This window comes from Bos mutus, chromosome 3 (assembly GCF_027580195.1).
Source record: "Bos mutus isolate GX-2022 chromosome 3, NWIPB_WYAK_1.1, whole genome shotgun sequence".
Classification (NCBI taxonomy): Eukaryota; Metazoa; Chordata; class Mammalia; order Artiodactyla; family Bovidae; genus Bos; species Bos mutus.
The window spans coordinates 50,015,912-50,304,269 of NC_091619.1; the positions used below are offsets into that span (position 1 = coordinate 50,015,912).

The 288,358-nt window shown below is 41.6% G+C and overlaps 1 protein-coding gene and 1 long non-coding RNA gene across 4 annotated transcripts; both read left to right on the plus strand.

Annotated features, from left to right (window-relative positions):
- The first annotated feature begins 5,086 nt into the window (after nucleotides 1-5,086).
- Nucleotides 5,087-214,327, plus strand: TGFBR3 (transforming growth factor beta receptor 3). 3 transcript variants are annotated; one of them, XM_070367696.1, is made up of 18 exons: nucleotides 5,087-5,366; nucleotides 34,000-34,132; nucleotides 36,856-37,035; nucleotides 90,255-90,439; nucleotides 136,356-136,493; nucleotides 159,747-159,930; nucleotides 164,712-164,880; nucleotides 168,053-168,200; nucleotides 174,085-174,274; nucleotides 175,921-176,252; nucleotides 176,665-176,817; nucleotides 179,693-179,833; nucleotides 180,001-180,159; nucleotides 186,286-186,585; nucleotides 189,463-189,583; nucleotides 198,413-198,454; nucleotides 200,755-200,862; nucleotides 210,890-214,327. In XM_070367696.1, exons 3-18 carry the CDS (start codon nucleotides 36,948-36,950, stop codon nucleotides 211,006-211,008), a joined length of 2,577 nt encoding a protein of 858 aa, XP_070223797.1. In that variant the 5' UTR covers nucleotides 5,087-5,366; nucleotides 34,000-34,132; nucleotides 36,856-36,947; the 3' UTR covers nucleotides 211,009-214,327. The 3 variants fall into 3 exon arrangements, with proteins under 3 accessions (XP_070223797.1, XP_070223796.1, XP_070223798.1); XM_070367695.1 differs by lacking the exon at nucleotides 34,000-34,132; XM_070367697.1 differs by lacking the exon at nucleotides 34,000-34,132 and having other exon boundaries at nucleotides 198,419-198,454.
- Nucleotides 214,328-237,401: 23,074 nt separating this feature from the next.
- LOC138985954 (uncharacterized) lies at nucleotides 237,402-242,276 on the plus strand. The gene is made up of 3 exons (XR_011462881.1): nucleotides 237,402-238,861; nucleotides 239,016-239,109; nucleotides 240,864-242,276. It is a non-coding gene; the product is annotated as an uncharacterized lncRNA (long non-coding RNA).
- The last annotated feature ends 46,082 nt before the right edge of the window (nucleotides 242,277-288,358 follow it).

Here is a 288,358-nt window from a genome sequence, read left to right on the forward strand (position 1 = left end):
ATTTTTCAAATGTTAAGAAGTTAAGGACCCTTAAAAAAATTCTTTGGCATCTCTGGAAAAGAATTTCCCACTTCAAAAGAGAAAAAACATTGACCTGGGAAACAAGAATCTTTTATTATGGGAAAGTCTATTGTTTTTTAATTATCCCTGTCCCCCTTCCCCCCAAAAAGGATAAACACAGCTTTTTAAGATTATCATTAAAACAAAAATGCAAAATGAAAGCAAATTTCTTATTCAACTTATTACTAAATTCTAAAGACTATGTCTACAGGACCCAGTTGAGAAACTCTCCTCCTTAGATTACATGGAAAAAAAAAAAACATTGTGAGAGTAACATAAAGAAATGTTACAAAAGGTAATTTTAACAAATACATGGAGTTATTCATTTTCAAAATATGTTAGGAAATAAATTTAATAAGGCTAAACTTGTAACAAGGGCTTACACAGAGTGAGTGCTCAGTAAAGGGTAATAATAACAATGATAACAGAGGATCAATAGCAATGGCAACATTAAATTTTGGTATTTTTACAAGTGGTGTTTCAGCATTTCTCATATTCATTAAATGAAAGTAATAAGACTCGTAATGTTCACAGATATTAATATATGTGCAGGGGGCTCTTGGTCTTTTTTGGTCCCCCTGTCACAAAATAAGATGTTTGTGATTTTTTCTCTTCTCTAGGCCAAAACAAAAGTTCTCTGCAGGGCACCTGTGGAGGTGGGGGCCAGGGAGAAGCCTTCCCTCTGGAGTCCCTGCACCTGAGGCAGGGAGAGCAGAGGCTCGGCCCCATCCCCTAGGGAGCTAAGACCACAGGGATCTCAGTGGGGTTTGCTATTCCTTTGAAATGGTGCGAGGTTTCCTGCTTTTTCAGAAGACCCGCTGAGGGGGAAATTGAAGGTGCATTGTGGAAACTGCCATTGGAGGCTCCGCTCAGGCACAGGAAATGACAAGTTTGCAGGAACTCGGGCTTACTGGAAGGGAATTTGCTTTGGATTTTTATTTCCAAATTCTCTGAGGAATCCGCCAGGCCTGAATCAGGTGTCTGTTTTGGGCTCTGCTCTGCAAACAGGCTCATCTGAGAGTACTTTTTTCCTCATTAATTTGAAATTTGCCAGCTGCAAATTTTATCAGTGAAAATCATATTCTAATCTTGGATATAGATATAGACAATGTGGCTTTAGATTATGGCTTTTAGGTTATGGTGATATATAAAACACCTACAGGCATGAATTGGAATCTTTATGGGCAAATTTTAGAAATAAGGTAGTAAATCTTGCTGTAATAATAGGTCAGCTGAGCAGAAAATAGGAGCACAGACTGTAGTTTGTAGACCAGTCTCCTGTCACAACAATTTTGGAACAGTTGGTTCATGTTCTGTCACACATTCTTAAGAGGAGTTATGCAATTACTTCTAAGATCTTGGCTGTTTCAGACAAACTTTAAAGTTAGTGTTTCTTCTCCTTTCTTTCCTGGGTGAAAGGAATCAATTTTTATGTGGTGGTGGAGGGTAATACTTCTCAAAAAACTTTGTCTTTTGAAACTTTTAAAGAATTGAGCTTTAAGAATATGACTCTGCTTTGAGTGGAGGGGGCTCTATTTTCACCTGCAGCAGCATAAAGTGGAGGTTCAGAGCACACTCTAGGTCAACCAGCCAAGTTATACTTGCTGGTTGTGTGACTTTGTATACGTTTCCTCACTCTCTGCATCATTTTCTAATCTGTAATGAGGATGACACAGTGTCATAAGGATTGAATGAGCTACGATTTGTAAAGTGCAAAGCATATGCTAAGTACTAAAGGAGGACTTAGAAAAGAAAAACAACCAAATGATTTTCTAATGATACAGTCTTTTAGCATTTTGAGGTGTTGACTTCTGTAAGGACCACAAGCAGGTTATTTTGAATTTGTTCAGTTCTACTAATCAACAGAATCTAAGGACATGCCACTGTTGTAAAGAAGTGGGTCCACACCTATAGGAAGGGTGGTTCCTTGCAAGAAACACAGTCTCCATAAATTTCGACGCTCTGCTGTCAAACCATTTTTTTTTGCAAGTAATAGAGTGCGCCTTTTTATCTCACCCCTCTGCTTGCAATTCTTTTTGAAAAAATTTGAAACAAATGACTAAGACACCACTTTGAAACAAAGGAAGTTTGTATCTTATGGGAATAAAACCTGTAACTTGAACAAAGTCCTAATTTGTAAGAGACCAATCAAAGGAGAGGAGGAACTCCTTTTCTGGAGAACCCTTTTGCTGGGGAACCAGAATTTTGTTTAAAACCTTTGCTCTATGCTTCAGGTGTCTGTATTTCTGCAAATAATATCACATTATTAGCATAAAGATTGAGAGAAAAACACCTATGTAGACATTGTTAGTTTTGCAAATACTGATATAATTTCTTGGATTTTTCCATATCATCTAGAGAAACTAATTAAATAGCCCTACATTTTAAAGATGTTTTGAGAAAAAAAAATCCCAACGGACTAAACTCCTCAAACCTTTCATTTTGCCAATAATGTAAAGCTTTTGATGACAGGTAGTACATACAATGGCACCCCACTCCAGTACTCTTGCCTGGAAAATCCCATGGATGGAGGAGCCTGGTAGGCTGCAGTCCATGGGGTCGCTAGGAGTCGGACACGACTGAGTGACTTCATTTTCACTCTTCACTTTCATGCATTGGAGAAGGAAATGGCAACCCACTCCAGTGTTCTTGCCTGGAGAATCCCAGGGACGGGGGAGCCTGGTGGGCTGCCATCTATGGGATCGCACAGAGTCGGACACGACTGAAGCAACACAGCAGCAGCAGCAGCAGTAGCAGTACATCCAAGGAGATCAAACCAGTCAATCCTGAAGGAAATCAACCCTGAATATTCATTGGAAGGACTAATGCTGAAGTTGCAACACTTTGGTCACTTGATCTTTTCATTGGGAAAGATCCTGAGGCCGGGAAAGATTGAAGGCAAAAGGAGAAGAGGGGACAGAGGGTGAGATCTTTAGGTAGCATCACCAACCCACTGGACATGAATCTGAGCAAACTCCAAGAGATAGTGAAGGACAGGTAAGCCTGGCGTACCTCGGTCTACAGGGTCACAAATAGTTGGACACGACTTAGTGATTGAATAGCAACAACAACAACAATGTCCTGGTGGTTGAGGACTTGGGCTCTGAGCTAGATGGATGTGGATTTGAATTCTGACTCTCTCACTTATTATATGTACTATCTTAGAAATTCTAAGGCTTTAAGGTAGGTTTGCACATAGGCCTCAGTTTGTATACAGCTTTACAGGGCTTGAGAAGTAAATGTGTTTATGTATATAGAATGTTTAGAACTCTGCCTGGCACAGAATAATTGTCCAGTTTTGAGTTATACATAATTGGTTACACTATTGAGAATCTGATTATTGTGAACAGTTACTTCATTACTCTCTAAAGACAAGACTGTTATCTAGGACTTGGTTTTTCTCTGTCTCTACTTCTACGTCATTTTATTTAGAAATTAAAAAGCTTTAATTAACATGATTGATATGTTTAAATGTAGGATTAAACATTCAAACCCAGTTTAAGTGTTCATGTCTGCTCTTGAAACTAAAACTTGACAGTTTGAGTCATGAATACTTTGTAATTTGAGTCTATGAGAAGTGTAAGTCCTTGAACCTATAACTCTACCTAGACTGTTGGCTCCTACAGGGCATTAGCCCTATATATTTCTCCAAGGCCTCACTGAAGCCTCTCACACAATAGGTGTTCAATAAATATTGGTAAGGAATGAATTGTTCATTTTAGAGATTTTTGCAGTAATCCAGGTGATTCAATAATGATTTGGCTTTTGTGGAAATATCTCCAATTGAGTGAGTTCTCTATGTATAGGCACAAGAGAAAAAAGAGGAGAAACACTTTCTCTTCTCCCAAAGTAGGAAAACCCAATAACTTTCCAAATAATAATATTGCAGAAGTAATAATATAAGAAACTTTCCCATTCTACTCTCTAGCGATTAAAAGCCTAGGACCATAACTTTTTAGAATTTGAAGAGGTCTCCTAGGCCAAGCTCTTCATTTAACAGAGGAGAAAACAGACTTGGAGAGTTTAAGCCCATAGTCCAAAGTTCCACATCTAGTCAAAGCGCAGAGTCAAGACAGGACGTCTGGTCTCTGAAACCTGTCTGCCTAGAGTCATTTCACCAGCCTCTTGGTAAAACAGTGTCCTTTGGTTTAAGAATATCTTTCAACAGAAAAACCAGGTGTAAAGAAGGAGTATCAAAGTGGTATTCTGATGACAGCGTTCATCAACTCTTGTAGCAGTCAGTTCAATCGGACTTGCACGCAGGAAGTTGCACGGCGTCAACACCTTCACTTACATCGTGTCAATCTAGGGATAATGCCAGTAATGCTGACCAAGCTCCTTTGTATTAATTTATCTAGTGAGCAGGGGGTATTGGCTGCGTTATGCACTTTCAGCTGTTAGGAGGAGGCAAGACCCACCATTAGAAAGCATCTTGATATATAGCAAGCAGGACTGCAGGTGGGAAAAACAAGCAAGGACAGAATGTGCGCCTGGGGGCCTTTGCTAGGGTGTAGGCAAGAGGTTTACCGGAGGTTTTAGAATTTTTATATCAAGACGGAGGGAACCAAATAACCCAACTCTTCCAGAGAGCTCTGAAAAGTTAGAAACACCTAGTTGGAGCATGGGAATCCCTGCAGCTCCCGTCCACGTTCCACCCCTGCTCCCTGCTCCCTGCCTCAATGTGGCTCTTCTCTGAGGACTGGGACCCCCTCCCTCACGGCCGATCGCCCCAACCTGGGCGCGCAGCACCCCAGCCGTTCCCGGTACTCCTTTCCTCTCCCTCCCTCCTCGGTCCGAAGGGAAACTCAGGCTCCGGCCGCGCTCGGGGTTCATCCATCAGCACGAGAGGAAAAGGGGGAGGAGAGAGGGGAGGCGGGCGGCGGGAGGAGGAGTTTCTCGGCGGCCCGGAGCTCCGGTGGGGACCGCGGAGGAGGAGCGCCCTTCCCCCCGCGCGCTGATTGCTGTGGCGTCCTGCCCATCCCCGCCCGCGTGTGTGAGGGGGAGCGAGTGCGCTGGGTCGGCCCGATGGGGGTAATCGAGGGTTTCGGGGACGCCGAGTGGCGCTTTCCTCTTCCTAGTGAGTGAGGGAGGGAAGTCGGCGGCTCTCGTGCCCGGCCACTTTCCCTGCGCTATTCCCTGAGCTCCCTGCAGGAGGAGAAAGTCCCCGGCGGGTCGGGATGGCGTAGTTGCGCCGCGGCGCAGCAGCTGCCGGAGCTCGCGGCCGCCGGGCGCTGGGCGGGGAAACTTTGCTCTGCTTTCCTGCAACTTGTGGCGGGTGGATCTCCGTTTGACACACTGCCTCCGAGGTACGTGCGGGCTCAGCCTAGCGGCGCTGCAGCCCGCGCCGGGACGCCCTTGGCCGCCAGGCTAGCCCAGCACCCGTGCCGGCCGAGGGCTCTCCAGGCTGCGCGGGGGCTGTTGGCGTTGCGCTAGGTTCCGCGCCTGTTTCCCGGCCGGGATCGCTCCGGCCGCCCGGACCCCTGGGCTTCTTGGGGGCGGCGTTGGTCGGTTGGTGTTTACGCTGTGAGGTGCACAGGGGAGCGACCGTCCCGGGTGGGCAGCGCTCCGGGCGATGCGGTGTGCTGGGGAGGACATCTGCTCCGCGCCTGCCCTCACTCTTCCTTTCCGCGGTTTCTTCTGACCTCCGCGGGGCGCGCTGGCCACTTCCCACCAGGCGCGTGACACCGTCGGTGGGAAAGATTTGTTGTGGGTTTATACTCAATTGCCATTGCAGAGGCTGCGGCCCCGGCACTGGCGCACCAACAGGAGCTTCACTCCCCGCGGGCCGCGCCCTCAGGGTGCACTGCGGGCGGCGCCGAGCGCTGCAGCCCAGAGTCCCGCAGAGAATCCTCCCTCCCGCTTTAACTTGCTAGCCACCTTTCCCGGTTTATTTTGAAGGCTTCCCTTAGCATGTTCATTTGGTTAGAATAATCTGGAAACTCTTGGACTGTTGCTAGGAGAATCTTCTTGCAGTCTTGTTCTTATTAGGGCATTTGCTTCACTTTCCAGAATCATTTAGTGTAGGGAACCAGCTTGTCAAACTTGAATTACCTTGACAGTGTGTGTGTGTTAGTTGCTCATTCATGACCGACTCTGCGACCCCATGGACTGTAATGGACTGTGGCTAGCTCTCCAGGCTCTTCTGTCCATGGGATTCTCCAGGCAAGAATACTGGAGTGGGTTGCCATTCCCTTCTCCAGGGGATCTTCCCGACCTGGATTTCCTGCTTGGCAGGCAGTTTCTTTACCATCTGAGCCACCAATACTGGCTCCCACCTTGACCGAATAGAACTTAATGGATTTAGTGTCTACCAAAAAGAGCTGAGAGAAGAAAATCACTCCATTTCCTTAGCTGTGAAATGGGAATAATAATAGTATTGGCCTCAATGTTACTGTGAGGATTGAATGATTTCAAATATGTAAAGTACTAGAACAGTGCCTGTGCACCGCTATTAGCTGTGCTTGTCCTGAGCCCAGTGGAGACTGGACCGGAGCGTGGAGGGTAAGGGATGGTAGGAATGACAGACTAAGATGGGGAACCAGACTTTTTCTGAACTCTGCATCCCTTCCAAGAGAAATAAGCAATTGGTTTGGGAGGAGATAAGTCTCCCACAAGTAGCAAAGCACATGTCAAGACCTTTTAATTTTCCTGGAATAGTACTTTAGGTTGCAAACAGGTACTCCAGTGTGAAATTAGCTACTTTCTTTCCGGAAATAATAAAAGCTAACGTTTATTGGGCCCAAACTCTGTGCCAGACACTCTCCTAAATGCCTTATGGACACTTAATCGTTACACCAACTCTCTGGAAAAAACACTATTAATAGCTCTAATTTGCAGATAAGACACTAGAAGTTAGTTACTTGCCCAGGCTATTACACAACTGTTAGTTCTGTCTGATTCCAGAGCAAGCTTAGCCACTCAGCAGAGAGCAGCAAGTGCAGTCAGATTTGTGTGCGGTGAGTCTGGGCAGCTTTTCCCATCCTTCAACTTCCCACTGAGTTGAACACACATCTCTTGAAACACAAATCAGGTATCCGTGATTAATTTAGGTGATCTACCCATGGGGGTGCCAAATTTCAGCTTCTCTGAAACTGGCTCCAAGTAATTATAAATAGAACTCTGATTTATATTAATTAATTTAGATCTTTAAACTTCATTTCTCATATTAATTCTCTAGACATTGTTGGTCAGGGTTACTTGGCTTCCTTAGGAAACAGCTTGGGGTTGGCACAGGAGGCAGGGAAATAATTCTTACCCCCTTAAGGGCTATTAAAATGAAATTGATTTCATGCCATTGTGTCAGTTAAAGGATGTTGCTCTGTTTCTTGATGTTCTCTGCTTTTGGCTTCAATTCTGCATTGTTTAGTGTTTCAAGGCTTCAGCATGTTTTCAGCCCTTCAGTTTCTCTTTGTCATTTGTCAACTTTAATTTTTCCTGTTTTGATGGAATCTGACCATTACATGGCACCTTTGCTTAACAACTGTTGACCCAGCTCATGTTTTTAAACATAAAAATCACCAACTTACTTTTGAACCCCAGCACTTCAAAGGCAACCCCTGGGGAATTCATTGTTATTTTGAGTATTAGCCAATAGGGGGAGCATAGCACACTATGTATTGATGTCTGTTAGGCACCTAAACCAGTTTTTTTTAGAGTATTCAGCATACATTTCAGGAATGGAAAATGTTGTGGCTTTATCTAGCAAAATAACCAACTTGCTTTCTGACTTGACTTTGGAGAACTGGGTTTAATTTCAACTGATGAGTGTAAGAATAACTTTGAGGACAGGGCCTATGTATTGGATATATGTCTAGAACTCTGTGGTGTATGGACAGATATTAAATACACACACAGTTTATTTCCATTTGTTTTCATTAAGAGGCATATGTAAAATAATTTTGTGTACTTTGAATAATATTTTAAACTATCTAGGGGAACTGGGAGTCCAGAGAGATACATTGTGAGTTCTTTTGTAATGAAGCTCATTTGTCTTTTGTAGAAGAGTGGATATAGTGAATTTGTTCTCAGGAAGGCTGGTGTTCTCACAATCCTGTCATTATCATTTTTCATTAACATCTGAGTGCAAGACAATAAGGAATTGTTAAATTGAGTTTCTATTCCAGAACATTCTTCAGAGGCTTATATTTTAGTATGATAATAGTTCAGAAATAACATGTTTGTTTAGTATAGATGCAGTGTGTCTACAGATAAATATATAAGCAATATTTAGGAATTAACATGCTTGGAAAAGCAGTTACACTAACTTTTTAAAAAAGTTTTTCATCTCTGCAATTTTGTAGGTCAGTTTCCTTTCTTGCTTCTTGAGTATCAGGTACTTTATTTCATTTACCAAGTTAGGGTCAAGTGGATTTTATTTTAAAGTAACTTTCAAACTTAGTCCTTTCTTTCTAAATCTCAGTACTGCAGTTACACTTCAGAGTAGCATTTTATTTAGTCTAGTTTTCCATGGTCTTTTAGTTTACTTATTCAGCAAACTTGTAGCAACTCCCAAGTCCCTAATAGGCTTAAGGTTACTGGTGTTGGAGTTAGCCAGTCCTCTGATAGCAGGATGCCTTAATGCTTCCTAGGGTTTAGGAAAGCCTGTTTGTTTGTTTTTTTAACCACCATTATTGACAAAATTGGTTTGCTTAAAGAGAAGTATTGTCCCATTCTTTTGAAGATTCAAAGGAATTAATCTTTCTTTTTGCATGCAAACTTGATTATATCTTGTAAAAGTCAAGTGATTCTTGCTTTTCTGAGGGCCTGCTCTGGGCCTAAGCACACAGAGAACTCAAATGTCCTTTGAGTACTAAGAAGGTGATCTCTGCAGACTCTTTAATACCTAACTGTTGACCAACTTCCCAGGATCATAAATTTGTGGAAATTTCTGACTTTACATTTTAAGCATAACAGGTAGAACCATTAACATTTAGAGGATCACTGGTAAGTATCAACATTGCTGTAATATTTTTCCTGGATGAATTTGATCCGTGGTCATTTTAAATTACCCCTGTTCTTGATAATCCATTTTGAAACTGTATTTTTTTCTTCCCTCATTGCTGTTGGACAAAAACTAATTATAATTGTCAGGTTCATTAGTTAATGAGGACACTCTGGCTTTTCTCCTTTTTTTTTCTTTTAATTCAACAGTTATTTTATAAATGATTTTATCTCTGTTTCAGTCTCTCCACTGGAGCGTTTTGCTTATATTTTTAAACTTCTTTTGAAATTTTGAAACTTAAAATGTTAACTACATTTTGAACTTTGCATGATTCAAGTTAGATAGTGATTTGGGGGTCTTTAACTTAAGAGCAATCTTGTATTGCCTTTAGGAACATGGATAGTTTGGAATATAAAAGAGTGAATCTAGGGCATTTGAGGCTTCCACATCTTCAGAGTAACACTTGGAATGACAGCGTTGTCTTTTTGTAGCGTTTCATAAAGCACAAGCTATTGCTGATTTGTTCGGTTTTTAGTCAAGCTGAAATAAATCACAGCTTCGAAGTGCCTTACAAAAAAGGATTTAGGTCCATTTCCTGGGCTCTGTCCATTTCTAGATTTCTTGTTTTATTTCTTTTGAAATAGCACATTTGTTTGTTAACTGACATTGAGATTTATTTTCTCTGTTTGCAAAGTTTTAAGATTTAGCACAGATTTCCGAGCCTCTTGCTTTCTTTTAGGAGGACATTGTTTTTATTTCTCCACCAAGACGTGCAGTATTTAATGTTTGAAGCACCATTCTTAAATTTTCTGCATGGGGCCCCTCTCATTTGGACCTTCTTCTGCATGTTTTATTCTTCAGTTTTCTAGGTCAAACAACAAGACTTAGTAGGCTGACAACTAAAGGTATAAGGGATGGAGACCATATTTAAAATTGAGATTATCCCCCAAGGTCTGAAACATGGTCTCCAGAAGCACATCCTTAGGCTATCTTGTTAGTTCCTGCTTAAGATAATTAATTATAGAAAAAAAAAGGTTAAGTCTGTTGCTAGTGCTGGTGATTCCTTTAGCCTGACAAAGTTCATTTTTAAGATTTAATTTTAAATTGTTGCCACAGTAATAATTTAGAATCTAGTCTGAAGTGTCAGCTCTGTCTTCACTTTAAGAAAAAGGATGGTGATCCAGAGGCATATACTTTCCCTTAATTCTTGGACTCTGGGAGAAAGGGGACTTCAGGGTTGGGTACTTTTTGCAGAAGAAGGAAGAAGCACCTGCTTGTTTGTGCTTCCAAGCTCATAATTCATTTCCCTGGTACAGGCTGAAGGTCAGCTTTTTGTTTGAATTTGCCGATGGGCCATTTGTAAAAACACATTTAAGTTGATTAGTCCCTGAAAAAAAATGATCTTTAGAAAACAATCTTTACAGATACTAGTCCTTGAGCTCTCCTGTGATCAGATTGCCCTGGGAAAAGGTCTGGAGTTTACAGATGTGATGGCTAAGCACCAGTGATGGGTAAGAACACCAAGTGGACCAGGTGGACGGCCTAGCAGAACTTAGGGTTTCTGTTTTTTAATTCTGATTATACTATTTTATTAATGGAAACTTGATGAATACTTAATTCCATTTGGTGTGTGAAAAGATTCCCTTTTGGGAGTATAATTCCGTTAGCATTTTTAGTGATTTATGTGTTTTGACATATGAAATTGTTCATTGGATGCAAAAATACACTGGTGGCTATTTGCAAATTTCATTTTATAATTAACTGCATGAGGATTGCTGGAATAGAATGTTGCTTTTTTTTTTTTTTAATATTTGGAAGGTTATTTGAGGTGAAATATTTAGATTCCAATCTCAAGACCTTGTGTTCATGTGGTACCCTAAATACTTTTGTGTGATACTCCCCTGTGTTGTTTTGAGTTATCTCTTTTCTGGTATTTTTCTTTAAAACAAAATGTACTCAAACACAAAACTCTCCTTCTGAGTGTCCATAAAGAATAAATATCTCATTTTACTATATTACATTTTGTGCAATTGACTGGCAAATGAAATTCAACTTTGAGGGAAAGCACCATTGACTCATTACATACATTTTGCATCACTGCATGTAAGGTCTTCCCTATATGTGTGGGAGAAGTTTCTGATCTTCCAAATGGGTATGTTTACTATTGTTGGTCTCTATTTGTCAAATCCTTTCTGAGCAGACAGTCCTCTTAGTTTCTTATTTTTGTGTCTTTATAGAGATAGTTAGGGCTTCCTGGGTGGCTCAGTGGTAAAGAGCCAGTGCAGGAGATGCACAGAGATCTCTCCCTGGGTCGGAGAGATCCCCTGGAAAAGGAAATGGCAACCCATTCCAGTAGTCTTGCCTAGTGAATCCCACAGACAGAGGAGCCTGCAAGCTATAGTCCATGGCGTCACAAAGAGTCAGAAAAGACTTAATGACTAAACAACAACAACACAGCTACTTGCTGTATGTTTATAATGTGCCCTCTGAATCATGAAAAAATCCATAGCAGCTGCTTTGTTTTGAATCCATCATAATCATCCAGTACAAAGCTGTGCAGCCATTGGATGCATCATGTTTTTGACACAGGAGCCAGGAGAATGATGACCTACTTGATACATTTCATATTTTGGGGGTACATATGCTTTTTTCAGTTTGTGGCCTCTTTATTTCATTTCTAGAATGGCTGCTGTCTAAGATATTGAAGGTTTTAATTTTATTCAGTGTGTGGGCAAACAGGGAGATTTCCCGTAGAAGCAGTTCTACCAAATTTAAAAAAAAAAACACTTCCAGAAAGTATCCTATATAGATACCTTGTTAGATAAGGCTTTGATGATGTTCAGATGGGAAATAACTGAACACAAAGCAGGCTTCCACTTAGCTTCATTGAATAGGGGGGCTAGGAGAGAGGGGGGAGTGTCTAATTTGTCAGGGGAAAATTCACTTTTGCATAATATAAGGCATTTAAATTTAAATTTTTTGGGGGGGATTAATATATATTTCTAGTAGTTACATAGGTAAGAGGTTTGCAAAAGAAATTTTGCTAAGGTTGAGATTCTGTAGTTGGCAACTCTTATGACCCTGAAGATCCTGTTCCCTGAAGCCAGGAAAAAGCAGTCTGTTTCCAATTATAAATCACAAAAATAGGGAAATTAGGCCAAGAAAAATGATCATTTTGGGGGTTGGGTTGATTTTTTTCAGAGGGTAAAGGAGAAAGGACCATAGGCGCACAGTAAAAAAAAAAATCTGCTATTCTGTTGGCTTTCAATTTTTTTTTTTTTTCAAGCAGTCTGTATTGGAAATTAAGAATAATTTTAGGTTTAAAGACATTTCCTCCTTCAGCTCCTTTTTGTTTCTCAGAGTGCAAATAGAGGAGCAGTTAGGCAGCTTCTGCTGACACTGAGGGGCTTGGTCCCCGTGTTTTGGGACCCAGCTCGTATTACTGGTAAAGCCTTTTCCTGTCTGAATGGTGCCAGATTATGGCTTTCCAGCATCATCCCAGCTGGTTGGGGCTATGGTTTATTTATTACACTTTATACTATGCTTTGTGGGCTTCTCTCCTGTCTCAAACCGTAAAGAATCTGCCTGCAATGGAGGAGATCCAAGTTCGACCCCTGGATGGGGAAGATCCCCTGGAGTGGGGAGTGGCAACCCACTCCAGTATTCCAGTATTCTTGCCTGGAGTATTCCCTGGACAGAGAAGCCTGGCCGGGCTACAGTGCAAGAGGTCGCAAAGAGTTTAACAGGACTGAGCCACTAACACTTTCACTTCTTTCTTTTCCCCATACTATGCTTTGAATGAAGATGTAGTCCCTACGGATTAGTATAAAGCTGCTCTGGGAGAAAGACTAGGTTTGCTAGTGTGAGAACAGTCGGAGGTGAGAAGCCTAACTGGGAGTTGGGTGACGTGTGAGTGAATCTATTGTCCTCAGCACTTGTCGGAAGCAACTAGCCTTTCTTAAATACAGCCTGCTGCTAGTTTCAGGATTAGTGGTCCCATGAGACCCAGGTGTTAACTAAGAAATCTCCTTTCTACTGCCAGAAGATCACCAACAGATCTTGGTTCCTGTTTCTCACACCTTAAGCCTCCAGAGTGTTGAATAAAACTTTCCCGATGGTACAGAATCTTTCATAACAACGTCGTCCTTCGGGGCTAGTGGTGTTCAGCGATTGGCTCTTTTCTTCTCACCTCTGGCAAACTCCTCGGCCTGCAGCGGGCGGGCTCCCACGCCCACTGCACCGTCACCCCAGATGGGCGGGTGCCAGAGAAGGTGCGAAGTGCAAAATTCCGAGCTTGTTTTCAGTCAGCATCTTAAGTGTCCTCTCTCTGGTGCCTTACTCTCTCCCACGTTTTATTACCTTGGTTTCCTGGAACTACTTTGTCCTGGTTTCCCCCACTTCCTGCCCGATCTCTTCAGGTTTCCTTCTCAGTGCTTTTCTGTGTAGGTCGTTGTTTTCCAGCTTCCATGTTTCCCTCCACTCCTCCATCATTCAATGGCTCATATTTTTCGGTCACAGTGGTCACCTAACTCCCAGTTTCATGCGTCTGTCTCCTTATTTCCAGCAACTACCTGGCTATTCTGTCAGTTTTTCTGTTAAAGCTAAGCCCCATGGCGGTCCAGTGGTTGAGACTTCCTGCTTCCATTGCAAAGGGTGTGGGCTCCATCCCTGTTTGGAGAACTAAGATACCAGATGCCCCTGGTATGCGTGCAGTCGCTCAGTCGTGTCAGACCCTTTGCAGTTTCATGGACTGTAGCCCGCCAGGCTCCTCTGTCCATGGAATTTTCCAGGCAAGAATACTGGAGTGGGTTGCCATTTCCTACTCCAGGGCATCTTCCCAACCCAGGGATTGAGCCTGTGTCTCTTTGCATTTCCTGTTTTGGCAGGCAGATTATTTACCACTGTGCCATCTGGGAAGACGTGACATGCCCCTGGAGAGGGCTGAAAAACAGAAGAAAACAACAACAATAAAACCAAAAAACTAAGTCCCAATCCCAGCATACGATTTCTCTGTGGTCCCCAGCCCCTAACTCCTGTATTTCACATGTCAGTAAGTGGCACCAGTTTCCAAGTTAGGATCCTCAGGCATACTCAACTTCCTTTTGCTTACCTCCTCCAGCCGACTCACACCAATCTCATGGTGTCTTACTTTTAGCAGATCTCAATTGGTATTTCGGAGAAGGCAATGGCACCCCACTCCAGTACTCTTGCCTGGAAAATGCCACGGATGGAGGAGCCTGGTAGGCTGCAGTCCATGGGGTCGTTAAGAGTCGGACCCGACTGAGCGACTTCCCTTTCACTTTTCACTTTCATGCATTGGAGAAGGAAATGGCAACCCACTCCAGTGTTCTTGCCTGAAGAATCCCAGGGATGGGGGAGCCTGGTGGGCTTCCATCTATGGGGTCGCACAGAGTCGGACACGACTAAAACGACTTAGCAGGAGCAGCAGCAATTGGTATTTTCTTTATTTTCCCTGAGTTGCAGGAAACTTTATTTATGGACACAGAAATTGGAATTTCATATAATTTCCAATGTATCATGATGTTTTATCATTCCTTTGACTTTTCTCCATCATTTTAACATGTAAACACCAATCTTAGCTCTACAATAGAGATTGGCTAACTAGGTCTATAGGTCAAGCCCTGCAATTGGCATGTTCTTCTCTATTTCCAAATCATCATCTCACCTGGATTATTACAGATGTATTCCAGTTGGTTTTCCTGGTTTCAGTATCTTTCTCTCAAATGTTTGTCCATTATGATTGGTACCTTCTAAAATACAGATCTGTGTTTTCCTTTCTTTTATTTAAAATATCTGCTGTTCCATTATCCTTGGCATGGGATGTCTGGTTACTCACAACGTAGCCCAGCCTACTTTTTAGTTATTTTCCTTCACTTCTCCCATGAACCTCACTGTGCTCCTACAAGACTCCTTATGTTTTCCAGAGCACACCCTGTGCTCTCATGCCCTGTTCCTTTAGTACTGGTCTTTTCTCTAGCATCCCCTCCTTTTCCTTCTTTCCAGTGGCCCCCTGTTTAACTCCATCATCACCTTCTCTGCTGAAGTTTCACGTGGCTCTTCCTGGCAGGTGGTTGATTGCTTCCTCCCTTTATTTCTCTTAGAGTCTTTCTCCTGCTGCCTCCTGAGAATTTACTTTCTTCCTCTCCAGACTTCCCTAGAGCAGGATTGAGTCTTCCCATCTTTGTAACCTGGGTGTGTGGCATGGGCATGGCCATATATGTTGTCAAATGGAATTCTTCAACTTGGTTCCACTTCTGTTAAAGCTTGAGGGAAAGATCAAGTTTGCAGTTGATATGAATTGTAACTGTAGAAAAGACAAAGGAAATCAACTCAGAATCATGTAGTTTAGGATTAGATTGGGGCTTAGAAATAATCCTTTCCAAGCCCCTCTAAAGATGAGGACAGCCAGGTACAGAGAGCTTGGGTGGTCTGCCCAAGATTGCAGGGCGGGGAGCAGTGCTTCCCTCTGCCCCTCTCCAGGAGTCTCCACCCAGTAGCCAGAATGGCCCTGATAAAACCTAAGTCAGATGCTGTCATTTCTCTAATTAAAACACTCTTGTTCCTGTCTTTCTCAGCGTAAAACCCCCAATCCTTATAATGATCCATAAAGCCTTAACCAGCCCATGACTCCCTTGCCTGTTACCTCTTTGACTTCACCCTCTATTTTCTGGCCTGCTTACTCTACTCTAGCTACTTGACCTGCCTTCCCTTTCCCATACCAGACACACTCTGTCTCAGGGCCTTTGCATGTGCTGTTTTCGTTGCTTGTAATGTTTTTCTCCCAGATATCTACACTGTTCACTTCTTAGGGTTAGGGTTAGGTCCTTACTTGAAACAAACATGCACACAAACAAACCTTCCTGTCTTGCTTCTCTGTTTTATTAATTTTCTCAGCATTTATCTCTGCCTCATGTGTAATTATATATCTTGTTTATAGTTTTGGTCTCCCCTGACTAGAATGTAAGCTCCACAATGTCAGGGATTTTTGTATATTTTATTCCCCTTTGAATCCCCACACAGACCTGGCACTGACTGAGCAGGCAAATAGATAAATATTTGTTGGATGAATATGTAAATGAGAGGAAGCAAGATTTGTGGTTTCTTGTAGATCCAGTTAAATGTACACTTACAGCATTGAAAAGGGAACACTATCAGGTATGTCTGGAGGGAGAATCTGATTTTTCAAAAATCCACATTCAAGACCTGTCAGACTAGAACACTGACCTCTTTAATTGTCTGACTTGAAGCAGTGACAGTGGGCTCTGCTCAGCCTTAAAGTGGTTTGGGAAGACTCCCATTTTACCTCTAACAGGCTAGGGCTTGCTGTGGTTTCTCTCTGCCTGTGGCTTGCCCTTTAACCCATGGGACTACGAAGATGAAAAGTAAACACGGCATTAAACAGAAGAGCTGGGGGAGAGGGTATGGGGGCAGAGGAGCCGAATTTCCTTGTGGCCCTGACATCCTCCTTGGCTCTGGGCCCATGCACAGGGCCTCTCACTGAACCTTCTAGAGTTGCTTCGGGTCTATGCCCTAAGGAATGGTCTTGAGACTGCCAGGCCAAACTCCTGAGTTTTGCTTTGATGTTCTAATTTCTTTGAAAAGAATTGTTTAGTTTAGACAAAAAAGACATTGGAGTATCAGATCAGATCAGTCGCTCAGTCGTGTCCAACTCTCTGCGACCCCATGAATCGCAGCACGCCAGGCCTCCCTGTCCATCACCAACTCCCGGAGTTCACTGAGACTCACGTCCATCGAGTCAGTGATGCCATCTAGCCATCTCATCCTCTGTTGTCCCCTTCCCCTCTTGCACCCAATCCCTCCCAGCGTCAGAGTCTTTTCCAATGAGTCAACTCTTCGCATGAGGTGGCCAAAGTCCTGGAGTTTCAGCTTTAGCATCATTCCTTCCAAAGAAATCCCAGGGCTGATCTCCTTCAGAATGGACTGGTTGGATCTCCTTGAAAAAATTAAATTACTGTCTTAATTTTGAAGAAAGGTTTTAACCCTTTTCAGGACAGCAGTTGAAATTACCATTTGCACGCTTCCCTAGTGGTCCAGTGGTTAAGACTGCGCTTCTACTGCAGAAGGCACCAGTTCTATCCCTCATTAGGGACATTCTGCATGCTGTGCAGTGTGGCCAAAAAGAAAAAAAACAAAAACGAAATTACTACTTGCTTTTGTCAGTAGTGCTGGTTGCGGGTATGGTCCTTTGAAACCGATGACTTAAACCCAAGGGGTAGTAAATTCTGTTTCTGAAGAAGCATCCAATTCTTGGGGTAGGGGGTTGGGTTGAGTATAGAGCTAATTTATATTAATGTAACAGTCATTTTAGAGTTACTTACCTCTCTCTCTTTTTGTGATAACATCAGTATGGTTTCTACAGAGCCCGCCTCATCAGGACAGGAAGCTCAGCCAAGGAAGTCAAAGGCTTAGAAGGGTGTTATTGGCCCTATACAAAGCTGTAGCATAATTTAACCCTGGGATTCAAAACCATCAAAATTGAAAGTAAATTGTCTTGAATGGAGCTGTTGTCAGTGACCTAGTTAAAAATCGAAGCTACCGTTTCCTGAACACTAAGAGCATATGAGCTCTCTGAATAGTGCCTAGTACATGGTTGTTGTTTACTTGCTAAGGCACATTCAACTTTTTGTGACCCATGGACTGTAGTCCACCAGGCTTGTCTGTCCATGGCATTTCCCAGGCAAAAATACTGGAGTGGGTTGCCATTTCTTTCTCCAGGGGATCTTTCTGACCCAGGGATTGAACTTGTGTCTCCTGTGTCTCCTGCATTGGCAGGTGAATTCTTTACCGCTAAGCCACCAGGGAAACTCTGGTACGTGGTGCTGGTGCTGCTAAGTTGCTTCAGTCGTGTCCACCTCTGTGCGACCTCATGGACTGTAGCCCACCACATTTCTCTGTCCATGGGATTCTCCTGGCAAGAATACTGGAATAGGTTGCCATGCCCTCTTCCAGTGGATCTTCCCAATCCAAGGATTGAACCTGCATTTCTTAGGTCTCTTGCATTGGTAGACGGGTTCTTTACCATTAGTGCCATCTGGTAATTGGTTCAGTTCAGTTCAGTTCAGTCGCTCAGTTGTGTCCGACTCTTTGTGACCCCGTGAATTGCAGCATGCCAGGCCTCCCTGTCCATCACCAACTCCTGGAGTTCACTGAGACTCACGTCCATCGAGTCGGTGATGCCATCCAGCCATCTCATCCTCTGTCATCCCCTTCTCCTCTTGCCCTCAATCCCTCTCAGCATCAGAGTCTTTTCCAATGAGTCAACTCTTCGCATGAGGTGGCCAAAGTACTGGAGTTTCAGCTTCAGCATCCATCCTTCCAAAGAAATCCCAGGGCTGATCTCCTTCAGAATGGACTGGTTGGATCTCCTTGCAGTCCAAGGGACTCTCAAGAGTCTTCTCCAACACCATAGTTCAAAAGCATCAATTCTTCAGCACTCAGCCTTCTTCACAGTCCAACTCTCACATCCATACATGACCACAGGAAAAACCATGGCCTTGACTAGACGGACCTTTGTTGGCAAAGTAATGTCTCTGCTTTTGAATATGCTATCTCGGTTGGTCATAACTTTCCTTCCAAGGAGTAAGTGTCTTTTAATTTCATGGCTGCAGTCACCATCTGCAGTGATTTTGGAGCCCAGAAAAATACAGTCTGACACTGTTTCCACTGTTTCCCCTTCTATTTCCCATGAAGTGATGGGACCAGATGCCATGATCTTCGTTTTCTGAATTTTGAGTTTTAAGCCAACTTTTTCACTCTCCTCTTTCACCTTCATCAAGAGGCTTTTTAGTTCCTCTTCACTTTCTGCCATAAGGGTGGTGTCATCTGCTTATCTGAGGTTATTGATATTTCTCCCGGCAATCTTGATTCCAGCTTGTGCTTCTTCCAGCCCAGCGTTTCTCATGATGTACTCTGCATAGAAGTTAAATAAGCAGGGTGACAATATACAGCCTTGACGTACTCCTTTTCCTATTTGGAACCAGTCTGTTGTTCCATGTCTAGTTCTAACTGTTGGAGGTCAGATGCTCTGGTATTCCCATCTCTTTCAGAATTTCCACAGTTTATTGTGATCCACACAGTCAAAGGCTTTGACATAGTCAATAAAACAGAAATAGATGTTTTTCTGGAACTCTCTTGCTTTTTTGATGATCCAGCGAATGTTGGCAATTCTTGTACTTGGTAGGTGGTAATAAATAATGAATGAATGAAATAAACTGCTGATTGAGCCTCACCTCCATGGTTACAAAACAAAATAACTTCTCCCTTATGTCAGATCTAACCAGCTGCCACTATCAGAAAGTGATTGTGTGGGACTTGGTTGGTGTCCACAATAGACAAGCTCCTGTTTGGTGGTGAAGATCATAGGCTGTGGAATCAGACAGACCTGGGCTCAAATCCTGGTGTCAGGATTTACTAGCTTGGGGGTAGTTTAGCATCTTAAGCCTCACTTGTATCGCTATAAAATGAAGTTAAAGAAATCTGTCTCCTTGGGTTTTTGAGAGGTTGAAATGAGAAATTATGAAAAACAGAGTAGGTGCCCCATAGATGGTAACTGAGACATTTTGCAGGGTCCAAAGAAGGGGGCAGGGTGTTAGCCTCTAATAGGAAGGCGAATGTTGTAGAATCACACGAATGACCACAGAATAATTACAAAGCAGCCTGTGGACAAGTCTTGGCTGTGCTACTAACTAGCTGTGTATCAGTGGACCAGTCATTGAGCCTTTTTAATTCTTGGTTTGCTAATCTGCAAAATTAAAGGGTTGGAGTAAATGTTATCTATTTCTAACATTCTGAGTTGGCTCTAAGTAGAGGATAACATGGAACAAATTATACACAAAATGTTAAGGAAACAGTGTTTACAGAGGGATGGGAGTAATCAGAAGTGACTTTTGAAATGAGGTGAGGAGAACAAGTAGAATTCATGGAGTTTGAGGAGTAGAATAAAAATGGCAATTTTGATGAAATAGGCAGATCTGACAAAATTCAGGTTTTGTGATTTCTTGCCTTGCTTAGAAGATAATTTAAATATTTTTTGTTTATATAAGTTGTGTGTTAAAAAATGTAGTATCAATACTTTATTTACACTTACATTGTCAAGTTGAATGTTTTTCTAGGATAATACTTCGCAGTTTTGTTGTCATTCCTGCTAGCTACTCCATGATCGTGTGTTTCACATTTGCACAAGTGTATTTGAAGTCTCATTTTATAGGAGAGATTCAGGATTAGTTTTTAGCTCTTATAATGACAATTATAAGTAAGGTAGAGAATAAAATATTTTCTTGTTTAATCTCTTCATATTAAAGATGAAAAGTTAAAGCCCAGAATGAAGTGACTTGTCTGAGCTTGTAAAATGTGTAGATATCCAAATTCTTGCCTCTGCTGTTCCTTTGAGGCTGCCTGAGGTATAGGGTCTTTCTTAAAATACAATTCTTAATAGTTAGAAAGTGAAAGAAAGTGTGAAAGTGTTAGTTGCTCACTCATGTCCGACTCTTTACGACCCCCTGGACTGTAGCCCGCTAGACTCCTCTGTCCATGTAATACTCCAGGCAAGAATACTGGATGCGTAGCCATTCCCTTCTCCAGGGGATCTTCCCAACCCAGGGATCCAACTCAAGGCTCCTCCACTGCAGACAGGTTCTTTATTGTCTGAGCCACCAGGGAAACCATTCATTTATTATTGAGAGATGTTCTGATAACTCACCTTCTTTTAATACTACTTTTAATTGTAATGTACAAGATAGTATTTTATACTTGAGATCCATATGGTACCTTCACTGCTTGCCTTCTATATGCTAAGTGAGCCAGGGCAACTGTCATCCCTCTTTCTGAAATGAACAGATGAGTAGGAAAGCCACACCTGGAAGGAAGTAATTACATGGAGATTTACTTTGGGGGTGGACTGCACTATATTCTAGGTGTCCAAGTTTAATTTCAAGAGAATCAGAGGAGGCTTCCTTAAAGAAGTAATGCTTATACAGAGACCTGAAGCCTTGAAGATGTTAGAAATTGGCCATGTTAGATGTTAGAAATTTGGAGAAGGCAATGGCAACCCACTCCAGTATGCTTGCCTGGAAAATCCCATGGATGGAGGAGCCTGGTGGGCTGCAGTCCATGGGGTCACTAGGAGTCGGACACGACTGACCGACTTCACTTTCACTTTCATGCATTGGAGAAGGAAATGGCAACCCACTCCAATATTCTTGCCTGGAGGATCCCAGGGATGGGGGAGTCTGATGGGCTGCCATCTATGGGGTCGCACAGAGTCGGACACGACTGAAGCAACTTAGCAGCAGATGTTAGAAATTAGGGGAACCATGGCGGGTCATTGAATTCCAATACAGTGAAGGTCACTTCTGGAAGCAAGGACTTGACCCTTTTGTAGAACTAAATTAAGGCGAGTGTGGATGGAGCATGCAGAGGATGAGGTGGGACTAAGTTGGCAACATCCAGCAACCACGCAAAGTGTTTTGGTCTTTATCCTGACAGCAGTGGGCAACCATCAAAGGGTTTTAATTCTTAATGTTTCACAAGCCTGGGTTGCTGAACCCTTTTACCAAATAATATCAGTTAAGTAATAGAAATGTATCTGTTGAGGGATTATCCCCACCCAAGAGAAAGAATTTTATCTTGGAAGCCAGTGAGAGAAATAAAAAAATGTGCTTAATTGTGATTAGCAAAATAGCCTTATTGCTGGAGTGTTTATCCTGAATTCATATATTTGCAGAATCCCTGCATATAAAGATGTGAATCAAATGTTTTGGTAAATTAATATATGTTGTACAAAATAGTCTGTTGGAGGTCTAGGAGATGTAGCGCTTTTTATTTATTTTTCGGCCATGCCACACAGCATGTGAAATGTTAGTTCCCTGACTAGGGATCAAACCCACGCCGCCTGCAGTGGAAGTGTGGGGTCTTGGCCCTTCAACTGCCAGAGAAGTCCCATCCCAAAGCTTTTTTAAATGATTTGGTGCAAGCTAGGACCTGAGAATATTCAGCTGTGGTGCTTTGACTGGAATGATTGCCACTTTGTGATTTAATAAAGCCTTTTGGTGAACTGTGGTGTTGGGGAAGACTCTTGAGAGTCCCTTGGACTGCAAGGAGATCCAACCAGTCCATCCTGAAGGAGATCAGCCCTGGGATTTCTTTGGAAGGAATGATGCTAAAGCTGAAACTCCAGTACTTTGGCCACCTCATGCGAAGAGTTGACTCATTGGAAAAGACTCTAATGCTGGGAGGGATTGGGGGCAGGAGGAGAAGGGGATGACAGAGAATGAGATGGCTGGATGGCATCACTGATTCGATGGACACGAGTCTCAGTGAACTCTGGGAGTTTGTGATGGACAGGGAGGCCTGGTGTGCTGTGATTCATGGGGTCGCAAAGAGTCGGACACGACTGAGCGACTGATCTGATCTGATCTTTGGTGATAGCTGTTTCTTCCCTCTAGGCATCTGGGTTAGTTTGGTGGCAGTGCCAGGCTGAGCTCCAAAGCCCCCTGGCTAAACCCCTGAAGCTAATTTGGGAATCCTGTGGTAGAACTGAGGAGGGCCATGCAGCCAGATCTTTGTAACTCATACAAGAGCTGTTGAGGCAGTAGCTTTACTGCCTTTTTGGAACAGCAGTGCAATATGATAACTGTCTTTAGGACATTTGTATTAGGTTTAGAATCATTACTTTTTGGTGATGGAGGGAATTTCTGAAATTCTAGGTGACAAAGTCTAATCCCAAAATTAATATAAACTTTGATGTAAACTGCTGTTTATATTATACTGTGACTGGTAGTTTGCCTTTTTTTAAAAGACGATGTATTTTAACTATAAAAACTTCAATGACTATTACTTTTTTTAAAAAGTACTGGATGGAAAAAAAATGTATTATGTGGGCCAGATATTGTTTTAGGTACCATGCCCATATTCTGTCTCATATGTTACAATCAAAATATCATTCCTATTTTGCAGATGAGGGGGTGATGGAGGCTAAATGACTGGTCCAACGTAATACATCTGGGTAAGCCAGATTTGGAACCCCCAAGAATAGTTCTCTGTGAATTCTAGCTTAAAATTATAAGCAACTGAAATCTTTAGATGCAGAAATATTAAATGTGAAAGGTAGTTCTTGGAATACTGCAAGGGTGAGTTAAAAATATCAGTCCTAGTTTATTTGAACTTGAACAAAACCTGGTCTTTTACAACCTCGTGAGATGTATCCAGGCCCACCCTCCTCTTTATGCTGTATTTTGCTTGGGCAGTGAGATCTCTTGTGCTTGGGATAGACAGAGGGCTCTTAAGGACTGACTGAAGGTCAGTCCCTAGGAAATTAAGGTTGCTGGGGCCAGAGATGTGTTGGTTACACTCTTAGCCAGGAGTGAGGGTAGACCAGGCCCTGGAGGGGTAGAGGAGAACAGAGCCCAGCTTCTCTGTACTTCTTGTGCCCTCTGTGCAGCCTGCCTTCTTTTAATGGGTCTGGCTGCACGGGTGCAGGAGGGCCTAGAGGAGCTATCCCACGTTGAAGGTCAGGAAGGGTGGCGGTGACGAGATACCCCTCGTCCAAGGTAAGGAGCAATGGCTGCGCTTTGCTGGAGCAGCCCTGAAGAGATACCCCACGCCCAAGAGAAACCCAAGTAAGACGGTAGGTGTTGCAAGAGGGCATCAGAGGGCAGACACACTGAAACCATACTCACAGAAAACTAGTCAATCTAATCACACTAGGACCACAGCCCTGTCTAACTCAATGAAACTAAGCCATGCCCGTGGGGCAACCCAATATGGGCGGATCATGGTGGAGAGATCTGACAGAATGTGGTCCACTGGAGAAGGGAATGGCAAACCACTTCAGTGTTCTTGCCTTGAGAACCCCATGAACAGTATGAAAAGGCAAAATGATAGGATACTGAAAGAGGAACTCCCCAGGTCAGTAGGTGCCCAATATGCTACTGGAGATCAGTGGAGAAATAACTCCAGAAAGAATGAAGGGATGGAGCCAAAGCAAAAAGAATACCCAGCTGTGGATGTGACTGGTGATAGAAGCAAGGTCCGATGCTGTAAAGAGCAATATTGCATAGGAACCTGGAATGTCAGGTCCATGAATCAAGGCAAATTGCAAGTGGTCAAACAAGAGATGGCAAGAGTGAATGTAGACATTCTAGGAATCAGCGAACTGAAATGGACTGGAATGGGTGAATTTAACTCAGATGACCATTATATCTACTACTGCAGGCAGGAATCCCTCAGAAGAAATGGAGTGGCCATCATGGTCAACAAAAGAGTCCGAATGCAGTACTTGGATGCAATCTCAAAAACGACAGAATGATCTCTGTTCGTTTCCAAGGCAAACCATTCAATATCACAGTAATCCAAGTCTATGCCCCAACCAGTAACGCTGAAGAAGCTGAAGTTGAACGGTTCTATGAAGACCTATAAGACCTTTTAGAACTAACACCCAAAAAGATGTCCTTTTCACTATAGGGGACTGGAATGCAAAAGTAGGAAGTCAAGAAACACCTGGAGTAACAGGCAAATTTGGCCTTGGAATATGGAATGAAGCAGGGTAAAGATTAATAGAGTTTTGCCAAGAAAATGCACTGGTCATAATAAACACCCTCTTCCAACATCACAAGAGAAGACTCTATTCATGGACATTACCAGATGGTCAACACCGAAATCAAATTGATTATATTCTTTGCAGCCAAAGATGGAGAAGCTCTATACAGTCAGCAGAAAAAAGACCAGGAGCTGACTGTGGCTCAGAGCATGAACTCCTTATTGCCAAATTCAGACTTAAATTGAAGAAAGTAGGGAAAACCACTAGACCATTCAGGTATGACCTAAATCAAATCCCTTATGATTATACAGTGGAAGTGAGAAATAGATTTAAGGGCCTAGATCTGATAAATAGAGTGCCTGATGAACTATGGAACGAGGTTCGTAACATTGTACAGGAGACAGGGATCAAGACCATCCCCATGGAAAAGAAATGCAAAAAAGCAAAATGGCTGTCTGGGGAGGCCTTACAAATAGCTGTGAAAAGAAGAGAAGCGAAAACCAAAGGAGGCAAGGAAAGATATAAACATCTGAATGCAGAGTTCCAAAGAATAGCAAGAAGAGATAAGAAAGTCTTCCTCAGCGATCAATGCAAAGAAATAGAGGAAAACAACAAAATGGGAAAGACTAGAGATCTCTTCAAGAAAATTAGAGATACCAAGGGAACATTTCATGCAAAGATGGGCTCGATAAAGGACAGAAATGGTATGGACCTAACAGAAGCAGAAGATATTAAGAAGAGATGGCAAGAATACACAGAAGAACTGTACAAAAAAGATCTTCACGTCCCAGATAATCATGATGGTGTGATCACTGACCTAGAGCCAGACATCCTGGAATGTGAAGTCAAGTGGGCCTTGGAAAGCATCACTACAAACAAAGCTAGTGGAGGTGATGGAATTCCAGTTGAGCTATTCCAAATCCTGAGAGATGATGCTATGGAAGTGTTGCATTCAATATGCCAGCAAATGTGGAAAACTCAGCAGTGGCCACAGGACTGGAAAAGGTCAGTTTTCATTCCAATCCCAAAGAAAGGCAATGCCAAAGAATGCTCAAACTACCGCACAGTGCACTCATCTCACACGCTAGTAAAGTAATGCTCAAAATTCTCCAAGCCAGGCTTCAGCAATATGTGAGCCATGAACTTCCTGATGTTCAAGCTGGTTTTAGAAAAAGCAGAGGAACCAGAGATCAAATTGCAAACATCCGCTGGATCATGGAAAAACCAAGAGAGTTCCAGAAAAGTATCTATTTCTGCTTTATAGACTATGCCAAAGCCTTTGACTGTGTGGATCACAATAAACTGTGGAAAATTCTGAAAGAGATGGGAATACCAGACCACCTGACCTGCCTCTTGAGAAATCTGTATGCAGGTCAGGAAGCAACAGTTAGAACTAGACATGGAACAACAGACTGGTTCCAAATAGGAAAATGAGTACGTCAAGGCTGTATATTGTCACCCTACTTATTTAACTTCTATGCAGAGTACATCATGAGAAACGCTGGACTGGAAGAAACACAAGCTGGAATCAAGATTGCTGGGAGAAATATCCATAACCTCAGATATGCAGATGACACCACCCTTATGGCAGAAAGTGAAGAGGAACTCAAAAGCCTCTTGATGAAAGTGAAAGTGGAGAGTGAAAAAGTTGGCTTAAAGCTCAACATTCAGAAAACGAAGATCATAGCATCCGGTCCCATCACTTCATGGGAAATAGATGGGGAAACAGTGGAAACAGTGTCAGACTGTATTTTTCTGGGCTCCAAAATCACTGCAGATAGTGACTTCAGCCATGAAATTAAAGGACGATTACTCCTTGGAAGAAAAGTTATGACCAACCTAGATAGCATATTCAAAAGCAGAGACATTACTTTGCCAACAAAGGTCCGTCTAGTCAAGGCCATGGTTTTTCCTGTGGTCATGTATGGATGTGAGAGTTGGACTGTGAAGAAGGCTGAGTGCCAAACAATTGATGCTTTTGAACTGTGGTGTTGGAGAAGACTCTTGAGAGTCCCTTGGACTGCAAGGAGATCCAACCAGTCCATTCTGAAGGAGATCAGCCCTGGGATTTCTTTGGAAGGAATGATGCTAAAGCTGAAACTCCAGTACTTTGGCCACCTCATGCGAAGAGTTGACTCACTGGAAAAGACTCTGATGCTGGGAGGGATTGGGGGCAGGAGGAGAAGGGGACGACAGAGGATGAGATGGCTGGATGGCATCACTGACTCGATGGACGTGAGTCTCAGTGAACTCCAGGAGTTGGTGATGGACAGGGAGGCCTAGCGTGCTGTGATTCATGGGGTCCCAAAGAGTCGGACATGATGAGTGACTGATCTGATCTGATCTGATCTGATGTAGAATTCCTACCTACAAGTATAGGTAGCTCAAGAGTGAAGTGAAAAGTAAAAGTGCTAGTTGGTCAGTTGGGTCCAACTCTTTAGGACCCTACGGACTGTAGCCTACCAGGCTCCTCTGTCCATGGAATTCTCCAGGCAAGAATACTGGGTTGGATAGCCATTCCTTCTCCAGGAGATCTTCCTGACCCAGGGGTCGAACCTACATCTCCTGCATTAGCAGGCAGGTTCTGTACTGTCTGAACCACCAGGGAAGCCCAGGTAACTCAAGAGTGATCCTTCTTTTTTCCTTTCCACTGGCAGGCACAGAATATTGAGACTTTACTTAATCTTAGGCTCCAGGATAATAATTCCCTTTGGTAGAAACAAGCTGCTAATGATAAGTAATACAGCTTTTGTGCTGTTGCATGTACAATTTCATTTGATTCCTTGTTACCACACTTTGATGTAGGTAAGGTTAGTTTCAGTTCGGTTCAGTCGCTCAGTCATGTCCGACTCTTTGTGACCCCATGGACTGTAGCATGCCAGACTTCCCTGTCCATCACCAACTCCTGGAACTTGCTCAAACTCATATCCATTGAGTCAGTGATGCCATCCAACCATCTCATCCTCTGTCATCCTCTTCTCTTCCTGCCTTCAATCTATCCCAGCATCAGGGTCTTTTCCAATACGTCAGTTCTTCACATCAGGTGGCCAAAGTATTGCAGTTTCAGCTTCAGCATCAGTCCTTCCAATGAATATTCAGGACTGATTTCCTTTAGGATTGATTGGTTTGATCTCCTTGCAGTCCAAGGGACTCTTAAGAGTCTTCTCCAATGCCACAGTTCAAAAGCATCATTTCTTCAGTGCTCAGCTTTCTTTAGTTTATTTTCTTACAAATGAAGAAACTGAGGTTCCATTCTAATCTAAACCACCTTTCTTGTCTGACTGTTATCAGAGTTTTAACTGATCATCTTAGCACTCTGGGCTCCCTTGGTGTGTTCCCCACATGGTACCCAGAAAAGTCTTTATTTATTTTTAATTAATTTTTTTCCATTTTATTGAGATATAATTCACACATAACATTGCATAAAATACAACATAATGATTTGTATATTGCACAATGATTACCATAGTAAGTTTAGTTAACATCCATTACCTCACATAGTTAACAGCTTTTTTATAACTTGTGTTAACTTTTAAGATTGATTCTTACTGACTTTCAAATGTACAATATTGTTAACTACAGTCGTCATGTTGTACATGCTATCCCCAGGACTTATTTAGATAACTGGAAGTTTGTACCTTTTGTCTACATTCACCCATTTCCTCTACCGTTCACTCCCGCTTTTGGCAATACCAATCTGGTCTCTGTTCCCAAGAGTTCAGTTTTTTAGATTTCACAGATAAGTGAGCTCATATAGTATTTGTCTTTCTCTGACTTACTTCACTTAGCATCTTGACTACGAGATCTATCAGTTTTATTGCAAATGGCAGGATTTCCTTCTTTTGTGGCTGAGTAATATTCCATTACAGACACACCACATTTTCTTTATCCAGTCATCCATCTGTGGACATGTAGTTTGTTTCCATGTCTTGGCTACTGTAAATAATGCTGCAGTGAACGTGGGGTTGCAAATATCTCTTTTGCAGTGATTTAACTTCCTTTAGATATATACCCCGGAGAAGGCAATGGCACCCCACTCCAGTCCTCTTGCCTGGAGAATCCCATGGATGGAGGAGTCTGGTAGGCTGTAGTCCATGGGGTCACTAAGAGTTGGACACGACTGAGCGACTTCACTTTCACTATTCACTTTCATGCATTGGAGAAGGAAATGGCAACCCACTCCAGTGTTCTTGCCTGGAGAATCCCAGGGACGGGGGAGCCTGGTGGGCTGCCGTCTATGGGGTCGCACAGAGTCGGATATGACTGAAGCGACTTGGCAGCAGCAGCAGCAGATATATACCCAGAAGTGGAATTGCTGGATCATATGGTAGTTCTATTTTTAGTTTTTTGAGAAGCCTCCAGCTGTTTTCCACATGGGCTTCCCTGGTGGCTCAGTGGTAAAGAATCTACTAGCAATGCAGGAGATGGAGGAGACCACCTGCAATGCAGGAGATGCAGGTTGAATCCCTGGGTCAGGAAGATCCCCTGGAGAGGAAATGGCAGCCCACTCCAGTATTCTTGCCTGGAAAATTCCATGGCCAGAGGAGCCTGGCAGGCTATAGTTCATGGGCTTGCAAAGAGTTGGACACAACTGAGCAACTAAACAACCCCCATAGTGTTTTCCACATTGCCCGTACCATGGAAACTTTAAAAACCTACTGGGATCATGGCACTTTCCTGCTTAAACTCTTTCTTGAACCTGTTCCTTTTCCTTCCTGTTGACTCTGCAGCCATGCTCCCTTCAGCATCAGTGACTTGTAATGGTTCCTTTATCTGTAATGTTATCCTTCACCAGAGCTTTTAAATCTTTACTTATCCTTCAAGTGGTGATACTTTTTTAAAGAGCTCTTATCATAGCCTATAGTTACATTTTTTGGTGATTATTTGCTGGTTATCCCACCACACTTTAAACCTACGAGGGCAAAAAATATGTCTCTTTTTGTGGCCATTATATTCCCATTGCCTGGCATACAATAAGCAATAAAGATTTATTGAAGGGAGAAATGAGGCTCAGGAAATTGAATTCTTGCCTAATGTAGTAGATGGTGTTACTTTTACTAGAATATAAGCACCATGAAGGCAGGATTTTTGGCTCCTTTATTCCCTGCAATATCTTTGATATCTTTAACAGTGCCCAGCTCCTCATAGTAAATATTTATTGAATATTGATTATACTTTGATGCAATTCCAAAGATTTCTTATCCACATCCAGGACTTTTGCCCTCTTTGTACCAAGTCTGTCTAAAAATGGGGATTTGGGATTAGCCAGTTTCTCTGTGTTATAGAGATATGGGAGAGTTGCTGCTGTGACTCAGTAAGGTGGTTTTGCTGTCTCTGTGTAAAGGTCTTAGTTCAGTTCAGTCGATCAGTCGTGTCCAACTCTTTTGCGACCCCATGAATCACAGCACGCCAGGCCTCCCTGTCCCTCACCAACTCCCGGAGTTCACTGAGACTCACGTCCATCGAGTCAGTGATGCCATTCAGCCATCTCATCCTCTGTCATCCCCTTCTCCTCCTGCCCCCAATCCCTCCCAGCATCAGAGTCTTTTCCAGTGAGTCAGCTCTTCGCATGAGGTGGCCAAAGTACTGGAGTTTCAGCTTCAGCATCATTCCCTCCAAAGAAATCCCAGGGCTGATCTCCTTCAGAATGGACTGGTTGGATCTCCTTGCAGTCCAAGGGACTCTCAAGAGTCTTCTCCAACACCATAGTTCAAAAGCATCAATTCTTCGGCACTCAGCCTTCTTCACAGTCCAACTCTCACATCCATACATGACCACAGGAAAAACCATAGCCTTGACTAGACGAACCTTTGTTGGCAAAGTAATGTCTCTGCTTTTGAATATGCTATCTCGGTTGGTCATAACTTTCCTTCCAAGGAGTAAGTGTCTTTTAATTTCATGGCTGCAGTCACCATCTGCAGTGATTTTGGAGCCCAGAAAAATAAAGTCTGCCACTGTTTCCACTGTTTCCCCATCTATTTGCCATGAAGTGATGGGACCAGATGCCATGATCTTCGTTTTCTGAATGTTGAGCTTTAAGCCAACTTTTTCACTCCCCACTTTCACTTTCATCAAGAGGCTTTTGAGTTCCTCTTCACTTTCTGCCATAAGGGTGGTGTCATCTGCATATCTGAGGTTATTGTTATTTCTCCCAGCAATCTTGATTCCAGCTTGTGTTTCTTCCAGTCCAGCATTTCTCATAATGTACTCTGCATAGAAGTTAAATAAGCACGGTGACAATATACAGCCTTGACGTACTCATTTTCCTATTTGGAACCAGTCTGTTGTTCCATGTCCAGTTCTAACTGTTGCTTCCTGACCTGCATACAGATTTCTCAAGAGGCAGGTCAGGTGGTCTGGTATGTCCATCTCTTTCAGAATTTTCCACAGTTTATTGTGATCCACACAGTCAAAGGCTTTGGCATAGTCTATAAAGCAGAAATAGATGTTTTTCTGGAACTCTCTTGCTTTTTCCATGATCCAGCGGATGTTTGCAATTTGATCTCTGGTTCCTCTGCTTTTTCTAAAACCAGCTTGAACATCAGGAAGTTCACAGTTCACGTATTGCTGAAGCCTGGCTTGGAGAATTTTGAGCATTACTTTACTAGCATGTGAGATGAGTGCAATAGTGCGGTAGTTTGAGCATTCTTTGGCATTGCCTTTCTTTGGGATTGGAATGAAAGCTGACTTTTTCCAGTCCTGTGGCCACTGCTGAGTCTTCCACATTTGCTGGCATATTGAGTGCGGCACTTTCACAGCATCATCTTTCAGGATATGAAAGAGCTCAACTGGAACTCTGTCACCTCCACTAGCTTTGTTCATAGTGATGCTTTCTAAGGCCCACTTGACTTCACATTCCAGGATATCTGGCTCTAGGTGAGTGATCACACCATCATCTGGGTTGTTAAGATCTTTTTTGTACAGTTCTTCTGTGTATTCTTGCCACCTCTTCTTAATATCTTCTGCTTCTGTTAGGTCCATACCATTTTGGTCCTTTATTGAGCCCATCTTTGCATGAAGTGTTCCCTTGGTATCTCTAATTTTCTTGAAGAGATCTCTAGTCTTTCCCATTCTGTTGTTTTCCTCTATTTCTTTTCATTGATTGCTGAGGAAGGCTTTCTCATCTTCTTTTTGCTATTCTTTGAAACTCTGCATTCAGATGCTTCTATCTTTCCTTTTCTCCTTTGGTTTTCGTTTCTCTTCTTTTCACAACTATTAGTAAGGCCTCCCCAGAGGGCAGACACACTGAAACTATACTCACAGAAAACTAGTCAATCTAATCACACTAGGACCACAGCCTTGTCTAACTCAATGAAACTAAGCCATGCCTGTGGGGCAACCCAAGATGGGCGGGTCATGGTGGAGAGATCTGACAGAATGTGGTCCACTGGAGAAGGGAATGGCAAACCACTTCATTATTCTTGCCATGAGAACCCCATGAACAGTATGAAAAGGCAAAATGATAGGATTCTGAAAGAGGAACTCCCCATGTCAGTAGGTGCCCAATATGCTACTGGAGATCAGTGGAGAAATAACTCCAGAAAGAATGAAGGGATGGAGCCAAAGCAAAAAGAATACCCAGCTGTGGATGTGACTGGTGATAGAAGCAAGGTCCGATGCTGTACAGGTCTTAAAGGGCATCCAAATATCATCAAACAGTAGTATCTGTTCTGTATCCTGTACACCCCTTTTTTCAGGCTGCCAAGCTATATATTGATGTCATCCATCCTGCCTTTTTTCTAAATCCCCTGAATAACATGTTGAATATCCATCAGAGCAGTTCTTCTACCAGCTTTTATTTAACCATTTGCAGACTTAACAGTATACCTTTCTCCAAAAAATTCACTTAAATGGCAAACTAGAAACATTTTAATGATCTGCTAGAAAACGTTTTCATGCTGAAGGACCAGAAAATCAGGTGTTATTTTCTATTTGGGTTTAGGGAGTGGGTCATTTTTTATTCCAGTCAATATACACATCTTTAAGATCTTCACATTTGTTGAATATTTTCCATATTGGGGGCTGAACAGTCACAGTGTTAAGATATGACAATGCAAAGATTTGTGCTTTATCTTCAAAGAACTTGAGTCATACAGCATCACCAAGGACTGTTTATTTATTATGACCACCACCCATAGTCCTGAAGTCAAGTCTTAGTTTGTGATCAGTAATGATTTGTGCAAGGTGCACATGTCAACATGGAAGTACTGATGTCTGATGGCAGCTATGGCAAGCTTCTCTCTCTTGGAGAAAACATTCTGTTTCCAGAGATTGAGCACTGAGGGAGAGAAAACGCTTCCTAGTTTGTGGCAACTGACCTGGAACTTCAGGTCAGTTAGAGTGCTGTCATGGGAAGACCCTGTTTCTAGTCTTGACTCTGCCTTATTGTTAATATTTTGGTCAAGTGCTGGTCTTGGAGATTGGGCTTCTCTTCATCCATGAATTCTGTTGAGCTCATCTAAGTTTAAAAGCTGTTCATGTTATCTTTAGCAGGCTAATTCTTTTAATTGAGAAACTGATTGGGTGGAAGCTAATTGTAGGTTCCAATTTTGAATAATCTCATGTTCTTAGCCACTCTGTTAGCTATCTAAGGGGAAGTTAGTAATCTTTTTTGCTGGCTGTTAGCTTATTGCCAGGCATTGTTTCACCACGTTTTCCCTCTAAGATAGAGCAAGGTTTGCACTTAAAAAAATTCCTTATCAACCCAGGGAATACTAATCGTTCCCAACCAATTCCTTTTGAATATTGGTTCAAAAAACCATGATGTATTTCAGGACTCATTTGGGTAGGGGTTTTCAGCTTATCCTGGTCTTTCCCTGTGAACTCCTTGTATCACTAGAGAATGTGGGGCAATGCAATAAGTTTAATGACCTTAGAAATAGACTCAGGGGAAATTAGAAGAATTAGTATCACATTCATTTAAAAAAAACTCCATTAAGGTCTCACTCAGAATTATTTTTTGTTCATTTGTGGATACTATAAGTTTTGGTACCCTTTGAATGGAATACATTACTTTGAAATGTGGGCAAAATGACTGTTTCACAGTATCTTTCAAATTGTTCTTTTAAGATTTTGAGCACCCTATTTATATTTCTAAAGAAAGCTATTTGTTCTTAAAGTCCAAAGAGATACAGAGAGGTCAGAAAACCAGGGTGGTTGAGTATCTGATCTGTGCAGACTGAGTGTGAGACCTCAGATTGAGTGTGAGTATATAACCTCAGAAAAGGAAAAGAATCGGTAATTCCCTAGTTTTGTTTCAGATCTGTGACTTTTTCGAAGCTTTTGATCATCCTGTGTTCTTCTGTTAGGAAACTGATCCCCAGGTTGTGTGTTCAGCCACTGATATGTGCAAGTCTTGGCCAAAACTGGAGTTATAATGAATGGAATGACACACTTCCCTTTTTATTCTCCTTTGCCTTAGGATCCTGTCACCACATTGGGGAGATTAGACAAAAACTCTCTGCAGTTTATTTTCTCTTTTGAACAAGTTACATTGTGGAGGTACTTTTAAGCTAAAAGAAGAAAAGCTCCTTCTTTGTTCGAAGCAGCAGTGTGTAAGTTTCAACTTGTCTTGGACTTCCTCGGAGATGTTTTAAGATCCGGTGTAAACTTGCTGTGGTTTGCCTTTGGGCATCAAACTGTTTAGCTTGGCTCTATTATATCTGTAATTGCTGCATTTTAATAATTACCCAATATTCTTGTCAGCAATTTGCAGTCTATATTTTTAATAGAACTGTTTGCCTTTCTTTCCCAGGTTCATTCAGACTTGGTTTAAGCCCTGGATTAATGTGCACAGCCCCACAGACCCTCTGCAGCTGAAGGCAGGGGGTGACACAAGTTTATTAAATATTCCTACAAGCCTCGTGCTGGTTATGTAGTTTGTGTGCACCATAAAAATCCTCTGGGAAGTCATCTTCTGAGATCTCCTTATAGGGTTTTGCTTTATAAAAGTTGCCCTTTTAGTATTTGTTGAAATAACATGTTCTTCTAGAGTTTTCCTTATCCATCCATTCAGGAAATCTAATATTTTGAAGGGCAAAAAATAGGGACAAATTCTCTTTGCTGTCATTGATTTTTTTTTTTTTTTTGTCATTGATTTTTAAGGTAACCGAGGAGACTTCCATTACACCTGAGGTGATGTGGAGTTATGGTAGCAATCACTTTAAGCAATGATTGGAAACAATTTTATGGTGTCCAGAGTTATGTCTATAATTTAGTCAGTTTTTGAAATAAGACCATTGTGCCACCAATGAACTGTGCCTCATTTTGCTTGATAACTTTGTTTTCTTAGTGATCTGCTCTTTAGCTTATTCCTTTTGGTGTCCATTGTAATGTTTATTTTGCAGTAAACAAAAAGTTAAACTGATTTTTCAGTAGCTAAAAATTATGCAAATAGCTATACCCTAATTTTTCTGCTTTTTTGGTTCAAATATACCTCAAAGGGAATGGACCAGTAATGATAATAATAGCTAACATTTATTCATTGCTTATTATGAGCTAGGCACTGTTCTAAACAATGTATCTATGTTAACTCATTTAATCCTCACAATAGTTTGTAGGAATTTTCATCCATGCAGAGTGTCCAGGTTGACATCACTCATTTGGGAGGTGGCAGAGTGGATTCACACCTGTGCAGACCTTTTACTGCTACTCTAATCTGTATTTTACTCATACTAGGTTTTTAAAACCATTTTCCTACGAAGACTGGACCACAGTGCCTCCTGCATATGTAATAGTTCAGTTTTAAAGCATATATAAAAATTATCTTTGAAATTCGAACATTATTGTTATTGCTGGGTAGGTAATACTTGTAAAACCCAAAAGGGAGTTCACTGAAAAGGTTTCCGCCCTCTCCTACCACTGTACCCCAATCACCCTATTTTTTTCCTTCTCCAAGGCTAAGATGCATTTAAAATATCTTTCTCTTCACACTTGATGCAGTGAATTAAAAACATTTAATTCAAACTTGTTTTGCCATTTTTTTAATATATTTGTACTGTGTCTGCAAGTGCCCAAACTAGCTTTGTGTCTGAAGGTAGCATGCTGTTTCTGGGGATGCATTTTTCTGGCTCTGGGTAACAGGGCTGCAGTCTCTAGCTGTTTGAGGTGGATCCTAGAAACTTGGGATACTGCCGTGTCCAAAGCTTAGATCAGGCAGGGTCTTTCATAGTTTTATCCAGTTGTCAGATAGTTTTTATTCCTGACACCAGGAATCATGTCCTTACGCAACACCTGGAACATAGTAGGTGCTCAATAAATGTTTGTTGAATTGCAGCTTCTATGGGTTGTTCCAGACTCAGGGAGATAAGGTTGGAAAATTTATCAGTATGTTGCAGTATCTAAATGAGGTAATTTTTAGGGTCATCAGAGGATATTCCAGTTAATCCCACCTTCATAAAACTTGTCATTTCAAGGCTCTAGATAGGAAAAGTTTTAAAAAAGCCTCTTGGATCCTCTAGTCAAGTAACCAGATAGTCTCAGATGGAGTTGAGAGACAAGTTTTCACATGCTAAAATGTTGGCGAACAGTTGAAATAAGAATTTTGCTTTTTAATGGTTCCTTATGTTTTCAGGTTGATTCTAAATTAATGTTTTAATTTGATCCTTATGATAGGTCTGTCACTATAACATTACATTGAGTTCTTTTTAAAAATTTTATTGAAATATAATTGATTTACAATTTTTTGTTAAATTCTGCTATATAGCAAAGTGATTTGGTTATACACATATATATTCTTTTTCACATTCTTTTCCAGTATGCTTTATCATAGGATGTTGATAAAAAATATTAAAAAAATTTATAAAATAAAAATTAAAAAATATAAATTATATATTTTTATATATGCTTTATGTAGGATGTTGTTGTTTATCTATGCTATATATAATGGTTTGCATCTTAGATTGAGTTCTAACCAGAGTTGGTCTTTTTTTTTTTTGCTGAAGTTCACTTATTAAGTGTCATTGATTAGTGTTCCAACATAACTGATGATGTTATGTTTAGGTGTACCTTGATTTTATTCTATACTCTTGAAACTTTACTATAAAACCAAAGATTTAAAACATCAAAGCAAACATGTATTTGCAAAAGTATTTGCTGTAAAAATCTTTATTTGGTAATTACTGCTCCCCCCTCCCCACCAGTTTGCTTGAGGGCTGTCTAGTCATCTTTTAAGGTAAATTTCTTATACTTTTTAGGAATTCTTCATTTTACTTCAATATGTACTCATGAACAGAAATTCCTGCATTAAGTTTTCTTCTTCAAATTTGTATTTTTACAGGCAATTTGAAAATTGGAAAGAAGGATTTTAAAGCCACTTTTGATTTGCAAAGATTGTCTATAATCTGAAGAACTACAGGCTGAGGTGACTGAATGGGACACACTTTTGGAGAAATAAAAATGACTTCTCATTGTGTGATTGTCATGTTTGCCTTAATGAGTTCCTGCTTAGCAGCCGCAGGTAAGTTGCATAATACAAATTGCATGTTCATTATGTTCTTTTGGGTATATTTTTCCTCAGTCTAGAAAAATTTAGAATATGTGATATTTATGCAGAGCTTGAGCATTTACATTCTTCAAGGAATAAAATACTTGACTCCTGTACAGATACATCATGTGTTTGTCTGTATTATGTCTTACTACACTGGTGCTAGATATTCGAACGTTGGTGACGCAGATACCTAACTAACCTTCAGTGTGGAGGTGGCTAGAGAAGACATATGTTGTTTAAACCCACTTAAGTTTGTTACATGCAGAGATTACATTTACTTTCTTGTCCTAAGTAAGAATTTCAAGAAAACCCTTTGGTTCTTTATTGTAAAGTAAATAGATCTTTTATATAGAGGTGACACTGCTAGCACAGACTACTTAGGAAATGTTTAATTTTGCCTATTTCAGGTATCTTTAGGATGTAACTTTTTAAAAACTACCGAGGGGATTCCCTAGCAGTCCAGTGATTGCTGAGGGCCTGGATTGGAGACCTGGGATCCCATAAGTTATGTGGTGTGGTCAGAAACAAAACAAAATATAAAAATTAAAAAGTACAGAAATATACTGTGCTTTCTAGAAGCCATCAGAATGTGAGATTGTAGATGAGAAGAAGCAAATGGTTTGGTTGGAACACTGTTCCTTAAATAAGAGTATCAGATCCCTCACATCAACATCTTAGTGTAGGCAGTCAGGGTTACTTAACAAATTTAGAAACTTAATTTGCTCTATTTTGTTATAATTTGCTTTGAGTCTCCTTTGTAATGAGCTATATTAGAGCTAATTTGTTGGGCCAGTTCTGAAAACTGGCTGGCCTTGAGAAGACACACATTGACTTAAAAAATGATTAGCTTCTTGGTTTTGACTGTTGAATTGCACGTACAGATGACATGCTGCTGCTGCTAAGTCACTTCAGTCGTGTCCGACTCTGTGTGACCCCGGAGACGGCATGAGAGTGATAATAATAAGCATGCATTGAGTGTGCTACAATTGTAGATTAACAATGAATAAGGATATTCTTAGTTTATGAGCTCACTTAGTAACAACTCTGGTATTCACCTCTGTGGTATACTGAAGAAGCTGGACCACCATTAAGGCTTCAATTGACTCAGACCAGGAGTCACATGTAGGCAGACTGAGTGGAAGTCACTTTGTAAAACTTGGTTTATCAGATTGGAAAGCAGAAAGAATGACCCCCTTGTTGCAAATATCTCGAGGGAAAGCTTTTTTGAATGCTGGTGTGTGAATTTGAACTGCCCATTCTCTCTACCAGCAGTTTCACTTTGTCTCATGATTGAAAAATTATTTGCCTTTTAGCTGGTACATTAAAAGTGATCTTAATTAAAATCTCATTAAAAAGTAGTAGAAAAAAAAAAGAGAAATATCTTCTGCTTCTGTTAGGCGCATACCATTTCTGTTCTTTATTGTGCCCATCTTTGCATGAAATATTCCCTTGGTATCTCTCATTTTCTTGAAGAGATCTCTAGTCTTTCCCATTCTATTGTTTTCCTCTATTTCTTTGCACTGATCACTGAGGAAGGCTTTCTTATCTCTCCTTGCTATTCCTTGGAACTCTGCATTCAGATGGGTATATCTTTCCTTTTCTCCTTTGCCTTTGGCTTCTCTTCTCTTCACAGCTATTTGTAAGGCCTCCTTAGACAACCATTTTGCCTTTTTGCATTTCTTTTTCTTGGGGATGGTCTTGATCACTTCCTCCCGTACAGTGTCACGAACCTCCGTCCATAGCTCTTCAGGCACTCTATCAGATCTAATTCTCTGAATCTATTTGTCACTTCCACTGTATAATCATAAGGGATTTGGTTTAGGTCATAGCTGAATGGTCTAGTGGTTTTCCCTACTTTCTTCAGTTTAAACCTAAATTTGGCAATAAGGTGTTCATGATCTGAGTCACAGTCAGCTCCCAGTCTTGTTTTTGCTGACTGTATAGAGCTTCTCCATCTGTGGCTGCAAAGAATATAATCACTCTGATTTCGGTGTTGACCATCTGGTGATGTCCTTCTGTAGCATCTTCTCTTGTGTTGTTGGAAGAGGGTGTTAGCTATGACCAGTGTGTTCTCTTGGCAAAACTCTTATTAGCCTTTGCCCTGCTTCATTCTGTACTCCAAGGCCGAATTTGCCTGTTACTCCAGATATTTCTTGACTTTCTACTTTTGCATTCCAGTCCCCTATAATGAAAAGGATATCTTTTTTGGGTGTTAGTTTTAGACGGTCTTGTAGGTCTTCATAGAACCGTTCAGCTTCTTCAGCATTACTAGTCATGGCATAGACTTGGGTTACTGTGATATTGAAAGGTTTGCAGAGACAGAGCACTTAGGGATATACACAGAGATGTAAGATTCATCCTTCGAGTTGCTTGAACTTTAGTTACGCATATAGAATATAACCATGTAACAAAATAATCAGTGCATGGTGAGTAAAAGCTAGATGACCTCAGAGAGGTCAGAAGGGTGGGTTAGAGGAGCTGGGGAAGGCTCTGTAGAAGTCTATGTCTTAAGCTATGTTTTGAAGACCAGGATGACTTAAGCAAGAGGAAGGCATTGAGGGTGAGCAGAGGGGGAGAACAGTGGCACTTAGGTGTCTGATATTGTTTTTTTCTGTTTGTCTGTTTTTGCCTTTTTTGACTGTTCTATGCAGCATATGGGATCTTAGTTCTCTGATCAGGGATCAAACCTGCTCCCTTTGCAATAAACGTGTGGAGTCTTAACCATTAGACTGTCAGGAAGGCTCTTGATGTTGTTTTAAGGAACAGATGACCCAGACAGCTGCTTGGGTATGTAGAGGATATCTGTTTAGAAGGAAGGATGGGGGTGGATTATAGAGGACCTTAAATGTCAGAACAAAGCTGTGGATTTCATTCTGAGGTTTGGATTCTCTCTTCTTCCATCCCCCTGTAGTCAAAAGCATGCATTGTTAAATCTTAGAATTCAAACTGCAGCCTCAGAAAGTAAGGCTAAGAATGTGGCCTCCTTGGCCACAAAGGCCACGGTGCCTGGCACGTAGGCTGACATTTAGCTCAGGCTTGCTCTCTGCCAGCTAATTTTGTCTTTATGAAAGAACACTGTGAGGTGGTATTAATATTATTATCGTCATCTGCATTTTTCCTCACAAGAAAACTGAGACTCAGTAACTAGTAAGTGGCAGAGTGAGGCGGTTTGGCTGTAAAATCCAGCCCATCCACCAGTCCACTAGAACTCTATGTAGGAGACCCTCAGTGTGGAATGAATGAACCTCTTCACTTGATTGATTCAACACCAGATGAGTAGCCACCAATGAGGCATCCTGGAACCAGGTTAAACCCCTTTGTTCTTAGGGGAGACGTATGTAATTCATCAGAGTGAAAGGACCCTCAAGTAACGAGCCTTCTTTGTTTGTATTCTTATTCCGCGGACACGGCTGTGAAGCTCTATTATAGAGTTCTTGCCAGCAGAAGTGGTGAAGGCTTCCTTTAGATATGTAGCCAGGGAGGAGACAAGCACAGCACAGCACATAAAATGAGCCTGAGTTGGAATAGTAGATGCCTGCGTGTGGGCCTTCATTGAAAGCCTTCCTTCTCTGCTTGTGGCTGAGGGTGAAGGAAGCAAGCCACATCCCTGTGTTAGCGGTTGCTTTGACAAAACTCGCACTTTTCCTTCCCTCCCGTGTTCCTTCGTTCTTGTACAGCACTGTGCGGAGGGAGGCCCATGGTCCTGAACAAGAGCTGTGTAGGGACCCTAATGCCACCTGATTAGAAATTACCTTAGGCTTTTATCATCAATTTTATCTTATCTTCAATCCTAGAATGTATCTGAAGAAAATGGAAAGTTAAAAAATGTAAATACTTGCTCCTGTGGGCTTAAGCTTCACTAAGTTTTCACTTTAAAAACTGTTCCACTACACATCTTTAAAAAATATTAACTGCTGCCTCCGTGGCTGGCCAGCGTTAGGTAGGGCTGTGTTCCCAGGAGCCTCGGTAACGAGAAAAAGTGCGCACGCAGGGAGAACTCAGGGAAATCAGTTTGGGAGGAAGAGATGGACTTGTCTGTGTGTTACTGGTCCCTTGTGTCAGGACAGAGGGGTGCTGTTGATGGGAGCTCTGCAGAGACGCTGCTGGCCTCTGTGCCAGCAGAGTGTGGAGGGGTTGGCTATGTTCCTCATTCCGCAGTTGCCATTTGGTGCCTAGATGTATCCTTTTGGAGGCTTGCCCGTGACCCAAACACATATTTCTATTGAGCAAACACATTTCTTTTCATCTTTATTGGATGTACCTGGAATTCCAGGTATAGTCCACAGGAGAATAGAGATGTTTTTAGTTGGAGCTATTTTCCTGCTAAGAAAGCTTTGAATTTTTGGGGTTCCTAGGACAGCAAGCAGAGGTTTTAATACTAGCTGGTTAATACTTGGTTTGGAATGGACAAGCAGACAGCCTTGGGTGGAGGCTAAACATAATAATACCACTTTATTTTTATTGTTTTCAAATGCTTTCCTGCCTGGTGTTTCATTTGATTCTCATAGCAGTCCCTGGGTGGGCAGGGTTGTTTTTTTCATTTATGGAATGAGAATAAGGGGCTTGAGAGCAAGTAATTAGTTTAGAAAGCTGGTCTGCCTCTTGATTGAACCTGAACCCAGCACACTTCTGCAGACAGACTGCACCGATGAGTCAGGGTGATTTTCCTGCAGCACGCCCCTCAACAGCTCTTGAAACCATGCTGCCAGGCATTCTGCTGGGTACTCTACACCAGTAAGTTCATTTAATCTTTACAGAAACCCAGTGAAGTAGGTGTTCGTCATTATCACTGTTTTTATAATTACTACTACTGCCACCACTCCTACCACTATTATTATGATACTAATTTTACAAATGATGAAACTGAGGTTTAAGGAAGAAAAATGTCATGTATAATGAGAGTTAATTTTTAAAAAGTTGAAATGGTCCTTTGTGTAATAATAGTCATATGACAATTTAGTGTGGCAGCATGGCAGCAGACCCAGAGTTCATGTTCTTTCCATTGTGCTGCCCAAAGGGAACTGGCACTCTTTCTCTTGGGCTTGAGATCAATGGCCTGAGGACCGCAGAGGTGGTTCTGCCACAGTTTTCCCTTCTCTGCCAAATGAGGGCTCAGCAGCTGTAACTCATAATGGCAGGAGGGTAGGGAGGGTGCCAATGGGGGCTGCCACCAGGGAAAGTAAACGTAGGAGGAATAGACTTGAAGGTTCAAAACAAATGCAAAAAGATCTCTTGCTAACCCCCAAGTCTTTGGACACAGCTAGTTGATTTGGTCAGTGATTTTATAGTTTTCAGGTGGTTGTTATAACCACTTTTGTGTTTAATTCTACTTGTGGACACATAGGGAAAAGATACTGTCAGTTGTGATGCCAACTATCACCAGGGTGCCAGTTTTCTATTTATTTTAAGAAGCAAAGAACTATTGTTAAAAGACACAGAGTGAATAGAATGGCCTGCATTTTAGGTAGTGATCCCTCTGGAGAGATCACGCACACCCCAGTGTAATGAGGTCCCTGTTTCCCTTTCTTTAGGTTTTTGCACAGAAACAACACACACACACACACACACACACACACACACACACACACACACACAGAGTTGGGGCAGTTAGCTAGGCAAGAAAGATGAGTTTATTTCTCAAAGATTACCTTGCCTTGCATAATCTACCAATAGGGGTGGGATATGATATGATAGCAAATAAAAAGCCTTTTTCTTTTTTATGTGCAAGGAGAATAGATAGTTGGGTAACCAGATGTACATATAGATTAAGAAAGATACTTACCAAGAGGGTGCGAATCTACCTGCAGTGTAAGAGACCTGGATTTGATTCTTGGTTCAGGAAGATCCCCTGGAGAAGGTCATGGCTACCCACTCCAGTATTCTTGCTGGAAGAATCCCATGGACAGAGGAGCCTGGTGGGCTATAGTCCATGGGGTTGCAAAGAGTTGGACATGACTGAGCAACTAACATTTTCACTTTGATGTCACAAGTTCACAGAACCCAGATTTCTCTCCTTTGCCTCCTTATCTTAGACTGTATAATTGCCACCCAGTTTTCTGGATTCTTGATCTGGGTTATTTTAGGATACCAGTCATGGTGCATTTCTGTAAATGCTGATCCACTTTCCCATCAGGACAGAGCTATCTATGTGTGACCACATAGCTGTTTAATTGCACAAGGCTTATGTTTTCACACATTGTGGATATGGGAAATTAGGCATTCTCAGCTTGTTTGCTTTGATAACTAAATCCTCCTATTCTGGGGCCACCCTGAATCATTGCTAGAGCTCCAAGTGCTGGTTTTGGAAGTGTTTTAGAACACGGAGTATTCTGAGCAGTGTCACTGTGAAGCCTTTCCCCAGGACCGGCTCTGCATGTGTGGGCATCAGGGCATGGAGGTGCTTGCCTGTCTCAGGAGATTGGCCCACCTTGTACTGCATCCATGTGAACTGCTGACTTTCATTTTCTTTGAAACGTTCTCTGCCAGAGTGGCCTAAAAAAAGATTTACCCTGAAGTCTAATGTGGTCTTATTTTTGTTTTCTGAGAGGACACTGTAAATCAGGTGGCATTCTAGAGGGCTTACCAATGTGCTTGCTCTCAGAACATTCCTTCCAAAGACCAGGCAGTAGGTGCTCTGGGGACGGAGGCCTAGCTCTTCTCCAGCCCTGTCCTGCCAACTCTTAGAAATCTTAAGGAAAAAAAAGAAACCAAACTAGTTTAGACTAGAGTAGAATGTGGAAAAGCTTACTGCCTTTAAAGGAAAATGTTGATTAAAAAAAAAAAAGATATTCTCTGTTGGCAGTGAAAGGAATCATATAGTTATAAGTGGTATAGTTATGGCAGAAGGAAAAGTTTCCAGTAAGACTGCCCTGAGTTCTTTGTGTTGCTTCTTCCCTTTGTCCTCGCATGCCTGAATAACTTCTTTCTGGCTTAGATGATAGACTAGCCACCAGGAGTAACACCTCCTGTCCTCCTGCCCTCTGGCCCCATCCGCAAGGATGCTCAGGTAGCAAAGGCCTCAGGAGAGAGCAGAGCACCTGCTTCTGGAGTCAGTTCCTTCTCTGTTGCTTTCATCAGGGGTGCTGCTGAGCTGCTGGGCACTTCGTTGCAACGAGCGTTTCCAGCGGGACACATCTGTGCGGCCCACTTTGGCATTGTGTTGTTGCATGGTGAAGCAAAATGCCACAGTGCTCCCACTTGCCCCTTCATCCCATTTATCATTTCACCTTTTCTTTCAGTGTTTAAATCCTGCTGTGCTTAGATGGGTTCTTGTAGTCTGGTGAATTAGTTTTGAGTGTATACTAGGGCGCAGGTACTTTGCTAGCTTCTGTGGCACAGAAAGGGGAGACTTTGTAGTGTGAACAGTGAGTTTTTACCACCTTCTTACATGGTTAAATTTCCTAAAATGTTGATTGATTTATTCAGCAAGCATCTCCTGAGCATTCTAGATACCATTCTAGCTGTTAGACATATAGCAGTGAGTAAAACAGTCAAAAATCCTTGTGCACCTGAAGTTTACATTTTAATGAAGAGAGACAGAGACCAGAAACAAACAAAAACTATGCACATTTTAGCAGGGTTAGTGGAGAAAAGGCAACAGGGCTAGGGATTATTAGTGGGGAAGTACAGTTTAAAATAAGGTGATCCAGGGAGGGCCTCACTGGGAAGATGACATTTGAGCAGAGATTGGAAGGAGGTGAGCTAAGTGGATATCTGGGGAAATGAGCATTCTAGGCAGGAGGAAGAGCATGTGCAAAGGTCCTGAGGTGGGAGCTTGTCTGAAGTGCTTGAGCCTTAGTAAACAGGCCAGATGGCTGCTGGAGTGGAAAGTCAGAGACTTCTTGGGGACAGGTGTAGGGTTGCATATAGCCTTGTCAACCATTGCAGAGTTTTTACTCTAGTGAGAAAGAGCCATTAAGCAGCAGAATGATGTGATCTGAAGGATATTTTAGCAAGATCACTCTGGCTGCAGTGTTGAGAATAGACTGTTGGGCAAGGGTGAATTTGGGGATACTGGTCGGTGGCCATAGTAATAATTGAGGCAAGAGATGATGGTAGTCAGGATCAGATTGTAGAAGGAAAGATCCTTGGAAGTGAAATGCTTGTGAAATTAAGAATGACTTTGTGGTTTTCTTTCAATTTGTTCCCATTGAGGGGGAAAAAGGATAAAGACTGATATCTCATTATCAGTGGAATACTAAGCCATAACCTAATAGTAAAGATAGTTACTTTTATGTAACAGTGAAAACTGAATATGAAAAAACAGAACAACCTTCCAAACTGTCTAAAGAAAATTTCTTTGCACTGTGAATGACTTTCCTTGAAAAATCAATGTCTGAAAAGCCTCAACCCTCCCTTCCCAACTTACTTCTAAACCTCATCCTTTTCATTCCCTATGTGGTCTGTTTTTCAGAAATATGAATTTTTGAGGGTCTTATCACCTTTTGCAAACTTGCCTCTCATAGCAAAACTAGTGTTTCAGAGAAATAGAATAGTAAATAAGTGCATAAATTCATTTTAATACATTTTATAAATTTAAGTTGCATTCTAGATGTCAGCAAGGAGCTGGATAATTATAGCATACTTTCTTCTGTTCTAGTTTTTAGCTCTGGCTTCCTCACTGATTCCTATTTTATTCCTGTAATCAGATTCCAGGCTAGAACTTTTAAAAAATTAACATTTTTTAGAAGGGGAAAAGAAATTCCCCAAAGTTGTTGTTGATATTTATTAAGTACCCAACATCATATTTATTAAAAATTGAGATAAGACACTGAGAAGGTTTAACCTCTGTGCTTGAAAAGTTGTCTTTTAGAATAATTTCTATTTATTTATTATACCACTTTTATAAAGTTTTCTGATTTGCTTTCTCAGATCTCATCACTGTCACTGGGGGGTGGGGGAGGGCCGTTGGGCAGCTTGAATCCGGCCCTGTGCTCACCAAGCCCCAGGTGGTGGTCTTTCTGTTTTTGAAACTGGAACAGGAAAGTCTAGAGGAATGCAACTACAGTTTTACTTCTTGCCCCCTGCAGGGTTTTTTCTAGGCCTCCCCAAAGTGTGTTTATCTTGCTGGCCATGCATGTAGAGCAGCCTGGAATTCTGTGGGGCATTAGAGAAAAAAACAGAAAGATTTCCCACATGACTAAGGTTATGGGAGTGGGAAATCTTGAATTATGCAGAACTCTTTGATTGAAAGAAAATAATTTGGGGATGAAATTTATTTTAATATATACTTTTAAAAACTATTATTCATCCCTCTCTTTTAAAAAATTAAAACCCATATTTTTGGGGGTAGAGGTATGGTCTTCCCTGGTGGCTCAGTCAGTGAAGGATCTGCCCAAGATGTGGGAGACCCAGGTTCGATCCCTGGGTTGGAAAGATCCCCTGGAGAAGAAAACAGCAACCCACTCCAGTATTCTTGCCTGGAAAATTCCATGGACAGAGGAACCTGGAGGGCTACAGTCCATAGGGTCACAAAGAGTCAGACACAACTGAGCAACTAACAGAAGTGTGGAGGTATAGACTAGAAGCAATAAAAACCTTCTAAGTATCAAATTAAGAATTTCCAGTCATTACAAGGAAAAAATATCTTTAGGGTGGAAAAATAATTTGAACTTTAAGAACCTGCTAATGATATAATTTGAGGACAGGGTCTGACATATTGTGAGGACCTTAAGGGCCTGACTCCAGCAGCCCCCCACTTTGTCACCCCAGGATCGTTTGCATGGGTGGCTTCACTGCCACCAGCCAGGTCTCTGCCTGGCCCTCTCGAGTGTTTGGGGAGTCTGTGTCCTCTGGTTTGTCACATTTAATTAGCTCTGGAAATATGTTATCAAAGGCTGTCTGGCAGTGTTTCATTAATGGTACAGGGTGAATTCAAAAGCATAATTAATTGTTTTAGATTATTTGCAAAGCCCGTGCTGAAAAACCTAATGACTGTAGGAGAAAGTTGGCAGAGAGGCTGTTTAGAGATTAGCCTGGACCTTACCCGGCTCAATTGCCTTTTGGAGTTGGGCCAAGAGAGGAGTTGTTTTTCTTTTTGGAGAAGTGTTTGTGGCCACATTGTTCCCTAAATTCCTAGTTTACTGCTCCAGGCTCGTGGCTGATGGAGATCATATGGACCTTACAGAGCTAGGGAGCTCAAAGAGCATCTTCTAGAAGTTTTTGTTTGTTTTTTGTCTTGTGAGAAAAACACAATTACTTAACTCTCATTAACTAAATAAATACTTCCCAAGGGCCTCTTCTTGGAGGGAGGAAAGGGAGCTCTAGTTTGTTATGAAACAATTCAGGTTCTGAGTGTTAAATGTTCAAAGGCACCAGGATCAGGCCTTAAGTAGTTTTTTTCTTTCTTTTAAAATAAAACAAATCAGATTCCTCATTTCCTCTGTTGGGCTGGCTCAGAGTAGCAAATAGCCACTGCGTTTGGAAAATAGTGTTCAGAAATCTCAATTTGAAATCAAGTGCACACAGTATAAGTTCAGAGTATACTGTATGTATGAAGGGGGAGATAGACTTCCAGTATTTAGTTAATTTGACATATGTTATAGAATAAGAATATCTAGAATTAGCCCAGCCTGAAGAATTATAGAAAAATAATGGAAGTCCCTGCCCCTTAAAGATGAGAGAGATTTGAGGCTTACTGCATCAAGTGCTAGTTCTGACTCTGAGAACAGTGTAGGCAGTTGAAGATGAAAGCAGAGAAGAGTGTTTCGGACTTATCTCAGAGCCAGTCAAGTGTAAAGGAGCACTTTTCTAAGCAATATATAGCTTCATTGGAAAACATCTATCTAGAAACCTTGCAATTCCTGGGCCTGGGGCTGGCCCTGCCTCTTACTCATAGGCTTTAGCATCTTTTCCCCGTCCTTCTGGGCTCGAGCTGCTTGTGAGTAAGTAGTTACGCATGAATCTGAGGCCAAATTGTACTTTATTAATATGATTCAGGAGAAAAGAATTCTAATGAAAAATTTCAGAGAACTGTGCTGAGCTATTTCATGATATTGTCAGATCTTCCTGAATTCAAGGAGGGCCCAAGAAAATCTATTATGCTTGTTTATTACTCGACTTGGAATCTATTGGAAAAAAACTTACATGAAAACCTCAGGAGAGTATGTGCTGGTTGAGGAATTTATTACTGAGTGCACAGCGGCCTGTGTTTACTCTGTGTGAGGCTGGCTGTCCTGAGGTTCTGGGCAACCTGCCTCCTCCACAGCCAGCAAGCTTGAAGTAGCTACTTTGACTCTTAACACTTTCTATAGATGGTCCTCAGGCAATTTGATGGAGTTGATAAGAATTCTGGTCTCAGAGCTGTGAGGAATCATGAAAGATATTTTAAAAAGTTGAGAATAAAGCCTTTGAACCAATAAATGACTGATTTTTCTTTGCTGCTCTATTTTTCTCAATCTCACTACATTTTTATTTTAGAAAGTAATGTCATGCTACAGTGTCAAGACTTACTGTATATCCCAGTTAAGTTGTAAAAGATCATGAATAATGTTACAACTAAGAGTTAAATTGATGACTTTAAAGGGTGATTTTACTTTACAAAGACAGAATTCATGTTTACCCTAACCATGGTTATTTGCATTTAAATATATTTGAGTGTGTGAGAGAGGGGTTAGGATTGCCATTGATAGAATGAAAAGAACACAGAATCTGTAGCATGACATATCTGTTTTGCCATCCATGAACATGGTATGCCCCTCAATTTGTTTAATTTCTTTCAGTACTCCTTTCAGTACAGAGTTTTCAGGAGTTTATTTTGAAGACTGTGTAGTATATTCAAATGTGAACAGTATTTATTAAGCATGTCTGTCTCATTAGGATTAAGTTTGAGAACCTCTGTTTTAGAGATATAATTCTGTCTTCTTTAAGCTACTCTTGATTAACAGTGATAAGAACTAATACTCCTGGCCATCTGGAGAGTGAACTCAGTCACAAATAACTAAGGCCATCTGATAAAGAATTATTGGCTTGCTAGCTTTGCTCTTTGTTGTAGGAATTCAGAGCTCAGTGCATACTATAAGAAATACGTTCTTTAGCTGACTCAAACTGGTGTTGCTGAGCAGAGGAAAAGCCACTGCATCTCTTCACTATGGTAAAGTGAGCATACTTGTTCCTTTAGACAGTCTCAGAACCCAAAGATTGAAAGTTGTGCCCTATTTCCAAGCCTTTGGGTTTTCCAGCAGATTTTTGCTGAAGCATAATCATCAATGAAGGCTTCTCTGGGGGCTCAGATGGTAAAGAATCCAACTACAATGGAGGAGACCCAGGTTCAGTCCCTGGGTTGGGAAGATCCTCTGGAGAAGGAAATGCTACTCACTCCAGTATTCTAGCCATGGAAAATCCCATGGACAGAGGAGCCTGGCACTAAGTCCATGGGGTTGCAAAGAGTCAGACACAATTGAGGGACTAAGCACAGTTACCAATGAAGCTTTGCTTGTAAGTAGGATTTTGCAGAAGTGAAAGTGAAAGTCACTCAGTCATGTCTGACTCTTTGTGACCCCATAGATTATACAGTCCATGGAATTCTCTAGGCCAGAATACTGGAGTGGGTAGCCTTTCCCTTCTCCTGGGGATCTTCCCAACCCAGGGATCGAACCCAAGTCTCCTGCATTGCAGGCAGATTCTTTACTAGCTGAGCCACTAGGGACACCCAGGAATACTAGAGTGGGTAGCCTATCCCTTCTCCAGTAGATCTTTCCGACCCAGGAATTGAACCAAGGTTTCCTGCATTGCAGGCGGATTGTTTACCAGCTGAACTACCAGGAATACTTGAGCAATGCCTGAGGATTCCTGTTATACTTTTATGTAGGAAAAGTAATTTTCTACCACAATGTCTAATCTTGACAGAGATGTATTAAAGTCAGAGTCAGAATCTTAGTTGTGACATTGGACTTTGGATTCAGACACAGATTCAGGCCCAGGCTTTTCTATTTGTAGGCTGTATGACGATATACTCGGTGTCCCTGTATACAAAATAGATATTGATTATACTCATTGTACTGTGTCCTCATTATAGATGATATAATTCATGCAAATCAGAGGGTCATGTTTATTTAAATGAAACTATTGAAAATGATGTTCTACCTATCAGTAATTTTCTCCATCCATGTAGGGTGGGCTCAGTCCCACCCTAAGCACCTTATTTAAAATTATAATCCCAGTTCCTGGTATTCCCATTCTTCTAACCTTGCTTCACTTTTTCCCTCATAGCAAGTATCATCTTAAAACATGTTTATGATTTATTTTTGTTTATTACTTATCTTCCTCCATGGAAGTGTAAGCTCCATGAAAGTACTCAGGTTAGTTTGCCTTTGCTCCGGTACAACTTCTCCATCTATATGAAAATTCTCAAGTGGAGGAATTTCTATGTCTTTGTCTGACTGCTTGAATGTGATCATTGAGTAAGAAGATGAGGACAGTTCAGTGATAAACCCTTGGTTCCTAGCACCTGGTGGGTGCTTAATGTTTATTGAATAAATTAATACTTAGAACTCATGTTCATAAAGTACAATAAAGAGAAACAAGTTTGCTAAAATAATAAATTGGAATCTTAATGTACATATTCTGCTTTTGGGGAAAGAGGCAGTGGTGGAATGAAGGCTACTCCATGAAGACTGGGCAAGGGTCACTGTCTTTTCAGATTAAACAGTGTCTGAGTGATGTGTGGACACTGATTTAAAAACAGATGCTGGATCTGTCACTAGATTGTTATGAGTCTTTGACATCAAGAAGCTATTGTTTCCTGGTAAAACTTCTGTAAATCTTAGCATATAATTCTTTTTAGCACGTTGCTGCTGCTGCTAAGCCGCTTCAGTCGTGTCCGACTCTGTGCGACCCCACAGACGGCAGCCCACCAGGATCCCCCGTGTTGGCTAAAGTAGTAGTGGTATATTTCATTCAGGAGCTGAAAGTTAACTCTTGAAATCAGTGGTACTCAACGTGTGAACTATGGATCTGGGATCTTTTCAGGATGTCTGTGAAGTCAGGACTGTTTTTATAATGATTCTAAGATGTCTTTTTCCCTGGGTTAATGTTGTAGAAAAGAAAAAGAAAGATAGTGCTAAGTTGTGTCTGACTCTTAGGATCTTACAAACTGTAGCCCGCCAGGCTCCTCTGTCCATGGGATTCTCCAGGCAAGAATACTGGAGTGGGTTGCCATTTCCTTCTCCAGGGGATCTTCCCAACCCAGGACTTGAACCCAGGCCTCCCACATTGCAGGCAGATGCTTTTACCGACTGAGCGGTATAAAAGCGATATTGGATAAAACTGTTGGCGCCTTATCAGGAATTGAGGCAGTGCTTCACTACCACACACCTGCTTTGTTTAAGAATATTCTTGATGAAGCATTAAAACCCTTCAAATACCTTTTTCATATTCTGTATGATGAAAGGGGAAGTAAGTAAGTAGCACTTCAACACCCCAAACTATAGTGGTTGTCTTGAGGAAAAGCAGTTGTGCAGTTGCTTCAACTGTGAGCTGAACTAGTCTGTTTTTCATCGAATACCATTTTGCTTGAAAGAATGAGTGACAGACAAATAATGGTTATCTAACCTTAGGTATTTGGCAGACATTATTCAAAAATAAACAGAGGGAGCATATTGTTTCAAGGAGAACAACTGACAGTATTTGTTACCAATGATACAATTTTATTTTTCAAGCAAAAACTAAAGTTTTGGTAATTTGGATCTATCACTGTGACCATGGCAGTTTCTTAATAATTAAATGCTTTTCTTATGAGGTCAATGGAGAAATTAACAAATGTGATATTTTGATATCATATAAGACATACCTCAACATTTGGCATTTTTGCATAACTCAGTGAACCATTATTTTCCAAATGACAAATACAAGATGTTATAAAATCATGTGTGAGTAAAAGATCCCACATTTTGATAGTATAAGATAGAGTGATTGATTTTTTAAAAAAACTTTATATCTTGAGGTAATTTTAAACTTACAGAAAAGTTGTGTATATACTACTGAGAGTTCCCATAAGCCCTTCACCCACCTTCATCTTATAACATCTTCTATACCCATGGAGCAATTACCAAAACGAAGAAGTTAACCTTGATATCATATTGTTAACTGAAGTATAGAATTTATTTGAATTTCACCAGTTTTCCCACTAATGTACTTTTTATGTTTCAGGACCCAAGTCAAAAACTCACATTTCATTTAATCGTCGTGTCTCCTTAGTCTCCTCCAGTCTATTATGGTTCTCTGTCTTTCAAGTGACCTTGACAGTTTTGCAAAAGTACTGGTCAGTTTTGGAAAATGTCCCCTGATTTGAGTTAATATGATTATGATTGCATTGAGGTTGTGTGCTCTTGGGAAGTTTGCAACAGAGGTAAAGTCCCCTCTCAAGGCCTCAAGTCAGTGTTACATTATATTGGTGTGTCTTATTACTGGTGATGTTAGTCTTGATCACTTGACTAAAGTGGTGTCTACTAGAATTCTCTACTGTAAAGTTACTATTTTTCCCTTTATAATTACTCAGTATTTTGGGGAAAAACATGGACTTTATTGTAACAAGATATGAAAAGTTCATTATATGATTCAGATTACACTCTGAAATTAATCTCTAAGAAATAACTGTTTATGTGTTACTATGTACTTTATGTACTTTAGGTATAAAGTACAAGAAGAGGTAGCCACAAGTATGTGAAGAGACTAATAAGATTTGTTTCTCCTTTCCAACTACATATCAGTGTGAGGCCAGATTTCTTCATCTCCTTCAACCAGAGCAATGTATCACAATAAATTGAATGCAAAAGTAGATCTGAAAACCCAGCTGTCTTCTGTTAAGCCAGACATTAAAGAGATTTGCAAAAATGTAAAACAATGCCACTATTCTCACTAAATTATGTTTTATTTTGGAAAATAGTTATTTTTCATAAATGATACCACTTATGTTCACATGCAGTGGGTTTATTGGTTTTAAATGAATTAATAGATATTTAAATTTTTTTATTTTTTAAAAATTTATTTATTTTAATTGGAGGCTAATTACTTTACAATATTGTAGTGGTTTTTGCCATACATTGACATGAATCAGCCATGGGTGTACATGTGTTCCTCATCCTAAACGCCCCTCCCACCTCCCTCCCCACTTCTGCTGTGGTCACTGTTGATAGGTAGAGTTCATATCAGCAAAATCTCTTTGGAGCCCTCAGTAATTGTAAAGCATAAATGAATCCTATGACCAAAAAAATTCAGAATTGCTGTTGACTGAATACTAAAGAGGTGCTGTCTTGGGGTGAAGGTGAGTAGTGCCTGGCAGATCATATCTTCTGGCCCAAATGAAGATTCAAAGGAGACCTGAGGGAAGTCACTTATGTAGTGTCTGTATAACCAGTTTCCTCACTTGTCAGATGAGGAAGATTGACCTGAGGATCTCCAGGTTTCTTTCAGTTCCCAAACTATGATTCTAAATCACTGTTGCTGTTAAAGAAGCCATGCTGACAGCGTGAGCATTATGGAACAACACAGGTAATTTTTAAATATTCACAAAGCTAAAGATAAAGATCTCATTTGCAGGATGTGATCTATAAATATTTGTGAGGACCTTGTTCTGACTTTTTTGGCCCATAAAATTCTTTCATCGTCCCCTGCAAAAAGTTTTAGTTGTAGTTATTAGTGAATTTTCCTAGAATGAATAAAGGAGAGATTTAAGTTATTGCTGAATATTTTTGTTGGTTTATGTATCTCACCAATTAAGAAGTGCATGATTTTCTAGAATTTTTCTGCTATAATGTTCTTTCTCTCTCTGTATATGTGTAAACTTATTTTGTGTAAATATTTATAAGTATGCATAAATCATTTTTAATTGTTTTGGGTTCTTGATGTACCACTGGTATCTATGTAGAAGCAGGCTCAAGTTGTATATCCATGATATACTTACTGATAGTCTTCATGAAGTTGGTTACTTTAATACTTTGGTTTTAAAAACTATAATTATTCAGACTCTTCAGACATCATGATATTTATAAATACAGACTTAGAAAAATGCCAAGTGGAATATACTAAGAATCCTAAACTTTGGAACTAACACTTTCCTTTTTTAGTTTAAATGGAAGGCGACTTGATGGCTTCGTTTTTCAAGATGAGGAAACAAAAGGGAAGGAGAAACCAATAGTAAATTGTCATATTAACAATCAGTGTAAGTCAGTTTTTAAACAGGATCCTGCATTCCTGTGAAGTGGATTTTGTAATGGAAACTGCCACATTTGAGGGCCAGCTCTGTCATAATCACCAATTTGGGCATCTCTGATGTTTAGCAGAAATATAAATATCCAATTCAATGTGTGTTTGTTACACAGTCATAGGAAAACTTTGTGACTGATTTTGAGCCAGAATCTTCTAGTGTTTAAGCTACTACTTGGAAATAAGATTTGGAAGCTGAGCTAACTTTCTGAGCACTTTTACAATTTAGTAAATCATAGTAAGGTGAATTTCGTATGTATTATATCAGGAACATAAATTTATAATTATCTTATATCAGAAAAGTTTCATTCATCAATTTTCAAAGATTCCTTTAAGTAATTAACTATTTTAGAATATTCATGTCTCTCTAAGAGGAAAACACTCCCCAGCTCCCAATAAGACAGTGAAGGAGAGCACAGTCCTTCACATCACAGACCTGAGAGCCAGCTGCCTGGGTACAAATCTCAGGTCTGCCATTAAGTAGCTGTGTAGGCTTGTTTGCTTCAATGTTCACGTGTCAAATGGAGCTAATAATAGTATCCATCTCAATGGATTGTTTTGAATATTTAATGAGATAATATGCTTCAAGTGCTCAAAACACTGCCTCGCATTTACTAAGTGCCAATAAGAAGGCTGTAGCTATTAGTGTTTGTCTGCTTTTAAAATTATTGCTTAGTTAATACATGGTATATTTTTGGTCACTTATTTCTTCATGACGTCTGAATTTTTATTTCATTAGTGACATTATCCTCAAGAAATGTTTTAGGATAAGTTACACCTGGAAAAGTTTTACATTTATAGGGCACACCAGAGTTCTAGATTTGTGGTACGTTGCTGGTATTTTAAGGATCCTTAGGGAATACCTGGTCTAATTCAGCTTGATGTATAAATCACCTTTCTAATATCCTGTTGACTGAGCCCCCAGCCTTTGCTTGAGTTTAAAATATCTCTGACTCTTGGGAAGTTCTTCCTTGTGTTATGCAGTCCACCTGGCTATAACCTCCACTTTCAGCCCAAGTTCTGCACAGTAGAGCTGCATAGAATTTGGCTAACAAATAACCCACCCAAATAGTGACTATGAAACAAATGGGTCTGGATGATTTAGGATTTGAGAAGTGACCAGATAGAGGTCCATCTAGTCAAGGCTATGGTTTTTCCTGTGGTCATGTATGGATGTGAGAGTTGAACTGTGAAGAAGGCTGAGTGCTGAAGAATTGATGCTTTTGAACTGTGGTGTTGGAGAAGACTCTTGCGAGTTCCTTGGACTGCAAGGAGATCCAACCAGTCCATTCTGAAGGAGATCAGCCCTGGGATTTCTTTGGAGGGAATGATGCTGAAGCTGAAACTCCAGTACTTAGGCCACCTCATGTGAAAAGCTGACTCATTGGAAAAGACTCTGATGCTGGGAGGGATTGAGGGCAGGAGGAGAAGGGGATGACAGAGGATGAGATGGCTGGATGGCATCACTGACTCGATGGACTTGAGTCTGGGTGAACTCCGGGAGTTTGTGATGGACAGGGAGGCCTGGCGTGCTGCGATTCATGGGGTCGCAAAGAGTCGGACATGACTGAGCGACTGAACTGAACTGACCAGATAGTGTAGTTCAAAGTTGAGGGGGCTCAATGGATTTATTTGTAGGTGGAGTTGCCCTGAGCTAGTTGGGAACATATTTGGCATAGAAGTTTGTTCCATTGATCCTGTGGTGGGGCTCTGAACCAGAGAGGGGGAAAGCAGTGCCAGGTTCTCTGGCCACCCCGGTACAAAATACCCCCATGAATTGTTGTACATGACCTTTCCTGGAGGTGGAACTTCTTTGTGTTTTAAAAACCTGATCTTCCATATTTAAAAATTTTTGTCTGTTCCTCCTCTAATGTAGAATGGAAGCTCCATGAAAGCAGAAGAGAAACTGCTTACTTTGTTCACTGCTCTATCTCTAGCAGTTCCAAGAACTGGGAATATAGTGGGTGCTCAGTATTCAAATGATGGAAGCAAAGATTGAACACACAAATGTGAATTTATTTTCAACTTAGCACAGTAAACTAAATGTCATATTCTCTTTACTGTCATGGGCCATTCTTTGGGCCTGAGCTGAAGGAGAAACTGACAGAGGATAGTATTGAGATCTCATGAGGGGAAGATATCTGTTATTATTATTTGCAACTTTTAAATATTTTCAGAAAAAAAATATCTTTTCTGTTTTGATATGTGAGGATTTTCTAGAAACAAAATAGAGGTTTATAATGTTATCAAAGCCAGAGGTATACCGCGCTATGAGAATTGGGTTTTTAAATCAGCCCAGCTGGATAGCAACTTCATAGTGTAGCCTGGGCAATGTTATATGAACTTAGCTCTACTCTGAGTGCTAATGAAACAAGTTTGCCAGACACATGAATTGTAAAAAGCCATCAAAACATTACAATGTAGAAGAAAAATGTAGTGAAAATTCCAACATATAATGTCTAAGTAGTTCCTTTTTCTGAAGGCTTTTAAGTTTTTTCTTAGGTAATTTGCAAAGCCTATCTGAAGTTGTAGAAAATATATGTAAAATTAAAATAATATTAGTTGAAAACTTTGTACAGATAATTTAAGGAAATCTGAGTGCCCTCCTTGGATTTTGGGTGTAATGGTGGCTCAGAGGGTAAAGCATCTGCCTACAATGCAGGAGACCTGGGTTTGATCCTTGAGTCGGGAAGATACCCCTGGAGAAGGAAATGGCAACTCACTCCAGTACTCTTGCCTGGAAAATCCCATGGATGGAGAAGCCTGGTAGGGTACAGTCCATGCAGTTGTGAAAAGTTGAACACGACTGAGTGACTTTCACTTCACTTCAGCACATTAAAGAGAAGTGAAAGTGAAGTCGCTCAATTGTGTCCAACTCTTTGTGACCCCATGGACTACACAGTCCATGGAATTCTCCAGGCCAGAATACTGGAGTGGGTAGCCTTTCCCTTTTCCAGGGGATTTTCCCAACCTAGGGATCAAACCCAGGTCTCCTTCATTGCAGGCAGATTCTTTACCAGCTGAGCCAGTAGGGAAGCCCAAGTATACTAGAGTGCGAAGCCTGTCCCTTCTCCAGGGGATCTTCCAGACCCAGGAATCAAACCGGGGTCTCCTGCATTGCAGGTGCATTCTTTACCAGTTGAACCACCAGGGAGCAGCTGGATTTTCTGTAGCTTGAGGATGCATATTTAAGTCAAAACTCATTGCCATGTTCCTTGGTATATCTTGATTCTGCATCCTCTCTGGGAAGAAACACTCTTTGATTTTGGAACCAGAAGGCTACTTCCTGCATTCTAATCCAGGTTCCCTACCCTCATGCTGGTCTTGGTTTACTCATTTGACTAAATCTGTAATTTATGAAGTCAATAACTTTGTGACATTGAGTGAGTTACTTGACATGATTCTACCTCAAATTTTTCATCTGTAAAATGGAGGTAATACTACTATATCTCAAGGTTGTTATAAGGAATAAATACATAAACACATGTAAAGTCTTTAGAAGAGAATGTGGGATATTGTAATGTAATATCATTGTTGTCAAGTGTGGATATTTTGAAGGTGAAAGTGAAAATGAAGTCACTTAGTCCTGTCCGACTCTTTGCAACCCCATGGACTGTAGCCTATCAGGCTCCTCAGTTCATGGAGTTTTCCAGGCAAGAGTACTGGAGTGGGTTGCCATTTCCTTCTCCATGGGATCTTCCTGACCCAGGGATTGAACCCAGGTCTCCCGCATTGTGGGCAGACACTTTACCGTCTGAGCCACAGTGGAAAGTAGATAAAAGAGCTTTGGAAATTTGAAATATCTATACAAATACAAAGGAATATTGATTAGTCTTCACAAAGTTATTTTGCACTTAGGGCCACTCATTGTGGTTCCATTCACACGTCTCTTTTCAGGGTGTGGAATTAATTCCTAGGGTGCTTCCTTAGTAGCCAGGAGTGCTCTGAGGAAAAGAAGTTTAAGTATTGACTAGTTAGAAAATGAAGGGACTGAATTTTCTAAGCTATATCTTTACTTGGAATTTGAACTTTGTAGAATTTCTAAGTAAGGGGATAAAAAAGACTATTGGAATCACAGTGTTGATAGCCAAAATGGAAAAAAAAAAGACAACTCAAGGAGAAATTTTTTTTTGGCCATGCCACATGGCTTCTAGGATCTTAGTTCAGTGACCAGGGCTTGAACCCACACTCTCAGCAATGAAAGCGTGGAGTTCCTAAAAACTGGACCACCAGGGAAGTCCCAAAGGACAAAAATTATTAAGGCAAAATTTTAAAAAATAACTGTCTACATTAATCAAATTCCATGCATTTTGAATCTTAATTATCACTTTGTGCAGAGAATGGAGCAAATTTTGAACATGCCTTTTTTTTTCCCCTTAAAATATATCAGCATTATATTTAACAGGATTTATATATTTTTTAAAATAGAGGTAATTAATTGTTGAAGTATTTTGATGTTCAGCAGGCAAAGGAAACACATTACTTTGTGTAAACAGAGGTTAATATGGAGTCTTTGAAGTCTAAATTATTGAACTATTTGCCTAAGGACAAGCTTCTTAACTGTTTAGGTTTCCTCTGGCCTGTAATAAACTCTAGGGGTGAGAATACACAAAAACATTCTATGTGTAAAACATTTGGGTTCTGTTTGCAAAGCACGTTTGATCCAAATTTTCAGGTTTCTCTTTGCGTTATGCTGATGAATTAGGGGACTTTCATCCCATTTCCCTCTCCTTGTAGCAGTCTAATTGGCTCCTGGTTGATAAAGACAGAAGCATGTGTTTCTGGGAAAGGTAAGCCGTCATTTGTTTAAGTTTTAAATGATCACTTGCCTCTGGAACTGGCACGGGGACCAAAGAATGTTTATTACTTCCATGTTGTTAACATGGGAGTGGATCTGAAAGACGTTAAGTGAGGTTTATGTCCAATTCTGTTCTATAGCTTCCTTGGGCCCTGGCCAAGGTGACTTGTGTTTGTATGGGCCAAGGAGGCCCTGTTTAAAGAGTAGACTCTTTTTCTATAGCTGTTTTCAATCTGAAAATATCTACCTTGAAGACAGAGCTCTACTTTGGAGAGTAAAAAATAGCTGTTACTGATCTTAGCCAATGGACAGCCACCAGGGAGGTGGGCAGGGCACACGTGTTTCTGGACACAGGTGGTGCCTCATTCTTGCTCTACTTGTGTTACTGGCCAAGCAGATCTTGTGGCCTTTGGACAGGGTTGCCTTGGGAAGGTGGAAACACAACAGTATTGGTTTCTAACTTAGACCTCTGGGACTCCAGTCTAGAAGTTCTTTGATCTGTGTGTGTCAGGTGGGAAGTAGGATGTGTGTCCTGCTGTAGGGGTGGGGAGAACGGTGTCCCACCCTCATCGGGAAGGGCCAAAGCTCTGATTGGCACATGTGATTCAGAAGCCTCACTTCTGAAGTCCGCGTGTACTTTTCCAAGATCCTTCCCTTTACCCTGATTTCTGGCCCTGCCTCCTTTCTTGGCTCAGGGGACTGTGGGAGCTGCCGGGAGGAAGTTGCCATTCTTGATTTTCTTTATTCTTTTTGTGCCCCCCTCAAGGCTGACAAATGTTAGGACCCCACCCCAAATCATATTTGTATTTTGCAGCCTGTTTGGCAGTTCGCTCCCAGGACCTGGACTCCTGTCTGAAATACTGGCTGGCGTGACTGCAGCTCCTGTTGACCCTCTGTTCACAGAGGCCTAGGAACAGATAGCCCCAGACTGGAGAACCCAAAGAAAGCTCTGGGTGACCTCTGCTATTTAGCAGCTGCTCCTAGCACCAGTCACTGTGGCAACTGGGCTCTGTTTATGAAAATGAATGAAGGCCTCAAGCCTGGGGCATCCACACCATGGACAGAGCTCCCCCTGGAAATACATTGCCTGCCAGATTGCCAGGGCTAAACCAAAACAAAGATGAACCAAACAAAAGTAGCCAGGGAAGTGTTCAGCCCTCAGGGGACATGCTCCATGGCTTAATTGCCTAATTATCCTCCCTTACCAAGCAGAACCATGCCAGAGTGAGCTTATCTTGGTTATGCTAGAGGAAGACTAAGGTTAAGACCCTGGAACTGGTCTGGGCAGTTTTCTGAGCTTATCCTTGCATTGCACTGGCCTGGCCTCTAGCTGTGGATTTAGAAGGAATCAGTGTTTAGAACCAAGGATCTGACTTTTTGAAAAACTTATTTTAGGTCCTGCCTTTATGTAAGCTGTAAAGCTATTTTTGGGGTCTGCACCTTTGGAATGGACCCTTATCTGGAACAACTGAGGTTGGAGTCTGTCCTCTTTGAGTCCTTGCTTTTACAGAGTCCAAAGCACCCTTTGTGGTTATAACTCTCCATGGGAAATGGAGAGTTCACTGTGGACGTCTTTGAGAACACTTTGAAATCGGAGCTTCCTTTGAGGGGACTGTTATGTTCTGGGTGCTGCTAGCATTCTTAGATTTTATGATTCCATGGCTGGACCTGTCCAGCATATGTGTCCTTTGGCCTCACTTAGATGCTCACTGGGTTACTTCGCTGAAGGGTAGATAGATATGGAGCTGGGAGGAGCTGTAGAAATCGTCAAACCACACTCCCTTATTTTAAAGGTATTAAACCAAGGATATAGTTCACGTGGTTAGTTAGGCAGAGCCAGAGCCAGTGCGTGGGTCTTCTGATGCTGTTCCAGAGCCCCCTTCCCTACTCTGTGCTTTGTCATGGTGAGGGTGTGCGTGACAATAGCTGAGGTGTCCTGGTGGAGGAAAAAGAGTGGGGAAGTTTGAGAGGGCTGGCATTGATTGTTTTCCAACAGAGCAGAGATGCTTAGAAACATGGTCAGAGAAACAGGGACTCCTCCACATCCATGTAAGGCAGCTTTAGCTCTAAACTTTGAAATACCCATTTGCTGCATCGAGGAGGCCTTGAGATCCTCACCTGCTCTTCTTGATGACAAGGAGTTGGGGATAAAGAGGAAGAGGGACCCGGGAGGGGGTACTACAGATTTCGATGGCAGTGAGAAGAACGTGGACATAAACCAGAGCTCTGTCCTAGAATTCAGGTCTGCCTCTGCCCCAGCAGCCCTTTACCCCTAACTTTGGCTGCATGTCTTGGGGTTTGAACCGTTCTGTCCCTGGTGAAGGTGACCCATCCAAAGAGACCCTTGCCACCTTGAGTTCTCAGGCCTGTGCAGTTACTGGGTGGCTGCTGCTGTTTGCCAATGATAATCCCTCATGAACTCTGCTGTTGATAAACCAAACCAAATCAGTGGTCGTTTTCCTTTAACTGAGGATTTAAGTTAACGTATAACTACAAGTATCCTGTTGGTTTTCATTCATGTCAGCACTGAACATTTGTACACAGAGCTGTGGATTTGATGTTTCTGAGCTGTCTTGGCTGAGATACATATGTGAATTGTGAGTTTGCAGTTGGCAAACTCTTTTCTCCTCTGGCTGGTCAATGAAGCTAAAATAGGTTGATTGGTTATGTTTGAGAGATCATCATGGGCATGAAGACTGGTACAGGTGAATCCTGTGTTTCACTCTAAGTAATTGTAATCAGGGGAAGAAGGAAACTTTTCTATGTTTGTTCTGTAATTATCACGACATTCAGGTTCCTTGAGGAAAGGATAACGAAGGGGATTGTTAGAGGCTGTCCTGCACTCGTGCTGTCAGCACCAGCAGACCTCAGGCTGAGCTGAAAAGCCAGCACCCTGGACCAGACAAAGTCTTCATTAACCAAAATGATGTTCTGGACAGTCTGAAGTTGAACAGGTTTCTCTAGTGTCTATTCACAGTTAGCCAGAGAGGTTAATAGCAAGTTAGTTGGAAGTCAGTGCCTGCACTGGTCATAACCCACTTGTATTCTGGATGGGGGTCAGAGAAACTGAATAGATTTATTCATTCAGCAAGCAGTGAGTAACAGCAGCCTTAGCTACAGAACCAGCTCTTTTCAGCTTCTTGATGACACGTACCATTATTGTTGTTAACAGGTTGGCTAAAAAAGTGAACCTGTAAGAGTCAAGGCTTTGTTTCTTCCTGTCCCACACTCAGATGTTTTCTCCTTGTTTCCTGTAGTTATTCAGTAAACATTTACCAAGTACCTACTGTGTGCCAGGGGCTGTGTTATCACAACCAGTAACTTATTCTTAGTTAATGAATGACCTCATGCAGCAAGCAAACAAAGAAGCCTTAAGAAGAGGAGGATAATTGGGATCTTGTGTGTCTCTTCCTGCTGTCCTTTGGTGCCTTCACACCAGGGAAAGGAAGCGGAAGTCAACTTAAATTAGTTTACTTTGGTAATGACAGTTTTAGAAGAGTTTGGAGAAGGAGATTGAAACTATTGAGACATAGGAGGTTTGGGGATTACTGCTGGAGTTTTCTTTCTTATTCCTTCTAGCCCAGGAACTCTGTCCCAGTTACCACTGATAATGGGCCTTTTTTATGTTTAACCATCTTGTCAGTAAGTCAGTAACACGTGCTGAGAATAGAAACTAGTGCCATTCCATGCTGTAATCGCCAGTCCATACATGCCCCACGGGTTCTGTTGTTGTGATTGTTGCTATGATGCCTCACACCAAATGCCAGCCATTAGTCCGCCACTTTATAACACATCTACAGGGTCCCTATTCCAAGCAGCTTACCTTCCCCAGAAGCCCAGGACTTTCCCACATTGGCACACAGGAGGTGGTCGAGGGGACGGGACAGGAACCTTCCCTTTGTGAAATGTGGTCCTTGCTTGAATCAATAAAGGGAATTGTGTTCATCTATTTTAATAGGGAAGGCTTTTATTTAGGTAAAATATTTTTCTATTAAATTCTGCCTTTAAAATGTCTAGGCTTGAGTGTAACAAGAACAGAATTACAATTCTGTTCATTGTTTCTGTTCTTTCAGAAGATGTGACTTGCAGTGCTTGACCACGTGCTAGATTCTGAGGGAGGAAATGAAACAAGAGATGTCGCTTCTAGTCTCTGCTCTGTAGGTGCTTCCTGACCAGCAAGGGAAGAAAAAACATCAGGTGGTGTTTTCAGGAGCATCTTAAAGTGGACAGGAGAAAATGGAAACCTGACTAATTTCATTGTTTTATCTCCATTATCCTGGCCAAAGGGTTATTGTAACTCAAGATGGATCTGCTGGTGATTGTAGGGATCGCTGACAGTAGGTATTTAGGGTTGTGGGCTGTTTATAGTTCAAGGAAGAGTGATGCTGCCTTCAGCTTTCTTAATAATGTGAAAGCCTTTTCCCCTAAACTCCCAGCATGCCTCTTTTTGCATTCTGTGGCTGAATTGACTTAGCCCCACCCATCTGTGAACCAGTCACTGGCAAAGAGTAATGGAGTTGCTGTGATTGACTTAGATCGGTAAATTGAAGAGTCAATCACACTGCTGGCCACAGTGGCCTACCAAAATAAATATGGTGGTATCTTGCAATAGAGGAAATGTGAATTCAGTGGGACTCTGACAGAGAAATAAGAGGTCAAGGACAAAGTAATGGAGAGAAGGTCCTGGCCCTAATCTGTGCTCCCTCAGTTCCCTAGACATGCTTCTGTGGGGCCCTCTAATGTGGTGCTACAATGTGGACCTGCCTATCTTCCCTCTCTTAGAGTACAGCTTCTTAAGACTAAGTCTGTCTTGATAATTGTGGTCACCATACCTGGCACATCGTAGGGACTTAGTATGGGGTTTGAACACATTGAATGAAAAGGCATGCGTCAAATTCCTTTGTGTTTATTGTTGTCATTCAGTTGCTAAGTCTCTTGGCGACCCCATGGACTCCATCACGCCAGGCTCCTCTGTCCTTCGCTATCTCCCAGAATTTGCTCAAGTTCATGTCCATTGAGTGGGTGATACTAACGAACCATCTCATCCTCTGCTGCTCGCTTCTTGTTTTGCTCAATCTTTCCCAGCATCAGGGGCTTTTCCAATGAGTTGTCTCTTTACATCAGATGGCCAAAGTATTGAAGCTTCAGCATCAGTCCGTCCAGTGAATATTGTATTTAACTTTTATTAAACATTCCTTGAAATAAGTGGACCACTGATATCTTACTGTTCTTTATTTTATAACAGCTTTATTAAGATGTAATTCACATACCATACGATTCACTTGTTTAAAGTGTATAATTCAATGGTTTTTAGTATATTCACAGAGTTGTCAAACCACCAACACAATCAATTTTAGAACATTTTCATTACCCCCAGAAGTAACTCCATACTCATTAACTATCACTCCCTACTCTCACCTTCCCCCAGACCTGGCAACCACTAATCTGCTTTCTGTTTCTATTTTGGACGTCCCACATAAGTGGAACCATACAGTATGTGACTTTTTGTGTTTGGCTTCTTTTACTTAGCATGTTTTCAAGATTTATCATGTATCAGTATTTTATCCCTTTTTTATGGCCAAATCATATTCTGTTGTATGTATATACAACATTTCATTAATCTATCATCAGATAATGAACATTTGTGTTGTTTCTAGTTTCTGGCTATTATGAATAATGCTGCTGTGCACCTTTGTGTACAAGTTTTTGTGTGAACATGTGTTTTTATTTCCCTTTGGTATGTATATACTTAGGAATAGCTGGATCATATGGTAACTCTATGTTGAACCTTTTGAGGAACTGTCAAACTGTTTTCCAAAATGTGCTATTTTTCATTCCTCACAGCAATATTTGAGGGTTCCAGTTTCTCCACATCCTGGCCAACCCTTGTTATTATTTGGTTTTTCATTATAACCATCCAAGTGGATGTCAGGTGGTATCTCAGTATTTGTTCATCAATTGAAAAAAAAAAAATTGCATTTTCAGAAACTCTCTATTAGGTAAGAAGACTGAGTAACCTTTGACCCTTTCCACCTTTCTGGCCTCATCTCTTTCATGTATTTTCCTCTTAATTCATATTCCAAAGACACTAAATTGTTTTATAGTGTCCACACTACCGCATTGTTTCTTACCTGTAGGTATTTGCTGGTGCTCTTCCTTGTGGCTGGAATGTGGATACTAATGCTAATGCTAATAGGGCCTCCCTGGTGGCTCAGATGGTAAAGAATCTGCCTGCAGTGCAGGAGACCCAGGTTCAATCCCTGGGTTGGGAAGATCCCCTGGCGAAGGGAATGACTCCCCACTCAAGTATTCTTGCCTGGAGAATCCCATGGACAGAGGAGCCTGGAGGGCTACAGTCCATGGAGTTGCAAAGAGACACAACTGAGCGACTAACACTTGCAAACAATGCTAGTACTAATAATGATACTGCATGGTTCTTACACAGCCAGTAAGTCATAGAGCTAGCAGTCTGGCCCCAAATCTGTGTTCTTTTTAATTAAATTAATTAATTAAAAATATTATGTATTTATTTATTTGGCTATGCCAGGTCTTAGTTGAGGTGGGCAGGATGTTCGATCTTCATTGTGGCGTGCAGGATCTTTAGTTGTGCATGTGGGATTTCGTTCCCTGACTGGGAATGGAACCCGGGCTTCACAGAGTATTAGCTGCTGGACCTCCAGGGAAATCTCTAGGGAGTTAATAAATTCTCTCATTCTTTACATATTTTTTTCCAGTTTTTATAGAAATTTAACAATATGACATTAAGATATTTTATCAGTACTAATAGACTATTTTAACTGCAGCATATGTATCTCATGGTACAGATGTACCCTCATGAATGTTTACATTATTTCTAGTATGTCTCTGGTGTATTTACAATTATACCAATTGTTATTGGTGTGATCTCATTACAGTTATGGTATAATGCCTTTACAGGGGTGTTGGGTACTTCAGTTGTTCCCCAACCCTATCTGAGAAGGTTGTAACAGGTTCAAAATGTTCCTATTGGCCTTTTTTAAATTGAATGATCAACTCTTTGAAAGTATTAATTGAGCATTATCATCATTTTATAGGCAAAATTTAGTAAACTTTTAACAAGTGCTTGCTGCTGCTGCTGCTGCTGCTAAGTCGCTTCAGTCGTGTCCGACTCTGTGTGACCCCATAGATGGCAGCCCTGCAGGCTCCTCCGTCCCTGGGATTCTCCAGGCAAGAATACTGGAGTGGGTTGCCATTTCCTTCTCCAATGCATGCATGCATGCTAAGTCGCTTCAATCGTGTCCGACTCTATGTGACCCTATGGACAGCAGCCCACCAGGCTCCTCTGTCCACAGGATTCTCCAGGCAAGAATACTGGATTGGGTTGCCATTTCCTTTTCCACAAGTGCTTGGTACGTTCTTATGTGTTATCTCACTAAAATCTTTTATTAACCCCATGAAAAATGTGCTACTATTTACTATTTTCTGAAACTAAAACTTAGAAAGATTGTGACTTGCAAAAAAGTGACATGGCTTTAAAAGAAACCAGTTCAAATTTGCACCCTCATCTTCTGATTACCAATTCCATGTCTGTTTCCCCATTGTTCTGAAGCTAGTCCATTCCCTCCTAAGAGACTTAAAAGGAGAAAGATTATAGAAGGTAAAATGTCTCTGAAATAATGTAGTTATAGCATGAAGAGAACAAGGAAGAACAAGCATCTCTAGATTAGGGGTTGGAGTTGGTGGGGAAACCTCTGGCCCTGTCATCAGGCTTGGAGGTGATATTCATGACTTCAGGGGGGTACTGCTAAGAGGCCTTGGTGCTCTGACAGCAATGTCCTGCTATTGTGAGCTGTGGATTTACTATCATGCTGAGAAAAATAAATCACCACCAGGAAAAGCTGTGTGCTTAAATGCAGCCGACTCCTGGAGGCCCTCTCCCAACTGGAGACCGGCCTTCAGTGGATGAATTGTCTCAACTTCCTTTGAGTTTTAATTTCTATATAGATCAAAGGGTTATTTTCAGCCTGTGGGATGGCTTGGCTCCTTGAGAAGTGGCCCCTTTTATAGGGACTAGAGTGAGGTGATGGTCAGGGTTGAAGGGTTGTTTCAAGCTCTTCCTAGACCCTGAAGTACAGAGGTAGAATTTGAGCAGTTTGGGTTAGGGGAATCAGTTCTGTTCTCTGGCAAAGTGACTTGTGTCCATCAAGCCTGTTGGCAATGAAAAAAAATCAAAAATATGTCATCAGAGTTATTTGAGGAAGAAAACTCAGAAGTCTGAAAATGAAGCACAATTTAACAGAACACAAACCCATAAGAGTAAATGACATTCTTAGAATGAATGTGTCAGCATTTTTAACAGACACATAGTCAAGTAGGTGGTGATGCAGTATGTGTATAAAAGTCAAAAGCCCAAATATAGTCAGTGTTTACATTCAGCCTCCCACCTCCAAAACACAGCCACGAAAGGTCCCACTTGTGGATGTGGAATTACGTCTCTGAACAATCCCTTGGTCCACTTTTTCCCCTCCTTTCCTCAAACACATATTTTGGTTTACTTCCCTAAAGATACATGTTATATACGAAGAAACATAGTCTCACACCTCTCTGCATAGTGTGAAAATATAATGGTTTGAAATACCAGGGACTCGGGTCCACCAGGAATCTGAAACACTGGTTTCCAGCCACAACTGTGCTGGAATGAAAATAGAAAACAATGAGGCATGTGCAGAGTCAGCTTTACTTTGTGTCTCAGCTCAGCAGTTTTCCCGCTGTCCTAAACTTTCCTTTAAAAAAAAAGGGAAAAAAGAGGAAATGATCTGGTTTAAAAATAATCTTAATAGTGAAAAGTGGAAATATCAGATAGCAGCTCAGACTGTGGGGACATTTATTTAAAAAAAAATCAAAACTGAATCAATGGTGAAAAATCTCACTGTTCTTTGCTGGGTTGTGAAGACTTGCATGTGTGTGCGCGACATGGTACACACCTCACCACGCATGTAAATACAAACGCAGTCATGGGTTTTCACGGCGGGGTGGTACAAGCTGTATTTGGTCATCATGAAGCACTAGTTTTATTTTTGCTTCTGCTGCCCACTTGCTGTGGAATCTTGGAAATGTCACTTTTATTCATTAATCAAGTAGTTCCACTTAACAAGTATTTATTGTATGCTTTTTATGTTTGAGGCCATGTCTGTGTGCTGTGGAGGATTAGATAAGTTAGATCAATTTTCTGACTTTAATATAGTTAGATACTGGGGCAATCACAAAGAAATGCTCAGTGTTGCAGCTTTCTTCGATGATGTGTGCCCATCTGGGAAGAAGCAGCTTGCTGTCGGAGAAGGCAATGGCACCCTACTCCGGTACTCTTGCCTGGAAAATCCCATGGACGGAGGAGCTGCAGTCCATGGGGTCGCTGAGGGTTGGACATGACTGAGTGGCTTCACTTTCACTTTTCACTTTCATGCATTGGAGAAGGAAATGGCAACCCACTCCAGTGTTCTTGCCTGGAGAATCCCAGGGACGGGGGAGCCTGGTGGGCTGCCGTCCAGAGTTGGACATGACTGAAGTGACTTAGCAGCAGCAGCAGCACCAGCAGCAGCTTGCTGTAGGAATCCAGAGGAAATGTCTAGTGAAAGAGGCTTCTTAGAGGCCGTGAAGACCACTGAAGTGGTCGCGAAAGGCCAGATGGCTTTTAAACGGTGGTGAGTAAAAATTAGGTCCCAGAGCTGGGGAAACATGTAGCCTTTTGGATGATCAGACTCTAGGAGAAAGTGGGGCTTTGTTTTGATAGAAGATGACTGCCAAGTGAAACTGTCTTTTAATTTCTCTGGGTCTCAGTTTCCTCCTCTGAAAAAAAAGACAATTGAAATTCCTTTTTTTTTTTTAAAGAAGGATTTATTTATTTATTTTCTGGCTGTGGTGGATCTTTGTTGTTGCACGCAGGCTTTCTCTCAGTTGCAGCAAAAGGTGGCTACTCTTTGTTGCAATACACAGGCTTCTCATTGTGGTGGCTTCTCTTGTTGCAGAGCATGGGCTCTAGGCACACGGGCTTCAGTAGCTGTAGCTCATGGGCTCAGTAGTTGCAGCTCTTGGACTCTAGAGCACTGGCTCAATGGTTGTGGCTCACGGGCTTAGTTACTACGAGGCATGTGGGATCTTCCCAGACCAGGAATTGATCCAGTGTCCCCTGCACTGCAAGACGAAGTCTTAGCCACTGAACCACCAGGGAAGCCCCTGAAATTTCTTTCTGTTTCAGTGTGCCAAAGAAAGATAGGATTATGTTTGTGGCCAGGTATGCCAGTTGCCACTGCTCTTAGGTGTTAGTGCTTGAAAACAAATAGGATTTGTCCTTTATAAACGGAGAAGGCAATGGCACCCCACTCCAGTACTCTTGCCTGGAAAATCCCATGGATGGAGGAGCCTGGTAGGCGGCAGTCCATGGGGTCGCAGAGTCGGACACGACTGAGCGACTTCACTTTCACTTTTCACTTTCGTGCATTGGAGAAGGAAATGGCAACCCACTCCAGTGTTCTTGCCTGGAGAATCCTAGGGACGGGGAAGCCTGGTGGGCTGCTGTCTATGGGGTCGCACAGAGTCAGACATGACTGAAGTGACTTAGCAGCAGTCCTTTATAAAAAGTAGACAGCAAAAGGCTTTCTCCTCCCCATCCCCTTTCTTATTTTCTCATTTTAGCATCTTTATCACTCTTTACTGTAGGATGGACTTGTAGAAACTTAGTACTTGGTAAATAGGGGGAAAAAGCCTAAGTGATGTTTCAAGTCTTTTTCATGAATGGTGCAGATATCCAAATTTATTAATAGTTTAATAATAGTTTAAGTTGAAAGACTTATTAGTAAAGTATTATTTTGAACATTCATATATACATCTGTAAAAGGAGAGAAGCCAAGGTAGAGGAAGATGTAAACATCAAGTACATTCAGATTTTTTTCCCCTGTTATCAGTAGCATCCTTCAGAAAATACTGATTAAAACTGAAGGCTGTTTCCAGCTCTTGGTTTACTTGCCTCATAGCACACCAAGTCAAGGCTAAACTGGTGCTTCCAGAAAGCACAGACTTCCTTTCTGGTTGGACATAATCCCATATTTTGTTTGACCTTCAGAATACTCATAGCTTGCTGCAATATATGGGCCAGCATTTGTCCTGGCAAGGCCAGGGCAGCGTAAGTTTGGTGTCCTCAGGGACTGCTGTATAGGTTGTTAAAAGCAGTGGGAGGAAGGTGACTATAGTAACTCAGACATTTGCGTCCTTTCCGGCTTAAAAATCAAGGCGGTGATTTAAAACAGGTGGTATTTGAAAACAAACAAACAAAAAACTTCTTGCAGTTCCTATTTGTCTAAACCTCTGAGAACTCTGCCAAGGTCAGACTGTTCTTTTGCAAATGACCTTGTCATGAAAAGGGGATTGCATCTCATTTATTACACTGTGTTAAAATCTGCAATCCTCTTCTGACTGTCAAATACAGACCTTGGAAAGAGCACAAGTTCCATGCTTTTTGGACAGTATGTTCTTTATGATGCTTTGTGTGTAAAAATATTGTCAGATGGTTAGGACTTGTGTTAGCATTACTAATATTAGCTGGAGTTAGGCCTCATGGTACCTTTTTTTGATTAGGCCAGAGTCCAAAACCTAAGACAGAGTTAAAAGTTATTGTTCTTTTTATTTTTTCACTTTAATAGATGGCACTTTTTTTTCCTCTTCCAATTTTATTGAGATATAAGCTGACATACAGTGCTGTGTAAGTTTAAGGTATATGGCATAATGATTTGACTTAAATATATCAGGAAGCGATTACCACAATGTTTAGTGAACATCCATCATTTTATAAAGATATAAAATAAAAGAAAAAGAAAAAAAAATTTTTTCTTGTGATGAATTTACTCTCAACCTTCACATATACAACAGTGTAAACTGTATTAATGATATAGATAACATCATAGTTCTTATGTATCTTGTAACTAGAAGTTTGTACCTTTTGTCTTCATCCAATTTCCTCTCCTACCACCCCTCTTATTATTCTCACAGAAAGTACATAACTAGAGTTATTTCATATACTGGGTTTTTGAGTACTTAGTGAGGTCAGTGATTCTCATTATTTAGGGCCAGTTTGATTTTGTCAGATGTGTAGTTGCAAAGATATAAATGATAAGGTAATCAGGGATTAGATGGCTTCATATGTGGGAACATGAAGATGTTTTCTTTAATAGGGATATACATTATATGAGTGTAATTACTGGTGCTTGGTGGTAGAGAAGCCGCCTGCAATGCAGGAGACCTGGGTTTGATCCCTGGGTCGGGAAGATCCTCCAGAGGAGAAAATGACAGCCCACTCCAGTATTCTTGCCTGGGAAATCCCATGGACAAAGGAGCCTGGTGGGTTATAGTCCATGGGGTCGTAGAAGAATTGGAAGTGACTTAGCGACTAAACAATGATTGAAAATAATCATATCCTAATCTAGTTGAAATCCTGTATTAATTTGGGGGGAAAAAGTAAAATAAGTCTTTTTATTCTGCTTATATAAAGAGATAGGAAAGAATGTATGTAACTAAATTTCTTAATGCTTCATTTTGCTTGTGATGTGCACATACTAAGTAGAGTTATACTTGAATGTTAACACTTATAGCTTGAGTCTAAAGTTTCAATTGTGGCCCATAGATGGGAACCATGATCTCTAGTGGTTTCCAAAATACAATCCCATAAAGATGAAGAGACCCCACAACTGAAATAGGTGGTGTGTTCAATTTAAGTGAACATTTGGGAGTTCAGACAGTATCCAGCATTATCTCATCACTGTCAGAAGTAATTGCAACATCACTGCTGTGCACCAGCCCATGTTGTTGACTGTATGGATGTTTGCTGTTCACTCAATGACATAAGCAAAATATTTTTTAAAAAGATATAAAAGAATATGTTAGACACTGTCTGTAAGTCCAAACTGATACCTATTTGCTTTTGGCAGTTGAGAAAGCAGGAGTGATAAGTGAAGCTCAAAGGGTTAAGTATGAAAAATAATTGAGAAAAATGAGTAGAGAAGAAAAATTGATCTTTTGATAATCTTTGTCAAATGTGTTCTCGAAGACCAGCCTCAAATTTAAATTATATGCATGGAGGCTTTAGCTTCCAGTAGTTCTTCAATAGGAATTCAGCTTTGAGTTGAACTTAGAGATAGGTTCTTTTTTTTTTTAATTACTAAGAGACCAATCTGTTGTAGTTTGTTGATCTATTTTCTCCTCTTACTCTCTTTCTGTTGCTTTCTGCATGAGCTGCTGTTTATTCTGAAACACTCGGCGTCCACATGTAGAATTAAGGTTTGCCTGCCTCTGTCTTAACTAAGAATGGAGACATTCTGACCTGATATCTCAGTTCGCAAGTTTAAGTGGACTCAGGGGGGTTCAAATCCAGTTCTTTGCTCTAAGTTCCAATTTCTAAAGCCCTCATTTCTTTCTTTCTTTCTTTTTTAATATTTATTTATTTGGCTGTGTCAGGTCTTAGTTACGGCATGTAGGATCTTTTAGTTGTGGCAAATGAACTCTTAGTTGCAGCATGTGGGATCTAGTTTCCCTGACCAGGGATCGAACCTTGGTACCCTGCATTGGGAGGACAGTCTTAGCCACTGGACCACCAGGAAAGGTGGTCCAGCCACCACCACCATTTCTTGATGTAATAAATACATGAGTTTCCACTGTGAAGGCTTCTACACTCTTCTGTCTTTGCTTAGCCTTCCGGTGCCAGGTGTTTAAGAGAAGTCTGATCACCGTCAGCTTCTTTGCTTGTCAGTTGACTTTATAACAGAGCTATTAAAGTCCAAACTCTTTGATAGGCAAATCTAAGTCATTATTTATGATATAGATATCTCACTTTATAGAATTCTTACAGAATTATAAGCTTATGGAATTCTGTGCTACCCGTTATGTTCATTCATTTTGGCAAGATAGGCAGTATTAGCCGCAGTTTACAGGGAAGGAAACTAAGTAAGATGGCCCAGGTCAAGCAGCCTGTTAGTCACAGAGCTTAGAGTAGAACCCAAGTCCTCTAAATCCAAGTCCAACCTTCTGTTTTCTATGTTTCTACATCCATATTGTATGTTGTGAGCTTCTTTTTTGAAAGGAAAAGATAAGATGGTAAGGAGAAAGGAGATTCAATTCCATTGATTTTTCTTACCTTTGTTAGTCATCTCTTTGTTTTTGTATAGAGCTTCCTGATTTAATTAGGAAAAAAAAAAACAAAAACCCTTTCATTTATTTTGCTAACAGTTCTGGAGATTAGCTAGGACAAGTATTATCCTTACTTTAAAGGTGAGAACACCTGAAGCTCAACGAAGTGATAGTTATTAGTTGAATTAAAGCCATAGACCAGACAGGGTTGGACTAAGACTAAAGTGAAGGAGAATTAAATGTGAGCCTTTTCTTTCTGTAACATACATGGAGCCTCTATCATGTGTCAGTTGCCATGTTAGATGTCATGGATTCAAAAATACCTGTTTTTAGGAGTTTGAGAGTAACAATGTACACACTACTGTATATTAAATAGATAAACAGCAAGGGCCTATTGTATAGCACAGGGAACTCAACTCAGTATTTTGTAATAACCTATATAGGAAAAGAATATGAAAGAGAATGAATATTTATCTAACTGAATCAGTTTGCGGTACACCTAAAACTAACACAACACTGTAAACCAGCTATACTTCAATTTTAAAAAGATTGAAAAAAAAGAAAAAATACCTGTTTCAAAAATTGTCTTAGTATGTCAGAGATTCTTAGAGTTTGTGGGGTGGTGCTGGGAGTTAATTTTGTTTAAGCAAATCATTTCTCTAGTATGGAGGAGGGTGTAAATTTGGAAGATATTATGTTATAGAACTGCAGCCAGATATAGACTTACTTTTGTGAATTTCTGTTTTATTTGCTGGTTTATTCATTCCTATGCATTAGGACAGAAAAATAAATATAGTTCTGTTTTGGCTCCCTGAAATAGTTTTTATATTTTCTGGAATTTCCTCACTTATTGTCTTTAATATTCCAAAGTTTTATTATGACTCATTTTGGCCACCCAATAATAGAAGAAGTTGGTGTCGGCCTGTTTGAAGAGGCTCATTAAGTAATTTGGGGGAAATATGTTTTTGAAGTCTATAAATACTAATTTTGGTGTTGAGATTGGTGTCATGGGTGTCAGTTTTGTATGTTTGTGTATGTTTTGGATGGGAGAAGATAAAAAGTTATGCTAAAAGAGCTTAGTTTAATTTTTCACTTTGGCTCAAATATGTGGTTTTACCATAAACTACTGAAAGTTTCCTGTTCTTATTTGATGAAAAGGTCACTTCCATTCATTGTTTCCACGGAACTTCCTATATTTTTTACAGTAAAAAAGGTTGAAATTGAGGATAAATTATGAGTTATCTCTAGGAGCAAAGAAACTATTTCATTTCAGAAAAAGCTTTAAAAAGTGAGCCTCTCTGAGTCTGAAACTTCAGTAGTCCTCAGTATATGCCTTTGCTTATGTAAGCATGTCTTGAAAGGAATTCAGTCTGACCTGTAATCCAACTAACATGGGAAGGTAGGGAAGAGTCATGCCATGACTTGATTTTAGAAAGCTGCAGGATGATACCATGTACTGTAGAGAGGCTATTTGAGGGGCTTTGTTGTGCGTTTTCTTTGCGAAATGGCACTGTCCAGCACATAGCCTGCCCTGCACTGTATTTATACCATGGATCGTTTGTACTGACTGGTAATAGGGACCACTGGTAGCAGTGTCTGATCTCCCTAATGGTGCCTGAAGGAATGGTGATGACATGTTCCATTGAGGAATGTCAGTGACGTATGTGCAAATGATGCTAAAATTGTGATTAATTGGGGACGTGTGGTTTTATATCAATGGAGAAGGAAATGGCAACCCACTCCAGTATTCTTGCTTGGAGAATCCCAGGGACGGTGGAGCCTGGTGGGATGCTGTCTATGGCGTTGCACAGAGTCGGACATGACTAAAGCGACTTAGCAGCAGCAGCAGCAGCTTTTATATCTCTTCATCATGAAAACTGAACAGAAGAGGAGCTATCATGAGATGTTTATGTAATACACATGAGACCCAACCATATATTTGCTTTCTCTTCTTCTTGAAAAGATAAAATTTGAAGCCCTAGAGCAATGGGAGAGTAGGGCTTTTAGCACGGTTTTTGTGAGAGCTAAATTCCCAATGGTTCACTCTTAGTGCGTAAGCTTTGCTTTTTATGATGCTTGCCATTCAAATTAGATCCGTGTGATCACTGTCTATAATATTGTTAATATTGTCATTCATATTATTATACAATGTTAGTTTTACAGCAGGCTTGTGTATCTGGAGCACATGAAGAAAGCCAATATGTTTCATGAGTTATCAGGAAAATAGCTGTCAAAAGCCATGGAAATTACTCTGAAGTGGGATGGCCTTCATCCAGAGCTTGCTGATTTAGAATCGAGTGTAAAAGATGGTAGTCATGGGCTTGAGGCAGAGACACAGGCTTTCAGCTAGAGCTGAGAGAAACAGAAGTGTGAAAAGTATAAGCAGAATTATAAAACAGAGAAATATGGGACCATTTGGTGTAGAGGTAAAACTAAAACACCATACCAAGTTTAATAAATTGTCATTAGTATTTATACTGATGACCCTATGTCCTCAAGAAATAAAAAAAGAATTAGTGATATTTAGGAAGTATAAAGGAGAATGCAATGGCAACCCACTCCAGTACTCTTGCCTGGAAAATCCCATGGACAGAGGAGCCTGGTAGGCTGCAGTCCATGGGGTCGCACAGAGTCAGATATGACTGAGAGACTTCACTTTTACTTTCATACATTGAGAAGGAAATGGCAACCCACTCCAGTGTTCTTGCCTGGAGAATCCCAGGGACAGGGGAGCCTGGTGGGCTGCCGTCTATGGGATCGCACAGAGTCGGACACGACTGAAGCAACTCAGCAGCAGCAGGATGTATAAGATGGCCAAGAAGTAATTATGTATGCAGTATGTTTTAGGTAGATTTATCTTAGAAATGAGTAAAGTTACTTTCTTTCTTGAAAGAAGTAAAGCCTAGTTATTTGGAAGATTTGCTTATGTGGGCTATCTCATTACTAGTCAGTGCTGAATAAATGAGGCATTGATGATGTGGTGGTGCGGTTGTTCTTTGGGCCAGATGCAATAGGTGGGAAGAAGGGAGGGGGAATGATATAAAATACTGAGAGAAGGAATTAATTACTACTGTAAATAATGGATTAGTGTAGTTTTGGTACACTTTTCTGTGCAGATTTTGAAACAAAGCTGTTTTTGTCTTAGGAATTGGCATGCAAAGGATTTTATTTTCAGATTGACCATTTGAAAGTATTAGAATTTGTCTCCACGTGAGAAAAGGTGAATTCCTTCTGGTAGAGTAGTTTCCCTTAGGTTCACTTGAGAGAAAGAGGGGAGCAAGTTGATCCAGAGTGGAAAAACACCGAAGAAAAGTTTTCCCCGAAATAACACACAGATTTCAGGAAAACAAAAATTGCTTTGATTGAATGTGACAAACTAAAAAAAAAAAAAGCTGAACTTTGAAACATCATATGACACATCTGTTTTGAAAGGTTGCTTTGTCAGATACAGCTGTGTGTTTTACAGTACTTTACTGTGTGTGAAGTTTTGTCATGAGCATGCTCAGTAGCTGTTTTTCTGAACAGGTATCTCATTTATCCTAGTTTTAAAATTGGGGGAGGGTATGGAGAGTTTATTAAGCAACAGAACATTATTTTATATTTATCTTTAGGTTAAATGCACTATGGTTGAATCAAATCCCTCTCTTTTGGTCTTTTATTAAATTGATAATTCTGTTTAGATTTTATCTTTTCAGAAGTTGCTTATCACAGGAAAACCCAAAACTTCTGATTTATTGCATGGCATGGTTGGGGCTTCCCTGGTGGCTCAGATGGTGAAGAATCTGCCCTCCAATGTGGGAGATCTGGGTTCGATCCCTGGATCAGGAAGATCCCCTGGAGAAGGAAATGGAAACCCACTCCAGTATTCTTGCCTGGAATATCCCATAGAGAGAGGAAGGCTACAGTCCATGGGGTTGCAAAGAGTCGAACATGACTCAGCAACTAACGCATAAAGACATGGTCTTAAAAACTGAGATTACAAAATTCCCTAAATACCTTTAGCAAACCAATGCCACTTGTTTTTTGCCTTCATACCTACATTAATATGAATTATTGATTTAAAAGTAAAAGAACCAAGCAAATTTCCAATTCCAGAAAAGGAGTTTTTGTGTGCATTAAGAATTCCTGGATCCCTGAATGAAATTCACTATAGAGTGTATTTCCTCTATTTGTAATGAAGCTATATAAGAAAGGGTTTCCTTTGTGGCTCAGCTGGTAAAGAATCCACCTGCTATGCGGGAGACCTGGGTTCGACCCCTGGGTTGGGAAGATCCCCTGTGGAGAAGGGAAAAGCTATCCACTCCAGTATTCTGGCCTGGGGAATTCAATGGACTGTATAGCGCATGGAGTTGCAGAGTCGGACATGACTGAGCGACTTTCACTAGTTTCTATATAAGAAAAATTATGTGCCTATGCTGTTTGTAAAGTAACTCTTGCAATCACTGATCTTTGCTTTATAAGCCTCTTAAATTCAGACTTAGGAAGAATATTTTCTTATCCAAAGAACTGATTTGTTTCCTCTTTTGAGATCTTGTAAACGTCACATTTTCTTTTTTTTTAACCTTGACTGGTGAGAAGCTCAGAATTAGGTTTGGTGTGCAAATAAAGTTGTTTCTGAAGTTCTTCAATAAGGTTTTGTTTTTTTTTTTAAATAGCCACTTTTAATTGATTGGCAGTTTAAGTTTTCTGGGCCCGTTTTTTTTTTGTTGTTGTTGTTGTTATATTTCCTTTTTTTTTTTTTTATTACAAGCCCCTCAGTTTCCTTTCTAGAAGTGGATGAGTATATGAATAATAAAGGAATATTTTGCATGGCATTTTGGTTGGATCAGGAATTTTCTAGGAATAGAACTTATTAAAACTGGGGGATTCTGGATCAGACCTATCTTGGTACCTTAATTTTGCATATTTAAGACCAGAAGCATGGAAAAACTTGTCTGAAATTCAGAAAGAACTGGAGGCGAAGGTCTTTTTACCAACCACTGTGGGTGACAGTGAGGTGATTGAACTACACAGCCCACAGTTCCTATATTTCTGATTCCTAATGCAAAAGGAGGTTGAGACAGGTTAAAAAGTACCTTTTTAGGACATATACTATAGTTGGAGAGTTGGTAATAATAATTATAGTTAAATGATAATAAAAGTGAGTTAATCCTAAGAACTGGTTGTTTGACTGAAGAGTTCATTAGCCAAAAAGTGCTTGTGAACACTTGCCTCATGCTAAGCACTGTGCCAAGCACTTGGGTAGATATAAGGTAAGCAGAAGAAACATGGTCCCTGCCTTCATAGTGTTTCCAACTAAGTAGAAGACACCCAGACACAAGCTAGGATAAATGAAACAATAGGTTTATAACTAAAAGCTATTACTAGCCATAAGGGAAAGAAATGTAATAAGAGGCTTATGGAGTCTCTGAATTTAGTAAGGTGTGAAAATGTGGTTCCAGTCCAGGGCTGCTTAGCACAAATATCCATCTGTCTTTCGAAGGTCTGTTGTCCCTCCATCTACACTGAGAAGTCCTGTCAATGGCTTTGTTTGACTGAACCCTGGAAATTCCAGCTCCATCTCTACTCCTGAGCCTTTTAGCTTCACTGTGGAAGGAGCAAGAGCACATTAGTTTTTATAGATTTCTTTGCAAACTATCAGCTGTTTCTTAACAGAAGCACCTGAGCAGCGACCTACCTTGTTTGAAGAGGAAGGACTATGATTTAGTATTGTAATTGGATTTGATGTATCATTGATGCTTGGTAATTTTGGCATTCCTGTTAAGCATTTCCTGCATTCCTTTAACTACCAATTGTTGAGTGCCCCATCTATATATAAAATCCTTAAAGTCAACGTATTTTAGTTCATGGCCCAGTTTGTACATGTGGCTGTAATTAGTAATATTTTTCATGGCCAAACCAATAGTTGGTAGATTTTCCTTTTTTAATCTCTTACCTCCTATTTATAATCAGGACCGGTGGTTACAGCCTGTGATTCACCTCCCCAGCAGTTGTGGTTTCCGCCTTCCATCCTTTCTGACCATCCCCCCACTTACAGCTTCTTGTCTTGCCACCAACCCAGACCCTGCACCCCAGCCCTAACAGAGGGCTTAGCCGTCCCTGAGAAGCATGTTATAATTCTGTTGCAGCAGGTTATAATTCTGTGTTTGTATGCACGTCTTTACCTCTATTTCTCCCATTTTTCCTTTCTCATCAGACACCAATTTGCTAGAGATGAAAAAAAAATTAGTTTAGCAATTATCTTAAGTGGAAGTCGAAATCTGAGAGACAAATTTGGTGATGTTATCCCTCAGGGTTAGTGAGGAGTGGCTTTCCGGCCCTGCAAATTTCACTTTACTGTAAAATATTGCATTAGTAGGAATTAAATTATAATTTTTATTGGTTGCATGCCTAAATTGAATTTAATATCTTGATTCCAGATCAATTATTTTCCTTTAAATAAAGAAGTATACTTAAATTATTTTGTGTATCTCAGAAACACAGTAGGAGGAAACAGATTCCGTTTTCTTCCATCTTCCAAATCTTCAATTTGTCTTGGTCCCTGTGCTGAACCATTTAGGCAATAACATTCCATAAATTCTAATCTCCTCATAAATGAATTCTGTAGCCAATGTTCCCTTCATTCCCAGGTTCCTTTAGATCTTGTCAGAAAAACAGGAACAAGTGTACCATCTTATCGATGAAAAGTAAACAGTAAGAAAGTTGGCCAAGATGGTGCCTGATTATTCTCATTCTGGACTGTGGGAATTCCTGGAGGCAGAAACTTGACCTGTTCTCACCTTTGGGAGTTGTACTTCCAGACTGTGCTCAGAGAACTGGAATTTTTACTCTAATACTGAATATAGTTTTATTTTAAATCTTCTTAGTGCAGTTCTTATAAATAATTTTGGGGGAGTAATGGCTAGGGAGTAGTATAAGAACATCTTATCTTGGATATTTTATTAATATCATTCTAAAAGTTCATAAAGAAAACTTTTTTTTTTCAGTTGAAGAAAATGTTTGCATTCATATTATTTCTCCTCTCCCTAGAGGACTTTATGTTTCTAACAGTAATTGAAATCTGTAAAGTGTCTGCATGTATAGGGTCTCATTTGATCTATGAATTGAGCCTGTCATAATGTAAAAGAAAGGGAGATTATGGGAAACTTAAAGACAAGATCAAACAACTATAAGTGGCAGACCTGGATTTAGAATGCAGCTCTCAGATCTCCTGGTCTCTAATGCAAGGACTCTTTGCAGTGCTCAGTGGTGACTTCTGGGACATGCTTCTTCTGCTACCTTTTCTCTTCAGGTTTAACACACACACACACACACACACAATGAAACAACCCCCCAGAGCTGGGTAAATCCCCTGATACTTCTAGGTTGTATAGTGGTGTTTTGCTTAGATGGATGGCTTGGCACTTGGCAACACTTTGAGAATTTAGATTCTTAAAGAAGCTCTGCCCATAGTTTCCTTTTGAATATTTAAAAACACAACTTGAACACAGGAAGTTCTTCAACACAGATGCACCATGATTTCAACACAACAATGTGCGAATAACTATGCACTGGCTTTTGGCCCAAGAAGTTGGCGGGTTGACTTCTTGGAAGAGTGCTGGTTTGTCAAGAGAAAGGTTTGGGTTTAGATATTCACTTGGAGAATGAATGAAACTATGATAAGATATGCCTGAGGAGTTGTTCTCTTAAAAAAAAAAAAAAAAAAAACTGGCTGTTTTTTCCTGAGAAATCCATAGTACAGGATTTAGAAAATTATATGCTCTTCTGCCTATCTTTTTCCTATCAAGGGTAAGCTTTAGTTGTAAGCCAAGTTTTGCTGTTGAAAAAACCCAGGTGGGTCCTGTGGTAGAAAGGTCCCTCTTTGAATTTTATTGGTGGTGCATTCCACAGCTCCATCCCCAAGGGGCTGTAGCTCCAATGAGTTGTAATTTGAGAAGGTATAAACATGAACATATGTTGTGTACACTGCATGAGCTTGGAGCCTTCCAGGTGTTTTTTCTTGGAGCTTTGTTTTTGCATCATATCCTGATGCTTGTCACGTACCCTCTCATAAAGTTCCATTCGAGCCAGACTGTGCCTTTGACCAAAATCACCTTGCGTGCCCTTTCTTACAGAGTCTTGCATCCTGTGGGGGTAGAAGGGATTTTTAACTCAGGGACAGAATAGATCCTGCAGTGCCCAGTCCCACAATCTGTGGGAGTTTGTCCCTCTTCGCAGCTGACAGCATTGTGGAATTCCCTGTGGGACCATAACAGAAACCCTTATTAGCCAATGGTGTTGTTGGAATAAAATCTCCCCACTGCAGTGTCTTGGTCCCAGGCTATAATGTTACCCGCTGATTCCCTCTGCATCTTTACCACTTTTATTACAGCTGAACACACGCTCCTCATTAGTACTCTGGGTGATATGGGGAATCAGTGTGTTGGAAATTATGTGGAATAGGTACCAGATGTTTGTGTCAACTTGGTATGTATTGGTATTTAGAATGCTTAAGGATCACATTTATTAAATGTGAAAATTACTTACTGTCCCTTCCCCCAAATAATCACTCTCCCCCTCCCCAACCCCCAATATTTTACTCTGTGTTGCATGAGGTGTGATATTAATTTCTTTGGGGACAGATTAAATTTAAAGTGTGTGCAGCAAATGGGTCTGTTCCCAAATGCTTTGTCTGCGTTTTGTCAAATCTGAGGGCTGGCTTGCAGCCAGTGGGGATGTGGGGGTTCTGTAACTGAGATTGGAATGCTGTGTTGTAGCTAAGGATATAATGAAAGGGTGAGTCCGTTTGCATTTTTTTCTTTAAGTGGAACTGGGAATTTAGATATTCATGTTATAGCCAGACCTAGGAACATTTCCCATGTGTGCAGATAAGCAGGCATTAGTGAGAAAGAGGAAGACATTTGGTAAAATGAGAAATGAACTTGTGCTTTCTCATTAAATATATGGCCTTTTAAGTCAACCGAAAGGTTGCAAGTGTGATCCAAGCAATTCTTTTATTGCATTTTATTTTATCAGACATGAATTATGTTTCTGTTTGGCCATGGCATTGTCCTGTTCATCACGTCCAGAGGTGCAGGACTGGAGGATGCAGGCAGTGGCTTGTCATGGGAAGAACTTGGATCTGGAGTCTGAGAGTACTGGGTTTGAATCCTACCCTGCTGCTTACTGGTGGTGTGTGACCTTTGGCAAGTCGCTTAACCTTTCTGAGTCCCAGTTTCTACTGGGGGTTTTAAGTGGGGGTTTTAGCAGAATCTTTGCAGTTGTGCTATGAGGATTAGAAACTATATGTATACAGCATGCAGCTCAGAGAAGGTGCATAATAACTCTACACATGAAGAATTAAACCCTGGCTTATCGCAGGAGCTGGAGGCTGAGGGGTCTCACCATATGCTTCACAGCACTGCTCCAGGTGGCCCAGCTGCTGCACAGAGGGCCCTGCCTGCTGAAGGAGGCCGCTTGGTCTGGGCCACCTGGGGAGTTTCTTACCACAGGGTTTACTTGAATCTGTGTTGCCTTCAGGTCCGTAAATGTTTTTACTCAGTTCAAGTAGCATTTTGTGGGTGAATAGGGGCTGTGTGTCTGTCCTGGTTGCCCAGGAGGGTACTGAGCAGGAAAAACAGAGTCTGGCTTAATTAGATTCTTTTGGAAATTATCCCCAAAGACTTGTGGACGGGTCATGTACTAGATGTCTGGAAGAAACAAATACCCAGATTGGGAGGCAACAGGCAGAAGCATCTCTGGGGGTGTGTGACTCTCGGGAAGCAATTCGCTGAAATCGCACCCAGCTCTGTGGCTTACAGCAATATACTGACAGTGGCAATGATATCTGTTCTACCCACTTTATAGAATTTCCATAAAATGTCTTTTAACTATAAAGTACAGTGCAAGCTTAACAGGATTGTTGTTTGTGAAAAGCACTTCTTTCTGCTGTGATCTGTGCCCTGTTGGTTCTCACTGCAGTAAGGTAGCTTTCGGTGAGCCGCTCAGCAGCACCACTAGGGCATGTGCTCACTTGCTCACTTGGGCTTTGGGGAAGAGATGGCTCAGGGAGGGAAGGGCTGTGGGTTTCCAGCAGTGGCCGCAAGAGAAACTGCCAGCTCTCTGAGGCAGTCACTGAGAGCCAACAGTAGCAGAGCTCACGGGTCACCACAAAAGTGAGCATGTGAGTCAGACAGGGTTTTGGAGCATGTTTTCCTGGTTTCTGAGCCTTTGTGACTGTGAGGTGCTGTGCTTGGGCCCCGTGGTGGTCATGTGAGAATCATGGCCACCTTCCTACTCCAGGCTCGAGTGGTAGAGTCTGGGGAGGGGATTAGCACTTCCCAGGTGGAAACTCTTCTAACTGGAGATGAGTCTGCCATCATGTGGGCAGCCTGATGGGGAAGGATGGAAAACCAGTTGCTGGAGGCAGGCTGTGGCTGCAGGAGAGGGGCAGGAAGGCCTGGAGGCTGACGCAGGAGGTGGCAGGATGAGGCTGGGGGTGTGCCTTGCTGATGGGAGGCGGGGATTGTTATGCCTCCTTGGAGAGAAGTGTCTTACCAGAGCGTGTTGGGGAAGAGAGGACAAAAACAGGTTTGGGTTTCCTGCCTTCTGTGACATTTGAGGGTGGGGAAGCCCTGATGGGGACTTGATTCTTAGCAACCAAAAGTGTCCTGCTTGATTTTTTTCCCCCTTTAGCATAAGATTGAAGCTTTGCGGGGGAAGGGATGATTAGGGGGTTTGGGATGGACATGTCCATCCGCACTGCTGTATTTAAAATGGATAACCAACAAGGACCTCCTGGGCAGCACGTGGAACTCTGCTCAATGTTATGTGGCAGCCTGGATGGGAGGGGAGTTGGGGGAGAATGGATACATGTATATGTGTGACTGAGTCCCTTCACTGTTTACCTGAAACTATCACAACATTGTTAATCAGCTATACCCCAATGCAAAACAAACAAAAAAGACTGGAGCTGTGGCTACTAGGTAAAGAGTCAAAGAAAGACTCTAAGATTGAGTCTCCTATTTGATATGATCCTTTGTGCGTGGATCACCTCATTGTCCTTTCCCTTTTCCTCTCCTGCCCCCTTCCTCATTAATATTTGAATGCATACTATGTGATGGACATTATGGTGGTATAAGGGATACAGCAGAAACAGAATGATTGTATTCCACATTTTAGTGGTATTTGTAGTCCTAGAATGTATGCAGATGTTGAACAGATAATTGCACAAAAAAACGTTGCATGCTTCTTGGAAGAAACGCTATGACTAACCTAGACAGCATATTAAAAAGCAGAGACATTACTTTGCTGATGAAGGTCCATCTAGTCAAAACTTTGGTTTTTCCAGTAGTCATGTATGGATGTGAGAGTTGGACTATAAAGAAAGCTGAGTGCCAAAGAATTGATGCTTTTGAACTGTGGTGTTGGAAGAAGACTCTTGAGAGTCCCTTGGACAGCAAGGATATCCAACCAGTCCATCCTAAAGGAAATCAGTCCTGAATATTCATTGGAAAGACTGATGCTGAAGCTGAAACTCCAATATTTTGGCCACCTGATGCGAAGAACTGTCTCATTGGAGAAGACCCTGATGCTGGGAAAGATTGAGGACAGGAGGAGAAGGTGACGACAGAGGACAGGATGGTCGGATGGCATCACTGACTTGATGGACGTGAATTTGAGCAAGCTCTAGGATTTGGTGATGAACAGGGAAGCCTGGTGTGCTGCAGGTCGCAAAGACTTGGACATGACTGAACAACTGAACTGAACTGAACCACATGCAATGCAGTGAAGAGAAATAGTACCATGAGAGTACCAAAAAATGTATATCTAATGTAAAAGAGCTAAGAGAAGCTTCCTTGAGAGATCTGAAGAATGAATAGGGGTTCATCACACCAGGGCAGGGGTAAGTGATAGGAATGGTGAGGAAAGTGTTGCTGAAAGAAACTTTGTACATGCGGGCTCTGGTGGGAAGAAGGTTGGTATTTTTGATGAAGTAAAATAAAGCCAGTATATTAATTAAGGTAGATCGAGGTATAAATGGCAGAAAACTCAAAATAATGTTGGTTTGAATAAGAGAAAAGCTACATGTATTTAAAAAAAAAAAAAAAAAAGCAGTCCAGAGCTGAAGCAACAGCGCCACGTTCATCAGTGACCCAGGCAGCATCTGTCTTAATTCTTTGTTAGACTCACCACGTTGCTACCATCTTATGGCCCAAGATGACTGTTTTAGCTCTGTCCATCACAGTCTGTATTCCGGCTAGCAGGAAGGAGGAGAGGTCAGAAGAACACAACTCCTTCCTTTCTTAAGAAACTTCTGAGAAATTGTATATATCACCTCAGGCTATATCTAGCCAGAATTTCATCACATGGCCATACATTAGCATTAGCTAGCACTTCCAGTATAATGTTGAAAATGAGTGATGAGGGGATATTCTTGTTGATCTTAGTGAGAAAGTGGTACAAGAAAGTACAGTGATAACTGTGAGATCTTTTGGTACAGGTTTTTTATCCAGTTAAGGAAGTTCCCATCTATTCCTACTTTGCTGAGAGTCCTTATCATGTGTGATTGTTAGATTTTGTAAAATGCTTTTTCTGCTTTTATTGATACGATCATGTGATTTTTCTCCTCATTTTTCTTTTTTAGCTAGTTGGTGAGATGGATATATTAATTGATTTTCAAATGTTGTGTACCTGGGATAAATCCCACTTGATTGTGGTGTATAATCCCTTGTATCCATTGCTGGATTTGATTTGCTAGTATTTTGTTGAGAATTTTTGTACCTGTGTTCACGAGAGATACAGGTCTGTAGTTTTCTTTTCTTGCAAGGTCTTTGTCTGGCTTTGGTATTAAGGTAATGAGTTAGAAAGTATTCCCTCTGCTGCTGTCTTCTGAAAGAGATTATAGAGAATTGGTGTAATTTCTTAAATGTTTGGTAGAATTCACCAATGAGCCCATGTGGGCCCAATGTGTTTTAATGAAAACTTTCACTTTACAGAGATACTAACTTGGGAGGCAGGTGTGAATTTGAGGCCTTGAGTGACTGGGGCAGGCTTAGAAGAGTTACTTAAGTTCATTGAACTTACATTCCTGTTCTTTAAAATGGTGATAATACCACTTGCTTAGGGTGGTATTGGAATGATATACAGCACCTAGCACTGTCCAGCCTATAGTGAGCAATTACTGGGAGCTACTTATTTATTTACTTATTACTTACTTACTAATTAGACCAGACTGACATTGTGTGTTGAACTGCTGAAGACACCATTTCTTACATACCCTTGGAGGATGGGATAGATAGTTTCTGATTTTTCTTTTCTTTTATCTCTCTTTTTCACAATCTCTGTCTCCCTCCATCCCTCTTCCTTAAGGAAGGATTAATATATCCATATTTTGGATTAATATATCCATATATATGGATTAATATATCCATATTAATTGTTGTTGTTCAGTTGCTAAGTCATGCCAACTCTTTGCAATCCCATGGACTGCAGCGCGCCAGGCTTCCCTGTCCTTCAGTCTCCTGGAGTTTGCTCAAACTCATGTCCGTTGAGTTGGTGATACCATCCAACTATCTCATCCTCTGTCATCCCTTTCTCTTGCACTCAATCTTTCCCAGCATTAGAGTCTTTTCCAATGAAAAATATATTAATCATATGTTGTAGCTATTTTTCCTTTTTAAACTTGGAGGAAAAAAATTCATTAAAGCATGTCAGTAACCAACACAACTTTAGTATGTCTGATGGTCAGGGATACTGTATACTGAGTGTATTTAAATGTTGACCCCAGTGGGTCTCTGTAAAGTGCAGCTATCCTGTCAGTTGATCAGAGTGTGCCCTGTGCATTGCTTTCTCTCTGCTTTGACCTTGGACTGACTTGGATAACTCATGACTGGAGCTGCAGCCTATATAGTGGGGGTGTGCCTTGTTTTGGACTCTGTTAGGACAGGGAACAGACACTGTTAAGGTGAGGCATCGTCTTCAGTGCAGAAAGTTAGTTGTTCAGTCGTGTCTGACTCTTTGCTGACCCCATGAACTGTAGCCTGCTAGGCTCCTCTGTCTATGGGATTCTCCAGGCAAGAATACTGGAGTGAGTAACTATTCCCTTCTCCAGGGGATCTTCGCAACACAGGGTTCAAACCTGGGTCTCCCCCATTTCAGGCAGATTCTTTACCATTTGAGCCACCGGGGAAGCCTGGTGCGGGGGGCATTCCTCTTCTGATTCCCTTCCTCTCTGGGCGAGACCTTATTCTTTCTTTTGTTGCCAGTGAGTTTTTTTTGTGGAGATGAGCAGTGTGGTGACTGAAGGAAGATCTTAATGGTGGTGTGTAAGGAGGAGGGTGGTAAGGAGAAGGGCGAATCAAGCAGACTGCAAGCCTTTGGCCGATGTGTTCTGGGTGGAATTGCAGCTCAGTCAGAGCTTTGCACATACATACAAAAATGGAACCGAGAAGTATTTTCATTTGTACTTCATTTGTGATAATGGCACATTCATGGCAGGATGCCGTGAAATCAGTTCGGAAGGGTAGCAAGTATGGGTAGCAATAGCTGCTGCAAGTCCCCAGGGTTCAGTAGGAGTAGGAGACTTTCTGGAGCTCTGGGGTGTGAAAGGCACCTGACATCTCACTGTGGCTGGTAAGGGCTGGAGGAGGGGTGGGGGCACCCGCTCATACCCTTTGCCTTGCTCAGGGACTTCAGGGAGTTGCACATCCAATACCTCCTGACTGTGCTGCATTGACGTCTTCCTTCACCACCTCTCTTTCTCAGAAAACGACTGGGCTCAGGAGAGCAATACAGAGGGTGGCAGTGATTATTTGAGAAGGTACATACTTCACTTCAGACCAGATAACTGTTATCAGCCTAGATAATTTCTGTGAGTTCTGAAATAGACTTGGCACACCAGGCAGGGTGTCTGCTTATAGTATAGCAGGAGGGATGAAGGATTGCCTGGTTTTGCATTTTAGACTGGGGCTGTAATCCTGGAGAGTATTTTTACTGTATGGAAGTCAGGAAGAACTCATGAAGTGCATGCAGGTCTTTTATCTGGTTCCATTTGGAAGGTGGTGATTTAGAATGCTGTATGTTCAAGTCCCAGGCTCCTCAGCTCATTGAGGACAGCGCCAATCTTACGGAGGTATGTGAGGTTTAAGTGTCACTGACTCCTCCTTATTTCTGGATGTCCCTCCCTAGCAATTCAGTTAATGCATGTCCCATCAGTGTAGCAGTCTCTTTCCCATGTTAGCTCCATAAAGTCCCCTAATCACTGATCAGGGAGCGGACAGCTTTTTTTCTTTAAGCTTAATGATTCATCTAAGAAATATTTTTTGTATCTTACACATGTGAGGCACTGTGATGGGTGCTGAGGATACAAGGATGATAATCCACAGCTGTCAGGGAGGTCCCACTGGACTGGCAAAGACAGACTTATACACTGGTGGTTACAGCATAGAAAAGAAACAGCAGAAGAAAGGCAGAAAAATTATGGGAGCACAGAGGAAGTGACTGAGAATCTTCCTCAGTTTGGGATGTTTCTTATAGGGGTGGAGATAGCATGGAAGACGAGTTTGGGAAAAGGAAACAAGCTTGAATGAAGACTTGAGAAACATCATGTTTGGAGACCTTTAAGCCATTTGGGGTTCTTGGATGGGGGAGGGGTAAGGCTGGAGAAATAGGAAGGGGCTAGATCCAGAAAGGCCTTGCATGCCAGTTTAAAGAGCACAGGCTTTATTCATAGGCCAGCAGTTCTCTAAGGGATGGGACATGCCTACAGGGATGAGAGAGGCAGGTCTTTGCATTTGGAATGACCATTTGGTTGAGGACTGCCTGCCAATGCAGGAGACATAAGAGAGGCAAGTTCAGTCACTGGGTCAGGAAGATCTCCTGGAGAAGGAAATGGCAACCCATTCCAGTATTCTTGCCTGGAAAATTCCATGGACAGAGGAGTCTGGTGGGCTACAGTCCATGCGGTCGCAGAGAATCGAACACAATTGATTGCACACACAGTGCAATGCAATAAGGACCACGCTGGGTTAGGTGAACCATGCTTGTGTGGAAGGTAGGTTGGAGAGCTTGAGACCAGAGGCTCCTTCTAGGAATATCCATTGTCTAGGGACAGAGACAGTGACGGCTACAGGAAGTAGAGGTAGGAAGGAATAGATGGATTTCGGATTTAAGTTCTGATTGATTAGAGGAAGGGAGAATGAGGAAGCAGGAGTCACGGATGATCAGACCTTTACTTTTTCTTTCAGAGGCTCTGCTTGTATCCCGCTTCTCTTGGGAGAGTCTTTCTGGCCTCTCCCAAACTTTGCTGTGTAACTCTGGCTTCAACTGCCTCTGCTCATTCCTTCTTGGTTTTGTATGTTCTTAAGTTTGTTTCGCTTTCTCTAAGAAGAGGAAGCACTTAAAAGGTAGAATCTGCCTCTTATACTTTTTTGGGTGCAATTTTAGGTGTTTAATACCTATTAAACACCTATTAAATATTGGACTTTACACAATTCATTTATCTCTGGTTTTCTTCTAAGAGGGGAAGGAAGAATTGAACACAGATGTCAGATGGGAGGTTTCCTCCATCCAGAATAAAACATTTGTGACTTGTGTGTCTAAAAGGGAATTTAATCAAATACACGTCAAAATCATCCAAAAGGAGTTTAAGGTTGGGGTTTTAGAAGAGTAGACTAGCTTTTTTAGCCGTTTAGTTCTAGAAACAACTTGGGCTTCCCAGGTGACTCAGATGGTAAAGAATCTGCCTACAATGCAGGAGACCCAGGTTCTATCCCTGGGTCAGGAAGATCCCGTGGAGAAGGAAATGGCAACCCACTCCAGTATTCTTGTCTGGAGATCCCATGGACAGAGGAGCCTGGAGGGCTACAGTTCATGGTGTTGCAAAAGAGTTGGACATGACTAGCGACTAACAGTTTCACTTTTCACTTCTAGAAACAACTTACCTGGAAAGGCACCCCTGGTGGGTTGGCCGTGGCTTGTACATCCAGAACAGTTAATTTAATCGTACCACAGTTAACTGCTGTCTCTGAAGGGTTCGTGTTTGTGATTCCCTCTGCAGGTCCAGAGCCCCGTGCCCAGTGTGAACTGTCGCCTGTCAACGCCTCCCATCCGGTCCAGGCCTTGATGGAGAGCTTTACCGCCTTGTCGGGATGTGCCAGTAGGGGCACGGTGGGGCTGCCCCAGGAGGTGCATGTCCTGAACCTCCGTGCCGCCGACCAGGGACCCGGCCAGCCGCAGAGAGAGGTAGGTGCTGTGCCAGCTTTCTACCCACTGCCCCTTGGAATTTGTAAAGACACTTCTCTGGATGTGGAGTCCTCTTCTTCCATTCTGGGTTTAATGAGGATGCTCATGTATTCATGTATGAACATAAGTGGGGAGGAGGGCACAAAGTACAGGAGAGAGAGAGAAAGATTTCAATTAATCCAGAAGGATTGCTCTCTGCACTGGGCAACTTCTTCTCTCTAGAGAGCTTTGTCCGCTTTTCATCTTTCCTGCCCAACTCCTGCCCCCATATTGGAAAGAATGTTTTGAGAATTTTACTTTTAAAACATGGTTGTGAAAAAACAGTGTTGCCACTTTTCTGTTGTTGTAGAATGTCTCTCATCTCCTTCTGTGTTGTCTGTCTTCTTTCTTTTTGTCTTGTGAGCCTACTGCTCCTGCAGGATGTGTCAGGGGAAATGGAATTATATTAATTCCATTGTATTAATATTCACATGAAAGCCCTGGGGTGGGTAGCTCCTTATGTTAGCCAAGCACCTTCTCGAAGATGAAGATGGTCTTGGTGGTGGTGATGATGACCCAAGCTCGTAGTGACTCAGTATTTCCTCTGTCCTCAGCACTGTTTGAACCACTCAAACACTTATTCCAAGAAGTCCTATAACTGCCCTCAATTTATAGGTTATAGACAGGTGCAGTGATAACTCACTTGCCCAAGGTCATTATCGTACGAGCGAAATAGCCTCCTCTGTCTTGTGGCTCCGAAATGACCCACATTGTGGAAAATGGTCATGCTAGTTCTTTGAAGATAACACACAGTTGTCATTCTTTCTGTTTTTAAGCTTCTGTGTCAGAAATGTTATCATTAGGGTATTATTTCTCTGGGAAGAGAGAAACCACAATAAACCCCGATCCCAGTGAAGTGTAGAAAAACTCATGCAGAGCAGAATTTATCTTTGAGCTTGTTTCTGATCAAGAAAGTTAATTTCTAGAACCATTTGTTTATGTGCCTCAGCCACTCTTCATTCCAGGGGGGCGGGGGGAGTAGGACTAGGGGAGGCGAGGTGTCAGAAGGGAAAGCAAACTGATTTTAATCATGTGAAAGTGTGTGGAGTTGGCTCATTTCAAAGACAAATCATCTAACCTTCCCAGCTACATTGGAAATTATTGTTAATACTCTTGGTTGCTTGCCATTGTTGCTGCGGCACATATTTCAGGTCAGATTTCTTTATCCCAGTAATGCGTCTTTAATTTTTAACTTATGGGGGAGAATTTGTGGTGGGAGGGGAAGAAGGGGAGGAGGAAGTGCAGCTCATATGAGGTACTGCTGACTCCAGCAGTTCTTTAGCAGCAATAATTACTCATGTTATATATGCTGTCTCAGAAGAACCAAGACAGAAAAAACAAGTCCGAGCTATTACAAGAGCAGCAACAGCAGAAATTCTGCATGTTAAATTGTGCGGTATTGTTGTTGATTCTGAAAATAGATTCACGTAAGACTATTGAAGCAAAAGAAAAATACCTCAAGGAATGACAGCAGAGCTCTCCCACACTTGTATTTACTGTGTTAGGTAAAAATCGACATGGTTGTCCTGAAGATACGTAAAATGAGCTGGCATCAAGGGACATCATATGCTCAGTGAGGAAGGAAAGAAAGAGGGCCTGTGGGGATAGTCTCTAAAACTTGGTTAAAAAATGTTAACTGTATGTATGATTTGGGATTAGTGATTTGAAGGTATTACTGAGAGTAGGCAGCTGAGGGAAATTGCATTCTTCCCGTCTTTGGGGGACTTTAAGGAATAGATGGTTGTATTCTATTTTGTTAGAAGACAAAATGTTGGGATATGTGATCTTTGGAAATTCTCTCTGGCTCTGAACTGCTCTCATAGGGTAGACCTGGAGTATTTTATGTCTACAGAGTGAGTGTCGAGGATGATCCAGAGCAGTAAGGCCCTGACAAAGAGACAACGAAGGGGAGTTTGTTTATGGACGATAAGATGGAGGAGGAAAAATAAGTCTCTCTTACCTTCTTCATGTGTGACACTGGAAATTCATTACTGCAGCCATGCCAATAGCTTTTAAAAATCATTTAGACTATGTGACCCAGCAATTCCATTCCTAAGAGTATATACTAGAGAAAAGAAAACATACGTTCACATGAAAACTTGTCCATGAATGTCATAGCAACATTATTCATAATAGCCAAAAAATGGGAACAACCTGCATGCCTGAATGCCTGTCAAAAGTGTTAACAACCTGAATGCCTGTCAATGGATAAATGGATAAATGAAATGTGATATATATATCCATATGATGGAAAGTTATTTAGCAATAAAAATGAATGAAATACTGATACATGCCAAAATGTGGATGAACCTTAAAAACATTATGCTAAGTGAAAGACACAAAAAACATATACTGTCTGATTCCATACATGTGAAATGTCCATGGCAGACAAATTTACAGAGATAGAAAGTAAATCGGTGGTGGTTTAGGGCTGAAGGGCAAAAGAGAGAACTCGGGTACTGACTGAGTATGAGTACAGAGTTTCTTTGAGGGGGACAAAATGTTCCAAAATTGAATTGTAGTTTTATGCATTGGAGAAGGAAATGGCAACCCAATCCAGTGTTCTTGCCTGGAGAATCCCAGGGATGAGGGAGCCTGGTGGGCTGCCATCTGTGGGGTCGCACAGAGTCGGACATGACTGAAGCAACTTAGCAGCAGCAGCAGCAGCAGATGGTTCCACCGTTGTATATGAATATTACTAAATACCATTGATAAATGTCAATAAATTGTGAGCATACTAAAAGCCATGGAGTTGTACTTTAAATGGGTTAATTTTATGGCATGTGGATTTTATTTCAGTAAAGCTGTTAATCAGCCCTAAACAACCACCAACTTACTTTCTATGTCTGTAAACTTAAATAAAAGTTACCTTAACTGTATCTATTTTTTTAACACCAAGATTGCTTCCTCCTCCAACCTAAGCCCTTCCAACTCTTTCTGATGTTTTTAAAGATAACTTGATTTTTATACATATGCTATTTTATATGGTCTGTGCTAAAAATAACAGCCAGTTGATTCTGGTGGTAATAATGGGAGGGAGGATCAGAGACAGCCTTTGTGCATGTTTCTACCAAATATTAAGGGCAAATATTTTTCAAGATGAAATGATAAATGTTGTTGCTTGTAAATTAGAAAAGAATGCCCTACTGGCTCCAAGCCATCATTACTTTGACTCCTATGACCGAGGTAGTTGTTTTTCATGCTGTCCTCCTTAAATGCAAGGGAATTACTAAATCAACCCCATCCCCACCCCCTCCTCCTGGCTTGTTATTGGTGGAAGATAAGCATTAAGATCTATTATAAATCATCCCTTCTCTAACATTTTTCTAAATTCCTATCTCCCAGGCACCTTAAGTTTCCTCAACTGAGGAGCTGCTGCTGCTGCTGCTGCTAAGTCGCTTCAGTCGTGTCTGACTCTGTGCGACCCCATAGACAGCAGCCCACCAGGCTCCCCCGGCCCCGGGATTCTCCATGCAAGAACACTGGAGTGGGTTGCCATTTCCTTCTCCAGTGCATGAAAATGAAAAGTGAAAGGGAAGTCGCTCAGTCGTGTCCAAATCTGTGCGACCCCATGGACTGCAGCCTTCCAGGCTCCTCCATCCATGGGATTTTCCAGGCAAGAGTACTGGAGTCGGTTGCCATCGCCTTCTCCGCAACTGAGGAGAGGCTTCTGCTTTTCCTCTGTGGAGGATATAACAGCCTACACCTGAAAATAATAACCGCAGCAGGTTGACAAGATTTGGGGAAACAGTTATACTTAAGTTAGATAAACAATTTTATAGGCCAGCAGAGAATTTGTATCAGAAGCATGCTTGCTACAATGATTAATACAAAGCTGTCTGTGGTGAAGCATGGTTTTGCTATTGACTTCCCTGCTGGATTCTCATCAGGACAACACAGACCTGTAGTTGTATTTTCCATCTGAGACCACACCTCTCATTTGTAATCATCGACTTTGGAAATAGCAGTCCTGGAAGTGAACAGTAAATTGGAAAAAGACTCTTTGGCGACAGAAGCGGACAGAAGAAGGTAAACAGGCCTGAGAGATCAGTTTTGTCTTTTAGAAAAAGTGGGATGTATCATAGGTTTTGGCCTTCCTTGGTGACTCAGTGGTGAAGAATCCGCCTGCCAGTGCAGGAGACATGGGTTGGATCCCTGGGTCAGGAAGATTTGCTGGAGGAGGAGACGGCACCCTCCTCCAGTATTCTTGCTTGGGAAATCCCATGGACAGAAGAGCGTGGTAGGCTGCTGTCCACGGGGTTGCAAAAGAGTTGGACGTGACTTAGCAACTAAACAACAACAAATCATAGGTTTCATCCTCCCTGTGCCCTTTAACTTCAAAGTAAAATCTGCCCCGGGCATGCCCACTGCCCCTCTCCCCCAACTCTTTCCTAATGACCCCATGCGCCTGCCCCTGAGTTTGGTCCCTCTGGGTGTTTCCTGATTCCCAAGAAGGGTTGTGGCACTACTAAGAGGCTGCTTGTTGACAGTGATATACTTTCATTAGTTGCTGGAATGGCAACAGTTTTGCTCCCTATCATCTAATTTTTATTGTGACCTGTTTTTTTGTGTGGCAGTGCCTCTTTTCTATTTCCCATTTGTCTAACTGCTTGCTTATTATGAAAAGCCCTTAGTTAGCAATATGTATGTGTATAACAGATTCTGGGAGTAATTATGGGTGTTTAAATTTATGTATGTGTTTTGACATCAAAGAAGCAACTGTTAATGGGCGTGCCATGCCAGTGAGATGGCTGTAGGGTGGAGTGAGGATCTGGGAGGATCCATTGTCATGGGAAACGGGCCAAGTTTAATAAATTTATCCTCACCCGTTAGAGGGCTTCCCTGATGGTTCAGACAGTAAAGAATCCACCTGCAATGCAGTAGACTGGGTTTGATTCTTGGGTTGGGAAGTTTCCCTGGATGAAGGCATGGCAACCCACTCCACTATTCTTGCCTGGAGAATCCCATAGACAGAGGAGCCTGGTGGGCTACAGTGCATGGGGTTGCAAAGAGTCAGACACTGAGTCAGACTGAGCGACTAAGCACACACACACCTGTCAGAAAGCTCAGAACCCTCCATTCTTTTATGTATTATTCTGTTTCATTCCAAAAGGGATTTGAGATGGGCTTACAACAACAGACATACCAACAGTGTAAGAAGAAATGCAAAATGAGGACAAAGAAGTGTAGTTTGTTAGAAAGATATAGTTTGATAGCCATGAGGGTTAATGTGATTGGCATGATTGAGTTTGAAATTTGGCTCCAGGCTTCTAGGCAGGCAGTGCCAAATGGGATGTGTAGTTAATCACACATGTGGCTCCAGGTCACTTTTATTTTGGAACTTCTCTAAGGACTGTGGCATATAGTTGTTCCTTTCCTGTTGTTTTTTTTTTGTTGTTGTTGTTGTTTGTTTGTTTTTTTTGAGGGCAGGAAAAGACCACAGTTGGGAGAAAGAGAAGGAAGTGAACCTGTCTAAAATGCGGACTGTTCTGCTTGCCTCTTAACAGCTCCCTTGTGTGTGTCTATGCTTAGTTGCGTTCGATTCTTTGTGACCCTGTGGACTGTAGCCCGCCAGGCTCCTCTGTCCGTGGCATTTTCCAGGCAAGAATACTGGAGTGGGTTGCCATTTCTTTCTCTGGGGGATTCTTCCCGACCCAGGGATTGAACTTGAGTCTCTTGCATCTCCTGCATTGGCAGGTGATTTCTTTACCACTGTGTCACCTGGGAAGCCCTTCTAATTCATTACCCTTAGCTTCCTGAGGCCCCAGATAACAGTAACTGCGGTGATCGTGGTGATGGTGAAGTGCCTGCTGTGGGCCAGCCACCTGCCCGGCACCTGTGTTGTCTCTGCCCGTTCTCACTGTCGACCGGAAGGGAGGTTACACAGCAGACCCTGGATATGCAGCCCCACTCTGTTGGATTCTACAGTCCAGGCTTTCCCTGCAGTCCACTTCCCTTTCATCTTTAGCTCTGACCTGGCTCTGGCTATGAAACCGGCCATCGTGTCACACTTAAACCTGCTCCATGAGCCAGCAGATCTCCCACTGAAAGTTTGCGTTTCCTGCATAGGCTTCTGAAAGCTCTTTCCAATATTCAGAGCTCCTTTTCTTCCCCTTCCTTGTGTCTTTGGGGCAGTTTGGAGGGTGGTTTTGTGTGTAGCATTGTCTCCCTTTTCCTTTCTGGCTTAAAAGATTATCATGTCAAGTGTCAGTAATTAGAAAATGCAGGACTGAATGTAGGAGCCCTTGCTCTCTATGTGGCTGTTAATCCTGCACTAAATGCCAACCTCCCATCTGTTTTTCACAGTTGATCATTTTCCTCCCCCCAAACAAAGCTTTTAACTGCCTCCACACAGTAACTCACCTGTCTTCTGCTAGTAGTCCATGACTTGTAACCAAACTTGCTGGAATTCTGTGGAGAGAAAACAAAACATTCAGGCACTCTTTCTGCTCTGAGTGAAGTACAGTAGCTTCAGTATGTGGACTTTGCCATCTGATTTGACATCTTTTTTGCTTCCTTTGAGGAATCTGGCAGTTTAGGAATTAAATTGGAGATCCCTGCAGCAACCTACTTACTGATCTATCTGTCTGTCATCTTTCCCCTGTTTCTGCAATATTAGGTGGACAACTTCTTTCTTTTTGGCCCCCACCTCCAGTTATTAAAATATGGACAGAACAGCGCAGGGGTTGGGGGAGTGTGTGGGTTTCTTACCTTTACATATCACCACTGAAAGAACTGATAGAAAATTTCAGGACTGTTTTTTGGAGAGTACACATGTGGGAGCAGAAATAGCAAATGAACACTAGCACACTAGGTACATTCCTACTCTCATGCAGGGCATTTTCCCCTCTGCTGTTATTTGTGAATGACTTCCCAATGCTACTCCTGTGTATATGCTGGGGAAAAAACCTCAAACGAACTCAAGGCTATTTATGTTTCAGAGATCTTATATGTAGCATGTGCTAAAATAAGCAGGCATCAAAGTAAACCCTCACACACAGACACTGTATATTGGTGAAATTCAGTTACTAAACAAACACTTTCCATGTGTAAACACTGCCGGGTGTTTGTTTAAATGGAAGTTGTTTTGGAAGTCACCCCAGCCTGACAGGTAAAGTCATCTCTGAACTGGCCATTTCGTCACAGACCGACAGCAGATTTATCAGAAAGTTACCCTGACCACAATGGTCTCATTTCTCAAAAGACATTCCTTTTCCTCTTTCTTTTTTTTTTCAATCTCTTTCCTTCTCCCTTTCTTCTCTCCTCTGTCCCTTCTTCTTTCCCTCTTTTCCCTCCTCCTTTCTTCCCCATTCATTTGAGCCTTGCTGTGAAAATGATTTCATTAACTTGAAAGACAACCGAACCTGGCTTTCACGTAAAATTGGAGGCCCTAAATAAATAGGACAGCCATATTATTTAAAATGAGTTGCCCTTCGCTTGAAGATACCCATTGCAGGTTACATGATGACACCCTGCTGGGCAGTAAGAAGGTGCCAGGCCAGGACTGGACAGAGGAACAGGGGTGGGGCCAGCCAGGCAGCCAGACGCCCGGCTGCTATTTCAACAGAAGACAATGCAGGCCAGGTAGGACTGGCCTCGCTAGTCAACGATGGTTTCTAACACACTGGGGCAAGATGTTCAATCTCAAGCTACAGCTAACTCTCAAATGAGAACTCTCCAGAAACCCAATCTTGGAATTTTAGAAAAAGGGAAAGCAGATTCAGAGCGATAATGGTGTTAATAAATATCAGGATTTGGCAAACCAATTAGGACACAAAAATGAAGAAGTTATAAGACACACTGGCTAGCTACATGGCTTAAACCCTGCCGTTAACCGCCGTTAACGTAGCCCTCAGAAAGCACACTCCCTGCCCCACAGAGGGACCAAGCCTGGTTGGACTCTGCCATTTTAGCATGAGGTAATGCTGGTTATGTTTTTTGCTGGCTGGGAGCTGACAGATTGAAAAATCCTCTCTTGTTATTGCCTCTTCCCTAGTCTGGAGGGGAGGCTGCCTTGACTCCTTCTGAAATTTGTCCAGCAGCAGCATTTTCCAACCGGTGCAGTCTTGGTCTTTATGGAGGTTAGGGTTACGACCTCAACCCATACCCTTGTGGCCATGGTAACTGCTCTTGACTTTTAAAAAATTGTGTAATTTCCCCAAAATATTGTTAGGAAATATTTCTAACGTTTTCTGGGAGTACCCTCCACATTTGAAAATGTGACTTTTTGCTTTTAGAACTCTTTGGGGAGTATTTTAAAAAAGCAATAGACCAAAGTAAAGAGCAGGTTTGCAAATCTGAGACCCAGATGTGCCGGTTGGGCAAATGCCCAGTTTGTGTGTGTTGCCGAGTGTCCAGATATCCAACTTGTATTTTTTTTCTTTCCATTTCTGATTTGCTCTTTTGACATTTTGTTTGAAAATGTCAATTTACTGGCTAATACCTCTGACTTAAATACCCAAATTCTGCAGAAGTATTCATTACTTTCAAGAGTTCCACTCTCCACTGTGTTTTTTTTTTAATCTCTGTGAAAATGAGACACGTGTTTAGTTACTCTCCGTTCCTTTCTCTCTCAGTGAAGAGGCTGTGCATGAACCTGGCTCTGCTGATAGCTTCTCTGCACCATCTTATTTCTTCTCCTTGTATACCCCACACCTTGAATGAGTGAGTCTGTGTTTCCTGCCTTCCCCTTCTTTCCTCTCTGTAGCCTGACTTCTGCTCTTCTGAATTTGTCTCTGGTGATTCCCTTTTGACCAACTCATGGGACGGTGGGACTGGAGAGATGCCCTCAAGACAACCCAGTTTTAACCACCTTCCAGGGCCAGGGAGTGAAGCCATTGCTTATTCACTGTCAAACAAGAATTTGGTGTCAGGGCTGGACTGGACCCCAGGGACCCCAGATCCTGTTGCAGAGTTCTTTCTACCACCACCCCTTTCCCCACTCTTCACCCCACGTCAGCTCCTTTTTCTGTGCCCCCTCTTCTAGCATCTCTCTCTCAGTTTCAGGATATTGCCTTAGCTTGGTTCTCCTTCTACCTTTCCATCTGTTTTTCTGTTTCGTTCCCAGCTTCTCTTCCTTTCCTCTCAGTGGTTTTGACTGAACTGTAGTCCTTGGCCCTGGTTTTCCCCTGTCTACTCTCCCTGTTGTGGCTTGTCTGTTCTCAGGATTTGGATTGTCACCTCCACGCCAACGACTCCCCAGACTCTCTCAGGGCTTCTTAAGTGGAGCTCCAGTCTCCTCTCCAAAGCGCTGTGCCTCTCACGTCTTACCTCAGACTCTCAGGCGCCTGAGGTGTGCTGTGGAGCAGTGGCTATCACTGTGGTGCTACCTGGTGTCAGATAGAGGGCTGACCTCAGCTCTGTCTCTTCCCAAGCATGTGACTCTGGGTGAGTTACTTAATTCTCTGAGCCCCAGTTTCCTCTTTGGTAAAATAGAGATGATAGTGGCAATTCTTTAGAAGATTCACTGAGGATGGACAGACATCTCTATGGCCCCCTTAGGACTGGCACGAATACTTAGCACACAAGAAATAATCAAATGCTAGCTATTTATCTTTAAAATGGACTGCAAGTACCTTCCGAAGCTGGTCTTCTCCTTACCCCCATGCTGGTTTATCAGTCTAACTTCTTTGTCCCATCAACGGTACCACTACCATCTGTCTTGGGACAGTTTTTTCCACCTTTTTTTTTTTTTTTCCTTCAAATCATCTGTGTGTGTTTTCAGTGTATTTTTGTTTCATTTTGTTGTTTTTTTTTTTTCTCCCCTTGGCCACTCTGCACAGCATGTGGGATCTTAGTTCCCCAAACAGGGATTGAACCCAGGACCCCTGCAATGGAAACATGGAGTCTTAATCACTGGACCGCCAGGGAAGTCCTCTGTCTTGGGACTTTTGAACCATCTTGGGCTTACCTATTCACTGAAACCCTATATTTGTTCAGTCACCAAGTTTTATTGACCTTCCACTGAAATTTCCTGAGTTTCTATGCTCTTCTCCACTGCCTTGCAGCTCCTTAACCAGTCTGTTGGGACTGGCCTAATCAGCATTAGGCCCTGATTATTTCAGTCCAGCTTGTGGGCCTCTTCATTAAAATGATTTTTCTCTAAAGAATGTTCTTATAACTGATTCATTTGTTCATTAATTTATAGACTTATTCAATGAGTTATTCATTGAGAACCTACTGTGTACTAGATAGACTGTCTGCTGAATTCCTCCTCATCATTGTGTCTTGAGCATTGCTGCAGGTTGAGGGAAAATCAGTTTAATACAGTGTGACAAATAATATGACCATTATTTGTCCCTAGCAGCGGGAGTGGTAATTCTATATGCAGGAGAGGGAGCGATTCTCAGAAGAGAGCATTTGATGAAAGACTTCAAAGTCAAGTAGAAGTTACTGGGCTGAGGGGAAGGAAGGCTTCAACATGTGCCGAGGGAAGAGCGAAACCACGTGTGGAGGAAAGTTCTTCCGTGTGCATGGTGTGGCTGATGTACATACAGATCAGGCAGTGGCAAACTATGGGCTTTGGGCCCAATCCTTACCCTTGCCTATTTTTGTATGTATGTAATTTACACACTGTAAAATTCACCTGTTTAAAGCATGCAAGTCAATGACTTTCAGTATATTTATATATTTATAGTGTAACTATCGTGACAGCTGAAGTTTAGAACATTTTTAGTATCCCCGAAAGAAAACTTGGTGCCCATTAGCAATCATTCCTCATTCCCCATGCTCCCACCCACTAATCTACTTTATAGATTTGAAATTCTGGGCATTTTTCAAATAAATCGAATCACATAATATGGGTGACATTTATGACTAGCTTTCTCACTTAATGTAATGCATTTGAGGTTCATCCATGCTGTGCATGTATTGGTTATTTCATTCCTTTTTATTTCTGAACAGCATTCTGTTACATGGCTATACCACACCTTATCCATTCATCAATTGGATGCCTATTTTTGTAAATAAAGTTTTTTTTGGGGGGGGGATAAATAAAGTTTTATTGGCACGTAGCCATGCCCATTTGTTTACTTGTTGTCTGTGGCCTCTTCCTTGCCACAGTGGAAGACTTGAGTTAGGGTAACAAGAATAACAAAGCCCCAAATGTCTACAGTCTGGTCATTTTCAGATAAAGCTTGCCAACCCCTGGAATAGAGGATGCGGTAATGATGGGAGCAGCGGTGGGGGTGGGCTGGGTCCTGGAAGTGGAAGATGAAACTGGAAAAGCCACACAAGTAAGGATTTGGACTTAATCCTATGGATCAGTGTACATGGTATGCGGAGCCCCTGTATCTGAATCCCTTGGAAATATTTAAGTGCATGTTCCTGAGCCTCACCCCTGACCTTTCTGCTGAATCCATTGCCTTATAGCTTTTTCTTAATTCCACCTGAACTGCTTTCTTAACCCTTCAAACATAACATGGGTCATGTTTGAAGACCATGTGCTGAGTCTTAACTCATCAGCAAGTCTTTTCCTGGTTCCTTTATCCTCCTCCAACTCCCTCTTTTCTAAAGTAGCTCTGACTCCCTCACCCCCCACAATCTGCACCTCCCCAGAGTATGGAATTATATGTTTTCTTGTATTATTTGCTGCTGAATCATGTGTGTTAATCTTGTGTAGTCTGGGGAGTGGACTTCTTAAGGGCAGGAACCAAACTGGACTCTTTTGCATGGATTGTTTTTTTTAAACTTTTTATTTTGTATTGGGGTATAGCTGATTAACAATGTTGTGATAGTTTCAGGTGGACAACAAAGGGACTCAGCCATGCATATATATGTATCCATTCTCCCCCAAACTCCCCTCCCATCCACGCCTTGCAGGGACTCTGGGTTTTTGCATGGTGCTGAGGATATTATTTAAAATATCATCATAAGTCTGCTTAAATTCTTCCCTTTTCCCACTGTGTACTTTGATTTGATTTCATTATATCAGTGGACTTGGTGTTTTGTTCCCAGTCCTTAACTGCTACAGCAGAGCAGGTATCCTCTGCTTTGTATTACTGCATTGATTTATTTTTCCTAATTAAATCTTGTGCATACATGCTGGATGCTCAGTTGTGTCTGATTCTTTGCAATCTCATGGACTGTAGCCTGCCAGGCCTGTCTGTCCATGGGATTTTCCAGGCAAGAATACCGGAGCGGATTGCCATTTCCTTCTCCATGGGATCTTGTCGACCCAGGGATCGAACACACATCTCTTGTGATTCCTGCATTGGCAGGCAGATTCTTTACCACTGCGCCACCTGGACTACTGCAATTTACTATATATTCTCCAGGTCTCTGTTTTAGACTTTTCCAGCTGGTTTCTGAGGTTTTTTTTTTTTTTTCTTTAGTCTTATAGATTTTAGTCCTCTATTAGTACACCAGCTAGTCTTTTCCCTCAGCTGGGTAAAAGCTATAAATGGTTTTCAACTCCATGCTGCTCCCTTGGGTAGTTTATTTGATCTGAGTCGGGTTTGAAGTTGGGCCATTGAGAACGATCTGTCCTGATGCAGGGGGATGATTCCCAGCCAATTCTTCATGTTGCTGGAATTAATTAACCTTGATTCCTCCAATCAAAAGAAGGCATTTTTACTTTACCCTATATCATTAAATACTTAGTAACTTGATTTTTTTTATTTTGTTTTTTTTTTTTGCTCAGTGAGCACTTAAAATATCCCTGCCTGTATAGTAATTTGTTCCCTGTTTAATGTGGCTTTTTCCTTTGTTTACTCTGGACTCAAGTCTTTGTAGCTTGTTTTCTAAGTCAGCTCAAAAGTTGCTGGTCATTGGATTTGGCAGCCTTTTCCAGCTTTACCCACCAGAGCCCTACAGGAAGTTGTGTGTCGGCCAGAAGAGTCTGTTTATTTAGAGCATGGTGTCCAGCAGAAGCAATCCATTTATGAGGGTCTGGTCTTAAAGACACAGGAATCTGAATCTGTTTGAAAAACCTGCTGCTTTGGCTTCCACTGCACTTCTGTGCTCTGTGCTTTCCTTTCCAGGCTGCTTGGATACCTCGGCTAGACGGGTGGTTAATTGAAATAGTTCTTTGCCTGAAACTCCTTGGCCTTGTCTGACATGCTAAAACATCAATGTCCAGATACTTGATAGCCTTTTAAACTCACAGGGAAAAGATTAATTTTAAAAATTGTCTTTTATGAGTTTAGCATTATTTTCTAGTATCCTGATGGCATTTTGCTCCGAATGCACTCCTGATTTAGGATGCTGAAACTAAGGTAAAATGGCTGTACTTTTTAACTCTTTGGTATGGTTCTTTGCCTGCAATCATCTGGCATTATCTGGGTTCTAGTCCAAGACACCCTACAATAAGTGCTTGGTATTTATGGCATTTTCTACCTGAACTACAGAGTCCTTTGACTGCATCTAGAATTTTTACATCCTTTGGTAAAAGAGAGGTAAATTTTAGCTAAGATTTGGCTTCTTTTGAAGATATGAAGACTAAATTAGATGTCACTGGGTTTAATATAAGCCAAGGAGAGCCAGCTGTAGGATCCAGGATGGGTTTAGGCAGGCGGACGGGTTTACTTGCTCTGCAGTGTGTGGGATCTTAGTTCCCTGACTAGGGTTTGAATCCACACTCCCTCCATTGCAAGGAGGATTCTTTAAGCTCTGGATCTCCAGGAAAGTCCCTCATCTGATTCTTTTTGGTTTGCTATAGCAGGTTGGTGATTTGGCTGTAGGTTTCATGTGCCTAGCACCCATGCACTGATTTAAAGGGAAGCTGCCTTCATATTTTAAGAGGTGAGCCCCCCACAAGGCCTCACTCCTAGGGACATGGGTGCATATGCAGGTGCCTTGGGAGAGAGGACTAAAGAGATGTGGCAGGTGCTGAGAGGGCTGAGAATAGAGAGGCAGAGGAAAGTGAGGCACTACATTTTCCACCTCTAGTCATGCTCCCGTTGCCTTTTCTGGTCGTCTGCAGCTGGATTTTTTTGTGAGGTGGGAATTATATGAGATTCCTACCTCAGGATAGCTCCTAAAGAATACTGACTTTTCTTAGTTTTCAGTAAATTTAAAACTTAATGAAGTTAAAAAAAAATACACATTTCTTGCCTATTCCTCTCCACCTCAAGGGGATAGATATGAAGGCAAGGCTTTCCTTGGGAGAGAGTAGTTTCTGAAGATAAAGGAGAAGGCTGAAGTCCAGTGAAGCCCAAGGTCCACGTGGACATGGACATGTGTGCTTTGCTGTGAGACATATGTCTCCTTTGCTTGCCATGCTGAGTCTCAAATTTGGGGGTCTTCCAAAATCCAAGGCGACTGAAGAACTTAATTTCCAGTGGAGTCATGTGTGGGCATTTTGCCGCCACCATCTGTCCCAGAGGAATTTTGGGGGCCAATTACCCTGCCTTGATCTCTGAACACCCCCCAGACTGTCATCTGGTGCAGCTGGCCAGAGGGTTCTGCCTGTTCCCTAGTGTGAGCTCTCTCTGCCAAGCTGAGAGGCCGTTAGAGGGTTTTCTGCTAGCCTTTTGTTGCTTTTGCTGTGTTCTTAATGCGTGTATTTCCTGCTTTCATAGGGAATGAAGATTACACTCTTTTCCCCCTTATCATCACTGGTTGTTAAGATAGTAAGAATCTAAATGAAATGGTAATATCACCATTGAAAATAAGTATTCCTCTGAAAAGATTTCTTTTTGTTCAGTTTTAATGCTGTTAATATCTAATTCCCAGTGTTTTCGTTGGAAGCTGTTCAAATTTCCCAAATCATAAAATCTTTCAAAGCCTACTCCAAGTTACTTTTTCTTGATTCAGTTCTCCTCTTTTTTCATTGAAAAAAAAAAAAAAAAGCTTAGTTCCAAGGAGGGAAATGACCTGTGTTTATTAGAGACCAGAGTGATATGGACCCCTGATTTGCTGTGAGGTTTTTTTTTAACATTTTTGGAGTAGTGTACAGAGGTAATTTTTAGTTCTCTTTTTGCCATGTGTTCTTACACACATTTCCTAAACACTTTCCCTGGCTTGGTACTATTACTGTGTATATGTCCTACATGTGTTTCCTATTTTTTATGACTCATACTTACGGTACTCATAAAGATTTATCCTTTATCTTGGCTCTGAGTAATGAGCCCACTTGCACATTTCCAGCAGAGATGTGGGTTGGGACTTCTGTGTCTAATCCTGGAGGACAGGCCTCTTGAAGGCATAGTGCAGGAAGCATGACATACTCATCTAAGGTTCTACTTACTTCTCCTCCCTGAGGAAGCAGTCAAGTTAGTTTCTGTGCATTTATTAATTTGTGTTTTCCAGGTTTTGCTTTTCCTTGCCCCTTTTAGTCATTTTACAGCTTATGAGTGAGACCACCAGAGGGTGACTGGATGGAACAAATGTGCAGCTCCTTTTCCCTGCTGGCAACTATGTTAAAGAATCTGGTGGAGGAAGGAATGGAAATAATTAAACTGAAATGATATCTGTATTACATGTGGCAGCAAACATCCAGGGGGTCTTCTTGGGTTCAAACAAACATTCAGACCCAAGAAATTATCACAGGCCACAGGTGGCTTCAATCTGCTAAAGGATACAGGGAAGAGGCTGCAGCATAGAGCAGGGCAGCATGGCCTTCCTCTTCATTTGGATGCCTGGGGCTTTGGATGCATGAGTTCATACAGCCATCTGGAGCTCTCCAGTTGCTGGCTCCAATGCTAGATCTACATGGGTGTGTGTGTGTGTGTGTGTGTGTGTGTGTGTGTTGCTCTGGTTTGGAAGCCTCATACCTCCCAGGAACTAATAGGCAACTATGCTCTATAGGAATAGTTTCCATGATGCCCATGAAAAACATACCTGGTTTGCTAGGGTCTCTGTTCTCAGGGAAGAAGCCTCCAAATATCTCTTCTCATCAGAGATTTAAAATTTTTCCAATCTCCATACAATTTATCAATCCCAGGGATAATTTTTATTATAAGCAAGTTACCTTTTATTATAGTTGACATACTGTTTTAGAGTACCAGGATTATAGAGATAAGAGAATTAGCAGAAGATCCAATTCTCATGTGAAAAAGGAATAAACTTTGCCAACTCTTTGTCCACACCTGTTGATTTTTATTATTTTTCTTATACATATTCCTGATTATTGTAGGTTAAATAATGGCTCCCATAGATATGCCCATATCCTAATCCCCCAAACCTGTGAATGTTACTATATTAATATTGTATGGAAAAAGTCTTTACAAATATGATTAACTGAAGAATTTTAAGGTGAGAACATTCTCCTGAATCATCTGGGTGGCCTCTGAATGCAATCACATGTGTCCTTATAAGACAGAGATATGATGTAGACAGAGGAGGAGAAGGTGATGTATTCATGGAGGCAGAGGTTGGAGTGATGGGACCACAAGCCAAGGAATATCAACAGCTGTGAGAAGCTAGAAGAGGCAAGCAATGGTTTCTCCCCTAGAGCTTCGGGAGACTCTGGTGTATCTGCTGACACTTTGAGAATGATAAGAGAATACATTTTTTGTTGTTTTAAGCCATCAAGTTTTTAGTTACAGCAGCCACAGGAAGCTAATACACTCCCTGCTGCTGCTGCTGCTAAGTCATTTCAGTTGTGTCCGACTCTGTGTCACCCCATAGATGGCAGCCCACCAGGCTCCTGCGTCCATGGGATTCTCCAGGCAAGAGTACTGGAGTGGGTTGCCATTGCCTTTTCCAATGCATGAAAGTGAAAAGTCAAAGCGAAGTCGCTCAGTCGTGTCCGACTCTTAGCGACCCCATGGACTGCAGCCTACCAGGCTCCTCCATCCCGTGGGATTCTCCAGGCAATACACTCCCTGCTGCTGCTGCTGCTGCTGCTAAGTCGCTTCAGTCGTGTCCGACTCTGTGCGACCCCATAGACAGCAGCCCACAAGGCTCCCCCGTCCCTGGGATTCTCCAGGCAAGAACACTGGAGTGGGTTGCCATTTCCTTTTCCAATGCATGAAAGTGAAAAGTGAAAGTGAAGTCGCTCAGTTGTGTCTGACTCCTAATGACCCCATGGACTGCAGCCCACCAGGTTCCTCTGTCCATGGGATTTTCCAGGAAAGACTACTGGAGTGGGGTGCCATTGCCTTCTCCAATACACTCCCTATCTCACCTTAATTTGGGAGGTTATCTTCAGTTCTATGCAACCCTCCTATCCCCATTTTGTTCACTGCTTGTGTTCTCCATCTCCATAAGGGGCACTACTACCTAGTTACCAAGGCCAAAATCCTTTTTATTATCCACTGACTTTCTATGTTTATCAGATGTCACATGCAATCCTATTCATTCTACCATAAAAATATACTTTGAGTCTGCACACCTTTGACCCCCCCCAACTTCTCTCACCCCTCTGCGCCCACCACCACATTTGGTTCGAACCCCCTGAGGCTCAGTGGACCCCTAACCCAAGTCCCAAGTGCCTGTGTTAGAATCCTGATTCCATTGTTTATGAACTGACTTTGGGCAAGTTATCTAACTTCTCCATGCCTCATTTTCTTCTTATGGGGATAATAATAGTATCTACTTTATAAGTTGGCCTTCCCAGATGGCCCTAGTGGTAAAGTACTGCTTACCAATGCAAGAGATTTAAGAGATATGGGTCCAGTCCCTGGGTTGGGAAGATCCCCTGGAGAAGGGAATGGCAACCCACTCCAGTATTCTTGTCTGGAGAATCCCATGGACAGAGGAGCTTGGTGGGTTGTAGTCCATAGGGTCACACAGAATGGGACAGGACTGAAGTGACTTAGCATGCACATACTTTATAAGTTGCTCTGACAGTTAGTTAAAATGTGACAAGTGCTTAGAATATTACTTGGAATATAATAAGCACTTAGAAAATGTTAGCTACTGTCATTATTAGCTAATACATAGCAGCTTGAATGATCTTTTAAAAACTTAAGTCCAGTCACAAAATTCACCAGCTCAGCTTGCCACAGTGGCTTCCCATTATATTTAGAGTAAAATCCCCAATCCCCAGCATAACTCTCATGCTCTCCCCTCTGCTCTCACCATTTTCACAATACTGTAGTTGTTGATCCAGATGTCTTTCAAAAGTGCAGAGCATGTTCCTTCCTCTTATCCTTTGCTTGGAGCACTTCTTCTGTTTACTCACTGGACTTGTTCCTTTCTTTCCTCCAGTCTCTGCCCAGCCATGACCTCTACAGAGAGATCTTCATCAGTTCAGTTCACTTCAGTCGCTCAGTCATGTCTAGCTCTGCAACCCCATGGACTGCAGCATGCCAGGCTTCCCTGTCCATCACCAACTCCCGGAGCTTACTCAAACTCATGTCCATTAAGTCGGTGATGCCATCCAACCATCTCATCCTCTGTCATCCCCTTCTCCTCCTGCGTTCAGTCACTCCCAGCATCAGGGTCTTTTCCAATGAATCAGCTCTTTCATCTGGTGGCCAAAGTATTAGAGTTTCAGCTTTAGCATCAGTCCTTCCAATGAATATTCAGGACTGATTTCCTTTAGGATGGACTGGTTGGATCTCCTTGCAGTCCAAGGGACTCTCAAGAGTCTTCTTCCAACACCACAGTTCAAAAGCATCAATACTTGTGCACTCACCTTTCTTTATAGTCCAACTCTCACATCCATACATGACTGTTGGAAAAACCAAAGCTTTGACTAGACAGACCTTTGTTGGCAAAGTAATATCTCTGCTTTTTAATATGCTATCTAGGTTGGTCATAACTTTTTTTCCAAGGAGCAAGCATCTTTTAATGTCATGGCTGCAATCACCATCTGCAGTGATTTTGGAGCCCCCCAAAATAAAGTCTGTCACTGTTTCCATTGTTTCCCCATCTATTTGCCATGAAGTGATGGGACCAGATGCCATGATCTTAGTTTTCTGAATGTTGAGTTTTAAGCCAACTTTTTCACTCAGCTCTTTCACTTTCGTTAAGAGGCGCTTTAGTTCTTCTTCACTTTCTCCCATAAGGGTGGTGTCTTGCATATCTGAGGTTATTGATATTTCTCCCAGCAGTCTTGATTCCAGCTTGTGCTTCATCCAGTCCAGCATTTCACATGATGTACTCAGCATATGAGTTAAATAAACAGGGTGACAATATATAGCCTTGATGTATTCTTTTCCTGATTTGGAACCAGTCTGTTGTTCCATGTCCAGTTCTAATTGTTACTTCTTGACCTACATACAGATTTCTCAGGAGGCAACTCAGGTGATCTGGTATGCCCGTATCTTGAAGAATTTTCCACAAGTTTTTGTGATCTAACAGTCAAAAGCTTTGGCATAATCAATAAAGCAGAAATAGATGTTTTTCTGGAACTCTCTTGCTTTTTGATGATCCAGTGGATGTTGGCAATTTGATCTCTGGTTCCTTTGCCTTTTCTAAATCCAGCTTGAACATCTGGAAGTTCTTGGTTCAGGTACTTTTGAAGCCTGGCTTGGAGAATTTTGAGCATTACTTTGCTAGCGTGTGAGATGAGTGCAATTGTGTGGTAGTCTGAGCATTCTTTGGTGTTGCCTTTCTTTGGGATTGGAATGAAAACTGACCTTTTCCAGTCCTGTGGCCACTGCTGAGTTTTCCAAATTTGCTGGCATATTGAGTGCAGCACTTTCACAGCATCATCTTTCAGGATTTGAAATAGCTCAACTGGAATTCCATCACCTCCACTAGCTTTGTTCATAGTGATACTTCCTAATAGGACCCACTTGACTTTGAATTCCAGGGTGTCTGGTTCTAGGTGAATGATCACACCATCATGATTATCTGGGTCATGAAGATCTTTTTTGTATAGTTCTGTGTATTCTTGCCATCCCATCTTCTGCTTCTGTTAGGCCCATACCATTTCTGTGCTTTATTGTGCCCATCTTTGCATGAAATGTTCCGTTGGTATCTCTAATTTTCTTGAAGATATCTCTAGTCTTTCCCATTCTATGTTTTCCTCTATTTCTTTGCACTGATCACTGAGGAGGGCTTTCTTATCACTCCTTGCTAGTCTTTGGAACTCTACATTCAGATGGGTATATCTTTCCTTTTCTCCTTTGCCTTTCACTTCTGTTTGTTTTACAGCTATTTTGTAAGGCCTCCTCAGACAACCATTTTGCCTTTTTGCACTTCTTTTTCTTAGGGATGGTCTTGATCCCTGTCTCCTGTACAATGTCACAAACCTCCATCCATAGTTCATCAGGCACTCTGTCTATCAGATCTAGTCCCTTAAATCTATTTCTCACTTCCACTGTATAATCATTAGGGATTTGGTTTAGGTCATAGCTGAATGGTCTAGTGGTTTTCCTTACTTTCTTCAATTTAAGTCTGAATTTGGGAATAAGGAGTCCATGATCTGAGTCACAGTCAGCTCCTGGTCTTGTTTTTGCTGACTGTATAGAGCTTCTTCATCTTTGGCTGCAAAGAACATAATCAGTCTGATTTTGGTATTGATCATCTGGTGATGTCCATGTGTAGAGTCTTCTCTTATGTTGTTGGAAGAAGGTGTTTGCTATGACCAGTGCGTTCTCTTGGCAAAACTCTACTAGCCTTTGCCCTGCTTCATTTTGTACTCCAAGGCCAAATTTGCTTGTTACTCCAGGTATTTCTTAACTTCCTACTTTTGCATTCCAGTCCCCTGTAATGAAAAGGACATCTTTTTTGGGTGTTAGTTCTAGATGGTCTTGTAGGTATTCTTAGAACCGTTCAACTTCAATTTCTTTAGCATTACTGGTTGGGGCATAGACTTGGATTACCGTTATATTGAATGATTTGCCTTGGAAATGAACAGAGATCATTCTGTTGTTTCTGAGATTGCATCCAAGTACTGCATTTCAGACTCTTGTTGCGTATGATGTCTACTCCATTTCTTCTAGGGGATTCTTGCCCACAGTAGTAGGTATAATGGTCATCTGAGTTAAATTCACCCATTCCAGTACATTTTAGCTCGATTTCTATAATGTCGATGTTTACTCTTGCCATTTCCTGTTTGACCACTTCCAATTTGCCTTGATTCATGGACATAACATTCCAGGTTCCTATGCAGTATTGCTCTTTACAGCATCGGACTTTACTTGCATCACCAGTCACATCCACTGGATCTTCATAGACCACCCCATTTAAAATATCCATACCCCTTACCCCTACTATCTCCAAACCCGTTTTTACTTTTTAAAAATAACTCATATCACCACCTATTTATATTTAAACATGTTTATTGTCTGTCACCACCCTTATGGCAGAAAGTGAAGAAGAATTAAAGAGCCTCTTGATGAAAGTGAAAGAGGAGAGTCAAAAAGTTGGCTTAAAGCTCAATATTCAGAAAACTAAGATCATGGCATCCAGTCCCATCACTTCATGGCAAATAGATGGGGAAACAGTGGAAACAGTGGCTGACTTTATTTTTTTGGGCTCCAAAATCACTGCAGATGGTGATTGCAGCCATGAAATTAAAAGACACTTACTCCTTGGAAGGCAAGTTATGACCAACCTAGACAGCATATTAAAAAGCAGAGACATTTGTCAACAAAGGTCTGTCTAGTCAAGGCTATGGTTTTTCCAGTAGTCATTTATAGATGTGAGAGTAGGACTATAAAGAAAGCTGAGTGCTGAAGAATTGATGCTTTTGAATAGTGCTGTTGGAGAAGATTCTTCAGAGTCCCTTGGACTACAAGGAGATCCAACCAGTCCATCCTAAAGGAGATTGGTCCTGGGTGTTCATTGAAAGGACTGATGTTGAAGCTGAAACTCCAATACTTTGGCCACCTGATGCGAAGAGCTGTCTCATTTGAAAAGACCCTGATGCTGGGAAAGATTGAGGGCAGGAGGAGAAGGGGATGACAGAGGATGAGATGGTTGCATGGCATCACCGACTCAATGTATATGGGTTTGGGTGAACTCTGGGAGTTGGTAAGGGACAGGGAGTTCTAGCGTGCTGTGGTTCACGGGGTTGCAAAGAGTTGCACACGACTGAGCGACTGAACTTACTAACTTCCATTAGAATATCCATGAGGTGTTTTACTTTTTGCACTATCTTCAGTAATTAGAATATATCTAGCACATAGTAAGCATTCAATAAATATACGTGAGATAAATGCTTGAATGAACAAGTGCATATGATGATTGTAACCGCTTAGCTTTATTAAATGGACTGAGTTAGAAATTTTTTATGTTTTCTCTAAAGTCTGGTTATTGGTATATATGGTTCAATCATAAAGTAATTTGTGTGTGTGTGTGTGTGTGTGTGTGTGTTTGGGGGGCTGCACCACAGCTTGTGGAATCTTAGTTCCCAGACTAGGGATTGAACTCAGGCCACCACAGTGAAAGCACCAAGTCATAACCACTGGACTGTCAGGAAACTCCTTCAAGTGATGTTTCTTAATCCAGGTTTCAAGGTGTAAAAAATAGATCACTGGATTGTGCATCTTAATGATCATTTCTTCATTTATCAAGCTTTTATTTAAACTTGAGCAAATCTGTAAGCCCATGGGAATCAGTTTCTTCATTTGTCGGTATGAAGAGGTTGGGAAGATTGAGATATAATATTTTCTTCCAGTGTTTTTTTTTGAGTGTACATTGAGAGTTAAGTGCTTTTTTTTGTTTTGTTTTTTAAAATACCTTAGTCCAGGCCTCCAAATTAAAAGAAAAAAAGCTTAATTTGCATTTAGTGAAAAATACCAATTGAAAAGTAAAACAGAAAGTGGGTTTCTGGAATTGTTAAAACTAGAAAATATCCTTAAAGAAACCCTCAGTGTGCAGTGGGTTAGGAACCAACTAATAACTGAAATGTAAACGAATAATATTTGATGTCTTCTTATGTGTGTGTGTTTTAAACCTGGATTAAGAAGGATTTCCAGATCCGGGAGGCAAATCTGGCCTCCAAATGCTTGGGATAATGCTTTTCAGTTTCACTGCTTAGGTCTTACTGCCTCGCACTGTAGAAATTTCTTGGTTTTCCTAACAGTTCACTGTTTCATCAGGACAGAGTACACACAAAGCATCTTTCTGCCTCCCTCTTTATTTATTGAAAAACAGAAGATTAGAGGAACTAATCATTTCAGTTTACTCAAGCGAAGGCCCCTCCCTCCCCACGTAATTAGAACCAGCAACCGGACAGCCTCGGCTGCAAGTCTTCTGGACTGTGCCCCCAGCGCAGAGCATTGTGGGAGTGACGAAGGCAGCAGTCCGCGCACCGCTGCGCAGACCCTGTGAAAGAACAACACCTGTGAACTGAAGGGACAGAGACGTCGAAACTATTGCCCCAAACACCCATGATCGAAACATAACCAGATAGATTTAATCAACTGCAGCTGGGCCGAGGTAAACACAGAAGTGCTAAGGAATCAGGCGTGTTGGAAGGGACTGGGCCGGGGGAGGCGCCTTGCCGAAGTAATTGGAGCCAGGTGTGCTAGCCTGGCAATGCTACTTGGAGGTGAGAATTTGGAGAGGTCTGAAATAGGGATGTGGTTTGGCTGAGGGCTGGAGGCAAAATTTTCCAAGACTGGGGGCGGAGGCTGGTAAATAAAACACAGCCGAATTGAGGAGTATGAAATACGTTAGGACAGCAAGTACCCTGGCAACTGTGAGAGCTTGCGTCTGATGGCGCTGCCTGTTGGTGTTTACCATGGGAGAATGAGTGCTCATCTATCTGTCTTGATGCAGGTCTTCAGAGCCAGATGGATTGAGGCTATCTTAAACGCAGGAAGGGGCAATTTAGGTAGACCTCTAAAGATAAATGTTTGTCCCCAAACTTCGCAGCCACAGATTGGGAGAAACCGTGGCTTTACTTCATCCAGTGACTTCAGCTGCCTTGGAAGAAGTTCATGGCTTTAGCACTTCCTGTATTCCTGTTTCTCTGGAAAGCATACTCCAGGATGGAAAGGCAGGTGATGGAGTTTCAGAAATTTCCCATGGTTCAGAAATTTGGGGTCTCCTTAGAGCAGATGTGGTGTTGGGGTCAGGCATGGAATGAATATGGCATTCTCAGGACTGTTTTTTGTTGGATTCTGAGCAAAATTCCCCCAAATTGCAATGAAGTTTGGAGAGCAAGACTTGAGCCTACCCCTCGACCCTTTTCTGAACAGGAGTAACTGGTGAAGATGACCAATCACATGTGCTGCTTGTGCTGTATCTTTCCCACCTGGTTTCTGATGAGACCGGAGTCCCAGAAGTTGAGGGGAAAGCTGGAAAATAGTAGAAAAGCCACTAATTATTTATTGGAAAGCCTGGAAAATTCCATGGACAGAGGAGCCTGGCAGGCTACAGTCCATGAGGTTGCAAAGAGTCAGACACGACTGAGTGACTTTCACATCATCAAGGATTGTGTTTGCAGCTGTAATCAGTTTGTCATCCTGCTTCAAAATCCAGGGACCTATTGGCAGGAGGTAATGGTACCACATTGATTGGAGCCACAGTTAAACAAGCAGGTAAACTGCTTTCTCGGAGGATGAAGAAAGGCAGCATTCTGGTCAGCCTCATCAATGCCCCTGCAAGGGGCATAAACACTAGTTTACAGACATCGAAACTGAGGCTGAGAGAGGTTAAATATTCTCCCCCAAATCATGGACTAGGAAGTGATTGGTAGAGCCCAAGCTTGAATCTGCAGCATACATCTCCTGTAGATGGGGTTGATGTACAGTTGAGTGGGTGTGGGCAAGGTGGACTTTCCCAAGGTTTTGACACTTGTTTGATCATTACATCACTATTTATATGCACCTGTTACTAGGCAGTCTTTGACACCGCTTGAAACTACCAAAGGTAGCAAAGATAGCTGCTGCGTCGCTTCAGTCGTGTCCAACTCTGTGCGACCCCATAGAGGGCAGCCAACCAGGCTTCCCGTCCCTGGGATTCTCCAGGCAAGAACAGTGGAGTGGGTTGCCATTTCCTTCTCCAATGCATGAAAGTGAAAAGTGAAAGTGAAGTCACTCAGTTGTGTCCGACTCTTAGCGACCCCATGGACTGCAGCCTACCAGGCTCCTCCGTCCATGGAATTTTCTAGGCAAAAGTACTGGAGTGGGGTGCCATTGCCATCTCCGAGCAAAGATAGAGTGGATGGCAAATTCTCCCTCTCTTCCTGCTCCCATTTAGATGATCTCACCTCCTTGCTCTGCTTAACTGTGGGCTTAAGTATGGCTCCCGATATTGTTTGTTAACTTTAATCATATTGGAGATAAGTCTTTGAGCTTCAATAAAATAGCCACCTGGTAAGAATTACATGTGACTAGGTGGAGTGTCATATATAGGTTAAGCACTTAGAAAGAGGGGCAGGTTGGGGCATCCTATTACTCCCAATAGCTCTGTTCTATACAAACAACTTTCTTTGCTGGATAATCTGTGCCAAAATATTACCAAATAGCTTGGAAACAGGTTAGAATTTTGCCCTTTAGGGGAGAAAAAAGACCATGGAGTTGAATTTGGAAGGGAATCTTGGAAAATATTTCAGTAAAACAATGTATCATTCACATGCTCAAAAATTTAGTACTGCAGGGCTCCTGCTGGCAGAATCAGGTGAACTTTGAGATATATTATGACTTGATCTTGAATTCTTGCTTATCTGAAGTAGGCTGAAAGTTGGTTATTTTTGTTTTCTTGGCCATGGCCTTTTATCAGAAATGCCTATCAGATATGGTTTAGATAGATGCCAAAAGGCTTTCTGGTAACTTTTCTATATCCACAGCTACCTTTTTTCCCTTCAATTTTACAAAAACATAAATGCAAAGATTTCCCAGCACCATGTTGTGAAGTCACCCCATATGTTGGTTCATCTTTCCTTTGTCTTTCATACATTCATTCATTTATTCGTTCTAAAAATATGTGAGTGTTCACCATGTACGGGCATTTCCCTCGGATTGGGGATATAGTGGTGAAGAAGGCAGAGTTTCAGCCTTTGTAATGCTTGTGTTGTTTTGAACATGAGGTATTCAAGTACTTGAAGGAGTGGTCATTAGGGTGGATAGGAAAAGCTTCCTTGAGGAGGTACACTTCAACAGACATACTAATGATGAAAAGGAGTGAACCATGCATGGATCCGTGGGAAGAATATGCCAGATACAAGATCTGCTTATGTCAAGGCCCAGAGCTTGGAAGTGACTTGTGGAGGTGGATGAGAAGGCCAGCATGGCTGGAATCTAGTGAGCAAGGAGGAAAGCATAAGAGATGGGATTAGCTAGTCAAGGGTCAGATCATATGATGCTTTGCAGGGAGAGACGTTGCTTCTTGGCATTCTTTATATTTCTGTGTTCTTATCCAGTGGTTAAAGAGGTTGACCCTGAACTCTAAAGATTCAGGGAGATCTTTTTCAGTATCAGAGAATTGGTTCTGTAAGGAGAGGCATGGAAAGTTCCACTAGCAGGATAAGTAAAAGCTGGATCACTGGTATGGATATTTGGGTTCTAGCCCCAATGATGCCATAACCAGCTGTGGAATTGGGGCATGCCATCACCTCTTTGGGCTTCAGTTTCCTCTGCTATAAATATTTCCTCTACAAAAAATAGACTGTGTCTAAAATCTCCTGTATCACTAAAGGTCAGCAATTTTATTATGCACAAATTTCATTTTGTGTTTTATCCTCTTCTTTCAGGTTTTTATCACTGCTTACAGTAACCAAGCCCACTGGTTCTAATTTTACCCTTTTCCCTTTTCTTTTGCTTCTTGAACAGCCAGTGAAGTACTAGGGGAACAAAAAGGTGGCAGTAAAAAGGAAGAGTTGGGGGGAATGAGAGAACTTCATAACTTCACACCTTGGATCTGGAGCTGGTCATAGACACTGAATGAGTCAATTGTAGTGACTAAGACTTGTTCTCAGCCTATTGATTTATGGTTTAACCAAGAGCAACCATTGTCTTTATTAAGGGATATTATCCCATCAAAATAGTGGTTTTAGAACCTGGCAGCATAATAAAGTTATTGTTGACTCTTGTTTTTAAATCGTATTTTGATTTACTAGAAAGATAGACAATAGAAAAATCTTCCAGTCTTCCTGAAATTCAGTATAAACCACGCAACTCTCTTATTCAAAAGTATATCTAAAAGAAATTAGCAAAACCAAATAAATTAACTTGTCCTAGAACTATTATCTTGTCAACACTCTGTATTTTAAAAGACACTGTAAATCTTGATTTACCTTTAGGATTAGCCTTGAGTATTTTATGATTTATTTTGTTTCTGTCAAGCATAAAAGACTATAAGGCACACACTGACCTAGAGTTAAAAAGAAAAGAATAAGATTCTCTAAAATGCTCTCATTGGTCTGAAAAGTCCAATAAATTCATTTTGGAATATTTTCAGTTCTTAAATAAAAATCTTCTGTTTTACTCTCTGTATTCACTTTGGCAAGTTTAAACTTTTGTCACTCTTTCCTTTTAATTGAGTGCACAAATCGCTTAGCGTGACCTGGAATTTGTGAGTTGATGACTCAGTCACATCAGCCCATTCTTTTTCATTAGCCACGTCTATTCCTAGGGCTCTGTCTTGAAGACTTACTGATTCTACTGGTTGCTCAAAGAACTGTAGGCTTTGGCTTAGTCCCTTCACTTATGGGGAAATTGAATCCCAGAGAAAGATAACTAAAGCAGAACTTTTTTTCTTTAAATGAGTGATATGTCCAGAATCTTATCCCAGGAAGAAGACAAGTTTGAGAAGCAACTGTGTTTGTGGTTTATAGTGAAAATACCTTTTCCCTGTTTCTCAGGCAAGGATAATTAACTTCTCCACAAGGGCAGGCAATAAGTCATTTTCTGTAAATCAGACAATCTTATCTTCATTCCAAAATTGCTGACCAACTGTTTACTTGCTTTCTCTTTTGAAAAGAATACGATATGAGAAATTATGACCCAAATTTGTTTCAGGTGTTTACTGGAAACTTATTGTTAGGTCTTGCAAAGATTTAGTTCATCTCAGGAAGACAATGGATAGAGAATGAAGACTTGTTTTCACTTTAGGAGTAAATGGTCTGGTTCATTTCTTACAGAGTAGAGAACTAGGGGTGGGATTTAAAGATTCTTGCATAGAATATTATAAATAGGACTGCATTATCAGGCTCATGACTTATTCCTTGTAAAAATGCTTGAGGCTTGTAACTCATAGTAGTTGCCTAGTTTCTTCATTGTTTATGGTTAAAATATATCCCAAACTCCACAAGTGTTTATTGAGGGCCTATAAGCTGGGGATAAAGCAAGGGAACAAACCCCTCAGGTCTAGGATACTTGGGGTTGAGGATTAAGATTTATTTTTCTCCCATTGCAAGATACTCCTTGATAATTCCTTAATAATGATACTGGATAAGATTTGGAATGGGATCCTGTACAAAGTGGGTTTTAAAAACATTTCTATTACTGATACATATTCTGTTGGGCAAATAACTGAGGTGATTGAAGGGAGTTTAGTAAATTAATGTATTAATGTGATTAACTAAGTCACACTTGATACGCCAGAAGTTGACGTACCCACTATTTGTCAAGAGGCAAGCCATGGTCACATCTCAGTGAATTACATTACACGCTCTTCTTTCAATTGCCTTCACCGATTAGTTAAGCTTGGCTTTCACGGCTCATTGAGATCTGGCCCCAGTCTACCTTTCCAACTTTATTTTTCTATGTTCTTTTATATATTTCCTCAGCTCTATCTGAATTAAATGCCCTCCAAGCCTACCCACACTACCTTCTCTGTCTTGACATTTCTCTCAAGGTTCTCCCTGCCCTCCTGCCCTGTCCCCTTAGTTCCCTGTTCTGCTCTGTTCACTCTCAGGGCCTTCCACCAGAGCTCCGTTTCTGTTCCCCACAGACCCATTTACATCTGAGCATCTTGCTCAAACCCCAGAACTTGTGCAAGTGGACTCGTTCTTCACAATAGATCCAGGGAGCTGCACTATGCTTGGGATGCACCTGGAGAAGAGGAATGTAATGTGTGTGTACACATTCCCATTGTTCTAATCAAATTTCTAAACGTTCTGTTCAGGGTAATTTGAATTAAGATTTCTCTCTACTAATAAGTATTTTGTTTCATTAATTCATTATGTACCACCAATGTAATTGAGATTCTGATAATTTCTTCCATAAATTATTGCTCGTGGGAATTGTATATTTTTCTTACCTAACTTTTGAGGATGCTGTAGGGCTACTCAGGTACATCACTTTGAGTTCCTTAAAATAAAAATGTTCTGTGTATTAAAGCTGTAGTAAACATAGTTAATAATTAACTTTGATCATGTTAATAAAAATCAAAGACTCTTATAAGTTTATGAAGAAATTTGTCCCTAAGTTCCTATACTTTATAGTTTCTGCTTCTATGTAGTATAGATATAATATATACTATATTTTTATTCTTATATAGTTTCTTATTTGCTGTTTAAAGTATAGCATAAATTGAGGTAGTGGATCAGAGACCCTGGAACAGGTCATTGTCTTCATTAGTGTTAAATGAAGTTTAGAAAAATTTCCCTTAAATTTATCAGAATTAGTCCAGGAAAGGTCAGTATGAAATAAAGTCTATTTAAAATTTTATCAGAAAATCACCTTCTGGGACTTCCCTCATGGTCTAGTGGTTAAAATTCTGTGCTTCCAATGCATGGGGCAAGGGTTCAATCCCTGGTGAGGGAATTAAGATCCCATATGCAGTGCAGTGTGGCCAAAATAAGAAAAATCACCTTCTCTCTTTTTTTAAATCCAGGGTTGGGATCAACAACTGTTCTAGCTTGGGCAGGGTAACTTGATATAATGGTGTACATTTTTACCCTGGTCTGCTCTTAGAGCAAATTTGAAATGGTTGTTTTGGAAAATGTGCTACGAACTTATCTCTAGACCTTCGCACCAGAGCAGTTAGTTCAGCCGAGCAAATCCTTGGCACTTGACGTGCATCTTTCATAACAGAACTTTGATGCTGTGACTTGATGCCTTGAAATCAGCACAACAGAATGGTGCTTGAAGAGCAGTGTTTACTTTGATCATTTTTCAACTTCTGTGCCCTAGCCTTTTCACGGAGTACAAATTGCTTTACCAGAGTTATGGGGCTGCAGCCCACGGACTGTTTTTGTAGTCTGGTTGCTGTGGTGATTCTTAGCCTTCCATGAAACTCCTTCTCCAGGGAAACAGAAACCTTTGCAGCTGTCTCAACCTTTTTGGTGGTATATCTGGTGGAGGTCTTCATCAAGCTTGTAGCAAGCCTGAGTGGTTGATTTGTGTCAGGGTAAACAAATACATGGAAAAAAGGCATCTCATTCTGGACAAAGCAAACAGCTTCCCTATCCTTCTCCCAAATCATATGGGGACTTTGAAGTATCTCCAAGTCCGGCTGAAGCCCAGAGTTTAGTGAGCCATGGAGATGCTGTTGGTCATGATTATGACATGAGCAAGAGCTTTGGGAAAATGACTGATAAAGTCTATAGAGTTGCCAGATGAAGAGAAGGTGGTGGCAGTGGAGAAGCTTAATGGGGCTTATGTGTGCCCAGACAGAAGCTGGTTTAGGAAGAGAAGCGGGCTGAGTCTAGGGAGGCCAGCAGTTTGATGTTTAGGGAACTGTAAGAAAAACTGTTTTGACTTTAAACTTCAATGGAGGACAATAAAGACAAAACCTTCCTTCCATAGGAACCAAAGGAATGGAGAAAAATTTTTAATAAACTATGGCTTTAGAGGGTGGAAGTAATGATAGTGAGTACTCAAGCAGCACTTACTATGTGCCAGTGCCAGTCACTGTTCTAAGTGTTTTATACACAAGACATGTTTAATCCTTTGCCATCTGATGGAATAAGCACACGTATTATCCCCATGTTATATAGTTGGTGAAACTGATGCCCATAGAGTCTTAACAGGCTCAAGGCCCTAAGGCTGGTAAGTGGAAAGCTCAGAGTCCAGCTGGCTCTGAGTCACTGCTCTTAACCACTGGGTCAAACTGCCTGTAATTTAGGAAGGAAGGCAGAATGACCTGAAGGATTGGATTACAGGAGACACTGGCCAACTTGCTTGGAAGAAAATGTAGATCTTGGAAGAAATTAAATTATGTTCTAGAATATGTTTATTGATTCATTCGCTTGTCCATTCATTCATTGTTAAGTATTATGTAGTGCTTTCCAAGTGCAGGGTACTTGACTAGACTCCAGGGTGATAAGAAAAAAGTCCCATTCCCTCTTCTCAGATAATTTGTATATTAACTTAATACAAGGCAGCAGGTGCTAGATACTGTAAGAAGGGTTAACTGGACAGAGGTCAGGAGCACCCACAGGGAAGAGCTGCCTTCTTCCTTCTTGGGGCACCGATGACATGAAGCCTTCTTCAAGAGTGTGGTATTTTTTCTGTGAGGCGAACAAAATTGATCCCAGTTGAAAATACGAAGCTGTAGTTAAATTCAGTGTGTTAATACATACCTCTGCCTCTTTCTAAGGGCTTCCATGGTGGCTGAGTGGTAAAGAATCCTTCTGCCCATGCAGGAGACACAGGTTTGATTCCTGGGTTGGGAAGATGCCCTAGAGAAGGAAATGGCAACCCACTGTGGTATTCTTTGCCTGGGAAATCCCATGTACAGAGGAGCCTGATGGTCTACAGTCCATACGGGTCTCAAAAGAGTCGGACATGACTTAGTGACTAAACAACAACCTCTTTCTGAACAGAATTGACAGATCTAATCTGGTGAGATTGTATATGGTTTGTCCTTGAGAATTTCCAAACCATAGTATATCAGGATGTCTCATTTGTGAACAGTGCTGGTAGGCATGAGTTGTAGGGTAATGATGGAGAGCACTTTATAAGAAGGAAAAGGTTGAGAAGGCCTGGGAGATCCATCTTTGTATGGAATAAGTTCCTATGATGCCTCAGGTAATGACTGTGCAAAGTTCCCGAGATATATTGAGGGCCTGTCTATAACTAATATGTAATTTTAAACTATGTGACAAGTGTGTTTCTAGTGCTTACAAGTATTTATTTATTCCTCATAAAAAGTAGTCACTATTCTGTTTTTTAGATGAAGAAATAGCAGCACAGAGAGGTGAAGCAGTTTGCCTGGTCACACAGCTAAGGATAGTGGAGCTGGAATTGAACACAAGAAGTAGGCTGCAAGTGTCCATGCTCTCAATCATTATGTGATTCTGATTAGTCATATTTCACTTAATGGGTTTCATTTTAAGTCATAAAGTATTCATCAAAACAGTCTGTTAGATGCTAAGGCATTCCTAAGTTTAGCTTGAGGCTGATGTCAGACCCCCTCCTTCCCATGAAACGTCTGGTCATTCACTGTTCTAAAAGGGACTATATTCACATTGTACATCATGCTTTATGTCTCAGTGCTGACCGGGAACCTTTCATGGTAAGTGGATAATTAATAGAAAAAAGAAACAAAAATCATAGAGTTTAGCTACTTGTTAAACTCTGGTTTGAAAAGTTTGTTTGCTTAAGGATGTGGAATCTGATGGTGACTTTGATTTCAGTAGGTTTCCTTGTTTTAAAAACAAAGTTATTTTAAAATTTTATCCCCCGAAAATAGGTCTGAAAATTTTAACTTTTCATCATCTTTCTTCCAGAGAATAATAACATTTCCCTCACATGTTGGAGTTTACAAAGAATTATGTTTGTCATAATATAAATTATTTAACCTTCTCAACTCTCCTATGTGACTACTCTGATTTCTTTTGAGGTAAAAGGAGATTTAATTTAATATATCTTAGGAAGAATAATGGCTTGTTCAAAGCTAGTTCTAATTTTAGAATCTGGGCTTATAAGCAAGAGACAACAAGCTCCCACAGACTCAAATATACTAAGACATAGACAGATGGGACCTGAACCTACCAGGATAGTATTCTGAGCTCTTTATGAGATACTAATGAACTGTCATCACTTCCCTATTAGATTTGCTTTATCCTAGTATCATTTTCTTTAGAAATAATTACTGTTGAGAAGGATTCTCAAGTATTTTACTGTATTGCTTGCTAAATATATAGACTTTAAAAAAATATCTAGCAGACTTCTTTAGAGAGTAAATGAAATCAGTGAGTGAAGTGATTCTGAAAGTCTTAAGAAAAGTATTCAGTAATGAAGTTATGGAAGCCCTAGCTTCTAGGATCAGAAGGGGGTCTTAATGGTCATTCAATCCAGTTTATCCTTGTGTGTGTCTTTTGTTTCTAAAATGTCTCTGACAGACACTCACCCAGCCAATACAAGTTGTTCAGAAAATTGGGAAGGAGTAGAAGAAACAAGAAAATGTATCACATTGACAGATTCTGCCTGTTTCTTTCAGACACCTTTAGGTCTAATCTGTCCTGCTTGGGAACCCTGCTCAGCCAAGCTGGTGTTGCTTCCCCCAACACTTGACATCTTCTCTCCCCACACACCCTGGACATATTGCAGTTCTTGGTTGGTTTTATATTGAATATTATCATCACTTCCAGAAGTTGGTGATGGATAGGGAAGCCTGGCATGCTGCAGGCCATGGGGTCGCAAAGAGTCAGTCAGACACGACTAAGCAACTGAACTGGACTTACTGATCATCACCTCTTCATGTAGCTGACTTTCTCTGGATTGTGGTGACCACCTTGGGGAAAGATAGGCTGCATCTTATTCCATTTTTGTGCTCAGGAATGGGTATGGTGCCTGGCACATCATAGGTACTTAATTAATGCTGTTTGAATAAATGAAAAACGTGCACAGGAAACACAGGTACCATCTGAAGCCAGCTTTGTGTGTTCCTGAGCTTTGACTGCCTTAGATCTGGAGTCATGAGGGCTGGTGCAAGCACCCAGCCTACGAGGATACACTGAGTTCCTTGTACTGTCATGTAAAGCTTTTTCTAGAAGAGACTTGAAACTCAAGAATTGGTCAGGTTTATCCTGCATGAAAGCTTAAATCACATTTTTTTTAAATTGTGTGGTAAAAAAGAGCCACATAATATAATATGTACCATTTTAACCATTTTAAAGTAGGCAGTTGAGTGAAATTTGTACATTCATGATGTAGTGCAAATATCGCCACTATTTTGTTCCAGAACATTTTTGTCACTTCAAAAAGAAGCTCTGTGCCAGCTAGCAGTCAGTCCCAGCCCTGGCAATGACTTCCTATCTCTATGGATTCACCTGCTCTGAACATTTCAAATAAATGGAATCATACAACATATGGCCTTTTGTGCTGACTTTTTTCACTTTGCATGTTTTCAAGGTTCATCTGTGTTGTAGTGTATGTCAGAACTTTATTCTTTTTATTGCTGAATAAGATTCCATTGTATGGATATACCAAATTTTGTTTATTTCATTTCATGTTTTTATGGAGAGATTTGTCACTGAGTCAGATTTCTTATTTCTGGCCAAATATCATGAATGGTAGAGAATCTTAATTATTTCTTCAAGATCCTGGTTATTTTGGAATATTTAAATTTATAATCTAAGCCTGAATATTTTGTAATGCAAGCACCCCATCCTTTTCCCATTTTGGCTCTATTTACTGCTTAGTGCTGGTATTTTCAAAGGATGAGTCAAAGACAGAATGGTAGGTTTTGCTGAAAATGAGAAGTGGAAGACTAGTGGCTGTTGACTTAATAGGTGCATTTGGATCTTCACTGAATTATGAACCAGAGCTTAAGCTGTCTGATTCTGATATTTTTTTTAGAACCTTCCAGACTTTGTTCAGGATTTGAAATTTTCTTCATAGATGTATTATGGAAGAGTTGCTTTTATCTGCTTTATTTGCATGGGAAACTAAGTGTAATACTGCTGTGCCTTCTGTGTTTCTAAAGTACTCAGTAAAATTCAGAGATTATAAGCTTTTTAAGAAGTCATTTTATGTATAAAAATGAGACTATGCATAAATAGTTAAGATAATTAATATTTCCAGATATTAAGGTAAAACCTCATATTTCCTAATGTCAAATATGGGAGACAGTTTTAATTATTCACTTGGAAAAGAATGTCCTTTTCTCTGTTGCTCTGTAACTCACTGATTCCCAGTGAGTGACTTGACTTATCAGGGTTTCAATTGGTTGACTATATGTATGATATTGACAGAATTATTGAATCTTCATTATTGGGAAATGAATGACTGTGTGTAAGTTATGATTTGAAAGTCAAATGGTTTGTGTTAGAATTTGCCCTCGTTTCATTTTGAGATAAAATCCCTGCCGTGACACTCAATTCTGATTTACCTGTAAATAAATGTCAAGAGGATCATTCTTGATCTAAATAAGGAATGTTGTTCAGGTTTCTTACAACTTAGTCTTCTGCTTCTTTATTTTACTTTTTATTTTCCTTTTTCCTTCAGGTTATTAATATGTGCTGAAATTATTTCTAAGAGTATAACATAACTATAATAAATTTGTTACCAGGTCCAGCTTGTTACTGTAGCTTGTCCCTTTCCAGTTAGAGCAAATGTAATAAACTACTTTTAATGGTGCTTGAAGAAAATAGGAAATTCAACCCCTTTAATATTGGCTTTAGGAAGATGTGATCCCATCTTAGACACTTATCAACTACAGCATGCCAAATTCTGTATGCATATTTTGGCAACCTTCCCTCTGCTTTCTGTGATCATAGATCTTACCCTGAAAACTCATTGCAAGGCTTAGGGAAAACTTAACTCTGAGAAGGAAAACAGTACTGAACTCTAGTGTAAACACTTTAAACCACATTTACTCTATTGTGCATTAGCCTGTTGTGACATAGTTCATTGCCTGAATTAAAAGCATTTAAAATTCTGTGCCTCTAAGAGACAGTAGAACATATGGTCAAAAAATAATGCTTTTTCAGGAAAAATACTCCCAAGGCAGAGATAACATGTTTTCTCACCTTTGACGTCTGAGTTATTTGTTCTCCCTTTCTCAAGGATGGATCATGTAATGTTGAAGCTAAAATTCCTCTAAAACATTTCCATTTAAAATTATGACCTGGCTGGATGAAACCAGAATAACCTTAGGGGGCAGGTACTGTGACTTTCAGGAGTTGTTTGCTAGGGCTTTCAAAGGAAACCGGACTTTACAAAATTCCCAAGATTTTCCTACAGTGACCAGAATTTAGTTTCCGTAGAGAATGCTTTGGTCTAATCCATATATCAACTGGGAGGCCCTGGAGCTCAAGGAATGATTGGCTCACACCTCTGTCTGCTAATTCTGATTGTAGAAACCCAGAGGAGGGTATATTTCTGCAGATGTCCAGAGCCTTAGCATTCTCGTGGCCCTCTCCACTTTCTGGGTATATAACTTTACATGTGGCATGTCTGAGATACACTTGATTCACTTGGATTTGAAAGGCAACCAACACCATCTTGACTGCCATAATGCATTCGTTCATGAGAATGGTGAGCATTATTAAAGCTTTTGTAGAGGAGATAGAAGGAGATAGTATTCATAAAAATACTTGTTGACCCATCCCTGTGGATTTCACTGACCTCTCAGCTTGTACTGGCCTTCTGTTGTCTTGCTCACAACTTAATCCTCTTCCTTTCTTCTCTATCTTTCTCTCTTTTACAGAAGCAAAATAATTCCTGCCTCTTACTCCTTTAGAGCAATTCCCCATCACCCCCTCTGCGCTATGGCCAAACCCAAGATTAAGAATGAGGTGGGAATCAAGACATAGATTGGCTGGGTGGATGAGAAACATGTTCATGTATGCAGTTCCACTTACAACATTACTTAACCCTCCAAATTGTATATAATTATTTTATATTCTTAGGTTAATCATGCTTCCATTGTGGCTTGAAACTATAATTACCTTCTATTTTTGTTTGGCAATTGATTATGAAGACTGATAAACACCTTTTACTATTGTGAAAAAAAAGAATGAGATGGGAAGGTAGGGAGAAGGAAAGAGACAAACATTCCATTCTGTTCTTATGAATAGACTATGAATATTTTTAAGAATAAAACAAGTTCATTCTTTTCTTAGCACTGCCACTTTCTAGCCATATGTCTTTGGCTAGAAATTATCTAGCCAAAATTATCTCTAAGCACAAGTTTCTTCATCTTTAAAATGGGGATAACTCTATAATTATGCAAAGTAACTCTTGATAAGAATAGCAAATCTTAACCCAGTAGATAAACCGATGAATCTGCTTACTGTCTCTGATAGATGATACTAATGCCTCTCACTACTGTTCCTATTAACACGGCAACCGAGTATAGTGATTTTGAACATCTGTATCTTAGTAATTACTCCTCTCTAGATTTCTCTTTTGTGTTAGAAAGGAAACACTGTATGCCCATTCAGAATTGCTTACCAGCTTCAGGTTAATGTACTAGTCCAGGGAAATCCAAATCCCATTCTTTAACATTTAGAGCATCAAATTAAATTTAATCACTCCCTGCACACTGAGTGGTACATGTGCTAACTTGAAGAGGGTGTGTAAGCAGCAATTTTTATTGAGATTCATAACTGCAGGTTGAAGATGGAAATGATTGATCCAGTACTCACATCACGTCGACACTGGGTTCTTGCTATGCCTACCTTTTAAGTTGGCTTCTACTGGTCACTCCATGATTCTCTTTATTGTACAAGTCTATTTATCATAGTAATGACAAACAAGCTATCCTGACATCCTGTAATTATAGACATATACATGTCAAAGGAGTGGCTTACTAAACAGGTAGCAGAAACAATTTTGAGCCCATTGTAAAAAGCAGACATTGAGAGGAAACAAATGAACATAGTACATATTACAGAAAGCTTTGGTTGTATATTAGTGTTCAGTTCACTTCAGTTCAGTCACTCAGTCGTGTCCGACTCTTTGCAACCCCGTGAATCACAGCACGCCAGGCCTCCCTGTCCACCACCAACTCCCGGAGTTCACTCAAACTCATGTCCTTCAAGTCAGTGATGCCATCCAGCCATCTCATCCTCTGTCATCCCCTTCTCCTCCTGCCCCCAATCCCTCCCAGCATCAGGGTCTTTTCCAATGAGTCAGCTCTTCACATGAGGTGGCCAAGGTACTGGAGTTTCAGCTTTAGCATCATTCTTTCCAAAGAAATCCCAGGGCTGATCTCCTTCAGAATGGACTGGTTGGATCTGCTTGCAGTCCAAGGGACTCTCAAGAGTCTTCTCCAACACCACAGTTCAAAAGCATCAATTCTTCAGCGCTCAGCTTTCTTCACAGTCCAACTCTCACATCCATACATGACCACTGGAAAAACCATAGCCTTGACTAGATGGACCTTTGTTGGCAAAGTAATGTCTCTGCTTTTGAATATGCTATCTAGATTGGTCATAACTTTCCTTCTAAGGAGTAAGCGTCTTTTAATTTCATGGCTGCAGTCACCACCTGCAGTGATTTTGGAGCCCCCCAAAATAAAGTCTGACAGTTTCCCCATCAATTTCCCATGAAGTGATGGGACCAGATGCCATGATCTTTGTTTTCTGAATGTTGCGCTTTAAGCCAACTTTTTCACTCTCCACTTTCACTTTCATCAAGAGGCTTTTGAGTTCCTCTTCACTTTCTGCCGTAAGGGTGGTGTCATCTGCATATCTGAGGTTATGGATATTTCTCCCAGCAATCTTGATTCCAGCTTGTGTTTCTTCCAGTCCAGCGTTTCTCATGATGTACTCTGCATATAAGTTAAATAAACAGGGTGACAATATGCAGCTTTGAGTGTTTGGAATCGATCTATCAATCTAAGCAAACATTTTTTCATGTTAATCACTTTGCCAGTATTAAGTTCCTTCAGTTTTTCTAGAAGTTTAATTCCTAACTGTTCTAATACACTTGACTTGCCTGAATGAAAATCACTTAAAATTCTATGCCTGTAAAAGATAGTAGAACTTTTGGTCAAATTTTTGTCTTTGTTATCTATCCCTGAGAAGAGAACATGCTCCAGGGTTTTCTTCATGTTTCATGTATTTGTATTCACATAACTATAAAAAATAATAAGTAAAATCATTCTGTTTTCTTGGCATACACTCACTGTTTGCCTAGTGTGATTCCCCTCTATGGCATAGGTGGTGCTCTGCCCTGTCCTGTACACACAACAGAGGAGGATAATCAGGGTGTTTATTCTCACAAAGCCTAGGCATGGCCTCGAAATTCTGTCCAGCACATGTTCCAGGCAGCCCCCACCATTTGTTTTGGGAGCATGAGTTGGTGTCTGTTTGCTTTTCTTGACTGTGTTTTAAAGTTCAAATAGAACTTGATAGTGAAATTAATGTCCTCCTTATCGATGCATCGCCCCTCCATCACTTTCTGGCCAGGAAAATGCAACCATTTGACTCTGTAACCATTACTTGAGTCACATTTCATGAATAGCTATCATTGGTGCTTCCTTTTACTCATCTTTCAGAAACCGTGTTGCCTGCTCACTAGATATCTAGCCCTGTGCTAGCCCCAGTGATGCAGAAATGAGTGTGACTTAGTTTCTGCCCTTGAAGAGTGCCCCGAGGGTTTCACAGTGTAAGGCGGGGAGTCAGTGTCTTGCAGAGTAGAAACTGGAGCGTGGTCTGTGGGCATGGCCCTGGACCCGGCTCTGTCTGTGGGGCAGGGAGGATTTCACTGCAGGCTGCATTTTGAGCTGGGTGCACTTGTTGGTCCAGGGGCTGGCTGGAGGGTGCTGCAGGCGAGAATCTGAAAGACTGTGGTGTGTTAGTAACAGAGACAGTTCCATTTTCATATGGCAGATGCTTAGTGCTCAAGGACAATGGGAAAGTGACTCTCCGTGTTCCCAGCCTTGCTGTCAGCCCCATCCATACCTCGGGACACCTGGAGTCTCCCCTTTCTCAGCCTCTTTTTCCTATAGTGACTAAGCAGTGGGCCGCTCTGGGAGGCAGGGCCAGGGTCCCTAGAATCCCCTTGCAACTCTCCCAGCCAAGACTCCTTTAGAGGGTCATGACCTGTAGCTTTAGAAATATTCCTCTGTTTATACGAGCTCTTGTCTCTCAACCCCCAATGCAAATTTAGTTCCGAATGTTTTTCCAGGGCATTCAAAATATAGACAGGCAGACTTACTTCTGCATTATATTTCAGACTTTCATTTGAGGGCCTTTCTTCCCTATTTTGTGGTTTTATTAGATTATTTTCACAGTCTCCTGGGGAATCCTGAATCCTGTCCTTGCTGAGGGGAGGAAGACTTAGTTTTGGAATTGACTGGCTGTGTCCCTCTCATCATGTTAAATGTCTCAAGACAAAACCATTGGGAAGGAGCATGATGTCATTTGTCATAGAGGTGAAGTCAAAAGAACTCAAAACCTTAATGCCAATGAGGCTAAGGTGAATGGTCAATTGACTTCTTAGGGTAGGGTGGAGACACTAGGGGTCAGAATTCCTTGAATTTAACATTTAACTGATTGATGTTCTAGAAATTCAGAGAAATGTAAAAATAAAATCATAAGGAAATTTTTTAAAGTTCCAGATCCAATCCTTCAAGAATATTTTAAGGGAATCTTTTTATACCAATTCCCAGATGGCAAAAGACAAGCAATGGTAAATAAAATGGCAGCTGTAGGGGTTCCTCAGATTGGAATACCCTTTAAAACACAGCAGAGCAACTAACTACCGTTCCCCACTCCCGGCAACTGGTTGCATATTTCAAGTGCATCTGAGTCAGATTTGAGTTCCTGAAAGTCCCATTGCCCAAATGTAAGGGAAATTCGAGTTCAGCTGTAGTTACCCTGGTGTCCTGAAGTAGGTTGAGTCCAGCTGTGTAAATGATGATGGGAATCAGATGTAGGATGTTTTCAGTTACTGCCAACGCCGTTGCTAAGTGGTTGTCTGCTTACTTCTAAAGAGGGCATAGATATGGCTATACACACACTAGGGTGGGAGTTTATGGGTCTTGTTTATAGACACAGTGCTGGAGTGCTTCTCTTATCTGTCTTCGTGTAAACTGATTGTTGGATCATCCATTTCAGACCAGTATTTGGTCTGATTTTAGAGAACAGAAGTCCCTCTGGTTGTGTTTTGGATGACTTCACTGTTTCATGGGTCCATAGGGGCTCTTACAAGAATCAGAAATGTTGAAATGGAACTTCACTGACACGTTAGCAAAATTAGACAACTGTTAGACTTTTGTATCAGTTTCTTCGCTTGCTTTGCTTTTGTTTGTTTTAACAAACCCCAAGAGGAGGGGATATAACTAATAAGAAATTTTTGAAATCACTGTGGTAGAAATAATCTTGCATCTCTGCCATGAATCCTGGAAAATTCAAAACAAGTTTTCATATGGCATCTTTCCATCAAGAGAGTGGTGTTCTTTTCTGTAAGAAAGTACATAATTCATTTAGATAAAGTGATTTACAGGGTTTGCTGCAATGTATGGTTTTTGCTTATCACAGATAATCTGTGGAGAACTGAGTCTTCACCCAAACAAGGTCCAAAGAAAGCCCTTCCTGTTGTTTTCTGGTGATAACGTGGCAAGGACACACTTCCTAAATGGGAAACAGGAAGTTTGTCTTCCCACTCGGAGGCTTTATGCTCCTGAGCGTTGGCCTTGACTTTGGTCAAAACTGTGTTCAGATTCCCCAGAAGAGTATTCAAAAAAGATTTACTTTGAATTTCTTTGTAAAATAGAACTACATTACTTACATCTAATAGTTTGTTGAAGTGCACAGATAGCCTCATAAGACCTAATATCAACAGATGTCATGGAGCAGATTAGACTAAATGGTTTTCCTGTAGTTTCAGTAGTGTATGAGAAACAATGTCTACATCAGAGATGTGACAGATCAGATTTACTGGTATTTTCTCATGACATTCAGAAGACTGAATATTCAGCACTGTTTGAGACAAACCTGATTAGCACTGAAACTCTTGGACAGGGCTTTTTGGACTGCTGTGTGATCAAGTATGGTTTCAAGAAGTCACTGAAATTACAGAAGCTACATGTGAAAATTTTTTAGTTCTGCATGTGTACTAAGTCGTTTCAGTCATGTCTGACTCTGTGTGACCCTATGGACTATAGCCCTCCAGGTTCCTTTGTCCGTGGGATTCTCCAGGCAAGAATACTGGAGTGGGTTGCCATGACCTTCTCCAGGGGATCTTCCTGACCCAGGATTGAACCCCTGTCTCTTATGTCTCCTGCATTGGCAGGCGAGTTCTTTACTGCTAGCACCACCTGGGAAGCCTCTTTTAGTTCTGAGTTGTAAACTATTATGTTCTTTCCCTGAGGGGATAATGTTTTAAAAATAGAGGTGTAATTTCTAGTTTGATTAGAGAGACTAATTTTGTTTCTGTTTCTGTGATTAGAATTTTCCTGCTCTTCTATAGTATATTCTTTAACATGGGTTGCTGCTGCTAAGTCACTTCAGTCGTGTCTGACTCTGTCCGACCCCATAGACGGCAGCCCACCAGGCTCCCCCATCCCTGGGATTCTCCAGGCAAGAACACTGGAGTGGGTTGCCATTTCCTTGGTTAATGGTTACTTAACCTGGAGTTCATGGGTCCTGCATGGATGTATTTCCCTTACACGGTCAGAAAGTTTTATGTGTCTGTGGGGTATTTTGGTGTGTGTATGTATGGAGGGTGTATGTGGGGGGGGTTCATAACTTACATTAAGCTCTCAAGAGGTTAAGAAAGAAGCCACTAATACAGAGATTTGTCACTGTTCCCTTATTTGAGATGCAGCCCCTTTAAGTTTACCTCCATTTGCCTTCACCACCACATGGCCTCTGGGTTCAGTTTGTTATTCCTTACACACACACACACACACACACACACATGTGAAACCTGTGGACTAAGAGATGACCCTTATTTTTATGTGTAAATTTGATATAGGCTTGAGAGTCAACTCTCTAAACTTTTGTTTGGACGTCCAAGTTGGAAATTATTGGATATACTGCTGTTTCTTTGCTGAAGCCTGTCTCACCTCTGATCTTCCGACTGTAATCCCTGGACAGTTTACACAGGGGGCAAAAAGCTTTAGCACAACGCTCTTATCTTTGTAACTATAGTCTGTCCTGATCTATAGTTGATTCTAAAGGGATTTTCTTTTTCTCGTTCTTTTTCTTCTCCTTTTTTCCCCTTCTTTTTTTTCAGCCTGAGAGAAATTAGGCACCTTAGCCAGGAATTCTTTAAGAGCTATTCTCGGTATGTTCTCCCCACATTTCTGGGAGCTTTTTTACCTTCATTCTTTGTTGGTTGTTTTTGGTTGTCCTCTATCTTCCCTTCAGCATGATTTATTCAAGTGGAGGAAGGTTGCTGCAGGGTTAGGTGAGCAGGTGCTTGGGGGGGGACTCTCTGTTGCTGCCAACTGATCTTTTTAAAAAGTATTGAGTATTTTTCTTTTAATTTCCCAATTGTAGTGTCAATTCTTCTTTGCCAAATGGTTTTTGGGGCTTTGCCTGGGCCCCATGTGCCAGAGTCGGGGATTCATCTTGGCCAGACACTGCCACATATTGAAGAGGGAACCGATTCCAGGAAAGCTCAGAGGGCCATGGCTCCTAGAAATCTCTCCTTGATGGTGTGAGCCAGGCCTTGACACTTTGGACCATCTGGAAAATTTTGGACTTGAGCACCAGTATCTGTCTCATACATATTTTTCTTTTCATTTCCTAAGGTTTTTTTTTTTTCCCCTAAATTCTTGTTCATTGGAGATATATATTTATTACTGTTTTATCTGTGAACTCCAAGAAGAATCGTCTGCCTGAGGACTGCAACTATTCTTTGTGCTCAATAAACAGCTTTGTAATGAATAAATCTGGAAACTTGTACACATTAGTAGTGACAGAGTGTTTCTTTGCCGTTGTCAGGTACTCTTAGACAAGGAATGATTTCACCTCTCCTTTCCCCACTCTCTATAGTGTGTGCTTTCTGTAGTGGGTATCTCTCTCTCTAGTTAGTGTAGCAATATGAATCTCTGCCCCTGCTCTGTCTCTGCCGCCTCTCCTGTTTATAGGGGTGATCAATCTGACTGTTTCTAGACGTGGACACATCTCCAAAATTCTGTGAAGTTGATTCTGTAGAATCAGAAAACATGTTATTTTGCTGTAGCTGTACCCAACATCGCTGTTCATTAGTACTCTGCTTTTAATACTATGCTTATGCCGATACTAAACTGACCGTAGCAGTGTTGCTGCAATAGCTCATGATGGAGTCTTGCTTCTGTGTTTTTTCACTTTTCTGTAAGTTAGTTAGCTAAATACCTTTGAGTCTATTCAGATTAAAAAAAACTTTTTAGGTAACATAAATTGATGAATTTGTTGTGATAAATCAGTCATTAAAAATTATCTACTCTATATTAAGCACAGTATTAAATGTAAGACATATCTTTGCCTACTGGGTATTTATAGTCTTTTTGAAAATCAAGACACATATTCTCAGTAGTAAATGAACCAAATGGTATTATATACCACAATGCAAATTATTCATAGAATAAGATACTTTTGTGGCCTTGAAAAGCAGAGAATTAAACATCCAATTGGCATTTACCAAGTGCCTACCCTGTGCTAAGGCATGGAGATTGATAGTTCAGTGTCTTATTATCAGTGACCTGAGGATACACTATAATAAGTGACACTGGTGTCCTAGGCAGTTCTGCAATGAAAGGCAGAGATACCCTGAAATAGAGTGGTCCAGCAGCCATTGGGAAGACATCGAGTAAAGTAATCCAGCTTTGAGAGCTCTATGCCTAATGACGGTATAGATTCAGATCATAGATCTAGCCCATTTAATCCTCATAAGGATTATGGCTGAGATGTAAAATTATTTCCAGTGTATCTCTCAGTCTGTGTCTTTCAAGTTACAGTTCATTTTTGTTTTTTTGCCTAATCACTTTAGGGTGCTTTTTGGTGAGTTCAACTTGTTTGCGTGTGTGTGTACTCACTCCAGTATTCTTGCCTGGAGAATTTCACAGGCAGAGGAGCCTGGTGGGCTACAGTCCACGGGGTTACAAAGAGACACAACTAAAGTGACTTAACACGCATGCACGCACCCATGCTAAGTCGTTTTAGCCGCGTGTGACTCTTTGAGATCCTATGGACTATAGCCCACCAGGCTTCTCTGTCCATGGGATTCTCCAGGCAAGAATACTGTAGTCAGTTGCCTTGCCCTCCTCTAGGGGATCTCCCTGACCCAGGGCTTGAACCTGCATCTCTTACGTCTCCTGCATTGGCAGGCGGGTTCTTTACCACTAGCACCACCTCAATTTATTTAAATACAAGTAATTCTTGGGTCTTGCCTCGCCCCTCTGGACAGAAAGCCAGTGGAGACATACTTATATGAAAGTGTCTGTTCAGTATTTATCCATCCTTTTCTTTTCCATGTTCGTGTTGACTGACCTTGACTGATGTGCTCTGGGAGGGTGTTGTTGAACCCTCTGTGTCCAGATCTCCTCACAGGTGCTTTTGGGTGATGCTAATGATGACAGTGTAACCCTACAGTAGTCCTTGATCTGCTATCAAAACTGGCCACAGTTTTCCTATCCAAACTTGTGGTTTTCTTCTCTGTTTTTTCTTTTTTGGGATTGGAACTGTATACAGTCAATTTTTATTCTGTGTGTTCTCTATGCCTCATTTCTTTGGAAAACCCCTTCGAGCTAATAGCTGGGATGATGAAAGCATTGGCAGCTCCCTTTGGCAGCCCCTCTCCCTTAGCTTTCGGCGCTTTTCTTTGGCAGAACTCACTTGACTTTATAGAGAGAGATTGGAACTTACCTGGAAGAGAACAAAGTCATTTCTTTGACGATTCAGAGGAATAACCTGCCCCCAGGTGATTCTATTCTCCACTTTTAAATTTAGTCATTTGATATGAAGGATAAGGCAGCCCTGAGGGAAGGTAACTTTTATTTTGCCTTTGCCAACTCTGGAAAAATAAAAAAAAGTGTTTTGTTTACTTGTATTCTGCTTTTACTGGGAGCTGGTTCATGTTTTGTTGAGATTAGTATGGATTGAACCACATGATACAGCTGTTTTTTGTAGTTAAAAAAGGTCAAATATTGGCAGAATCATCTAGTTCAACCTAATATATCTTATCTATAGCATCTGAACTAGCTCTTAGCTTGTTTCTGTTAGTGGTGAGCTGTGAAACAGTATGCCATGTGCTGTGCTGAGTGGTTTTAATGGAAAGCTAGTGCTAAGACTTCTCTTTCTGTTTCTTCCTAGGTCACTCTGCACCTGAATCCCATCTCCTCAGTCCACATTCACCACAAGCCTGTCGTGTTCCTGCTCAATTCCCCACAGCCCCTGGTTTGGCATCTGAAGACAGAGAGACTGGCAGCTGGGGTCTCCAGACTTTTCTTGGTAAGTGCTTAAAACCCTCCCAACGTGATCCTTGAGCATAAGGGTATAATGACCCTAAATTTTTCAAGGCTTTTAAAAAGGCTTATTTCATTGAAATGTTAATAATAGCAGAGTCCACAGTGTATTAAAGTTGGATTTTGCTCTTAGTGATATTTGGGTGGCATTGATAAGCATTCACAGAAAACACTCACATGTCCTCTTCTATGCATGAAGAGTCTGGTCATGCTTGCATGTTTGAGCAGGATCTGTAGTCATACTCTGTGTGGCCTGAGCTTTGGTCTCAGTCTTCCCCTCCTTCCTCCCCATAGTACCAGGAGATTGTAAATATTGTAAGTAGCCATTAGATGTGTGGTCTCTGACCACAAAATAAATATGTACAGACCCATTTTATTCATATATAACACGGGCCTAACTATAGGAGGCTGATAGTGCTTTTGAGTATGAAGGGAGCCAGTTTAGCGTAAGTGCTTGTAGGATCTGTTTGTTGAGAAAGTGACACAGTGAGCTCCAAAATGAAAACATTTGTATTTTATAAAAAAGCTGGAACCCAGCTCTTGTGGAAGGATCCAAATATTACCTACTATTTGTAAATCATGTCCTTTTGAGTTTGCCAGAAACATCCAAGCTCGCTAGTTGTGGAGAAATTGACGGGTTGTTTGGATAGAATTTTTGGGGTATGATATCATGTCTGATGATGAGCAACACTGCACAGTGATAACTCACATTGTCTATTGCTGGGGATACATGCTAATGTCCTCAACTGCAGAGCCTCAGACTCCCAAACCTCTCTTGCCTACAAGCAATCAAAACGAGAAGAGTCCACAGTTAATGGTGTTCATCTTGCACAATGAATACATTTTGCCTAATTAATGATTCTTAATTCAGATCTGTAGTTTCTTATCACTTGTATAGGAAGTGTACTTTTAAAAACTCAGAGGTACCCACTGAATACAATAAGACTCCATAGACAATACAATTATATAGTAGATAATTAAATGAGTTAAAAAGGAGGAAGGGAAAGCTTTTTATAGAAGAATACCAATGAATAGCTATAGAAGAAATGATGGAATTAGAAAATCATCAATTTGTGACTGTCATAGTAAAAGCTGATTAGGCAGGAGTCATCAATAGATGCTGAATCTAGCGGTGGTGGAGGGTATTTGAGGAACAGTATATTTACATAGTCTTAAATTAGTTATTATTCTAGCCCCAAATCCATATAACCTGAGTCTAATCATGAGCAAATGCTGAAGACAACTAAATTGGGTCACGTTCTGTAGAGTAACCGGCCTGTACTCTGCAAAAATGTTGGTCATCGAAGAAAGGTTGAAGAGCCATTCCAGATTGAAGGAGGCTAAAAAGACATCTGTGATCCCTGTGTAACGAGTGGCACCGTCACTATGAGGAAGATTATGATGACAACGGGAGGAATGGAAATTGAGCCTATAGATTAAAGTATCAGTGTTACATTTCATGAATTTAATAATAGTACTTATTCAAGAGAATATCCTTCTTAGTAAACATAATACACTTAAGCATTAAGGGTTAAAGGGGCAAATAGTTCAGAGAAAAATTCATATATAGGTAGAATATAAAGCAAATATGGCAAGATATTGAAAACTGGCAAATCTAGTTAAAGATATACATGAGTTCTTTGTACTGTATTTGCAACTTTGTAAATGTGAACATTTTAAACCCCAAAGTACATTTACAAGATAGGAGTTACTAGTAAGTTAAATTATAGCCTTTTCTGAGAATTTAAACTCTCATTACTTCTAAATTTAAAAGGCCAAAAGTCAAAATTAGTCATTACTGGGCTTCCCGGGTGGCTCAGCGGTAAAACGTCCACCTGCTAGTGCAAGAGACACAAGAGACGCAGGTTCAGGCCCTGGGTTGGAAAGATCCCCTGGAGCAGGAAATGGCAACCCATGCCAGTATTCTTGCCTGGAGAATTCCTTGGACAGAGAAGTCCATGGTGTCGCAAAGAATCAGACACAAATGAGCACACACACATGCATACACACCTTGTTATCAGCATATTTATTTAGCACTTAGTATGTTCCAGATATTGCATAAGTGCTCTAATGTTTTCTCTTATTTAATTCTCACAATAACCCCATGATGATGGGGATATTTACAGATGCATTTCCAGATGAGGAATCAGATAAGATTTAGAGAGGTTAAGTAGTGACCCAAATCACTTGGCTAGTTACTAGCAGAGTTGAGATTCAAATCCAGAAAGGACTTAACTCTACAAGCACTTGTACTAAATTGGCTCCCTTCATACTCAAAAGCACTGTCAGTCTCCTATAGTTAAAGGCATTTGTGATAGTAAGATTAATAGTCATTATTATAAAATCTATACGCATTTTGCCCTTATTGTGCAGAGTTGCGCTGTCCAATTCTGTAGGTACTAGCTGTGTATGTCTATTTAAATGAAGTAAAGTCAGAAATACAATTCCTTAAGCACCCTAACCATTTCAGGAGCTCAATTTCAGGAGCTACTACATTGGGCAGGTTATGAGCAAGGACTTCTGCCTACACTGGTTTGAATCTAAGCAGTAACAAGGGAAAAGTATTTAATTTCTCTAAGCTTGACTTTCCTCAGTTGTAATATGGGAGTGATAATAGTCACTACATCATGAGGTTGTTCTCTTGATTAAATGCGACTACATGTAAAATGTTTAGTGTGGGACCTGGCATGGATAATTTCATAAACATTACTACCATTTTTGTTGCTATTTATTATTAGTCATTAGTAAAGACCACTTGGGAAGGATGTTGAATTTACATTTCTAATTATGAAATGTCTAGCTTGGCCAGGGATACCTGGCGTGCTGCAGTCCTTGGGGTCGCAAAGAGGCGAAACAACTCAGCGGCTGAACAGCAACAACAACTAGCTTGGCCGGCCCCAGACTGAAAGGAGTTCCCATTTCTTTGGGCTGTAGGGCCAGATGAAAAGTGGGGGTCACATATATTGTAGTTGCACCCATCGCTTTCTGGATTCTTTCTTCAAACTGCCTCTCTGTGACTTTTAAGGGAAAGTATCTTACTCCTAGTTATTATTTATTTGCTTTAATTCTGTTTAACATCAGTAAGAACTGCTTTTTGGCCATCAGCTTATGACACGCTAACAATAAACCGCAGGAGATGGTTTTAGTAAACAATTGAACATCAGCCCTATCTGGAGTTTATCCCATGTAAGGAGATTGTAGAAAAGTGATGAAACTCAAATTACCAACACATGGGAGGCAGCATTGGGAGAAGTCAAGGATTCAAATTCTGGGGCACTTTAACTGTGCCTTGCTATCCAACAGGCTTTCTTTAGGGAAAATGGTTTTCTCTATCTGTGCATTTCCTCGTGACCTGGAAGAGATGGTGGAGCATCTGTTGTTCATTCCTGTTCTTAGATCATTAGACAACGAAAGGGTACAAGTTCTCTCACAAGCTGGGCAACTCTCCCTAACAGAGATGGTGCTGAAGGGAAGGAGGCAAGGCGAGCTCTTCTCTTGTTCTCTGTAACTTGAAATGAATGACTTGACAGCTACTGGGGCAGAGGGATCTGGATAGATAATTGCAGGTGTGTTTCCTTTATTCATTCATTGTAGTTAGAAGTAAGGGATAAGATAACTAAATTATTTTAAATAAAGTGTTTCATCCAAACACTTCAGAAGGTCCCTGGAATCTTTGGAAACTGAGGCTTAGCCATCTCCTTCAGTCTCTTTTCCCAGGTTACCTGGAGAGCTCAAGGGAGCTGAGGAGAGAGGGTAGGTCCCATGATTCTCAGTCTAAGATGTGCATGTCCTTTGCTGATGGATTTGTATTACTGTCCTAAAGCTGTCTTTACTTTAGAGTTATAATACTTTAAAAGTTTTGTGTGTGTGTGTTTTGTCTGCATTGTGTGACTTGCAAGATCTTAGTTCCCTGATCAGGGATTGGGGCACCCTCAGCAGTGAAAGCACGGAGTCCTAACCACTGGACTGCTAGAGAATTCCCAACAGTTATTATTTTTAAGTAGGATTGTGCTGTGCTTAGCTGCTTAGTCGTGTCCGACTCTCTGTGACCCCATGGACTATAGCCCGCCAGGTAAGATTCTCCAAGCAAGAATACTGTAGTGGGTTGCCATGCCGTCCTCCAGGGGATCTTCCAACCCAGGGATCAAACCCCAGTCTCCCACATTGCAGGCAGTTTCTTTACCATCTGAGCCACCAGGGAAGCCCAAGAATACTGGAGTGGGTAGCTTATCCCTTCTCCAAGGGATCTTCCTGACCCAGAAATTGAACTGGGGTTTCCTGCATTGCAGGCAGATTCTTTTCCAGTTGAGCTTCAGGGGAAGCCCAGGATTGTGAGATAAGTTCAAGTAATGATATTTACTCATCTACAACCATGGTGACCTTTTAAGTTGTCAAGTCTGCATTATTATAACTGCCCAATTTACAAAAGGAAACCTTTCATAATTAGTTAGCAGGATCTTGTGTTACACAGACTGTCTCAGACACCTACGAGGGTGACTGAAAACATTATATTTTAATGCCATCTTAAGAAGGTATCTGTTTATCTGTTTTCTACTGTCAAATCTTTTCAGTCCTCCTCTTGATTCCACTGTGCAGGCAAGAGGGAGTGTGTCAGGTAGGGAGAAAGTGGGATTGAGTTTCCTCTGCAACTGCAGTTCTTTTATCTGGTTGTTCTGGTTACCTCGGAAATGGGAGTGGATGAGAGTGATTATTTCAGGCTGAGTGTCAAGTAGTAGATCTTTGAGTATGTCACTCTCTCTCTCTCTCTCACACACACACACACACACACACACACACACACACACACGATCGAGTTGTCACAGCCTTATAGGTTTTCTTTTGCAAGGTGTAGGGATATCCCAGAGAAGATTGGGTCGGTTAGAGTTATCCTTAAGTGCAACCTGAAATAAAAATAATCCTACTTTCTCAACCTGTCACGTTGAAACTACAAGTACAAACTCTCTTAGAAGGATCATCTAAACATTTTTATTTATGCAATTATTTCTGCATCAAAGACAAAATAGTGCAATAAATGTCTGAACTTTTAATCTAAGTTTGCTAAAAATGATTGAGCAGAGCCACAATACTGGATTATCTTTAAAAACATGCTATAATTTGAATAGGCATTTCTCCAAAGAAAAAAACACAAATGGCCAATGAACGTGTGAAAAGATGCTCAATATCATTAGTCATTAGGAAAATGCAAAGATGCATGATACAGGGTGCTCGGGGCTGGTGTGCTGGGGTGACCCAGAGGGATGGGATGGGGAGGGAGGTGGGAGGGGAGTTCAGGATGGGGAGCACATGTACACCCACGGCGGATTCAAGTCAATGTATGGCAAAACCAATACAATATTGTAAAGTAAAATAAATAAACAGAAAAAAAAGAAAACCAAGAAAAACAAAACCAAATAAATAAATAAAACCACAATAAGAATCTACCTCACATTCACTAGAATGGCTTTAATAAAAATGGCAGATAATAACAAGTGGTGCTGAAGATTTAGGGGAATTGGAATTCCCATACATTGTTGGTAGGAAGGTAAAATAGTGCTTTGGAAGACAATTGGGCAAAATATATGTGCATGGAAAAACTTGTCCACAATTGTTCATAACAGCATAATTCGTAGTAATAAAAAAGTGAAAACAACCCAAATGCTCATCAGCTGGTGAGGGGTTAAAAAGTGGTATATCTATACCCTGAGATATTATTTGACCAAAGTAATGAAGTACTGATACATACAACAATATGGATGAACCTTGAAAACATAAATAAAAGAAGAGAAAGTGAAGTCGTTTAGTTGTGTCTGACTCTGCGACCCCATGGACTGTAGCCTACCAGGCCTCTCTGTTCATGGGATTTTCCAGGCAAGAGTACTGGAGTGGGGTGCCATTTACTTCTCCATAAAAGAAGTCAGACACAAAAATCTACAGTGCATGATTCCATTTATATGAAATGTCCAAAATGGGCAAATCCATAGAGATGGAAAGACAATCAGTAGTTGCCAGAGGCTAGTGGGAGAGGAGGACAGGAAATGGCTACTAACGGTATGAAGTTTCTTTGGGGTGAAAAATGTTCTGAAATTAGATAATGGTGATTATTACCACAGTTGTGAATATACTTAAAACACTGACTTATACAGTTTAAAAGGAGGAATATTATGATATCTCAATAAAATGAATTATAAGGGTAAATTGTATAATTTTGTTTATGTAATTTACAGAATAGAATTACAATAAGGTTGAATTGCATCTTAATAAAGCTGTTAGAAAAAAAAATTGCTACAGAATTCTTTTCAAAATGATGCTGTAAAATCAGTGAACCCAACTTTGAAATCATTTTACTTTATTCTGTGAGTTTTATTTAAAAAGAAAAATAAAAAACCTTGCTTTATTTGTATTACAAACCTGAGCATTCTCTCCTGCAAGGTCTGTAGACTTAGAACTCTAGAACAAGCAGACGTTCTCAAATGCCTGGTTTCTAGTAACATGAAATGTCTAATCCAGGGGTCTTTGCAGCCTTTGTTTTGTTTTGTTTTTTATTTATTTATTTTTGGCTGCACTGGGTCTTCATTGCTGCACAGGCTTTCTCTAGTTGTGGCGAGTGGGGGCTCCTCTTTGTTGGGGTACTTGAGAGAGATAAGCAGCAACTTCTTCCAACCTCATTCACTCTTGGGATAACAGTGCTGTGATTTGTTTTTTCCAGCCATTTATCAGTAAAATCAGGAAAGAAATGCCTGTAAATATGTGTGTTTGAACGAAGGTGGTGAGTCAAAGGGGCCCCCTTAAAGGTAGAGTTTCCAGTACTTGGGGCATACTTAACACCAAAATATTATTCATTGTTTGTCTGAAATTCAGATTTAACTAAGTGTCCTGATTTTATCTGTCAGTTCTATCCAGAAGTAACTCAGATTTTTGTTTCTAGTTCACTCTCTGGCCTGGATGTCAGGAGGCCCAAGTACTAATCTTTTCTTCCATCACTAATTAATTATACATCAAGCACTACACAAAATCACTTCACTACCCAGGTCTCAGTTTCCTCACCTCTAAAGTTAGGAGGTGGTACTAGTCAATCTCTGAAGTTCCTCCCAGTTTTCACTCTCCAAGAATGATAGTACAACTGCTACATACTAATATTACATCCCAGTTTAACTGGAAACAGAAAATGGTAATCTGAACATTGCCCCTTCAGCAAATCCAAGTAAATATCAGGGCAGGGCAATTGAAATAAATGAGAGAAACCAAATTCTATGCTCTTTGGATTAAAAACAAATAAAAATTTAACCCTAATGAAAAATGTAAATTAATACCAGGACCATGCTTAATATTTAAAACCTAGTTTTGTGTTTCTGACAGGGTCGGGGGTTGGGTAAAGAGGCTAAGGTTGCCAAAATTGGTTTATCCCTGTCACTTAAACTTGGTGGGGGGGGGGGTTGGGGAAGAGGTCCAAATATGTTGGGGCTCTGCCACCAAACCACAGGCAGTTCTCTGGTCTGCGCGGCAGTTTGGATGACTGACAAGGCTCAGTGAAAAACAAGTGCTATTTGTTTTCCTGTGCCCAGTATTTAACTGGAAATCAGAAGGCGAAATTTCCAATCGGTTGTTAAATAGCCCCAGATGTGTGCTTAGCGTTGCTCTAGGAAGGGACACGCACAGCCTGTAGCACAGCGCATGTCCAGAAATTCCTCTTCTGAATCCAAGTGATGTGTAACTGAGTCCTGAGCATCCAAAAATACCCTCTGAGTAGCTCAGACATTCAAGTTTGCTTGTGGAGGAGGGAACTTTTAAAAAATTTCTATATTCTCTACTGTGTTGCAGTTAAAAAACCTGGACATGATTTCTTTTTTTCTTTTTGAATTTCCTCCTTTCTCTTGTTTGGCAGTTCTCCCCACCTTTAGAAAAACATGGTGTTAGCATACTTGGTGTGACGGTTTCTGTAGCTACTTGTTCATTCATCCAACACCCAGTTTTCAGTGCCTGCAGGACACTGGGAACTGTGCTAAGTGTGGAGGCTCCAGAGAGAAATGGGGTGGATTGCCTGCCCTCAAGTAAGATGGGAAAGATGGTTATGAGACTGGGAAGTACCACTGTCGGATCCTGAAAACTGGAGAATGTGCGAATCCTCTTGTTTCAAGTGCAATTAAGGCAGCCCCCTCTGTGAGGCTGACCCCGGAGTAGCGTGTGGTTGAGGGCTTAGGGGTGCCTACCTAAGCACCAGAAGTGCTTAAGCCAGAAGTGTCACCCCTATATACTAGGGGTCCAGATATGCCATTTTGGATTTTCCAGTGAGGTCTTTCCCCAAATAAATTCTCTCTTAAAGGCAGATTAAATAGCTAAATGTTTCAAGATTGGTTCTTCCTTTTTCTTTTTTAAAAATATCTCTTGTGGAATGACTCACTGTGTCCTGTGGGATATTCCAAGTGGTTGTGTACCAGGCACTTTTGTTCCAGAGGCTGCTTATCTCCTGGTTTTGTGGCTTGTCCATAAGAGCCTTAATTATAAGGGGCTTGGTCCTTTCATGCACTGGAGTCGGTCAACTACCATATTTCCTAGGAGTGAGTTTCTTGCCCTTTTGCGGCGAGAGAGCTCTTCCTAAATGTCACGGAGGTAATTAAGAGCATTGGAAGGAGTCCAGTTTCAGCTAGTAATCTTGGTCCAGAAAGAGTTCTTGAAAGACTTCCTAGAATTTACCCTAACTCGTTGTATGAAAGCTGGTGAATGCTGCCAGTGAGTGGCCCCTTGGCCTTCTGAGGTTTGCCTGGGTGTACTCTTCCTGATCAAGACATCCTGTCCTGAAGCCTTCACGCAAACATAGACTTTTCCTGCCTCTGCTGGACTTGCTGTGCCATGTCTGCGTGGGAGAGGGCTGGTGTTTCTTTGTGTAAAATCCCATGGTGTCCTTTAAGGCTTTACTGTTTCAGGCTGATCTGGTAATGTGAGGAATCTGCCCTTCCCAAGCATTGGGCAATTGTATCAAATGTTACATCTCCAGTGCCCTTGGTGAATGCGGTAGGCAGCCTCCAGAGAGCTGTTTGGTAGAAAAAGCAAATATTTTGTTAAGGGAGATTGAAGAATATTTTTTCCATGTCATGAGTTGGGGGAACTCTGTCTCCTGGGAAGTACTCGTGAGGCTGACTTGAAAGCTCATTGGCGTGCATTGGTCCTCTCATGAACTGCAGACATTGAGGTCCTTGGTAAGCGTTCCCCACAGGGAGCTGATATTCACTGTTTCTCAAAAGGACCACAGGACACTCTGACTCCTTCTTAGGCAGAGTCGTTGGAGTTATTTGAGGCAGCCAAACGTAGGATAAATAGTTTTCCCCAAGACGTAGTTGCAAGAGGTTGTCCTGACTGTGTCTGACTGTACATAACAACAGTATTCTCAGATGCTGTGTGAAGCTTCTGAAATAGTGTTACCGGTGCTCTACCCATGGCTGGAAGGGAGCTATAGTGGCTGATACCTTAAAAGTAGCAAAGCCTTCTAAAAGGGATTGAAACACCCCCATTTTTTTTTAAGTCTTTATTGAATTTGTTACAATATTGTTTGGTGTTTTGGCCCAGAAGCATGTGGGATCTTAGCTCCTCAACCAGGGACAGAACCCACACAACCTACATTGGAAGGGGAAGTCTTAACTGCTAGACCACCAGGGAAGCCCCCGCTACTGGTGTTTTGAGCCCTTCTTTCTGTGATATTTTCCCCTTTAGTTTGGCACCTTTGCCATTGTCCCTCAGTCATAGACAGTACAAGGAAGGTGACTCTCCTAAGGGGCATCATTCAGGTAATGACTTAAAAACTGCTTCTTGACTGCTTTTCCAGCAACATTAAGTCCATGGGTTCCTACGCTTGTTCTCTCTCGATCAACCCCACCAGGATGCCCGGCTCTAATATCTGTATCTGTCCTTAGCCCTCTGGGGATCATTTCTTCACTGATGTTAAATGTGTTCAGTTCCGCCTTCCCAGCTTTGGCATAGGAGATCACCTTAGTCTTCTCCAGAGACTGTGAACTGTACACTGGAAAACTATGAAGTCTGCCTTTGGTTAGAAGCTAAGCTGAAGGAAGTTCAAGAGGGCTCCAGCCAGTGGTTTGGATTGAAGGCCCCACTCCATCCTGGCACCCAAGGACATGTCCCTTTAGAACCCCTTTCCCCAAAGTGTTCTGAGGTCTGTGGTTTCTGGGTCAGAATATGCAGCTCCATTCTCTTGGAGCTTGCATCAGCCCTTAACAGAAGCTGTATCAGTCAGGGGTTATCCAGAAAGGAAACCAGTAGGAGGTATATACGGGGAGAGATTTATTGTAAGAAACTGGCTTGCACCACTGTGGGCACAGGCAAAGCAAGGCAGACATCCACAGGGCCGGCAGTCAGGTAGGGTGGCTGGAACTCTCCAGCAGGAGTGGAGCTGCTGTCCACAGATGGAATTCCTTCTTCCTTAGGGAAGCCTCAGCTCTGCTGTTAAGGCCTTTCAACTGATTGAATCAGACCCACACAGATTAGCTAAAATAGTCCCTTACTTAGAGTCACCTGGTTATGGACTTTAATTACATCTACAGAATACCTTCACAGCACATCTAGATTATTGTTTGATTGAATAATTGGAGACTATAGCCAAGCCAAACTGACATATAAAAGTGAATGTCACAGAGGCTTTTGTATTTAACATTTTTACAGCCTGATGTTCTTGTCATCCTAGATCCACTAGAGTCTCTATTCAGTCATTTTCAGATCCTGTGGCACTTTTTATCACTGTCTTTTACCATAACAGATCTCTCTTCTTTCAGCCAAGCTGTTTTTTGCTTCCATATCAGTCATTATTATTTTCTATCTGCCCCTTCCATTCTGTTTCTCCTCCACTGCTGCCAGTACGACTCCTCCAGCTTCTGGGAAATGGGAGAGAGAGACAGAGAGATGGACAGAGAGAGAAGGAAATAACCAGACAGGGAGACTGTAGAAGAGGCAGAGAAGGCGTGATCCCCAGCTCTGCCCCACTGCTTTCCTTTGTCACTCTTGTACAAACCTGGGTTTGTGTTGAGTAGCTTTTGGAGTTCTGCAGGTGCAGTTTGAGCATGCACTTGTCCCTTGCTAAATTTCTGTAAGCTGGGGCTTTACCTAACCTCTCAGTAGGAACTCTGACAACAGAGTTGTCAGATGTGAGGATTCAGAATCTATGAAATGTGCACTGAGTGACCTGTAATTGCTTTTATGATTTTCTCTCCCAGGGGGCTCCTATCTACCTTACTTTACTGATTTCTTGAGCTTAGTAGCTACTACTCCAGGGAGGTGGAGTAGAAAGAGCTCTAGAGTGAGAAGAGAGGTGTTTGATTTTTTGTCAACCCTGCTTTCTACCAACTTTGTGCCCCAGGCGTACTCTTTAACTTCTTTGAACCCTAGTTTCCTTGTTTCGAACTTAGATTGTCCAGTCTTGATAAAGAAAAACTCTGTAGAGGGAATTACAGGTGCCTGTTTGGAGTCAAGTGTTTGAAAAGTTCAGTTTGTTCCCTTGAACCTGCATTGGCAGATTGGATATACCTTAAAAGAAAAATAGAAGAAAGAATCCTTCTTAGTGAGGAATTTCCCAGAAGCACGTTTGGTGGGCCACAGAATATTATGGATCACGGCAAGGACTGGTAATGATGCCAGCATTTTGTTTACTTCCTGGAAAACACTCTAGATGATAAATACACTTTAAATTTTGGGTCACATTCCTTCTAACATCATGCTATATTGGAAGATGGGAAAGGGTAAATATAAGAGTCTTGAGAGATGATTTCATAAGGTCATCGAGGATCCCTGTGTGGCCTGGGGCTTTACTTTGGAAAACTCTATATTATAAACCAGCTTGCACTTCATTAATTTGGTAACCTGTGGGGACTGAGTTCGTCTTTCAGAATCAGTGAGTTATTTTGCTTGTCTTTGTATATGTGCGTGTTCATATATACTCTCATTTTTGTAACATTTCCATGGGAGATTAGAGTATTGCTTTTGTACTGGCTCATGTTCAAGTTTGTGCATGTTTCTATTCTGTGGGTAGCATCTCAGAGCTTTCCTCTTGGACATGTGTAAATATGTAGGGCATTAAGAACAGAGGGTACTTTCAATCCTTTAGTTCTTTATATTTCAACAGAAATAAAAATTAAAAGCAGAGGATGATCACCATGAATGTTTTGAGAAAAATTGTTGAATATGTTTTAAGTCATTTTGTTGGACAGAGTAATCTGGTTGTGGATACAAAATTAAAGCATCCAAAAATTTTTAAGTGGTCACATGGATTCATGTTTCTTGAGTGCACTGTTGGCAGAGATCACAATCACATGGCTCATGAATATTTAGCTTTGTAAATTATGCCTGTAGGTTCAGTGGACATGGAAGTTATTATTTCTTTTAAAAAAACTTTGAAAAAAACACAAAGTTATGATATATGGTTAATAGAAAACAGGTTTCAAATCACATGACAGGAGGAAATAGGCAAACACAGTCCTACCAGGAATTGGAGTAGGGAGAATGTGTGATTTTCCTCTTTCAGAATGTAGGGTTCTGTCCTCATTTGGGAGGTAAATGTTTCAATACTGTTCCAGCACTTTATGTAAGTTTGTTTTTGCTGGACTCGGTGCATGAAATACATCAAAGCATCATCTCCTCAGTGCCTTTCTGTGTGGGCACTCTTATGAGTTCTAGGGCAGATCAGATCTGCATAGATCTTATGCAAAAACCTAAATTCTAGAGAAATGCCTCTCCTACTTTATCATAAGTCTTTTTCTCCCCCCTAGAATTGAACTAACAAATTCTTGGCATGGTAGGTGTTTCTGAAATGACCGTGTATTTTTCTTTGCTTTATTTATTTTCCTTATTTTACTTCTTCTGTTCTCTTAAGCAGGCATCTCCAGAAAGAGATGTGCTGGTGCAAGTGTCTGGCAAAAGGAATAGGAGTAGTAAAGGTTGCGTGTAAGGCAGGTCAGAAGAGGGAGAGGAGCTGACCCTGATTGTGCAAGTGCTGAACTTTCAGCAATGCCAAAGTCATGTAAATGTATGAAGTTGGGTATGTGCGTTAGAGCAGCCTCATGGAGCTGTAACCTGAATAGCATAGCAGGCACTCACCCAAGTGATAACTCAAGCTCCAAATGGACCACAGCCCAGCTATTGGGGGTGTGTGTGTGTGTGTGTGTGTGTGTGTGTGTGTGTGTGACACACAGAGAAAGATTGATTGATTGATTCTTGAAACAGATTTTCCTCTGACATTTCAGCAGGCATTTCTTTATCATTGGGGAGCTATGGTTCCTCATTTCACAGGGCACATTTCTATCTTTTTTGACATATAAGAAGATGGCTCCCAAAACGACTTGCTTTACTGTATCTCTCTTGGCTTTTTTAAAACTAGTGTGCAGGAGAAAATTCTTGCTTGTTCTCCAAGCAATCCTATTCATGTTTTACAAAGATTACATAATGTTTTTGTCTATGGCCCAAAGCAGTGATCCTCAAGTATGCCTGGCCACCATGGGGTGGCAGGCAGATGATTATAAAGCAGTCTCCTGGACCCTACATTCCCACCCCACCCCAGAATCTGCATGTTAACATACTTCTGTGGTGATACGTTGGTTTGAGGATCACACTTCTGAAAGAGGTGGATGTCTTCCTTTTTTAAAAAATTAATTAATTAGGCTGTGTTGCATTGGGTCTTCATTGCTGCAGTTTTCTCTAGTTGTGGCGAGCCAGGGCACCTCTTCATTATGGTGCATGGGCTTCTCACTGTGGTGACCTCTCTAGTTGCAGAACAGAGGCTCTAGGGCACGCAGGCTTCAGTAGTTGGTGACAGTCGGGGTCAGTAGTAGTGGCTTACAGGCTTAGCTGCTCCTCGGCATGTGTAATCTTCCCTGACCAGGAAAGGAACCTGTGGCAGGCAGATTCTTATCCACTGTACCACCAGGGAATTCTGAGACATCTTCTTATCACTGGTTTTACTATATCTTCAAAATCTGGTGTGTATTTTACATTTACGACAGTGATCAATTAATTACGTACATTTCAGGCTCTCAATGGCTAGTGGCTACTGTACTGAACAGCCGTAGAGCAAGGAGGGCTTGACCCTCTGGCAGACACAAAATTGACCATGGCACTCTTTCCCCTCTCTCCCTTGCTCCTAAATATGACCTCAGAATACTTACCAGCACAGAGCTTTAGGCAGCCGCTGCCAGTTAATGGGACCTCAGGATTCATGCATTCATCAAATAGTTATTGAGTGTCTTTTTTATATCCAACACTGTGCTTTTGATATTCCTATAAGCAAAGCAGTCTAAAATCTCAGCCTCTGAAGGAGCTTACATACTAATGGGAGGAGATGGGCTATAGGCATAATATATAAGTAATTTACATGGTAGTTTAGAAGCTTACTGTATTATACTCTAGAAATAAGAATATGTAACTCAGGTTTGGGTGCTAGAGTTGGGGTTGCGGGGTGGTTGGATTGTAATTTTATATAAGCCGCATTGAGATGGTAACGTGAGTAGACATGAAGGTGGAAACTTCAGAGAAAACTTAACTGCCACCCAGGCAGTTAAGCGCAGCCTGCGTTTTCATCTGGGAGCATGGATGAGGTGGGAGAAGGCAGGTAGGACTGAGTGGGGACTTAAAATATGGCGTTATCTTCAGCAACGATTCTGTCTCCCTCCACACTGAAGAGATCACACCAGCTTGGGGGAGGCCAGAGAGAGACTGTGAGGCAACCGCCAGGCCTCTGAGTCAGCTGATGTGCTGAGATAAGTGCTAAGATGAGGAGCCCCAGTTCCAGGAAAATAACGTCTACACACCCATTAACCAGCATTGCTTCCCTTCACTGGGCCTGGAGAGATCCATCTTGAGGCTTCAGTGGGTCTGCTTAGGACTTTAAGAGTTAAAGCTTAAACACAGGTGTGGAAACAAAAGGGCTGGTTGCCTCTTTTGCTTTTTTTCTTGCTCTTTGGACAAGGTTGTTGAATCTGATCCAGAAAAAATAACAAACTTGGCTCTTGTTGCCTAGCCGTAAGTTCTTGTAATAAAACTCCCAGCACTGGCAGAGAGAGTAATGTTCTTTACAAAAAAAAGTCTGGTAGCATAATCAGAATTTAAGATACAAATGGTGCGCATGGTTTCAGTAGGGAAGAGCAGTCAGGAGAGGGGGTGGTTCAGTGCATTTCAAAGCCTGGGGCCTGCTGGACAGTCCGGTGCTTCATGTTTGTCCCTTCAGTGGACACTTGCTAAGGTTCAGGATTCTCAGAGCTTGGGGCTCTGTTCGTTCCCACAGGAAAACGTTTGTCATGTTGGAATGTCAGAGGACTGGGTTTTAATTAGTAAGCAGGAGAAAAGTTCAGTGGTTTCTGCAGGAAGGCACGGAACTACTAAATGATTTAATAATTGGTTTTTAGGGGAGTTAGTAGGTGAAAAATCAAATACTAGTTTTAAAGCCTGGCAAAAGATCATTTCCTGGGCAGTGAGGGAAGCAAGGTTTATAAGAATAAAGATATTATGGCTTAGCCTTTCCTGTAAGTAACACCATTGAGCTTTCATTCAGCAAGTGGTTACTGAGTCTCTACTTTGTGCCAAGCACCTTGCCAGGCCCAGGAGATGATTCAGAACGAGCTAGGTGCTTTCTTGGCCCTTGTGGTGCTTGTCAGGTAGGATGGCAGCAGGTTTGCTGGTCAGTGGTAGCAGTTCATGTGAGAGAGGGACTGGGCTCGTGGTGTGCCAACGGCAGCTCCATCTGCCGTGGGCAGCTCCATCTCCAGGAGAGAAAGGGAGTCTGAGAGGTTTTACAGAGAAGGTGATACCTGTGGAGGACAAGGAGCAGTTACAAGGTGAGCACAGGGTAGGGGATGAGCAAGCCAGGTAGGGAGCAGAATGTAAAAAGACCCAGGAGATCTTAAGCAGCATGATGTGTTGTGCCACTGTGAGTGATTTCACAGGGCAGGTGCTTGGGGGAGTTCCGGGAAGTGGGGCGAGCAGAAGCCCTCTCTGATCGTGTGCCAGTTAAGATGCTTAGGTGCTATCCTCCATCATCATGTGTTTTACTTTTTAGAAAGATCTCCTTGGTGATGGTGTGGATGAGGAGTGGAGCGAGATAGGATTGGCAGCTTACACAGCAGGAGGTTACTGTAATGGTTGAGATGTGAGGTTGGTTGAGATGTAAGAGCCAGCAGTGGGGTGGGTAGCAGGGCAAGGACCCGCAAATAAGGTGGAGGATGGAATGAATTGCCTTGAAAAGTTTCTGCCATTTTATCCAAATGTAAAACGCTTGCTCTTAACATTTTTAAAAACAATTCCATATTCAGTCATGTAATAATTATCCTTGTAATAGTGATTGTAACCCCTCGTCATGGTAGAAACATACTATTTTCCCCTCTATCTTTTTTTTTTTTTTTTTTGCTATTCTCTGTACATCTCTTTTATTCCACAAACTTTAGTCCAAACCAGACTCTAGCAAGGACTGCACTCTAGGGAGATCAGGCAGGGACTGGAGTGCTGACTGGCAGAGGAGTGGCACTGGCCGGTCATGTCTTTATTTCAGGAGAGCTGTTAAGGGGTCCTAGGATGACGCCCTTGCAAACGAGATGTGGACTATTCCATGAGATCACTTTGTAGTTGGTGAACAGCCTGCAGGCACGCTATGTCACTTCAGTGGTGTCTTGACTCTTTGCGACCCTATGGACTGTAGCCTACCAGGCTCCTCTGTCCATGGGATTCTCCAGGCAAGAACACTGGAGTGGGTTACCATGCCATCCTCCAGGGGATGTTCCCAACGCAGGGATCAAACCCACATCTCCTTCAGCTTCTGCATTGCAGGTGGATTCTTTACCACTGCACCACTGGGGAAGCCCTGGAAAATAGCGTGGGCTCCTGCAAGTTCTGTTCCATGTGCTCAGGTCAGTGTGGGAATGTGCCTGCAAGTCAACAGACCTCAGCCTTGTCTGGGTCAGCATCTCAGGGATTTAGACGAGTGTGGAGATGGCACACACATGAAGTTTAGAGATTTTTGACAATCAACAGAATAGATTTTTATATGGTCTCTACAGAATTGAAATGAGTCTAAAGACCTTGATTTATATTAAAGATACACCAGTGTAGGGGAAGGAGGAGAAGAGCCTTGAGCTGATAAAATCAAGACCTGAGACTTGAGGTACTATTATCCCTATCTCCACCTCCCTGGTGTGAACTGCAGTACTTTCTCCCCTGGGTTATTCCAGAAGTCTACTACTAGTCTCCTGCTCCTTGTCTGTCTTTAGTCTAGACTGGCCACAGCAGCCAGAGTGATTTGTTAGATGTTTTCATGAATCCTCAGTGGCGGCCCATCTCACCCAGACTAAACACCACAGTCCTTTGCAATGGTCTGTAAGGTCCTGTTGGACCTACTGGTCTCCTCTGTGGCCTCTCTGACTTTACTCCTGCTCATCTCCATCTCAGCCCTGTGCTCCAGCCACGCCAGCCTCCTTGCTGTCTCTTTTCTATGCCAGACGTACGCACTTGCTGCTGTCTCCTCCCCAGCACCCTTCCCCTGATGTCCATGGCTGCCTGTCATCTCCTTCAGTTCTTGACCTGCCCAGTGACTTTCTCAGTCAGATTTTACACTTAAAAGTAGAGTGCCCCTCTTCTCTTCTCTTAATTTATATCATTCCTTCACACTTGTTAACATGTATTTTAATTGTTTATTTTGTTCCTCTGACTTCCTTGCTAGACTGTAAGCTTCACAAAGCAGGGAATTTTGTCTGTTGCCTTCTCCACTATATTCCCAGCTCTTCGAACAATGCTTGGCTTTCAATAAATATTTGTTGGATGTTTGTTTAAAGCATAAATGAATGGATATGAGATTATAGTAGGGTTCAGCTGATATAAAAGCTGATGTGATCTTGGGCCTCATGCAGTGTCCATAGAAAGATATTTCGTAAAGAATTGGCTCACGTGATTATGGAGGCTACAAATTCTGCAGACTCAGCATCTCAGTTTGATACTGAAGGACAGCAGACTGCTGTAGGCCCAGGAAGAGCTGATGTCCCAATTCCAAGGCTGTCAGCTGGAGAATTCTCTGTTACTCAGGGGAAGGGTCAGCCTTTTGCTCCATTTAGGCCTTCAACTGATTGGGTGAGGTCCACACCCATTGGGAAGGGCAATTTGTTTTAGTTGGTCTACTGATCTAAGTGTTAATTCTGGACTGCCCTGGTAGTCAGGTGGTTGGGAATTCTCCTACCAGTGCAGGGAACATGGATTCGATTCCCTGGTTTGGGAAGATTCCATATGCCCTGGGGCAACTAAGCCCATGTGCCACGAATACTGAGCCTGCCCTGTGAGCTGCAGTTGCTGAGCCTGAGAACCACAGCTACGAGAGCCTGTGCTCTGCAACAGGAGAAGCCACCGTAACAAGAGGCCTGTGCACCGCAACAAATAACAGCCCCTGATTGCTGCAGCTGAAGTCCACGTGCAGCAACGAAGACCCAGCACAGCCAAAAATAAATTAATTAAAAAGAAATGTTAATCTCATCCAAAAACACCCTCACAGAAATGCCCATAATAATGTTTGACCAAATAACTGGTACCCTGTACCCCAATCACACTGACACCTGAAGCTAACCTTCACAGTACTCTCATCAGACCACACCCCAAACCCCGGGTCTCGTCCCAGGCACCACATTCCAGAGACTATGCTGATGAAGATATGACAACCGTGGTGTCTGGGGAGGAGTCCAGGGAGTTGGACTGTTGCCCTCAAGAAGTGAAGTGGTAGTCAGGGTTGAGTGACATCTACAAACATTTGAAGGTTTGTCTCATGGAAGAAAGAGGAAGGGATTCTTTGGTTTGGAAAGCCCAGCTCAGACAAGTGGGCGGAAGGCAAATTTTACAGGCAACTAAAGTAAGAAGGGACATCTCCTGCTCTGAGAGCCAGTGAAGTCTCCTTTCTGGAAGGGTGCAGGCAGGGCCAGCTGTGACCAGGAGTCAGAAGTCGCCTGTTCTGATCCGGCCTGGGTGCTGATTCTCTGACCTTGGGTAGGCCTTTAGCTTCTCTGAGTTTCTCTCTGTGGAAATCAGAGTAGCCTGCATCAGAGGTCATCCTGAAGATCAGGTGGAAATAACCATACCTTGTAAAACTCGGTGGGGCTCAGGGGAGGCCTTTGTGTGTGAGCTGCTGTGTCAAGTCAGAGAATGGGTGGTCAGGAGGAGCGCTGACTAACCCCTTGCTGCGGCAGAAAATTTCCACTGACCTGCAGTCAGGGACGCTTCACTGCCCCTGGCAGCTTTGCTTTCTTCTCGTTGGAATTCGCCTGAGGAGTGGCAGTTGACTCCTTTTCCAAATTCCTCAGCCCTGAGTGTGTGATCTGTGCTGCTGCTGGCCCTGGAGAAGCCAGACGAGTGGGGCAGATGGTGAGTGAAGGGCGCTCCCCCTTCTCGAGGAGTCAGCTCCACGATGGCATTGCTTTTAATGACTTCAGGATACATTCCCAGGTTGCTCCCCATTTCTTCTCTTATTTACACTGCTCACATTCTTGCCTCTGGAATGCACCAGGGTGATCTATCCCACCTTCCACTCTGGAGAAATGTATTCTCTGCATAACATATTTAAAGCCCTAGTGTTTTATTTTACGGTTGTAACATGAATGAGAAAAAAGGAAAGAACGGAACATCCAGGGAGGCTTGCCTAAACATTCAGAACTGTGCTGGCAGTGGGACAAAGGCCTCTGCGCTGCTGTGGGTTTTTGCGGTGACAGGCTTGAGAAAAGCGACTTTTTAGTGCAAGTGCTTTTCAGTGAAAAGGTGATTTTACTACAGTGCTTAAGTCAGAAAATCAGATAAGCATTGTCTGAAGTTCAGTGTTGATGAGTAGCTAAGCTTCAGAGGATTTATGAATACGTTGGCATGGTTATTGTTGGCAGGTAGATGGCTCAGGAGCTTTTCCTTATGCAGGCGATGTCAAAACAAGGTCAGAGCTAAATGCTCCCCCACTGGTTTTGTTTATAACTGGCATTGGGACGTGTAGCAAGTGTCATTGCCACATTTGGTAGCGCTCTATAGTGCCTGATACATAGTAGGTGTAATGAGTGGTCACTGTTATAGGTGGTCATAGTTTACACCCAGCTTCTTAGTGATTAGTTCTGGGTTTCCTGAGCCAATACAAACCAGAAAGTTTTTATTATTCTTTGTAAAGTACATAGTGGCCCAGTTTTTAGGATAGAAAGAGCTGTCAATTTGGAGATCCGATTTGAGAATCCAGTAGCTCTTCGAGTAGCAGTAACATTCAGTCAGTCCAAAGCATAGGCCAGGATTTCTCAGTTGTGGTGCTGTTGACGATTAGGATAATTCTTTGTCATGGGGGCCATCCTGTGCATTTTAGGATGTTTAGCAGCGTCCCTGGCCTCTATTCACTAGATTCCAGTAGCTCTTCCCTCCTGTTTGTGACAATCAAAACTGTTTTCAGATGTTGCCGCATGTTCCCTGGTGGGCAGAATGACCCCTGGTAAGAACCACTGGTGTAGAGGAAGCTGTGAGGTGCCCATGATGGGCTTTTCAAACTGTGGATCACTCAGTACCCATTAAGGCCAGGCTTCTCAACTGTGGTTGAACATTGAAATTGTCGAGGAAGCTTTAAAAAATGCTGATGCCTGGCTCGCACTCCCAAATTCTAGTTGATTGGGGGGTGGTGGCCTGGGTCTCAGGATATTTAGAAACTCCTCAGATGCTTCTGGTTTTCAGCCAAGAGGGAGACCACAGCATGAGTCGGTGATGGAGTCAATGGGGTGAAGTACTGCTTTGCTAGCATTTAAAAAGTATATATGCTGCTGCTAAGTCACTTCAGTCATGTCGGACTCTGTGCGACCCCATAGACAGCAGCCCACCAGGCTCCCCCGTCCCTAGGATTCTCCAGGCAAGAACACTGGAGTGAGTTGCCATTTCCTTCTCCAATAAGTATATATAGTTGAAGAGAAAATATTAATGCCTAGCACAGTATTTAAGGGTAAGAAGTATTTTATATGGGGCTTCCCAGGTGGCTCAGTGGTAAAGAATCTGCCTGCCAAGCAGGAGACAAGGGTTCTATCCCTGGGTCAGGAAGATCCCCTGGAGGAAGACATGGCAACCCACTCCAGTATTCTTGCCTGGGAAATCCCATGGACAGAGGAGCCTGGAAGGCTATATAGTCCATGGGGTGGCAAAGTCATGTTCAGCCAGACACGACTGAATGACTAAACACAACAATAACAACAACTATTTTGTATGCGTGTTGAGGTTGAAAACACTGCTGGAAAGGGTAGAGCCATAAGCATAATCCCTGCCCTCAACTTGCTTTTAGTCTGGCTGTAACCACTTCAGAAACTGCTTGCTTCTTGTTGTTAATGATAGTTAACATGAAAACATTTTTTATTGAAGTATAATTGACATATAACATTATACTAGTTTTAGGTATTCAACATAATCTTCAATATTTGTATATATTGTAAAATGATCATCACAATAAGTCTAGTTAACATCTGTCACCATATGTAGAGAAGTTTTTATCTTATAGTGAGAACTTTTAATATCTATGGTCTTTAGCTACTTTCATATATGCAATAAATATTACTAACCATAGTCACTATGCTATACATTAAATCCCCATAACATATTTTTTAATAACATGAAGTTTGTGCCTTTTATATATATATGTATTTTTTAATTATTTTATTTATTTGGCTGCATTGGGTCTTAGTTGTGGGAACTGGAATCTTTTGTTGCAGTGCATGGGCTCTCTAGTTGTGGCACTCGGGCTTAGTTGTTCCACTGCCTGTAGGATCTTAGTTCCCCAGTCAGGGATGGAATCCGTGTTCCCTGCACTACAAGGCAGACTCTTAACCACTGAACCACCAGGGAAATCCCAAAGTGTGTACCTTTCGACCCCTTTCACCCATCTCACTCATTCCCTATCTCCCAGCTCTGGCAACCACCAGTCTGTTCTTAGTATCTGTGAATCTGGATTTTTGTTTTGTTTTTAGATTCCACATATAAGTGAGATCATTTGGCATTTGTCTTTCTCCATCTGACTTATTTCACTTAGCATAATGTCCTTGAGGTCCATTCATGTTGTTGCAAATGGCAAGATTTTATTCTTTTTCATGGCTGAAAATATTCCATCGTGTATCTATACCACATCTTTATTTATTCATCGGTGAACATTTAGGCCGTTTCCATATCTTGGCTATTGTAAATAATGCTGCAGGGTTCATATATCTTTTCAAGTTAGTGTTTTCATTGTCTTCGGATAAATACCCAGAAGTGGAATTGCTGGATCACATGGTAGTTCTGTTGTTAATGTGAAATTCAGTACAAAACGTTTATAGTCCTGTGGCTTGGGAGGTTTTGAGCCTTTCTGCTCACATTTTGAGGTTCCACCCTGACACTGATAAAACCAGTTGCTGGACAATAAAGATGACATGCGTACTTTCACCAGCAAATGAATTTAATTATAGTGTAGCAGCTAGATGATAATTTCCCCCCTTTGTCTGTGTTAATTATATATACCGTGGTATGCTAGGTCAGCAGTGGTCTAAATACATCCAAGCAAATATTGGGTCTTGCATAAATCATCCCGGACATTTTATGAGGATCAGTCTAACGGCCTCTTGACTTCATTATCTATGGGAATTTGGGGGTCTTACAAAATAAACTGTAATACACATTCATCTCACTGCGAGGAAAGCAGTGTAAAGTGGTAGAAGACTAGCCAGCTCTGGTCGTATTTTATCTCAGTGCTCAAAAGCCAGTAAACCGAAGGGACTCTTGCTGTGTTCCCGTGGTGGTGACTGTTGGCAGAGGCTGCAGCTGTGGAAGACGTGGACATCGAGGTCAAGCCTTTGGGATCACTTTTACTGATCCATTACAAGTCCATGAAAACACTCACCAAGGCTTCCTATTTGACTTGAAACACATTATTTGAAAGGGTGGGCTTCAATTTAGATACCTGGAAAATAGGCTGAGAAGTCTTATGATTCCTCACAAAGCACTCTGTGGTCTCGTCACAAAGTTCTTTAACAATTCAAAGGGCCGTCCTGCGTTGTTTGCAGTTATGTCTTACCTGGAAGAAGGTAGGCTTGGGATTATTTCTTGAATGAGCTGCTGAAGAAAGCTGTTGCCATTGTGTAAGAAAAGGAAGGGGTTAGATTGACAGATATTTATTAATTGTCTGACAAGAGCATTTTCTGATAATGATTTAGCTCCAGGGGACTGCACCACATTAAATATGCAACTCTGTTTCTTCTAGGTGTCTGAAGGTTCTCTGGTCCATTTTTCATCAAGAAACTTCTCCTTGTCAGCAGAAACAGAAGAAAGGAGCTTCCCCCATGGAAACGAACATCTGTTAAATTGGGCCCGAAAGGAATATGGAGCGGTCACTTCATTCACTGAACTCAAGATAGCAAGAAACATTTATATTAAAGTGGGGGAAGGTAAATTCTATGTGGTCTCAATTAATGACTGATTTATGACAGTCAGTTGTTTTCTTTTCGGAGACCAGGTGGCTAGGGCAAGGAATCAGAGAATTACAGATTGCTGGAGCTGGCAGGACCTGAGAGATCGCTGGGGCCCGCTCCCCACCACATCCTCTCCTTCCCTTTTTCCTTCTGAGGAGATAGGCCTGGTAATGGGGGAGAAGTGGGGAGTAGCCTGGTTGAGAGAGGAGGAAGTTGTTGTGTAGAATTTAGAAGACACCCAGGCACAGAAGTCAGAGGTGAGTGGAAGCTGACAAGCTGAGGTGTGGGAAAGGAAGGGCTAACTGATGGAGTGCAAGGAGAGTTAGCGTGGTGAGTCAGCAGTTAGAGCTTCCTCCCACCTGTTATTCTGCAAACATTTAAAGCCAGTGTCAGTGTTATGGCCTCGAGACATCAGTTTACTTTTGAACAATAGCAGAGCAAGTGTTTGAATGTATTTTTAATACGAATGCTTGTTACAAGGACAAATTATTGGAGAAAGGAGCTATTTAGCCTTGATAAGAAATGGCCTATTTTAATTTCCTTGCCTTGCAGAGGGATATAAATATCTGGTGATTCAATTTTGAAAGTATATTATTTCTCAAATAACTTCTTTATCATTATTTTTAGTTGAGTATATTTGGAACTCCCAAATAAGTTACTAGAAATAACAACTCTTGTGAACGGGCCCTTGTTACAGTCAGGTGATTGTGTGAAAATGGCGTTTCAGGTCCTCTGGGTCCATCTGCTTTCTTCTGAATTCTATAGCAGTTGTCTCCTCTATCATAGACTCTGTGGAAGCATGAGTGAGTTATTGAATGCTCGTTCCCAGCCCTTTTCCGGATCTGGGATGTTTGACAGACTCAGGACACTGATGTTAAGTGTGTGCTGTGTGCAGAGGCCGTATCAGGGGATTTCTACATGCACCCTCATTTAACCCTGCCAGTAATCCTAGGAGGAAACCATTATTTTGACCATTTTGCAGAGGGGTCAATGGAGGGTTAAGCTAACTTGCTCAAATCCACATTATTATTAGCAAGTGACAAAACTAGAACTCACACTCAGGTTTTCTGACCTTTGAGTCTAATGCTTATTGCCTGATGTTGCATTTTAAGTCTTAGCCCAGTGAGATTGAAGATTGAAGGCAAAAAGAGAATACAGAAGCAGAGGATACAATGGTTAGATAGTATCACTGACTCAGTAGACATGAATCTGAGCAAACTCTAGGAGATAGGAGGAGCCTGGCATGCTGCAGTCCATGAAGTCACAAGGAGTCAGACATGGCTTAGCAACTGAACAACAACAAACATAAAAGTAGGTTACCTAGATGAAAAGGCTTGTTTAGTTGAATAGAGGGAGGAGGAGTTTAAAGGAGAGCAAGTTTCAAAAACTTGAAGTTTGTTATTAAACTCTCATGGTATTCAGGTCGCTAATCATAGAGGTCAAGCCCCATTGGGACAAAACAAACAAAAAATCTCTTTTAATAAAGGTTCTAGGCCCTGACCATGGTCTCTTTTTGAAGCAGAATTTTAGTGCATATTGACTGGATATTGATTACCTCCCTGGAATTTGTTAGAATAAGAACATGTGTTATGGTAACATGTAGAAGGTTGGGCTCTATTCTATTCTCTTAAGAGGGCATGAGCTTCAGTGCACAAGAGTGAAGGGTCCCATGATTTCCCCAAGGCTGCACACTGGATCAGGGAAGAACTTTAAGGACCTTGTGTCCTGCCCAATAAAAACTTTAATTTCTTGTAAACACCTTTAGAGATCCTAAAACTTGACTCCAGATACCAGTCAGGTGTAAATCACTGGCCCACACCATGGAGAGGAGCAGCTGGGGAAGTGAGGGTCCTTGGCTAGGTTGGTGGACCACGAGGCGCTGTTGTCTGTCACCATGGATTAGACTCTGCTGAGCAGACCTCATCCACTGGTTTCCCAAAACCTGACCTGTCTCTACCCAGCTGAGTTAGGGATCCTAGGTCTTGGGCCTCTTCTTATTCTATACAAAGTGTGGTCCCCACCCCAGCAGCATCCTCATCACCTGGGAACTTTTAGAAATGCTGGTTCTCGGGCCCATCCCAGACCAACTGACTTAAAAACTCTGATGGTAGGGTCCAGCCATCTGTGTTTTAGCAGGCACTCTAGAGTGATTCTGCGTGCTCAGTCACTCAGTTGTGTCTGACTCTTTACGACCCTATGGATTGAAGCCTGCCAGGCTCCTCTGTCCATGGGATTTTCCCAGGAGAAACACTGGAGTGTTGCCATTTCCTCCTCCAAGGGATCTTCCTGACCCAGGGATCGAACCTCCGTCTCCTGTGTCTCCAGCACTGCAGGTAGATTCTTTACCACTGTACTACTTGGGAAGCCCTTGGTGCTTCTATTACTTGGTAAAGTTTGAGAACTACTGCTCTGACCTATATGCTTAGAGTGGAAGAACTGAGGGCTTTCAGTTCTTATCCCAGCTGGGCTTATTATCTGCAAGGCTTCAAGCAACATTCTGATTTACCTACCACCAGAGCCTCAGTTTCCATAGTAGGAAAATGAGGTCTTTACGTTACCCCTCAGGTTCTTCGAGTATGTTATTCTAGCTCTCACAGTGGTTTGTCAATCCTTTCCTAAAATACAAATAAGCATGTGACTTCCCCCCTCCCCCACACTTGCCAGGTTTCTACCCGGGGATTCCCCTTTGTGGTTTCCTCTCTGCTTGGCAGTTGGTATAAGTTTTGATGCCAGGCATGCGGAAGGTCATTTGGGGCAAAAAAAAAAAAAAAAAAACCCACATACATGCATGCACACACAACAAAAAGTGATCAGCTTACTCAACTTAGTGACAATGGCATCTGGGACTTAAGCCCTTAATAGCAGCAACTTTTAAACAATTAAACCTTTCCTGGTGGCTTTGGAGGGTCACAGTGTGGGTGAGCTTTTTGTTGCTTGTCTCAAATCTCACACCAGTATTTGTTAATTCCGAAAACCTATGCCACGTGCCTACTGTGTATGTGCCAGATGCACCCCAGGCTCATCTGTGAACTAGGAATACAGGCCAGAGTCCCAGGAGGGGGTCCTTGTCTCCTGAGTCCCTGGCCCATGTCTCCATCCTCTGACGCTTGATGGAGTTTCAGCCTTGCCACCCCGACATCACTTTCTGTCCTGTGATCTGGGGGAGGCGCTCACAGGGCTACAGCTGCAGGGTGTGCATTCCTCATCTGCTCATCTGGCAAAACCCTTAGCAGATGTGGAGGGGGTGCTGCTCCAGCAGCCAGAGTCAGCAGAGCCTGGGCCTCTTTAAGGGGGTCTTTAGGGAAGAAGACAGAATGCACAGCCAACACTTTCTTGAAGTGAACCTTTAAGCAGGGGCCCCGTGAACTCCCTGGGTCCCCCCTGTTCTAGGGGTGACACTGGGGGATGCCCTGGTGCCTGGAGCCAGAAAGCTACAGTGTGTGTTGTAGACTTCAGCACAGGGGCGTTGCGCAGTTGGGTGGGCAGTATCAACCCAATCTGGGGAACTCCTGGGCTGAGGCCTCACTCCTAAGTGAGACTTGCATATGAATTTGAACCCTGGCATCCTGTCCATTAAATGAAAAAGGCAGAAGTCTGTTTCATTAAAGTGCCAGGTCTCTGATTAATTACCCCTTCTGAAAAAAGCTTGCTGCACCTAGAACTTCCTTGACACCGGTCCCAGCTGTCACACTGCCAGCAGTTTCAAGTTCTGTTTAAACATTTAAACCACTCGATGGAAATCCCATCAGCCATGGTGCTGTGTAAGCAGCATGTGCTCTTGGGGGAGTATCTTAGAACTCTTCATAAGTGCATCACTTTCCCTGGTAGAGGTGATGAACAGCCCTCAGCACAATGAGATAATGTTTGTGAAAGCACCTTGCAAACTGTTAAGTGCCATATAAACGTTCGCTGTCTGTGTCAAGATTATAAGAAAGAGTGGAAGTCTGCCCTCACTCTAACAGTCTTTAGAGTATAAATGACTCTGAGGAAGAAATATGAAGGAATGATTAATTCTACAGCATGGGCCAGAGAATTAATTAGGTTTCTGGTTCTTCTATTCATTGAAATAGCAAATATCCAAAGAGGAGCATCCTTGGGGCTAGGATGGATAGGTCATTGGATTCAGTGTTGAGTATGCTGAGTGACATAGCTGTTGGGTTTTTAGGTGGGGGGTGCTTGGTAGGCAGATGGCTGTGCAGGTGTGCAGCTCAGGAGCCATGGTCTAGGTACAAGTTGAAGCTGTGGGAGTGATTGAGATCATCTAGGAAGAAGACGAAATAAAAAGAGTTGAGGAAGCAACTGATATTCTTAGCCTTGGTTTATATCAGGGTTAACTGTGGAGCTTTTCAAAACGAAAGCCTTCTAGGTCCCACCTAGATCTTCTGAGTCAGACTCTCCGGGGTGGAGTCCAAATAGGTGGCTTCTGATGTGCACTGAAGATTGAGGACCACAGATGTTTAAAGGATGAGCAGAGGAAGAGCCCGTGAAAGACTGAAAGACAGATCAGAGGAAATGGGTGAGGACAAAGCAGAATCAAAGAAAACAGGAAGGGAGAGGATTTAGACTAGAAGAGGCCACTGGAGTTGGTCAGAAGGAGCCCACTGATGACCACAGAGGAAGCACTTGAGGGCAGAAGCTTGAGGTTCCCTGTGTCCTGCACTTGCCCAGGGTCCCTCTTACCTTCTCTCCTTTGAGTCTGGTTACCACATAGCTCATTGTGTGTGTTTCTTTTTCTTTCTTTCTTTTTTTACTTTCAGATCAAGTGTTCCCTCCCACGTGCAACATAGGGAAGAATTTTCTCTCCCTCAATTATCTTGCTGAGTACCTTCAGCCCAAAGCTGCAGAAGGGTGTGTGATGTCCAGCCAGCCCCAGGATAAGGAAGTACATATCATTGAGTTGATCACCCCCAACTCTAACCCCTACAGGTGAGTGAGTGTGAGTGTGTGTGTGTTTTCTGAACCAAGAGATGAAAACAAAGACATGATGTGACTTGACAAAATTCTGACTTGAGGCAGGGAGAGGCTCACCCCTCCCTCGTGTGAGAGGGAGGGAGCAGCTTCTATTCACAGAATCTTTGAAGAAAACAGTAAAGATACCAGTGTCGTATTTTATTTTCTGATCTCTCTCTAGATTTCATATATCCCAGATGAGTTCTGAAGCATAATCTGAACTTCTTGGTACAGTCATTCATTGTTATCTGCAGGAGACTGTTTTCAGATACCCCTCGGATACCAAAATCCATAGATGCTCAAGTCTTTTATAAAAATGGCATAGTATTTGCATATAAACTACACGAATTCTCCTGTATACTTGAAATTGCCTCTAGATTACTTATCATACCTACTACTACTACTAAGTCGCTTCAGTCGTGTCCGACTCTGTGTGACCCCATAGACGGCAGCCCACCAGGCTCCGCCATCCCTGGGATTCTCCAGGCAAGAACATTGGAGTGGGTTGCCATTTCCTTCTCCAGTGCATGAAAGTGGAAAGTGAAAGTGAAGTCACTCAGTCGTGTCCGACTCCTAGCGACCCCATGGACTGCAGCCTACCAGGCTCCTCTGTCCATGGGATTTTCCAGGCAAGGGTACTGGAGTGGCGTGCCATTGCCTTCTCCAACTTATCATACCTATTATAATGTAAATGCTATCTAATTAGTTGAAAATACAATATTTGTTGTTGTGCAGTCACTCAGTCGTCACCGACTCTTTATGATCATGGATTGAAGCAAACCAGGCTTCCCTGTCCTTCACCATTTCCCAGAGCTTGCTCAAACTCATATTCTCATGTCCATTGAGTCAGTGATGCCATCTGACCATCTCATCCTCTGTCATCCCCTTCTCCTCCTGCCTTCAATCTTTCCCAATATCAGGTCTTTTCTAGTGTGTCGACTCTTCACATCAGGTGGCCAAAGTATTGGAGTTTCAACTTCAGCATCAGTCCTTCTAATGAATATTCAGTACTGCTTACCTTTAGGATTGACTGGTTTGATCTCCTTGGCGTCTAAGGGACTCTCGAAAGTCTTCTCCAACACCACAGTTCAAAAGCATCAATTCTTCGGCACTCAGCCTTCTTTATGGTACAACTCTCACATCCATACAAGACTCCTGGAAAGATCACCACTTGCACTATACCAATCTTTGTTGGCAAAGCAATGTCTCTGTTTTTTAATATGCTATCTAGGTTGGTCATAGCTATTCTTCCAAGGAGCAAAGGTCTTTTAATTTCATGGCTGCAGTCACCATCTACAGTGATTTTGGAACCCAAGAAAATAAAGTCTGTTACTGTTTCCCTTGTTTTCCCATCGATTTGCCATGGAGTGATGGGACCATATATGCCATGATCTTAGTTTTTTGAATGTTGAGTTTTAAGCCAGGTTTTTCACTCTCCTCTTTCACCTTCATCAAGAGGCTGTTTAGTTCCTCTTCACTTTCTGCCATAAGTGTGGCGTCATCTGCATATCTGAGGTTATTGGTATTTCTCCCAGCAATCTTGATTCCAGCTTGTGCTTTATCCAGCTTGTGCTTATATTAAATACAATATAAATGCTATGTAAATAGTTGCCTGCAAGGAGCAAATTCAAACTTTACTTTTTGAAATTTCCTGGAATTTTTTCCCCCAATGTTTTCCATCTGTGGTTGGTTAAATCTGCAAATGTGGAACCTGGAGACACAGAAGATGGACAGTACTAGTTATAGAACAGACAGTCTTACTCCATTATTATCACCTATGACTGAGGTTATCCCTGATAAGAAAATTACAAAGTGTGCCTTATTAGCATAGTTATCATTTTAACAAATTTTTTTTAAACAAATCTCTGTTTATAGTGTCCTCAGAGCACTTTAGGCGCTCATAACTGTTTGAAGCTGTGTGACTGTGTATGTGTGAGTGAGTGTGTGTATGTGTGTCAGAGGAATGGCCCTTCATGGTGACACATCAGAGAACTATTAGATACTTGCCTTTCTCTCCAACCCTCAGCATCCTGTCCAGGACTGAAAATTTAACTCTCTTTATCAAGAATGATTAGGGAATTTACTTAAGAAAGAAAAGGGAGAAAGTAGGCCTTTCTCCCACTTCCACTTGCATTTCATAGGGACTAGTGAGTAAAACTGTTAATTTATATTATAGAAGGATTTTACAGTTAAAATTCTAATCAAACTTTGATTTCAAAAGTGAATAAACTACAGATTGGTTTTTGAAAATGGAAATTTTGTCCCATGTGAAGAATTGTGGAAAATTGAAAGGGAATGGGGATAGAAGTAATGGAAGCATGTATACTTCGGTATTAGCCCTAGGGCTTCATTTGAGTACTATATACCACTCATTTTATGCTTTCCAAGTGTGTAAAACCAGGATGGAAATAAAGACTTTCCTCTAAATCCAGAATGCCAGAGATGTTATTATTTGGTAAGAATTCTCTTTCGTACTGGATTCTTAGAAGTTTGGATTGTGTTCATGAATTTTCCAATAATCACTTGGTTGACCATCTGTTTTTTTTATTTTAATAGCTATCTCCAGAAGTTTGGGGAAGTTTATGCAGATATGATTTTGTAACAAATGTTGATGGCTTAAGCAAACCTTATATAAGTCAAGAAATGCTCTAGCCTTTTGCTTCTTATTTTATTCTGAAGTTTTCTAACTTTTTTACTGCCTCCCTCTTGCGTCCACCCTGCCACCCTCCACTCACCAAACTGCCACCCACTCCTGGTTTGAAGGATTTTGAGCGTATAACAAATTAGAATGTTACATATCGAAGGTGTTGAGCCTGAAGAAGCAACAATTCTGCTTCAAAAGTAAACTCTTGTGGTTTGTTCAAGTCCATTTCAAACAGTGGCCACATGAAATAACCACCTTTTTTTTTTCCCAATGAAGAGAAAAAGTTTAGTGGCTAATTAACCACAGGCGTATTTTTCTATTGTTATGTAAAATCATTTTGTTATGTGTGCACTAAACAATCTGTTTTGCACATGTCATTTGCCTGGGATCCACTCCAGCTTTTTAATCAACTGGCCAGACACTGGAAACATGAAGACTTGGAAGAGGGGAGTTGCAACTTTCTGGCATTTGGGTCCTAACTCTGCCTTTGTTTTCCACTCACAGTGCTTTCCAGGTGGATATCATAATTGACATAAGACCTTCTCGGAAGGATCCTGAGGTTGTCAAAAATCTGATCCTGATCTTGAAATGCAAAAAGTCTGTCAACTGGGTGATCAAATCTTTCGATATTAAGGGAAACCTGAAAGCTATTGTAAGTTGGTTAAGCATTTCTTTGTTTTGATGAATGGCAGTAATTTAAGCTGTGTTTGTATGTGTTATTTTTGTGAAGTTTTTCTCCATTATTTTTCACTTTATAAAACAGGCTGTTCCTTGGCTTCTCCTGTCAAGGACAGGCAGTGTGGTAGTTAAAAAAGGTCTTTGTGGTCAATACAGACCTGGGTTCAAGTTCAGACTCTGCCACTTATGAACTGTGACCTTGGGCAAGTCCCTTCACCTCTCTGGATCCCACGAGCTTCATTTGTGAAATTCCTGAAATCTATTAGTGTGCTTTCCAGTCTTGTTGTTGTTGTTGTTGTTTTTCAGTTAATGTCTATTTGTGTTTTTTTTTTTTTTGTATCAGTTTATTTATTTTTTACTTTACAATATTGTATTGGTTTTGCCATACATCAACATGAATCCGCCACGGGTGTTCACGTGCTCCCCATCCTGACCCCCCTCTCACCTCCCTCCCTGTACCATCCCTCTGGGTCATCCCAGTGTTGTTGTTTAGTTGCTAAGTCGTATCCTACTCTGCGACCCCTTGGACTGTAGCCTGCCAGGTTCCTCTGTCCCTGGGATTTCCAGTCTTAGTAAATATAAAACAATGAACACAAGCATTTCATGGCTGAGAATCCTGTGGGGGCCTCAGTGTCATGGCTGTGAATATCAGCTCTTACTCTAGGGTTGGGTCTTTACGAAAGATGTGGGAAATGAGCTAATTCCAGCTGATTTTTCTTTTCGAGACAAATACTTGGTATTGGCATGTGTTTTTGCTTGCTCCTAAGGATAAAACCCTGATAAAAGAATTACAGCTGTGCACAGGTTAGTGAGATGATGCTGGAAAAGTATCCCCAGCCTGTTTCCTAAGCCTTCTGTTTCATGAAGGAAATATATGTAAGACGTTTAACTGGGTGGCATGATGGGCAGACAATAGCTCATTTCACGAAAAGTTAAATGTTGAAATTTGGTGGAATCCATTTTTTCCAAGTATGTTTAGGGAGATAGCTATTTGACAGAATATTGCAGCAAATTATATTGAAAGTTAAAGAATTCCCTTTCCTCATTTTTAAAAAGATAATTATCTCTTTGGATGCATGCGTGCGTGCTAAGTTGCTTCAGCTGTGTCCAACTCTTTGTGACCCTATGGACTGTAGACCACCAGGCCCCTCTGCCCATGGTATTCTCCAGGCAAGAATACTGGATTGGGTTACCATGCCCTCCTCCAGGGGATCTTCCTGACCCAGGGATCAAACCCTTGTGTCTTACGTCTCCTGCATTGGCAGGCGGGTTCTTTACCACTAACGCCACCTGGGAAGCCAATTACATCTTCAGCATCTCTTTTTGCGGGCTTAAATGTTAGTGCGTTGTCTTTTAAAAAAATTTTTTTTAATAAATTTAAATTAAAAATTTTAAACTGGAAGATAATTGCTTTACCATGTTGTATTGGTTTCTGCCATACAACAGTGTGAATCAGCCATCAGTATACCTATATCCCCTCCCCCTTGAGCCTCCTTCCACTCCACTATCCAACCCCTCTAGGTCATCACAGACCACCAGGCTGAGCTCCCTGTGTTATACAGAAACTCCCACTAGCTGTCTGTCTTACACGTTGGTAGTGTATATGTGTCAGTGCTACTTTCTCAGTTCACCCCACCTCCTCCTTCCCCTGCTGTACCCACAAGTCTCTTCTGTACATCTGCATCTCCATCCTGTGCATCTGCATCTGTCCTGTGTGTTGTCTTTTTTAAAAACTGTGGCCAGTTCCTCTTTCAGTGCCTGCACTGAATCAGTTGGAGTGGGATTTATGTTTTCAGTGGGTTCATGTTTTGGGAGAGGGATGCCTTTGGCATTAGTATTATTCATTCATGGCACCTTCTGTGTGACAACACAGTGAACAGAGCCAATAGTCCCCTAGGCAACATCCTGTATGAGCATTTGCCAGAGGCAGTGGGTACAGCCATGAGCACACACATCTTAATTTTAAAGTAATCATCTCTGGTTCCTGTGGGTTTTTTTTTTGTTTTTTTTTAACTTTTAGGGGATCCCAATAAACCATCATGTGTAGTGGTGATACATCAATTTGGTATTGAGCACAAAGCCCAGCAGTGATTTTCTGAAGTCAGAGCTGTTGTGAATGCTTTCCCTGGCATGGCATGAGCAGTGTTGGTGACCTGGGCTGTTTGCAGCCTTTGCTGCCTGGCACACCAGCCAAATGTTTTTAATTTCAGAATAACAAAAACAGGAAAGGGAATCATGCTTTGAAAGGCAGAAACATACGGTACATTTTAATTCCCTGCTGGAGTTCTTGTGTAAATGTTCTCTTGGCCCTGACCCTTCGATGGCTCTTTCTCTCCCTGAGCATGTGTGCCTGGTCCAGGGCAGTCCTGGAGTTCACTCTGAAGGTCCCCACTTCTCCTATGAATCAGAGAGGCTAGAAAAAGAGATTGTTCATCTCAGTGCAAGATCTGTTTATATTGCTCTCCTTGGCTGTACTCCTGTTCCAGGCCAATTTTGGACAATGCATGACAACATTACTAAACAATTAGGTAATGTTTCATGATGTTCCTTTCTATTCTCCCAATCAGTTTCATGCTTTGTGATTTCTTAACTCCTGTCTCAGATGTGAGTTCTGACTGTGCTGGGAGGGAAAGTTACCTGCTAATAAAAAGGTGGAGTGGAGAGAATGCTGGCTTTGAGGCCAGCCAGGTCTGGATTCAAATCCTATTTCCAATTGCTATTATCCCAGTTGATCCTGGGCAATTTCATTGAACTTTGAGTCTGTTTCCTTACCTGTGAAATGGATACAATGATAATACTCACCTTGAGAGTTCTTATGAGGTTTAGCAGGGTCCATTCATTCATTCAACAAATATTTGTTAAGTGTGCCCTGGGTATTTCATCTAAAGCAGTCAGCATACGCCTGCACATGATGAGTTCTCAGCTACATGTACTAGTAAACTTCTGTGAGCCTCGGGTTCCTCTTCTCTAGAAAAGAATAGTAATGCCTACTCCTTATATTTTGGAGAAGAATTAAATAAGAAAACATATATTAAGCACTTAGCACAGTGCCTGCCATAAAGGATGGTGGTAGGGAGTAGGTTTCTATCTTCCTTCTATTAGCAATTCTTTAAGAGTTTGTAGGGACAATTAACAAAGTGAAGATAATGACAAATGTTTACTAAAGGAATTGTGTGGAACTTGATGGGGAAATTTAAAGAAAAGCACCATTAAACATAGGTCGGGTATGTATGTGTGTGTGTGATACGACGTGGGCAGAATGAACCCTCTAAAAGACAGGATGGTCCAAAGAGGCACAGAGGGTTGTGCTGGGCCAGATGGGATTACTACAAGTGTCCACATTACATCATCATGCCCAGCTCTGGCTTTTAATTCGGGGCCCTTATGGACCATGCATAATCACATTTTGGAAAAGACTCCAAAACATAAAATAGATGGAGATAACTTGTTAGAAATTTTCTGTTGTATGATTTCATAGGGCCTCAGGGCTTCAAGTTTGCAAATAGTGAGTTTATTCTTAGAAGAGATATTTTTTAATCCCATTGGGAGTATGGACTGCACCCTCTGCCTGACTTTTCCTCCAGCCTCTGCCCTCCCAGATACCAGCAGTTTTGATGCAGGTGTGTGGATGGTGGGGAGAGGGAAAGGTACTCAGACTCTACTTAACTCATTGTCCTTCGTGAAGATATGGCTAGGAAAGATGGCGGTGGTATTTGAGACCTCCTTGAATACTCCCTAATGGAGTAGCTATACCGAGGCCTTGGGAGCCTGGGAACTCCCAGAAATACAGGATAAGAAACCCATTCATTGCTGGGAACCAACTTGCCTGCCATTGTCCCAAACCTTGCTGCTTTACAAATGCATAGATAGATTTCTAGCCTTGTAAATCCTGAGGTGTAATCAATATGAGTTGTGCTGACAGCTCCTAGTGTTCATGTGGAAAGGTGTAAACAACTCATTCCATATTGCTACAAAAAGAACAGGTGGCAGTTACGATGACAGTATTCTGGAAATACAGTATTTTCTCAGCTGTCCAACAACATGAAAGACTAGGGCAGATGAGGCCAAACAGTATTGTTTAGGCCAGTGTTGCAACTCCAGCCAATCAAAACGACAGGCTGCCTTGAAAGCCCGGAAGGAGCTGTGCTGAAAAAACTGCTGTTGACTCAATGAGTAAAAAGGTCTAAGAACTAATTGGATCCTTCTTTACTTCATTTTAGTTTCCTTCCGTCCTCCTCCTCTCCCTCTCCTCTTTCTTCTTTCCCTTTCCTTAAGGAATGTTTTCTGAATCCCAGTAAGAGCAGAATAATCCAAATCTGTGGAACTGAGGTGTTTTTTTTTTTTTTTTTTTGCTAATGGCTACAGAACTTGGTTACAGCTCTTTCTGGTCCCTTCGCGTGCATTATTGTGACTTGCTACTCTGATGAGCACTTCGGGTAGTAGGAAAATATACTGGGTGAGGTTCTTTCAGCTTTGAATTGAAAATGCGTGTCCTCAGCCAGTATCCCACAACCAGAGAGGCCAAGAGAACGCAGAGACTGTGAATCTTCTATGGTTTTATAATGGGAAAGGATTAATATTTAGTCATGTTAAGGGCAAAGAGAATGGGAAACAAATGGGGAATTTAGGAAAAATGCTGCATCTATGCAGAAGAAAATAATTGGGCATGGAAATTAAAGTGATTTTTATACGACATGAAATGGCATAATCCACTTGCTAGAAGGGCCTTCCAGCCCTGTAGGAACAGATGTTGAAAATGTGGTGACTTCCCTTTGGGTGCTCCCTGCAGCATTCAGCTTCCCTCCCCATCTGAGGAGAGCACTGCAGTAGGATCAAAGTGTAATGTGAAATTTACCTTCCATGTTCTTAGTACTCAGAGTCCTTCAATATTCTTTCCTGGAAAGATTCTTATCACTCAGTTTTAATTTTTAACTGACTACCAAATGAAAGTTAATTTTAAGAGTTATTTGTATTGTGGGATAAAAGTATTGGTACTTAGAGGCATGGTGGCTTAATTTAATATTTTAGACCATAAAATCTAACCATATTCCATTAATAGAACTGGCAAGTGTCTATAGTTACAGGATTGCTAAATTGATCATAAGTTATAAGTGAAATATCGACTTTGGTTGTTTCACCTTGTGTCATTCATAGTTTGCAAAGAGGATAGTCTCCACAGTGAAGTAACTAGGCTGTGCCTTCTTTCATTTAAATCTAGGATATAGGAATTAGGGGGTTCGTTGGTGGCTCAGCAGTAAAGAACCTACCTGCCAATGCAGGAGATGCAGGTTCGATCCCTGGGTGGGGGAGATCCCCTGGAGAAGGAAATAGCAACCCACTTCAGTATTCTTGCTAGGAAAATCCCCTGGACAGAGGAGCCTGGCGGGTATTGCAAAAGGGTTGGATGCGACATAGCATCAACATAGAAATAACAACAACATAGAAAGCAGAACACAGGCATGTTCGGATAATATAGAATACACATTTCTGAATACTGTATATATAATTTTAAATAAAAATAATAAAAGTTTTGTATCATATTTGATGTGTGTTAATTTAAACATTAACTCTAGTGACGTGCTAATCATGCTTATGATAATTAGATTATCCACTAATGACAAAAATGATTGTTATTTGTATCAACATAAGCAACCCAAATGATGTGACCAGTCAGCATGAATAGATATTTCTTTAATCTTCTGTTACAAGTTTTCACATCAGCATTCTCAGCCCAAGGAAAGTAGGGATCAAAAGAATAAATAGTTTGCTCATACACAATAGAGAATCTATTTGTTTCAGGTATTAAGGTACTGTTTAATTTTATAGACTCATGAGTGAAATTTTATTATTATCTTCAGGCTCCTAATAGTATTGGCTTTGGGAAAGAAAGTGAAAGATCTATGATAATGACCAAATCAAAAAGAGATGACATTCCTTCAACCCAGGAGAGTCTGGTCAAGTGGGCTTTGGACAATGGCTATAGTCCAGTAACATCATACACAGTGGCTCCTATGGCTAATAGATTCCATCTTCGGCTTGAAAGCAATGGTAAGTATGATTTTTTTGTTATTGTTTGTATAAAAAATACCCCCCCCCATGTGCTTTCCAATGAAGAACTTTCATTTCAACTCATATGGTGCTGTTTTTCTGTTGCAAATTTTAACAATTCATTTGACTACTTTTTACTGTAAAGCTTAAAGTTACGTAGAATTGTGCTAGATTATTTTGGTGAAACTATCTTGAATACAGACTTTTTACTAACATAGAGTCAATTGCATATCAGAAAACTTTGTTATAGATCACTTTCTCTCTGCATATATTAAGGATAAATTAGTCTGGGTTCTTTTCTCAGAGGAGCTTAGTGATCACTTTGGGCTGAGATACAGAGGGGTTGGGACAGCAGGAGAGAAGTCTTAGGTCAGGCCAGATCTCATAGGAAGTCACGAGGACTCATACTTGTGCTTTCTCATCCTCACCCAGAGGGAATATAGGCGTTATTACCCCACTTAGATGGAGGAGAAAGCAGAGGCTTAATAAGTTCTTTGAGGTTCTCCAGAGTCTTATAGCTACTAAGACTCGAACCCCAGGTTTTCTGATCCCTAGATCTCTTGCTCATTGCATGGTACTACAACTGAGTGCAGGGTTGGTAGAATGAAGGTTGGGAGTCCAGGTTCAAGTCCCAGCCCTGATATTTGATCACTGTTTTTGGAAGTTGCTTAACTTCTGAGCCTCTGATTCCTCCTCAGCCATATGAGGGAAACAGTAGGACCCATCTCACAGGGTGGTTGTGAAGGTTTTTTGTTAACAAATTAAAAACCTCCAAACCTCTTACTTCTTTTGGACCCATACAACTAACTGTGCCATCCTTTAAAAAAAAATGGTATTGAAGGAGAGCTAAGGTCTACTGTCATCATCTTTTCCAACTCCCATTGCAGGATAGATTAACCTCAAGTATATATCAGTTGACTTTGAAGGGATAATTGAAGCTAAGCAGCTTTTTCTTTTTGTTGGGGGACTAGGTTCTAAAAGGTACCTAGATATCTGTTAGAATTTAGCAGTGAAATAGGAGGTAGCAAAATAATTTCAAAATAGCAGTATTGTTTCAAGAAATCTTTAGATACTGTCCTAAAGAATCTCTAGATTCAAGGAAAGTGTTTCATTGGCATTTGAATGGAATAATATCATCCCACATAACTTATTCAAAGAGTAGATTTTTTTATAGCTTGAAGGGCCTTAGAAATCATCTAATCCAGCAGTTTTTAATCTTGGCTGCACATTGGAGTCACATGGGGAGCTTTAAAACATAATGATTTAAAGAGAGTTCAGTTCTTAATTGGGCTGGGGTACAGCCTGAGCATAGGGATGCTTTTTTTTAAGCTCCCAGAGTGATTTCAGTGTGTAGCCAAAGTTGAGAACCACTGATCTAGTTCAACCTCTTATTTAAAAAAAATTGGGAAACCAAAGCACAGAGAAGTAAGCTACTTACCCAAAGCTGCCAGACCAGTTAGAAAGAACATCAGGACTAGAATTCGGGCTTCGAGACAGACTTCACATCTCCTTTATACATTGCTCATTAGGGATAATTTTACATATGCCCATTCTGTGCTCATTCCTCCTATTCTCACCTTTCATGATAATGATTGTGACCTGGCATCAAACACTGATGATGTTCTGCCTTCTTCTCTTACCATCAGAGGAGATGAGAGATGAGGAGGTCCATACCGTCCCTCCTGAGCTACGGATCCTGCTGGGCCCTGGTACTCTGCCTGCCCTGGACAACCCACCCATTCGGGGAGGGGGAAGCCGAAATGGAGGTTTCCCTTTTCCCTTCCCCGACATCTCCAGGAGAGGCCGGAAGGAAGGGGGAGAAGATGGGATCCCTCGGCCAAAGGACCCTGTCATCCCTGGCATCCTGTTCCCTGATCCCAGAGAGCCAGAGGAGGTGCAGGGCAGCACAGATGTTGCCCTATCCGTCAAGTGTGACAATGAGAAGATGACTGTGGCTGTAGACAAAGATTCTTTTCAGGTTGGTGCAGTTTCTTAAAGGAGAGAATGGGAGGTTACCTCGCTGTCCATCTCACCTCAGTCTGTGTGAGTTATTTCCAGCTCTTTCACTTTTGAACTCTGGAGATTTGATACTGTTTTCTCAGTTGGATGGGCTCACTTCCCCTTGGCTGTGAGTCTCACCCGGTTCCTGTTGTTCTCAGTGAGGGGGGGTTCCAGATCCTTGTGTGTCAATATTTTGCTATTGAATTTCCAAGGCCAACAAACACAAATCTGGGGCTGTTGAGAGATGGTAGGCTGAAAGGAGGTAAGGGGGGAGAGGGAGTGCAGGCTTCCAGTGACCTTTATTTGGAAGACCAGGCAAAATGTGTGAACTGCGTGCTGTAGAATGGTCTGTGGACCCCTCTTTATGTCTTTGGTGGTGGTTGTTTCAGGCCAGCGACTACTCTGGGATGGAGCTCACCTTGTTGGATCCCACCTGCAAGGCCAAGACAAATGACACCCACTTCATTTTGGAGTCTCCCCTGAATGGCTGTGGGACTCGGCTCCGGCGAGCAGCCCCTGATGGTGTGGTTTACTACAACTCCGTGAGTGTTCTCCAGGACAAAGCTTTCCCTTTGCCTGAGCCTTGCTGGGTGTTACCTTAAAATTAGTCTTAAGATTTCTATGAAAGTGAGGAGGGCCATGTACCCCAGACTTGAATGAAGCCCAGTGTTGGTTCTCAACAAAATGGGATGTACTCTGACCCTGAACACTTTTGTTTTGTTGGTGAGTGTGTGGGAGTTGGGAGGCCCTGTTTTCTCGGCTGGAACATTTGTGATGATCTTTCCCACCCTTCCTTCCATCTCCTGGTGGCAAAGCGTTCACTGGCAAGGTGCTTATGGCTTTTTCTGGCTAAGCTGCAGGCTCAGATGGCCTGGTTCACATGAGGACAAACTCCAAGGCTATGAATGAGCACCTCTGTACAACTGAGCTAACCAGATCCATGGTTCATCTGAGATCCATGGCCTCATCTGAGGCATGTCTAGAAGTAGGAGAACTTTTCCTTCCCTCATGAACAAAAGAACCAAAAGAGAGAAGTCTGAAAAGGTCCTTTGAGAAATTATTAAATCTCTCTCCATCCTTAGGAAAGACCCTAAATTGAAGAACATCTCCTACTTTCGAAGTTACCCAGATTCCCCAATGATAGTCATTGCAGTAGCTACCCTTCACTTTCCAGACATCATTCTTGGAAGTTCACCTTAATCTTTTCAGATTAAATCTGTTTGTGTAGAGGCGGATACTACACAGTGAACGTTAAAAGAATTTGAACATGAAATTTCAAAAGGATTTTAAAGTGATAATTTTGCAATTTGAGTTGTACTTTTGATGATAGAAACAGGGCTCCAAGATCCCCGCGTCCAGCTTTGACGCGTGTGTGTGTGTCTGTGCTCAGGGCCTACCCAGCTTCGGCATGGGCTGGGGAGGCCCCGACTACTCTGTTTATTCCACTCCTGGTCCACAGATAGGACCCAGCCAGGGAGGAGACTGGCTTTCTGGTCAGCATGGCTCATGTAGGGACTGACTCTCCTGTGAGCCAAGTTTATTGTTCCTCAGACAATTTTAGAATGTTTGAGCTGGAAAGAACCCTAAGATGATCTCATTCAGCGTCCTCATTTCACAGGTGAGGAAATTGAACTCCAGGGAGTTACGAGACTTGTTTGGATTTGAGAGACGAGTTAGTGGGAGAGCCAGGACTGAATCCAGCTTCCCGACCTCTCATCCACTGATCTTCCCCCAGCCCTAGGCTGGAGCAGCTACTCCGCTTTGTTACTGAAATTATTTATTAACCTTTGACTTCTGTGATGAACACTCTTCTGCCAATTCCAACACTCATTTTCTTGCAATTATCCAGTTTTTCCAGATGTAATGAGTGTCATATATTACTGGTATACGTGATTTTGGAATTTTAAACTCTTTTAAAAATATTTCTATATATTTTTGGCTGTGCTGGGTCTATGTTGCGGTGCGGGCTTTCTCTAGCTGCAGTGCACAGGCTTCTCATTGCAGGGCGTCTCTTGCTGTGAAACTCGGGCTCTAGGGCACATGGGCTTCAGCAGTTGCAGCATGTGGGCTCGGTAGTTGCAGCTCCCAGCTCTAGAGCACAGGCTCAGTAGTTATGGCTCATGGGCTTGGTTGCTCTGAGGCAAGCAGGATCTTCCCAGATCAGGGATCAAACCTATGTCTCCTACATTGGCAGGTGGATTCTTTACCACTGAGACACCAGGGAAGCCCTGGAATTTTAAACTTTGATTTGAATTAATGCCAATAAGAGGCCATGATAACTGGTTAAGTTAAAAAAAAAAAAAAGTGCCATCTACCTCAGGAGAGAAAAGTATATTGCTTCTTCTTCTTTTTAAAAAAAATTATTATAGGGTAAGTAATAACCTAACTTGCTTCAGTTGCATCACTAATTTCTTTGAGGACCTGGAAAAGAATAGAGAGGCAATTTTCCTTCATTTCTTTCCCGTTCTGCTCTCCTCTCAGTGGCTATTTTAACCATTTCTTCTAGTTATAATTGTTTGTAGTAGTTTTCAGACTTAATATCTATTTTCATTTTACAACATATTCAAAATCTAAGGAGGTGGAGCATAAAATCAAACAAAAATTGTAACTATCCCATGTATGCAAATAAATTAGGAGTTAAGGAGTCCTAATTCCTGGGTGAATTTTTTCATCTTACATAGAACTAACCTTCTACCAGTGTTAAGATAGGTTTTCATGGCATAGAACTTGTTGTTCTTTCCTGCATCTATACCTCATACAGGAGATAGTGGGGGAGATGGACACATATAGGAGAAGGGTAAGGAAAGAATGGTTCAATAGTGAACATCAGGTTCTTTGCTTCTGACTCAAACCAAACTTTACCAAATCTTTTTTTTTTTTTTTTTGGCTGTGTGGGACCTTGGCATGCAAATTCTTAGTGGCAGCATGTGGAATATGGTTCCCTGACCAGGGATGAAACACAGGCCCCTTGCACTGGGAGCTCAGTCTTAAGCCGCTGGACCACCAGGGAAGTCCCTATCAAATCTCGACAGACACAGCTTACAAGAACTCCTTGGATTAGCCAAATCAGTGTTTCTTAGAGTTTTCAGTATAAAGGCCCCTAAGGAGAAACTCCCCCACCCACTACAGTACAGGTGGGCCTGTTGAAAACCCCACCCAACCCCATTTCAGTGTCTGGTGTTTTCACACTATTTGAAATACATATTTTATTTTAAATCTTAATTTATTATGCATTGGGCTTCTTCTTTTTCATTTCTTTGAGGATAAAATCCTAAAAAAAAACTTGGAGTTTTTTTTTTTTTAATTAAGTCAGATTTTCAGTTCACCTCAGAATTTATTACATGGGTGTTTATGTGAGGTGGAACCAAAGTATGTGATTGGGTGTTTTCATAACACTGTGCTTTCCTTGCCTTTTAGATTGTGATTCAGATTCCACCCTCTGGGGATAGTAGTGGTTGGCCAGATGGTTATGAAGATTTAGAGTCTGGTGATAATGGATTTCCAGGAGACATGGATGAAGGGGACACTTCCTTCTTCAGCCGACTTGAAATTGTGGTGGTATGTATTTGTTTGTAGGAGGTAGTTTGTAGAGATTGTTGTCTTTTTGGTTGGCTTTAGTCGGGGACCATTGGAAAATAAAATCAGATGTTAAAGGCTAAAGCTTCTAAAGCTACATGCTTCATTTGACTGTGATTTGTTTCCATCTGTTTTCTTCTTTTCTCCAGTTTAATTGTAGCCTGCGACAGGTAGGGAATCCCCGTACCTTCCAGGACGAACCCAACAGGAACGTCACCTTCAACATGGAGCTGTACAACACTGACCTCTTTCTCGTGCCCTCCCAGGGGGTCTTCTCTGTGGCAGAGAATGGACACGTTTATGTTGAGGTGAGACCCGTATGTTAGCCTTGGGCTGTTAGGTTAGCGGAGATTCTTAGTGGCTCCTGAACATGAGTGAAAGCCCCTGGGGGCAGATGTTTTCCTGCCTTCCTCAGCCTTGACCAGCTCTGGATGAAGGCTTCACTCAAAAGACGCTTCCACATTGGTTTCTGACCAAAGCAGGAAATTTCAGGATTCATTGCATTATGCTAAATGGAGAGAGCATTTTATAGATGAATGGATGAAATGTTTTGTTTTTTTTTAATCAGGGGCATAAATTCTTATAAAGCCTTGTCCTTACTTTGTCCTTTGTATTTTTGCCAAGGGCATTCGTTCAGTAGTTGCAGTATCAGAGTTAACAAGGGAATATTTCAAACCCCTTAGAGACTATCTTTTAAACTGTGCATACTTTTGAGTGAAATACTGTATGTTACCATAGCTCATGAAAATTGGTTTTTTTCCTAGATCATTATCTAAATGTATCTATGGCGGTGGTTTGGTGGTTTCGTTGCCAAGTCCAGTCTGACTCTTGCGACCCCGTGGACTGTAGCCTGCTAGGCTCCTCTGTCCATGGGATTCTCCAGGCAAGAATACTGGAATGGATTGCCATTTCCTTCTCCAGGGGATCTTCCCGACCAAGGGATCGAACCCAGATCTCTTTCATTGCAGGCAGATTCTTTACCAACTGAGCTATGAGGGAAGCCCCAATGTATCTATAAATTTATTAAAATTATTTCCTGTGTATAACAGTAATAACCAGACATAATGTAAATCTGTGGAGTGACTACAGAACTCTTAGGTAGTGGTGGTAATAATGAAATAACAACAGCTAAAGTTTATTGTAGATTTATTTTGTGCCAAGCTCAGTTATAAGTTCTCAGTTATAAGGACTCGTATTCTTCTGAGCAGTTCTATTACACAGGACTGTTAATATCCCTGCCGGGGACCAGCCCCGGCTGATCCAGGGTATTCGAAGGAGAGACGGCGTAGGCGAGGATCAGGATACGATAGCTTAATTAAACGTTAATTAAGGATATAAAGAGTAATAGAATGAGGATAGCTCAGTAGGAAAATTCAGTGGAGAAAAGAGGCTGAGTAGCTTGGTTTACGCGGGAGACCAATAAAACTTCAAGACAAGAAGTTTGCACCACTTACGTAGGCCGCAGGCATCCTTCCGTTCTCCCGAAGGAGAGGAGACACTGAGGCCTCCCCGGTCGGATCTTAGAAGCCCAGGCATAATTAGTAAGCATGGTGGGTTCCGCGCTCCAGATGGAGACTCAACCAGAGTGAGAGAGAGAGCGACATGGGGAGACCAGTATTTCGAGAAACTGATCCCAATTCTTTATTTTCCAGAGTCTGTTTTTATACACTGAGATGTTATACAAAAGTCACGTGGGGACAGCAGTCCTGACTTTTATTAAAGTCAGGTGCTTCACACAAATGTATGCAGAGGTCTTAGGGGTGTTACATCATCTTCTGGCCAGGGGGGCCTGCTGACAATTTACGACCCTCTCCTTGTGACAGCGGTCAATCAGGACACTTATGTTTCCAGGGCTGATTATTCTCAAAACAGACGCCACCCAAATAAAGTTACATTCCTACAGGGTGAGGGTGTAGTGGGTTTTAGTTAAGGAAAGAATTTACTTAGCCTAAGGTCTAACGTGATTAATATCAAAGGTTAATACTTATTCCTTCTATATATTCATTAATGGGTGTAAGGGCAGGGGATATGGAGACTTAGCAACAAACATTGGCTCAACAAATGAAAAACCCTTCACCAACACAATTTCTAATAAGCCCACTATACTTATAGTTTTCTAACTTCTCTAAAGAACCTGTTTTTAGAGGGTTTAAAGCATCTCGTGCCTCTCACGGTTGGGAGGCTGTGAGCAATCACATGTGGCCGGACGAGCCTGTCAGGCAGGCTAGAGAACCTTCAGAGGAGTTTGTAGGTTAAAACACTCTTGTCACACCCAAGAGTTTTTATTGACTGGAGCTCTAGGTTAACTCCTTCTCCGAAAGAGGTGGTGGGGGACAGCCCCCCATAAAGTCAGAGGTGTAGGTAAGAGCACAAAGTAGTAAAGTAGGCAGGCTCTGGTTATGGGGGTAGATGCTTGAGGATTTCCAGGGGGACTCCTGAGGCTCGATCCCGCCTTTGCGTATGTCGAGCCTCCTTCCTCATGACCTTTGCCATGGGCGGAGTACCTCACTCTGGGCCCCAACATATCCCCATTTTGTGGATGAGGAAATTGAGGCCCAAATTTGTCTAAGGTCGCACAATTAGTACCTAGTTGAGTTCAGAGTCAGGGTTCATACTCAGTCCATCTGGCTCCAGAGACCACACTGTTGTCCACAGGATGCCATCATTTATCCTCAAAGTGCCATTTTCAAGAGGGAGAAAATGTAACCTCTTTGCAGTGCCAATACCCAAGTTCACAGAGTGGATTCTAGAGAAGATAATTATGCTCATGACCCCAGAATGTCTGCTGGTCTTACAGGAAAGTCGTCCTCTATCGAGCTGGTTTTGGTGCTAAGATGCAGGCTGGTGTTCTCTACTATGGGAGGAGGGAGAAGCTTAAGGGGCCAAAATGGGATACTTCCATATATTAAAAATGACTTCAGTACACATATTTCTATTTAAGAAAGACAAATAACTCACATTTATACTGATTCTGGGACGGAGCCCACAGGCTCTAGACATTTTCTTGGATCATCTCCTGCTTTCTGATTTCCCTCTTCTGAGAGATCTTCTCTTTCATTGGGTACTCCTTTCTCTGTTAGGGAAGATATACTGCTTTCTATGTGCTGTCCCTGATCAGAGCTCTCTCCTAATCCAACACTGGTGTTTTCTTCTTGCTATTCCGGCTGCTCCATCCACATGTGTGGTTGGTCAGTGATGCACTATTGTACTATAGGTTTTAGGGGCGCTGCTTAACTGCAGTTTGTTCTTTTCCAGATGTGTGCCTGGCTTTGCCAATTTGTGGCTTTGCTGCCTTAAATCTTCCTCATACATCCAACTCTGAATGTTTTGGGTTTTCTCCCTCCTCCCCAACTGCCTCCCCCAACCCCCAGTGCTGGCTTATTTGAAATATATTTTCTTTTTCATTCTTATTCTCCCATTTGTAGATTATATTGTTCATAATTGAATTGAATCAAAGACATTGTGAAAGTGATGGAAAAAAACAAACCAAGTCTTTTTGCTATGCCATTTTAAACATCATTAAAATGATATGTAAAAGTCGCTCAGTTGTGTCCAACTCTTTGCGACCCCATGGACTATACAGTCCATGGAATTCTCCAGGCCAGAATACTGGAGTGGGTAGCTGTTTCCTTCCCCAGGAGATCTTCCCAGGTCTCCCACATTGCAGGCAGATTCTTCACCAGCTGAGCCACCAGGGCAAATACATAATAATACACTGAAGAGAATTTGGGGAAGGGGGAACTGTTATAAACTACTTTATTTTAAAATTGTTTTAAACCACCTAAAATATGAGAGAGAATTGGTATATATTTTGCTAAATAGGATAGTAGCCATGCCTAGTCTTTTTTGTCTCATTTTGGACTCCACCGCTGATAAGAAAATGTTTTATTTGGGGAAAGTAAGTAAAACTTAATCATTGACTTGGTCTAAAGAGCTATTTCCATGTTTCCTCTTGTGGCCATTCTTATCACATCGCCTCCCAGAATCTCCTATTTCCTCTAGATCATGATCTCTTCCTTTAATCCAAGACGTTACCAGTTTTGCCACTTGGTCTTTGGTCATCTTTGGGTGATAGTTGGTCACACAGTTGGCACATTTTCTTTTAGTTCATTTGTCTTGGGAAGTTAAAAATATAAGTCTATATGTTGTTTTTGTTGTTCAGTCAATAAGTCATGTCCCACTCTTTGCAACCTCATGAACTGCAGCACGCCAGGCTTCTCTGTCCATCACTATCTCCCTGAGTTTCCTCAAACTTACGTTCATTGAGTCAGTGATGCCAGCCAACCATCTCATCCTCTGTTGCCCCCTTCTCCTCTTACCCTCAATCCTTCTCAGCATCAGGGGCTTTTCCACTGAGTCAGCTCTTCTCATCAGGTGGCCAAAGTATTGGAGCTTCAGCTTCAGCATCAGTCCTGCCAATGAATATTCAGGGTTGATGTCTAATATAACCCCCCAAATGTAAATGTAGATTAGTACTGCTAGTATTAGCTGGCATTTCCTAACTATCAGAGAGCTGTGTGGTATGCATATAATTTTGACTTTACAGATTGTCACAGTTGCTGTATCTAGTCAGTGCCCTCATTCTGTGGGGGCAGAAACCAAGGGTCAGTGCTCATGGCGAGTGAGCAGCAGAGTCCTGCCACTGTTCATTTCCAGTCCATTTCAGAGTAAAAGACTTATTGACAATAGTCTTTTTTTCCTCTCAAACAATTTTTTGGAGTACCTTAGCTATTCTGCCATTGCAGATCATTGATCATTGAGATTAGAGAAAAGGTTTGCATTTCTTCTATCACACGTTTTTGCATTGTGGGTTCTGAGTTCATATTAAAGGGCACTTATGAGTAAATAGAGTATATGTAGTTTGCCATTTTTCCAAGATTAAATATCTCATTTTTCAGAAATACTGTAAAAGTAATGAATTGTGAATATTTTCAGACTACTAAATACTACTTCCTGGAAAGATGTCTTACTAAGCACCCTCCCTGACCACATCATGGGCAGCTTGAACTGACCCTGTAGCTGTAGTGAAATAGTGAAGAGAAAATGGACTTGGGTTCAGAAGACCTGGGCTCAAGCCTTGGTTTTCCCCAGTATTTGCTAGCTATGATTTTGAACAAGTTATCTATCCTGTGTGTTCCGTTTGCCCTCCATTTATAAAATGAAGATGAAAATACTTATAAGATTGTTCTCAGGGATTAAGCTTTAAGGCACAGCAAAATGTCATTATCATCTTCATCATCTTCACTGTTGAGTGTCTTGCAGTTAACCACATAGGGATCTTTCAAAATAGTGCTGTGGGCTAAAAGCCCCATGTGATGTCAGGGATTTCCCGTGGGTATCTCAGAATGCAAAGTGTGTTTATAGCTTCATGCCTTTGAAAGGATTCTGGGGCTATTGGCTTATGGTTAAGGACCAACTTTATTTCTAAAGTGTTTAAGTTTATTTTGATTCTTAGTTTAGTCAAGGAATGAGGCAATAGTGGGGAGAGGCAGTTCACACAGTGATCCATGTGTCACCAGATGGAGAATCCAGTCTGGTTTGGAGATTTTAGCTGAGTTCAGGATGGTTGAGATTTGAATTCTGTTTACACTTGGCCACACACTACTTCCTGTTTCTAAAGAAAAGAACCTCAACAAGGTTTGGACATAGCCCATACAAATGTTTTGTAAGAGGGAAGTGTAAATGAGTCGGAAACGTTTCCAGATTAGATTTCCCTTAAAATACCCTTGGGCTTAAAGACTGAGGGGAGAGTCCTTGGCAAGGTCTGGTTTGGACCTCTGAAGAGCTGGGACACTTTGCCAGGCTCGTGATCGCCACCAGATTGCACCATGCCCAACATCCAGCCCCACAAGCCAGCTCTGGCTACTCACCGTGAAGCAGGACTTTAGATGAATCAGTAACTTCACTGCAGTGTATAGGCTCCTTCTGACTTGCTGCAGTTTAGAAGTCTGCTCTTCCCTGCCTGGTTTAAGTACATCTAGCTCTGTCCTTTATTTTTTGAGTAATTTTTAAGAGAGGTTGCCTCACAAGTGATAATCCTATTATGACATTAGGGTTTTTACCTGTTGGTGTTTTATTTATTTTGGAAAGTCTACTCTAGGTGCATGATATACTTTTATTTTTATTTCCCAGAGGACTCATAGGAAGTCAAAGAGACTTATTTATCTTGTATTAGAATCTTAGAATATTAGAATCCAGGCTGGCACTTAAACTAAATAATTCACTGTCATCATCCATACCAGATTTAAATGGAAAATATCTCTTTCTTCAATGAGTGTGTCACTTTTGTGATTAGAAAGAAGACTATATAGGTGTGTTACACAAATCACGCAATGTCTCTCATCAGAAGGGCCACGTTGGTATGTTGTCCTTGTACCTACAGTGAGCGTGAAATGTTAACTCACTTCTGAATTGAGCTTTCTGTTCTGTTCTAGGTGTCTGTTACCAAGGCTGACCAAGAACTGGGATTTGCCATCCAAACGTGCTTTATCTCTCCGTATTCAAACCCTGATAGGATGTCTGATTATACTATCATTGAGAACATTTGTCCTAAAGATGAATCTGTGAAATTCTACAATCCCAAGAGAGTGCACTTTCCTATCCCACAAGCCGAGATAGATAAGAAACGGTTCAGCTTTGTTTTTAAGCCTGTCTTCAATACCTCCCTGCTCTTTCTCCAGTGTGAGCTCACGCTGTGTACCAAAAAGGAAAAGGACCCCCAGAAGCTACCCAAGGTTAGTGGGCCTTCATCTATTTTCTCCTGTTATTTTGACATCTTTAGGTGAGGCAGTGACCTACCAGAAAGGTTTAATCACAGCTTGCTGCAGGTTGAGGTTTTTGGTTTGGGGACTGCCCAGTCAAAGTCATAAAGTTCATGTTAGCAGGGAACTGTGAGTTTTATGGAGTCTTGGAGAATGAGTCCTGACCGTATGCTTTTTTTTTTTCCATGCATGCTATTCAGTAGTATCTTATGAACGATAAATCAAGACTGTTTTCCATTGAAGGAGAGGTCTGGCTTTATCTTTGCTATTCTAATAGTACACAGTGCCAAGAGTACAGAGAGCCGAAGGACAAGTTCAACGTGAGGATTAATTTTTCCAAGTCCCGCTGAGATTTGTATTGCAGTTGTTTTTTGACCTTCTCTGTGTGAGTTATAAGGTTGACTTGTCTCATGAGGACTTCTAAGGGAAACTAACAAATATTTTAATTTTTCTTGGTTTCATATTGTGGTTCGTCATGTTTGCCTCATGTTGCTCCCCACATAGAACTAGTACATGCTGTTGCCACAACAGAAATCAGAACCCTTTGACCTTGTTGGTGTGGCTATGGTAGGGGGCATCCGCAAGGGTAATGACCTCATTGTTTTGGCTTTTTGCATGAAGGGTATCTTCTGTCTGGTTTTGTTTCTGTGATCTGCCGTAATTATGTATAACTTCGTATGTGTGTTTATTTTGGTTAGATATCTCACACAGTGTAAGCTGACTTCTCATCCTTTTACACTTGCATATCAGTTAGCGTCTGAAAGTCCAATAATTGAGCTGTGTCATTAACACTGTCTCATAGGGACAGAATTTTCTCACCTGGTACATAGGTTGTGAGAGATGGGTGTAAAAGGAGAAGGAAAAATTATTGTTATGAGATGGATTGTCATTTATCTGTATCCTTTGCACTATTATATTCTCCTGGGCATCAATTTCTCCATTAGACCACAGGAAATTTTATAATACATTTGAAAATGTAGTGAATCTGATCTCTTAGTCCTCAGGGAGCGTGTGTGTGTGTGTGTGTGTGTGTGTGTATATATAAAGTGATTTAGGCTGTGTTCTTTAGGTTGCCTTAGGGAACATTGGTACCCTAGCCTTGTGGGCCTCCACCTTCCAGTGGCCATCAAGCTTGGGCCATAGTGGACAGTGGTCGAGAGCCATGCAGAACTTCTTGAGTGGCTGTGGGACCCAGAGAATAACTTTAGGAGTTGGGGATCTAGGAGGGGAGGCCTGGCAGTTACCCCTGTCTTTACTGATAGCTGTAGCACTCACCTTTCAGTGAGCCTGGCCTGTAGCAACCCAGCTTCATAGTGTGTCAGTCTGTGAAAATTAGTCCTAATATTTCCTTCTATAACATTTAAAGGAAAGTTCTAAGTACCTGGGGTTGACATGGGATGTGGCCCTAAGCCTAAGGTTATATCCAAGGCAAGGTAGAGTGGAAAGAGCATGGGGGCCGAGAAGGCAGGCCTGATTCTTCCTAACAGGACATTAGCAAGTTCCTGACCTCTCAGAACCTCCGTGTCCTTGTCTGTACCGTTGGAGTAATAGCATAGCCTTCCTTCCTAGGTAGAAGAGCAGGTGAGACAGTGGAGGTGAGGACAGTGGACCATTTATAGAGCTGTTACCGCTGTTCCTCTGTTTACGGCCTATGGTTAATATTTTCACACTCCTATGACTGCTTTCTATGACAATAGACCGAGCCAAAGATTCTTCTAGGAAGAATTCTCAAAGACTGTTGAGTCCAGCCCTGCCTATTGCTGATGAAATTGAGAGCAGAGTGTTCAGTGACTTGCCCGGGATCTTGCAGTGAAATTTGTTGTAGACTCTTGCTTAACCAAGGAAACTAGAAGGAAAGTAAGAAAGCTCTTCCTAAACTGCAAATCTTCTCAACAAGTTCTCTCCATGAAAAACCCATTGTTTCCCTTTACCGGAGGGCTGTTGTAAAGACTTTTCTTGTTTGTTTGGGGCAGGGGTTGTAAGAGAGGGGAACTGTCGTATAACATGTATCTGACTTTGATGTTGCTCAGAGCAGCAATGACAATAAAGCCACAAGTCTCTGCTCTTTTGTGACTAGAAGATCTGGAAGCTAGTTAACTTTTCTGGATACCTTGCTATATATAGATTTTTAAAAAATAATTGATATGTTTCCCCTTCCAACAAAAGTGATTGGATGTCACTGACATTAGCATTTCACCTATTGATGGGCATAGACAAGGAGCCAAAGTTATTTTAAAGGAAAAGGTAATGGAAACAGATACACCAGGCTTGGGCATGCTGGTTCTAAGTTTGGAGACTGAAAATAGCTGGAAACAGCTGATCTCATGGCCTCCACCCCTAGGCACAACTCCCTAGGACTTCATTTTGGAACATTAAAAGCAGATGACCCTGGAAAGCTTCATTTTGCATAAGCCTATACTGTAATTAAAAAAATCAAATGCACTCGACAACATGATTATCTTTTTGGACAGCAGATGTAAAATCTGTCACCCTCATAATGCAATACATGAAGTTTCCTACCATCACAAATCACAAACATGAACCGTTTGTGTGTAAGCCAGCTTGATGAAGGGCCAATGTTCGTCATATAGTTATTTTATTTTTCAGACTAAATAACACTAAAACCTCCAGTTGTTTTCTGGGAATCCATCCAGCAATGTTTGCATCTTCAAGTGCAACTGAGAATACACTGAGGCTGCTCTCATAACTCTCAGATTATTGGTGGTTCTTTGAAAACCATCCTGGTACCCTGTTTTTCTGGGGTAAATAGCTGTGAGCTGTCTGATAAGGGGCCACAGGACAACCATGCTGGCCCTTTTGAGTGACCCCCTGACTCTATTCTCTCTGCAGTGTGTGCTTCCTGATGAAGCCTGCACCTCGCTGGATGCCTCAATGATCTGGGCCATGATGCAGAATAAGAAGACGTTCACCAGGCCCCTCGCTGTTATCCACCACGAAGTACCATTTAAAGGTGTGTTCTGCGGAGGCTCGGTCAGAGAACAGCGACCTGTGTGCTACTCATAAAGAAGCTGCTGCTGCTGCTGCTGCTGCTAAGTCGCTTCAGTCGTGTCCGACTCTGTGCGACCCCACAGACTGGAATACTGTAAATCAAAGCCCAGTTTTATTTGAAAGATAAATTAACGACCATTTAGTAGCTTTAGAAAAGAATTCTTTGCCCACAGAGTCTTTTGTTTAGTTGGTTCTCCTGCTGCTGTGCATTAATGATACCTTTGCCAATGACTTCCTCTTTAAATATTAGAGCAAAGTCTTGGTTAGTCTGTTATGACGATGCTGTCACTTGCCCTGCATGCAGATATGCTTCCTCGAGCATGTTGGAGAGGGTTAGAGTTCCTTCTGGAATTGCATGCAGTCCACAGCCCATCTTTCTTTGACCTGCTGGTAAAGGCTGTGCTGGCTACAAGCTATTAGAGTGCTTTGTCAGGGATCACAGATGCCTTTGGGAGGGTACCATGTACGTGAACACCATCTGTCTTAGGTGTCACAGCAGAAGGACATTGAAAACCACTGTTCAAATGTGTTTTTATCATTTCAATTTTAGAATTTTATGCACAGCTCTAGGCTTTCCCTGCTAGCTGGCTGTGGGACTCTGGAGCTCTCCTCTCAGGTCCTTGGGTTTCATTTTCTTTATCTGGAGAAAGAGGGGGTTGGACCATATGACTCCCAAAGGCCTTCTCAGCCATACCACTCAGCTGTACTGTTTGAAGAGGCAAAACAATTTTTCATTCATTTCCCAGCCGTCCTCAAGTTGGTGGGAGATATACGTATTAGATGTTTATTGGTTCCTCATCAATGTTTTTGTTGTTGTTTGTTTAACTTTATTCATTAATTTTTAGCCATTTGAAGCAGTTATAATAGCTGCAGTCTTTCTATAAATGGATTGCCCAAGTAGTTCCTTGTTTATTGGGTCCAAGGGAAAAGAAATAAGAATAAATTAATTGTGTTGCAAAGCATATCATAATCGGGCAACAGCTGGCTCTGTTTTGTACTGTGAAAATGGTGTAACAGCAGCAACAGCCACCCCATACTCCATCTGTTACTCTTACCTATTTTGAGAGAGGTAATTCTGCCCGTAATTGAAGGCAGCAGCTTGCTTTTTCTTGTGCCAGACAATAATTAGGCATTAATATTGCAGCAGTATAACTTCCAGTAATTCATTCATTCATTCTTTAAGTCTGGTGGTATTTTTTTAAGTAATTCCTCTTGTAAATTAGGTAATTACCTTTATTTAAACTTGATGTATAATTACCCTGAAAGTTCAATGTTTTCTTTACATAAAAGTTCAAGAGGAAAGTTTTACCAAATATCAAAGCGATTTCATGAGATTTGCTAATTGAGACTAGGTTTTAGTGGAGACGCATGCGGTGAAGAAAGTTCATTGCCTAGGTTTGTTAAACAAATTGAGAAGGATAGGCTGTAGGCTGGCTTCCCAGGGGCTGTATGCAAATGCTCTTTCTAACTTTACACTGAATGGGGTAGGTTTCCTGGCAGTTTTTAGCCTGTTTGAGTGACTCCACTCATCTTTGATGTTTATTTCCCTTTGACTCTAGAAGCACTTCTCCTCAGTGCAGACAATTAGAATCTGTGCTCTCCTTCTACCTCTCAGGGAATTGGAATAATCATTTATAAGAGGAATGTGACTATTTGCCTGATAGTATTGGTTTCTTTGAAAAATAACAGGATCATGAGTGTTCTTCCTGCCAGACAGCCTTATGTGTTACTGTATTAAGATAACAAATACCCCAGTATCCGTGGGCTTCCCCGGTGGTGCTAGTGGTAAAGAACCTGCCTGCCAAGACGGGAGACATAGGTTTGATCCCTAGGTCAGGAAGATCCCCTGGATGAGGGCATGGCAAAAGCACTCCAGTATTCTTGCCTGGAGAATCCAATGGACAGAGGAACCTGGTGGGCTACAGCCCATGGGGTTGCAGAGCGTTGGACACAACTAAAGCAACTTAGCACACACAGTATCTCTGGAAGTGGGCAGATCTCTTGTTGGGAATAACTTTGGGACTAAAAATTTCCCAATGGGACAGTTTACTGTCCTTTGACTACATGGATACTCTTTGGAGACCTGGCCGAAGTTCCAGCTCTCCCTGGCCATTTGGTCCATCTTATTTCTCAACACTTGGTTTTTCTGGGGCAGCAGATAGAGGTTGTCTACTTCACAGTCAGCCAGAGAGCTGCTTTGTGGCTACCACTGCCAGTAGCAAGGGCTCATTTCAGGTGATGTTTCTTTCTTCTCTGGGCAAGCAGAATAGGCCATCAAAAGTAAGTAAGTAATTCTGAGTCCTTCCTCTGGGCCACTGTTGTGTTTTTTTGGTGGGGGGAGGCACTGTTATTAATGGAACTTTCCTGAGTTTCACAGCACATCTTTGCCACCTTTGATCTCTCAGTCCCTTGGGAACCAACTCTGGGACTAGAATTGTTTTGCTTAAATTTTCAATAATGATGATGCTAGTGGTAATGATGAAGATGGAGATGATGATAATGTTGATCTGACATTTATTGAGCATTTACTTAGTGCAAGGCTTTGTCCTAAATGTTGTTTGTGGGTAAGTCTATTATAGAGTAAGGGTAAGTAACTTGGCCAAGGTCACACCACATAAATAAATGGTGGGTCTGGGATTCAAATCAAGGAACTTTGAGCCTATGCTCTTAAATCTTTATGCCTTATCCTAGGTGGAGGTTGATTCTCAGTTCAGTTCAGTTGCTCAGTCGTGTCCAACTCTTTGCAACCCCATGGACTGCAGCACACCAGGTCTCCCTGTCCATCACCAACTCCTGGAGCCTACTCAAACTCATGTCCATTGAGTTGGTGATACCATCCAACCATCTCATCCTCTGTCATCCCCTTCTCCTCCCGCCTTTAATCATTCCCAGCATCAGGATCTTTTCCAATGAGTCTGTTCTTTGCATCAGATGGCCCAATTGATTCACAAATACTGAAGTTTCAGCTTCAGCATCAGTCCTTCTAATAAATATTCAGGACTGATTTCCTTTATGTTGATTCTAGTTTTTAATAAAATCTACAAGCAACACAGTCATCTGTCCTTTCATACGCCTCTTCCTGGCCTCTTCCCCAGTTCATGCCATATCACATTGGTATGCAGGTTAGTACCCAAATGCTCTAATAATTATGAAAAGAAGGTGAAGAGTTTTAGGGAAAAACATCTGTTCCACCAAAGGGTTAAGATATTAGGAAACAAATAAACTATTTAAGAGTCTTAAAGTTTAGGACAAGTTTTGTGACTTTGAATTGTAACTCAAAGAAAAGCCCAGGAAACGTGAATAGTTTATGCATATTATGGTTTATGGCAAAACAATTAAAATAGTTGAGGTGGTGCCATCCTACCATATTTTCTGAAGTATCTTGAAATATAGGCATGTTAGTGCTATTTTCTTTGGATGCTGTGACTGCTTTTTACAGCATTTGAGAACACTTGGGCTTACATAATGAAAATGATTACACCACGTCAGCAATGATTTTTTTTTTAAATGGTGAAAGGGAAAAGTAATCATTTCTCTGAAGTTTAGGGCATATATATATATATATGGGGGAAAATGAGCACAAAAGGACATTCCCAAATTTGCCATGCTTTATGTACAATCTATAATTCTTAGCAAGTTAAGTGTTTAAAATACTGAATTTTCTCCATATTTCCACCACATAACTTTTTAAATATTAAACTACGCTCAGGACAGCACCTGGCATATCATGGGCACTCAGTAAATGTTAATTTCCTTTCCTTCCTCTTAACATCTCAGCCATACTAGGCTTTCTGAGGGGATTAGAGGGGAGTGAAAGGGCAAGTTGTGAATGTCAGTTGGAAATTAATCCAAGAGAGGCGTTGCTTTTTGGAACACATTTTATTTTTCCAGAACAAAAATATACTTTAAAGCACCAGCCAGGTTTTGTCCTCAGGCAGAGGTAAAGATGAGGGGAAGCCAAGGAGAAAGATGGTAGAAATGCTTAGTTAGCAGATCAAGACATTCAGTCTATTCAGTAAGGGAGAGGTATCATAGGTTCTTTTTTTTTTTTTTAATTTTATTCAGTGTGCTTCACATTTTGAAAACCTTATAGTTTCAAAAATTTCAAATCTAAACAAAAACAAGAAATAGTAGAATGAACTCCTACAAACCACTCATCTGGTTTCCACAATTACCAATTCATAGCCAATTTTGTTTTATTACTTCCTGTCTCTGGATTGTTTAGAAGGAAACCCAGACATTTCATTTGATTCACAAATATTCCAATATGCACCTCTAAAGTCTGAGATCCATCAAAAGATCTTGAGTAGAGAACCGAGCATCAGATCATTTAGGAAGAGTACTCTGAAAGCTGCATGGAGGTTAAGTTGCTAGAGCTTGTATGCAATAATAAAAAATATATGATTTTTTTGTGAAGGTCGCTCAGTCGTGTTTGACTCTTTGCAATCTCATGGACTATACAGTCCATGGAATTCTCCAGGCCATAATACTGGAGTGTTATTAATAATAGCCTTTCCTTTCTCCAGGGGATCTTCCCAACCCAGGATCGAACCTAGGTCTCCTGCATTGCAGGTGGATTCTTTACCAGCTGAGCCACATATTTATGGTTATTTATTCCAAAAACATTTATTGAGGATCTACTATATGCTTGGCATATAGTATACAAATTTTCCTATGTTTGATGCCTTTACAATCTAATGCATGGAGAAAGGAATGGCTACCCATTCCAGTATTCTTGCCTGGAGAATTTCATGGAAAGAGAAGCCTGGCAGGTGAGGGGTCAAAAAGAGCCAGACCCGACTGAGCGACTAACACTTTCCCTACTTTCATTATAGCTTAAAATAAATATGAAGATATAATCTAATGTACTACTGATGTTTTGGGCTGGATAACTATTTGCTGTGGGGTGTTGACCTGTGAATTGTGGGATGTTAAGCAGCACCCCTGGCCTCTGCCTACTGAATGTCCTTAGCAAACCCTTTCACCACCAGTTGTGACAACCCAAAATGTGTCTGAATGTTTCCAAATGTCCCCTGGAGAGCCTAGTGGGCAAAAATCACTCCCGGGTGAGAACCACTGATCTAGTAGAAGGATACAGAGAAGTGAGAAGGCAATTACAGTGAATGCCATAAATATTGAAAGAAGCCAGAGAAGGGATTAATTTACAGTGTGGTTAAGTTAGTAAAAACTGTATCTTTGGTGGCCTGCACAAGCTTCTTTATCTGCCCTCTGTGCCAAATACTAATAGATGTGGGTACCAGTTAGACACACCTCATTTCCCTATGGGCCTGCCCAGTCCTGCCATGTTTAGGAGAACTGAATTGAAAGTGGGAGGACAGAAGTTGTGGTCAGTTACTCATGCATAACCCGAGAAATAACTTTTTTATGAAAACCACGACTAAACAACTGAGGAGGGAAGTTTTGGTTCTAGAGGCAGACCAAAGTTTGCTCAGAGTACATGAAAAGATTTAATTCAGAATGTTGATTATAGTTTGTTCTTCTGTACAGAAATCTTTATTGTTAACATTTCTCTTTACAGCAATGGCTAGGATTCCTTTCTTGCAATCGTACCCTTAAACCAAAAGTAAATATTGTTGGGTCCACTCTTTTCCTTTCAGCATGCCAACTCAATTATAGGGTTCCAGTGGAGATCAAACTATTTTAGTTATAGTCGGGGTTTATTGGGAATTTTGGAACACAAAAGTAAGAAGATAAAATCCTTGAACCTTGGTTCTGCAGCCTGTGCTTGTTATTGTTTATGCGCAGAAAGCGTGGAGGAACTTCACCTCTGGGGAAATGAGCAACAACTGTTTGTGCTTAGCTGAGTGAGAAGGCCCCTATTTGGGGTGGGGTAAGAGGGTTAGGTAATAATGTAAATCCATTAAGAATTTTCAAACAGTGTCATCTATCACACAGGCTTCACTGTAAAACCTACATTCTCACATACAAGGTCTCCTTAAGGGAGAATCATTATTTGAAACCTTTTGGGGATTCTGAGTGACAAAGTTTAACCATGGGTGGTTGATTGGATGGAACTCTTCCCAGAAGTGTGTATATTTCTCGCATGATGAACCCTATAGAGACCTTTAAATGCCTTTGGACTTAGTTCAGCGTATCAAACCACTACTTTTTACAAATAGGAGAATTTTGTGGTTAGATGCCCCTACTTCATAGGACCCTTGGGAATTTAAAATGAGAAAATATAAGTGAAGGCTTTTTTGTTGACTGTAAAACACTATACAATGTACAGATGTTAAGGCATCATTGTTGCTTCATTGCTGCCAATAAGGCTGGTGGGGCCAACCTCCCAGGAGACAGTCTCTTATGTGCCTTGTGTAGTTGGTATGTGTTCTGCACACTGAAATACATTTTCTTAAAAACACACAATTATTTTAGTTTTCTTAGTGATTTTAAGTATAACTTTCTCATATATCCTAAGCCCAGGGGCACTATGCTGCACACCTCCAGGGGGTACCCTTCAACTGTAGTGGCTTTGTTTCATCCCATAGCATTCCTCCCCCTGGAGCTAGACTGTGATACCCCATGCTTCACGATTTAATCCTGAGATTTAACAATCCTGTCTAGCTTCTCTTATTTTTATAAACATCAACTCAAATGCTGCTTGTTTTGGTCAATTTTTCACAATTTTTTTTTTTTTTGCCTTACTTTGGATTCCAGAACAAGGTGTGTGTTCCTTTTTTATTGAATAAAAGTGGAGATGAGGAGAGGCACTAAACATGTTACTTTTAAACTCTGGAGAACAGGGGTAGAGTCTGTGTGCCAGGACTTAACACACTTTTTCTATAAAGAGCCAGATGGTGAATATGTCCAGTTTGTGGCTTATGGAGTCCCTGCCTCACTACTTAACTGCTGTTGCAGCCTAAGAGTGACCGTGGACAGTATATAAATGAGTGAGCCTTGTTATGTTCAAATAAAACTTTACGAATAGATTTGTATTGTGTATAATTTTCACGTCATGAAACATTTTGATTTTTGTTCAATGATTTACAAATATAAAATTCATCTTTAGTTCACTTGTACAAAAATAAATGGTGGACTGTGATAGGCTGCCCTGTGGCCAGTGATACTCTCACTGTTGAGAAGAGCACATAGCTGTGCACAAGCAGCTGCTTAATCAGTGCTTCTCTAGCTAAGGACAGAGCCACACTCACCAGTCATTTAGCCTGCTAGGCAGAATGTGGAATCCTGGGTCAGCCCCTACCCTGATGCTTTCCAGCTGTGACCTTGGGTTGGTCACATGATAAAGAATTTCAGGCTGCTTTTTTGTAAGATAGTGATAAGAATTCTGTTTCTGCCTCCCTAATGGGGCTGGTTGTAACCTCAAATGAGATCAGGCTCTATAGCACTCTCTGAACATGAAGGCATTATAGAAATGTCAAAGCGTATTTCAGTCTTATTCCAAAATTCCGCTATTGCCTCGGTTTACAAAACAGTGTGTTCATGCTAAGTCGCTTCAGTCGTGTCCAACTCTTTGCGACTCCATGGACTGCAGCCTGCCAGGCTCATCTGTCCATGGAATTCTCCAGGCAAGAATACTGGAGTGGGTTGCCATTCCCTTCTCCAGAGGATCTTCCTGACCTAGGGATCAAAAACAAGTCTTCTGCATTTGCAGGCAGATTCTTTACCGTCTGAGCCCTCAGGGAAGCCTGATGAATCGAAAAGTACAGCAGCATTCTAACTGTCCTTCACTAAGCTTTCTGGTAAAGGCTCTTCTATTCCCGGCCGCACCCTGAGGGTCTGCAGAGGAATAAGATCTAGGCTCTACCCTGGAGATGGAAAAAATTAAGAGAATTAGATGTGATGTAGCACCTTTATAACAAAAGAGGGAGAGGATGAGTAAAAGTGGGAGAGATTCTCCCTGCTGGGGTGGGTATGGGGCTGTGAGAGAGTCAGAGAACGCCTCCCCTGAAAATGCAAGCAGAGCAGGTCGTGCAGGGAGGGTACTTGAGGGAATGGCTTGCAACTTGTGATGACATGGAACTGCCTGGAGAAGTGGGGGAACTTAACTTCGAGGAGCCCAGCATGGGTGAGGAACAATTAGGAAAGGAGGCTGGAGAGAGGTGGGGAGAGGAAGGCAGATCACTCCATGCCATGCTCGAGAGTTTGGACTTTTTTCCCGTAAATGAAGGGAAACCATTGAATGGTTTAATCAGGGCAATAATATAATCAGCCCTGGACTCTGCAAAAGTCATTCTGGGGGCACATATCGGGGAGGAAACATTTGGGTTGGGTGCAGTAGTGGAGACCAGGAGACCAGTTAGAGAAGCTTTGTAATAATGCAGATGCATGAACAGGAGCTGAACTGTAGGACAGCAATGTTAGGAGGAGGAATAAAGACGCTTTTACAAACTGTATGTTAAAAGACTTTTTGAAAGTGGAATGATATTAAATACACTGGAGAAACATGATACTTAAAGATACTGCATCCTTTTGTAAATAAAGAGAAAAGTATATACACATGTGTGCGTGTGCACACGCATATACACATGCATGAATTATCAGACTCAAATTTCTTAAGTTTAGGTTTTTGCTTTCAGTTTTTCTTCAGGTTAGAGAAAGTATACAATTGATCATTAATGAAGTACAGTGCTTAAAATTTCTGAGTAATCCATGTTACAGTCTTGATACCTAAATAGAATAATTGACAGACTTTTCACAAAATAAGTATTCACAAATAGAAGAATGTCAGCCTCTACTGAGATTTTGATAACCTCTTACTTAGAACTTGGTTTCTCTGTAGAATACATCGTGATTTATGTTTTTGTTTCAGAAACAGGTCCAAGTATTAAGGAACCGATTCCAATTACTCCACGTAAGTCTTTATGCAACTGTTTTGAAATAAAGCCTCCTGGGCTTTTATAAGAATGAGTTGGTTATAGAACATTTGCCAGACCCTGCATTTTGATAAGGAGACTTCTGCTCTCATTCTCCCTCACCCCTTTTTTCTCATATTTTCTTTTCCGTCCCTGCATTCTCCTTTCTTTTTTCCTCTCTACTGTTGCCATTTTAAAATATGAATTTGTTGACCCATTGGTATGTATCACCTTAATGCAATGTAGTAGCTTCTTAATTTTGGAGAAGTTCATCATTTACCTACCTTTAGTGGATGTAATCTGAAAGACTTAACATAGAGCTATGGGAGTGGTTTGCTTTTTGTATCATCAAGGGTATCTTCCTGCTCAGAGAAGCAGTGCTGAAGGAACTAGTTGCTATACCATTAAGGCAATCACTAGACAAGGGGTGTTGAGAACACTTGGAAGACAAAGAGAGAGAGAGACCGACTGCTACAAAATGATACGTTGAAAATTATCTGGGGCGATTTCATTGCTTATACAGAAGAAAACTCTGACCCAGAAGTGTTTCAGTGACTTCCCCACAATTATAATTGGCACTGAGGCAGAACTAGAGCCTTGGCTTTCTGGCTGTGCACCCAGAACTCATCTAGATAATGTTGCCTGTGGGGAGAAGCTTTACTTTTTTTCCTCCTTAAGACTTTCCAGATTTAGTCTCCATGGCTAATTCCATCACGTATACATAAGAATTAGCCTGGAGAGTTTATGCTAAATACTTTATAAACCGTTCTATTAAGAGTATTTATTTTAACAATATCATGGAACAGTATTATGAACCCAGAAAGAGACGCAGATGGACACATTCTCCTATACTCCCCTACTCTGATTCTCTTAAATGACACCTCCATCTTTAGCACTTTAGTGTATTTTCACTCAAAACTTTTAATCACGCCCTACTTTTCACCTTAGGCATGAAAAGACATCTTTTAATATCTGTCCTAGAGACTAAATTAAATTAGGTTGATGGCTAATTTAATTTTTCCTAGTTCTTACTCCTCCTAGGGGATCCTCAGCCTCTTTGCAAACTCCTTTTGTTTACCCCCTGCCTTCAGAAGATAAGATAATGCTGTCCCATTTTTTAGAAGTTAAATGAACACTAAGGGGCACATGGCTAGAGGAGTAGGAACCAGAACTTGGGAATTTGGATCTTTCAGAATCTTCTCCACAATGTCATACTTTTCCTGAGCCCTTTTGAGTGCTGGGGCTGCTCCAGGGTCACATTTATCTACACATGTATCTTACACTGAAGTGAGTTGAAAGGCAAAGTGAATGAATTTACATAGAGATCAGCTGGAGTCACTTCTGACTGGAGAGGAGCACAGAAACAGTGTTGAAGTAACAGAGGGATCCTGTACTTTAATTTTTTTTTTTAAAGAGAAACTTTAGAAATTTTATTCCACTGAAAACCTGTCTCTCTTAGAAACTGATCTTTGCTTTTTATAAGTGATTCAAAGTAATTCTCTTAAACGAAAGGAAATGTTCTGTATCTGTGGCCTGGAATTAATTTCAAATGTAAAAATCTTTGCCAAATTGATTCTATTTATATGTTTTGCTAACCATAAAATTGTTAACCCACTCCCCGCTGAGGAGTATTTCTGTTCCCCTCATAGAAAGGTCATGGTTGGAAAAGTGTTAAAAAGTAGGTTGTGTTAAATGACACAATAGGTAATTATTGAGATGGAAGGTTTAAATGTGAGATCAGTGAAAGTTATATTCTACTTTTTCTCCTTCTCACCACTTTCCTTCCTGTTATCTTTCATGTTTTAAATGTTCATGGAAGTATATTTGTAAAGTATTTGGCTTGTGGTTTTTGTGTAGTGTCTCATTGTATTTTGTGTAGGGTCTCAATGTTCAATGAATAAGAAGCCAGATTTTGATAATGGAAGTTTACCTTATTTTCCCAAGCATCTTGAGCTTTGACTTTCAAGCCCCTTTACTGTTCAAATAGTATGTCCTCAGACTGAGGCAATGAACCACAAGCCTAAGTTTTACAGAGTTGACAAATCTGACTTTTTAGTAAATTTGATGCTCAAAGTAAATTGCAAACTGAAGGTGTCTTGGAAATCTGAGAATTTCATTTTTCTTTTGAGAAAATATTTGCAAGTTACAAATATAGTGTATTTTGTTGGAATCCACTTTTTATCCTCAGAGTTTGTTAGTTGGTTCTCAGCCTTTCTGATAATACTTGCGAAACAAATATAAAATTGTAGCGTGTGATGCTGATTCACTCAAAGTCTGCATTGGTTTCTTATCATTATAGAGATTTTCCATGGTCTGGACACCCTAACTGTGATGGGCATCGCGTTCGCAGCCTTTGTGATTGGAGCGCTGCTGACGGGGGCCTTGTGGTACATCTATTCTCACACAGGTGAGTGTGGCTGCTGCCTGTCAGATGGTGCACATCCTGTGTGCCTGGCACACTGCAGACCTTTGGTGTTTCTCTGCATGGATGAGTGGATGAAATAATGAACAAAAGAGAGAGAGAGTTCATTCCCACCATTTTCACATGTATGTATTTGGCATGAACTGGGTTTTGTAAAACTATAATTTGTTTTAAGCAGTTGTGGAAAAGGAATGTTTAAACTACGTTAATTGTATTTGAGATGTTGCTGAAGTTTAGCTTCTAATAAAACTATTTTGTGGTTAGGACTTAATTAAAGTTAATGTAGACAAACCGGAAACATAAACCATTCACCCAAAGCTGAGGACTTCAGAATAGACATATAAATGGACAGGAAGTAAGTGAGGAAGCCAAGATTTTATTACCACATCTGCTAAGATGCTGAGCACTGTCCACCAGAGGCCCTAATCAATGGCTTAAACCAGAATTTCTCAACCTTTTTTAAACCCATACCATCTCTTCTTTGATAAACACTGAATTCTCTTCTCTTCTCTTGAAAGTTATTTAAAAATTTAAAGTATTTTTTCATGAATTGTAAATAGAAATAGTAAAACAAAGCAGTTTGTTTTCAAGTTATGTTCTTCCACCCCTAAAAATTATCATGTGCCTTTTTTCCTGACCCTTACCCCTGAGTCCCAAGGTAGAAACATTCTGGCCTGAACAGAAAGAAAACTTGTTCTGACCCCAAGACAGAATGCAAGCCAGGCTTGGGGTGTCTGTAGTGCAAGAGGAAGGAACAAATGGATTGCTGATTCATAACATCTTTCTTAGGTTCCTTGTAAATATGGGAAGGAAAGACATGCATTTTGAGACATGTCTAGCAACCTAGTTGGTATTGTCTGTTTTTGTATGCTTATTTACGCTGTGAACCTGGATAAGGTGCTGAATTGATCAGTCAGATAGTGGCAGGCACAGACTTTCTGTTTAGAGTTTCATTTATTTTCCATTGAACCAGTGCATGCCACCATCTTTGGCCTTACCTTGGGCTGTCTAACTGGCCAAGCTGAAGCAATGACTGCTTTCAAGGAAAGAGAAGTATGGAAGGGTGTTTTGAGAAGTCATATCTTAATCCTCATCAGAATCTTCCCTTCAAATACTGCATTCTCTGAGTTATTTTAAATTATGGCAGAAGAAGCAGAATGAACCCTATGGTGCCAAGCATAGGAAAGTCACACAGTCCAAAGCAAATTTTAGGAGTTTAACAGTAGGGCTTTAAGTCCTTAGATTATTGTTCCTAATCAACAATCTTTGAGTGAAGCCAGTTACTCTTAAACAGTGTGGGTTATATGCGATTATTTTTATAAAGAGTAAATACTGCTGTCGTGATCCATGGTTGGTAGAATCTGCGGATGCAGAAGAATTTGGGATGCAGAAGGCAGACTATCAGTTATATGCAGATTAAGCCCCACGTTGTCCAAGGGTCGACTGTCTGTTTCGTGTGAGCAAAAGGAAATAAATCTGTTAAGTGTTAGACTGAGGATATGTGGACATCTGTGAATCCATTTAGGAATGTTGTTCTTCATGAATAGCTTACACAAGCAGTGGAAGGACAATGTTTAGCAGAGGAGCATCTTTGAGTGAATAATTCTGTTACAGGAGTACTAACACATCCAAATCTCAGACTCACAGTTCTTTGCAACTTTCCCCATTCTCCTGCATGGCTGTAAGTTCTAGAGTTCTTGGCAGCTTATGCTATATATATTAGGAATGAACTTGAAAGTACTCCAAGAAGACTCTGTAGCCCTGAAGATTTCTACAAGGTAGTCACCCACAGATGCTTACCACATACCTGCTGATCATGACTGGCCTTGGTAATAGAGCTACACTCCCAAATTCTGAAGTCTGATCTCAGGCCAGGAGGGCCAGGAAGCCAGCTAGAAGCAAAAAAGGGCAACCAAATGGTGTCACTGTGGGAACAAACCCCACTGAATTCCCTCTGATAATCCCAGATTCTTGTCCACAGATATACTGACCTGGGAAAGAGCAAAACCTGGCTTTATGACATGCATTGCTGCTGCTCATTGAATTCTGAGATGTGTTGTTAATGTTCCCTTCTCCCCAAAAACAGAGACTTAAGGAGTTTTAAAGTTTTGTTAATATAGAAATAGATTTATAAGTAGATTTAAAAACAAAAATCCAAAGCCCTTCCTGTGATGGTTTCCAGCAAAATAAATTAGGCTCATTTGGAAGCTGAAAGGCTTTATAGACACTTAGACTCTAAACTCTAGTCATTTGGATTCTAAACCTGTTAGCATCACAGCTTGAAATGGCTTTTTATTAAAAGCTGTAGCCTCTGGTTCACTTTAAAGACCACTCCTAAGGAATACCAGCATCACACAAAAAAGAAAGACTTACTGCAGGACCAAGTGGTAGTTTCCTATTGAGAACTCTCTTTGTTTATTACCTGGATCAGCCAGCAGCAAATTTAGATGAAAAGATCATAATGCGGTGGCCAATGGAAAGATGTGTCTATACAAACACTGACTCAGTCCATTCAATTTCCACAATAATCTAAGCTGTGGAACTCAGGCCTTATATGGTATATTTGGGGGTTCAGGCAACATCTGCCTCTGTGGCTAAAATAGTGCTCAGCTTAGATATTTCCCTTTGTGCTTTCCACTCTGCAGCACAGAGCACAGAACCAAGCCTTAGGTTTGAACTGTGATCTACTTACATACATGGAATGCATGTGAGTCCAAAAAATCTGTATCCCTGCTTTTATCATATGTCAGCTTTCGGTATAATAATGGATACTTCTGAAAGCTATATTCACTGTTTGGAAAACCCCATTCCTAAAACTTACATTCTCCACTAAGATAGTGCAGAGAGGAGGGGCAGTGAGGGTGGAAATGGTGCTGGAATGGAGTCACAGAATCTTCGTGCTCCTGGGGACCTGACAGGGTCAGAGTCCCAAAACTGACTCATGAAGGTCCCAAAAGTTGTGTGCAATATTATATCTGTTTTTTGTTTTTTTTTTTTTTAAGGAGAGGAGCAAAAGCATTTATTTCTATTTTTCAGTAAACTTTTTAGCTTTATCACAACATGTCCATAGTTTAAAGGCCAAAATCATCCTCCAAATAGAATCATACTGGTATACGACTTAGCAGCTAAACCATCGCCATGAATTTGTCTGTTGACTCTTCCAGTTGTCTCAGTCTCCTCTTACACGCACACGGTCACACATCAGGTATTCTACTGACTCATTTTCCTCAATACTTTTGAGTTGTAGATGTCCTGTGTTCTGGCTCCTGTGTCTTCCTCCTCCTTTGTTTAATGGGAACATAAGAGAGAAATGTTTTTCACATGTGTGAAAATAGCATTTGCATGTCTGAAAATATCCTCATTTTATATAAACACTAATAGATAGTTTGCCACGGTATAGAATTTTAGACTTCAAGTGTTTTTTCTTCAGAATTTTGAAAGCACACCTCACTGACTGTTAGCTCTGAAGGTTGCTTTTGGGAAATTCAAAGTCATTCAGATTTCTAATCTTTTATTTTTTTTCTTTCTGGAAGAAACTTTACAATGATAGTGCTTGATGTAGGTGTATTTTCATTCATTATGCTGGGCATTAATTGAGGCCTTTCAGTCTAGAAACTATGTCCTTTACTGTTGAGATTTTTTAGAATTATTTATTTTTTCTTGCCCATTTTTTTTTTTTTTGGTTCTCTTATTCTAGAAATCTTCTTACTTCAGAGTTGAACTTCTTGAATTGTGCTGCAATTCTCCTTTTCTGTTTTCCATATTTTTCGTTTCTTTTCTAGGAGATTTCTTCATTTTTATCTTTTAGTTTCTTATTGCATTTTTATTTTTATTTTTTTTAAGTACCAAGGATCTTTATTCTTAGGTCTGATATTTAATCTGTGGCTGTAGATAATATGTCACTATTTAGAGAATAAAAGGTCCCATTATCTTCATTCAAGTCTTCAGCCACAAAGTTACACCTTATTCTCATACAAGATAAGGGTTGGTAGGGGATTAAGGAGGTACACTGAGAATAAAAGCAAAAGGGAACAAACACTTTTACAAGCATATCGTCCCAGTTACCGTGAAGGTTACGTTTCGGGTTAATTTACAAAAGTAGTGACAGAACCATGATTTCAGTGAAAATCAACACGTTATACCTTTTAAAAAACCAGAAATACTACGTCAGGCAAGCATGCGAAATTCAGAGTTAAAAAAACGCAAGGGCTGGCTGCCCAAACAGGTATTTCCCTCAGAAAGAGGGATTTGAAAATGCTGCACAGAACCAAAGGAATTAGAAGCTGAATTAGCACACCCATTTCCTCAGTTTATATATGAGGCAAGTGGGCAGACATTAACTGGTAAAGCTTACTCAGCCAGATTAAGAATGTATAGACATCCAATTCCTGGTGCCATCTGCAACTACATGTATCTAAAATACAAGGAGGTAAATATCCAGAACACATCAAACCCACTGATTTAAAGAAAACATTTCAAGGGAGGGGGTGAAGTTGTTATTATAGCATAGCAGCACATTACACATATTTAAGAGATTAAATGGAAAGAAATAATCTCTTAATGCTCAGTTTTGATCAATACAAGTTTCCAGCCAACTTTCTGATGTAGAGCAAAACAAGTATATTCTTCAGTTTTCTTCTACATTTTTGGGGGCCTATCTTTCAAAACTGAGCACCGGGTATTTTTAATGTAAGTAATGGGATGTTATATGTACATTCTAATCACACATTTTTAAGAATAAACAAAATACATATTTCAGTAATTCATAGTGTATTTATAAAATGAAAAGCTCTCTATCAAAATATACTTTTCACTGGGAAAAATAAATAAAACAGACAAATGGATCTACACAAAGTAAAAATTAACTTTGGTAGACTTCACTGTGGAGGACAGTCCATAACAAGCTTATCTGCCATTACTCCCCCAGAGCCGATCATCTTCTGAGTTAAGATTTTAAAAATGTTTTAATTGAGATCATTATGTTGACATTTGTTTCTCATTCCACATCATCTTCAGCCAAGCTCTGAGCACTTACAATTCTCTGACTAATTGTTGGGAGCTTAGTCAGAAGCATCTGGAACACTGGTGGTGGAAGAGTTTGTTGCAATACTTGCAGTAACTGCTGTGGCTGTCCACACACAGCAGTCGCGTTTGTCAGATGGTCCACACCCTTCTCATATTCACCTTGAGCTAGTAATTCTTCACCAAGCTGTATTTCTTCTAGAAAGAATTTCTGAACGGCTTCAGCATATTTAAGGTCAGGTAACTTGGAAAGCCCAGCTCTCTCCTTGGCAAGCTTCTGTTTCTTTCTTCATTCTCGCAGCCTGTTCTTGAAGTTGGGGTTACTCCGTCTCTTGTGGTCGAAGTCTTATTGCATTTTTAATATTGCCTTCAAGTTTGTTAATTCCAAGAAGTTTTTCCCATGAATTAAAGAAACATGTCCTACTCTTGTCTTATGGGTACAATATCTTATCTCTCTGAGAATATTAATATAGAATTATTTAAGAATAGGGAAGTTCTGAGCTTGTGGGTGGAACATATTGATTTTGAACTTTACTTAGGGTGATCTAGCTGGGCCTTTTATTGAGGAACTCCTGATATCACATCTTTGGATCTTTCCTCTTGAGTTCGTCATGTTTTCTGTGAAACAGGTTTTCCTATTTCCTTCTTGGAGGTTATAGATCAGGCTGTCAACATTCTGGGGGTCACAACATTCAGCATGTAGGCGTTAATTTTGTTCTCCTCTGTCATTGTGTTTCTCTACCCTCAATTGTGCTGGTGTTGGTCGTTCCCAGAACCCTAGTTTCATTCTCTTTAGAGAGTAAACTTCTGTTTAACAGGCTTCTGTTCAACAATCCTTAGTTGAATACACTGTGTGTATTCTTAAAGCAGAAGTCAAACACATACCCAGGTCCACCTGAATCATGTCTTTTACTTAGGAGTGTTTCTGGAGGCTTCAGATACTTCTAGAAGTCTGAAGTTTCTCCATGCTTCCAAATGTAATTCAGAAACAGCAAGAAGATCAGCAAAAGTGTGACTAAAGTTGGAGGCAAGAGGCTAAGTTACAGGGATCAGAAAGATGCAGGTGGAATAGATGGAAACTCTGTATGACTGGAAAGAAGGCAGGATCCACTCTTTTCACCCAAGTGCTCGGGTTGAGTTCAAATAAGATGCCCATGGAAAACCAAAGTGCAAGTGTGAAACAGGCTGGTCACATTGCAGTAATATTGAAAGAAAGTGGGAAGCGGAATATTTTGAAAGATTTTGCTTCCTTCCTTGGAACATTTCTCCCTTTCTCCATAACTTATAACAACATCTAATTCACCCCTCCTGCAAAGTTTTGCCTGCAAAAGGAAAGTCTTTTAGCTTGAAAAAGGAGGGGCAATTTTTGAAAATGGTGAATAGTGATGGAAAGCTTCTCTAAAGGTTGGTCTAGTTCAGTATCCTTACTAGAGTGAGTTTGTGAAATAGTTACAATTAGGATATCAAGAGATTGAGACAATTGGTACAAAACTGCAACGAACACATAGGCCTAAGAGGGAAATATCTTTGTTTTCTCTGCACTGTCAAGTAATGTTGAGTATGAGTCACCCCCAGGCACATGGTCTTCAATCCAGTGCTTAAATATCTCCTAAGAAAGAAATTCCACAAATTCCCACTATAACTAGCCAGTCCTCAGAATGAGCAAGTTCCCTTCTGTGTGACCTAAATCTCTATCACTGCCATTTAAACTCATTTCCTCATGTTCTGCCCTCCAGGGAGATAAAGAACACCTGTCTGCTCCTCTCGGTAATAATTCTCTGTGGCCAGTGTTTGCAAACTATCTGCCTTGGGCTAAATAATCGAGATTCCTCTCACTTTTCTTTAAAATTCTTCTATTCTTGTTTCCCCATAGGGCTTCTCTGTGTTATTCACATCTTAAAGTTTCTCCCCTAGGACCTGCCATACTAAAAACACAGGGATAAGAATCTAGTTGTAAACTGCCAAAAAGTGGCAGGAAATCAGATCTGAACAGCTCCATGTTAAACTGAAGAAAGGAAACAGGTTATCCCTTAAAATATGTTTTTTTCTGTTTCTAAGGACGTCTCTGGCAATATCGAGGCTTAGCCGCAGCCTAATACGTGAGCTGAGTGGGATGAATCCTTGTTGTAACACACCCTTTTCCTGAGGACAACATGTGCCAGATGTGTCTTTTCCCTACTCACTCTCCTTCCCAAGGGTCTCTTCCTCTGTGGTTTGAGATTTTAGGGGCAAAGCATGAAGACTAAACACATTTCTTCTGATGGCCAAGTTTGAAATCCATGGTCAGGGGGCCTTCCTTGAACTTGCATTCGCTAAGCGGGCCTGCTCTGCATAGCCCTGCAGTCCTCACTGCCCGTCTTCTCCAGAAGGAAGCTGGTTGTATTTGTCACCCAAGGGATATTCTGAAGAAAGTCAATGCTCCAAGACATCAGAGGTCACTGTGCTAGAGAGCAGAAAACCAAAGGACACATCTCGGAAAACCTAAGGGACTCTGTTGGCTTTTTAAGCAGAAACATCTGCACATTAAACTTTTGTTTCTCGTGGTGAATTTTTCTGTAGTGCCACTTGCATCTGACAGTGAGAAAACTTCTCTTGATTTCTCAAAAGGTAAAAGTTTTTTAACAACTTGGTTATAATGAGAAATCTCTCATCTTACATGTGAAAATAGACCCAGGGCTAGAAGGGATAGTCTAAAGAGGATGTTTTCAACATTTCCAAGCAGATTGTCAGACAAAGATTCTCCTTGGCACACTGTTGGCTCAAAGCCAGGGGATTATTGGGTTAAGTTGACTTGTCCACCCTGGTGAAATGGATCCTGCAATCTTGAGTATAGGGGACTTCTTTGTTTTGTTTTGCTTGGGGTTTCATTTTGGACAGTGTTTTGTATCAGCAGCACAAGAGTTTCCAAAACTCTGGAAGTTGAAAGACCTTTTAATGGGTAATGATTAAAATAAACTGACATGGCAACAAATTGTATTTGGCAAATAGACATCGGAAAGCAAATATTCAGACTTCCTGGGCAGGGCGTAGTACTGGCACTTTTCCTGAATGTGACTAATCATGCACATGTTGCATGTGGGATGAGACAGACTTGTTCACTGTCAGTAGGACAAGCCAAGGCCTTCTTGCTGATTTAGCCGCTATCAGGCCAAACGAAGCCCAGGTGAGCCAAAGTGGGGAGGGTGGTGTGTTGACTTACCTCCTGCTTTTCTGATGTATCCTTTATTTAAATGGGGAAGAGGTATTTTTAAAATGTCCTTCACAACAGTCACATTAGTCCTGCTAATTGATAACAATGAGACTGGGTGTGGATCCACATGTGGGTTGGCAGGGGGCTGAATTTTTCAAGTTGATCACGAGTTGTTCCAGTCTCTAGAGGTTTGGGGCTTTTTTTTTTTTTTTTTTTTTTGATAGACATAAGAATTCAGAATAGCTAACAGATTTAATTTCCTTTTAGAAAGAAAGTTCCCACTCTGGGGAAAGTGGATTTCTGGCAGAAAGTCACTGTCATTGAGGCAAACGTCCCCGCCTTTAATTAAATGCACACAAGAAGGGTAGAGGGCAGCGCTGGAAAGGGTCCAAAATATAGATTGCCAAAAAAGAAGAAGAATGAAAATACAGTGTTTCTCTGCCTCTGAGAAATATTGACCCAGAATTCCCTCTCCATCCCTCCAATCCCAGAAGAATAGATAATCAGAGAAAATATAGCATGGGCCAAATATGCAACAAGCATGTGAAGACCCAGAGGTTGAAGCCTCAATGTGTGTCACTGGGTGGTTCCTAAATGGGTGACAGGGAAAGCTGTACCACACAAGCTGCTTCTCTGTTTTGTGCAACTGCTGTTTTGGCAGAGGTTTTTGAGGAGTAAAGGGCCGAGTTCCTGTGCTTGGAGGGCAGAGCCTTTGCTGGTGTGTTTTGTTTTAACGAAGAGGCCAGAGGGTTGCTTATCTCCGGCAGAGAGCTGTGTATTTCAGGCCGACAGGAAAGAGGAGGCTCACTCATAAACAGACCTGGCCCTCTGGGGCTTCCCACATTGGAGCGGGGAGACCACTGACCAGAAGTTTATGAAGTTTATGCTTTGACTTTTCAAAGAAAATGCTGTGTTTGTCATCGGAGAGCCTTGATTGCTTTTCCCTACCTAGAGCCATTTTTTTGAGGGCTGCTCTGAGGCCAGTTTTGTTGAAGAAAAGATAGCTCTAGAGCTCTTTGCTGTGCTAAATGCAAACCATGTGTGTGACCCAAGGTCTCCTCCCTCCCCACAGTCCTGTCACTTGGCGCAAGGAATGGGCTTAGCTAAAATGCAGTGGGGTGTGTGATGAAAAGTAGGGCACTTGATGTGTGAGGGGATACTCCGGCTGCAAACCTCAGGATGGAAGGGGTGTTCCTGGCAGCTGCCGTCCCTTGTGCAACAGCTAAACCCCTTCTTCAAAAGGTTTTTCGGAGCACCAGGTCTTCCCACCTCCATTTCTCAGGTGTGGGTCCTGTGCTCGTCACACAGCATTCTCTGCTACAGCTAGGGCGAAACCTCAGCATCACCACCCCTATTTTGACCAGGTGTATTCAGAAAAAGGCCTCCAGATTGCCAAGGTGATCTCATTACAGTTTAAAGGTCTCGTTCTCCAAACCCTCTGATACTTTTATGAGAGGAGATGTTCTCTGAATACAGGTGCTGGTCAGTTGGATCACACAGTACAGGTGACGGTAGTTTCTTCAAAGGTTGTAGGCGCTGAAATCCTGGGCATTCATCCTCAACTATTAGGGGGTCTTTGCCCCTATTAACTGTCTGTCAATCACCTTGAAAACATTCTTTTTTCCCTGTGCAAGGGGCTTTAAAAACAAAACAAAACGGCAACAAGCAGAAACAGCATCATGATGGGAGGCCTTCTGATCTAGCTGCTCTGCCCATGGTTGAAAAGAGCCCCAGATGAAATGGTCTTTTCAGAAATGCATACATGTAACATGCGTCTATCCTTTTCTGTACTGACTGCAGGAGAGACAGCAGGAAGGCAGCAAGTGCCCACGTCCCCGCCAGCTTCAGAGAACAGCAGCGCAGCCCACAGCATTGGCAGCACGCAGAGCACACCCTGCTCCAGCAGCAGCACAGCCTAGCCTGCCCCGCCCACCACCAGGGCAGGCCTGGGGCCACACCTGTGTCCAGATTCCAGGCCCAGAAGGCTCAACTGCGGTTCCCTTGTAAAGAGAGTGAATTTCAGTGTAACCGTCACCTGTCGTGTTCACCCCCACCCAGGGCTGACATACTCGGGCCCCCTGGACTTCTGTAACACACTAGATTCATGTGAGAAAGCTAAGGTGGTGGCCTTCTCCACCAGCCCCTCACAGGCTTAGGGGTTTTCAATGTGAAACACATGCCAGTTTTTAAAATGCTGCTTTGTCCAGGTAAGAACATCCATAATTTGAAGCCCTGCCTCTTACCCAGATACAAGGAGTTGGTAAAAGGAATAACCAGATAGCAGAGCCAGTGAGGAGATGTGGCCAAAGATTATTTTCTAACCGAACCAAGATGTAAAACAAAAGAAATGCTTCAGGACTTTCTAAGTGTGTTCCTCCATGTCTAATTTGCACCTTCAGGATGCACACTTCTCACCTTGCTGCCACACTTGTGGGACCGCTGTGTCAGCTTGATGGGTGCTCCCCTCGTGGACTGCATCCTGACACACATCAAGGCAACATTCCTTCTTGTGCCCTGGGCCAAAACCAGTGCTGAGTTCCTTATCAGCTTCCTCCTTCCCCCCAGGCTCACACACCAACTGCAAAAATGTCTTAATGCAAAGTTCGTATTTCTTTATAAGCATATAGAAATTGAAAATGGCCAAAATCTGGGACTGCAGATTCCTGCTCATTTATGACACTGTGCTCTACTAAATTAATGTGTAAACAGGGGCAAAATTCTCTTGTAAAGCTCAGGAGGCATTTGCACAGTGATATATACACCAGTACATGTATATTATATGTCATTTGGCACTTTGGTTCTTTCAGTTGAAGAAGAGAAAATTCATTCCCATTTGGACAATGTCCTACACCTTCAGAGTTGTTTATTCTTAAACATTTCTGGGAGAATTAGTGTTTCCATGCAAAACATGTCAGCCTTTTGAAAAGACTCTTTTGTAAGCACCAGGCTCTTATAAGTTGCAAATGTATGGCAGATTCTTTTGGTTTTCTGTTGGTTATCTGAACAGTGTCACCAATTCTGCCAAGAAAGTGATGAGATATGGAAAAAGGCACTCATTTGGATGCTTTCGTTTTCTTGCCTTAAATATATCACCAAACTCAAAAAGAATTTGAGGTAAATTTTATTAAAATCGAGTATCAATAATATGCCACTTTGCAGCTAAAATAAGCTCAACTGATACCTCTATGTTAAAAAAAACAAACACACACACAAAAACAATGCCAGAGGAAAGCGTCCATGCCAAATCACTTACTACTGAAGATAACTTGATTGCCAGTAAGTATTATTCTTTTACCAGAATTCTCCCAAACAACTCAGAACTCTACAAATAGAACAGGCTAGATTCTACATCTAAAATACTCACAAGCAAATCTAAATGCTCTAAAAATAAGGAAGCTGTGCCTGGTTCTCTGTGAATGGAGCCTTAAGTAGGAAATGTTGGTGTTGCCCGAGACTGGAGGGCAGTGTCTACAAGGCAAAGAGGTGGAGATTGACAGTCATTGTTGCCCCACCATAGAGTCCTGTTCCGATTGATTTGATAGTTATAAACATTCAATCAAGATGATTTTAACCAAAACAGATTGAGGGCTAAGATTTCCAGGCTATCTACATTGATAATTTTGCAGATTTCTACAAATAAAGATAGATTAGAAAAAAAAAAATTTGCCTTCAGTTAACTATATTTTTAACATAAAGGTATCAGCATGGAGGACTTAGATTACGCTACCTGTGTTTGAAAATAATGCGCTTTGCCTAACCTTCAGCAGAATGTATTGTTTTAGCATATTCTATGTATAAAAAAGTTTAAAGATGTCTTCAAAGAAGACTAGAGTCTTTAAGTCACTTATAGCTATATTTTACTACAAAAATCGGTGTATAAAGATATATTTAAGTGTTTTAGATAAATTTAAGTTACTCCATATGAAATGTTTAATTTCAGTTACTGTGAATTCTTTTGATCAGTTCTTTGCTTTTTAAAAATCCCTATCCATCCTGTTAAAAAGAAAATTAACTATTAAGAGGTATTAAAAGATTCAATTCTTAGATGGACAGGGTTTAAAACTTTTTGTAATATATTCAAATGTATATTTTTGAGAGAGATGCTGCATTGCCAATGATTTTATAAATAATTTAAAATTAATTTACAAATTTATGGATGTAAGCCAAGAGATTTTAAAAGAGAAGAAGTCAACCTTTATGTGTTTGGGTCTTACTATCCAGAAGTATTATTCAGATCAAAAAATTCATGTTGATGAAACCTGATCCTGTGTTATTGGAGAGTGAATGTCATTAAGTATTTCTGAAATGTTTCTAAAAAGTGAACATTTAAAAAATACTGTGTTTTCTCCCTAGCTTCCTGTTATAGCATTTCCAATTGCTTCATACTTCACAGTTTTAATGAATACAAAGTATAAGCTCTACTTTATAACACATCCTGTAGGTTTCTTTAAAACTGTTTTTATATTCCAGTTACATTTCTCTATCTGAAAACTCTTTTGTTACTGCTGCAGGTTACACCCTTCATTCTTAGAGGCCATTTTGTTTTGTTTGTTTTATGCTAAAGCTGTTGTTGAAATGCTCTAAATTCCAAGGCAGATTGTCTGTGTAATACCCTACAGCTTTTACCTTGTGGTGTGTACCAGCCAGTACTCTGTATTTGAAAAGTCGGATTCCTTCTGTCAAAGCTGTTTCTATAGCATTTTCTAAACAAAACAAAAGATCTTTTCCTTGTCTGTAATGAGATTGTAAACCCGTTTCCTGTGTGTGTTCTGTAGCGGGCGTGGTTGTGAGTGTGTGTGGGGGTGCGCACCTGCGTGCCGGTCTTTTGTACTGTAACTACCTCATGGTTTGAGTGATGGTTGTACTGCTGATTGTGTTAACAGAGCACATTTTGTTGGGTGACTCGTGCGTGTGATTTTTTCCTGTTTGTTCTAGCTGGGGGTTGTTCATGAAACCAACAGATGTTTTTCTAAAAAGGACTATTATCAGTTTCCAAATACAATACTTCTCTCTTCTGGTTTTTCCTGAATGAGCCTGATTTTGTTGCTGTTTTTCATCTATGAGGGTAAAAAGAGTACCCTGAAAATCCCTGTGGCCAGTTTGAGCACCCCTGTTGTACTCTTTTTCTCTGTTCAACGTGTCAACAATTTTGTGAACATGCTTAGATGTATAGTTTTGATAACCACAGTTTTAAATCCTTTATCTGTGCATAATAAAAAGATATATATCAATTATTAATATGTGTCTTGCTTGGTTATCATTAAATCCTCCCTTCGGGCTGATATAACCCTTGTTCATGGCCTTTCTCCTAAATTTATCATCTGCTACAACTGTGTTGGGGCTTCCCAGGTGGCTCAGTGGTAAAGAACCCACTTGCCAATGCAGGAGATGCAAGAGATGCAGGTTTGATCCCTGGATCAGGAAGATCCCCTGAAGGAAGAAATGTCTACCCACTCCAGTACTCTTGCCTGGGAAATCCCATGGACAGAAGAGGCTGGAGGCTACAGTCCACGGGGTGGCAAGTTGTTGAGGAGGAGGGAGGGGAAGGGCTAAGGCTCACATAGCAGAGGGGAGGGGTGACAGACTGAAGTGGGGCATGGTGGAGCTTCCACTCTTTTCAGGAAAACGTGGCAGGAGACCTGGACGTGGGTGTCAGCCCTGGCATCCATCCAAGGGCTTTCTGTCAATCTCCTGGAGGCATGGAAAGAGAAATAATATGTATTTCGGATCTACTATTTCCATCCCCTCCAAATTCCCCAGTGCTGCTTCCAGCATCCTCTATCAATATGCCATCACCATCTACCAGCTGCCCATGCCAGAAACCTAGGAATCTCTCTAGACTCTTTTTGGCTACCACACCCCCAAATTAATAAATCCAAGCTTATTCTACCTTTGGAATGTCTCTTTCTCCAAACCACTGACTTATTTTTGCTCCTTCTGCTGTTACCCAGCATCCAAGACCCATTATCTCTTAAACTGAATCACTGCACAAGCCCACTCCCTGGCCTGCTCCCCTCTAACCCTCTCTCTCCACCACGCAGCCAAAGGAGTCTTGAGCTGTCTCAAGTCATGTCGCTTTCCAGCCTGGAGCCTTTAAGTAATTCCTCTATTTGCCTTCGGAACAAATTTCAACCTCCTTAGCATAGTTGAAAGAGAATAATCTGCTTACTTTCCCACCTACTTCTCTCAGCTCTCTAAAACTCAAGTCCAATGTGGCATATCCCCAACCAGACGCATTTATATTATGAAAAGAATAGCTTTCTTTTACTATCAGAGATGAAATGATAACACTGAATATATGTTTACAAACTGCACTCCCATATCCCTGCCTTCTCTCCTTTTAAGAATTAGTGATCTGGATGGTTAGAAATGGGCTTCCTGGCTGACTCAGCAGTAAAGAATCCACCAGCAATGCAGGAGCCACAGGAGACATGGGTTCAATCCCTGGGTAGGGAAAATCCGCTGAGAGAGGGAATGCCAACCCATTCCAGTATTCTTGCCTGGAGAATTCCACGGACAGAGGAGACCAGCAGGCTATAGTCCATGGAGTCTCAAAGAATCAGACACGGCTGAAGCAACGTAGCATGCATGCATGGTTAGAAACAGACCCAAAAAGGTATCAAGAACAGAGGGCCAGGCCTCGCATCTCACACAGGTAGGTTGTCCACACAGCAGGAGCCATGAGATGGGCTTAAGCCACATCTCACTCCAGCGAGGTTGGAGTCCCCATTGAAGAGAGTCCAGCCAATGTCCAGTACCCAGAGTGTGCCCTGGAGCCAGCCCTCAGGGGATAAAGGGAGAAATTGATAGCTTACCAATTTTTCTGCTGTTAAACTCTGTATTTGCTAGAGCAGAAAACTAGGTGATCCATAAATGAGCTTCAGAGTGTCTATTAATCACCTGAAATTACGTGTAAAGCTTTGCATTGATGTGTCTGGAGTGTTTTTCTGGTTTTGAGTTTCTTTGTTGAAAGTGTCCATAGCCCACTGAATTTTTTTTTTCTTTTTTGCACTCAGTTCAGTCCCTCAGTCGTGTCTGACTCTGTGATCCCATGAATCGCAACACGCCAGGCCTCCCTGTCCATCACCAACTCCTAGAGTTCACCCAAACTCATGTCCATCGAGTTGGTGATGCCATCCAGCCATCTCATCCTCTGTCGTCCCCTTCTCCTCCTGCCCCCAATCCCTCCCAGCATCAGGGTCTTTTCCAGTGAGTCAACTCTTCGCATGAGGTGGCCAAAATATTGGGAGTTTCAGCTTTAGCATCAGTCTTTCCAATAAACACCCAGGAGTGATCTCCTTTAGGATGGTCTGGTTGGATCTCCTTGTAGTCCAAGGGACTCTCAAGAGTCTTCTCCAACACCACAGTCCAAGAGCATCAATTCTTCGGTGCTCAGCTTTCTTCACAGTCTAACTCTCACATTCATACATGACCACTGGAAAAACCATAGCCTTGACTAGATGAACCTTTGTTGGCAAAGTAATATCTCTGCTTTTGAATATGCTATCTAGGTTGGTCATAACTTTCCTTCCAAGGAGTAAGCATCTTTTAATTTCATGGCTGCAATCACCATCTGCAGTGATTTTGGAGCCCAAAAAAATAAAGTCTGACACTGTTTCCACTGTTTCCCCATCTATTTCCCATGAAGTGATGGGAACGGATGCCATAATCTTTGTTTTCTGAATGTTGAGCTTTAAGCCAAATTTTTCACTCTCCTCTTTCACTTTCATCAGGAGGCTTTTTAGTTCCTCTTCACTTTCTGCATATCTGCATATTGATATTTCTCCCGGCAATCTTGATTCCAGCTTGTGTTTCTTCCAGCCCAGCGTTTCTCATGATGTACTCTGCATATAAGTTAAATAAGCAGGGTGACAATATACAGCCTTGACATACTCCTTTTCCTATTTGGAACCAGTCTGTTGTTCCGTGTCCAGTTCTAACTGTTGCTTCCTGACCTGCATATAGGTTTCTCAAGAGGCAGGTCATGTGGTCTGGTATGCCCATCTCTTTCAGAATTTTCCACAGTTTATTGTAATCCACACAGTCAAAGGCTTTGGCATAGTCAGTAAAGCAGAAATAGATGTTTTTTCTGGAACTCTCTTGCTTTTTCGACGATCCAGCGGATGTTGGCAATTTGATCTCTGGTTCCTCTGCCTTTTCTAAAACCAGCTTGAACATCTGGAAGTTCATGGTTCATGTATTGCTAAAGCCTGGCTTGGAGAATATTGAGCATTACTTTACTAGCTTGTGAGATGAGTGCAATTGTGCAGTAGTTTGAGCATTCTTTTGCATTGCCTTTCTTTGGAATTGGAATGAAAACTGACCTTTTCCAATCCTGTGGCCACTGCTGAGTTTTCCAAATTTGCTGGCATATTGAGTGCAACACTTTCACAGCATCATCTTTCAGGATTTGAAATAGCTCAACTGGAATTCTATCACCTCCTTATTAGCGTTGTTCTTAGTGATGCTTTCTAAGGCCCACTTGACTTCACATTCCAGGATGTCTGGCTCTTGGTCAGTGATCACACCATTGTGATTATCTGGGTTGTGAAGCTCTTTTCTGCATTGATACACAGTTCTCCTGTGTATTCTTGCCACCTCTTCTTAATATCTTCTGCTTCTGTTAGGTCCATACCATTTCTGTCCTTTATCAGCCCATCTTTGCATGAAATGTTCCCTTGGTATCTCTAATTTTCTTGAAGAGATCTCTAGTCTTTCCCATTCTGTTGTTTCCCTTTATTTCTTTGCATTGATCGCTGAGGAAGGCTTTCTTATCTCTCCTTGCTATTCTTTGGAATTCTGCATTCAGATGCTTATATCTTTCCTTTTCTCCTTTGCTTTTCGCTTCTCTTCTTTTCACAGCTATTTGTAAGGCCTCCTCAGACAGCCATTTTGCTTTTTTGCGTTTGTTTTCCATGGGGATGGTCTTGATCCCTGTCTCCTGTACAATGTCACGAACCTCTGTCCATAGTTCATAAGGCACTCTGTCTATAAGATCTAGTATGTATAAATAAACACAAACAATAGACATATGTAACAGAGAAAAAGTACCATGATCCTCAAATTTAGAGACAGTACTGATTTAGTGAATGTGTTCCCAGACATTTCCTTATATTTGTATCAACATGTAAATGTTACTACAATAAATAAGATCTCATTATAACATTTTAACTTGCTTTTTCCACATGGCATATTTTCCTATCAGGCTTCATGAGATGAGTGATGGTTATCACTTTTGCACTAAACTTTCCTTAAATTGCCAAAGTAAAAGGTGGCCATTAGAGGAAGTGAAATAGAACAAAGTTATTTGTTAATGCTCTTTCCCACCCCCTCTAGTCACTTCCCTGGAAGAACTGATGTTGACAGCCTTTATTTTAGCTCAAACATTGATGCTATGCTATGCTAAGTCACTTCAGTCGTGTCCGACTCTGTGCGACCCCATAGACGGCAGCCCACCAGGCTCCCCCGTCCCTGGGATTCTCCAGGCAAGAACACTGGAGTGGGTTGCCATTTCCTTCTCCAATGCATGAAAGTGAAAAGTGAAAGTGAAGTCGCTCAGTCATGTCCGACTCTTAGCGATTCCATGGACTGAAGCCCACCAGGCTCCTCTGTCCATGGGATTTTCCAGGCAAGAGTACTGGAGTGGGGTGCCATTGCCTTACGTGTTCACAAATAGAGGACATTTTTTCGTTTACACTGTGTATATACATACACTGAAACTTTCCTTTTTCATTTAATGTGAACCTCCTTCTAGTTAGTAGATATAGAACAAATTCATGCTTTTTAATGGTTATAGAATATTTCATACAATGAATTCAGCCAATTCAGTGTGATCAACATTTTAGAAATATTGTTTTCAGAGTTTTGCTGAGATACTCTGCTGCAGTTAATATCCTTGTATATGTGTGTGCTGGCATTCTAGCACTTTAAAGGAAAAAAAGTGACAGAACTGCAAAGAGAAACTGACAAATTCATCATCACAGTAGACAACTTTACTATATCATTCTCAATTGTGCATGCTCAGTAACTTCAATCATGTCTAACTCTTGGCAGTCCTTTAGCCCGCCAGGCTCCTCTGTCCATGGGATTCTCCAGGCAAGAATACTGGAGTGGGTTGTCATGCCCTTCTCCAGGGGATCTTCCCAACCTGGGGATCAAACGTGAGTCTCCTGCATCTCCTGCATTGCAGGCAGATTCTTTACCGCTGAGCCACCAGAGAAGCCCATATCATTCTCAGAAGCAGATAAGTAAAAAAGATTTGGATATAGAAGATTTGAACAGTTCAATTAAGCTTGACATACTGGGCATACATAGAATATGTGACCCCAAATTTGAGAACTTTGTACATATGGAATATTTATAAAAATTGACCACTAATAGGCCATAATGGAATTCTCAGCAAATATCAGAGTACTTAGTCATACTGGTCAAGTCCTTTTTCCATAATGCAAATAATTTGGAAATCAATAAGCAAAGAGTAATTTTTAAAAGTTAAATATATTTGGAAATTTAAAAAATGTATTCCTGCTTCAAAGCAGTACCTAGAAATCAGAAAATATATAGAGTTGAAGAATTAAATTACTAAATTCATACATGCAACTGAAGTAGTACTTTATGAGAAATTTATTGGTGAGTAATGAAAGGTTGAAAGTGAAAGAGTATTCAATATTGCAATTAGGAAAAATGTCAAAAAATGAATTATTTTAAAAGACTACCAGAAATAGACAAAATTAAGTAAAAATAAAAGCATGAATTAGGAGTGGAAAAGGACAAATCAGCAGAAACTACAGAGACTGTAATAAATAAGGGTTCACCATAATTTTCTTCTAATAAATTTGAAAACTTAGGTAACTTGGGTAATATATCAGTTAGGGTCCTGTGGGTGAGCAGAAACCACACTGGGTATTTCAATAGAGAGATGTCAATAACAGGAATTGGTTAAGCGGGTGTTGGATGGCTGAAAGGTGAAGAGAAGACACTCAGATAACACAGAGTTAGTAAATGTAGAAATAGTTGCATCCCTGGGACTGGGGATTGTCAGAAGGTGAAATTAGGGGTGATTTGCAGAGTCCTAGTACCCAGGAAGGTAGAGAGGAAAGATGGGAATCTGGGAAACAAAAACTTAGTAAATGGCACAGATGATTTCCTGGAAAAATACAATTTTCTAAAACTACTTCAAGCAGCAACAGAAAATTGAAACTGCATCTTCAACCATTAAGAAAATCAGGGGATTAAAATCTACTCACAACAAAACAGAATTAAAAAAAAAATTTTTTTAATACTGCTAAGCCCAGGTGTTTTTATGTAGGTTATACCAAGTAGTCAATTGATCATGGATAATGCCAGGATCATAATGGTTATTTTGGGGATGGCACGTCAAAGAGAAAAAGTTTTTAAACTATTAGTGTCTATTACCACATTTCTTTTTCTAAAGTATGTAACAAATCACATTGCTATAGATCTCCCTATCAGCATGGGGCATTCTGAAACAGAGCTTGGCCTCCCAGACTGCACAAGTTTGAATCTAGACTCTGCCATTTGCTAGCTGAGCTATATCCTTAATTTAAATAAATCTACTTCTTAGCATTATCATGAATATTAAATGAGATAATCCACATAAAGTGTTTAGCATATACTAATCACTTAATATCATCTACTATTATTGTTACCAGCATTAGGTTACAATGTTTTAAATTTTGCCAGTCTGATGGTTGATAAATTGTATCTCTTTATTTGAATTTGTATTATCATGGTAACCAGTGAGTTTTAAGTTGTTATAAATGATTGGCCTTTTCCAGATTCTTCTGTATATTTTCATTTCCTTTGCCACTTTTCTACTCAGTTATTTGTTTCTTAATAATTTCCATATTAGGGACATTATATGTTGTATGTTGTGTATGACCAATATTTTTTTTCTAATCCATGATGATCTTTTCTTTCATTCTGTTTATAACGGATATCACCAAGATAAACTGTTTAATTTTTGTGTAATTGAATATGTCTACCTTTTCCTCTTGGGTTCTGGGCTTCCTCTCTTAGGGTTTCTCTAACTCTAGACATACACAAACTCTATTACTTTTATTAATTTGCTTTTCAAATTTAGATCTTTATTATTTTTTGATGGTATGAGGGTAGGGGGTCTATTTTGTTCTCTTCCAGATGATTACTCAATTTTACCAGAGCATTTATTTAAAAGTTCATCCATTCCCCACTAAATTAAGATTTTTGAAAAAGAATGATGGCTATGATTTGCCCTTAGCAGATATTAGAATTTAGCATGAAATTTTATAATAAAAATAGTATGACATTAGCATAGGGATAGTTAAATAGATTTCTCAAACAGGCAGAGCATTCAGAAAGAGATCTAATTCATTAACATATGACAACTAGTTGCAGTTGTCATTTGATTCTTTGGATTTTTAAAGTATTTATTTATTTGGCTGCATGGAGTCTTAGTTGTGGCACATGGGATCTTCAGTTGCAGCATGTGAGATCTAGTTCCCTGAGCAGGGATCGAACCCGGGCCTTCACCACTGGGAGTGTGGAGTCTTAGCCACTGGACCACTAGAGAAGTCCCATTTGATTCTTAAAGGATTCCGTGACCCCAAAACGGTTACAAAGTCAAGACCCAAAGTATGAGATATAGGTTGTCCCATTTTCATTGTATGTAACCAAATCTGATTTTATTCCCCTGGTATTTAAAAAATCTAGAGAAAAATTTACCTGAAAAAGAAAAATGTAATTAATGTTAGGTCTACCCTAAGCTTTCTGTGCGGAGAAGGCAATGCACCCCACTCCAGTACTCTTGCCTTGGAAAATCCCATGGAGGGAGGAGCCTGGTGGTTGCAGTCCATGGGGTCGCTAAGAGTCGGACACGACTGAGTGACTTCGCTTTCACTTTTCACTTTCATGCATTGGAGAAGGAAATGGCAACCCACTCCAGTGTTCTTGCCTGGAGAATCCCAGGGACAGAGGACCCTGGTAGGAGGCTGACTATGGGGTCGCACAGAGTCGGACATGACTGAAGCGACTTAGCAGCAGCAGCAGCAGCAGCAGCAGCAAGCTTTTGTGGGAGTGAGGTTGCCACCTCGCTGGGTCTGGAGGGCAGAACATCAAGCCAAAAGGGATTGTTTTGGATCCTTAAGATCACATGGAGTTTGGTTTTTTTTTAGGCTTTAGACTTGCTTGGGTCCTGTCATGCTTTCTGTTTTCTTATTTTTCCTTTTTGAATGAGAATTGTGGGGGAGGGAAAAGGTTTTCCCTCTACCCTTCTAAGTTCTTAGCTGAGACCTCTAATAAAAGACATATTAACAAAAGAAAAACAAACAGAAGTTTATTAACATGTATGCCTCATATGTACATGGGAGACTCCCAGGGAAAAATGAGTAATGCAAGGAGGCGGCCTGAATTCAGGGTTAGATACCATCTTAGGGAAAGGAGGGGAAGCAAAATAATTAAATAATTTTTAGAGAAGCAAAATAATTAAATAATTTTTAAGAAAGATAAACGGGCCCTTAGAAGAATATATGAGAGTCTGTGATGATAACGGTTGAGATTGATGTTGACCTCTATTCTCCTTCCCTGTGATGAGTCATCTCCCCTGGTTGATAAAACTCCCAGGGAGAAGATTTACAACAACTGAGTTCCTTTTCAGAGAGTCTGTTTTCAGGCAGATAAGAGGGAGAGCAGAGTAAACTTTTTCTCTATTTTAAACTTTTTTTGCTATTTTTCAAAGTGCTTATAGATCAAAACAGTCAGTATACCAAAATTGCATAACTTGGAGTAGTATGACTCCTGAACTTCAACAGACGTGTCTTGGGGTGGCATGTTCTGCTGCCCTTCAGAAGGTCTCTCCTATCCCTGTCCCACTGTTGCATTTTGGAAGCACTTAACTTGTTTGGCTTCACAGGTTCACAGTTGAAGAGGAAGTTACTTCAGGATGAAGTGTACCTACCTCACTGACGATCAGATAATAATTAGATAAGACTTTGGACTTTAAGGGTGATGTGGGAATGAGTTAAGACTTTGAGGACTGTTGGAATGGTAGAATGTATCTGGCATGCGAGAAAGACGTGATTGGGGTGGCTGGGGGCTGAGTGAAATGCTATGGCCTGAATGTTTGAGTCCTCCCACAATCCATATGTTGAAGCCCTAATTCCTAGGGTGATACTATTTGGAAAGGGGGCCTTTAGGACATAATTAGGTCATGAGGGTGGAGCCCTCATGATGGAATTAGTGCTCATAGAAGAAGAGACAAGAGAGAACTTGCCTTTTCTCTCAGTCCTGTGAGGATACCATGTGAAGACAGCCATCTACCAACCAGGAAGTAGGCTCTCACCAAACACCAGATCTTCTAGTACCTGTTCTTGGACTTCCAGCCTCCCAGAACTGTGAGAAATAAATGTGTGCTGTTTAAGCCATTTATTCTATGGTAGTTGTAGCAGCCCAAGCTAAGAGAGAAATCAATGATTTGCATGATGATTTGCTGCTACTCCTCCTCTTCCTCCTTACACATAAATGTTTATAGAAAAATTAACATTAGCTAATCAAACATCATTTATAAAATATTGATAAACTGGTTTCTTCCAGCCATTTTTGAATGTTATAACAAGTTTGTAAAGTGAAGAAATATTCAGTTCAGTTCAGTTCAGTCACTCAGTCGTGTCCGACTCTTTGCGACCCCATAAATTGCAGCACGCCAGGCCTTCCTGTCCATCACCAACTCCCGGAGTTCACTCAGAGTCACGTCCATCGAGTCAGTGATGCCATCCAGCCATCTCATCCTCTGTCGTCCCCTTCTCCTCCTGCCCCCAATCCCTCCCAGCATCAGAGTCTTTTCCAATGAGTCAACTCTCCACATGAGGTGGCCAAAGTACTGGGGTTTCAGCTTTAGCATCATTCCTTCCAAAGAAATCCCAGGGCTAATCTCCTTCACAATGGACTGGTTGGATCTCCTTGCAGTCCAAGGGACTCTCAAGAGTCTTCTCCAACACCACAGTTCAAAAGCATCAATTCTTCGGCACTCAGCTTTCTTCACAGTCCAACTCTCACATCCATACATGATCACAAGAAAAACCATAGCCTTGACTAGACGAACCTTTGTTGGCAAAGTAATGTCTCTGCTTTTCAATATGCTATCTAGGTTGGTCATAACTTTCCTTCCAAGGAGTAAGCGTCTTTTAATTTCATGGCTGCCGTTACCATCTGTAGTGATTTTGGAGCCCAGAAAAATAAAGTCTGACACTGTTTCCCCATCTATTTCTCATGAAGTGATGGGACCGGATGCCATAATCTTCATTTTCTGAATGTTGAGCTTTAAGCCAACTTTCTTACTCTCCACTTTCACTTTCATCAAGAGGCTTTTGAGTTCCTCTTCACTTTCTGCCATAAGGGTGGTGTCATCTGCATATCTGAGGTTATTGACATTTCTCCCGGCAATCTTGATTCCAGCTTGTGTTTCTTCCAGTCCAGCGTTTCTCATGATGTACTCTGCATATAAGTTAAATAAGCAGGGTGACAATATACAGCCTTGACGTACTCCTTTTCCTATTTGGAACCAGTCTGTTGTTCCATGTCCAGTTCTAACTGTTGCTTCCTGTCCTGCATATAGGTTTCTCAAAAGGCAGATCTGATGGTCTGGTATTCCCATCTCTTTCAGAATTTTCCACAGTTTATTGTGATCCACACAGTCAAAGGCTTTGGCATAGTCAATAAAGCACAAATAGATGTTTTTCTGGAACTCTCTTGCTTTTTCCATGATCCAGTGGATGTTGGCAATTTGATCTCTGGTTCCTCTGCCTTTTCTAAAACCATCTTGAACATCAGGAAGTTCATGGCTCACATATTGCTGAAGCCTGGCTTGGAGAATTTTGAGCATTACTTTACTAGTGTGTGAGATGAGTGCAATTGTGCATAGTTTGAGCATTCTTTGGCATTGCCTTTCTTTGGGATTGGAATGAAAACTGACCTTTTCCAGTTCTGTGGCCACTGCTGAGTTTTCCAAATTTGCTGGCATATTGACTGCAGCACTTTCATAGCATCATCGTTCAGGATTTGAAATAGCTCCACTGGAATTCTATTACCTCTACCAGCTTTGTTTGTAGTGATGCTTTCTAAGGCCCACTTGACTTCACATTCCAGGATGTCTGGCTCCAGATCAGTGATCACACCATCGTGATTATCTGGGTCGTGAAGATCTTTTTTGTACAGTTCTTCTGTGTATTCTTGCCACCTCTTCTTAATATCTTCTGCTTCTGTTAGGTCCATACCATTTCTGTCCTTTATCGAGCCCATATTTGCATGAAATGTTCCCTTGGTATCTCTAATTTTCTTGAAGAGATCTCTAGTCTTTCCCATTCTGTTGTTTTCCTCTATTTCTTTGCATTGATTGCTGAAGAAGGCTTTCTTATCTCTTCTTGCTATTCTTTGGAACTCTGCATTCAGATGCTTATATCTTTCCTTACCAGATGCTAATTTCAAGGAAAATTAGACACTTTATTATTTCAAAGCAAGCCAAACCTATAGTATTGCTCTTCCCTAACACAATATGTTTGAAAATGGGCAAGTGGCTGTTTTAAGATTTACAGACGTCATTGATAATCTACAGTTTGAGTTTTTGCATATTTTTTGCCTTCATGTCTAAATTTCAACCTCAGCTCTGTCAGAGGATCTGAGTACTGCACTTTATGTAGATTTTATTTCACTCTTAAAATAAAGGTCATATGACATCATCTCTCCTTCTGCAGAAGGTCACAGCTTGAATTGATTTTTAATGACCTTCTCCGTTTATTGCCTCTAAGATTTCATAAAAAAGGAAAAGAAAAACTTTCAAAGTAGAACTACATGACTGAAGTTAACTCTACCTTGACTTAAAGAGAAACGAGGGTCGTGAGCATGCACATACATGCAGACACACACCCACACAGGCTTACATCTCAACCATTTTCCTATTTTTTTAAAAACAGTTAACATGTTCTCAATACTTTTCTTCAGCTCAAACGCCTCAGAACTGATGATCCTTTCATAGACCGCAGCACACCATCTGTATAAGAAGGATGAGCAAGGAGAACAAGAATTTCTCAGTTTGAAAAACCAACGGAGTTCCTTCCATTTGACCAACCCAAGATCCAGAGCTGAAAGTCTTCATAAGTAACTTGGGTGGAGCAGTTTTTGCTGGTCTGTTACTCGTCCCAGTTCATAAACTGTGTATGACATAGTTCCTGCAAAGAACACAGTGCACTTCATGAGAATGTTGAAATAACACTGAATTTTAAAAGGGGAAAAACACATGGATTCTGTTTGGTGGAGATGAAGAGTAGAAAGAGAGAAAACCGGATTGTTGATGTTAAAACCCAACCCAGATATTAACAATCGGCCCCCAAAATTAGAAACCAGAGCTTCAGGTATCTTCTCCTTTAGAAACACAAATTTCTGAGGCTACTAGGCTTTCAAGATAAGTACAGAATCTGCAGATGAATCTCTCCATTGAAGAGTCTAGATCAAATCCTTTCCTTAAATGGAGTGGAGAGGTGAAAACAAAAAGTTTCTTAACCTATCGATTAACCTTAAAAGTAGAAGCATCTGTTGGAGTGTCTAAGCGGAACTCTAGAGAAATGCACCATACTTCACCATTTCACTACAGTTTACAATTACATTCCAAGAGAAGGTAATTCAGTTATTAAGCCAGCAAAGGGAAAACCAACAAATTTTTAACCCAGGCAGACAGTCCCCATTTTGACTGGCTGATTTTCCTCTTTTAGTATATTTCTCAGAATGCCAATGTGTGTGATAGAAACTCCTCAGTTACTGCAAGGAAACAGTCACAGGAAGTGTAGAAAGCAGTTGAAAGAAGCATGTAATGAAAATGGAGGATTTGGGTTCAAGTCCTTTCACACCTGAGGGTCTGAGCTGAGCCACAACGGAGAAAACCAGAGGAACAGTTAGAGAGCGATCTAACCCCGCCCCCAACCCTACCCCCTGTCCTGTGCCCTGGCCTGCTTGATTTCCTCCTATTCATTTGCGTTGCCTTCTCACCATCTCCTCTGATCCTAACATCCTTCACAGTTCTGCTGTTACTTCTCTCTGGAACATTAGGAGCCGCCCCATCTGTGGGTTACTTTATCACTTTTGGAGCTCTAGTAGCACCATCTCGTTACCTATTGGTCAAGACATAAAACTCTTATTTTCTCCCACCCCCATCAGCAGCAGGTCCTGTTGACTTTACTTCCAAAACACATTCTGTTTCTTCCCATCCACACCACCTCATCCTAGTCTAAGTCATCCTGGTCTCTGACATAAACTATCACGTCTATTCTTCTTGTCTCACACACAAAAGTTTGTTCCTTACTTGGCTGCTGGAGCAACTCTCTTCAAAATACGCTAGGTCTTGTCAAGCCTGTTTAAAGCTCTACGACTTCCAATCACACTTAGAAAAATTCCAAATTTTTCCTACTGCATTTAGAAAAAGTTCCAAATTCCTTTATTTTTTCTTAGCTCAAGCAATAGGTTTTATTACTTATTCATCTTTGTCTTTAACTTTTTATTTTTACAATTTTGAATAAAAATATAGTTTACATTATTTGAAAATCCAAATGATATAAGAAAGAAAGAATTTGTTAGCAAGTCTTGCTTCTACTCCTGTTTCTATCCATTCTATTCTCCTCACAGGTAACCACTTTTACAAATTTGTCTTGTTTCTTAAAGTAAATGCTAATGAGTAAGAATTGCTTCTTATTTTCTCCTTTATTATACAATGGTAGCAGACTATGTGTGCTCTGAATTTTGCTTTTCTCACCTGATGTATTTTGTTTCCATATCAGAATGTAAGGCAGTTTCTCATTCCTTTTTTCTTTTTTAAAAAATGGCTCTATAAGTTTCTAAAGGGCTTCCCCAGTGGCGGCTCAGCAGTAAAGAATCTTCCTGCCAATGCAGAAGGCACAGGAGATGAGGATTCAGTCCCTGGGTCAGGAAGATCCCCTGGAACAGGGAAGGGCAACCCTCCAGTATTCTTGCCTGGAGAATCCCATGGACAGAGGAGCCTGGCAAGCTACAGTCCATGGGCTTGCAAAAGAGTTGGATACAACTTAGTGACTAAACAGTGGGGTTCTTCTAAGGGAATGTATCATGATCTACTTAACCTGCCTCTTTCAGTGCACAATTGATTTGTTTCTCTCTCTTATTGTTCAAGCAAACTGCATTGTGTAGGCTCATATGTAGGTTTTTTAGTTTGTGTACAGGCAGATCTCAAGGATAAAGTCCCAGAAGTAGGAATACCAGGCCAAAGAATAAATGCACTTATATTTCTAACAAATATTACCAAGTTGTATTCTATTGATATTGTACCATTTTACACTCTGGTATTTTTTTCTAATCTGGTGGATTAAAAATGGTATCTCAATATTAATTTGATTTGCATTTTTCTTATGATGAATGAAATTGTGCTATATATATATATATATGGATTATTTATTGTTTTCTTTCTGTGAACTGTCTGTTCTGTTTTTTGCTTGTTTTTCTATTGGGTTGTTTTCCTTTACTTTCTCAACTTTTAAGAATTCTTTATACATCAGGGAGATTAATCCTTTGTCTGTGATTATCTTGGCATTTAAAGCCCTAGGGATCTGACCTTATCTCTGACCTCAGCTAATGTAAATCTCTTTCCCACCTGTTACGCTCCAACCTCAATATTCTGTGATCTCTTTCTTGCCTGAAGGCCTTTAAATTTGCTGTCCCTCTGCCTGGCATGCTGTTTTCCAGGTCACTGCACAGCTGTCTCCTCCTTATTACTCGGAGCTCTGCTGAAATATTGATGGGCAAGGCTTTCCTGGACCATAGTCTATGATAGACAACCAGTTCTGCTCCATCGCACCATTTAGGTTGACTTCTTTACATAGCTCTTACTTGTAATGAGTATTTTTTCTTATTTGCTTTGGTTTATCATCAGTGTCTCCCAATCCAGAATGGAAGCTCCAAGAGAAATAGGTCTGTCTTGCTCATCACACTATCCCTAGAGCTTAAAACATAGCAGGCATGTTTCAGACAGATTGTGTGAATAATGAATCCTTTCATCCTCTCTCCAGGCATCTTCACATGTTTTTACAATGTGCGTCACCTGTCTTATTCCCTAGAAAGAAGATTGATAGCAATATGTGCCGAACACTGGACTTGGTTTTATTATACATGTCAATTCATCCTTCTGGTCACTCTGAGCTAGTCAGCATTATGTTCCCTTTTATTATGTTTATTTATTAAGCTGAGACTCTAATAAGCCCCAAAGAAGCCTCCAAGAACCTGTGGATTATATATGCTAGTCCAAATGAGGCCAGTTGGTTTCAATGTCCATTCTCTTCTAATTACACTATACCTAGGACATTACTTTACTTCTTAAATTTCTGCATGGTATCTACTTGTTACTGGCACATTGTCCATGTTCAATAAGTCAAAGAATTAAAATATGTCCGAGGCTGAAAGGGTCTTAATGGTCACCTACACTTAACTAAGTGATACAGTAAATCAGCAGTAGGTCCAGGATGCACATCTATAATCTCTGAGTCTTTATTGCTAGTTTCCTTCCTACTCCCTGTTATCTTGATAATGTCAAGCTCAATCTCACCACAGGGACTTTGCACTTGCTATTCCTTCTGTCTGGAATTATTTCCTTCTAGATTTTTACACAACCAGCTCTTTGTCATCACTCAGACCTCAGGGCACATGACCTCCTTAGAGAAGACTTTTCTGACCACACAAACCAAATTAGGCACCTCTCTTACCCCAACAACTCTCTATTGTGTTTTTCTGCTTTTATTTTCTTTTCAGTACGTCTCCCAATCTGAAATTCTTAGTTTTCTTGCTTGTTGCATGCCTTTCACACTAGAATCTGAGCTCCATGAGAAAGGAGCCTTATCTAGTGTGTTCATGGCTGTATGTCCAGTGTCTAGAATAGCAGAACTACAAGAAACCCTGTGAGATTTAAAAATTAACAAGATGGCTCTAGAGGCAGCATGGAAAAAATGTAGGCCTGGGAAACTAATCTGGCTCAGTGATTACCCAGCTGCTACATCATAGCAAGTCACTGGGCTTTGGTTTTCTCACCTTTCAAGTAAGGAAAGGGGTATTTTGTGGCATCTTACAATATGATAATTCTATGAAGTTGTAAATTATTCATATAATTCATGAGTGACTTTCCAAGAGATGAAGTTTACCTCAGTGCAAACTCTTTCCCTGTTTTTTTTTTTTTTTTTTTCCCACTTGGAATGGGCATAAATTCTAAAAAGTACAATACCCTTTTTAACTTTTAAGCAAAATAAACAGACCACCATTTGCCTTCTTATTGAACCAAAGTTCTCATTCATAAAAGTGAATATTGTACCATGTTGCAAGGAAAACATTGGGAATGTTAGTTTCTATTAATTGATAGTTCTCCTTATTATGGTTCACATTTTCCTGCTTCTTCACATACTAACAATCTTTGATCAGATGTTGTACATTATGAATGTTATGTTGTTGAATTCTGGATTTTGTTGTCTTCTTTGATAGAGGGTTGAATTTTGTTCTAACAGGCCGTTAATTTATTTGTAGATCAACGTGGTCTTTTCAAGAGATGATTTTGATCCTTGTTAGGATGGGTCTAGAGTAGCCTTTACTCAAGGTTAGACTCAATCTTCTCCTAAGATGTGACCTTCCTGGGTCTCTACCGACTGACTGTCTGGAGTGATTTGTGAGATTGCTCCACCTGGCTGGTCACAACTTTAACGTCTCATAGTCCCATTTGAGTTTCAGTAGTTGTTTAGTTCACAGCACCCCAGTGGTTGCTCTTGCTCTAATAGTTGTTCTTTGCCCAGCCTTGTGGAGTCTTGCCCCACACAAAAAAATAGCTTAATAATCAGCCAGAGATTCATGAAGCCCCCTAAGCACGTGTCTAGAGTTCTTTGTCTGCAGGGTTCCTTCCTGTCCAGTGCTTTGCCCCGTGAATGCTCTTCACTTCAGAAGCCCTGAATGCTGGTCACTGTCTTGTCAGCTCACCAAGAGGACTGTGCTCCGAGTGCCCCTCCCTGTACCTCACTGGGTAAAGGACCTTCAGGCAGAAAGGTAGGGCAACTGAGGGATTTATCTCATTTGTTTTCCTTCTCTTGAGGATCACAGCCCTGTTTTGTACCTGAGAACAATTATTTTATACATTTTTGCCAGTTTAAGAGTTGTTTACAGTGGGAGACTAGTATGGTATGACAATGGCTAGAAATGGAAGTTGCCTCCTTTAGTGTATTCAAGATATGTAAAATGTCTCCATCACCAAACAAAATGACCCCAATGTGCTATATCTTTTAAAATATTTTTTTTTGAAAAATATGATGGCTTATAAAGTTCAAAGAAATTCAAAAGATGCAAACTGATGTAATAACTGGATATATACCTGTGTAAGTCACTAAGTCACAGGGTATCAGGATTAAGTAAAATAATGACCAACGGTACAGGCCCAGTGACTGGAACATAAATGAGCATTTGATAACTGTGTTCTTCTCTGTCTTATTGGAGTGCTTAAAGTCAAGTCCTATTTTAAAATCATTCCTTGAACTAGTTATTTAAAGAATTCCTGTGGTGAGTCTTTTTCCAAAGCAAAAGATCCTTTTGTGAAATGTGTGAACTCCTCCTAATCTTTCTGTAAATATAGATTTTTATATATTTGGTTGGCTTAACGTGTTCTGTGAGGAATTTGTTTGCTAAGGCTCAGTGTGGGTGTGGATATGGATGTATGTTTGGGAAATGGTTAAGAAAGAAGGGATTTTGTTGTACCGTGTCACAAACCTTGTTGGTTTGGGTAGAAGCCATGAGGTTTTAGAACTGTGTTTTGAATGAGATGATTAGACAATAACAAATGCAGGATGGGAAATCCCTAGACTGCACAAAAGTGGAGCTGATATACCAGTTTCTGTGGCTTGGATTTTCACAGATCATTTTTCCAAGAACCTGGAAAGAATCTTGCCAGGTCAAGTCTTGTCGATGGCAGTTCACTCACCTATTCATTTATTCACGCAGCTAGTACATATTGTATGTTGGGTACTATTCTATGTGCTGGCGACACAGCAGTGGACAGCATACCTGCTTTCAGAGAACTTATGTTCTAAGGGGAAGCTATCAAATAAACAAATGATGTACTGAGAGAGAGAGCAAGGTAAGATGTTAGGGAACAGGTGAGGCTGGTAAGAAATGCCTTTTTGATATGGGAGGGGGCACCCAGAAAGATACACTTGAGCAGAGACCAAGAGAAAGAAGGAGGGGAGCCTATGAAACATCTATGAGGAAACAAGGACTGCAAAGGCCTGAGGTGGGAGCAGCATCACACAGGTGTGGAGGATGAGCAAGGAGGACGCAATGTTGAGAGTGAAGTTGAAAAACGGTGAGATGTAAGGAGAGGAAGGTAAGAGATGAGGACTGAGGTTGGAGAGCACTAGATTGGGTGTCTTATAGGCCAGGGCAAGGGCTTTGGATTCTATTCTGGATGAGACAGGATGCATTGGAGAGTGAACTGCAGAAGGAGAGGATCTCACGTTTTTAAAGGATCACTCTGGCTGTAGAGAAGAAACAGGTGAGAAGGCCAGTGACGTCGCTCTTGCAGTAGTACTGATGAGAGCTGGCAGTGGTTTAGACCAGGATGAGAGCAGCAAAGCTGGAAGAAAGGGTCAGACTCTGCAGACATTTCAAAGGAGAATCTGACAATGTGTGTTAATGGATTGGATGTGGGTAAGAGAAAATGCAAAATCAAAGCTGACATCTGAGCAATTGGAAGAATGGCAGGGCCATTTCTCGGTAGGAATGGATGGAATGGGGGTAGTGAGAGGTGGAAGAGAAGGTCAAGAATTCTATTTTGAATATCAGGTTCATTTCTACATATCCAAGCAGAGATGCTGAGAAGGCAAATATATATCCAGGGTTGGTGTTCTGGGAAGCATTTTGAACTGGAGATGCAAATTTAGAACCCTCAGCATAAAGATGGTATGGAAAGCCATAGAATGGGACAAGGCTCCCTAGTAAGTGAGTTAGTCCAGTATTTAGGGTCAGGATAAAGAGGATGTTACAGGGAGTGCAGCCATGAAATTAAAAGACATTTGCTCCTTAGAAGGAAAACTGTGACAAACCTACACAGCCTATTAAAAGACATAAAGACATTACTTTCCCAACAAAGGTCCAGATAGTCAAAGCTATGGTTTTCCCAGTAGTCATGTATGCATGTGAGAGTTGGACCATAAAGAAGGCTGAGCATTAAAGAATTGATGCTTTTGAATTGTGCTGGATAAGACTCTTGAGAGTCCCTTGGACTGCAAGGAGATTAAACCAGTCAATCCTCAAGGAAATCAACTCTGAGTATTCACTGGAAGGACTGTTGCTGAAGCAAAACTCTAATACTTTGGCCATGTGACACGAAAAGCCAACTCACTGGAAAAGACCTTGATGCTGGAAAAGATTGAAGGCAAAAGGGGAAGAGGGCAGCAGAGGATGAGAGGATTAGATAGCATCACTGATTCAGTGGACATGAATTTGAGCAAACTCCAGGAGATAGCGGAGGACAGAGGAGCTTGGCATGCTGCAGTCCATGGGGTCACAAAGAGTTGGGGATAACTTAGCGAATGAACAGCAACAACAAAAGGGGGATGCAGCAAGTAGACCAAGATGGAGCAGTAACTCCAGAGAAACTAACACTCATGTTACTGATTGTCTCTGATCCCCAGGCTCTTCTTCTGTAGAGAAGAGATAACTCTCAGCTGTGATGGTTAAATGAGTTAAAGTTTGGTCCGGCTGTGCAGCCCACTGAGAGAGAAATTTTCTCTTTTCCCAACGGCTACTTCTCCCATGGTCTCATCCCTGAACATCATGGATCCAGATGGAATCATTTCTCAATCTGCTCTGAGATGGTGAGTATCAGTCTGTGGCCATGAGAGCTGGTTGTCTTGCTAGCTCACAGGGACACCCAAAGCCTGATTTCACAGAGCTGACAACAGAATTGTCCTGAAGATATGAGAGACTGGTATCTGTGTGGGATGGCTGAAGAAGTGTGAGGCAGGAGAGAAATAGGCTAAGGAGGACCACTAGGGAGAATGTAGGGGTACAGGAATGTGTCTCCACCCAGGCACCCATCTCCCAGCCACTTTGCCTGCCCGTGACTGTGCCCTTAACTGACTGCCTCTAGGGAATTTCCCTCACGCCCTGCCAAGGTCATGCCCCATTCCTGGGAGCAGTCTGCAAAGACTGGAAGAGGTACAGTATAAGGTCCTGGGCCCTGGCCTCCAGACAGTACAGCTCTGAAGGGCCATCTGGGTGTGCTTCTCTATAGGAACAGCTGAAAGATTTGTTATAGCTACAGCAGTCCCCTACATGTGAACCTTCAAGCTGCGAGCTTTCAAAGATGCAAACGTGTTTGCATGTCCACTCACGTAAGTTAGCTCATGTGTCTGGTGTACATTGTCACATGCATTGCATCCTCTACTTTTGCGCTTTTGTGTACTTTACTGTATACAGTAGTGCAGTACCTTTATTTCAAGCCCAGAATGTCCACAAACAAAGAGTAAAAGTGCTATAGCTGGTACTGCTAAGAAGCGCCAAGTGATAACCATGGAAACAAAAGTGAAAATAATTGAGAGAGTACAGCAAAAAGAGGAAGAAGTAACTAAAGAACCGAAGAGGTTCACGATGCAGGAAACGGCAAGGGGCTTTTCTTTATTTCAGGAGGCACTGTTAGTCTTTGAGGCCAGACCTGAATGTAGAACAGTGCATGAAAATTGCAGCAGCCGCTCAGAGCGCTACTGTCACCAATGACGAGAGAAAAAGAGCTGCTACCCAGATATCACTGGATCTTTTTTTTTTTCCCTAGAGGGTAGCTAGAATTGAATCCAGCAAGGAAACAGAACCTGTGCCATCAATGTAAAGGCATAAGTAAAATTGCAGTTTGCCCTCCGTCTCCTATTGCTGACAATCGTTCAACTCTGCCATCTTCCACATCCTCTCTATCCTCCAGGCAGTAACTCTTCTTGCTGCTCACTCAATGCCAGTCCCTGTATGCCAGCTATGGTACTGTACTGCACCTTTCAAGGCACTGTACTGTAAAATTTAAAATGATTTCTGTATTTCTTGTGTTGTTTGTTTATGTATTATTTGTGTGAAAAGTATTATAAACCTATTACAGTGTAGTACTATTACAGTGTAGGACTCCCTGGTGGCTCAGTGGTCAAGAATCCATCTGCCAATGCAGGAGGTGTGTGTTCGATCCCTGGGTGGGAAAGATCCCCTGGAAAAGGAAACGGCAACCCACTCCAGTATTCTTGCCTGAGAAATCCCATGGACAGAGGGATTTGGCAGGCTACAGTCCGTGGGGCTGCAAAAAGAGTCAGTCACGACTTAGCTTCTAAACAACAACTACCTATTTACAGCACAGTACTGTATAGCCAGTTGTGTTAGTTGAGTGATAGAAAGTGAAGTTACTCAGTTGTGTCCAACTCTTTGCTACCCCATAGACTGTAGCCTACCAGGCTCCTCCATCCGTGGAATTTTCCAGGCAAGAATACTGGAGTGGGTTGCCACTTCCTTCTCCAGGGGATCTTCCTAACCCAGGGGTTGAACCTGTGTCTCCCAAATTGCAGGCAGATGCTTTACCATCTGAGCCACCAGGAAAGCCATGGTGAGTTGAGTACCTAGGCTAACTTTGTCAGACTGATGAACACACTCTCAGAATGGAACTCACTCGTATGTAGGGGGCTTACTGTACATGGCAGTTCAACTCCCTCGTTCAGTCCTGCCTCCCGCACTCCTCCCAGCTCTTTGGCCTGAGAGTGCTCCTTAATTAACCTCCTGCCTGCAAATCTCAGCGTCTTGTCATCTGTTTCTCAGCGTACCTGGGCTATGAGAGTTGGAATAGAAAGTAGTCTTAGGAAGCAGGCTCTAAAGTGGGATTTTGAACGGACTCATTCATTGGCAGGTTGGCTGTGAAGCTCCAGCAATGGTGGTAGATTAAGTACTCATAGCCTTTGGCAATATATAGCCCCCATCACTAGTCGCAGATGAACTACTCATAGCCTCTGGCAATACGTAGCACTCAGTTGTTAAAATCAGGGTCAAGTTGTAATAAATCCCACCTGGGGAAGTGCTGGGCCTGCTAAGAGAAGAAAGGAGCTTCAGGACTTGGCCAGTCTGTGCTGATAGAAACTGAGAAAGTGTGGATAGGGCTGAATTCTGAACCTCCTAGATCAGGGGGGTGAGAAGCAGGGGGCTGGGCAGAACAGAATGTTGGATAAAAGAAAGTATATTACTTATCTATTGTTGCATGATAATACTCCCATGGGCTTAGTGGATTAAAACAATATACATTTCTTTTTCTTACAGTTTCTGTAGCTCAGGAGTTCTAGCACAGCTTAACTGGGTCCTCTGCAAGGCTGCAGTCAAGGTGTCAGCCAGGAGTGGGATTTTATCCGAAAACTTGACTGGGAAAGGATCCACATGGTTGTCAGCAGGATTCAGGTCCTTTCTGACTGACTGAGGGCTCCAGTTGCTCCTGGATGTCTGCCTCAGTTCTTTGCTGTGGCTCCTTCCTGGGGACAGCTCATGACATGGCAGCTTGCTTCTTCAAAGTCACCAAGGGAGAGAGACTCCTAGCAAGACAGATGTCACAATACTGTGTAAAGTAATCACACGTATCTCAGCATGCAGATCACACCCAGGGGAGGGATTACACAAGTGTGTGAGCACCAGAAATCAGGATCGTGGAGGTCACTGCAAGTCTTTTGCCACAGAGAGTTTATTGATAGCCTTCTCCCATGATACAGGATGGAGCACCCTGGCAAGGATCCTGGGAAGCAGTGCTAACACGCTGCTCAGAGAAAGCAACGTTCCACATTAAGCGGAGGTTAAATGTCACACTGCTGTGGCAGATGGTGGAAGAAGACTGCAAAGCATGCAGGAGGGGCTGCTTCATATGAAATGGGAAAAGCCAACGGCTCTGTTCTTCAAGGGGGCGTGGAGGACTCTGTGTTTACCAAGGTGATAATGCATGAAGGAGAAAGATGCTGGGTGTGTGCTACAGAGGCTGTGGCCTGACAAGGGAGAGAGGGGCAGAAGTGGTGAGAAGTAGCTGGATTCTGGACAAGATTTGTTGACAGGCTGAATGTGGGGTGTGAAAAAAGGAGAGGAGTAAGGGCTGACTCTAAGGTTTTGGGGCCGAGCAACAGAAGAATAAGGGTACATTTACTGAGCTGAAGAAAACTGTAAGAAAAACAGCTTTGTGGGTGTTAAAAAACCAAATTTAGCTGGGTAAATTTTAAGGATCATGTTGGCTTATTCAATGATTCATGAGTCAAAAAGCATCCGATCCAGCTGATATTAATAGAATAACTCTGAGAAGCTGTATAAAAGGAGAGACTTTTACAAGCAGAAGGGAGCAGGAACAAGTTTTTCTAGGCAAGACAGCAAATTGGTTATCACAGGGTTAGTTTTCTTTAGGGGATGGCAGGGGTCTAGCAGGCAGATTACCTAACTAGTGTTGATCAGGGGATTCTTGATTGACTGGTTTTAAAATTCCACTTCTGGGAGAGCTGAAATTGCAATTAAGTCTCAGTTTGGTGATGTGTGGCTTAGCATAAGTAACCCCAGTTTGGGTCTGTTGTCTTGTTTTTAACATGGAGAAATCAATGGAGACATCTGTTAGACATTCATATAGAGACGTGAATAGGCAGTTGGATATATCAGTATGGAGTTCAGGAGAAGTCAAAGCAATAGATAGAAACTTGGGAGTTATCAGCTTATGGATGTACAGACCATCCATTCGGGATTGGATGACATCACCTAGAGAGGAAGTGTAGATAAAGAAGGGGTTAGAGAAACTGAGCCCCAGAGCATTCCAACATTTGGAGACTGAGGACTGAGGAGATGAGAAAGCCAGGGTCTACCATAGGACTAACGTGGGGAAGGAGAGAGCTGCAAGAAAGGAGAGGGAGGAACTAGGCTGCAAGAAGGAATGCTGGTTGGGAGTATCATCTAGTGTCAAGAGCTTCAGAGTGGAGGGCTTTAAACACGGCTTGAGTGCTGAAGCTCTGTGGAACAGGCTGTGGCAGGACCAACTACCCAGGAGAGGCAGAGTGCTCAGGGTGCCGCCAGGGTTCAGAAGTAGCAAGTCATGAAGGGACAGACCAAAGAGGCTGGGCATGTAGGGATTCTATTGATGATGGATAGAGAGATTCCTCCTCTCTCCCCTTGCTCCCTCCCCAGGCCACCAGAGAGCTTTCAGTTAATTTCCAGATTATTGCTTTCCTATCCCTGCCCCCATCTTCCCAAGAGAATGACTCAGACTTTGGTAGAGACTGTTGTACTCAGAAGTTCTGAAGACCAGGGGACTGAAGGAAGGAAAAGATTTTGAAAGAGATTAGATCCTAACAATAGCTGAGCTGGGGGAGAACATGAGAATGTGGTAGGGGTGGGCTTGGGAAAGAAGGAAAGTGAGGAAGGTGGTAAAGAAATGTCTAGATTGATCTAGATTCTTGTGGAGCTGTATAGAGTTGGGGTAGAGAAAAGAGAGTATGAAAAGTCCTGCAGGGTTTATGAATTGGACTCCCTTGAAGGTCAAGACATGAGGAACAAATTAAAGTCCTTTTCAATAATTTCTTCATTACTTTCTTGAATGCAGCAGTGCTTGGGGTGGAGCTTGTGGGTACTGACTAGGGTACGATTTAAAATGGATAAAGATCATTGGACCCCACCACAAGCCAAGGTCTGGTCCCTGAAAGAGGCAAAAATCAGGTAAGGTAATTCCTATAGAACATTATCATGAAAGACTTACCCAAGCTTACTCATTCATTCATCAATCCATACATCAATCAACCAACCAAACAATCCCTATAATGTTAGCTCCAGGGGTCTGGGATTTTTATCTCATTTTCTCTTATGTCTCCAGCACCTGGAGGAGTGCTTATTCATCCTACAAATGTGCGTTGCCTCCTGGCTATGCTATCCTCTGCGTCAAGTACTGCTTTATGCTGGTGTACAAGGTAGGCATCTTCCTATGCTGCCCTTATGTTCTAACTCTCTACTGGTATCACAAATGAACAAATACATTTGTAGTTATAAGATGTGGTTTTGTTAAATGCTATAAAGGAAATGCACATGCTGATGGGCTAAAGAGCAATGAGTGCCTTGAATTAGAGTGGTTAAAATAGGCCTCTCAGCTCAAGCCTTAAGGACATGTGGCCGTCCATGGTGGTAGGAGAAGAAATGGTTATTTTCTAAAGACAACAGCAAGTGTGAAGTATGTAAGGACTGAAAGGATGGGCAAATCATTTTATTGCACTAACAGTGTTACTTTTCCAACAGCATGTGTTCACTTTGTGTCTATGTCACATTTTGGTAACTCTTGAAACATTCCATGCTTTTTCATTTTGATAATATTTGTTTTATTATATAATAAATATAACAAATATTATATAATATTTGTTTTATTATATAACAGATCTGTGCTGTTACTATTGTAATTGTTTTTAAGTGCAACAAATCATGTCCCTTTAAGATGGAGAACTTAATTGATGAATGTGGTGTGTGTTCTAGGGCTTCCCATGTGGCACTAGTGGTCAAGAACTCATCTGCTAATGCAGGAGACATAAGAGATGTGGGCCCAGGGTTCAATTCCTGGGTTGGGAAGATTCCCTGGAGGAGAGCATGGCAACCCACTCCAGAATTCTTGCCCGGAGAATTCTATGGATAGAGGAACCTGGTGGGCTATAGTCTATAGGGTCATAAAGAGTCAGACATGACTGAATGTTTGTGTTCTAAGTGTTCCACCATCCAGCCCTTCCCCCCATTTTTCTCCCCTCTTGTGCCTCCCTATTCCTTGAGATACAACAATGTTGAAACTAGGCTAATTAATGCCCCTACAATGGCCTCTAAGTGTTTTAGTGAAAGTAAAAGTTGCACGTCACTCACTTTAAACCAAAAGCTAGAAATGATTAAGCTTAGTGAGGAAGGCACGTCAAAAGCTGAGACAGGCTGAAAGTTAGACCTCTTGTGCCAGTCAGTCAGTCAAGTTGTGAATGTAAAGAAAAGGTTCTTGGAGGAAATTAAAAGTGCTACTCCAGTGAACACTCAAATGATAATTAAGTGAAACAGTGTTTTTGCTGATAATGGCGAAAAGTTTTAGTGGTCTGGTTAGAAGATTAACCAGTCACAACATTTCCTTAAGTCAAAACCTAATCTAGAGCCAGGGCCTCACTCTCTTCAATCCCATGAAGACAGAGAGGCGAGGAATCTGCCGAAGAAAAGTGTGAAGCTAACAGAAGTTGGTTCATGTGATTTAAGAAGCCATTTCTGTAACATGAAATTGCAAAGCGAAGCAGCAAGTGTTGATATAGAGCTGCAGCAGGTTATCTTTAGCTAAGATAGTTAATGAACATGGCTATGTTTAACAACAGATTTTCCTTTTTTTTTTGGCTAAACTGTGTGGCTTGTGGGATCTTAGTTCCTTGACCAGGGATTGAACCCTGGGCCCTTGGCAGTGAGAGGGCAGAGTCCTAACCACTGGACTGCCAGAGAATTCCTAGATTTTCAATGTAAATGAAACAGCCTTTATTAGAGGAAGATGCCATCCAGGTCATTGATAACTAGAGAGAAGAAGTCAATGCCTGGCTTCAAAGTTCAGCCCAACTCTTTTGCTAGGGGTAAAGTAGCTGGTTAATTGAAGTTGAAGCTGAGGCTCATTTACCATAGGGCCTTTGAATTAAGCTAATCTATTCTGCCTGTGCTCTCTCTAAAGGAAATAAAAAAGCCTGAAAGAAAGCACATCTGTTTACAACATGATTTACTGAATATTCAAATCCCACTGTTGATTTGAAAGAAAAGATTCCTTTCAAAATATTACTGCTCTTTGACAACACACCTGGTCACCCAAGAGCTCTGATGGAGATGTACAATGAGATTAAGGTTGTTTTCCTGCCTGCCAACACAATGTCCATTCTGCAGCCCATGAATCATGGAATAACTTTGACGTTCTAGTCTTATTTAAGAAATATGTTTCATAAAGCTATAGCTGCCATAGAGAGTGATTCCTGTGATGGGGCTGGGCCAAGGAAATTGAAAGCCTTTTGGAAAGGATTCACCATTCTAGATGCTATTAAGAATTAGTGATTCACAGAAAGAGGTCAAAATATCAACATTCATAAGGATTTGAAAGAAGTTGATTTCAACCCTCATGGATGACTTGGAGGGCTTCGGCTTCAGTGGAGGAAGTGACTGCAGGTATGGTGGAAAGAGCAAGAGAATTAGAATTAAAACTGGAGCCTGAAGATGGAACTGAATTGCTGCAATCTCATGGTAAAACTTTAACAGATGAGGAGTATTTCTTATGGAGGAGCAAAGAAAGTGGTTTTTTGAAATGGAATCTACTCCTGGTGAAGATGCTATAAAGACTGTTGAAATGAGAACAAAAGATTTAGAATATTACATACTCTGAGTTGAGAAAGCAGTGGCGGGGTTTGAGAGGACTGACTCCAACTTTGAAAAAGAGTTTTACTGTGGGGAAAATCCCATCAAACAGGATTGCGTGCTACAGAGAAACCATTCGTGAAAGGAAGAGTCAATCTGTGTGGCAATCATTGTTGTCTTGTTTTAAGAAATTGGCACAGCCACCCCAACCTTCAGTAACCACCACTCCGATCAGTTAGCAGCCATCAACATCAAGGCAAGACCTCCACCAGCAAAAATATTATGACTCACTGAAGGCTCAGATGATGGTTAGCAGTTTTAGCAATAAAGTTTTTTTTAATTAAAATGTATACATCACTTTTTTAGACATAATGCTGTCGTACACTGAATGTAAACATAACTTTATACGCACTGGGAAACTGAAAAATTCCTATGACTCACTTTATTGTGATATTCACTTCATTGCAGTGGTCTGGAATTGAACCCACACTATCTCCTGTGGGTATGCCTGTATATTTATACTTTTTAATGAGAAAGTTGTGACCAGTCACTGGACTGGTGATTCAGTTCTGCATCTTCCAGTTGTCTCTCTGGCTTTCCAATAGTTAACATTTATGAATGACAGTATTGCTTTCAGTCCTTTCCAATCTGAAGGACACAACATGGTCCTTCACTGTTTTAATTGCATTTCTTTGACAATATTGGGGCCGGTGGTAAACATCTTTTCAGGTGTTTATTGGGTGTTTGTTTTCCTTTCACGAACTGCCTGTTCATCTCCCTTGCCAATATATTTGGGATTTATCATATTTTTATTGATCCATTAAAAGTATTTTAAATTCATTCCACTTCAAAAGTAAATATTTTTACATTACTTCTGCCAAGAGAGAAAGAGTCACCAAATGTCACATGTCAGTATTAGGATGTGAGCCCACTGGAAAGGTTGAGGATCACTGCTGGAGGCTACATGTCTGCAAATTGACTTTTTGTTCCCTTAGTCCTTAAACTCCAGTGGGAGGGTGGGGAGGTGACCAACAAACCCCAGTTCAGTAAGAAATGTGCAATTCCAATTCAGCAGTCGCCAGCCTAGGTTGGCCCCAGACTCCCTGCTTCCCACCCCTCCTCCTCTCCAGCCTCCCAACTGCCCCCCACTTCACACTGGGTGGTCTCCCCCCGCCAAGATTGAAGGGATTATCCGGGATCAATATTTGAAATAGTTGTATTTTTTTTCTAACTGGAGTTAAGTTTATAAGCTTTTTTTATTTAACCACCAAACACCAGAAATAAAAACCTGGAAGGGAGCCAGTTTGACTCGGAGCCAGTATACTTCCTCGTGGCCAAGGAACTCACCCTTCTCCTTGTTTTTCCCCAGAAGTTACTGACATTTCCTTTCAAAAGCTGATTCTTCTACTTCTCAAATTCTTCACCGTTCAGACCCCAACCGATTCCCAGAGATCCAGCTTTCCCAGTCCAGCCACAGCCCAACCCCGATACCTGAGCTGTACCTGGAGCCGAAGCCAAGTGACCCGGGCTCTAACTCTGGGGAGCTTTAACCACCAGCTATGCAAATGCGAAATAAGGCCCTAGTCAGCACAGGAGGGGCCCAAGAGCATCTGAAGCTTCTGAAAGCTGGTCCCTGAATAGAGGTGTGGGGAGGGTTTTGCTCATACTAATCCTCAAGGACTGGAATAAATCCATGTACTTATTTACATTCATCATCGTCATTATTATTAATATTACAGTGGGTAGCCATTTCCTTCTCCAGGGGATCTTCCCAACCCAGGGATCAAACCCAGGTCTCCTACATTGCAGGCAGATTCTTTACTATCTGAGCCACCAGGGAAGCCCTATTAATATATTGTCAATCATTAAACATGTATTGAGCACCAACTGTGTAGGAGGCACTCTTCTAGGTACTAGTGAACAAGACTAAGTGGACTCTGGTGAAATTTGCTGCTCAGGGGCAAAGACAGACATGGAATAAATAATTCCACAAAGTCAATAATTACAAGTGTGAAATTCTGCTTAGTCAAGTGGGAATGATTTCATGGCCTCCTTTCTGAATTCTTTGGAAGGATTCAAGGGAGCAGTAAGGAGACTGCCCCAGGGGCTTGTGACGGCAGTCCTTTCCTTCTGCCTCCCACATGTAGGGCTGGGCTGTTCTGGGAAAACAGACATCCCTGACGTGAGTAAAAGACCTAGAGGAGGGCATGGGCAGAAGCTGGGCAACCCTGGAGCTGTTTTTTCTTTCCCTGCTTGGGAAACTCCTCTCGAAGTCCAGCCTCACGACTCTCATGAGCACTCTCGGCGCTTTGGGACTTGTCCTGAGACGTGGCAGGATCGTCCCGGCTGGCCTTGGAAGTCATCTCTGAGTCAGCTCTCACTGACCAGCATATTCAGGCCGCCTGCCCTCAGCTCCCTGCTCCTGCTCTTTCATGCTCAGAACTCATGTTCCAGATGGACTCAGCTGGCAAGTGTTTGAGACGTGTCTCAGCATCTTGTGATGTGTTCCTGGATCTCTGGGCCCCTGTGTGGAGTGAGTCACTGGCTATGACTTGATCCCTGCCGTATGTGGGCCCCTTCTTCCTGGGTCCATAAACCAAAGTCCATCATCTGAAAGCAGACCCCCAGGTCCCTGCGGCAAGGCCCGGATGGGACAACTCTGCACTGAGACACAGCCAGTTGGCCCTGCCTTCCAAGGATTCTTTTATTCTCCTTTTTCTTCCACACTGATTGTTTCTCAGATTTCCTTTCTCAAGGGATGGGGATAAAAGCACCATCCCACTGGGTCTTTTTCCCTCCCAGCTCCCTTTTATTACTTAACGTTTGTTAAAACTTTTTTACACCTGGGCTATGAGACTGAACACAGTTGGGAATGCTGCCAAAGCAGAAATATTGCTGTTCCGTCCAAAAGGATGAATTTCCTTTTTAGCAGTTTGGGGGAAGAGGTGAATTGGTGAGATGGGGAAATGGGAGGAAAGGGAGGTATTGTCTTTTGGTTAAGAGCCTGCCAGGATTCAAAGCTTGGCACTGTCACTTCCTAGCTGAATGGCTTTGGGCAAATTTTCTGTTTCAGTTTTCTCATCAATAAAATATAAATAAGCACCCAATTCATAAGACTGTTGTGAAGATGAAATTAGTTAAAACATATACAGATCTTTTTAAAAAAATCCCTAAAATATGTGTTAGTAATAGTGCTTTTGTTAATATTACAGGCACTTAGGGAGGTTCACTTTTGTAGATTTTTGCAATTTCAGGCTGGTAATAATGATTTCTGTGTACTGCCACCCCCTTTCTGTCTTTTCTGGATTAGTACTACAAAATAGCCAGTCTGGTATGTTTTCTTCCATTTTCCGTCAACTCAGATCAATAGCACTTGGCTGGAATGTTTCCTTTGCTCCAGTATCTCTAGGATCTGCCTCACTTAAGGTTTGGGTCAGGTCTGAGCAGGGGAAACCCATTCCTCACTGAACAGTTCTTTTCTCCCCAAGCCTGAAGTCCCCCTTCATCCGTGGCTGACCCTCAGGAGAGCCTATTTGAATCATCCATCTATCAAGGCATTTATTTACTCGTTTATTCCACACACACTATTGGGTATCAACTATCTGTTAGGTAATGTGAGAGATACTAGGTCTAAAAAGATGAAAAATAGTTTCTGTGCTCAAGAGGTCAAAGTCACTGACAAATATAATCCTGGTGTATTAAGTGCCATTATAAAGGTAAGTGTGAGGTACCTGATCTGATCTGAGTGTGGGGGGTTGATGGTGTTCTGTGCTGGGTTCTGGGAAACAAGGAGGATTTGGCCAAGTGAAATGAAGGGGATGACATTCCTGGCAAGAAAGCAGCTGGTACAAATGCCTAGAGAGAGAAAAGAGAGCTGGCTCAGAGTTCGGTGTGGATTTTCTGGGAGGCGTGTGCCAGGAGAGGGTGGGGGTTCCTCTCAGTTTTTCCACTGATGATCAGGATCTGTCATATTTAATTTGTTTTCTTATTTTTATAATTAGTTAATTTATTTGGCTGCTCAGGGTCTTAGTTGCTGCTTTCCTATTTCTTTATATTCTATTTCAAATGGTGCTCAAACAATGATATGAATTTTAATAATTTTCACTTGACCTATATGAAATTGGGGGATTCATTATATATATGTTCTGCGATAGTATGTGTATGTTTTCACATTTCTGGTTAAACACACATGTATTAATCTCAGATACCTTGCAAAAATATCACTGAAATGAGAGGAGACAAAAATAGGTATAAATTCATAAAGCCAGAGAGAAGAGACAACAGCAGATAAGAAAAGCCAATAAATATTTGGAAAATGGGAATCAGATAAAAAAGAGCTAGAGAGCTATGAAGGGCCTTACGCTGAGCTTCTTGTGAAATAGACCCTGAGACAGAGATCTGATGCAGGAGGTTTATTGGGCAAAGCTCTTGGGAACCACACCTCCTGGGGAGTGAAAGATGCAGGGCTGGGCAGAGAGAAACGGAACTGGGATGCAGTCATGCCAGTCTGATCTCACAGGAAGCTCTTCAGAGTGCTCCCAAATTGAAGCAAGAGGTTCAGGCCCTTGTGTGCCTCCATGGACCAGTCACTGGATGTGGTTGCCCCTGGAAGGGAGATAATCTTGGGAGAGGCAGTTTCCTTCATCCAGGGCCAATTCTTGGGAAGGAACTCAGCTGTGAGCCTTCAAGAGAAAATACTTCCAGCTACTGGGAAATGAGGCTCCATCAAAAAGAGAGTATCTGGGCTTCCCTGGTGGCTTAGTGGCAAAGAATCTGCCTGCCAAGGCAGGAGACATGGGTTCCATCCCTGGTCCAGGAAGATCCCACTTGCCTTGGGACAACTAAGCCCGTGAGCCACAAAAACTGTTAGCTTGTGCTCTAGAGCCCGGGTGCTGTAACGACTGAAGTCCCAAAGCTCTTAGAGCCCATACTTTGCAATAAGAGAAACCAGTGAAACTAGAAGCCTGTACACGGAAACTAGACAGTAGCCCCCCATTCACCACCCAAGCACACTGAATAAAGCAACAAAGACCCAGAACACCAAATAAATAAAAACATTTATTTATTAAAAAAAGAAAGAAGCGGGGAGCATCCCAACACTCATTACCAAGAGATTCAAAGAGGAAGCAAACCCATTCAGGCCGTAGAGCCCTGGAAAGGATCAGCAACTAGCAATGCGGGAGCCTCTGAGGGCAAGGAGGAGGCATGGGGCTGAAAACAGAGATATCCTCTGAAAGGGTGTAAGAGGAGAACCCTTTCTTTCTGCAACCAGGCAGAGGGCTGAAGATTTAATGTGGGAGGGGCTTTTACCAGAGTGGTTGCAGACCTCGAGACAAGGGAGGGACCTGAAAATGAAAGAGTGTGAGACAGTCTCTGAAAAACAGGGAATTGCACATTCTAATTGGTGAGACCTCCAACCCCTCCCCCCACTTAACTTATGGAACTTGAACAATCAGCTTCATAGAGACAAGGCAGGAGTCTAGACAGGAAATTCATCTCTTGGGAGATTGGCCAGCCCACAAGAAAAGATGTACCATACTGAGATTTGGGGGTTCTTGAATAAAAAAACCAGTCAGTCACCTTATCACCCTAATGAAGATTACCAAGCAATAAACTTCACCCATGGTCACATAGCTTTTAATCAGTTTTTAATGCTTCAGTTTCAAATATGGTAAAAGAGTCAATGATTATATTCAGGGGAAAACTCAACATAAAAACAGTTACAAAACTGATGGCAAAGAGAACTCAGAAGAAAGAGAGACAATGCAGGAAGCAAAGGAAAACTAAAAGCAAAACAACAAAATCCCTTCAGAGTCTTCAAAGTAAATCAGATGATGTTACATTATCGAAATAAGAACTGATGCTATACAAGGGAACAACTACAGCATAAGAAAATTATTTGTCAATCATGACTCCAACAAGTGATAAAAAGAAGGCAGAATGCAGTGAGACTCCAACTTCACAAAGTTATTTAGAGCTCAGCTGACAAAGTCTGTGCCATCCTTGCTATGGAGCTTCCGATGTCACCCTGGGGAAGAGAAAGAGGATCTCTTAGAGGGTTTTATGGATCAAGTCTGTAAGTGGCCAGCATCACATTTCATCAGCTAAAAGGGACACAGCCTAGCTTTGTGCTCAGGGAGAAGGATCTGTTTGGGTGAATACATTGTAATGTTTGCCATAAGAAGTGTTGGAAGTCAAGTCAGGGAATTATCACAGCAGGCCTGGAAGTTACTGGTCCAGATTAGAGCAGGTGATGGAAGGCTCCTGGAGGGAATGTCTTTAGGAAAAAACAGAACTGAAACTGTGTCAGATGCTGCTGCTGCTGCTGCTAAGTCGCTTCAGTCGTGTCAGACTCTGTGCGACCCCACAGATGGCAGCCCACCAGGCTCCCCCATCCCTGGGATTCTCCAGGCAAGAACACTGGAGTGGGTTGCCATTTCCTTCTCCAGTGCATGAAAGTGAAAAGTCAAAGTGAAGTCGCTCACTCATGTCTGACTCTTAGCGACCCCATGGACTGCAGCCTACCAGGCTCCTCCATCCATGGGATTTTCCAGGCAAGAGTACTGGAGTGGGTGCTATTGCCTTCTCCCGTATCAGATGCTTAACTGAAAACAAAAGTTGAGTTCAGGGTTTTTTACAATGTTCTTGTCAGTGTAAGAAGAAATTATGATAGTGAAAAATGGCAGATGATAAAAGGAAGGAAATTATTCCCTACAGAAAAAAACAGTGAAGGAAAGAAAGGTAATCATTAAGTAGTGATTTAACCAAAAATTGTAACGTATCTGTTTTGGAGAATTTTGAGCATTACTTTACTAGCGTGTGAGATGAGTGCAATTGTGCGGTAGTTTGAGCATTCTTTGGCATTGCCTTTCATTGGGATTGGAATGAAAACTGACCTTTTCCAGTCCTGTGGCCACTGCTGAGTTTTCCAAATTTGCTGGCATATTGAGTGCAGCACTTTCACAGCATCATCTTTCAGGATTTGGAATAGCTCAACTAGAATTTCATCACCTCCACTAGCTTTGTTGGTAGTGATGCTTTCCAAGGCCCACTTGACTTCACATTCCAGGATGTCTGGCCCTAGGTCAGTCATCACACCATCGTGATTATCTGGGTCGTGAAGATCTTTTTTGTACAGTTCTTCTGTGTATTCTTGCCATCTCTTCTTAATATCTTCTGCTTCTGTTAGGTCCATACCATTTCTGTCCTTTACTGAGCCCATCTTTGCATGAAATGTTCCTTTGGTATCTCTGATTTTCTTGAAGAGATCCCTAGACTTTTCCATTCTGTTGTTTTCCTCTATTTCTTTGCATGGATCGCTGAAGAAGGCTTTCTTATCTCTTCTTGCTATTCTTTGGAACTCTGCATTCAGATGTTTATATCTTTCCTTTTCTCCTTTGCTTTTCGCTTCTCTTCTTTTCACAGCTATTTGTAAGCCCTCCCCAGACAGCCATTTTGCTTTTTTACTTTTCTTTTCCATGGGAATGGTCTTGATCCCTGTCTCCTGTACAATGTCACGAACCTCATTCCATAGTTCATCAGGCACTCTATCAGATCTAGGCCCTCAAATCTATTTCTCACTTCCACTGTATAATCATAAGGGATTTGATTTAGGTCATACCTGAATGGTCTAGTGGTTTTCCCTACTTTCTTCAATTTAAGTCTGAATTTGGCAATAAGGAGTTCATGCTCTGAGCCACAGTCAGCTCCTGGTCTTGTTTTTGCTGACTGTATAGAGCTTCTCCATCTTTGGCTGCAAAGAATATAATCAATCTGATTTCGGTGTTGACCATCTGGTGATGTCCATGTATAGAGTCTTGTGTTGTTGGAAGAGGGTGTTTGTTATGACCAGTGCACTTTCTTGGCAAAACTCTTTTAGTCTTTGCCTGCTTCATTCTGTATTCCAAGGCCAAATTTGCCTGTTACTCCAGGTGTTTCTTGACTTCCTACTTTTGCATTCCAGTCCCCTATAATGAAAAGGACATCTTTTGGGGGTGTTAGTTCTAAAAGGTCTTGGAGGTCTTCATAGAACCGTTCAACTTCAGCTTCTTCAGCGTTATTGGTTGGGGCATAGACTTGGATTACTGTGATATTGAATGGTTTGCCTTGGAAACGAACAGAGATCATTCTGTCGTTTTTGAGATTGCATCCAAGTACTGCATTTCGGACTCTTTTGTTGACCATGATGGCCACTCCATTTCTTCTGAGGGATTCCTGCCCGCAGTAGTAGATATAATGGTCATCTGAGTTAAATTCACCCATTCCAGTCCATTTCAGTTCACTGATTCCTAGAATGTCGACATTCACTCTTGCCATCTCTTGTTTGACCACTTCCAATTTGCCTTGATTCATGGACCTGACATTCCAGGTTCCTATGCAATATTGCTCTTTACAGCATTGGACCTTGCTTCTATCACCAGTCACATCCACAGCTGGGTATTGTTTTTGCTTTGGCTCCATCCCTTCATTCTTTCTGGAGTTATTTCTCCACTGATCTCCAGTAGCATATTGGGCACCTACTGACCTGGGGAGTTTCTCTTTCAGTATCCTATCATTTTGCCTTTTCATACTGTTCATGGGGTTCTCAAGGCAAGAATACTCAAGTGGTTTGCCATTCCCTTCTCTAGTGGACCACATTCTGTCAGATCTCACCAGAGATCAAATTGCCAACATCCACTGGATCATGGAAAAAGCAAAAGAGTTCCAGAAAAACATCTATTTCTGCTTTATTGACTATGCCAAAGCCTTTGACTATGTGGATCACAAGAAACTGGAAAATTCTGAAAGAGATGGGAATACCAGACCAACTGATCTGCCTCTTGAGAAATTTGTATGCAGGTCAGGAAGCAACAGTTAGAACTGGACATGGAACAACAGACTGGTACCAAACAGGAAAAGGAGTACGTCAAGGCTGTATATTGTCACCCTGCTTATTTAACTTATATGCAGAGTACATCATGAGAAACGCTGGACTGGAAGAAACACAAGCTGGAATCAAGATTGCCGGGAGAAATATCAATAACTTCTGATGTGCAGGTGATATACCACCCTTATGGCAGAAAGTGAAGAGGAACTCAAAAGCCTCTTGATGAAAGTGAAAGTAGAGAGTGAAGAAGTTGGCTTAAAGCTCAACATTCAGAAAATGAAGATCATGGCATCTGGTCCCATCACTTCATGGGAAATAGATGGGGAAACAGTGGAAACAGTGTCAGACTTTATTTTTCTGGGCTCCAAAATCACTGCAGATGGTGACTGCAGCCATGAAATTAAAAGACACTTACTCCTTGGAAGGAAAGTTATGACCAACCTAGATAGCATATTGAAAAGCAGAGACATTACTTTGCCAACAAAGGTCCGTCTAGTCAAGGCTATGGTTTTTCCTTTGGTCATGTATGGATGTGAGAGTTGGACTGTGAAGAAGGCTGAGTGCCAAAGAATTGATGCTTTTGAACTGTGGTGTTGGAGAAGACTCTTGAGAGTCCCTTGGCCTGCAAGGAGATCCAACCAGTCCATTGTGAAGGAGATCAGCCCTGGGATTTCTTTGGAAGGAATGATGCTAAAGCTGAAACTCCAGTACTTTGGCCACCTCATGCGAAGAGTTGACTCATTGGAAAAGACTCTGATGCTGGGAGGGATTGGGGGCAGGAGGAGAAGGGGACGACAGAGGATGAGATGGCTGGATGGCATCACTGACTCGATGGATGTGAGTTTGGGTGAACTCCGGGAGTTGGTGATGGACAGGGAGGCCTGGTGTGCTGCGATTCATGGTGTCGCAAAGAGTCGGACACGACTGAACGACTGATCTGACTGATCTGATCTGATCTGTTTTGGAAGTGTGATGTAGGGTGAGGGATAATGAGAAGCAATAGTGCTACATTCTCATTCTCTGTATAGAAAGTCAATGGATAATATATAAAAGTATTGACCTAAAAAGTAGCTGTGTAACCCTGTTGGTTAGAAATACAGACATAAATACCATACAAAATAGCAGAAAACACTTAAAAGGAAGATAAAGGAGATGGGGAGGAGTTAGTGGGAATTTTGTGGTTATTGTTTGTAAACCTTATATGTTTTGACTCTTGAAACCTTGTCTATGTATCACTTCAAAATAATAGTGATACATGTAAATCAACTATACTTCAATAAAAAAAAATAATGACATAAAAAGTCCATGATAGGACCTGCTTCAGGGGTGACTGGATCCAGGAACTCATAGGAAGTTATCAGGGCTTGATTTCTCAGCTCTGCTCTCTGTTTTGAATTCATTTTTAGTTAGGCCCTTTTCATGGGCATAGGACCTCCTGGCTGTGTTTTTCTTTCCTCCTCCCTCTTCTCTCTTTTTCTCTCTTTCTTATTAAAAAAGATTTAATTGTGGCTACAAAACCCATGAGGCTTCCATCTTAAGCATTTTTAAGTGTACAGTTTAGTAGTGTTAGGCATATTTACATTGCTGTGCAGCAGATCTCCATGACACAAGTCTTCCTTCTCCCATCCCCAGTTCCTGGTAACCACTCTTCTACTTTCTGCTATTTTCTTATAGCTATTAATGGCAGCAGAAGGAAACCTCACTTTCCTGATAAATCTGACAAAAGTCCCAGGATTGTTCCACTAGAGTGACCAGGGATTGGCCAGCATCCCCCAAACAAATGGCCTGAGAGTCAAGGATGAGTGGTTGCCCAAGAAGTGCTGACAGCAGAAGGGGCCTATACTCCAGGCAAACAAAACCAGCAGAGTCCCACAGTGAACAGAGGGAGGGCCAGGATGTGAGAGAGCAGCCTGCACCAACCCTCCCATCCCCTACCCTGCCCCACCCCTCCCCCACACCCTCCCACCTCATACACCCCCTTTATAACCCCGCCCACCCGATTTAGAGCTTACTCTTATCTCCATGATCTATCAAGCAAGCAAGTTTATCTCAACTCTCCAACAGACTTTAAAAAATCTCTTTAGTATAAATGTTTTCTTTTAAGAGTTATTATTCAGATAAGTAGAAATTCTGATTATTAGTAACTTTAACCTTCTTTGGAAATATTCATTAATTATTTTGTTTTTTTCTTTATGAATTGTCTGTTCATGCTCTTTGCCCATCCATGGTATTAATAAATACATTTATCAGGCTTCCCAATTCTAATAAATGTGTAAAAATATGTTTAAAAATATAGCTCACAGAACTTTATACAAGACTTTAGAAATTATCTAGTAGCTTACTCTCGTTTTACAACAAAGGAAAATAAAGGATGGAGAAGTGAAGTGTGAAGCCAGCTTGAGAACCCTGTTGGTAATGGTTGAAGGAAAAAAAAACCCATTTGATTCTCTACCTGTTAGATTATGCAGCCCCTTCAATAACTCCTGAATTTGGTTCCCCTCAAAATCACTTTTTCTGCCCAGTCACCATTTTCAGGGTTTACAGAGAGCCATCTTTATTTTCCCATGGTTTGCAGCATTTTTAAAAGACTGGGGATAAATAGCTGAGAAGATTTATAAGCTAACTTGAGGCCTCTTGTGATTTTATGCATGAGAGCAATCCCCTCTCCTCACCTTGCAAATTTCCACTCCAGCTAGCATTGGACTGTATTTTGCCATTTAAATACTACAAGTTACGGGGGTGGGGGAGCGGAATTAATCTTGTAACTCTGTCAAAGAATGAGAATGAAATGTTGATTTTCTTGCGGGGGAGGGAATGCAAAGGATAGAGCAACCATCTGGCCTCCGTGCCTTTTTGCTTTGCACTCCTGGAGTCTCCTGCATTGCAGCCGGATTCTTTACCAGCTGAACCACCAGGGAAGCCCACTCATGAAGCTTGGGACCACAAAAGAGACTGAAAATATACCCTGGTTGGAATGAAGCATTCGGTGCTCCTCCTGCTGCCCTCGCTTAGCCTTAGTGATATGGTTGCTGTGTGGGCCAGAGCAGATGTAATTTGTAGAAGAGTGACTGGAAGGTTTAGCGTTTCAAAATGTAAACTGAACTCTAAAGAACAGGAGGCACTGGGCAGGATTTTCTCTGGATGAGGAAATCTCTTTGTCCAGAGTAAACTTGAAGCAATTGTGTTTTGTTGACTCTAAGTTTCAAGACTAATCAAGTGTCTACTGCAGTTTGGAAGGCCAACTGCTGAACTCTATTTTTATCTGTGAACTTCGTGTTTCCTTTTTCCCTGACAGTGTGGACCACTCAAGTGATAATAGGTTAGACAGCTGCCTCAGTTAGACTGCTGTTGGGAGAGTAGATGAATTCTCTTCAGTAGATAATAGAGAGGTTTAGAATTACTGAGAGATGGGATTGGAGCTTCAGGTGGACAAATCTTCAATGGTAAAAGCAGGAGGGCAGGGTGAGAACTAATAATAATGGCTAGAGCACTTAGTAGGTATCAGTCTGCAGGAAACCTTCGCAAGTATTATCCTATTTAATGTTAGTAACAATCCATGAGGTAGGTACTGCTATCTTTACTTCACAGATGAATAAGCGGAAGTTCACAGTAGTAAAGTTACTTGCCCAAAGTAACACAACTAGACTTCTTGGGGCCAGAGCAGGCAGTCTGATTCCAGCACCCTGGGCTCTTAGTCTTTCTCTTTAAAGCTCCATGATTGCCCTAAAGGTTGTATCCCCTGCTCCTGAAGTAGTGCATGGCAAATAGGAGGTGCCCCTCAAATATTAACAAGCTGAATGTATGATTACTCCATGCTGCCTTGGCCTGGGTCAGGATCAGTGTTCTCTCGAGCCAGGGAGAACTGAAAACTGCATTCAGGTGACCTTTCAAACTTCTCAGAGGTTTCTGTTCAAATTTAGAACTTGGACAGTTGTCACAGTCAGAAGCCCTTTTTGTTTCGGCAGAATGAAAATACATATTTAAAAATAGTGGTTATTATGATTATCACAATTAAAGTAGAAAAACGTAATGACTGAATGTTCAATGGCAGAGGGTTGGTTAAATAAACCATGGAATGCAATGATGAAATACTTAACAGCTGTTAAAAATCAAGTTGTAGAATACCACATGACATAAAATGCATTCTTGATACATTGTTCAAGGGAAAAACCAGGTTACAAAATACTATGTAGACCATTAGCTCAATACTGAAAGAAAATAAAATCAAGTATTGGTAGTAGTAATTTCTGTGTGACAAGAGTATAGATGGTTTTAATTTTCTTCTTTGTGATGTTTAAATATTTTTTCAAATTTTCTACAATAACTATGAATTTTATATTCAGAAAAAAGCAACAGCATGTTTTTCTTTAAAAAGCAGTTGTAATCAGATTTTGATTCTTGTTTCGTATTTAAGATATGAAGTTACAATTTAATGAAAGACAACACAGAGTAGCTGGTAAGAACATGGTCAGTGGAGCCAGACTGCAGTGTTCAAATCCCAGCTATACCGTTTATAAACTGTGCGACTTTGGTGAAATTAGTTAACTTCTCCGTGATTCAGTTTCTATATGTGTAAAATGGAGAAGGTATTACTTCCTACCTCAGAGAATTGTTATGAGGATTGAATGAACGAATATAGCTAGAGTATTTGGAACAGTCAGTATGAGTTCATTATTAGTTTATCATTAAAAATTCTCCCAAATTCTCTTATCCCACCTTCAAAAATGCACAAGCAGAGGACTTTGCTGGTGGTCCAGTAGTTATGACTCTGCGCGACCAATGCAGGGGCCCAGGTTGGATCGCTGGTCAGGGAACTGGTTCCCACATGCCACAACAAAAGACTGAAGATCCAACGTGCTGCAATTAAGACCCGGTTCAGCCAAATAAATAATAAATATTTTTTAAAATGCACAGGCAGAGGTACACCTAGGTCAGGAATTTTAAAGCTGATGTATTTGATTCTAGTTCAAATGTATGACTAGGATATACCAAAGAGGACCCCAGGAAGAGGTCCAACTGAACCTCCCAGGGCTCATGATCACCATGAAAATAAGTAGATTTTGCAAAAATTCAGATGTATTATGCCCTCACTTATTAGCTGAATTAGCCAAAATATATTAATAGTTGAAACCGGGGGAAAATTAAAATACAAGGGAGAGATAAATCTTCCCATCTCAACCCTGAAATCACCTTCTACCATGATTCTTGACCTCCCCGCTGCTGCTAAGTTGCTTCAGTCGTGTCCAACTCTGTGCGACCCCATAGACGGCAGCCCACCAGGCTCCCCCATCCCTGGGATTCTCCAGGCAAGAACACTGGAGTGGGTTGCCATTTCCTTCTCCACTTGACCTCCCTATGTTCCCCAAATATAAGCCACCTTATATTGTGAACCTTCAAATTCGTGTCTTCTGTCTCACTCCTCATCCTTCACCCTCCACATACCCCTCGCCTCAGCCAGCACCCGACTCCCACTCCCTGGTCCGGGAAGAGGCTGAATTCCACACCAGCCTGCAATAGCCTCTGACCTTTCCAACTTCTGAGGTCCTGGGAAAGGGAGCCTGAACATGACCCTGTCAGGAGAGTGGGAAGTGGCAGTGAGATGCCCCCAGAGGACCTGCTCCCAGGCTGGCCTTATCCTGGTGTGCAGGCTGGGATTTCCTGCCCGGAAGCACCAGGCCTGGACACAATGGGAGTTATCAGTAACCATCGGGGGATCAGGACCATGGTGGGAGCCCTTCACTTAGCTACGGGTTTTCCAGGCCTTTCCTGTGTGAATCTTTACTTCCGTGGAAGCTCTTGTTTTGATCTTTTTCAAGATGGAAGCCCTTCCCCCAGCTTCCCACCCTCTGTCGCTTTGGGTCAGCTGCCTTTCAGTTCTCATCCTTCAGGTCCTCCTTTGGATCTAAGTCAACTGAAGATGGTAATGAGCAGAGTCTGGATAAGGAAAGTGTTTCCATCCTTTCTAGATCTTTTTTTCTTTTTAAAATTATAGGTGAGATTAATGTATTAATTGTCTTCCATGATGATAATAGTATCATCCATCAACTGAAAAAATTAATAAATTATACCTGTACTGAGGTTTACATTCTTAATCTAAGAGATTATTTGGCTTGTTTAACAGTATTCCTAAGAGGGTCTTTTTATATTAAAAACAAAGGAATTTTTTTTTTCTAAGCTCAATAGTTTACTTACAAGAAAACATTTTAGAGGAAACAATTTACTATGTTGCAAGTCTTAATGGTACAAACAGCAGGTTTGCTTTAAAAATTTATGTTGCAAAATAATAACTCTCATTTACTGCATTCTTAAGTTATGTATCAAGTGGTTTGCTCATGTTAGCTTGTTCAGTCCCCAGGACCACCTGTTTTATGAATGACAAAACCACTCCTCAGAGAGGCTGAATAACTCACTGAGATCACTTAGGGTGTAAATGTCAGAGCTGAGTTTTGAACTCAAACTGTGTGACCACGAGGTTGGTGCTTTTAACCCTACACTCTACTGCTGCCTCCAAAGTAGCTGAGACCACTCATATCCACCAGTGATCTCAAATATTATTGTTGTATTGGAAGTGGCTTTAGGTCTCAAAACTTATCTCCCCTGCCATACCCTCTCCATACTAACCCCAGTCAGCTTCTTAAAACTTACCTCGCCCACAGGGCTTCAGCATCTCTAAGCTCAGAAAAGAAGAAAAGATGATGGCATTTGTTCCCACAGACTCCCTGTATTTCAAAAGATAAAATAAACCAACCCACAAAGAAAGTGTCAACAAGTTAAACAGAGGTATGATTTTTCCGATGTGTTGTATCTGTATATGTGATAATGTATATGTATATAATAGCAGATACTTTCCAAATAATACTTAGGATGTTCCTATCTTTCCAGACTTTTCTATCCTCATCTAGCTATAAGGTCATTGAGTGTTGCCAATTCCTACTTCCTGAGTTGGATGTGGGAAAAGAGAAAGCAAAGCAAAGGAAAAGAAAGGAGGAGGCAAGGAGAAGAAGGAAGAAAGTGCTGCTTAGAAACAGAGGTGCAGGGTTAAGACTGCCCAAGGACAACACATTGTCCCTTCCTTTCAACCCTGGGCTCCTCAGCAGCTGTCCCTCTGTCCTCTCCTGCAAGAGGGTGAGCTGCTGTGGGCAGTGAGTCCCACACCAAGGGAGGTCTGGGGGACCCCTGGTGGGAGGCCTGCTCTGACTCAGAGGGGATGGGCCAGACCCGCGCCTCCCTGTTTGCACTTGGATTCCACTGGGACCCATTGTACAATGACTCAGATCAGTGCTCACTGTCCCGTGAAGCCTGAGGGATGGATGTCAGTGCCTGCTCTGGGTTAACACCCCAACAGTCAATTTAATGTACTTAATTAATTTTTGTGATATCCAGCCAGCCGCCTGAGGGGTGGATCTCTGAGATCATCATGACACATGTGCCTGCAGCTCCTTGGGCTCCGTAGTCACTGTGGTTTCCACGGGACCTTGAGTCACATGCAAGGCCACTGGTGCGCTTAGAGGAGCTCTGTCCCGGAATGTGGCCCGTGAGAACCCGGGAGGGAGGAAATGCTGTGTGTCAGAGGAGCCATCCTGCTGCACCCCCCGGGTTAAGTGACCTCATGCAAGAGGGTGCCTCTGTGGCCTCCGCAGAAAAAAGCAACTGTGGGTCCTTTGAGGGGTGCAGTGAAAGTCATGTGCCTTGGGGGAGCTTGGAGATTTTTCAGGGAAATCAAAATTTATTGACCAAGGGCCCTAAGATTTCCTGGAGAGTTCTGAGTTTTGGTCAGGTAGCCTTCTTCCCAGGTCTCAGATAGTCTGCCCAGGGTTTTGTGAAATTCGTGGTCTAGAAGCTCTGGGGTGACTCCGTGTATTGGGAAATCACTGCTATCCAGCAAGTCCTTGGAGGCCGTGTGACCTGGATAAGGAAAAGTCTAGTGCTAGACTCAAGTGCTGCTTCATTCAAGTAAATGGCCTCAGTTCAACCACAATGAGGAAATTCAGCTTTCTCTGTGGGAACGGCTCCCATTAGCCAGATACAGAAAAGTTGGATGACCAATGATACCAACTCATGCACGCCTAAGGCCCAAGGTTGGGGGTGGAGGGTGAGATCTGAGGAAGGGCTGTCCCCATTTACCAGGAGCACCACTGCCCCAGCTTTCTCCCTTTGCTCTGACCACTCCTGTCTTGTAGCACCCTCTCAGAGGCAACCCAACACCATCTTCCCCTGCCTGGGGTGACAGTAAGGGCATTCTCCCTGGGTCAGCTGGATCAGCCCAGCCTACCATCTCTAAGTTCAACACATGCTTTATTCAACACCAGGCCCAGTTCTTGTGGCTGAGAGGACAGAGCCCTCTGCCTGCCCCCATGACCTCCTGACTCAAACACCTACTCACACCAGACAATGGATGAAAGTTGCTCTTTCCCACAATTAGATTTTGAGGTCTTTGGTTCTTTATATCCAGTTCTCAATACAGTAGATTCCAGCTGTGCCTAAAAATAAAACAGGAGAAAATGGTTTGGAAGACAAAGGAGATTTTTTCCCTCTTCTTCAGATGAAGGATGATTCTAAGGACAGAGCCTGGTCTCTAAGGATTCTTTGGTTTAGGTAATATGTGCTTGGGGAAGTCATAATCTTTTCAAGGGGCTTTTCCACTGCATTGAAGAAAGTGCTGTAGCTCCATTTGGGAAACAGGGGCATGGGAAAATAAAGAGGTACAGTCATTTCACAGCTTTGAATAGGAAATAAAGACTGGACTTGAAATTCTTTCAAGTTTTAAATTCTGTTCTACCATGTTCCTCAAGGAGGAGGCCTGGAGACCCAAGGGGTCTTCAGTTGTAAAAATCTGTGTCATCAATATTAAGTTGGTAGCACCATGTAACAAAAGCTTTAAGAATGCACTTGTACCCAGCAGCTCCACTTCCAGGAAGCTCTTCTGTGAAATTAGAGCTATGCAAAAAAATAGTTGGGTTCAAACCCTGGGTTTGTAAGATCCCCTGGAGGAAGGCATGGCAATCCATTCCAGTATTCTTGCCTGGAGAATCCCATGGAAAGAGGAGCCTGGCGGGCTACAGTCCATGGGGTTGCAAAGACTTGGACACAACTGAAGTGACATAACACAAATGCAAGGAAATTGTTAGTGATGTTCATCACAGGGTTGTCTATAATATAAAAAAACTAGGCCTAAAAAAAACTAGAAATGGCCTAAATATCGAACAATAGGGAATACATGATTATAATACATTCATTATTCATTATGTACTGTTGAAAGTGATAAGAAGAGTACTGTCAAAAAAAACAATGTATTGTTAAAAGAATAGGCAGGCCTCAAGACAGTAGGTATAGTATTACCCCAGTTTTAATCTAAAAATATGTATATGTCTCAGAAAATTATTAGTGATATTATTTATGGGTAGTTTAAATTTTGTTATGTTTCTAAATTCTCTGCATTGAATATGCATTTGTTTTTAAGTAAAAATACACGTACAATAAATGTTACAAAAAGAGTACTCAAGAAAGTAACTAAGGGGAATTCCCTGGTGGTCCAGGTGGTTAGCACTCGGCACTTTCACAGCGGAAGGCCTGGGTTCAGTCACTGGTTGGGGAGCTAAGATCCCACAAGCTGTACAGTGTAACCAAAAAAAAAAGTAAGATTCTAAGTACTGGGAAACAAAGAGTGTGGCTACTTGTAGATCTTGTCTATCAGCCTTAGCAAGGACCTGGATAAGTCATTTAATTAATCTCTGAGGTTTGAAGCTTTCTCACCTGTCCATCACCCAGGCCTGGGGAGAGACACAATTACTGCTGGGACGAATCTCTCAAAGTTTAATAGTTTTATAAATACCGTATTCTCAGTACTATTTACAGGATCCATACTTTACTTTTCATAACTCTCATAACAGGAAGTAGTAATAATAATAATAGCTGAAACTGAGTCATTAATTTCTATTAACCAGGCTCTATGGCTCAGATGGTAAAGAATCTGCCTGCAATGCAGGAGACTGGGATTTGATCCCTGGGTTGGGAAGATCCCCTAGAGAAGGGAATGGCAACCCACTCCAGTATTCTTGCCTAGAGAATTCTGTGGACAGAGGAGCCTGGCGGGCTGAAGTCCATGGAGTCACAAAGAGTCAGACCCGACTGAGTGGCTAACACACACACATGGTAAGTAAACATTTGACACATACAAACACATTTTAATTTCTCCTTTATTGACTTCCTTCTTTCTGTCTATGTCCCACGGGATCTGTTAGCAAATTCTGTCAGTTCCTACTTACAACATATGTAGATGCTAATCATTCCTCACCACCTCCTCCATGGCCACTCTAAGCCACTTTACTCTCTTGAGCCTGGGTCACTGCAAAGCCTCCCAACTGGTCTTCTTGCTGCTGTCTGCCTGCTGTCTGTTAAAATGTAAATCAGATAATTTAATTAATCAGCTCACTCATAGCTCCCCTTCTGGCTCAGAAGCAAAGCCATAATCCTTGCAACAATCTGTAAGACCCCACACGCCTCTACATGCGCTACTCTTCCTTTGGACTCCCCTACAACACCTTAAAGAACCTGCCTGCCATGTGAGAGACCTGGGTTCCATCCCTGGGTTGGGAAGAGCCCCTGGAGAAGGGAAAGGTTACCCACTCCAGTATTCCGGCCTGGAGAATTCAGGGGGTTGCAAAGAGTCGCGAATGACTGAGTGACTTTCACTTTCACTTTCAAAACACCTTACCCTCTGATCATGTCATCCTTTACCCTACAGCTCCATCACTAAGTTTTGCTGAACTGGCTTTCTTTTTTATCCAATTTATATTAATGTATTTTAAAATAAAAAATGTATACATTTAAGGTATATACCATGGTGATTTGATATCTTGTATTCCTAGTGAAATGATTACTACAGACAAGGAATTAACGTAGCATCTCCTTACAGCCGCTGTTTTTTTGTAGATGTGATGTGTGCACCTGAAATCTACTCTCAGCCTATTTACAGGTTGATAACGATATTATTAGTATAGTCCTATGCCTGTACAGTAGGGCTCTAGACTTAATTCAATTCATCCTACCTGATTGCAACTTTGTATCCTTGACTAGCATCTCCCAATTCCCAACCCCACCCTTCCAGTCCTTTTGTACCCTCTGCTTCTGTAAGTTCCACACTTTTTTTTTTTTTAAGATTCCACATGTAAGTTAGATCATACAGCATTTGTCTTTATCTGTCTTACTTATTTCACTTAGCATAATGTCCTCCAGGTTCATCTATATTGTAGCAAATGGCAGCATTTCCTCCTTTCTCTGAGTTAAATTTTACTTATGTATAAAAATATACATATATAACATCTTGTTTTTCCATTTATTTGTCAATGGATACTTGGGTTGCTGCCAAGCCTTTCCTTTGCGAATAGTGGTGCAATGAACATGGGAGTGCAGATAGCTCTTTAAGACCCTGGTTTCATTTTCTTTGGCTATACACTTAAAGTGGGATTGCTGGATCACAGCTAGTTCTTCTTCTTCTTTTTTTTAAAGAAACCTACATACTGTTTTCCATAATGGTCATACAAATTTATATTCTTACCAGAACTGGTGAGGGTGTGGAACATCCTCTCCAATACTTGCTATTTGTTGTCTGCTTGATAACAGCTATCCCTAACAGGTGTGAGATGATCTCTCATGGTGGTTTTGATTTGCATTTGCCTGATGAATAATGATATTGAGCATTTGTTCATATACCTTTGGCCATTTGTATGTTTGCTTTGGAAAAATATCTATTTTGGTTCTTTATTTTAAAACTGGGTTGTTTCCTTGCTCTGAGGTTTTTGAGTTCCTTATATATTTTGGATATTAACCCCTTATCAGATGTATGATTCCCAAATATTTTCTCCCATTCTGTAGGTTGTTGCTTCACACTGTTTTATGTTTCCTTTGCTGTGCAGAAGGTTTTTACTTGGATACATTCCAACCAAAAACTAGTTTGGAAGTGTTTTTTCCTCTTCAGTTTTTTGAAAATGTTTGAGAAACATTGGTATCAATTCTTTGTCAACAGTTAGGCAGAAATCACCAGTGAAGCCATCAGGTCCTGGGCTTTTATTTGCTGGGAAGTTTCTTTTGTTTGTTTGTTTTTACTGATTCAATCTTCTTACTCATTATTGACTTGTTCAGATTTTTTCTTTCTTCATTATTCAGTTTCTTCATAACCTCAGTGATAGGTTATATGTTTCTAGGAACTCATCCATTTCTTTTCAGTTGTTCGATTTGTTGATGTGTAAATGTTCATTGTAGTCTCTTATGAACCTTTGTATTTCTGTGGTATTGGTTATAATATCTCCTCTTTCATTTATTTGGGCTTCCCTGGTGGCTCAGGGTAAAGCATCTGCCCACAGTGCAGGAGACCTGGGTTCAATCCCTGGGTTGGGAAGATCCCCTGGAGAAGGAAATGGCAACCCACTCCAGTAGTCTTGCCTGGAAACTCCCATGGACAGAGGACCCTGGTAGACTACAGTCCATGGGGTCCCAAAGAGTCGGGGATGACTGAGCAACTTCACTTTCTTTTTTCTTTCATTTATAATTTTATTCATTTGAGCCTTTTTTTTTTTTTCTTAATATGGCTAAAAGTTTATCTATTTTAGTTTTTTTTAAAAAACCAACTCTTGGGCTTCCCCAGTAGCTCAGTGGTAAAGAATCTGCCTGCCAATGCAGAAATGAGTTTGATCCCTGGTCTGGGAAGATCCCCCATGCCGAAGAGCAACTGAACCTGTATGCCACAACTGCTGAGCCTGTCTATGTTCTAGAGCCAGGGATCCCCAACTGCTGAGTCCATGTGCCACAATGACAGAAACCCCACGCATCCTAGAGTCTGTGTTCTACAACTAGAGAAGCCACTGCAATGAGAAGCCCGCACCACGACTAGACGGTAGCCCCCACTTGCTGCCACTAGAGAAAAGCCCGCCTAGAAACAAAGGCCCGGCAAAGCCAAAAAACGAAAAAACTCTTAGTTTCATTGATCTTTTCTACTGTTTTTTCCTATTTCATTTATTTCTTTTCTGGTCTTTATTATTTCCTCCCATACACTAACTTTAGGTTAGTTTGTTCTTTTTCTAATTCCTTGAGGTGTGAAGTTAGGCTACTTCTTTGAGATCTTTCCCCCCTCTTAATGTAGGCACTGATTGCTATAAACTTCCCACTTAGAACTGTGCTGCATTCCATAAATTTTAGTATGTTGTGTTTCCATTCTCATTTGTCTCAAGGTATTTAAAAAATTTCTCTCTTGGTTTCTTCTTTGACCACTGGTTGTTCAGGAGTATATTGTTTAATTTCCACATGGTTATGACTTTTCTATTTCCTCCTATAGTTGATTTCTAATTTCATTCCATTGTGGTCAGAAAAGATACTTAGAATGATTTCAATATTCTTAAATTGGCTAAGACTTGTTTGGTGGCCTAACATATGATTTATTCTGAAGAATATTTCATGTGTGCTTAAAAAGAATTTGTTTGATGAAATGTTCTATTATGTCTTTTAGGTCCATTTGGTCTAAAGTATAGTTCATGTACAACATTTCCTTGTTGATTTTCTGTCTGGATGTTCTATCCATGGTTGAACATAGGGTATTGAAGTCCTCAACTATTACTGTGTTGCTATCTATTTCTGCCTTCAGTTCCATTAATATTTGCTTTATGTATTTAAGTATTCTGATGTTGAGTGTATGTATACATTTACAATTATTATATCCTCTTGATAAATTGACCCCTGTATCTTTACACAGTGACTTTATTTGACTCCTGACAGTTTCTGACTTATAATCTATTTGTCTGATGTAAGTATAGCCACCCCTGCTCTCTTTCAGTTACCATTTGCATGGAATATCTTTTATCAGTGCTACACTTTCAGTTTATGTATGTCCTTAAAGCTAAAGTGAGTCTTTTGTGGGCAACATATTATTCAATCTTTTTTTTTTCATCCATTCGGCTACTCTATATCTTTTGACTGGAGAGTTTAATCCATTTAAAGTATTATTGATAGGTAAGGATTTACAATTGTCATTTTAAAAATTGTTTTTTGGCTGTTTTATAGTTTTCCTTGTTCTTTTCTTGCTTGCTTGCTGTCTTCCTTTGTGATCTGATGAATTTTTTCATAGTGGTAAGCTTTGATTCCTTTCTCCCTCTTTTTCGAAGCCTGAGCATTTCTTTAAGAGAAGTTTTAAAATTACCAATTTTATCTCTTTACTTGGTATAAGTCTATTCAGATTTTGTATTTATTCTTGAGTCATTTTTTATAGTCTGTGTCTTTCTAGGAATTTGTACATTTCATCTAAGTTGTCTACTTTTGTTGACATACAGTTGTTCGTAGTATTCCCTTATAATCCTCTTGTTTGTCTAAGATGTCCCCTCTTTCATTCCTGATTGTAGCTATAATTGCATTTCAATGAAAGATAGTGTATAACTATGGAAACTTGAGATATTTTTATTCAAGAAAACAACTGTCTTTGTAAGATTTCAAAAAGAATAATGTAAACTAAAAAACCAATAATCACCTATCTTAATGTCCGTTTGTTGCAGCAGTGCTGGAACACAGTGCTTAGGAATTGTCTTATCGACTGGGAAAATTAGAAGGAACATCTCTGTGTGTTGGAATTGCTACCACTGGAGTCTCATGGCATTACCAAAAAAGTCATGTCTCTGCTTACAGAGCAGCTAAGAGTTACCTGATAATGTACGGGAATATTTTATGGGCAGAAACAATTTGAAAATAAGATTAAAACTGTCATAATATTTAACCACCATTGTTCACTAACCTGATGCAATCACGAAGGGCAGAATTCACTAACTCTTCATTGCTCTTTTGAGTTGTTTTCAGAAAGGCAGTTAAGAAGAAGAAAGGGAAAATCATGACTTCCCAATTCACACAAATCATGTAGCATCTGCTACATGCAGATATGCTAATCATCGAATGTTTAGCTATAGGTTTAATAAGCCATTATTTGGAAAGGAGCTAGAATATTTAGGAGAATGATAATATAGGTTTAAGGACTTTTATTGACTATGGGATATTCTAGTGCATTCAAACTATAACCAGTTGAGGTATCCCCTATTTTTCACACAATTTTACAAATGAAAATTGTCTACTTCTTTTAAATATGGTAAAATCAGATCCTAAATCAGATACCACTCTGAGCTCTGCCATAATACTAAAAATCAAATGTTTACCCCAAAACAGCAGGAGTTCTGGTTGTCTCATTTCATAGTTGTGTCTCAACCATAATTCTTTGGGCCATACCAGCATCCAGTGAAGAGTTGTAGAATAAGTAACTGATTAATAGTAGCTGTCTGTCACTAGAGTTCCAATGTAAATAATAATAATGGAAACCTCTTTTTTGTTGAAGAGGTATCATAGTTCAAAGGCAAAATAACCTCTCCCAGCAGCTATCCAAATCCCCTGAAGGATTAGTCCCCTGAGTGATGAAGCACCCCAATTCAAGGTTCCAAAAACTCAGCCTGTCGGAAATATCAGAGCCTTAAAACAATCACGTTTAAAACACTGTTGTTGTAAGGATTTTCTTTGATTTAAATGTTGTTTCTTTTGGAAAGGGCTTGTTATTTTTCTAAGCAAGTTGGGTCATTGAACTGGGCAAACCGGGGAAAGGGAAGATTAAAGAAGACATTTTAAAAACAGAAACTATATTCACTATTTTGTATATGGCTTGACTGAGTTTCTGTTGCCTTACATTTAATTTAACCAATAAATGCTTTTTATTAAAAAGAGACTGAAAATATAATTCAAGGTAAAGAGTTTTAATAAGATACTTAGCAAAATGGTGACAACTGCAAACTGGATGATGGGCTTTGGGGGTTTCATTATTCTCTTTCTATTATTATCCATTTATATTATAGCTATTATAAAACTAAGCTAATGAATAGTGAAGACAAAAGCCAAATAGTTATATCAAGAGTTGCCATTAGGTAGGGTCCTAGGTGGCCATGATAAACTAAAGGTATTTCAAAATTATGAGGGATTTGAAAGTACAGGTAAGAAGAAGAAGCTGACCAGCTTAGGTAGGAGAATGGAACAGTCATTCAGAAAGAGGCAGATGCCTTGCCCAAGGAGAGTGGCCTCTTTTCCTTGTAGATTTTCAGTTCCTGGTTCCTTTGCCCATGGGCCCAGCTATACAATAGCTTCTGCCCTTGAATCCCTGTGCCATTACTGATTCCTTTTTGCTTCATGTTTATCTTTAAAAGTTGATTCCCCTTTTTTTTGAACTGGCTTGAGTCAAACTTCTGTTTCTTCACATCAAAATAGGCATCCTCAAAACAAATGATTGTTTATACCTGTTATAGTCAGAATCTGCCCCAGTGGAGTGGCCCTGCCAATCTTGGGATCAAATTGTGTTCAGCATCTCATGGAGGGTTAGGAGAGACCCTTGTAGGAACTAAGTATCAGCCAGTCAAAGCCAATTCTATCTCCCCCCGAGGTACAAGTGCACCAGGAGAGAATTAAATGCATTTTCTTAAGAGATCTTAAGAGGTCTAGACAGTAAATAGAGAAAGCTAACAGATAATTCACTGTGGTGGTTTCCTAGGGACAATGTTGATCAAAGAAGTCACTGAAGAGTCAAGCTGACCTCCAGGTTGTGTGCTGGACAGATGTTCTTGCCTGAAGTGTTTTACATTCTGAGTGCTCAGTTCAGTTCAGTTACTCAGTTGTGTCTGACTCTTTGCAACCCCAGGGACTGCACCATGCCAGGCTTCCCAGTCCATCACCAATTTCTGAAGCTTGCTCAAACTTACGTCCATTGAGTTGGTGATGCCATCGAATCATATCATCCTCTGTCGTTCCCTTCTCCTCCCACTTTCAATCTTTCCCGGCATCAGGGTCTTTTCCAGTGAGTCAGTTCTTCACATCAGGTGGCCAAAGTATTGGAGCTTCAAATTCAGCATTAGTCCTTCCAATGAATCTTCAGTACTGCTTACCTTTAGGATTGACTGGTTTGATCTCCTTGGGACTCTTAAGAGTCTTTCCCAACACCACAGTTCAAAAGCATCAATTCTTTGGTGCTAAGCTTTCTTTATGGTCCAACTCTCACATCCATATATGACTACTGGAAAAATCGTAGCTTTGATTAGATGGACATTTTTTGGCAAGTAATATCTCTGCTTTTTAATATGCTGGTCAGGATTGTCATAGCTCTTCTTCCAAGGAGCAAATGTCTCTTAATTTAATGTCTGCAGTCACCATCTGCAGTGATTTTGGAGCCCAAGAAAAGAAAGTCTCTCACTGTTTCCATTGTTTCCCCATCTATTTGCCATGAAGTGATGGGACCAGATGCCATGATCCTCGTTTTCTGAATGTTGAGTTTTAAGCCAACTTTTTCACTCTCCTCTTTCACTTTCATCAAGAGGCTCTTTAGTTTTTCTTCACTTTCTGCCATAAGGGTGGTGTCACCTGCACATCAGAAGTTATTGATATTTCTCCCAGCAATCTTGATTCCAGCTTGTGCTTCATCCAGCCTGGCGTTTCTCATAATGTAGTCTGTCTATAAGTTAAATAATCAGGGTAACAATTTACAGCCTTGACTTACTCCTTTCCCAATTTGGAACCAGTCTATTGTTCCATGTCTGGTTCTAACTGTTACTTCTTGACCTGCATACAGATTTCTCAGGAGGCAGGTAAGGTGATCTGATAGTCTCATCTCTTGAAGAATTTTCCACAGATTTTTGTGATCCACACAGTCAAAGGCTTTGCGGTATTCAACAAAGGAGAAGTAGATGTTTTTCTGGAACTTTCTTGCTTTTTCTATGATCCCCTGGATGTTGGCAATTTGATCTCTGGTTCCTCTGGCTTTTATAAATCCAGCTTGAACATCTGGAAGTTCTTGGTTCAGGTACTATTGAAGCCTGGCTTGGAGAATTTTGAGCATTACTTGGCTAACGTGTGAGATGAGTGCAATTATGCGGTAGTTTGAGCATTCTTTGGCATTGCCTTTCTTTTGGGTTGAAATGAAAACTGACATTTTCCATTCCTGTGACTACTACTGAGTTTTCCAAATTTGCTGGCATGTTGAGTGCAACACTTTCACAGCATCATCTTTTATGATTTGAAATAGCTCAACTGGAATTCCATCACCTCCACTAACTTTGTTTGTAGTGATGCTTCCTAAGACCCACTTGAGTTCACATATCAGGATGTCTGGCTCTAGGTGAGTGACCACACCATCGTGGTTATTTGGGTCATTAAGGTCTTTTTTGTATAGTTCTTCTGTGTATTCTTGCCACCTCTTCTTAAGATCTTCTGGTTCTGTTAGATCCATACTGTTTCTGTCCTTTAATGTGCCCATTTTTCTATGAAATGTTCCCTTGGTACCTCTAATTTTCTTGAAGAGATCTCTAGTCATTCCCATTCTATTGTTTTCCTCTATTTCTTTGCACTGATCACCGAGGAAGCCTTTCTTATCTCTCCTTGGTATTCTTTGGAACTCTGCATTCAGATGGGTATATCTCTCCTTTTCTCCTTTGCCTTTAGCTTCTCTTCTTTTCAAAGCTATTTGTAAGGCCTCGTCAGACAACCATTTTGCCTTTTTGCATTTCTTTTTCTTGATCTTTTTCTGATCACACCTCCTGTACAATATCATGAACCTCTGTCCATAGTTCTTCAGGTACTGTGCCTATCAAATCTAATCCCTTGAATCCATTTGTCACTTCCACTATATAATCATAAGGGATTTGATTTAGGTCATATTTGAATGGTCTAGCAGTTTTCCCTACTTTCTTCAATTTAAGTCTGAATTTGGCAATAAGGAGTTCATTATCTGAGCCACGTCAGCTCTCAGTCTTGTTTTTGCCCACTCTGTAGAGCTTCTCTATCTTTGGCTGCAAAGAATATAATCAGTCTGGTATCGGTATCAACCATCTGGTAATGTCCTTGTGTAGAGTTGTCTCATGTGTTGTTGGAAGAGGGTGTTTGCTATGACCAATGCATTCTCTTGGTATAACTCTGTTAACCTTTGCCCTGCTTCATCTTGTACTCTAAGACCAAAGTTGCCTGTTACTCCAGGTATCTCTTGACTTCCTACTTTTGCATTCCAGTCCCCTATAATGAAAAGGACATCTTTTTGGGGTGTTAGTTCTAGAAGGTCTTTAGGTCTTCATAGAACCATTCAACTTCAGCTTATTCAGCATTACTGGTCAGGGCATAGATTTGGATTACTGTGATATTGAATGGTTTGCCTTGGAAACAAACAGAGATCATTCTGTCGTTTTTGAGATTGCATCCAAGTACTGCATTTGGGACTCTTTTCTTGACTATAAGGGCTACTCCATTTTTTCTAAGGGATTCTTGCCTACACTAGTAGGTATATAATGGCCATCTGAATTAAATTTTCCCATTCCGGTCCATTTTAGTTGGCTGATTCCTAAAATGTCGATGTTCACTCTTGCTATCTCCTTTTTAACCACTTCCAATTTACCTTGGAATTATCTTATTCATGGACCTAACATTCCGGGTTCCTACACAATATTGTTCTCTACAGCATCTCACTTTATTTCTATTACCAGTCACATCCACAAGTGGGCATTATTTTCCCTTTGGCTCTGTCTCTTCATTCTTTCTGGAGTTATTTCTCCTCTCTTCTCCAGTAGCATATTGGGCACCTACCAACCTGGAGAGTTCATCTTTCACTGTCATTTATTTTTGTCTTTTCATATTGTTCATGGGGTTGTGAAGGCAGGAATACTGAAGTGGTTTGCCATTCCCGTCTCCGGTGGACCATGTTTTGTCAGAACTGTCCAGAACTCTGAGTGCTACCAATGCAAGATAATATCCCATTTGGATAACGATGAAAGGCTTGGAGAACACCTCCGTTTCTTTGCTCTTCAATTTTTACCACAAACAATAAAGAGTTTCTGCTGCTAAGTCACTTCAGTCATGTCCGACTCTTTGTGACTCCATGGACTGTATCCCACCAAGCTCCTCTGTTCATGGGATTCTGCAGGCAAGAATCCTGGAGTGGGTTGTCATGCCCTCCTCCAGGGGATCTTCCTGACCCAGCATTTCTAGTCAGGTTGCAAACCAGGAAAGGAGCCAGAAAAATAATGCCAAATGGGAATGGCAAGAAACCAGTTATTGGAGGAAGTTAGAGCAGAGGTGAAATGTAGGACTTACTGTTCATGGTATGACAATCCTCAGTGTTGTGGGTGCATCAAGGGCACCAAGGGAGAGATGCCAATTCCACAGCCTCGAGGTAGGAGATCTTGCTTGAGCTTGAAGACGGAAACCTAATCCAGGGAAATCTGAATTGGGAAAGAATACATAATTGTTCTTTGGAGCTGAGAGGAGGGAGAATGCCCCATTTGCTCCAGGAAAGTGAGGGGCTTCCATGTACTTCTTTGGTGAAGGAAGATCATGTACTCACAAAGGAAGGAAGAGATATGACAAAAGTGAAAACAAGTACCTGTAAGTTGAAAGGAGAAAATAACTATCAACTATGCCCCAACATGCAGAAAGGGGCATCCTAAAGAATTTATTTTCTTTGTTTCTATGCATTTACTAAGTTGAGATAATATATGTTGATTTTAAGTGTCATTTAATACAGGAATATTCACAAATCACATAATTTAAGAAGAGACATGAGATGATATATAATGTCTGTCCTTGGATGATTTATTTCTTTTCTTCATTAAAAAAGTTCCAATGAGTTAGGTCATTTAACATGAGGCTTAAAGATGCATTAAAATCATTTCTCAAGTTCTTTAGCAATGAAGAAGTTCATTATGTCATTCTGTGCAATGCTGCTTTTGTGAAGAGGGAGAGAAAAGACCTTTTGTTTAGTAATTTTCTTGGCACAGGGTCTTCATTATGTAATAAACTTAGCCATTGTTAGAAAAATCTGGACAAGAACAGCACCAGTTATTGTTATAAGTGATCATCAAATAAAGTAAGAAATTCCATAGGAACCATAGGTTAAAGGATACGGCTCAAGAAATATGCTTCTTGGTATTGAGAGAAGAGTGGGAGCAGTAGAGGAATCGCTGAGCTAACACTTCAGGGTTGTGTCACTTGGGATGTTTTTCACTTGAAGTGACCAAAAAATCTGGCTTATTTGTATTAAATAATAAATACATCTAGTATTACGTTTCAGGCCCAGGTGTGGTTAACTCAGCTAATCCATGATGTCAGCAAAGACCTAGGTTCTTTTCCTCTTCCAACTTTGCCATTTTCCATATTTTGGCCTGGTCCTCCGGCCAGTTCCTCTCAGCGCTATGTGATTGCAGCAATTTCCAGACATGGCACATCCAGACATGGCAATGACCAAGGAAGATGAGCCTGTCTTCTATGAGGTGTCTCTTTTAAAAGTATGGAAAGGTTTCTAGAAGTTTCTACCTACAGACTTCCACTATGTCTTATTGACCAGGAGTATGTTGTATGTCCATATTTAAATCAATCACAGACTCCAAGTAGCCCAATCACAGTTTATACCCTGTGTCTGGGAGAGGCTAGCTTTCTTTGAAGATACTGGTTATGTAAAGGGATGGATACAAACAAAATCAGGGTGATGCTGGAAAGGGAGAAGGAAGGAAGATGTTGGGTAGCAGCCAACAATATCTCTCACAAAGGCTAAGTCGTCTCAGAACTACACAATGTCCCAGACAACACATGCAATCTTCTGAATTCCCAAAGTGTGGTTCCAAACTGTGAAAGGGAAGCCCTACTCCTTTGTACATGTGTTGTTAATTTGGATTATTTCATCAGTTGGTCAGTATCTGTCTTCAAATAATGCCTAAGAAAAGATCACCGGCTGATCTATTTTCTGAATCCTTGACTATCTGACCATGTCTTTGACTAATATAGGCAACAGTAATCAATAACATGGTTAGATACAAATTTCATAGATCACAATCCTTTTCCGTCAAAAGTTTGTTCATAGAGCTGCACTGTTTTCAGGCAGTTAGCATTGCAAAAAAGTCAGAGATTAGACTAATTTCTGCACCTTTGTAAGTAAATTATTATTTTTTTAACCTGAGTGCCTGAAAGATTCTTGTCTTTATTCTCTTAATTCACAAATGTGCTCAGGATGCATCTAGATCAATTTTTAAATTTTACCTAGAAGAACATCATGCGTCTTGTCAGTCTCCATACTCAAATATTTCTCATAACAAGAAAGCAATTTTCAATTATGTCTTTGATTTGTCTCAGTTCCTCTTGTTCTTGTTCTTATCATACTTTTTAGGTTGAATCATGTTTCCTGCCCTCTGAGTCTACCATCTTCTCGTGCATCATTTTATTTCCTCATTTTTCTTTATATTATAGAAGAATATCTCAGGTGTGATTTCCAGAATACTAACTTACTTTTCCACAGGGCTAGTGCTGCTCTTTACTCATTCCAGTGTATGTACTCATGATATATATATATATATTTTAACATGAAACAGTATATTTTTGGTACTGTTAATTTTCTTATTTACCCATCCTAGCTCTCATTGCTATTCACCTCACTCCTGTCTTTGCATCCCATCTTTTGTCTCTTTGTGACTATCTGCCCCTCTTTCCTAGAAGCCATGTCTTCTTGAATCTTTTGGAGGATATTATACAGTTTTCTGAAAAATGTTTTCTGGTTCCCCTGCAGGAGGCCATTTTAGGAGGAATGTTCTTCATCTGATCTTCTGTGTAACGGTTCTTCATGTTTCCAATGACAGTTTTTTTCTTTTTCTGATTACTCATTTTTGAATGAAAAGAGAAAGAGTTAGTTTCAGATTCACCCACAGACATGATGTGTAGGCTTTATTTGGTTCTATTGATTGGACACTGGTGTAATGATGGAATCTTCCAGACCTGTGAGTTGATGAGAATCGGGTGTCTGCTCAGTTCTGATAATTTAATTAGCATTCCTATAGTCAGGTTCTGCTGAGCTGAGTTTCTACCTTTAAGTCTGGGTCTTTGATACCTTCCTCATTGTGTGTTGCTACTGGGACACTTGTATATATCACCAGGCACAGCATTTTATTTCTCAGGATTATTCCTTTGAGAACTCAATGAGTCCAACACCCCCAGTCTCATATACTTAGAAATAGTCTCTGAATGAATGTTGAAAGATGGAGGAGGCAAAAAATGTTTATATCAGTTCAAAATGTCACATCCATGTGGTAAAGGAATAGCTGCCAGGTTTCTTGTGATGTGGACCCCAGGTCTCTAATTAGGGAGATGGAGCAGCCAAGAGGAACAAAACCTCATCCTGGCTTCTTTTAAATGGTCAGAGCCCCTCTGTTTCTTAAGCAAAAAGGTCAGACTGATAGCCAGTTATTTCCCCTGATCATTTAAAATTAAGTGCAAATTCCTTCTAGACTTTGGTAACTGGTTTTCTGTTGGTCTTAGCCTTTGGTGGTAAATGTGATTTTTATCTTTCTGTGGCTTCACAAGTACTTTAGAAGAAACTGAGGCAAGTTTCTACCAGGGCAGTTAGTCTGGAACTGTTTAACATCAGAAGTAAAAGCCAAAAGTTTTAGTTGACCCAAACTGGATATGAGCCAACAGTGTGCTTGCTGCTAAAAAAAAAAAAGGCTACATTAATATGCAGATCAATGTTGGCAGTACTCTTATTACACTCTGCCTTATATGAGCTGGGAGCATTGGGTTCACTTATGGCCCCTAATGTTGATAAAATCTCAAAAGGTTCTTTTGTTACTGAATCCAATCACATACTGCTTGCCGCATGACAGTCAATAAACCGAGAGATGAGTTTGGGGCAAGGAATAGTGACTTTATTTGGAAAGCAAGCAAACCAAGAAGATGGTAGACTCACACCCCAAGAAGCGTCTTGCTTCAGTTAGAATTCAGGCTTCTTTCATACTAAAAGGGGAGGGAGCAAAGTCAAACATTTCCTGGTTCTGGTCAGCCTCTAGAGTCATTCATAGGCCGGCCTGGTCAGGATGTTTCCTGTGAGCTAAACAAAGGTATTTTAGCTTAATGCTTGTTACCTGGCAGGCAGGGTTCTCAGAGATGGGCCATTATGTATAATGTAAGCTTATAGGCAACATCTCTTTAGTGATTAACTTGTAATAGAATACAAAAGGTTCTTCCCCATTACACCTTGATGAATAAGAGCAAGTTCAAAAGTAAATGAATAGGATGCTAAAAGTCTATGTATCATGTTGAGGGAGTGTCTGCGCTTAGTCACTCAGTTGACTTTGAAAAAGAGGTGATATGGATGGGGAATGGCGAAGACCTGATAACTGCAATAAGATATTTCAACAGTGGTAATGTGGACAAGGGATTATATTTATTGTGGTTTGCTCCAAAAATGCAGAACAAGGGTCAGCTGGAAGAAGCTACAAAACAGTGGATTTGGCTCAGCATAAGGTTGATTGGCAGTGAAGTGGACACCGCCTAAGTTAAGCCGTGAGACACCTGGCGGCTTCACAGCTGGTTTCACAGCCAAGATCCTGGCTGATCACCCAGTAGAGGAGGCTGTGGGAGAAACTCTGATATTGGGTGGGATATTGGGTAGTTGGGTGAACCGGTGATCCATATTTTAATGATCTTGGTTTTGGAGTTTTGCCCTTGAGGTTTCTGGTTTTTTGGTTGGTTGAGTGACTGTGCTTCTCCCGCAAGGAAAATGTTGAACTGTGAGAACTCAGCTGCTCCAAATATTGGTCTCCATCCAGGCAAGTCAAACACCCAGGAGAGGCAAGGTCCGCTTTCTCCTGTGCTCTGCAGCTCCCAGCACACACAGTAGCAGAGGCTACTTTAGAAGCAGCCTGGGACCAAGCTTCTGTCAGGAAAAGTGGGGAGTGGAAGCAAACAGGTGGTTCCTCTGTCATCTCACGCAGTCCTCACCAGCGCCCTGGGAGGTCGCCTCCTGGACCAAGGACTGGAGACCAAGGAGTCTAGACAACTCACCAAGAACAAGAAGACATTCATTCATGGAGTCAATGGAGGCCTCAGAGTTTTGACATAAGAGGGGCTCAGGGGTAACAACCATGTTGAATGAACACGTGGAGATTGACCCTAAAGCTGCATTTGCCTCTTTTGCATTTTCTAATGATGCATTTAGTCACCTTTTGCAGGGTGGATACATGCGTCACTATTTTCATTTTGTCTCTGGGGTGGCTTGTGGGGGGCAGGTGGAAATGAGAACAGAGCCCCCACGTCCCACCCTTGGGCACTCCTTGGCATCATGTGGAGCGAGCCAAGACCGGAACCCTGGTCTGATTCCAAAGCTCAGGCTGACCTCATGGTGAGCAGAAAACCTCTTTAAATGTTCCTGAGGATTTGTTTTGTTTTGTTTTTGTATTTCATTTAAACTAGTATAACTAAATAAGGCAGGCGAAAGCAGACCGCACAGTTTGGCCTGTTTTCCTGAAGACTCCCCAAATACAGAAAGCCGGCTGGAGGCTGGCCTGTCTTCACTCCTGCTCAGCACTGGCCCCTGCCCCCACTGGCCCCTTTCTCTGACCTGCAGGTGCTGCGCGCCCCCCACCCCCGCCCCGTTGCAACACACGCAGGAGGACCCCCACCTGCTGCTTCCCAGGCGGGACACTGCAGTCAGTCTGGGTCAAGGCTGGAATTCTTTCTTTCCTTTCCTCTTACAAACAAAAATTCCTCCCGTTTGTCCTGTTGGGCTTGCAGTCCCAGATGCGTCCCAGGAGTTGGTTCCTGTAAAGCAGCCCAGTCGAGGGGCTCTTCTACTGCATTACATAATGGCAGGGCTCACGTCACTTTTCCATTGGCTTTGGACTGTGCTGCGTAGTCCTTTGGGGATGTTCTGAAGTTCATGCTCCTTCAGAGCCAGGAGAGAGAAGCCCAACAGCAAAACAAGTGGAAAGAAAGAGAATACTGGCCACGCAATCTTGGGTCTTCTCTGAAATGCCTGCCTGTGTCTGTAATTTGTTTCTGGAAGGTTGTGGACAGTCTTCTTAATGCTAGGTCTGATGTTTTTTGTCCTCCTTATCAGTCCTCCTCTCCTGTCATTTGACATTTAACACCCCTACACTTCTTTTCTGCCCAAGGTTGCTCCTCCCTTGGTTTCTCTAACACTGTGCTTTAGGAGTTTGCCTTCTATTTCTCTAATCACTTGTCTTTTTTTCTTAGCTGAATATTCTACTTCTCTATCCCCTTTGCCCTGACATTCCCTAAGAGCCCGTGTTGTTGGCCAACTTTCAGTAACAAAATAGTTCCCAAAACTATAATGGCCCAATCACAAAAGAAGCCTATCTCTGATTCACATTTTAGTCCATGATGGCTTTTCGTATTGGCAGGTGGATTTCCCCTACCCAGGGACCCAGGATCCTTCCCTTCGATGACCTTACCATCGCCCTCAATGTTACCTGCATCCCACCAGCCAAAGGGGAAGAAGAGAATGGAGAATGCATATCTGTTTTAAGACTTTGGCCTGGAAGTGACTTCTGCTCATTCTCTGTAGGAAAGAACTAATCATATGGCCAGTTCTAGATGCAAGGGGAGTTGAAAAATATAGTTCATGGCTGGGAAGCCCCTTCCCCAGCAACAGCTCTATGCTATGAAGGAGAAATGGATTGGGGAGGAATATTGCCATGTCTACCAAAAGACTTTTGTTTTCTCCTTGATGAACTCATTCATTTTCAGGGTTTCCATCTTCATCTCAGCATTAGTGACTTCTAAATCTTTGTTTCCAGTATCAATCACACCTAGAAGTCTAGTCTTATATCTCCAACTTCCTCCTAAACTTCAGCCTCCCTTCCCTAAACTTAACATCTTTCCCCATCCAGAGCTGGCTTCATTCTGGTCCTCCTTAGTTCTGTCCACTCTTCTGGCATCACCTGTAATTCTTGCCTTTTCTCCAGACCCCATATCTAGTGCACCTCTGAAGTGTCACTGATTTGTCCTTTTTCCTAACTCCAGTCTCTCCCTCTTTTCTGATCTATTTAGAATGCTAAATAGGCTAATCTTTCTAAAACACTTTTATTATATCACTGCCAAGAAATTCTCCTTAAGAACCTATGATTCCTTGCTGCCACTTTAGAAATGTGGAAGAGTTTTAAATAGAAACAGACTATAAATAAGACAGCTTGTTAGGCAAAACAGTTACTTCTTAATCTGAAGGGCAAGTTCAATGTGATGAGGTATAACAAGTAACAGACAAGGAGGAAAGCAATCGTGATTCTAGCTCACCTCCATCTCTAACCAAATCTCTGAGCTTCAGTTATTTGTTTTATAAAATTAAGAAAGTATTATAGCATCTCCCAATTTGTCCCCCTTTCTCCTTCTCCCCATCCCCCATGCACATGTCCGTTCTCTTACATCTGCATTTCTATTCCTGCCCAGGAAGATTAGAATTGACATATATACACTACCATGTGTAAAATAGATAGCTGGTGGGAACCTGCTATAAGGCACAGGAAGCTCAGCTTGATGCTCTGGGATGATCTAGAGGGGTGGATGGGGGTGGATGGGAGGGAGGTCCAGAGACTGGGGATATATGCATGTATATAGCTGATTCACTTTGTTGTACAACAGAAACTAACACAACATTGTAAAGCAATTATCCTCCAATAAAAAAACAAGGATCATCTTTCTTGTCTAAAATCTGTGGGAGGATAGATGATCTCTTTCGGTTCTTTCCAGCATTAGGATTACACTAGGACTGATGATTTTAAAAATGCAAATTTTCCCGCCTATTTTTTAAGACTGTCCAAAATTTGACCCCACTTTCTCTCTCCAACCCACACTGCCTAGATGCTTCCTCTGCTCCATCAGCTTGTTTTCTCTCACTGTCCCAGGTGTGCTGAGTGGAGCTGGACTCAGTGTGTGTGTGCCATGCTGCCCTATCCAGGATCTCCTTCCCTTCCCCTCTGCCCATCCAAGTCCCACCCATTCTCCAGGCTCCACCAGAAGCCAACTGGGCTACCAACTGGAGGAACAGAGGCATTTAGAAGGACTTGGTCACCCACCTGGCTCTGCCACTTGAGAGTTTAGTGACCTCAATAACACATGTAAAGTTTGCTTTGTACAATGCCTTCACTACATACCTTAGTCCTATTAATATAATTGCTTCACGAGTTAGTTTTGTTTCCCTGGCTAACTATCCAGCTGGTTGGATTAATTGATGATTAATAGATTGATTCAATCAGTAAGATTTGCATAAAGTTGAACAATATTAAGTTGCTGATATTGGGCTCCTTTTGACCTACAAAAAAACAGCAATTTTCCATGTAAATTGAATCAAGTACTCTAAAAATATTTGTTATTCTTTCCACTCAGCTTAGTCAAATCCTCCAAGGCAGACAAGCCAACATATGAGAGTAAGAGTTGAAATCACTGTGGACTTAATTGGCACGTTTTCCTTCAGTGGCCATTGTCTGTGCTGTGATATAGGGGAAAGAGACACCCGTAGCTGGGAAAGATTGAAGTCAGGAGGAGAAGGGGGAAGCAGAGGATAAGATGGTTAGATGGCATTACCGACTTAATGGACATGAAGTTGAGCAAACTCCAGGAGACAGTGGAGGACAGAGGAGCCTGGCATGCTGCTGTCCATGGGGTCGCAAAGAGTAAGACATGACTTAGCAACTGAACAACAACAAAAAGCTACCCCCAGAGGGATGGCACATTGTAAGCAGTGGGTGCCCACCTTGGAAGGTTGGTCCTGAGGGCACAGAGCAGCAGGTGGCTCCGAATTGTGTGAAAGGATTACAGTCCATGCTGTAGCTCTGTCTGAGGTGGGCCTCAGGCTTATCTGTACCAGACTGATGGCTCACGGTATTTGAGCATCCCTACCTTAACTTTCCATAAGGAAACCAGAGTCCGTGGAGCCAAGACCTTAGGTATCCAGATCCTTCCTTTGTTTCCTTTCTACTGTGTTTCTGCTGTGTCTATGAGCCCCTCCAGGCAGCCCTCAGGGAATGGTGGCCCCACATATGTGGTCACTAACAACAGCACACTGAGGAGAAGTGAGGGGACTCTGGACCAAGTCCATCTGCTTTGTCTCTCAAGATCCAAAAACAGACTATCCAACAATCTGGCAGTAACACGGTGCTTTGAAGAGACTGTGAGTCCTGAGCGGGGAGGTGGCTTGGGATGTGCCACGACCACGAGGTAGGGGACCACTCCCGTTTACTTGCAGATTCCCTGGGAGTCAGAGCACAGGGACCTCTGAGGCTCTGGAATCCCACAACACATGCAGCCACTTCCCACCAAATACCTTCAGCAAACATGACAGGCATGCAAAACCGCCTTCCCTACTCCATTTAAATTGAGCCTGAGAGGGGGTTGCTATGGGGTCAGAATTTTAGAGTCTTGCCTTTTTATCTTTTTTTTCAGGAGGATTTTGTTTGCTGGCAAAGATCTTAAGGCCAGAGAGTTCAAAGCCAGGATCTGTGTTTGCAGGTAACAATGGAAATGATGAGGCCTAAAAATGACAAAAGTTAGAAGTGGAGCAAGTAATGTCATTACATTTATTAGGAAAAAGCAAATGTTAAATATGACTTTGTAATGCATGGAATAATCTGCTAATTTTGGATGCCAACACCACCCATCCTTATACTCCCTTTCTAGGAAGTAATAATTGTTTCTGAGAACTACTGTGTCTCAGGGTCTGTTCTAAGTACTTTTCAAGCATTAGATCACTTATTCCCCACAATGGCCTAGTGAAAGAATTATTACCATTATTTTTGTCTTATCAATGAGAAAACTGAAGTTCAGAGAGATTAAGTAACTTGCCCAGTGTCACGGAGCTAGTAAACAGCAGATTTGAATCCAGGCAGTTGTCACCTCCGTGCACTGTCTCATCTCCCAGCCACACTGCATCTCTAAAAAAAGGCCTTCGAGGCCTTGGCCAAGTACTCCAAAACCCTGCTTTCTGTTTCTCTTCTCCCACCACTCAAGCAAGAGTAGCAGGATCTGCATATAAAATATACCTATGAGTGAGTCAATAAATTAATGAAAGACTTACCAGCAGAGGCAAGCTTTTTCTAAGAACCCCTTTGATGTTATATCTAAGATATTTGCCCTTCTTACTGCAATAGCCCAAGGCCAGTGACTCATTCGAGACTTCAGTTCTCTCCTTTCCTCTCATAGACATACTGCCTACACTTTCCATCTTAATTTCTTTCTGAGCTCCTGCACAAAAATTGGATTTCAACTTAATTTTATATGATTTTGCTGGTCACATAGATCACACCAACCACAATTACACTGGGAAAGGCTACTCACCAGCTCCCAAGTCAGAAGAGAGGACTCAAGTTGTGGGTTACATGTGACAGTTTTTCAGTGAAAATGTTTTAGATCTTTATAGTCTTATAAACAATGTGTGGGAGTTGTGGCTCTTCTTCCCATTGCTGAGGTAGGGAAACTGAGGAACACTGGTGTGGCTGCTATGGGCTGAGCCTGGGGGCCTCCTGGGGGTTCAGGATGCTGACTGCAAGCCATTGTCTCCCTGCTGTGGATGTCCTCAGGACTTCCTGGACATCTTGTTGCTGTTGTTCAGTCACTAGGTCATGTCTAGCTCTTTGTGACACCGTGAACTGCAGCCTGCCAGGCTCCTTTGCTATCTTCCGGAGTTTGCTCAAATTCACATCTTTTGAGTCGGTGATGCCATCTAACCATCTCATCCTCTGCTGCCCCCTTCTCCTTTTGCCTTCAATCTATCCCAGCATCAGGGTCTTTTCCAATGAGTCAGTTCTTGGCATCAGATGGCCAAAGCATTGGAGTTTTAGCTTCAGAATCAGTCCTTTCAATGAATATTCAGGGTTGATTTCCTTTAGGATTGACTGGTTTGACCTTCTTGCTGTCCAAGGGACTCGCAAGAGTCTTCTCAAGCACCACAATTTGAAAGCATCAATTCCTTGATGCACAGACTTCTTTATGGTCCAACTCTCACATCCGTACCTTCCCCCGAAGTCCCGCAGGCCATCACTTGCCCTGGCAGAGGGATACTGCCAAGTTCTGCTTTTGCAGAGGAAGGGAGGCAACGATTTCCTTGTTCATGAACTCCTTCATTCATCCTTATCTTTTGGCTGCTTGGTGGGCCCAGAAAGTGAGGCCAGTCCAAGGTGGTGCTGGAGTTTCTTGAGCCTGTGGGATTCCCATATGGGCTCAGAAACAGAGCAATCCACTAGGTCAAAAGCTTGTCTACCAAGCGCCTACAACTGGGGCCTGGCCCAGATGACATGGGCCTCTGCCAGGTCCCTCAGATGCTTAGGGTGGGTCCAAGGAACACTGAAAAGGAGCCAGCGAGTTCCCAGTCAGGTCCACACCCGTAATTCCCGGAGTCGAGTGACTCAGGGTGTCAGAAGATACCTCAGGGCTAACTCACCCCTGCCCCATTCCACCCCTCCACCAAAGAAAGGGTGTTTCACAAGAAGGACTCTGTCACCTGTGAGCTGGAAACAAGCTTTCACTTTCATCCTGGGTCTTGCAATAGGAACTGGCATTCTGCTACCCTGTTTCCAACCAGAATATAGTGAGTTACCACATTCGTGAAGACTCCTTTGTGGAGGAGTCATGGTATCCTTGACCACCCTCTACTCTCAGCCAAGTTTTGACTTATTAACCAAAGAAGAGAGAAGGGTAGCATGTGGAATCTGGGGTAAAAGGGATGTCTACACAGCCCAGAGGTGTGCTAGTGGGAGATGGTGGACACGGGTCTTGGTCACATACTGTAGGTGTGTGCACTTGGCTGAGCCTCAGTCCAGGGGCCTTTCCTGATCTCCGTCCCTTGTGCTCTGATACAGGTGAGCTCTGGAACCTTAACCACATGTGACACAGCCCCTGAATGAGAAACTGCCTTTCTTAAGGGGTGATTTAGCACCAGGGTATCTTCTGAAGCCCTGAGTCAAAATTCTACTCCAAGCCTCAGCCATGGGGATCTCAGAAGATGTGCTTTTAGATTCAGCTGAGATCAGGCTGAGTGTAAATGAGAACAAGAGTGTGGACCATCTGTTCAGAGCACATGCTGATGTTCACAGACATTCCCTGTAGGAACTTCTTAAGTGGAGGAACAAAGGCTGACTGCCAGCTGGACCCCAGCAGTACCATGCTCTCCAAAACTATCATTATTTATATGCAGGCATGCTAAGTCACTTCAGTCATGTCCAACTCTTTGTGACCACATGGACTGTAGCCTACCAGGCTCCTCTGTCCAAGGGATTCTCCAGGAAAGAATACTGGAGTGGGTTGCCATGCCCTCCTCCAGGGCATCTTCCCAACCCAGGGATCGAACCCACATCTCCTGAGTCTCCTGCATTGCAGGAGGATTCTTTATTGCTGAGCCACCAGGGAAGCCCTCATTATTTATATATTTACATATAAAATGATAGATAGTTACCCATAAATTCTGCAGGTTCTGAGGCGGGTACTGCAGGGCACAAATTTGGCAAACAAGCACACGACTTTTAAGTAGCTTCTCATCTTTCATACATATTTGCCTATCTTTGACTCACAGTATAAGTTTACTGCTGTATTTTTATTATATTATTAGATCATGAGTTAATGGAAATATCAATCTCTAGGGAAAATGATAGGGACAGAGTAAAGGGACAGAGTAGGTGATTAAATAGTTAATCCTACTAGGGGATTGTAAAAAGAAAAATATGGAAGACCCCCTGTAACTTAATGATTACTCAAGAAAGAAGGCTTCAGTTCAGTTCAGTTCAGTTCAGTCCCTCAGTTGTGTCTGACTCTTTGTGACCCCATGAATCGCAGCACACTAGGCCTCCCTGTCCATCACCAACTCCCAGAATACACCCAAACTCGTGTCCATAGAGTTGGTGATGCCATCCAGCCATCTTATCCTCTGTTGTCCCCTTCTCCTCCTGCCCCCAACCCCTTCCAGCATCAGAGTCTTTTCCAATGAGTCAACTCTTCGCATGAGGTGGCCAAAGAATTGGAGTTTCAGCTTCAGCACCAGTCCTTCCAATGAACACCCAGGACTGATCTCCTTTAGGATGGACTGGTTGGATCTCCTTGCAGTCCAAGGGACTCTCAAGAGTCTTCTCCAACACCACAGTTCAAAAGCATCAATTCTTTGGCGCTCAGCTTTCTTCACAGTCCAACTCTCACATCCATACATGACCACTGGAAAAACCATAGCCTTGACTAGACGGGCCTTTGTTGGCAAAGTAATGTCTCTGCTTTTGAATATGCTATCTAGGTTTGTCATAACTTTCCTTCCAAAGAGTAAGCGTCTTTTAATTTCATGGCTGCAATCACCATCTGCAGTGATTTTGGAGCCCCCAAAAATAAAGTCTGCCACTGTTTCCACTGTTTCCCCATCTATTTCCCATTTGTTTAACCACAAAACCAAGCAGGCCTGCTTAGCACCAAAGCCATCCTATAGAAGCATGGGACATGCCCCCAGACAATAAAACAACGGTGGCATGAGACCCAATATCCTGCCCAGTGAGCTCAGTAAGTTAGGATATGCTCTCTGCACACATAAAAAACAGTAATTTGTGGACCTAGCTTGATCTTATAGGGACAAGAAAACTCCCCTGCCCAACCTAGAGGAGGAACTGATGATGGAAACATGACGTCTACTCAAGAAAGGCGAAGAAGATCTCCCCTCTTCCCCACTTGTCCTTTGATTATAAAACTGGAGCCCAGTAAGTTCTTGGAGCATGGCATCCTCTCACCTGCCCACTTGTAAACCTCATAAACATCCTTTTCTAATAAATCAGTTTCTTATCTATCACTTCACCTCTCACTGAATTCTTTTTGCTCTGAGACATAAAGGAGGATTGGGAGCTCTTCAGAGCCCCACAAAATGCCACCCCTTGGTTCCAAAATGATAAGGTAAACTATGGTACACCCATACAATGAGACAATCTGTAGCCACTAAGGGATTTCTCTGGTGGTTCAGATTGTAAAGAGTCTGCCTGCAATGGAGGAGACCCGGGTTTAATCCCTGGGTCAGGAAGATCCCCTAGAGCAGGGAATGGCAACTCACTCCAGTATTCTTGCCTGGAGAATTTCATGGACAGAGGAGCCTGGCAGGCTAATCAGACTGATAACATAGAGAGATACTTATGGTATTTTGCTAAGTAAGAAAAACAGACTAAAATTCTATATGAAGTAAATTTTGAACCCCTCTCTTATGAACCCAATAAAAAGCAATGCTTTATATAAATATATGTATATATTGAAAAATATTAAACTCTTAAATACAGGATTTATGTTATCTTTCTTACTTATTTTTTTTCTACACTGGTTATATAATAATTTGATAATTTTTAAAATGTCCAGCCTGATGAACTCATGTTTGAGCTTTCCAGAGAGATGGGCTGCAGACTAAGGCAAGAAAGACTTCTATCACCAAGGACTCTGAGCTGGACAGAGCCATAAGCAGTCCTGACTGTGTATGGTTATATGTGTTTGTGTCTGGTATACTAAATGCTCAATCATGCTAACTATTTTAATGACAAAATCTGAGACAGAGTTAGGAAGGGGGACATTTCATTTTCAGACCTGACTTATTGCTGAGGCTCTGGGGCAAATGGAAGGCCTGTACCCTCTGTGCAGACATCAGTGTTCTTACAGGAGAGCCATGCTAAGAATCCAGGAGGGCAGTTGGTTGGGGACGGTCACCTTACCAGAAAGAAGAGCAAGAGGAAGATGTAGAAAGAAAAAGAAAGAGGGGCTAAACCATAGCTCCTTTTCTTTTCAGTTCTTCTTACTCATCAGAAAGCTGAAGGTAGAGAGTGTTGGTAGAACATGTGCATAGTAAGATGTGAAATCAAAACAATTGCATTAGTTTTGTTCAGTATTTTCATTGTTCTGATAAGAATGAAATATATAGGGACATATGAACTATGAACTAAAACTATAATCTCAGCGATTCTACATATGAATTAAGTGTTCTTATATTTGCACTCAAAACAGGTATCATACAATATAGGGAGGAATGGTAAAGTTTGTGATAATAACTTAAAATGTTAATTTTTCTGTACTAAGAACAACATTATATAAAATATATTTTAAAAACACCAATGCAAACAGAGACAATGGATGAAATGAAATTTTTTATATTTAATACCTTTAGAGGTACTTCTTTTCCTGCTTTTTTAACAAGGTACTCCATGTTTTTATTTTACATTGGGCCCCACAATTTATGTAACTGGCCCTGGCAAGAAGTTTACATGTTACAGGTTTAAATTTCTTTTCCTTGTCACCATCACTGAACCCCAGGGGAGCCTAAAGACTCCTCCCCGCCTCCCTCCATGAGAAAGAGATGACTGGACCATGGATGAAGGAAAGATGCAGCAAAGCTGTGTTGTCAGAGGGAGCCTGAATGGGCCAAACAGCCTCACCCTTTGATTCTTGACTTTTCTTTCTTTTTCTCAAGAATACTAAAGTCTAGAGGGCTTGGATGAAGGTGCTGGCTACACTCAGCCGGATTTTCATTAAAGTTCCAGACCTGCAGTATAGACTGTAAGAAGCTTGGCTCCTCCTAGCTCACCAGGAGGAATATAAAATCCGGCCCCCCCACCAGCCCCACCCCCGGGCCTAGGATACACAGTTGTTTATGTAGCTCCTTCAAGGCTTATCTTCACTGTAGGGACTTGGTCAAAGAGGTGGGGTCTTGGTTAGGACCCCAAACTGATCATCTCAGTGTTAACAACCATGGAGTCAGCTCCGAGAATCCATCCCACGCATTTTCCTCTGTCTGTCAATGCTCCAGGACTGTGGAGAAGGAGCCGTGAGACTGATGAACTGGTGAGAGGTCCTAGGAGAGAAGGCGCTGGGAAGCCGAACTCGTCAGGGAGGGCGCCTCCCCCAGAGGAAGGCAGCGGATGTGGGGACGCGAGGAACCTTCTGCTGCACAGCGAGTGAGGACAGGGCAATCAATCACCGCCAGCCGGTGGGTAACACCACCGCAGCTCGTCTTGTCAGCGGTACTGGCCCGGCTTCTCATCTCCTCACCTATGTCGGGAGCGGGGAGGCTAGCGGTGTCCTGAGCGGGTGGAATGCATGTCTGTTTTGGGGTGGGGCCTTGCCAAGGCTGCAAACTGCTCGCTGCCAAGGCCTCTTGAGCGCACTTGGGGCTTTTTAAGTTGATTTGCCTATATCCAAAGAATCAACCGGGGCTTCCCTGGTGGCTCAGACAGTACAGAATCTGCCTGCATTGCAGGAGACCTGGGTTCCATCCCTGGGTTGGGAAGATCCCCTGGAGGAGGGCATGGCAACTCACTCCAGTATTCTTCCCTGGAAAATCCCACGGACAGAGGAGCCTGGCGGGCTACAGTCCTTAAGGTTGCAAAGAACCGGATAGGATTTAGCAACAAACACTTTGACTTTCTCAAAGAATCCACCAGAGTAGAACAAAATCCTTACAGATAACAGAAGTTGTAGAGTTTATCTGTAGAAGGGCAGAGTTGTAGGTTTATCTTTCCTTGGCACCATTTTGGATCAATGGCAAATCAAGGAATATTAATGGGAAAATTCATTCATTCATTCACTCAGTGTTTATTACATACCTATTTTGTAAAAGAAGAGTATATTCCAGGAGAGGAGACAGACTGAGAAAAGAGGAAAACCCAAGGTATATTTCCATGACAGCAAAGTGTAGCTGGCATTTAAATAAAATGAATAGTAGAAACGATTAAAAATGGTAGGGGGGCTGGTATTTGGATTTTAATTCCTTGGACAAATGGGAGCCATTAAACTTTTTTTTTTTTTTTGCTGTCATCATTTTTTTTTTTTAAAGTACAATTGACATGCAGTAAATTTCATCTATTTAGCATTCTGAGTTTTGGAAATGTGTGTCGTGATATAAACACAGCCACAAACAAGCTGTAGAGCATTCCATCATCCACAAAATTCCTTATGTCTCTTTGCAGTCAATCCTTCCCCTATGCCAGCCCCTCATAACCACTGGTCTCTTGTCTGTCTCTACAGTTTTGCCTTTTCCAAAATGTCCCATGTTTTTGAGTCCACAGTTTGTTCTTTCTTTTGCTCAGTAGTATTCCGCTGTTGGACTACCTCGCGGTTTGTTCCTTCTTTCATCACTTAAAGGACATTTGGGCTATTTCCAGTTTCAGGCAGTTAGGAAGAAACCCACTAACAACATTTACATACAGGTTTTTTGTATTAACATAAGTTTTCCATTCACTTGGGCAAATTTCTAAGCATATGGGAGTAAGACTGCTAGTTCAAATAAATGTTTATAAGCGTATGTTTAACTTTATTTAATAAAAAAAAAGCTGCCAAACTATTTTCCAAAGCAGCTGTAAGATTCTGCCTTCTCCCCAGCAGTATGGAAGTTCTAGTTATTCTGCATTCTCACCAGCACTTGGTATTGTAATTTTTATTTTTAGCCGTTGTAATAGGTGTGTAGTGTAATCTCACTGTGGTTTTAACCTGCATTTCCCTAATGACGAGTGCTGTTGAGCATCTTTCCATGTGTTCTTTCTCTGGGTGAGAGATCTGTTCAAATCCATTCAAGGGACATGATCAGAGGTATGCATTAGGAAGATTATCCTGGCAGCAGAGCAGCGTCTTGTTACTCAAGTGTTGAATAAGGGCCAGCAGCACCTGCATCTCCTGGGAGCTTATTAGAAATGCAGAACCTTGGCCTCATCCCAGCAGGATCTCCAGGTGGTTTGTGTGCATGTTAAACACTGAGAAAACATTGGGGGGAGAAAAAGAACGGAGGGGCTAACTTAGGAAAGTTGCAATACTGAGGACTCAGGGAGGCTGAGCAGTCAGAAGGCTAAGGAGATAACCATCTATACCTCTCCTGCTGACCTGGTCTAGAAACCTGGCTCAGGGCTCCAGTTCTTTTCTGTTTCCTTACCTGGGTTCCCCTGCTGGATGAAGGCCCATGAGGTAGCAAAGAGAGTTTTCAGAGGAAACCATTCCCTGGACCAGCAGACACATCCATTCAGACCTCCAGTCATGGCCTGGGGGGCCTAAGTGTAGGGAAGAGGCCTGCTGGGTCAGTAAGGCAGAACAGGATAGGAGTCAGTTTAATCAGTTTCTCCAGCCAGCACTGACAGGACTTCTCCTCTATGTGAGCACATAGGTAA

Bases quoted from the DNA above. Each gene is read 5' to 3' on its own strand.
- TGFBR3 (XM_070367696.1), top strand. From the start codon at position 36,948: ATGGGACACACTTTTGGAGAAATAAAAATGACTTCTCATTGTGTGATT. The intron at 159,931-164,711 runs GTAAATTCTATG...TTTTACTTTCAG, and splicing joins TTATATTAAAGTGGGGGAAG to ATCAAGTGTTCCCTCCCACG. The intron at 186,586-189,462 runs GTTAGTGGGCCT...TTCTCTCTGCAG, and splicing joins ACCCCCAGAAGCTACCCAAG to TGTGTGCTTCCTGATGAAGC.